The sequence below is a fragment of the Elgaria multicarinata genome, chromosome 10, assembly GCF_023053635.1.
Source record: "Elgaria multicarinata webbii isolate HBS135686 ecotype San Diego chromosome 10, rElgMul1.1.pri, whole genome shotgun sequence".
Classification (NCBI taxonomy): domain Eukaryota; kingdom Metazoa; phylum Chordata; class Lepidosauria; order Squamata; family Anguidae; genus Elgaria; species Elgaria multicarinata.
The window spans coordinates 26,025,612-26,313,969 of NC_086180.1; the positions used below are offsets into that span (position 1 = coordinate 26,025,612).

Here is a 288,358-nt window from a genome sequence, read left to right on the forward strand (position 1 = left end):
TCAAAATTAGTAGCCATTGATAGCCTTCTCCTCCAGGAATTTCTCCACCACCCTTTTAAAGACATTGAAATTGGTGGCCATAACTACATATTGTGGTAGCAAATTCCACAGTTTAACTATGGCTGTAGCTAGACCTAAGGTTTATCCCAGGATCATCCCGGGTTCGTCCCTGCCTGAGCGCTGGATGCCCTGTGTGGCACTTAGAAGAACAGGTTTGACCCCAGGACAATCCTGGGATAAACATTAGGTCTAGCTACGGCCTTATGTGCTGTGTGGAGGCTTCTGCACCTTCAAAGTTCTTGCACACTGCAACTCGGCCTGTTGTAACATCTTCTAATATGGGGCGGGGGGGGCAACCTCCTCAGGTTGAGGGACACATAGGATTTTGGTTAGGTGGCTGAGGATTGTACATCTGCATGTGTCCCACACATCACCCATGTGTGCACAACATTGTACATCTGCATGTGTCCCACACATCACCCATGTGTGCACAACATATATCATACCCACCACCCTCAACCCTACTGGAAATCACTGCAGTGGTGAGAAGGGCTTAACGTCACCCCCATTCCAGCGACACTAGTCCAGTTCTTCAGGGAAAGAGAATATTCAAGGAGTACTTGAAAGGTTGTCACACAGAGGAAGGCCAGGATCTCTTCTTGATCATCCCAGAGTACAGGACACAGAATAAGGGGCTCAAGTTACAGGAAGCCAGATTCCAGCTGGACACCAGGAAAAACTGAAAGTGGTATATGGTATGTGTCAATGGGCCCCAACAGTTGTCAGTGCACTTCAAGTGTGGCTCCTGCCTCTTATATACTGCTTTTATAGTGAAATATCCTGATTGGTGTAGATTAGGCCAAGGTGTTTGGGAGGACTCAGGCCATAGCTAGACCTAAGGTTTATCCCTGGATCGTCCAGGGGTCAAAACTGTTCATCTAGGTGACACACAGGGGATCCAGTGCTCAGGCAGGGGCAAACCCTGGATGATCCCAGGATAAACCTTAGGTCTAGCTGTGGCCAAAGTTGGGTTTTGGTTGCTTTGCATTATACTGTGGCTTGCTGGTTCATCGCCTTTTGGTTTCAAAAACAATATTTGGGTACCCCTGCCTATTGCGATATCCTAATAGAAATAATGTTACAAACTTTATCCCTCATCAGAAGCCTCCCTTGTAAACTGGCTTGGCCTGAGCTTATTTCATCTTAGAAGACTTATTTTGTGTTTATTTTATCCTATGCTTACACAGCTAACATTTACTCTGCAGTTGAGGTAGGTTGTGGTTGGTTCCAGGAAAGGCAACTTTCATTTGACATTAGAAGAAATGTAATCTGGGAAATGAAGTAACTATTCTTGCTCTAATAAAATCCATATATATCCTGCATTTTCCTACAAGGAGCCCAAGGCAGCACATTTCTATAAAACACAGTGTTTGGAATGGATGTTTTTCTTACTAGTAAACCCCCTTGTCATGAAACAGAGAGCCAGTGTGGTATAGTGGCTGGATCATTGGACTGGGAGTTGGGAGTTCCGGGTTCAAGTCCACACTCGACCATGGAAGATCAGTGGGTGACTTTGGGCCAGTCACAGACTCTCAGCCCAACCTACCTCACAAGGTTGTTGTTGTGAGGATAAAATGGGGAGTAGTTGAATTAAGTATGCTGCCTTGGGTTCCTTGGAGGAAAAAAGGCAGGATGTAAATGCAATGAATGAATGAATGCATGAAACAGCTGACAGACTAAAATGATTGTTCAGAAGTGGCTATATCCTAGACTACTGCATTTGGTATAATGTGCAGAATGGCTTTGAAGGAACAATAGTTGCCATTGGTCTGCCCTTGAGCTTTATACAATAACATAAAAAGGGTCATACAGGCAAACTATAATTTAATTTTTAACCTTCTGCAGAGTATATTTTTCATCACTCCAGATCTGCAGTATAGAGATAAATTATGTATTTAGGCATTTGACAATTTTATTAAAGCTTCATTCCCATCTGATTTCTTTCAAACAATCCAGATTTCATGTGGATTTCATCCTTAATTAAGCTAGGCAATACAAAGGAAAATTGGAGGATAGTTTGGGGAGTGGGTGGGGAAATGGTTTTAAACATATTGAAATGGTATTCTCCTTATTTCCTCTGGACCTCGTCTAACTCTCAGGATTGCTTCACATAGGATTCCTCCCCCTACAAAGAGATAATCTCTTTCTTCTTGTGTGTGTTTTAAAGATGTGTACCTACATGCACTGCTTGATTTGAAGATGTCGTAAATATTTACTTTGCTGTGATTACGTATTTAAAGCCTTGGCAGCTTGGAGTATTTATGCAGTTGGTTTGGCTTTGCCTCTCTCAATCAAATCAGCTCTCCCTATAAAATTCCTTTCTTTGGTCATTTCTCTCCATGCTCTCACTATTTCCACTAGGGGTTCTGCCAAAGTCTGGTTGGGTAGGAAGTGAAAGAATCTTGCTCCAGATTCTGGACTCTCCATCTCTCTGGATTTGGAAAGGGGAAACCTATGGAAAGGAGTTGGCTCTGAAAGTGACCACCAAAGTGTCCAAAACCCCTTCCATGGTGGACTTTGCTGGGCCTAGTCAAAAGATTGATACGTCAACATGGTCAACCACATCACCAACCTATATTGCCAAAATAGGTCTTGGCCCAGAGCTAGTGAAGCCAGTGCCTGGGTGATTTCCCTCACCTTCTTCTCTTCCACTATAAGTGCAATGGTGGTGATGACCAAGCCTTACTAGGTCTAGACCTGGTGACCAACATAGGTTGCTGTTATTATTCTGATTCACAGTATAACACTGGTGTGATTTATCTGCTGTAGCAGATAAGATAGCAAACGGGGTGAAGGAAGGAGAACAGGAAGTGGGCGGAGCAAACCCAGCAGCTCTGCTACTCTCAGAGAAGAGGAAGAGGAAAATTACCGGTAGAACGAGGCACATGAATCAGTAGCCCCGCCGCAACTAAGAAATAGAACCAGTAAGTACAACTGATTTACAACGTTGGAGACCCAGGGTCACGTGACGCTGTGCATCACAGTAACCCATTCAAAAGTCCATCTAGTCCAGCACTCTGTTCACACAGTGGCCAACCAGCTGTTGTCCAGGGACAAACAAAGCAGGACATGGTGCAACAGCACTCTCCCACCCATGTTCCCCAGCAACTGGTGCACACAGGTTTACTGCCTTGAATACTGGAGGCAGCACACAACCATCAGGGCTAGTAGCCATTGATAGCCTTCTCCTCCAGGAATTTAACCAACCCCCTTTTAAAGCCATCTAAATTGGCGGCCATCACTACATCTTGAGATAGTGAATTCCATAGTTTAACTATGTGCTGTGTGAAGAAGTACTTCCTTTTGTTTGTCCTGAATCTCCTACCAATCAGCTACATGGGAGGACCCCGGGTTCTAGTATTTCGAGAGGATAAAAATGTCTCCCTGTCCACCTTCTCCACAACATGCATGATTTTGTACCCCTCTATCATGTCTCCCCTTAGCCTCCTTTTTTCCACGCTATGTGCCATTTCGTATTTTAAACTCCCTTGAATCCCGGCACTGACATGACTACAGGAATAAAACAGAGTTTGTTCTTCCTGCCTGCTGCTAAACACGTTTACTAGGGAATAAGAACTATTTTGTTGCAGAAAAGTATAAGGGATTTTTGAAGTAAACATATAAAATGGGCATCTGCAACCATGTGCATCCCCCTTATGAAGTATTTTATTTTTTTTAAAGAAAAGAATGGATGCTGTGGTGACCAGTGTGGGGCCTAAAACAATGAATACAATGATTACTATAAAAAGCCCAGCAGAACATCTTAGTATGTGAGCAACATAATGTGTTGTTCCTGTGTTGGCCAGCTTCCTTGAAGCACCAGTATTTGCCACCAACAAGTAGTTATGAAAGTCTCGAGTAGAGGTGTGCTCCGCTCCGATTAGAATCGGAGAATCAGAAGTGAATTGGCCTTCTCCGCCTTGCCCAGAGGTGGAGTAGAAGCGGACCGCGGACCCTTAGAAGCACGGCGAAGAGAAGCGCCCATAGGCAGAGCGCTTCTCTTTTCGCGGAGCGCTCCGATCGCCATTTTGGAAAATTTCGCCCATAGGATTGCATTGTGGAAAAGAATAGGGGATAACTGTGTTGTTTTTTAAGCTATCTTTCTGAAACGTCTTGTGCTTAGAGAGTTGTGGCTGGGGGTCATTTTGAGCCTACTCTCAGCTCTCTGTGTGGTGCAGTTCGCTTGCTATAATTTTTGGAAAAATCGGGTAAAAAACCCGGGAGAGGTACCTTTTTGAAGTGCTGAGAGGCAGAGTCATGATCACATGATCCCAAAGTTGGAGGAGGGGATAGGCAAAACGGGATACTAGTAACTTGGGATACTGGGAAACTTCTCTTTCTTAGTCTGAACAGACTTTTCCCAGTGTTTTTTAAAACAGTAGCTCCACCAAATGCACAAACACAACCTGAAATCATATACTAAGCAAATAAATAACAGATAGGAAACACAGCACTGCTACCCACCCTAACCTTGGTGAACAACTGAATAGATGTGGTGCAAGGGGATGAGGTCCCCTAGGGCATGTGGACGTGCCCAGTGCACACGCACTGTGTCCTGCCCTGGAGGGTCATCAAAGCCCTCCAAAGGTTAACCAGTGGAGAAGCAAGCTATGCCTATCATGAGTTGAAGTGTTAGTTTGCTTCTTAAAGAATGGTCCCTAGACAGGGCCAGTCAAATCGGCACAGTTTCCCCTTCCCCTGGGCACGTCCACTTTCCTCTTACTGGTAAAAGACAGATATAGCCTTTTAAAAAAAATTCTTCCTGTTGTTTATTCAGCAACACTGCTACCCCTCCTTTGTTTGTTTGTTTATTTATTTATTTATTCCATTTTATATTTACACCCCATAGCCCAAGCTCTCCTGGTTTTTCCTCTTCAGTGAAGTCAGGCAGGCTTTCATTGTGGTTCAACTCCTTATTGTTGTTGTTGTTGTTGTTATTATTGCTATTAATATTAATTAGTACTGCTATTATTAATGTTACTATTATTGTTGTTGTTTAATGATGGCTGTGATCACAGTGCAGTAAATCAACTCTGAAGCAAGGATCACAAAGCTTTACTCTTATCCTCCTAGCCTCCTAGTTATGGGATGCAAAAGAAAAGGCATCTCTCTGTGCTGCTCCCACCTCACAGGGATGGTTTGCATTACTGGCTTTGAAACTATCCTTGGCTCACTTCCTTGTGCCCCCAGAAATGTCTGCTGCCTTCCGGCCTTCCCTCCCTCCTCCCCTGCCTGCCTCGCAGGGATGGTTTGTGTGTGTCTTGCTTTGACTCAGGAGAGAAGTCCTTCCTGCGCTCACTTAGACTTTTGGAAGTTCCAAATCAATTTTTCAAGTGTGGAAGAAGATTCATATAGGTTTATCTCTACTCCCCAATTCATGGCATGTTGGGATTTCCTTTGAAATGGCCCCATTGAGCTGTCTGCAGCTTTAAATCCCTGAGATACTGGGGTGTCCGATTTTCAAAAATCCCCCCAAAATCAGGGGATGATGGGATTGGCTTGAGTCTTGGCATGCATGTGTATACGTCCATGAGGTGTCATGGTGCCAAACTTGAGGTTTCTAACATGAAAATTGACGTAGTTCTAGCATGGGACTTGATTTGGGGTGAGTTGAAAGGTTAAAGCCCCGCCAAAAATCAGGGGATGATGGGATTTCCTTGAAACTTGGCATGAATGTGGATCTAGATGGCATCTGTGAGGGTGCCCACTTCAAATTTTTTTATCTGTCAAAATGTCGGAGAACAGTCCATGTCTGAAAATGGGGTGTCTGATTTTCATAAATTCCCCAAAAATCAGGGGATGATGGGATTGGCTTGAGGCTTGGCATGCATGTGTATCCATGGATAATCTATCATGGTGCTGAGTTTGAGGTTTCTAACATGAAAATTGACGGAGATATCGAAAGGGGTGTGAATTGGGGTTATGGGTGGCGCGTTAGAGGTTAAAGCTCCGCCAAAAATCAGAGGATGATGGGATTTCCTTGAAACTTGGCATGAATGTGGATCTAGATGGCATCTGTGAGGGTGCCCACTTCAAAATTTTTTATCTGTCAAAATGTCAGGGAACAGTCCATGTCTGAAAATGGGGTGTCCTATTTTCATAAATTCCCCCAAAATCAGGGGATGCTTGGATTGGCTTGAGGCTTGGCATGCATGTGCATATGTCCATAAGGTGTCATGGTGCTAAACTTGAAGTTTCTAACTTTAACAGAAAAAAAGTTGTAGACTTTTTTGGATTTCAATGCAAGCCTATGGGGGGGAAAAGCGGAGCTCCGATCTGGATCTGGAGCGCCGCAGCGCAGCGGAGCGGACTATAGGCGGAGTGGGGCGGAGCGAAGCGGCCTGATCTGCAAATTGCGGATCTGGAAGAGAAGCGGATCAGGGGGTCCATGCACACCCCTAGTCTTGAGTATGTTGAAGTCCTATAGCAATTACAATCAGCTTCTTAAACATAATTGAAAAATAGCCTAACCCATCCAAAACTGTATTTATTGTGCTGTGCCCTGAAACTTCCTCAGCCATTTGTAGCCTGAACATATGGCCTGAAACATGGCCTCATAAGAACATAAAACGTGCCATGCTGGATCAGACCAAGGGTTCATCTAGCCCAGCACTCTGTTCACACAGTGGCCAACCAGCCATCAGCCAGGGATGAACAAGCAGGACATGGTGCAATAGCACCCTCCTGCCCATGTTCCCCAGCCTCCCCTGATCACAGTTAGGATGTCTGCCATGGATTATTCTCCTCTACAGTGTTTCTTTTGATGGTTTCAACGTGTGAAATATATTGGCATGTTCAAAACCGCATGGTGAGAGATCTTCCTGTGGCAAGGGTCTGCTGCATCAGAGCCAGCTCCAGGTTTTGGAGCGCCCTTGGGCAGGGGACCCTCATAGGCCCCTTCCCTCAGTGAGTTTACCTTCTCACCACAATTGCCACCAGTTGTTATTGCTGCCCCCCTTTTTAATCATTGCTATTTGCTTGCTTGACAGGCAGAGCACCAGTGGCATCTACTGCTGCTCCTTCTCAGCTTTAGCCCACAGATGTCTTCGCCAAAGCAACAGACAGGGGAAACAAGCAGATTGTAGTGGTGAAGAGGAGGAACAACTACAAGGGATTCTTGTCAGTGGGGTGCTGCTGGGATGCGAGTTCTCGGCAGGTGCCCAACCAAGCCTACTCTTGATGTTGGCCTTTGTCTGCATAATATCATTATTTGAAAAATGGAGCCCATTCAGAACTGCAGTGACTGTAACCTGTGTGGTGATGCCACATTGAGCTCCTTCACAAGGGAGGGGGGAACCACATTCCCTTACCGTGGCTCTGCTTCCTGCATCTCTTCCGCTTCTGCAACGAGCTGTAATTACACAAGGAAAACAGCAGCGACCATGTGGCTTGTACAGCCTCAATGCAGTTGAATGGGACAGCACCCTCTAGTGGGTATTTTATAGCGCAACTTTGCCTGCACATGGCAGGAAAACCAAACAAATATTGATTTATCCCAGAAGAGTTGGGTTTTCTGAGGTTTTCTTTTTAGCGCTAGAATGGGAAAATGGAGCGAGAGATGCAAAGGAGGCTGATGGTGTTATCAGAAAGACTTGTGAGCATCCGTGAGTGGCCAGTAATGAGTGTGCTATAAAATGCTCATTTAAAGAAGCACATTGTCTCATGTTCAGTAATGAATTTTTCAGTGACAGTTCATTACCATTAGCTGGAGAAAGTAAAATATAAAAGGAATTCTGTGAACAGTATTAAAACATTCCTACTTTACACACAAGATTTTGACGTATGATAGGAATAAAATCCTTCAGGTCCAGGAACTTACATCATGTGAAACCAAGGCCTTAGCTAGACCAGCGGTTATCCTGGCCTGATACCCGGAATTTCCCCTGTGAGTCCAGATGACACACAGGGGATCTAGGGATCAGGGAGGGATCATACCTCCCTGGCCCTGGGATGCAGCCCTACACTTTGGGCCCAGTTTTCCCCGCGGTCTCGAAGCGTGTGGCCCATTTCTGCGGCTTTCCCCAGCTCTGCGCGATTACTCGCATAGGGCACAGCGCTGCGTCCATTGGGGCTAGGGTGGGGGAGGAATTTGCGATTTGAGAAAATTCGTAACCACAAATAGTACAATTTGCACAAAAATGCAGGCGTAAATGGTCCTTTACAACTGCAATTTTGTGCAAATTGCACTATTTACGGCTGCAAATTTGCGCAAATTGTAATTTCTGTAAATTTCCCCACTGTGATTTTGCACAAATCACAGGTGGGAAAGGCATGCGCTTTCGCCGGGCACCTGCGGCAACCTTTGGGAGTCTGGTGAGCAAAGTGTGAACACGATGTGGGGGAGTTCACCAATCCAGTTGTGGGTGATACCTTCCAACACTACTGTTGTGATGTCGGAAGAGCAGCCATCATGGTGCTTTCCACAGCAGCTGCAAAGGGAAGGCGGTGGGGGAACAATCTGAGCTTGGACCCCCCCTCCTTCCGAGGTTATAGCAATGTCTCCCAGGCACCATAGGATTGCTCTGCAGCTCTTTACTTACATGATGGCACTTCCACATGCATACCTATATGCAGGGCTTGTTATAATGCAAACCAACTGGTGAGAGCTTTCCACACACCCCTGTGATCATTAAATACATACTATCATGCCTCTGAGATTTAGTGAGAGGAGCCTTAGGTTCATGCACATTTTTATTGAGTAGTAATATAAAATGCTTTTTTTTTCATTGTTACAAGTGCATGCTTTGATTGCCAACATTTCATAAGTCAAATTACAAAGGCAAGGCTGTAGGCTGTAGTGAATTACTTGGGCACTTATACAATTGTTAAAAAATATCAGTGGACTGCTTTGTTGGTTTTTCCTCTTCCTTTAAGAATGAACCAGTTGTAACCCGTAACTGATATACAAAGGGAAAAAAGTGAAAAAATTACACGTTTTGTGGCACATGACAGAACGTAACAAAATGACTAAACCATCATGACATTAACAGTTATCATGCATTTAGTTTCACATGTAACTACAAACTTAGTTTAAATTTCACAAGGTTTGCTAAACATGCTAACCATCTATATGTGCACTGACAAGCTTATATTAAAAACTTTTAAGAATACTCTCCCCCTTAGATTTTTCAAAGCTTTTTTGTTTTTGATTACAAAATTTCAAAGGCATTAGCATTTTCTTTTTTAGAGAATATAAAGTACGCCAGTATACATACATTTCCAGTATAAGTCAGACCACTAAGCGCATTACAGTCCCATACAGGCCTATACAGCCAATTTTTTTTCCTTAAAAAACATGCATAGGCAGATTTTTACAGAATATAGATGCTTTCACTGCACTTAATATGGTGTCTTGTTCACTATACTTAAAAATGCACCACTCATAAATATTTAAATTCAGCAAGCCACAACCAAGACTTGATTTACCTAAAAAAAAAAAAAAAAAAAATCCTAAATATAAACAGCAAAAAGAAAAAAGAAAGAAAAAGAAGGGTATCATTATTCCAGTTTTTTCTTAAGAACTTAAAAGAAAAAAGATTTCTCACTGCCAAATTAATAAGGTAAATGTTATATTTAAAGAAGGGCATTCAAGCACACTAAAGAAACCTGAGGTAAGCATAATCTGTACAAAATTAAACTGTCCTTTTTGGCATTTTTAACAAATTTGCAACATTCTTTTTTATTTTTTTAATATATTTTTTAAGATTGCCTAATTTTTTTTTAAGATAGCCATCGTCTGACAAGAGTAGCAAAACATTATCAATAAATAGTCTCCTTATTTAGTTTGTACATCACTTTGTTAAAAATGTTTTTGATGTTGTCCATGTTTAGTGCTGCAACTGTAAACGTACAATAGTTAGTAAGAAATCAGACAAAGTTGTCATGTCCAGTAACATAATAAAAGGCCTTTCATTTAACATATCTAGAAGTTTCCAATGCAGTACGAAAACATGTTCATTCCCCTAACTTTGCAATATATACCAGCATTAGCTTTCATTTAGTTTTCTACAAGCATTTTAAAGGCATATCCAAGGAGGTGTTTAACCCCCACCCCCCACCCACCAAAATAAAGTTTACTATCTCTTCTTAGATGATATTTGTAAACGGAATCCAACACCTGGCCCCTAGAGCAAGTAAGCTATCATCAGAGGCAAGAACATCCAACTGCTGATGAACAGTTATCCCATCATGCCCTGCAGCTCAAAAACAAAAAAATCACAAGTCAGAAATGGTCACTGAATATTGCTGCTATTACTGCCATTACTGTCAGTGCCGTTAGTCTCTGAGGAGATGGCCTTGTTGATGGAGTTGAGGTTGGCATCTGATGGCATGGCATCCCTGCGCGGGGGCATCCTCTCATTAATGCGGTCCAAACCTTTGGCTTCTTCGAAGCTCGTGATCTTATGCTGTGGCGAGAATCCTTTGATAGCTAAATAGGGAATTGGGGGAGGAAGAAAAACAACAGAAACAAACAAAACAAAACAAAAAGAAGGAAAGAAAAGTCAAACGAGACAAAGTGTTGGCATCTCATCAGCTTACTGAACAATCAACTGAGTGAGAAATTCCTTCACGGTGAAGAAAATAAAATGACAATGCAATTAAAGCTTCTAGATGTATTTGGAAACAGCTAGAAAGTAAACAGCCAATGTCTCTTGAAAAATTAAGATGCTCCCAGCAAAATTCAGTTCTGACATTTTTATTCTGCAGTTTGGTCTACATGAAAAAATTTTCAGGGACTAATGGTGCTCACAGAAAAAATAATGAGCAACGAAAATCTGTTGTCTTACAGTCTAGAGGCCAAAGCACACTTTTATTTATGTATTAGTGAAATCATTGCAATGATTTTTGCCTTGCAATTTCATGCCGTGAATGTGTCTCCCCTCATGTTGGTAGATGGAGTTACAGTAGGATGTCTGTTTATCCCCAGGGCTGATGTGGTAAATGCCAGCTATTACATGTGTCTCAATGGAGACTTTTGAAATTGGGAATATAAAGATCATTGCAATGACTTCATGGCATTAAATGAAAATGTCTGAATTGGCATTAGGTGATAAGTGTTTGAGATGCCCCCACAGTCTCACTCAACACAGAATTCATGTTGATTTCCATGGGAAAATTTTTCCCCTATGGTACAGAACATGTAGGTCAAAATTTAACAGCAGAACAGCTGTTAAGGGCTTTACATGAAAGATGAAACATTCAAAACTACAGCTTGTTGAAGAACTCTTGTTTGTGACCTTTGTATAGTCATATTCCAAAATGAGCCAAGCTCTTTGTAGAAGCAAGTGCTATGAGAAAATGTTATGGAAAAGTGATATGAAAAAATCCAGTCCTGAATGTGGAAAGGAGGAAAAATAGATCTGAAAAAGGTGTATATGTGTGTGTGTGTTTAAAAAGAACTAGTATACTTAAAGCAAGACATCTTGCTGCATTTCAAAGATTTAGACTAAGGGTACAATCCTATGCATGTTTAGACATAAAAAGCTTCTACAACTCACAGCATTCCTCAGCCAACATGGCTGCCTGAAGAATGCTGGGAGTTGTAGGACTTTTTTTCCTGTCTCAGCATGCATAGGATTGTAGCCTAAACCACTGAAAATTGCATGTCTTGCACCCATTCCCTTTCCTTTCTTGTGGGAATTTTCTCTGCCCACATTAGGGATGATTAAGCATTACTTCAGGATCAAAATGTAACCACAATAAGGCTCCTTTAATCAGTTTCCTAACCAGGAGTGCTTCCAGAATAGAAAGGTCCTAACACTATGAATTAGAAGGTGTTGTGCAGCTAATTCTGGCTTTTTCTGTGGTAAGAGAAAGACGAAAGAAGTGGTGAGTAAATATGGGAAAGTTATGAGTGGAAGACAACAATGTCTAGACCACCAATAAAACTCTATGAATGAGGCAGAGAGATGGCGCCATAAAAGCCTCATCTGGAAGCACGTCAGCTGCAAATCCTGGTCAGAAACAAAGAACCTGGTTAGCCTTTATCCTGATCAAAATCATTCCTGATGTAACATTTAACCACGGTAAAGACAGGGATATTCTGGGTTTTTTTTATAAAAAAAAAGGAAAGGAAGGGGAGAAGGGATAGGAGGCACGCTGTCTAATGGACTGCTCCATGGGAATCTGTGGAACAGGTTTCTCCCATTACAAAGGCATCCTCAGTGCATGTTTATAAGATTTATTATACAAGGCCAGCTATAGGTAGAAGGCCCTCCCTGATTTCACCACAGCAGGAATGAACACAGGAGCAATAACCTTCCCTGTCAGCCCTAAAGCACTGCAGAATAGTCTGGTTAAACTGCTGTAATTCAGTGCGACATGGACTCTGAATATTATTATTTTTTGGCATATTTGTCCTTCTTAACTTTGAAAGTTTAAGAACATAGGAGCTAGTAACTGAATTTAAAAGTCAATGAACCTGCCCTTCAGCAATGACATTAGGAGTTCCACATTGATCTCACAAACTCAATGATATATATTCAAGGAGCCTGATACTATTCCATTCTTTTCAGGGACTTATTTTACAAAGTGTTTAAAACATAAAATGGGGAGCACTCTGGGCAAAAGTCTATTAATAAGGCTTAACTTACTGATCACTCCTACGCCTTACTGTGCTGTTTTCCTACTTCAGTTAAAAATACACACCAAACAAATGTACTGTATTTCAAGAATGTTGGTTATGTTTCTTTCTGCTCAGTTTCTTAACATGCAAGATAGCCAAGACGGTCAGCTAGTACCAGCAACATGGGGTGAGGTGGGGGAAATACTGAAGAGTGTGAGCAGAAAGGAGGGCACTGGAGACTGAATTTGCTCTTTGGTTTATCTGTCTAGAAGTCTAATCAAATTTGTTCTCCATTTCAGAGAAAGCATAATTCTTTCTAGATTTTGATGATTTCCCCATTTTCTCCTTATGTGTAAAGTCCCTGGTACTATTAAACCACTTGTGTTGAATTTTGTGGCAAGTACAACTCCTCTCATGCTAACCACTGCTGTGGAAATATGTACTGCAGACAAATATGGAGGACTGTTTTTTCCCGCCATGTGGTGATTTTTATTTATTTTTTCTTTTCTTTTTGGTATACACTGTTGGGTGGAATCCACTGCACTGTGTGCCATCTAAGGGGGTAGAACATGAAGTTGGCTTTAAGACCATCACAATTTGTGAAAATGTCAACAATCTGTAAGTGGACTGGATCCAAAGAACCATAAGTGGAAAGAAAATAGCTGTGAGTGTGGTCCCACAAAATCTTGCACAAGAATTCATACAGTGCTTTAACAGGTAGGGCCATTATGTTACTGCTTGTACAGGGGATTGTGCAAGCAGAAGAACATAGTTGTATTCAGTTCCACTTTTCTCATACAAGACTCTCACGCGAGGTGTAAAACATCCTTCCATGAGTGGCAGACACCTGCATGCAGAAAGGCACCTTTGGATCCGACCCAACACGTTGCAACTTTGCATGCTGGACCACTTCAGACAACACAGTTTGTTGTGGAATCTACCATAGGGCCAAAAGCATCCTTGGTTTTCTGGAATTGCCCTTCTCCCCAGGTACCTCAATATTAAAGTTCCCACCCATTCCCCAACAAATTTCATAGAGATTTCATAGTTAAGCATGAACAAAGAATCATGGCAAAACATCCAAATCCCCCTTAAAAATTCACCACAATGCTGCTAATTATTTACCCAGTCCCTTCAAGCAGGTGTATAATGAATGGCAATGTAAAGTGTAATGTACTTTGATTTTGCAGGATGCTCGGCTGAAGTTGGGGATGTGAACATTTGGCTCCATCAAAGGCCTGAACAGGCCCCTAAGTAAAGCTATTCATGTAATCAGAATCTTTATTAGGTCTCCCAAAAGAGGAAAAACTTTAAAAACAAAGAAATAAAAAATAATTTTAAAAATTAAATCTTTGGTTACAATGCAAAGGTTTAACTTGAACAACACATATTCCCAGAATGGGCTGCATAGTATATTAATCTCGGTGTCAAGCAGATATATTTATACACCTTAGTGCTGACGAAAGTGCTCTGCTGCAGTTGCTGGTCAGACAATGATTATTAGCAGTTTACATTGAGAGAAATACTAAAAAAACACGACACAGTCACAGAAATCACAGGAAAAAAAACAGCCAAACTTGTCAACAAGAATGCACACTGCAGAGTAGAATTTGCCAACAGGAATAGAGAATTCCAACATAAATAGCAGTGAGTGAGCTGCTATTTAGAAAGCAGTTGTATTTTCTCTTACTTATTTCTAAGAATTTTGTTCACTGCTGTAACAAAAGGATAAAAAAAACAGATAGGAGGGCCCAAAATGGCACTATTACTCCTTGCCAAAAGAACTAATGGTTAATTATTTTTGTTTGGAAAAACTCGCATTTTAGGGGGGCAAGAACAAAATACAACTGAAGATTTTTGTTGTTGTTTTGTTTTAAAGGGGAACTTTTGAGAGTCTTCTTGCAAGTACAGAAATATTTCACAATGCATTTTGGAGATCTCTTAACTGTACAACTAATAAAATTGTTTAGGAGATGAAATAAAAGGATCCTTGAGAAAGGCAGCTTGAAGTTTTGCATTGAAATATCTTCTAAAGTAATTCATTTCTATCAGTGGTCATTTCAAAATAGTGCTGGTATTAATGGCTGCATTACAGGAAGTTCCCAAAGCTTGTTAAAAATCATCATCATCATCATCTTACCATTTCTCATTTTAACTTTTTTTTTTCTTCACCCAAAGGGACATTGCTGAATTACAGTGAAGACACATTCAAAAATATCTTTTGCTAGGGACTTCAGTAGAAGGAGAACCCCATTCAACTTAAGAAAGTTGCATTCGCTCAATTTTCAGATATAGCTGATGTTGACGTGAGGAACTGATTGGTCCCCCAAAGGGAAAACTGCTTATTTGTCAAATGGCTTCTGCTATAGAGCTGCCATGCCCCCTTTGAGCTGAGTTGCAAGTTTTCTTAACCTTGTGCGACATTGATTCAGCAATTTAAGCTTAATGGACACAGATCAGAACATCGTTGCAACTTTAAAAAACAACACCAACAACAAAAGAAACACTTTCCCCTTTAAAGCAAGTAAACTTAGGTTAATACTGAGCCACAATTGTTAGCTCAACACCCACACACTCTATACAAGCTACAGCAAAGATGAATACACCCAGCAGAGCCCTTATCTGTTGCAACAACAACAGAAAGGGGTCTGGCCAATTTACCTTCATCAGCCTCAATAGCCTCAACAGTAGCTGAAGAGAAGAAAGGGGTAGCAAAACGAATGAGAAAAATGAGCAGAGGATTTAACTCTAAGAACAAGTCAGTGAATAGCAAAGGAGCTAGTACACTTAAAGGTTACTGTAAGTGCTGGATTCTGACACAATAGACAACATAGAATGCTACACACAAAACAAACACAGGTATTGGAACTTGCAGGCAATAGATTTCTTTTTATTATTATTATGGGGGAAAGATGTGAAAGATTCTTGTTTCCTTTGATATAAAAATGCCATGTTGATTAAATTGAAATTTGATCATAGTGTCTACCCAATTTACACAAAGTTATTATCAGAGAATGACTACAGCAGATTGAAGGGTGCCCAAAAAGACAGGATGTGACATTAAGCCAGCAAAAGAACTCCCTACCAATGCTGATTACCAGAATATGTCGTCAGCATAGGGACTCTAGCATTACTTCAGGAAAAAGGCTGTATGTAAACTCTGAGTAGCCATTTTATTTTTCTCCTGGACTTCAGTTTTTTAAGCACATGCATGCTCACTTACAAACTCACTAGGAAAAGGTTAAAGACAGATTGAAAAGAGCTTTCAAAGCCAGCATTCAAATTTGTATTCATGTGTTTTCTTGTTTTGTTTAGAGCGCCCTGAACATTATCTCCTGCCCAATTTTTGTTTGTTTGTTAAAATGCTTAACTCCAAAGGTGTATTTTAAAAACCCAACTAAATTTTGATCAAATCTAAAATGCTGGCAGAACAACTGAACATTTCACAGTTGCTGGTAGTATAGCGTGGATTTCAAACCACTATGGTCTTTGAAACTGGGCTTAAGAAAAATTTGCAAGCAGAAATGAAAGGTATTATTAGAAATGTATCATTAACATATCATTAAATTTTTAGCTTTAGCTTCTTTTGACAGCCAGTTGCATCTAAATTGCCACTGGTGTTACATATGACAGTATGGAAGCCTATCTGTCAATGAAACAAACTGGCCTAGGTCTGACCAATTTAGAAAGTAGCATTTTTGTAGCTTAATACATAGTTTTGTAGTTTAATACGGAGATCAGTGGAATCTCATTAAGTGTCATTTTGCATCAAGGACAAGTTCCCCCATGGAATCTATAGCCCTCAGGTACGGCAAATAAGGGAATTAAATAACCAAAATAAAATGCATAATGTGAAAGAGAGAGAAATAACAGAAATTAAGATGACTAACAGGATCCAAACTAGAATGGATACACTGAAAATAATGGCAACTAGGAATGTACACATTTCACAGAATATATTGTCCATATTTTCTGTTAATACATAGAGTAGTCGGCAAAATGTGCTTAACAGAAACTATGTAGATTTCAGTATATTTGGTGAACGGTGCAAGGTGTTAACTAATGGTTTGTGTATGGTAAAGTTTTACTAAGGTACAATACTGCAGTATGAGGGAATTTCCCAACAGCCAGGCTTTTGGACAATGTGACAGAAGCAAAATTTATTTATTTTATCAATGGCAACATTTTTGCTGGAACAAATTCTCTCAAAAGTCAAGGAACTAATAATATGGAGAGATCCTCTATGTGCCTCAAAGGTTCCTTTAGTGTAACAAAGGTACGTTGGTGATCATACTGCAGCATTTACAGAGCAGAACGTTACCATAGGTGTAACACACGAGCCACCAAGAAGAGAGTTTACCACAGAATACCTGAATCTTCTAGATAAGAGAAAAAGAGACAGAAAAGAGAAAAATACAGGGAAGAAACTCCAAGAAAGAAATGGGAAAGTTAGAGGCTGAGACTGAGTTATTGAAAAGGCGAATGTCCACATCTCACAGTTATTGAAAGCTACATCATAGTTACGGTAGGACACTCATGGGTGCATGAAATATATGTTACACAGCAGTAAACACAAATAACAGAATACAGTTAATATATTAAAATACTTGATTGAGGCTTCTTACTTCAAGAATAATATTTTACTAGCTAGGGCTCTATGGCATAACTTATACAAAACAGGACTTGAAACTGTCGGGTGGGAGGAAGTGCCCCCTCAATGGTTTCTTACACAGCAAAACCAATATTAACAAGCTCGTCCCTTCAGGTTCATTTAAGTAACTTCATTGAAGTTCTCATGAACAAGAAGAAAAGAAGAAACATACAATTTGGTATTTATTACCCAGACTCAGAACAGGTTGGCATGTTGGCCTACAGTACACAATTCTGCAGCTTTTTGTATAAATATTATTTATTTATTTATTTTAGATTATTTTTATCCCGCACCTCAGCCAAAAGGCTCTCGGAGCGGCTTACAATTTATCAATAAAGAAGACAGTCCGTAACCTCAGGCTTAAATAGTTACCTTTCTCCCTATATGCAAGTGGGGTAATTTCCAGAAACATTCTTACTGATACTTTCCAAAATCTGGAAGGCATCCCTGCTTGTATGTGTAGTGGAAAAACCCTCTCCTAGGCCATAGCTAGACCTAAGGTTTATCCCCGGATCGCCCAGGGGTCAAAACTGTTCATCTAGGTGACACAGAGGGAATCCAGTGCTCAGGCAGGGACAAACCCTGGATGATCCCAGGATAAACCTTAGGTCTAGCTGTGGCCCTACACTGAAAATGTAGAATCCGTAATTTCCGCACACTCTTCTCATCTTTGTTGCTAGCCACTATGATAGCCCACAGTTATCAGTGCTTAGCAACTAAGATATTATATAGGGTGGGTAGTGCCTTCAGATGCTTTAGACTATGACTGCAATAATTCCCAGCCAGCATGGCCAATGATCAAGAGGTTATGGGAGTATCTGGAGGGCACCAGGTATTTCAATGGTGTGGATTTGTGTATAGGTGGATTATCCAGCTTTAGGACACAAGGCTATATTAAGTGACATGAATGTTTCTTATGACCAGGGCTAGTGCTAGCTCCCAGTTGGCCCTGGGAAAAGTGCCCTTGGTGCCCATTCCAGCATCAGCAGGCTTATCTGACTGCAGGCAGTGAGGTGTGGCACAGTGGGCTTGGGGCAGCCTGGCAGTGGTTCTGAAAGAAGCACCAGGCCCACTGGACTGTGGGGAAATGAAAATGGCTGCCACACCCTTGAGTCCAGTCATGTGGACCTGGCTCTGTGTTCAGCCCTGCTACTAGGCAGGTGGCCTGGCAGTAGCAGAAGCCTGACAGAAGCATGAGGGCCCACATGACTGGTCATACCAGTACGACTGCTATTTTAATTTCTCTACAAAAGAGATATGCATTGCACTGTGGGGAAATCACGGCCATGCTAGTCTAGCTACATGTGCTAGGTAGCACATGCTCATGGGCCAAAGAGGTGTCATAGTAGCTGAGGTAGTGGGCCCTAGCATTCGCCTGAGTATGCTTCCTATCCCGAGCCAAAGGCTCATGCAGAGATCATCACTAATGAGGGCTTCTGGATGGCTCAACCCACCATGAGTGAGCAAGGGAGGAGCTTGGTTGTATTTGCAGGTGCTTTCTCTTTACAAGTGACTCCCACACACTAGGCAGCAGAATCCCAGAGAACTAGCATAGAAATGAGCCATAGGGCATGTCTACACCATGCCTTATCTCGGGAATTGTCCCGGAATCATCCCTGTGCGTCCACATGATGCACAGGGGATCCTGGGGGCAGGGAGGATCCCTCCATTTCCCTGGGATAACTGGGATGGCTTTTAGCCCAATTTCCCCTGCAGTCTCGGTATTGTCCCGAGACCACGGGGGGTGCGGCTGGCCGGCCCAGTTTCGTTCTGGCTCCTCGGAACTGGGCATGGGGCATGAAGCTCTTCAGGCGCTCCATGCCCATCGGGGGTGGGGTGGGTGGAGTGGGTTATTTTTCATTACCTTTGGTGGAGGAGCACATGGGTGCTCCTCTCCTAGTTTAAAAAATAATAATGGTGGCTGCAACGTCCTTCCAGGACATCACGTGGCTGTCTGGACACCCAGGGAGGATCGCGGAAGCTGGTAAGTCCGCAATCCTGCCTCTACACCCTTGTGGTGTTGACATGCCCATAGTAATTTCCCACACAAGATTATTTTGCACTCAAGTGCAAATCCCACCCCACCCCTAAGAAGGATCCTTTTTCCTCTCAAAAAAACAACGTCAACTGTAACCAATAACATTTGCAAACTGGTTTTGTGCATTTATGAAGGCAAAAAATGCCCAAATTTTGTGAATCGGTTTCCAGTCACGTTGTGATCTTTCTCTCTTTCTCTTGCTCTCAGACTCTCTCTCTCTCCTCAAAAAGACTGCATTTCTATAATGCAAAGGAACATGAGAAAATCTGTAGTTTTAGCAGTTCAATCATAGCAGACATGCACAAACATGCTTACCGCTTTGCAGAGTTTGTTTTCCTCCAGAGAGCACCCCGCTGGGAAGCATTCCTGTTGGGGTCAACCCTTTCAGTGTCAGCACACTTTCACTCTCCTCCCTGGCAGGAACAGGATGAGACCATATCAAGTGATGCAATCAGCAAGAAGAGAAGCTAAGGCAGAGCACCCTTCTATTATTTCTGCATCCAGCTCCAGGTGAGAGATCATCCCCTTCCTCAGCCTTTTATATCACATGTTATTTATATATTGCATTTTTACAACTGCATGCTGCTTTGGATGCCAATAAAGCAGGATGCATACCAAATAAACAGGATCATTTTGTTTCCCCTTCCATTAACACTGGACCAAGGAGTTGAGAAGCATATATTCCTGATGACATCATTTTTGTGCAGGATTAAAGCACATATCTTCAGTTTTACATCTGTATTGCAAAGAAAATTGATTTCCTGAACAGAAGCCAAGTATAAGGATTATATTCCCATTTGTATCCTAGTTTAAGACATTATTAAAAGATCTTTGATATGGCTAAGGTATGTACCCATCTGATGCATTTACATTGTCATGAATCTGGAAGGTGAAGAATGGGTTCACATGACCATGTTCTCATGAGGGTTGCATCAATTCGCTGACAGCCTGGACACCTGAAATTTCCATCACATATCAATACTTACAATCGTAAAACTTTATATCTGTTTTGTGATTTATGCCAGAACTAGAATTTTAGTGGAAGACTGAGAAGAGATCCTGGCCCTCCTCTGTGTGACAACCTTTCAAGTATTTGAAGAGTGCTATCACGTCTCCTCCCTCCGTCTTCTCTTCTCCAGGCTAAACATGCCCAGATCTTTCCATCTGTCCATCATAGGGCTTTGTTTCCAGACCCCTGATCATCATCGTTGCATTCCTCTGAACATGCTCCTGCTTGTCTGCATCCTTCTTGAAGTGTGGTGCCCAGAACTGGATGTAATACTCAAGATGAGGCCTAACCAGTGCTGAATAGAGAGTAACCAGTACTTCACGTGATTTGGAAGCTATGCTTCTATGATTGCAGCCCAAAATAGCATTTGCTTTTTTTGGAGCCATATCACACTGTTGGCTCATATTCAGCTTGTGATCTACAATAATTCCAAGATCCTTCTCACTTGTAGTATTGTTGAGTCAAGTATCCCCCATCTTGTAACTGTGCATTTGGTTTCTTTTTCCTAGACGTAGAACTTGGCATTTATCACTTTGAAGTTTGCTTCTGTCTTCCAGGGTATTAGCTATCCCAAAACATTTTTGTGTCACCTGCGAATTTGATAAGCATTCTCTGCAGCTCCTCATCCAAGTTATTAATAAAAATGTTGAAGAGAACTGGGCCCAGGACTGAACCCTGTGGTACCTCACTCATTACCTCCCCCCCAGTTTGAGAAGGTACCATTGATTAGCACTCTTTGAGTCTGATTCTGTAGCCAACTGTGGTTCTACCTAATAGCTGTTCCATCTAGCCCACTTTTAACTAGTTTACTAATCAGAATGTCATGTGGTACTTTGTCAAAAGCTTTGCTGAAGTCAAGATATATTATGTCCACAGCACAGTCCACAAGGGAGGTTACCCGATCAAAGAATGCGATCAGATTAGTCTGGAAGGATTTGTTCTTGACAAATCCATGCTGACTTCTTGTAATCACTGCATTGTTTTCAAGGTGCTTGCAGATCGACTTCTTTATAATCTGCTTCAAAATTTTCCCAGGGATTGATGTCAGACTAACTGGTCTATAGTTCCCAGGTTCCTCCTTTTTGAAGATAGGGACAACGTTAGTCCTCCTCTAATTGTCCGTCACTTCACCTGCCTTCCATGATTTTGCAAAGATAATAGACAATGGTTCTGAGAGTTCTTCTGCTAGCTCCTTTATTACTCTAGGATGTAGTTCATCGGGCCCTGGAGATTTGAACTTGTTCAAAGAAATTAGGTGTTCCTTGACCATTTGTTTATCAGTCTCAAACTGCAATCCTTCCCCTTCAATTTGTACTTCACTTTTGCCAGGAGGGGTCATAAACCCGCTTTTTGGAGAAGACTGAGTCAAAGTAAGAATTGAGCACTTTGTCATTTTCTTTGTCATGTGTTATTTGTCCTCATTAAGCAGTTGAACCACCATTTCTTTCCTGTCTTTTACTATGCACATACCTGAAGAAAGCTTTTTTGTTGCTTTTAGCATTCCTCACTGGCCTCAGTTAATTCTCAGCTTTAGCCTTCCTGATGCCATTCCTGCACTTCTGTGCTACCTGTCTGTATGCTTCTTTTGTAGCCTGGCCTTTCTTCCACTTCCTATATGTGTCCTTTTTTGTTTTCAGGTCATCTCTAAGCTTTTGTGGAGCCACATTGATTTCTTCTGTTGTCGTCTATCCTTTTCCTTGTGGGAATTGTTTGTAATTATGCCTTTAAAATTTCCCTTTTTAAAAGCTCCCACCCATCTTGGACTCCTTTTCTCATTAGGGCCACTTGCCATGGACACTACTTATCATAGTTCTGAGTTTATTAAAATCAGCTTTCCTAAAATCCAGCGTCCATGTATGGCTACACATACATGGCTTTTGCTTCCTCTAAAAACAAGAACTCAAGTATGACGTGGTCACTTTTCCCAAGAGTTCCCGTAAATGCCACTTCATCCACTAAGTTACCCCTATTGGTCAGTATCAAGTCAAGGATAGCTGATCCTCTAGTTCCTTCCTCCAATTTCTGTAGGAGAAAGTTATCAGCCATTCATGAATAGAAGGTTGCAACTGGGGATGTTGCGGCCCCCAGCTGAGGCTCAATGCCTGATCTTGCCAGCTCAGTCCATGGATCCCTCACACTTGCCTGACTAAATAGACTATTTACGCCTGTAATTTTGCAGCCTCTTTACGGCCATCATTTATGCAAATGGCCCAGTATGAAAAAGGCTGATCCACCATTTTTACACAAAATGGCAGCTCAGTGAAGGAATGGGAGGCCACGTGCCGGGTGCCTGCAAAGTGGCTCGATGTGCATGCAAGCAGGGTCGGTCAGCTGGTGGGGGGTTGGCAGGAGGCGCTTGACCTGAACTGCAGTAAGTTTGCCCATCAGTAGAACTTGCAACACTAGGTTTTCTTCTGTTTTGAAATGGGGCACAGAGACATCATGTTGTGCGGACTTTATACTGTTAGTTTTGCCCTACCCTGTGCCTGTTGGCATTCTCTTCCCCTCCTTATTGTTTTACTATGATTTTATTAGATTGTAAGCCTATGCGGCAGGGCCTTGCTATTTACTGTTTTACTCTGTACAGCATCATGTATATTGATGGTGCTATATAAATAAATAAATAATAATAATAATAATATAGTTACAAATATCAATAGTTACATCAGTATAGTTACAAATATCAATTCTTCCTTGGTAGGAAGATTTATTTTTAATATTTCTGGGCTGCCTTTCAGGGCAATAAGCCCTCCCAACAATAAAAATACATAAAAAACAGTTAAAATTATTAAAAGCGATAAAAACATAATTTTATCTAGAGATCATGTGAATTTGGTATTACAAATTCTTTTCCTTAAAAGAGAAGTATAAAAGATTAGGAAGGAAATAACTATTATTGACATTTCATGATAGCTGTTTGCATACGTACATAGATGCATCAAGTCAGGACAACCAAGACTCCAGTGCTACATGGTTATTTGCTAACATAATCAGCACCACTGATAACATGTCAGTGGAGATGTATTTAATGTTGAAGTGAAGCTTTTGCCTGGCGTGGTCCAACCATGGTGGATGGGAAGATAGTTGATGGCATGAACCTGTTTCTGAAGAGAGCTGCAAGGCTTTTAAAAGTATTGGCTTTTTACAGCGTTGGCAGTAAAAGGTCTTAGGCCAGCACTTCAAATCAAGTTCAAACTGTGATTTAATAACCTGGCTTGTTCCGAAGCTTGTAATCATAGTTTCTCAGTTCGGATAAAATAGCAAATGATGGGGAATTAGAGGCTTCTTGCTTTGTTTGTGCTGCGAATGGAGATGCAAAGGGCACTGGCAAAAGGCTCATTTAAGTCTTGGCTTATTAAGCCGGAATGAAGCTTCTGTGTCCACATCATAAGCCAGATAAATGCAAGAAACCTCTGCATCAAGGCTACAATCTACTTGAACTGTAAACACTTGTGGGGAAGAAGCTTTAAATGGATTAGTGCATTAACACACAAGAAGCACCAAAAACCATCTCAAAGTGGAGTGAGAAGCAATGAAAAACAAGTTAAAGTTTTGTCATCCTTCTAAGAAGTAATGAAGTACATAGAAGTCATACCTCAGCACGGAGAACACTCGAGCCATTTTGCCTATTGCCCGGATCTTGTTCCTTATCACTTCTTTTCGAGCTGCAGCTGTGGCACCTATCAGAAGGAATTACAATTTTAGTACTTAGCAATTCAGTCTTTTAATTACTTTTCCAATAGTTTGATAAACTAGCTTTCCTACTGAGAGCAACATCTGAATACCATGGATTTAGAATTTTGCCATAAGAAGCATTATAACTTGTACAAGGCCATATTTTTTATCAAAACATATTTTTTAACTGTGGAACACCCTGCCCCCCCCCATTAAAGCATTCAACTTAGCAGGTAGGTGAACACATGTGTCAGAACTAGGCCATATCGCATAGCCCTGCTCCCAATACTGTGCACATCATATGACCCCTCCCACTGGCTAGAGCTGGAACATTGGATTGTATTCCATGTTAGTTCTACTCAGAGTTGATTGTGATGTCCGGGTATGTAATGTGAGTTATGGTACAGGTTAGTATTTTTATAGTAATGTTGTTTATGTCCTTTGTGTAGAGTTAATATGGTAAGTTAGTTAAGGAGGGAGGGTGGAGAGAGAGTGAATGGAATGTTAGTGTGCTGGTGTGTGATTGGTAGAAAGTGTGGAGTAAGTGAGATTTAAATAGGGGTGAGTCAGTTATTTAGGGCACCAGTTGGGGTTTAAAGGTAGAGAGTGCAGAGACAATCTGTTTGTTGTTTTGGGATAGATATAGAGGGAGGAGTTAGATGAGGCTAGGAATAAATGAAACATTAATATCAGAGCTTTTATTAACACACAAATACATCTTCTTTACCATCTTATGTGGAAATAAAATTTCCCTTTTATAAGTTCCTTAGTTCACAACATACAGTGTGGAATTTTTCATTGTACGCCACCCTGAGATCTTAATGATATAGAGCGGGATACAAAAGTTTTTTAAAAATAAATAAAATAAATTATAGGTAGTCTCTCAGTGAGTCCAAAGGTATTAAATAAAGACTATATGGTGGCAGTGGTATTAAGGGAGTGGTCAAGCGTAGTGGGGAAGGGAAGGGTTGAGGTAAGTGGATACCCACCATTTACACATAACTGCTAACTGCCCTGTTCCTGCAATCTTTAATTTCAAGCAGATGCTGAATTCTGCATGCATTATAACATAGTGGGAGAGGAAATGTGTGTATCACAAAATACCCTACAACTGCATTTTAGAAATTTTTGAAGCATGTCTGAACTTTGGAACACACACACACACACACACACACACACACACACACACACACACACGGATTGGTTAGCATAACTGCCAAGCTGAAAATGTAAGGGATTTCATGTCAGAAGTACATATACATTATCCCTGTGTGTGTGTGTTTTGAGAGTGGTGGTGGTGGTATATTGTTACTTTGAAATCTAATCATAAAAGCGTTGTTAAAGGCCTTTCCAGACATTTGGAAAGGGAATGATATTTTTCTCTCTATACTAGTATATGCCACATAAAGTACTATCCCTAACCCTTCATAATAGAATGGGCCCTTCATAATAGAACACTGGTACTGAGAGGGGAAATGGCCTTATATAGAAGGCATCCACTTGAATACTGGTTGCCTAAAGCACATGGAGAGGGAATAAAAAATGTTTTAAATGTATAACATGTACAATCTCCGAAAAAGAATGCTAGAAAAGGAATTAAAACTGGTGGGCAATTAAAAATGGCTCAGAGAGGGGGTTGTGGTATGGCCAGCAGTGACCATCAAATAATGCTCAACCCATGTTGTGTGACAGTCCAGTTTGACAATCAAATGGGGCCCTATCCATAACTCCGTATTTAGGTCATTTAGGTTTGAAAATGCTGATTTGGATATCATAAGCCCTGGCAGCATACAAAAATGAATGGACAAGTTGGCTTTGTATTTCAGCACTATCCTGGTCACCATAGGCAACTAGGCATTGCCATCCAGGCAAGTGTGGAATGGGGTGTGCCTCTGGATCCAGAATAGAAAACAAGCGGATTCATTTAGGAGGGGAGCTCTGTCCTCTATGTCCAGGAAAGTAACACATCTCTTCTCAAATTAGAGTATAATTATAAGACTTATAATAAGTCTTTAAGGAATGAAAACAGATTTTTTTTTTAAAAAAAAACCCCTGCAAGTATAAGAAGTCATGAAGAACAACATGAACATAAGGACAATTTGGTGAGGATTAAAACAATGGTAGAGGAATAAAAGTTAAAAATCAAGGAAATGTAACTTGACACTAAGATGTATTCAAGAAGAACTGGAAGGACACAATGTTGTACAATTTCTGGTAGAACACTTTAAAGAATTTCTGGGACTAGAAGAGGACTGATTGATTGGAACAGAGGCTGCATTTAGAATTAACCAAGGGTATGCCATTAGAATTTTCCTAGAGATATTTTTGTAAAAGAAATTTATTTCATTTGTTTATTCAATGTATGAGTTGCCTATCAACTGAAACTTGCAGATAAAAGAAGCATACAGAAATAATCTGGACAGGTGGGCCTTCCAAAATAGATGATAAGGAAATAGATGTTTACTGGATTTTCACCCAGTAATGCCAAAGAAGAGAAAGAATTTGAATATTTTACAGGAAAGGAAAATAAGATATAGACAAAGAATCAGTTTCAAACTAAATGTTTTCCTGGGAAATGAATGGGTAATTATGTAAACTAATGATGAGGTTAGACAATTACTGGAAATAATAATAAAAAACCTTGAATAAGATTTCCAAAATAATAAAGGCGAGGAAAACAATAAGAACTCGTAGGACCAGTTTGCACAACAGCCAACTATGGCTTATTTAAATGGGTGCATGCAGGCAACCATTTTGAATCTTCAAGCCACATTGTCCAGACCTGGGTGGCTATGTTTGTGCAAGGGTTAAACAACCCTTGCATATTCCATGGGTTATGCAAGAGTGTTTTAACCTTTGCACAACCCCCACCACCTGAGTTTGGATGGCACAATGAGCTGTAGCTTGAATATTCAGTTTGGTAAAGTTAGGCTGACCATATGAAAAGGAGGACAGGGCTCCTGTATCTTTAACAGTTGTATTGAAAAGGGAATTTTTGCAGGTGTCATTTGTATATATGGAGAACCTGGGGAAATTTCCTCTTCATCACAACAGTTAAAGCTGCAGGTGCCCTGTCCTCTTTTAAAATGGTCACTCTAGTATAGCTCCTGCAGCTTTAACTGTGATGATGAAGAGGAATACAGGAGCCCTGTCCTCCTTTTCATCTGGTCACCCTAGTAAAGTGCATGCAGCATGTGCTGAGGTAAAGAAAAAAAAAGGGAAATCATAATTCTTTATTATTAAAGAATCAATGTGCTGGCATGCACTGCAGCCCACCCTGGCAGTCATCCTGCAAAATGGATCATATTTTATGTTCTATGTTTCTCTCCCAGACTGTGAGAGCAATTCTACGCTCTTTGAGTGGTGCCTCTGACACTGGAAGCTCTGCTCCATCCTATGCCCTGTTGATAAGAACCAGCAGGATGGAAGTCAGAGGAGGAGGGATTTCTTTATCCCAAAAATCAACATCAAAAAATCAATCCCTCCCATTCCAGCAATGGGACAGAAACATTTAGATACATTTTCTAGCTCATCTAAATGTTGCCCAGGGGATGAGGGCATGGTCGGACATTGAGAGATCATTAGATCCATTGGATCCACTGCCTCCCCCTCACCACACACTGGCAGGTTGCTGACATACCAATTTTTCCTTCTCCAACCTCAGGAGAGGGAACCACCAAAGAGTAGCTGGGAGGGAATGGGGATCCACAGTTTAATTTCTTCCTCTAATGTCAAAGCTTAGACTTGCAACTTGGGCCTCATCTACACCAAGCAGGATATTGCACTATGAAAGTGGAATGAAAGCGGTATATAAAAGGCAGGAGCCACACTACTGCTTTATAGTGGTATTGAAGTGCACTGACAACTGATGGGGCCCACTGACACCTACTATATACCACTTTTATACCACTATATCCTGCTTGGTGTGGCTCTTGCCTTTTATATACCGCTTTCTTACCTCTTTCATAGTGGAATATCCTGCTTGGTGTAGATGAGGCTGTAAAGGAGGAAATCCGCAGTATCCTGTGTCTCCTGATAGGATTATAGCCCGTTTCTACTTTTTCCTCACATTTTTGGAAGCAATTGTAATCAACAACAACAGCAGCAACAAAATAATGACAGTTTTTCACACAATATTAACAGCTTCAATTCCCCTAACGTAAGAAATAAATTTGAATTTTTATTTAGTATACAAAAAGCAGGTATATTATTATTGGAGGGGACACATATTAAAAGTGGAGAGGAAAAAATGTAAACAGTATTTAAAGTTCAGTAAAGTCCATGCAGCATGTGCTGAGGAAAAAAAAGGGAAAATAAAAATTCTTTATTATTAAAGAATCAATTTCCATTGTATTCTCAGGCCTTAGCTAGACCTACCGTTTAGCCCGCAACAGAGGAGGGAAGATCCGTGATGTGTTTATTACGAGATCCTTCCTCTGTTTACATGCGAAGCGCGACGACCTCAGAAGGAGAGGCATAGCGCCCGCCATTTTTTTAAAAAATAAAGGGGCAGCAGCACACGACGTTAAAGTACTTTCCCTGCTCCCCCCACCCTACCCCCGATGGGTGCAGCGCTCCTGAGGAGCATGGAGCCGGGTCAACCTGTGGCGCCTGGCCACATGTTCCGTGGTCTCAGGCTCAGCCCAGGACCGTGGAAAGACCAGGGCCAAAGGGCAAGACAGGGATCATCCCCCCCTGATCCCGGGATCTCCTGTGCGTCATGTGGACGCATAGGGACGATCCCGGGGATCACCCATCTAGCTTTGGCCTCAGACAGAAGACCCACAAGGACTTTATATTTCTTGGTTAGGAAAAATGGGAAGAAAATAATTTATGATGGATTGTATTTATGTTTCCCCAAGAACGTATAATAATAATAACAATAATAATAATAAAGAAGCCAATCTAGGTAAGGAAATGCTGATAGGGTGAGATCATAACAGTTTTCTCAGTTATATAAAACAGATCAAGAATTAGCAATTTAAAAGATTACATCAAAAGTTTCTGATAAAAACATAACATTAACATCCATCAGAAACAGATTTTCAGTGTTGAATATTTCCTATTCTAGAAATGACTTCCTTCTCACTTCACCATGTATAATGCAATATGTAATCTGCCCAATAACAGAAGTTCTTTGGGTAGATCACTATTTTGTTCTTTTTCATTAGTAGGAAAAATAGAAATTGGCTTTCGAACTTATGCAGACCATACTCCTGTTTTTATGGAATGGTCCCGGGGTGAATTAATTTAGCTAAAACACAATAGAAAGTGAACAAAAGTACAAGTTTGACTTTGAAAATTGAAGAATGTTTTCAGCTTATTAATTACCAGGAAATTAGGTAGACAATTATATGGGAAGCTTCTAAACACATGGTTAGAGACATTATGATTCAAAAAGTTTCTTATTTAAAGGAGAAAAAGGTAGAACTGAATTTACAGATTTTTGTGATGGAGTAAAAGCATAAGGTGACAGATTCATGAAAGATTTGGGCATTAACTCAAATGGAAAATAAACAATGTCCATTTGAAAAAGGAAATAATCCAAATACAATTATTAACCTAAATGATAAGAAAAAACAATTTAATAACATGTTTATATAACTTTAAGGAATAAAATAATACCTCTTTTGGGGAATAACATGAATACATTTGGAAAATACTATAGTGCTCGCATCATCCTTCAGAAGAAGGAACATACAAATTCTTAGAAAAAGTCATATTGTTATAGCTGCCTACACAATGTGTTGAGAATGTGTAAGATTCTGAGGAACTGTACAGAACAATTGTAGATTTAAAGGATAAGATGGATTCACTAGAGAACACCATTTTAAAAAAATGTTCTAGCAAACCCTTTATTAAAAGTTTTTAAAGAGACTATGTAGGAGAAAATCCCTGAGAAACATGTGAAGAAGTGAAAATAGTTATTTGAAAAAAAAGGCAAGGATCTTTTAAAACAAGAATCATTCAGACCCATAATCAGGACTACAGAATATTGTTCAATATCATTGCTAAAAGGCAACATTAAATAGGGAAATACATAGTTGAAGTTCAGGCAGGATTGATCAAAGATCATAACCTTTCAAAAATATGGAAACATGATTGAATATAAATCACATTATGAGATAAAAATATTTTGTATTATTATTTCTTGATAAAGAAAATGCTTTTGATCACTTGGAGTGGGACTACTTATGCTCTGGATGGGAAAATTAGACAATGATTTAAAATGATATATCTGATTCCAGCTGCATCAATACATGTAAATGAAGCAAGGTGGAACTTTGGTACCAGACAGATATATCAGTTATCACCATTATTGATCACATCGGTAATAACACCTTTAGCAGAAGCAATAAGAGCAGAGATCAATTGAATGGAAAGAGGATATGAAGAAATTAAAGTAAATCTATATGCAGATGATATACTATTTATAAAATACCCAGATAACTCTTTTGCGAATTTATTAAACATGATTAAATAATTTGGGTCAGTTTCTAGATATAACATCAATCTCACAAAATCAGAATGGATTGGTTTTAACTTAGATCAAACTATTAAGGATGCTATAACAAGAAAACATTAAATATTCTGGTGAGATACCTATGAATGTGGTTCAATCGAGAAGATTTAGTTAGCTTTAACCATAATAAATTAATGCAAAATTAATATTTGGTGGGGAGTGGACACAATGGGCTCATCTACACTAAGTAAGATATTCCACTATGAAAGTGGTATGAAAGCAGTATATAAAAGGAAGGAGCCACATACCATATGCTGCTTTCATACCACTTTCATAGTGTTATATCTTGCTTGGTATAGAGGTGTCATGGGCCCCAGCAGTTGTCAGTGCACTTCAGTACCACTATAAAGCAGTAGTATAGATCCTTCAGTGCACTTCAATACGGTTATAAAACAGTAGTGTGGCTCCTGCCTTTTATATACCACTTTCATAGTGTAATATCCTGCTTGGTGTAGATGAGCCCAATGTAAGGTTTGCTGGATTGAGAAAATATCAGCTTTAAAAATAAATGTTTTATCTAATATTTTATTTTTGTTCTTGAATATTCCATTATGTAAATGGTAAGGAAGCTCTTTCAGCCTGAGGGCCAAATTTAATTTCAGAGAAGCTCTTGATGGCTGCATTCCAATGGTGGGTGGGGCCAAAGGTGAAGGGGTGGGGCAAAAGTGCCCCCATTGTAGCTTAAAGCTCTTATGTCAGTAACTATGCCTTAGGAGAGGCTTTAAAATCAGGGGAAAACTGCACAAAAGTTGGAAAGCCACCAAACTAACAGTGCTTGGAGAAAAGGGAGGTGGGGCCAATGACCATAGGAGGGGCAGATTTGTCCCCCAGGCTCAAGGTTGCACACCCATGGATTCTATATACATCATCTATTATTACTAATTGCCAAAGAATTATATATATATATCCAATGTGATGGGTAAAGATCTAGATTTTGTGCCATATTTTTGTATTTTTCTATTCAAGCTAAAGGAATAGCTTTTGTCTGTATAAATCGATATTATGATGCAGCTATGCACTAAATCTGATTGGGGTATTATCAAATCAGATCCTAGCATTAAATATATGTTTAACATGTGGGATCAGTTTAAAAATAGATTTAGTCCAGATTTATCTCCTCTAACTTGATAATAAAGAAGAACTTGATAATGGAACATTACTATGAAGAACCTGATAATAAAGCATTATTATGAAGCATTATTAGCATTTTTGGGAAGAAAAGGAATTGTCTAAAACAGGACAAATATTAAAAGACGGAAGAGTAAAAATCTATACATAAATACCTGAAAACATGAGACTGACTGAATGAGGTGACATCTGAAATGTGGATTTGGAAGTAACAGACTTTTTGTACAAGTGTTGAAGACAACTTCTATAAAATTGTTTTGGTGTTATTTGGATGAAACTGGGCTTAATACTGGGCAGTATACAATGCGGCACTCTGCCAGGACTCAGAAAGCTAGCTGTTCCTACAGCAACCCCAGAAACTAGCTAGGATGTGGCAAGTCAGCAGGCAAGTGAAATTTATACTCTCAACAGAACAAACTTTGTAACTGTAGAGTCAGAAAAGAGGAAAATGTAGGAAGTATAACACAGGAAAGGTAAAACACACTGGAGGATAACACTTGGGGAAAATAACACAGACAAGACTTTTCTCTGAAAGACATGAAGTGACAAAAAGGAAAGACAAGAATAGGCCACAAAATACAACAGGAAAAAGGAATATGGAAAGAGAGAAGAAAGTCTACTAGAAAACAAATTAGTAAAAATAAAAAATTGTGTAAATTGTATCTGCCTCCTGAAAAGCTCTTTCTTCTGTATGCATCATCCACATTTTTTGTTTGTTTGTTTCTGAAACAAAGTCACTATCTGCAAGGCATACCCTACCACAGAACCACCTTCATTGTTTAGAACTGGCAATAACATCCATAATCTCTTTCAGGTTGTAAATAGTCTCTCAACATGTATTCGGCATAAAATATCATTGCACTGATTTAGCTTGACAACAGTTGGCTTTTATGTCCTCCAACCCCACCTTGCTATGATGTATGGAACAATGCAAGCTAGCAATACAGACGCCTGAAGAATGTGGAAGAGGTTCAAAGCATAAAACATAGTTGGACCTGGTGTCTTAGACATTCTTATGCTAAAGAAGGAGTAGGATAGAAATATGATACACTCTGCTCATAACAGGGGCATAACTCCACTTCTACATGGAATTTTTTTCTGTCAAGGGCCACTGGCCCACAGGAAAAAAAATCTATTAACTAACTGGATTATAGGTTCTTCAATTTATTATAAATACCAAAAATAAATACCAATACTTTAATGCCTAGGAAGCCAGTGCTGGGGTGTTGCCATCCTGCACTTAGCATGGGGTTGGACTCGATGGCCTTATAGGCCCCTTCCAACTCTACTATTCTATGATTCTATGATCTCCTGAAGCTCTGGCTACTGAGATAATAATCCACTGACTAACAGGAATGTTGCAGGATGCTGCTCTAGCAGTGGTTCCCAAGTGGCTGTTTTCTCTTAGCAAAGGTTGTCATGATGTGTGTTTGTTTGTGTGTCCAAGAGAGAGCACCTTGGAAATAGGAAGACTCCTAAACTGAATAAATAATGAGTTGACTGCTGCTAAGTTCTCCAAGCACCTTTGGGTAGCAATCTTCAACGGACCATTCTTCTCACTGGCCCTTCTCTAGAGGTGGCAATGGGGAATTCTCTGGAAATGCCCAGGGGCTAGATGAAATGAAGCAGGGGGTCACATTCCCAACCCTCGACTTAGATTTATACCATCCATACTGGAATATAGATAGGTAAGTTTGAAATGCTGTGTTGGCAATGCTGGGACAATGCCAATATTGCAGCAACTTAACGCAGCCCCTGTTCTTTAACATAGTTGTTGCCGTGTCAAATGCAGGCACATGTAATGTACCACCAAAACTAAGGTTGCACAAGTACACAAAGTGTAATATGAAGGATTACGCAATGCAGCATCCTATGGGCCTTTTGGTCACGCAGGAGCTGTGCAGCTGGTTTTCATGGGAACATTGAATGGCAAGTGCTGAGCTTAGATAATTAATTTTAAAATGCATCACCTGCCACTAAAATATTAAATAATTAAAAATACAACTGCAAGGTATCTGGACTTTAAAAGACTGCATTTTAATTGACACAACAGTCCTTTTGCATTTCTCTGAATTGCTGAGAAACATGTCAATTAAAATACAACTTTTTTAAGGAGCTGATCCCTGGGAACGGATTTAAAGGTAGCCTAGTCTACTGAGATTCTAGAGCTCTCCACATTTCAAGATGTTTGACTTTGCGTGCCATTAAAAAAATGAGGCGTGGTAATGACAGATTTGCAAGGTGAGGTTTCTTTTTCCTAACACCCAAGCTGAATGTGATGCCAGCAGAGCAGTCTGCCATTGCACCTTTGCCCCATTAATGTGTGAAGTGGAAGGTGCAATTTAAAGGGATGCTCAGGCAAGGGGTGCTGAATCCTGCTGTCCATCCCTCCAGTAGCCTAGGTCAGAGAAAAGCATAGACCATAGGAGAGAAGAGGGTCTACAGGATGGGTTACATTATGCACACACCACTCATGCATAATTTTGGCTCTTTAAATTGCACCTTTGCCGCACTACAATTTGAATGTGAATGGGGCAAACCTGCCTTTAAAGACACATATCTGCTTCCACGTATAACTAGGCTCTTAGTAGGTGCAACTTGGCGTTCCTTGTGATTCTACGTCAGTCACATACTTATTGTTAAGCGTTAAGATTAAGTGTCTATTGGTGTGTGAAACAATATGGAGGGAGCAATCCTTATACTCCCTATACAGAGTGGGGGGGGGCACTGGATAGTTGGGAATCCTGGATTAAGGTAGGAGTCAGCACTCTGACCTCAGAGCCAGGAATCTGAGCCTCCCTCCTGCTCATAGTCAGTGCAGAGAGAACTGTTCGGGCTTCCACTTTGAGGTCACAAAGGTGACCTCAGAGGGGAGGGAAAGGGGATGTGCCAGTGGGCGGAGAGAGAGGGGTTTGCAGCTGCCAGCTTATGATGTATCCTTGGGCACACCCAGCCTCCTTCCCTTCTGCTCCTCGGAGCTCCAAGCCAAATAGGCGGAAAAACCTGTCTAGCCAAAATACAGAGCTGGAGGATCATGGAGGTGAAGATCACTTCCACTGCTGCTCTTGCTCTGCACTGGATGGCTGGAAACGTCTGAGTTCTGTGGCTTACGGCCATTCCCGATAGTCTCTGGCAGAATCAACACCAAGGATTTAGGAGAGAATCACTATGGAAGATATGGGGACGGAAGTCAGAAATTCCTGAGAGTTAGCACTTGGAAAAGCCACACAATAGCAAATTAAACATAAGCCTTTCTTGCCCATTTTATAATACCTTTCTTCTGTGCATAAATAGGATCTTCTTATGAAATTCCAAAGGGGGGGAAAAGAAAACAGATCAGTGAAGATAGGAGAATTTTTTTAAAAAAAGATGGGGAAAGTATAAAACACGACAACATCAGTGGGAAAGTATGCTTAAGTACTTCTGAAAAATAGAAAAGAAAGAAATTAGGCAGGGAACATTGAAAAGGAATGGAAAAAAGAACTATGAGAAGGAAAACACTCTTCAGCTCAAAGCCTTGTTAGTAAATTGTGCAGTAAATAAAAATGCAGCAAGACAACCTCACAAGGCTGGTCTACTATGGGCCATGCTGCTTGGGGCATGCAATTCTTTCTTTAGGAAAGACCAAGCATTACAGGTTAACCAGCAGGAGGAGTTCAGATACATGTATGGGTTTGTGCACATGATAGCATTTGACAGCCGAAGTGGTGTAGTGACTACAGTGTTGGTCTAGGAGTGGGGAGACAAAGGGCATGTCAACACCAGCCCTATATCCCGGGATCATCCTGGGACCATTCCTGTGCATCCAAATGCCACACACTAGATCCTGGAAGCAGGCAGGGATGATCCCTCCAATTTCCTGAGATAACCCTTAGGTGTAGAAAGGGACAAAGTTTAAATCTGCACTGGATGCCCTTGGGTGAGCTACTATCCTCAAGGTTATTTCGAGGATAAAGCTGGCGAGAAGAGTAGTGTCTAAACCACACCCTGAGGTCCTTGGAGGAAGGGCAGCATAAGAACGTTATAAAAATAAATTAAAAATAAATAGGCAGGTGGATAAATAGAGCCCTCATCATATTAGATTAGCCATTTCCCACCACTACCTTCTCAACAAGGCTAACCAATTAGGTTCTATGTCAACAAACTTAAATGTTTTCAGGATCTACATTTAATGGTTACATAGTATTAACATTTATTTATTTTGAAAAATGTCTTTCTGCTTTTCTTGCTTTCTATTAATTTATTTTCCTACCTCTTTCCTGCTTTACCCTTTCTCTTCAAGTATTACTACTAATGTTGGCCTGTGTCCCACCTTTAGTTCCCAATACACCAATGTTATAAGGTGTCAAAAAAAAAAATCTTACATTTTTGAGACTTTCACCTGTGATTCAAATAATAAAGACTCTAACCTTGGCTTCTTATAAAGATAGGCTTGGAATCAGGGGAACCAAATGCATGAAAGACCAATTAACTGGAAGGCATAAAATAAATGCTGTGGGAATGCTGTGGATGTCATATATCTTGACTTCAGCAAAGCTTTTGACAAAGTGCCCCATGACATTCTGATTAACAAACTAGCTAAAAGTGGGCTAGATGGATCAACTATTAGGTGGATTCACAGTTGGCTACAGAAAGTACTCAAAGAGTACTTATCAATGGAACCTTCTCAAACTGGGGAGAGGCAACGAGTGGGGTACCGTAGGGATCAGTCCTGGGCCCACTGCTCTTCAACATTTTTATTAATGATTTGGACGAGGAGGTGCAGGGAACGCTGATCAAATTTGCAGATGACACAAAATTGGGTGGGATAGCTAATACCCTGGAAGAGAGAAACAAACTTCAAAGTGATCTTGATAGGCTGGAGTGCTGGGTTGAAAACAACAGAATGAAATTTAATAGCGATAAATGCCAAGTTCTACATTTAGGAAATAGAAACCAAAGGCACAATTACAAGATGGGGGACACTTGGCTCAGCAATACTACAAATGAGAAGGATCTTGGAATTGTTGTAGATTGCAAGCTGAATATGAGCCAACAGTGCAATATGGCTGAAAGAAAGGCAAATGCTATTTGGGGCTGCATTAATAGAAGTATAGCTTCCAAAACACGTGAGGTACTGGTTCCTCTCTATTCGGCCCTGGTTAGGCCTCATCTAGAGTATTGCATCCAGTTCTGGGCTCCACAACCAGGGCAACCAGGATGATCAGGGGTCTGGAAACAAAGCCCTATGAAGAGAGACTGAAAGAACTGGGCATGTTTAGCCTGGAGAAGAGAAGATTGAAGGGAGACATGATAGCACTCTTCAAAAACTTAAAAGGTTGTCACACAGAGGAGGGCCAGGATCTTTTCTCGCTCCTCCCAGAGTGCAGGACATGGAATAACGGGCTCAAGTTAAAAGAAGCCAGATTCCAGCCGGACATCAGGAAAAACTTCCTGACTGTTAGAGCAGTACGACAATGGAATCAGTTGCCTGGTGAGGTTGTGGGCTCTCCCACACTAGAGGCCTTCAAGAGGCAGCTGGACAACCATCTGTCAGGTATGCTTTAGGGTGGATTCCTGCATTGAGCAGGGGGTTGGACTCGATGGCCTTGTAGGCCCCTTCCAACTCTGCTATTCTATGATTCTATAATTCTATAAGACTGTGAAACAGCCTTAAATAAAGGCTTTGGTTGCCCTGATGGCAGGCTTCTGGCAATTTTCCTTGATCTTCCAGCACAAGTAGCATATGATTGATTATCATTTGCTACCAAAGAGCACTATGGATTGGGAGTTGGCTGCTCCCTGTGAGAGTAGCTCTGGTCTTCCCTTCAGAGTAGATTCCAGAGGTGCGGTTTGAGGGAAATATGCTTGCCCCCCCTGCCATCTGTGTTACGGATATGCTTAGGGTTCCATCTTGTACCCTGTGATTTTTAACATTTTTATGAATCTGTGGGTAAGGCAACCTAGGCAATTTGGAGAGAGAATCCATCAGTATGCTGATGACACTCAGCACTATTTCTCTTTATCATCTGAGTCAAGCGAAGCTGCAGAAATACTGAACTAGTTTCTGGACTCAGTGTTGGGCTGGATGAGAAGATGGAAGGGCGATGGGTAGATGGGTCTCAGGTTCGTGGAACTGGCATTTAACCTATTCTAGAAGGGGTTGCACTCCCATGAAGGATCATGCTCACAGATTGGGGGTTCTCCTGAATCCACTAGAAGGCCAAGTAGGCTCATTGTGCCTTCTACTGGCTTCATCCTGTTGGCTAGCAGAGGCCTCTCCACGCCCTTGCAACCACCCAATGGATTACTGTAACGTATTATCTCTCAGGCTGCTTTTGAATCCCCTAGTACAGGATTTTGAGGTATAGAGCGTTTTCATGTCCTATCTCACTAATGATTAAAGACCACCACTGTCTGTCTGCTTCCAAGCTCAATTCGAAGAGCTTCTATTGACTTTTAAAGCCGTAAATAGCTTGGGACCCAAGTATGTGAAAGAGCAGCTTCTCTTCCTGCCCAAAGTCTTAGATCATCAGCCAAGTGCCTCCTCTCTGTTCCCTCCTTGTGAAAGCTGAAGTGGGTGATAGCAACTCTCTGTCTATGGAAAACCCTCCCTAGGGAGGATTGCCTGGCTCTAACAGCAGTGGACGCTGGTGACTCTGAAGTCAGTGAGGCTGCAAATCCGCTCCAGGTTTCAATCAGAACCAGGAGCTATCGAAGGTGGAGGTTACAGCCTCCACTGTAACCCTGCTTTTTTTTGGTGCTAGGCAAAAGCCCTTTTAGTCTCTCAGGCTAAGTTTGAGACATTTTAAAACTAGCCAATGCCTCTGTTTTATCTGTTGGTTTTATTATTTATATTTGTGCTGTGATGATTTATTTATTTATTTATTTATTATTGTATTTATATCCTGCCTTTTTTCATCCAAGGAACCCAAGGCGGCATACATAATCCTCCTCCTCTCCATTTTATCCTCACAACAACAACCTTGCGAGGTGGGCTGCGCTGAGAGTCTGTGACTGGCCCAAAGTCACCCAGTGGGTTTCTGTGGCTGAGTGGGGACTAGAACCCGGATCTCCCGACTCCCAGTCCAACACTTCAGCCACTACACCACACTGGTGTAAACTTAGTGAGAGGTGGTATAATATTGGTGAGAGGCAGTATAGACATATTTTAAATTAATTAATTAATTAACAGTTTATGCAACTATTTTTCTCAACGGCAGCTTTCACTTCTGCTGATGGGCACAGCATGGATTAATGCACCCCCTAAAATCCATAGGTAGCTATCAACACGAGAGGGGCACTTTAATTACCATGCTAACTTTCACGTACGATACGATCAACAAACTCCTCAAGTTGGAATATTTACAGTTCCCTTCCTTAGCTGTTACGCTATACACCAGCTCTAGTTCCCCAGCAATTCCCACCCACAGAATATACGACATATTTAAAAGTGTTATAGTTATGTGTCAATGAAATTAATCTAAGCAACAGCGAATTTAGAAAAGGTGCTTGTGCTATTGATGATAGTGCAGAGGACAAATCAAGCCTTCTAGTGTCAAGATGTCTATCATATAAGTTCATAATTTTAATTAGTACCCGTAAGGTCTTTAATTATTTCAGTCAAATCCACTAAGTCAGGAAAACCATGAATTAGAGTAGTAAATCAAGGTGTAAGATGGTTGCACAGACTAGTTCAGACTGCTAGGCAATATGCACAGCTTGTTTAGCCGATCAGCATACGCTTTGCATTCACCCATCAACATTATTTGATGATAAATAAACAAAAGAATAAATAAAAAGGAAATGAGATATACTGCATTCCCATCTGGGTTAGTTCTTCTTTTTCCTTAGAGCAGACAAATTATCAAGCCAGAACAAATAATCACAGGAAACAATATCACATAAAATCTACTGCTATTAACCACCTATCCATATCCATTAGAAGTTGACAGTGATTCCTCTCAAAATATATGGCAATTACAACATGCTATTCTTTATGGTAGTTCTGTTCAATAAAAATTGCCATTGTTTCTAATCTCTGATTCCGTACTTTGACATTATGTTTTCTTAGAGCTGAGTTGAAATCTAGTTTCAAGTTTGTTTTTGAGAAAAGCATCTCTTTCCAGCAATTTGAGAGCTCATTATTCCAATGCTATTTGGCGTTCTTTTCTCCATTGACTGTTGATGCTTCTCTCTTGCCATTTTGTTTTCTCTCTTGCCATTTTGTTTTCCTTTTTTACCTATCTTGTACTTGGCCTCTTTGTCTTCACTACTGTTTAATCAGATTGGCTGGGCAAACCATATGTTTTTGTTGATGATACCATGACCTGCAACTAGTGTGATGCCATCATACATGTCTACAAAACCATGTGGGTTGTCACAGCTAATCAGATTAAACAGCAATGAGGGCAAATAAGGCTAAGGACAGCGAAGGCAAAGGAGAAGGAATATAATAATGGTAGTATCCAATGCTGCCTGATTGCCAGCAGGACCCACTGCTAGCACAATGGAAAGCTAGCGGTTCCTAAAGCAACTGGAAATAAATTGAAACACTAGTTTCTGGAATGGGGCAGATGATAAGAGCTCACAGAAGGGAGTTTGTTTGACCTGTTCCATTTCGGAAGCAACCATTTCGGCTTGTTTGCAGTTTCTTTAGGAACTGCTAGCTTCCTGTTGTGTTAGTGGCAAGTCCCGCTGGTGCAACAGAATGAGTGGAAGTGAAATGGCAGTATTGGATACTGCCCAATAAGCTGAAGCCGTAGTTAGGGGAGAAAAAGAATGCAAAATATCAAAACAGTGTGCACATTCAATGTGGAGTGTGGTGTTTTTTTTTGGTAATTAGTTTGGCTGTGGCAAATCTGCTATTTGGCAGAGTTGTGTACTGGACTACTTAAAATGCAGATTCTTTTATCAACGGGTAAGAAAAGGACTCAAGCAAAAATATTGCTTGTTAATTGACTGTGAACAAGAACAAAAATTTGGATAGTTTGAAAAAATTGTCTTTGTTTGAAGAAGAGGTAGGCTGCAGTGATATGGAAAAGGAGGAGAGTAAAAAAAAAAAAGTAAGTATTTAGAGACAGTTCTCTCCTTCACTTTTTTTTCTTTCACTTTTGGTTATGAAAGCTGACACTCACTATCAATTAGTCAGAAGGATTAAAAAAGAAAGAAAGTACCATCTATGTTTTTCACTTTTTATAAGAAGAAGAACTTTCAATGCAATTTATCAAAGTAAAGCCAGAAAGTGTCTTAGTCACTTAATTTCATTCTGCAGCAGACTGGCTTTGTTTGAGTCATGTAGATTAATTTTTGGGGGGATTTGTGCAAATTCGCACTTGTGCAATTTTGCATTAGCTCAAATGCACATAAGCACTTGTGCAAGCAGATTGAAATTCTCACACATCCCTAAAAAACCCTGATTCTATTAATGAGCGGACGACGGAACTTAAGATCCCTGACAATCAGTGAAACACAGACAGAAAGGATTTAACAAATTCTGTACATCCTTAGGCACCAGTTTGAGGAAGACTCTGGTAGAACCTTCAAGGTAATTGGTTCAAAGCTTCATTTGGCTTTAATGAAGCAAGGTAGTAGAGTAAATGAATTTAAGACTAACAAAGACATTTCAGGAAACTTTTAACAAGTATTCAAGGTTGAAACAAAAGCTGTCTCAGGCCTCTGAAACAGGGAAAATGTCATCTAAGTACAGCAATTAGGGAAAGAAAAAGGTTCTAAAGAAGTGATATGAAAATTATTCTATTAAAATACAGGCATTAAGTTATCCCCATTAAGATAGATTTTAGTATGGTTTATAAACCATTTGGTATACTGAAAGCCCCAAATAATAGATAATAATTCTTTAACAACACAATGAATAAAATTACTGGCTGATAGGTACCTCAATAATAATAATAATTATAATATCCTCTGCCTTCAGAATATATAGACATGCCTATGATAAAGCTATCTTACAGGTTCTCATTTCATATGCGTTTAGGGTAGCCATGTTTACAGAGGACAATCTAGTTAGTTCAATATGGAGAAGAATCTTTCTACCAAAGTAGGAGGTGTCCTGATGAAAGGAAATCTAGCAGCTATAACATGTTAAATATGTCTTAGAAGTTTCCTGTCTCTTCTTCCCCTGAAAAGTCATAGTCAACCTCTCAGTTTAATGGGGCAGACTTTAAAGGAGGCAGACTAAAACAAACTTTCACTTGCCAGCTTGCCAGGGGCTAGCAGCTTTGGCACTCTGGCAAGCAAGATGTCCAACAACCACACAGATCCCCTCCCCATAATTATTAACAAACTGAAGAGAAGGTAAGAAACAGCAAGAGTCTCTTGCACTGCTTGGAATATGTTCCTCCAACTGTTTCTTACCTTCTCACCTAACCCAGCATAAATGAGAAAACAATGCAGATGTCAGAGGGTTGGAGGGAAGTAAAGATGATAGCCACCTTAAAGATATACTTGCATTTATAACAGAGGGTGTTGGTGATGACTACAGATAATGGCTGTCTAGTAAGGAAGCCAAACCAAGATTTGTGGAGCTAATACTCTATTTGTTTTGGACACTCAAGAACACTGATCTCATCAGGGGTCAAAGATATGTTCTTTCTGAAGCAGGATGGGCCTTAACTACAACTTTAATTGTCAGCTTACATGTGGCCTCAAACATAATAAGCGCTTTATATCAACTAACAAGACAAACATCCTTCTATAATCGGGCAACCAAAAACCACTCTGGGGAAAAAAAGCAATTGTGAGGGAAGCCACAGCAGAAAAATGGTGAGTGTAGGAATCTCAAAACCCAAACACTTCAAGGGGCACCCCTTCCTCAAAACAACTCAATGATGACTGGGCATACGTAGTAGCCACAGAACGTTCAGTGTCACTTGGAAGAACAATATGGAAAACTTGAGGGGGAGAATGCAAGAACTGTGTTGCTAGTTCGAACTATTTGTCTCTTCAAGTCCAGTATTCTGCCTCCTGAAATGGTCAACCAGACTGCCGTCACCAAGTTATTGTACTGCAAGAATACCAAGACACTGGAGACAGTTACTTAAATGCTTCACTAAAACTAAAATTGAGCAGGGGGTTGGACTCAATGGCCTTATAGGCCCCTTCCAACTCTACTATTCTATGATTCTATGAACTCAAACGAACACCATCCTTCTGCAGTCCTCTGACTCCTCCCTTTCACTTCCTTTTCCTCTCAGCTGCTGTCCATGCCACTACCTTAACTCCCAACATACTGTTCACCTACCTCAACACCACACCATCTCTGTTTTGTCCCCTAAGTATTTCTGAACAAGCAGGCCCATTTTAATAATTAAGTTTGCCTAATTATTTAAAATGCCTGTGGCCACAACCTCACTGTTGGGTAATTAATTGCACGTTTTAAGATTACTACATGAGGTCAGAAAGAAACTCTCCCTGAGGGGCTTCTACCTTACACATTGTTGCTTGGCTCACTTATTTGGCTCAACTGGACAGGATTATGGAGTGTGTGTGTGTGTTAATTTGTAGATGACCCTGTCCTGCTGCAAGGGCTCATCTTGATAAATTTCCCTTCCTATCCTATGAAAGGGTGAATTAGTTCAAAATAATGGAGAACAATCTTCCTATCATCATTGATATTGCTCTGTTAAGTAAGACTAAACATTCTGGGCACTATCACACCATTGTTTCTTAAGCATCTCTCCAGTACAATCTGTTCACATAAATGGCTAGCACTGTTCTACACATTATGGCCTTCCATACTTAGCACTTTTGTGATACTGAGAATGGGTAGAGAAAAGACAGTTTAGTATTGAGTACCATCTTGGTTTGAAAAGGAGTGAAAAAGGCAGATTTTCATTCTTTCTTACAAACCATGCACAAAGGCAATCATCATCATCATCTAGCAAGAACAGTGTTTTGGGCAGCTTGGAAGAGATCAAGGCCAGAGAGACCTTCCCAGAACCCACCCTATGATCTTAAGATTAATAAAGATCTTCAGGCACAAATGTTAATCAGAGCAAACCACTGCAAGAGAAGGTTCAAGGCCCTTACCATCAAAGCCATCTTCCTCTGTTCCAAGTTCATCATCTGAGCAAATGTTCAGAACGTTGACCAGCATCTCTGTTACTACAAGGGAAATCAAATGGGAGATGTGAGAGAATTGGACAGACCCAATGGCTCTGACAAGAGTGTGGCAGGGTTAAAGATAGCCACGACAAACCAACCACCCAACCCACCAACAACCAGCATGGCATATGCTGAATAGCACAAAATGTTTACACTATTTGTGTGAATATACAGCAAGTTGAGGTTCAAGATCTCATGTGGCTAATAAGGGATGATTGGTACTGTTTACTGCTGAAGGATCACTGCACAAGAAAAACTCCTATTTTTAAGTATGCACACACTCATCCCTCCCTTTCAGTTTCTGAACTACAAAAAGAAAACTGGGCATCCTTTTCTTAGAAGCTTGATTTGTCAGTCCAACTTGAACACTTTTGGTCAGGCTCCCTACTGTTCCCACTGAAATTTTGCTACTCACCCCCCCCCCCCTCTCTCTTTCTCTCATGTATTAGCCACAAGGCTGAGGTAATTGGGTGCTGCAAGTTACAAAAAAATAAAATATTTCAGCTAAGTATCCAGAAATGTTTAAAACAGGGAAAGAAGGCATTTCCGTCTATTTGAGTGCACCATAAAATAAGCAAGCTGACAGCATCTTTTAAGGTCCAGAGTCCAGCATCTTTTTTTTTAACTTTGCAGAAAAAGAGGCATTTAATGACTTTACTGGACTCAGAGGTCAGCCTAAAGGAAAGTGTTCCTATCTCAGATCAAGTTGTACAACTGCGAAACTCCTTAGCTGTGTAAAAAGAGGAAAAGTCCTTATTCTTAGGTCTGTTTCACACATTATACCACAACAAACCTGGCTTTGCTACGAAGTGTGCATTCAACAGGAACTGCAGGTAATCCCAGTTCCTTGTGAGTAGACTTATATGATATAACCACTTTCAATTATCTGTTTGCCACATCCACACATCACTCTTCAAAGTGTACAATTAAATCTTAGGTATATGCACCTAAAAACAACACTATGTGAAGCAACCCTTAGAAACTGCAGTTCTGTAGTAAACTTGTTATCGCTGACATAAACATGAGTGAGAAATTACATAGCTTCTTTACAAAGAAGGCATAATTAAAGCTGCTGCCAAAAATTACAGACTAGCTTCTAAGTTTGGAGGAAAGATGCTTAATTTTATTTCGTGTTTTTTAAAAATGTTTCTTTTGCAATAGCCGGAGTAAATTGGTAAAGAAACAACCAAGGTTTGAATTTTCATTTTAGTTTGTCTCTCATGATGCACACGTTGAAATATTGAAAAAAGACTAGTGGAAAAAGTACTATGGAAGTTGACAACTTGGTTGTAAAAGAACCCTGCACTACTTACTTCATAATAATGGGTGGACTTCAACAGTTAGATGTCTTTCAAAACAGTTCCAACTTGCAACAAGACCCAAGCCTGACATACCTGGAATTTGTACAATTTCACAGTTCCTCTTAATGCTGGGAGATTTTATGGCAATTTTATACACTGAACTGACTAAAGCTGAAGGTATGTAGAGAAGCATCAGAGCTTGAAAGTTATGGATTTATTGAACACTAAGCAATGCATAGATTAAAGGGTACCCAGAATGTGTGACTAAAAGAAACTGACCATTGTCACGGTGCTTCACCCAACTAATTGAAATGAAACCTGACTACAACAGAGTGCGAATATATAATGGAAGGGGATATCTGACATTACGAAATTTATAATGTTCTGTAAACCCAACTTTCACTAGTTCCATACACCTATCCCTTGTGCCCTTATCCATCCTCCAGGTCCTTGCTTCTTTCATACAAACTGAAGTTTCTCTTCTTGGAGAAAAAATTGTTCAGTCACTTTCCCACAACCCTTTTATCACCCACTTCAAAACAAGTATTTTAAAACAACCTCAAGCTTCACCTTGTGTATTAGGACAGCATCAGAAATGCCATTACGGAAAAGTTGGGAGAGCCAGAGAGAGGTAGAGAAGGACAAGAAATAGAGCTAAAACAACTGTCATATATTATTCGGAGGAGATAATAACAACCTTAATCCTGACTAGTGATTCCTACCCTTTTGCTCTGCAAACAAAAAGAATCTCACACCAGTGTATGGAATAAGGAAGTGAGGCTACTAGGAGGAGGGCTTTCTCCGCTGTGGCACCCCAGCTGTGGAATGAGCTCCCCAGAGAGGTCCGCCTGGCACCTACACTGTACTCCTTTCGTCGCCAGCTGAAGACCTTTTACTCTCTCAGTATTTTAACACTTAATTTTAACTTAAATTTAAATTTTGCTGTTCTAATTCTGTATTTTAATCTTATATCAATTTCTGCTGCATGGTTTTATCCTGGTTGTGCTTTTTATACTGTATTTTGTATTTGTGTTTCCTAAAGCTTTTAAAACTTGATGTTGTGCAGACTTTATACTGTTAGTTTTACCCTACCCTGTGCCTGCTTACCCTACCCTGTGCCTGTTTGCATTCTCTTCCCCTCCTTATTGTTTTACTATGATTTTATTAGGTTGTAAGCCTATGCGGCAGAGTCTTGCTATTTACTGTTTTACTCTGTACAGCACCATGTACATTGATGGTGCTATATAAATAATAATAATAATAATAATAATAATAATAATAATAATAATTTTATTATGGTTTTAATTTTTGTGAACCACCCAGAGAGCTTCGGCTATTGGGTGGTATAAAAATGTAATAAATAAGTAAATAAAAATAATAATTGTATTTATTACCCACTTCTATCTTTGGACTGAGGTGGGGAACAACTTTAATACAACAATACAATATAAATCAAATGCATAAAACTAATTAAAAAAGCATATAAAACCAAGACAATATTAAAATAACAATCAGGGTACCTTAAAATACTTAAGTTTAAAATTCACCTGGATAGGCCTGCCGGAAGAGACTTGTCTTTATAGCTATTTTAAACTCTGAAACAGTGTTATGTTGATGAATCTCCTCCAGCAGAAGGCGACCGAAGAAAAGGTCCTCTGGACAACAGTTGTCAGCCTAGGTTTGGCTGACTAAAGTAAATTCTCCCCAGAGGACCTGAGTGTGTGGGACAAATTGCTGTCTTACACTGGCCCAAGCAGCTTGCTTGGTGGTTTCTGCTATGTTCAACTGGAACCTGCCTTTTCAGAAATTTCTGCACAAATTTACATTTTTATGTGTGTGTGGGATTCCACTTAATTACTGAGTAGGGATGACATAAACTAATGGTTCGCAAACTTTATTTTTGTTTTAGATTGATCTTAACTTCCCACTCTCTAAGAATTTGTGCTTCTTACCTAGAATGACACTCAACGTTCACAGGATCTAAAGCCATAAGACTCCATTCAACAAGGCATTTCATGTGCCCATCCAGCAAAGTTCTATAACTAGCATTAATCAAGGTTAGGTCTGGATTTTAGCTCTGGAATAACATTTTAGTGCTACGAAGTCAGCATCTTCACATGTGGAATAATACAGAAGTGAGGGCCTTGAAGCACAATCCCTATGCTTTCCCCTTTAGTAGCGAGTAACCACAAGCCCAGAACATTTTAAAAACATTTTTAGGATGCAATCCTCTGCATGTTTAGATAGAAAAAAGTCCTTAAAAAACCCTGGGGAATGGCTGGGGAATGCTGGGAGCAGTAGGACTTTTTTCTGTCTGAACATGCAGAGATTGAGCTCTTAAACTGCCAATCACTCAAAGTCATCAGATCAGTTTACAACAACGCACCAATATAAAAGCAGTAACAATAAAAATCAGTTAAGACATGTAGCACACAGATGAAATGGCGGAAAACATTAACACGGAAGCCATGAAAGAAACCATACAAAAACATTAAAAAGCCTGGAAAAATAAGAATACATTCACCTGGTGGCAAAAACGACAAAATGAAACAATCTGGTAGCCTTGCTTGGAACTGAATTCTAAAGGTGTGGCACCTCCACAGCAATGGCCCTGATCCAATGGACTGATAGTTATAATTTCCTGCAGATATGGGATCTGAAAAGGAACCTCTTCAGCCCAGTTTGACGTCTGGCATCTCTTACTTGAACAATTAAAACTGTGTCAACTTTAAATTCCTCATGACCTATAATTAATGGGATTCATTTCCATTTACTTTATATAAAATATGATCACACTACAGTTGTTTTAAGCTGGTACAGAGTCCCCCCAAACTATGAAGACTTTTATACTCTGTCCAAAGCTTTTTGAGGGATGGGGGTGTGGGAGCTGCACAGGTGAAGTGGAGCAGGATAACAAGAGCCACATTTACAGTAACATTGACATGAGGGTCTGGAGTAAAGGCCTGAAAAAATAATGGCGCTGAACTTTGTTATCATTCCCAGAAAATCCATCCCTCAGAAAACATGGATGTATTTCAAATAGAGTACCCTACTACAATTAAAAAAGCATTGTTATTACTGTGATTAAGGAAAAGTTAGGAACAAAAGGAGATAATTTATACTGGTTATTATTATAAAACAATTTTTCTCCTCTGTGGGCTCACTGACACACTTCCAATGACTGGGTTCAGACAACATGATAAACAATAGTGGGTTAAATAGTCAACAGTGGATTAATACTCAATAATTGGTTATTGTGTTGTCTGTCAGGACTTTTTCACACCATAGTTTATTATTTGGCTGAAATAACCAGCGTAAATAACCAACGCTGTGCAGAATTGATTGTTTGAACAACCGTTGGTTATTGTGCCGTGTATCGGGCCACCGACTATTTCGTCGCACACAGTTCGTTATTTTCAGCAACTACAGGATCCCCTGGCAAAAGCAACCAAAGCAGCAGCTGCTGCTGCTCTAGTCCAGCCAGAAGAAGTCACAATGGCTGATGGGATACCAGTGGGAGGACTGAGGCGGGGAGAGAGGGCGGGAGATGTGTCAATCAATCACACCGTTGATTAATAATCAACTCAACGTTGGTCTTAATCCATACCATGGTTGAATAAAATCATGTCATGTGGGAGTACCCCCTCGATAATCAACCATGGAGTTGACTATTAACTCACCATTGACTACTGGGTTGACTGAATGCAGCGAATGCCTTAAATGTCTTGTACGGCCAGGAGTACCAGCTGTTTTTCCGAGAACAGCCCCTTTCCTTCATCCTTCTCTACAGAGAAACAATTTCCATGCAGAAAACAATTTACATACCTTTCTCACCAACAAATGGCAAAGACCAGGTAAAAACGTCCATGAAATTTGGAAGCCAGTATGGGTGAGGAGAACAGTTAAACTGTCTGATATTCATAACGTTGTTCTCATATTTCAATACTGCAGCTACAAGAAAAAAAGAAAGACATTCATTGAGCCATTTGTTATTAACATACATCCTCTGCAAATTTACAAAGGGGAAAAAAGGTCCTACAGCGTCCAGCATTCCCCAGCCAGCAAGCTGGGAGTTCTGGGACTTTTTCTCTGTCTAAACACACATAGGATTGCACCTGAAGAGACTGAACTTTAAGTCCCCTGCTTGAATTTTGTCACAGCCATGAACTCTCTCAGCCTCAGCACCCCCTACTAGCCTTTGGGTGGATGGCAACATCGACTTACTTTGCAACTAGTTAATAAAGTACACGTGAAGTGCTTGAGAGTGCTATAGAAATGGTAAACATTATTATTCAATCACAACTTTCAGTAACTGACAAGGGTTGAAGCCTCATAACTTTTGAGCTAAGAAATTACAGCCCTGACAAATTTGAAGGCTACTGCTACTTCTGCAAGGATGGTGGAGGCATATATTGCTTGCAAAAGGAATACAGGTATTAATGCAGTTAATTTCTGTGGCAATGGCAGAGTTATTGAAATCCGCTTCTTCCCAATATTTTAATACAGATCTCTAAGGGGGATAAGTGTGAAGAAGCCAGAAGTGCAGTATTAAGTCCTCCTCCTACCTCATGTGCCCCAATGCACATGTAGAAATGAACATTGGTGACTGTCTCCAATGTGCAACTAGAAATAAGCTCTATACAGACAGCATGATCTGAAAATCTACGTAGCTGAGTATGAATTTGGTTTCCTTATCTTAATATCCCAAGTTTCTTTGAATGTAGAAAGATTTCTTTCTACATCTTAAAAATTGCATAGATATACTATAAATGTGCTTTTGTGTAAGGAAAAAAACCCAATGCATGCCATGTGGTCCCAGCTCTTACTGTGTGCTTTTAAAGGGAAACTAGTTTTTGCCAACAGCGAGTTTGAGATTGAGGTGTGGCCAGCATTCAACCTTGCCCTGATTTCCAATTTAGTGGCAAACCATAGTTTGCCATTATATCTGAACCAGGCAAACTACAGTTTGCCACTAAATTGGAAGTCAGGGAGGGAATCAGAGAAAAGTGGAACTCATGAGCCTGAACTTCATCCATGTAACTCTAAACTAAAAATTGGCACTATGTCTGAACCCAGGCAGCATCTGAATAAATATATCAAGTTGAGCAGCCTGTAGTCCTTGGCTTAAGTTCATGTGGCTTTCAGTGGAATTTCAAAAGCCCTCTGCATGACATCAGATCAGACCTTTGGCAAAAGGAATCCGTTCCTTTCCGTGGCAGCTTGCCGTGTGGGAAAGAAGATGCAAAAAGAGAATAGGGGGAGGCAGAAAAAGAAAAAGAGTGACTGTCAGGATTGGGCCCAGGCTCTCTGGTTTGCTTTCTGACTCTGGTTCAGATTCAGAGGTGGAGCTAGAAGAAGCCCAGCCAGGACAGGGGTTGGGGAAGGAATTTCAGTTAAGAATCTTCCCAGGGACCTTTTACAATAAGAGGGCCAGGTTCTGAGACCATCTCCCCCTGCCCCCCCATGGGACCCCGGTCTCTGTCAGAGGAGGAGACACAGGAATTGACAGATGCCAGAGCCCGCCTCACAGTTAAGTGGGCAGAGCCGAGAGGAGGTGGGAGGCGCTCTGCCAGATTGGCTGCCTGTCAGAGGTTGGGTCTGGAGGATCCTCCCTCAAGTGAGGAGCCCAGAAAAAAACTTTCAAGCATGATGGGAGACCTGTCCATTAGTTGAAAGGCAACTGCCCTGCTTTTAATAGCTCCCTTAATAAAAGCTCCCAAACTTTGTGGATGCTATAAGGATGGACCTATTATTTAATGATTTTTTTTTTTTATGGACTGCATAAAGAGTCTCTGCTGCCTCACTACTCAACGGGAAGGCTTAGGATTCCTGACAGTGACCAACCCATTTTTGGCTCCTCCTGCCATGTGGGAGGAGCCACAAGGGAATGCAACCCTCAACAGAAAACAGGTTGTCCACCCCTGGACATGAACCCCAATAAATGTAAAAGCTAGAAAGGTGTAGCCAAGCTGGAGTGCAGATGGGTAGCTATTTAGAAATTATGGGCAGGAATACAAACATAAATTCAAACATAAGAGTTCTAAGCCTTTCATCTGTGGTGTCTACTTCCAGTTTTATTCAGAATACAGTTATCTTTTGGAGCATAATTCTTTCCAGCTTTGTGTAAAGAACTTCATAGTTTTATCAGCAGAACTGATATGTAAATGGGAAGGCTATTTCCCCAAATTCAATTTTCTCTATATATTGGATTACGCCTCTTGTTGTGGTGGAATAATACACTGTAGTACTTGTTGGGTAAATTTGGATGGTACAGAGATGTTTCTCTTTTTGATGGGGAGGAACCATCTCTCAGTAGTAGTAAACATGTTTTACATATAATGATACCAGGTTTAATGTCCATAATCACCAATTAGGGAACAAAGATAAGGAGACCAAAGTTTGACACCTACTACCACTCAAAGTCGCCAGTCCAATACTCTCAAACAGATACAAAATAGCTTCTTAAAACCTCCATGCAGGGGTCAGTACACAGATGCTTAATTATAATAGACTAAGGTAATTTTTTAATCCCTTATGCTATATCATCAGAAGCTCATTAGCTAAAATTACTAAATGGGCAAATGGGCAATTTAAGTGGGCATATAATGCATTAACTCAACCCATGAACCAATGTAACTTCATTCATTAACTAATGAACAATGTCCAGATGTTGGTATGCCTTACAGAAGTTAATACAATTTCAATAGAGATTTTAACACACACGCACTGAGGTGGTGAGTGATATGTCATAGGTTCTCCCCAGCATTTTTTTTAAAGCAGTGTTAGGAGGGCCTTAATTGGGATGTGGGCATGGAGTTGAAGGAGGAGAGGTTCTACATGCCCTACTCCCTGCTGTTTCTCCAATCTAAATGATCCTCTAAAAGTGCCATTTGCTCCGGGGAGGAAATGGGGTGGAAAGAACCGGCTTCCCTGATCTGCAGGAAAGCCTCATGGAGTTACTGAACACTGCAAAACAACAACAAGATGCAGCGGGTCTGACCTCCTGCTCTGTCTAACTTGACTCTTGGGTCCCACCATGGGCTCATCTACACCAAGCAGGATATTCCACTATGAAAGCGGTATATAAAAGGCAGGAACCACACTACTGCTTTATAGCGGTATCGAAGTGCACTGACAACGGTTGGGGCCCATTGACACATACCATATACTGCTTTCATTCCACTTTCATAGTGTTATATCCTGTTTGGTGTAGATATGTCATGGGCCCCAACAGTTGTCAGTGCACTTCAGTACCACTATAAAGCAGTAGCGTAGATCCTGCAGTGCACTTCAATACTGCTATAAAGCAGTAGTGTGGCTCCTGTCTTTTATCCTGCTTGGTGTAGATGAACCCTATGTCTAGCTTGACGCTGAGTCTACAGAGGAAAAACTTTGCTGTATTTCTGTGTGGCTAAGATCTGTCGTAATATTAGACTCCAACGCTATCTTCCCGCTACATCCCTCTACTCACAGTGTGAACCACTCAGATTTCTGCTGCGCTTGTGTAGGAGATATAAAAAGAACAGAACATATGCTGTTTTTCGACCTTCCCTTTGACGCTATGTTATTTCAGGACAGATACATGCTTTGTTTTCTAGAAAAAGCAAAAATGGCTTGCAGTTCTTTTTTTATAAGACAGCTCTAAGTGTCAGCGATTTCAATTTATTTAGTTTTGGCCACCTATGGCAGCATTTCTGTTCACACTCAAGGATATCACAGTAGGATATATTTCTGTATAGAACCAATGAGTAAAATCAATTGTTGATGCTCAAATGAAAACAGAGCTATTTTATGAAGTACGTATGTGAGGCCCTAAAATCTATCCATTGGCCAAGACGGGAAGGTTCCTTCACCACAGTTGAAAAGTTAAATCTAATCCTTATCATTTATGAAAGCTAATTGGAGACATTTTAAAAGTAGCTTTAGAAAATTCTAAAAATCCCTTTTAAAGAGCAGTTGCCTAAAAACATGCATGATTTCGGGGATTTGGAAAACTATGGAGTGATGAAATGAATAATTCATTCAGAGAATCTAAAAAGCTACTTTTACTTGCATCACATTAATAATTTATACTGTTGATATTGCACTCAAATACAAGTAACTTTAAAACAACAATTTAAACTGCTTTTCAAAAGCTTTATTTTAAAGGTTGGCGAGGGGTACCCTTAGTCATTATCCAAAAAGCAAAAGAGAAACACTTTTTATAACAGCTGAAAGCGAAATGAGCCAGCTACAAAAATTCTAATTGAAAGCAAAGCATAGATGATAGAAGAGAGCTGAGTTCAGTATGTTCTCCTAGCCTTATCGTGCAGTTAAATCTATAAAGTTAAATCTATAACGTTTAAGAATGGCCAATTCTCAAATATTGTACGAAAGATAATTATGCTGCCCATTGAGCTTTCAGAGAAAAATATATGAGAGCTTCCCAGAATTAATTCTTACTATTATCAAATGTGTTTGTATGATCTAATTGCTTCTAGGCGTTTGTAACGAAACCAAAATTCTAGTTACATCATTTTGTTGGTCATTATATTGTGGTTCACCTGCCCTTTTAAATCCTAATTATTTGCAACTGGGTTCTTCTGAGCTTGACTGATGGCTTCCGGAAAGGCCATACTTAGAATATTGTGTAGAATTCTGGTTGTCGAACCTCAAAAAAAGGATATTCTAGAGCTAGAAAAAGTGTAGGAAAGGAGAAGCAAAATCATCTAGGTGTTAGATCAATTCCGCCGCCCCCCCCACCCCCAATGAGGAAAGGTTTGGAGCTTTTTAGCTTAGATAAAAAAATCAAAAACGAAAAACAAATAGTGTGTGTGCTTGTGCATGTGGACATGATAGATATGTATAAAATTATGCATGGTGTGGAGAAAATGGATAGATATAAGAATCTAGGGTCATCCAATGGATGACTCCAGATTCTAGATGAATGGTGGGAGATGGAGCGATAAAAGGAAAAACTTCAAACTGTGCCCTCTTAAATTATGGAATTTCCTTCATCAGGATATGGTGATGACTACCAATTTAGATTATTTTAAAGGGGATTAGACAAATTCACAGGGGATCAGGCATGCCTCTGAAGCCCATATGCTGGGGAACAGCAGGAGGAGAGATATACACCCTTATGTCGTGCTTCTGGACTTTCTATAGGCATCTGGTTGGCCAATGGGGAAAATAGAATGCTGGACTAGGTAGGCCTTCAGTCTGGCAGAGCACTTCTAGGTTCTGAAGTTCTTTATCCAGTTAAAGATATACCCACAACTGTTTATGTATCCAGTTTAATGCTTTAGAAAAAATGACACTTTTCGTTAGAGGAGACAACAACAAAAAACAAAAAACAAAACTTAGGTCACTTTTTCTTTTGGGACTCTGTCACAACATTAACTTTGCCAAAAGCACAACGTAGAACTAGTGTTACAACCAACTCTATTAGCAGATGCACTGCTGCACTGCTTATACACCCTAGCTGCAATCACATGCATAATTACTTGGGCATAAATCCAACTGAAGTCAGTAAGACTTACTTTTCAATAAATATGCATTGGGTTGAGCTGCATGTCTCTCTTTGAGTACATGTATCCTAAGCAACTGTGAAGAACAAAGTTGTTCATTTCAGGGAATTTATAGACCCGAGGGCTCGTTCACACTTGCATTGTCACCACTTTATAATCAATGTATGAATAACAACTTGCATCTGTAAATGAGCCACTGAACATTAAATATCCTAGACAGAACAGTGCTTTTCAGTGAAGTCCATTCACACATTGTACTCTGAGTTATCGCATAGTGAGCTGGTTTGCATGACATGACAGCCCACCATGGGTTAATTTACCTGCATGGCTGTTGCACTGTGCCAGGCACCTGTAGATACCATTTTTACATGGTACACGGTTTGTAGTGTCTTCCAAACCCAGATGGCAGGGTTTGGAAGGGGATTATACAACCCTCAAATTAGCCTAAAACAAGCCATGGGTTATCTGAGGCTTGTCTGTCCCTCAAACACTCCTGCCACCTGGGTTCGCACAACAAACAACTCACACCAAACTGGGCGCCCTTTGGTGCCATACAAAAATGATGCCCACGGGCACCTGGCAAAACATTACAGATAAATTAACCCAGTCATGTGAAACAGATCAGTATGTAGGATGTATGTATGTATGAAGTATGTATGTATAAAGTGCCAGAATTTCAAGGGTCTTTATCAGTATTATCTGAAGAGCACTGAGACATGTTTTGAGAATATATTTGACCACTGGCTATTGTAGAGAAATCTAATAAAGGAAGGAAGGAAGTTAGGAAGGCCAGGCTTAGTTTTAGAAGTCTGTTTTAGTAGCTCTATTTTGTAGATGGAAAGAGGTCAAAGGGCACTGAATCAGTAAATCCATTAACCTAGAACAGCCTGCCCCAATCTGGCACCCTCCAGATGTGTTGAACTACAACCTCCATCATCCCCTGCCAACATGACCAATGGAAGTGGTAGTCCAACACACCTGGATGTTGGGGAAGGCTGATTCTGTACATCCAGGGATGATCAGACATCAACACAAATATAAGTATATTTCTCAGTCCACAATTTGCTGATTCATCTAAATGCAATATGCTAACCTAATTTGCAAAAAATTATTTAAATCAGTTGCCAGACTGCAATTTATTTGATGTAATTTGTGCTTTTCAATAGACTAGGAGGTGGCAGCTCTCTCAAGGCTTAATGCATACTCGCTTATTAATCTTTCAAATTCTATTCCCCACATTTACATAGCCATTAACGAGGACAGCAGTTAGTTTGGAAGGACAAACTATAAAAAGATCCTGTAGCTCAAAAAATCACTGTCTCATTGTGTTATTACAAAAATTTTACTTAAATCTACAACTGAGTGTAATCAATCATATAAATTTCAAAGTAAATCTGAGCATTTAAAAAGCTTTTGAGCTTTTCTACATGAGTATTTATTGTGCACTCATTATTCCCTACTCACAGTTGTTTATGGGTTTTCTAGATGATGTTGTGACCCTCCTGTTTTGCTTCTGTATCTTTAGTACTTACTGGCCTTAGCTAAACCTAAGGATTATCCCAGGCAAATGGAGGGGTCGTCCCTGCCTGCTCCTGGGATCCCCTGTGTGTCATTTGGATGGACAGGGATGATCCCGGGACAATCCCAGGATATAGGCCTGGTCTAGCCATGGCTTCAGTGAGTTATTTTAGAGCAGGAAAAATGCAATATTATTTGTAAAAGCGAAACAAAACACCTTTTCCCCACTTGTGTAGTTGTGCTATTTCGCTATACCATATTGCCACCTAGAGATTATGTAGTGGAAAAGCAGGAAAGGAAACGCTGAATTCTGTGACAAAATAAAAGACATATACAGAGCGTTAACAGTCTCATGCAGAAAAGCTCTTCATATGTTTTTAGAGAAACTACTGATTTTCAGTTTGGTAAATACTGCTGTACAAGTTCATAAACATTTTGTATGATGTTATGTTATATTAAACTAAAAATTAATTTGACCTCTGTTTCTCAGGGCCTTGCTAGACAATTCTGTGAGGCCCAGTTTCCCTGCTGTGCGTCCAGATGACGCACAGGGGAATCCGGGGTCAGGCCGCACTGAAGCCTCCCTTAACGCGCCATAAGCGAAGTTGCTTATGGCGCGCCTTTTCCGCAAGGCAAAGCCTTTTCCTAACTAACGTCTAGCAAGGTCCGTGACTTTTTGCGGCTACTCGCTTACTCGCGAGTAGCCGGGAAAAGCCACGGACTGGGCACAGCGCTCATCAGGCCAGGGGGGGATCCCAGGGGGGGAAGGCTGGACCCTGCAGGAGAGGGGGGGAGAAGGCCGGGCACCGGGATGGCATCAGGGAGAGGGAGGACGGGCGGCACGGACATCGGGGAGAGGGAGGACGGGCGGCACGGACATCGGGGAGAGGGAGGATGGGAGGCACGGACATCGGGGGAGGGAGGACGGGCGGCACGTACATTGGGGAGAGGGAGGATGGGCGGGGAAAGAGTGGGCAGGGAGGCATCGGGGATGGCAGGGGGGATCAGGAGCAGGGAGGCCTTAATTTTTTTAAAAAAAGGCGCTTACCTTCTCTGGAGTCTTCAGGGCGCACGTGGCCCCTTTAACAAACAAACAAACAAAATGGCCGATGCTGCAGGGCTTCCGTAGTCCCTGCGCGTCAGCCGTCTAGGAGGTGGGGCGGCGCGCGCTAAAGTTAGCGCGCCGTCGCCCTGCCTCCCTGCCGGCTTATCCGGCTGTGTCTAGCAAGGCCCTCAGTCTTATTGTGAAGATATAAAAAGTGTAAATACAAAATGTTACCCGGAATATCTGGATCTTGGTGAATATTGTACATGTTGACAATTCCAGACTGATGATGAGAAAATCAACATTCACTGTTGTATATGATTACTTATTTATTTACAAAGGAGTGGCACGCTGAACGGGGGTAGCTCCCGACAACAGCCAAACTGTTGTGTTCTACAATAGTTTCAGCTTCCAGAGCAGCCTTAAGGGCAGCTCCACACAGAGTGCATTGCAGTAATCCAGCCTTGAGGCTACTAGAGCCTGTACCACTGTGGCCAAGCTATTCCTTTTCCAGGAGGTGAACCAGCCGAAGCTGGTAAAAGGCACTCCGAGCTACTTGAGCCTCTAGTGATGGATCTAGGAATACCCCAAACTACTGCCCTGATCTTTCAGAGGGAGTGCAACTCTGTCTCACACAGACAGTAAGCCTACCTCCTGGACTCATGAAACACTCACCCACAGGGCTTCTGTATTGCCAGGATTCAGTTTAAGTTTATTGGCCCTTATCCAGCCCATTACTGAGTTTATGCACTGATCCAAGACTTGCACAGCCTCTGTGGAAGTCCTGGATCAGTGCCTACTTCTCAGACGTAGATAAAGAAATTCTGAGAGTCTCATATACATTAATTGGAATATCTCTATGTTTTTAGACATTTACAGGTTTCATCTAGGATTCTTCAGATTTCAGATATTCACTGAAATCTAAGTAAGCATAGAAAGTTCAGTTCAGATGAATAGCACTGAACTGAAATGGAGAATTGTAACCTTACGCAAATTTGACTCAATTTGTGACTGTGGCAGAGTGCCACACATATTGTTCAGGTATGGTTGATATACAGCCACCTTCCCCTCCCCAAATTAATTAATTAATCATTAGATGTAATTGTAAGAAGAAACAACAAAGTTAACTTAGCGTTGCCATTTAATATTAGTTCATCCTATCACATGATAAATTATTCAACCCAAACTATGTAATAAAAATCAACCATCAGTTCAGGAAAAGGTTTTTGTTTTTTGTTTTTTTAAAAAGGGCAACAACTGAGGTAAAGAAAAGTATTGAGTTAATGAAAAGTATATTTGCAGTGAAAGAAGTATTCTTACCTTTGTTATTGTATACATCTAGATAGTTTGGTGCTGAAAAAATTGTAATTAGTGAAGGGAAGCCTGTTGTCTGGCTTTTCCTGTACATACGATACCTACGACAAATAGCATAAGTAATCTTATTAGTATCATTAATTGCTGGTATGGTAATGTTGATTTAGACTTTGTTATGGATATAGTTATGGGGATGCACATTACATGGATTTCAATGAGATTTACATGTACATCATTATGTGCTTGATTGTAGTCACTTGGTACAACCCACCAAATGCTATGTTTTCACAATTAATATTATTTCAGTGAAGCTTGAATGCATGTTAGACAGACTACAAACACAGGGCCAAACCAGACATGGCATTTGTCACAATGTCACATAGTCTGCACTGGCATGCTCTCCTCCCATTGTGAATAGCAGGTGTGTGTGTGTAAGGTGGACCCTAAGGACTATGGTGGGACGGAAAGTTGCCTTCCCCTCTGGTCCTGATCTCTGCCCCCCTCCGTGCCTGTTTATTTATTTACGTCTTTATTTATTTTTAAATCAAGCACCCCACACAAACTACATGACAAACATGTAGTTTCAAAGTCCAACCTAAAGCCAATTACAATTAATGGATAAAGTCTTTGCAGACAGCTTTCATTGCCTTCATTTAGGTTCCCCCCACACCCAGCAAAGCAATTTATGGGAATGATGGACTGACCAGATCCAAGCAAACGTGCTTCTAGAACTCCATAAAACAGTGCCCTGTATTAAAGATTTTATTTATTTATTTATTTTTATTATTATGGGGGATTCCACACGTCGTACTGAGGGCGCTTCCATGCGCCCCCAGTGCGACCCCAAAACGATCGTGTAGCTTGCCTTTCGAAGAGACGAGGAAGAGCCGCCACCCACCTACTTTGAATCAGGCATGGAAGCGCCCTCAGTACGACGTGTAGAATCCCCCTATGTTTATATACCGCCTTTTTCCTCCAAGGAACCCAAGGCGGCGTACATAATTCTCCTCCTCTCCACTTTTAGGGTCTCTCACTCCTGCATGGAAACGTTTACCCTTAAAAATGGGCAGTTGCATGAGACTGAATAACCAGATTCCTGTCTAAAAAAATTCTTTTCAGATTTACACTTGCTTGTGGCGACAAAAATGTTACTGTCTCAGCTGGCCTATATTTAGTTGATCAGCAATGAAAATGAAAAACCCCAGAACTCTGGAAGAAAACCAACACAAGTGATATTTTCTCCTTAGCAAGAGGCAAGTTAATGCTCTATCACAGCATTTTAGTTCCATTGCTTATATAAAAATTCTAAAAATTCTTGGCAGCGAAATGAGGAAAGCAGGTATGCCATCAATTCTAGACTGGAATTCACATACCGGAAATCTCTCAAGATATTTGCCTTTCTATTATTATTATTATTATTTATTTATATAGCACCATCAATGTACATGGTGCTGTACAGATTACACAGTAAATAGCAAGACCCTGCCGCTAACTGTGAAAATGAAACTTGAGGAATTGTTCAGTTCATAAGTAATGATATATGTTTAGTTCTAATAAGGTTTTGAATACATTGAGAATAGTATTTTACAGGCGTATGTAGTACAGATATTTGCAACAACCACATGACTGGTTTCATATGCCAGGTGGGTCTTCCAATATTAATTAAATTAATTAACAAAAGAAGTTTTGAAATTCAGGGAAACGCCAGAAGCAGTCTGCAGTGCTTTGTGTGGGAGAAGGCAGCTGTTCACAGAAAAATACCTCAAGGCCAAAAGACTGATATTACAAGACTGGAAAGATATACACTCACCTCCTATACTGCAATGGATTGAGGACCTTACAATATTTAAATGGGTGGCATACAGATGCCAGCTTCAAATGGATACTTATTTGGATATTTGGTCCACTTTTGCTGAAACCCATGTATAATTAAATGCATTTCATACAAATCCATGTATGTGAATTAAAAAATGGAAAGAAAGTTAAAAATAAAATAAAAATTTGGGTCAAGCATCATGTTGAGGACCCATTCACGTCTACGGCAGAGAAATAAATGTGGAAAGGCAGAAGAAAAAGGGAGAAAAAAAATTAATGGCAAGGTGAAATTTCCCCCGGCATACTCAGGAACATCATTTCCACTTAAGCAAAGGCCTTCAAGTAGGGGTGGACAAATCTGATAATTTGGGCTTTTCTCAGTTTCTCATTTTTCCAGACTTAAATATGGCTTGTCCTGAACTTTGAATTTTTTTTAAAAAAAAAAATGTTTGCATGAAAATTCATAACCATGTTTGCACACATTTCTCCTAACACATGCACTTCTGCATGCAATTTTGCCTGTTTTGCAAGTAATATGCATTTTTTAAAGTTAGTTTCACTTGTACATATATTTTTCTGTGCATTTCCTTCCAATATATGCATTTGTGCACACACACACACACACAAACACACACATATATTTAAATTGGAGAAATGCAAATTTCAACATATAACTGAGTATGGTTTGCAGATTGGTTCAAAAGTGTGAAATTAGGTAAGTTTGCAGAAAAAGGTGAACTGAACTATTCCCATTCCCCCTCCCTGCAATGCCTATTCGGAGTCTACCAAATCTGCCCTAATGCAGTTCCCCAGCCCTTCTCAAGTGTGAATGGAAGGGGAAACGGGTATAAAATTCTGGCTGACATATTTGGAAGGGTTTGGGCATGGATTGTCATGAGGTGTGAATTTCTATACTGGGGAAGTTTATATTTTGACTCCCTCAATTCCAACATTTTCCTCCACAACTAACCTTACCCTTTTACCGAATACAGGCAATTCTCAACAACATTCTCTTTATAAAAGCCTTATTTGGCAACAGTCCACTGGCTTCATTAAGTGCTGAATTACATGTGCCCTCTTTTTCCCTACACGAAGTTAACATAATCCCTATGCACTAGTACATGTGAAAAATGATGTTCAGAAAATGTGTTGTCATCGCAAATTAGAGGTGTGCTCATTTTGGCACACGACAATTCACACCTTTTATTTATTTATTCATTGCATTTTTATACTGCCCAATAGCCAAAGCTCTCTGGGCAGTTTACAAAAATTAAAACCATGGGAACCATTCAAAACTTAAAACAAACGGTATAAAAGCATAATATAAAATACAATATAAAAACACAAACAGGATAAAATTGAGCAGCAATGCAGAATTTAATACAGATTTAAAATACAAATTTAAAACAGCCAAGTTAAAATTAAGTTAGTAGACTGTTAAAATGCTGAGAAAATAAAAAGGTCTTCACCTGGCATCTACTCTTAGTGTAGATGCCAGGCAAACCTCTTTAGGGAGCTCATTCCACAGCCGGGGGGCCACAGCAGAGAAAGCCCTCAAGCCCTTGGCAGGGGCTCATGGAGAAGAACCTCTGAGTATGACCTTAGGGCCCAGGCAGGTACATATGGGAGGAGGCGTTCCTTCAGATATCCTGGCTCCAAGCCATTTAGGGCTTTGAATGTTAATACCAGCACTTTGAATCAGTCCCAGACCTGGACTGGCAGCCAATGAAGCTGGAAAAGGACTGGCGTGAGGTGGTCGGTTTTATTTTCCTACTCATGTTGATGCAGCCCTGAGGATACTCCAACAAAACAGAAAAACTAACAAAAGCAGTGTAAATAAGTGCACGGGCTACTGATCCATTTTGGAGCTCAATCAAAGGTGCCGGTTATTAACTTTAAAACCCTTAAATTAACTGTTTGGGACCATGCTATCTAAACGGCTGTCTCTCTAATATGAGCTTGCCCATCCTGTGTGATCAGCAGAGGACTCTCTCGTATATCTCACCTTTATCAGAGATATGTGTAGTGGGAACATAGGAGAAAGCCGTCTCTGCATCTGCACCCAGCTGGTGAAACAATATCCTTTGGAAAATCTGTGTAGTAGCCCCCTGTCGGTGGAAAGCCCTTCCCAAGGAGATTGTATACATTTAGGTTAAGACCTTGATCTTTAAGCAGGCATTTCATCTTTAATCTGCTACTTTGATGATTAATTTTACTGCTGGCTCTTCAATGTTTTAATCCCCCCCCCCATATTTTTAAAGTTTAATGTTGTACTATTTTAATACTATAGTTGTTGCTGTAGGGTTTTATGATTGTAAACCACTCCAAGGGCATTTGTCAGTCGGGCAGTTATAAATCTGATAAATAAATGAAAAGAAATTAATATTTGGCACCCTCTTTAATGGTTTTCCATCGAACAGGCTCGTTTATTTTGGCAGCCATTCATTAATCCATCTAGTTGATGATCTGGTTTTTATTGGTTGCTCAATTTGCTTTTATAGGTTTTTCTTGTTTTTGTTTCTGTTGGAGCTTTTTGACTGAATGATGCAGTTTTTAAAAATGTTATATTGTAAGCTTCCTTGGACATCTTTGGAAGAAAAGGTGGAGCATAAATCTACTTAAATATATAAACAAGAAGTAATGCATGGTGTACATCACCACATAATGAAAGGAAAAAGTGTTATGCTATTTAAATGTGGGTGGTCTTAATGAATTAATACATATTTCTTCTCTTTGTAGGTCAATAAACACTTCAAATTCCTTTCATCTGTCTTTGTGTAAAACTACTGGTAATTTAGCCATTAGTCTGAGTAAAGTGGAAGCATGGAGTTGCACTTCCATTCAGTGACCTAGAAAATATATTCCTGATTCAAACTGTGTCTCTCTAAAGAGCCCTGCAGGTCCAGAAAGTTAACAAGCTGTAAAGAGCTGATATATCCATTCCTGCTGTTTACCAGCTGAACAAGGGAAAACCCTCATTTTCATTATATCATTGCAGTATACCTTAATTTAAGCACAGGGCCACCAAAACTGCTTTGAGTATCAGAACTGTGTCCTGGAATATTTATAGATACAGAAATATACAAAGTTCATTTTGCTCACCAACAGACACCCATAGTTAGATTTTGGGAATATGATTCCTGGATTATTGGAAATTACATTACTTTGAAAGTGGCTATATGTCCTTCACTTTTTTCTCTCCATCTGCTACAGAACTGCTGCCTAGATCTTCATGAAACAGCTCTGAAGGGGAGCAAGGCAGCCTTAAAAGTCAACTTTCAACCAACTGTTTTGAAACACCAGACCAGAAGTAGGCAACCTGGTGCCTTCTAGATATTTTGGACTACAACTTCCATAATCCCTGACCATTGGCCATGCTGGCTGGGACACATTTTATTATTTTTACATTTATATCATGCATTTTTCCCAAGGTGGCCTCCCCATTTTTCCCTATATATTTTATGTAACACCTCAGAGTTGTAGCGGAAACCATCTGTACCACACCATGTTGCCTGTCCCCACACTTGACCATATCCATTTATGTTGTGAGGGATAATGAAAAGAATGTTTCACTTCAGCAGACATGGAGAGGAAACAGACTGAAGGCAATGTGAAGGAACATAACTTCTTCAAAGAGCAAGGGAAAAACTCACCCAGCATCCTGGGCTTCATGGGCTCGGAGTATAGATAATAGGTTATTGTGCTGTAGGAAGTCACATACAGCAGGGTAACTGTTGGAGGTGAGAAGGAAAAAGAGAGAGGAGTGTCTGTTAATGAAATGACAAGAGCATTGCATTCCCCTCCAACATTGGCAAATATCTGATTGAATGATACATGTTCAGACTATGCAACCAACCACCTTCCTGAAGACTCATTTTTGCAATTTTTCAACACGCAACACGTGAAACTTTACTTAAACATTACTGAGTTCAGAGGAAAGAAGTACTGAAAAATGTCATTTTACTGTATAATCAGATGCTCTGTTACTCCCACAATATAAAACCTGTGAATTACAGAACTTTGGTATGTCATGTCCTAGTTCAGATGCAATAGGAAACCATAGTTTCCCAGCTATATCAATGAATCTCAGGCCACAGCTAGACCTAAGGTTTATCCTGGGATCATCCAGGGTTTGCCCCTGCCTGAGCACTGGATCCCCTGTGTGTCACCTAGATGAACAGGTTTGACCCCTGGACGATCCAGGGATAAACCTTAGGTCTAGCTATGGCCTCAGACTTGTATGCTCAGCCTCCCCTCCCTTCCTTTTTTCCATGTCAGGAGAAGATTGGAAGAATCTACTTCTGGCTTGGGACATCCAAATGCAGGGAACTGTGTTTGTATAAACTATGCTTAGTGAGAACAAGCTAGCATCAAAACATAGTTTCAGATCCTGGCTTGTTTTTACTAACCATAGTTTAAATCAGCTTTCTCCAACCTGGTGCCCTGCAGATGTTTTGGACTTCAATTCCCATCAGCCTCAGCCAGCATGAGCAATGGTCAGTAATGCTAGGAACTGTGGTCCAAAACACCTGGAGAGCATTAGCTTAGGAAGGCTGGTTAAAACAAACAACAGTTTCCTGAGTCAGGACATCATGGGGAACTGTGGTTAGCTTGAAACTGGTAGTCGCCCTCCTCTGGTGCATGAAAAAGGAGAGAGAGGAGGGGAAGCACATGACCTTGAGGTTTGCCATGGCTCGTTCACATAGAGGGTAAAGCAGGCTGAAGCAGGCTGTTAGGGGCTTCTTCGGAGCATCTGACTGGCTGCTGTGGGAAGCCAAATGCTAGACTAGGTGGGCTTTTGCTCTAAACCAGTATGGCTCCTATATTTGTTAGGTGTGTGTGTCAAAGAGAGACCAGATGAAACATTAGATTTGGACATAATCTGGAGTGCCTCTGTGGATACAAATTCTAACTCGAAAGTCACCCTTTGGTCAGATTGTATATAGGCTAGTATCTGCGTTATCTACATCTAGCATAGATTTAAATAGGGAACCTTTCAACTGCATAAAGAATTCCCACACCTGTGCTGGAGCCATCAGTTACTGGTGTGCAAGCTTTTCGTACCAAGCCATGCAAATTGTTACAGCCAGATGTGAAGGCTCACCTTCCATACTGGTATGATAAAATACGGAAGAGCCCTACAGCAGTCATGATTAGATAAAGAAAAGTGAGACTTTATTATTCAGTGATTACGATTGATGTCTTGGTTTTCTAAGCTTAATAGCTGAGACTATTTTTGTTGATTTACCTTTTCGTTACCCTCAAATGTAGATTTAATGAACCCCCCCCCCTTGAATTAATACACTAGAATGGGTAGCTGCATTTTAATTCAATCAACATGATGTGCGGTTTGCTGTAGTTGTTTCCCCACATTATTCACTCCACAAAGATGCTGCTGTCTTTATAAGAAAGAACAAGGGGAGGAGTCAACTTTCTATTTCTGTCTCAACAACTAACATTGTGAACACGCTTAGCAGCTACTTAAATCTCCATGGGCACTTCACATTTTGGAAACATGTGAGAAGCTACACAGTTAGTACTAAGTATATGATTTCTCAGATTTACAAACTGCAGTTCTCCATCTTTAGAAGGAAAGGATGGTGGCAGGGCACAAAAATCTGTATTCCCTTATTTCACTGAAATATATGGAAAATGGGCTCAGGACTAGCAAAAAACCTGAACCCTGATCTTGAGATTTTGTACAGGTGCCTTGTTTCAATGGTCACAGGAAGTGCGCTGCCCCTGCCCCATGAAACAGAATCAGCAGGTCTGTTTGTGCATCAAGAAAAACGCAAGAAAAGCTCTGTGTCTGGAGGGCTTTGGTGCTGTGCAATTTATTTATTTATTTATTACATTTATATACCACCCCATAGCCAAAGCTCTCTGGGCGGTTTAAAAAAGTTAAAAACAGTGAACATTAAAAAGGATACAAAATTTAAAAACCGTCATGAAGCTTCTTGTCATAATTGCAGGGATAAATGCTTTCTGTTTAATTAGGTAGCGATTAAAATAATAGTATTTATTTATTTATTTATTTATTTATTACATTTTTATACTGCCCAATAGCCGAAGCTCTCTGGGCGGTTCACAAAAATTAAAACCACAATAAAACACCCAACAAGTTAAAACACAATTACAAAATACAGTATAAAAAGCGCAACCAGGATAAAACCACACAGTAAAGTTGATATAAGATTAAAATACAGAGTTAAAACAATAAAATTTAAATTTAAGTTAAAATTAAGTGTTAAAATACTGAGTGAATAAAAAGGTCTTCAGCTGGCGACGAAAGCAGTACAGTGTAGGCGCCAGGCGGACCTCTCTGGGGAGCTCGTTCCACAACCGGGGTGCCACAGCGAAGAAAGCCCTCCTCCTAGTAGCCACCTGCCTCACTTCCTTTGACAGGGGCTCACTGAGAAGGGCCCCTGTAGATGATCTTAAGGTCCGGGTAGGTACATATGGGAGGAGGCGTTCCTTCAGATAACCTGGCCCCAAGCCGTTTAGGGCTTTAAATGTCAATACCAGCACTTTGAATTGGGCCCGGACCTGGACTGGCAGCCAATGAAGCTGGAAAAGGACTGGCATAATGTGATCTCGCCGGCCAGTCCCTGTTAATAACCTTGCTGCCCTGTTTTGTATCAGCTGAAGCTTCCGGACCGTTTTCAAAGGCAGCCCCACGTATAACGCATTGCAGTAATCCAAGCGAGAGGTTATCAGAGCATGGATAACTGTAGCTAGGCTATCTCTGTCCAGATAAGGGCGTAGTTGGTATATCAACCTAAGCTGATAAAAGGTGCTCTTTGCCACTGAGTTCACCTGTGCCTCAAGTGACAGTTCTGGATCCAAGAGCACCCCCAAACTACGGACCCGATCCTTTAGGGAGAGTGCAACCCCGTCCAGGACAGGGCAAACATCATAGTAATAACCAAATGCATTGAATTAGCAAATGGTATTTGGTAAAATGCCAAATCAGAACTTTTTTTGGTATGTAGGATCTATATGGGGTGATGCAAAGGAACGAGTCTTGGGCTCAAATGCAGGGCCGGTGCCAGACTATTTTGCGCCCTAGGCAGGTGAGCTGCTTTCACCCACCCACACCCACCCCAGCGAACCCGGGTGTGGGGCGCCATCTCACCTGCCCAGCCGAAACAAAGCCGGGGGGGGGGGCTTTGGAACAGTGTGCCCGGCCAGAAGCCGCTCCGGGAGAATGACTTCCGGGCGCGCCGTTCCAAAGCCGCCCACCCGTCCACCCACCCCAGCGTCCTGGCTCCGCTTCGGCTGAGCGCCCACCCAGCTGAAGCGAAGGCAGGACGCTGGGGCAGGCGGGCAGCTTCAGAACGGCGCGCCCGGAAGTGCCCTCTCAGAGCCGCTGTGGGAGAGCAGCTTCCTGGTGTGGCGTTTGGCACCCTCCTTACCTTGGCGCTCTAGGCGGCCGCCTGAGTGGCCTCTATGGTAGCACCGGCCCTGCTCAAATGCACCCTTTTCTCAGCACATAAAAACTGTCACACACAAGCCTGTCACCACAAAGAGTGGTTCCTGCAACTCTCTGAATTTCAGAAGCAATATACAACTTGGCTTTCAGATTACTGGGGGGAAATCCCCATGCTACGTAGATATATGCATGAAACTATTGTATGAAATTAATTACACTTCATAATTGAAAGAGATACCATGGAAAGAAGGAGCTAAACTTTAATCAAAAATTAGAACAAGAGAGAGGAAAGGTTTGCCTTATTTAAAGGTGGAAAAATAGTTCTGTAAAATTGTATTTATATAAGTAAGACCATTTATGGAAAATAAAGAATATGGGTAAAATTCAACCTAAATTTTGACCCACTGAAATGAATAGGCCTTAAGTTAGTTATACCTTGCTTGTCCCATTCATTTCAGTGGGTCTACTCTATGTAAAAGTTATGTTGGATTCTGCCCAATGTTTATAAGTGTTTAATGGAAAAACCTAATTCAAGGTCTCAGATACGAATACAACAGGATTGAATGGGTAACATATAAAACAGATACTTTTTATTAGCCCATTTAAAAGAAGACCAGAAAATTAATAGAGACAGAAAAAGTAAAAAATACATTTTGCTACACTGTCGGCAAAGGACTGCGGAAATTATGTCATAGCATCAGAGCCCTAGAGAATTCGAAATCTAGATTATTACAAAACCCACATAGGTCCATGGTAGCTGAAAATATAGGACAATCCACCACAAACTGTATTATAGTTGGATGCATACGAGAATGTCGATGTTCGGAAATCATGCAAACATGTGTTCTTCGCAACACTGAGAGCGAACAGGAGCGCATGCGCTCCGAAAATATTTGCAAATCCCGAACTTGTATTCATGTTTTTTTAAACATGTTTTTTCCTATGGAGGAAAAGCATGCATTTTTTAAAGTGCTTTTTTCCTACTCAAAATGCAGTTTCCCCATTCAAACAAACAAATAGCACACAGTTGAACATGGGAAATGAGGCAATGAAAGCTTCACGGTGGTGTTCGGAGAATCTCAGCAAATGCAAAAAATGCTTGTTCCTCCCCGCCCCTCCCAATTTTGGGCCATTTCAGTCACATTGCATTTTTCAGGGATCCACCCAAGATGTTTAAGCGAACATGATTAACTATGAAGTGTGAATGTGACTTACATTTTTGCAAATGTTTACCATATAGATACATGGAACGAAGAGACATGACTAGCTTCAGCGTTGTATTGAGCACACTCCCCACACCAAGCCAGGGTTAGCACCTGTGGTCAATTGCGAACTGGCCCTTTATTTTAACATATATTATTTTTTACAAACACTACAGAGTTAACAACCCATACACCTTTTTATTTCAATGTACTTAAGCACACATGATATAGATGACTTGATTTGCAAAGATGCCTGATATAGGAAATAACGCAATACGAATGCTATGGGTAGTTCTACACCAGTGTTACAAGCAATGTGTAGGTCCTCAAATAAAAACGAAAACTATTTCATAGAATCATAGAACAGTAGAGTTGGAAGGGGCCTATAAGGCCATCGTGTCCAACCCCCTGCTCAATGCTTTAAGCATATCTGACAGGTGGTTGCCCACCTGCCTCTTGTAGGTTCCTTTTATTAAAAGAAGCCACGAAACTACTGATTTAATTAGGAGATTCCTTATAATTATGGCTACAATACTTAGAAGTTGGGGTTTTTTTTGACCAAAGCAGGCATGAACATGTTTAAGAGATTTTGATGGCAGGAAAAAGGTTTCTTTGGTTCTCAGATGAATTGCTGTAGAACTTAATGAAGAACATGCTTATATTTATTCCAAGCAGAAGATCAAAATGACTTCTCTTGTAGATTTAAATGCATATTCTGCACAGTGCTTTGCTGCCTAAACAAAATCCATGCTCCTTATTCGCACCATGTTTGGCTTTGAACAATGCCTGCTCTTGCCCTGGATGACTTGCTCACAGCTGAAGTTCGATAATAATCTGGCTTGCAATGCAAATTCATCTAGCTTGAAATACATGAATGTTTTTCAAGGTGAGCACCCTTGCCCCTAAAAATTTGAGAGAATTGTACATTTGCATGCTTTGTACCTGCACAGCCTGCATTCCTTCTCATGCGCGCCCAAAAGTCTGGGCATCCATTAGGTAATTGTGACTTTCCCAAACCCAAACTCATGTGAGTCTGCCTGTGGGGAAAGCAAACTAACTAACCAATAAACAGAGGGCAGAATCCAACAGGACACTTATGCCCCTGCCAATTCTCTTATGCGCCTCATTTGTGTTGCACAAATGGCACCCATGGGTTGCAGAATGGAGATTTAGCACTTCCGGGACAACACAAAACGAGAAAAATTGCTCATTTCTGGAAGGTCAGCAGAAATCACATAAGGGTCCGCCGACCTGCCTCCTTCTAGAAACAAGCGTTTCTGCTCATTTCAGGGCTTCCTTTAGGAAGCACTAAAACTACCTTGCATAAGCAGTGGGCCCTATTTGTGCCACAGGCTTGGTGGAAGGGAATCAGAAAGGAACAGGCAAGGGGAAAAGAATCGGCATGGGCCCAAATGCCCTGCTGGATTCTGCCCAAACATACAAATGCTTCTGACCACTTGCAAGCAATAGGTACTTTCCTCCAGGCAGGGTAACAGCTACCCCACCTAGCAGGTGGCACTATGCTGATGCCTCTGGTGGCAAAGGTTCTCCTCATACATATCCCAAGTGGCAGTGCAAAGATGTACACATGGGGTGGGGAAAGCAAGATAATTTAGGGCGCAGTCCTATGAAGACAGTTGGCAACCTCTGAACTCGGAGGCTGCTGGGTATCCAATGGAAGGTGGCTGGAGCACAGAGGTGACCATCAGCCACCCTACATTTCTGATAGATGGGTGATTTTGCCCATCTAGCAGCAGTGCTTCAGAACAGGAGGGAAGGTGGCTGGGGCAACCACAGGCAATGTCGTATGGCCAATGGCTCAGTCTCCTCCTCTTCCCCCAAACACCCCCCTTCCCCCTGTATGCCATTTACCGAGCATGGAGAGATAGTCAGGGCAGTAGCCAGGAAACCAAACAATCCTATGCCCCCTCCCGCAGATGCTGTCTAGGGGCCATAGGACTGCTCTCTCCAAAGCCTAAAAAAAAGACTGTCTGGCTTGGGAATGCTGGGAGTTGTAGGATGCTTTTCTATTTAAACATGCATAGGACTGCAACCTTATTTGCCATTTCTTGCAGCTTCTACAGATTTACGATTCCATGTACTTTATTTAAGAACTGCTCTCGCTCTCTCCAGCACCCCAGTTATCAAAGGGAACGAACGGGACAAAGTTTCTGCAAGTTCAGAATATATTTTTCTTCATACAGAAGCAACGAGGTGCCTGGATAAGAGTATTACCAGTGAGGAATCAGAAATCTATTGCTTTGTTTGCAATAGTCTCTTACTTCACTTAACCACACTGGGTTAAGTGCTTTCTATGAATCTATCCCACGACACGGGCATTATATTGCAGTTGCTATGGTAACTGGCTTTAGTTATATAACCAAGGGAGCTGCTGGCAATATGAAATAAAGAGGAAGATTTTAGATATATTCTATCGGTAATTGCGGGGGGGGGGAGGTGAGAGAGAAGTCTATTAATTTGCAATTTCTGTCATTGCAGTACAATAGACACAGGGCCTGTGTGTCAGATTTTTAAACTTCTTTTTTTTTAAGTTACCAAACTGTCTGTCATGCTAACAGAACAATGTTGTCAATAACAGAACAATGCTGTCAATATTATCAAGCACAGAATATAAACAGAAGTGCTCCTTTTCTGTCTTCATCCTTTGTTACTTGCACCTTTTTCCGATTAAAAACAATAGATAGAAACTTCATTTAATTAAGTTAATTGTGGCTGATATGTAAACTATTATTATTATTATTATTATTATTTATTTATATAGCACCATCAATGTACATGGTGCTGTACAGAGTAAAACAGTAAATAGCAAGACCCTGCCGCATAGGCTTACAATCTAATAAAATCATAGTAAAACAATAAGGAGGGGAAGATGAAGGCCTTAGCTAGACCAGTGGTTATCCTGGGCTGATATCCAGGATCACCCCTGTGCGTCCAGCTGACGCATAGGGGATCCCGGAATCAGGGGGGGATCTGGCCCTGGGATACAGCCCTACACTTTGGGCCTGGTTTTTCCTGCGGTGTCGGGCTGAGCCAAAGACTGCGAACATGTGGCCTGTTTCCGCAGCTTTTCCCAGCTCCGTGCAATTACTCGCGCAGAGCCTGGAGCTGTGCCCATTGGGGCTAGGGTGGGGGGAGCGGGGAAATCTTTTTTTAAAAAAAAACAAAACAAAAACCCTTACCTTTCTGCTCAAGTGCTCGTGCGCAGTCAGCCCTTTAAGAAAATTTTAAAAATGGCAGGCGTGATGCCTCTCTTCTTCAGCTTGTCATGCCTTGCATGTAAATGAAGGCAAGATCTCGCGTTATTCACAACACGAGGTCTCCCCTCCTCTCCCCCGGATTTTCAGGTAGGTCTAGCAAAGGCCAAAGGCTCAGATTATGGCTGCAATCCTGCACCCAGTTATGGGCATTTACGTTAAAATCCTATGCATGTTTACTCAGACATAAGTGCCACTGAATTCAATGAAGTGTGCAGAGATTGTAAGTCCCACTGAATTACTTCCAAGTATGCAGAGAATTGCAGGCTCAATTCACCGTGGTTCAGGAAGCCTTCAGACTAGTTATGTGGAGGAGGTAAAGTTAGGCAGACAGAGGAACCTGAAGTAGGGATCTGGGAAGCATGAAAGTAGTTCAGGACTTCTTCTTCTTCTTCTTCTTCTTCTTCTTCTTCTTCTTCTTCTTCTTCTTCTTCTTCTTATTATTATTATTATTATTATTATTATTTATTCCAGCCAATAGCCGAAGCTCTCCAGGCAGTTTACAGTTCACAAAATAATAAAATACAACATAAAATACATCATAGAATACAGCATAAAAGTTCAACAAACAAAATTTAAAACAATGTAGGTAGCTAAAAACAGTTTCAATAAAATACTAGACCTGTTTAGATGACAGGCATAATTGCCCCATCATATGCTCTTAAATGTCATTAAATGCTTGGGAGTAGAGGGCAATCTTAATCTGGCACCAAAAAGATGACAGTGTTGGCATTAGGCGAGCCTCCGTGTGGATCAGAACTGATTTTACAGTTGGGGGGCCACTACTGTAAAGGTCTTGTTCCTTGTCACCACCCTCTGAGCCTCCCACAGAGTTAGTAACAGTTTACTAAAAAAAGAAAGAGCTGTTCAGACTGAGAAGAAAGATCACAGCCAGAGACTTTATACAGCCAGGTCAAACCTTATTGGCCCATTGTGTCACCTGACTGCTGCTGCGCTAGTAGCTTCAGTACCACCATTTGCAATGGTGGCATTTAAGTATAGTGGAAAGCAGGCCAGCAGCTCCCTCATCTGGCAAGTTGGCATATTACACAATCATGTTCCAATTCGGGGTAGAAATGCACATCATTTGAATAGTGAGTTCACTGTAGAAATCCAGGTACCTACTATGTCATGTTACCGCTTAAACAGTTTTTCAGATTGAAAAATTGATTATGCTTTAACAAAAAGGAGAGGTATGAATGCACATTGAATTGAATATATTGGTTTTTAATCCTTTTTTTTAAAAAGAGATAGAAATGCTGCTTAAAACATGGCAAGGGCAGACAGCAAGATACCGTATCGAATGAGCTTCCAATTTACTGGCCAGTACATCTGACAAATGTACTTATGAAGGCAGGGAACTACCTTCATGCTAATTTTTCATGTGTTGGAAACACTGAAAAACTTTAATAAATGAGCACTTTTTCTTCAAGATTTAGGGCTTAACTGGATGTGATGAAGGCAATCCTGCGAGTTAGAACTGTATTGTTGCCAATTTCCTGTATATTGAGGGTTGGTGAGGATTTGAAGCTCAGCATAGGTATCTGGGTTGAAGAAGAACCTTTTTCCCCTCACATTTTTCTTCAGGCAGAGATTACTTCTGGACCAGTCATGTCACTCCAGTTGAGGAAAAGCAATTTAAGAGGGTGAAAGGCAGACATGGTTCAGCTTCTCCTGCTTCTTCTTGCTTTCTTTTATATGTCCACCTTCCCACTGCTCAATGCTTTATAGGGTATTGACAGGAGCCCTGTTAGGTTCTGCCACCATCGTGTTTAGTTGTGTCATTTTTCGTTTGATGGAATTTTCATGTGAAATAGAAAATTTTCAGCTGAAACAGAATCTCACCAGGTAAGCATGTACCTGGTCATCTTGATTTTCAGACAGGGATTCGATTTCTGAAATCGCAGAAACCAAGATCTATACACCCAAAAGGCACAATGATGATGGTTTACCAAGTAACGTGTGAGCAAGCTAACCTGCAAGGCCCTATTAAACAAGAAAGCAGCCTTACCTGTAGAAGTATGAACACCCCCTGACTGTGTTGTGAGTGAAATGTTCCTGAGTCTTCTCATTTCCAAAATCCTCTAGAGGATCTGACCACAGGATGTCACACATGGGTCCATATGCAGGTGGTTCCTTGAATCGATCTAACTAAGAAAAAGAGAAGGCAAAGAGAAAGGCTAAGTGCTAGATCAGAAGATCCTGCACTGGCATCCCCCCCCCCCCCCCCGTCCCACAAATGGCAACAGTGCTGCTGTGTTGAAATTACCCATCTTTCCCCCTCCCTCCACTAAAGCTCAGAGCCATAATGGAATGTAGTTCCTCTGGCACAGCTGAGCATCGACCCAGTGTTGCATGCTGGCCCAAAGCTGATGTGCAACCATAGAATATTTTATTTATTTGTTACATTTATATCCTGTCTTTCTTCCAAAGAGCCCAAGGCAGCATAGATGATCCCCCCCTCTCCATTTTATCCTCAGAACAACCCTGTGAGGTAGGTTAGGATGAGAATCAGTGACAGGTCCAAAGTCATCCAGTGAGCTTCATGGCTGAGTGGGGACTAGAACCCGGCTCTCCTGAGTCCCAATCTAACTTTCTAAGCATTACAACACACTGGATCTCAATATGGTCATGGCATATGAAGCCTGTTCACAGCAACCAAACTGAAAATTGGATACTATTGGATGAGACGCAAAATACCAAAAACCAAAATTAAATTAATGGAATGAAACAAGTATGGGAATATTAGCGATCTAAGTGCCTTCTGACACACTGTGTGTGTGTCCGTCCCCTTGTCTGATGAAGTTATGCCACAGCAACAGACAAAAACTGATATCTATCTCATAATATTACCATGTTTGGTATGTGCAATTTTATGAAGGGAAACAACAAATTGAAGACAAAGGTTAAGAAATCGTTTCTCTATTGGAATAAATATTTAGAGATAATGTGGTTCCTGACAAAACAAAGCAAAAATGATACATGGCCCGACTACAGGAAAGCCATAAAACTAGCAAAAATTTCAAAATTATGCTACAGCATAAAAACTATACCGATTGCAGTGCTCCATGCAAGCACTGTAAATATTAAAAAAGACTGTATCCCATTGCCTGTGCACGAGTGTCAATGACAGGTAGCCATTCACTGCAGCTATACAGCTATTATGAGCCACTCACAATTAGGGGCAAAGAACCATTAGTATATTATGGCAGCTGTGCAGAGCCCCCTGCAAATAAAGGCTTTTGGGGGGATGTCTTATGTAAAGGGGCTCTCATTTAAAATACCTTCAGTTCCCATCCGTAGGAAGTTGCAATGAAAAAGACTGACATAACTGGGCTTCCTGAGCCCTTAAAATTAATGCATGCATTTTAACTACACTAAACCTAAAATAAACATATAAATTTTCATAAGCAATGGATCTTAATAAATTACTCTACAAAAGGTCTGGGACTCTCCCAGCACACACAGCCATAATATACCCCCTCCACAGACTGCAAAAGAAGCAAAATATCTAACAATAAAAATAGTCAAGTGTTAAGTTACAAATACAATATGTAGTACTAGACATCTGAATTCCTTGCCTAAGAATTCATTTCAAATAGAAGTGAATCCTTATCCAGAGCCATTAGTTGCTATTGTCAGATAGAATGAAATGAAAAGTTAGTGCTGCTAAATACATGTTTTTTTTCATGGATACCCATAAGTGTATAGCAACTCCTGTGTACACAAGGCACACACCTAGATCATGCAAATATGTTGCTAGGTAAACACTATTTTATTTCTCATTTGTTAAAAATAAATCTAAATTTACACAAAATTTCAGAATTTCAATGTGACCTTTTGAATTCAGAACTTTTTAAAATCTTACTTCTAAAATTAGATTTAAATCACAACTCTATTAGATTAATTTTAAGGGAACAATGCTAAAGATGACAGCATGTATGAGGAACAAGTACGACAAGGGCACAAACCTATGCTTGTTTAGACAGAAAAGAGTCCTACAACTACCAGCATTCCCCAGAAAGCCATGTTGTCTTGGGCATTAAAAATGAAACCCTAGGTTTTTTTTGTGAGCATTAGTAGATTAGTTTAATACTTTCTTGGCCCTTCCTTTTGGGGCAAACTTTACCTATGGCAGGATCATCATAGGAACATCTTATAGCAAGCTATACTTTCAGTTTATCAGCATGGAGTTATGAGTATATTTATTATCCAGAGAGAAATGCAAGGCATTTTGTACAAGACATTATGATCTCTACTCATAATGGCTACTGTGACACATTTGACTTTTTTTTTCTGTTTCACTGAATGAGAAAAATTAATTTCCCCTGAGCTTAGTTTCACCAGCTAAAACTATTATGTACAATAGACCTCTCTCTTAAGAAGTGTCTTGTCTGTTTGAGAGGCGCTTTTTAAAAAAATAACGAGACCTCTCTTTAACTTGACAGTATTAGCTGCTGCAAGAGTTCTCTCACATTAATCAATCCTCTCAGAGGCCCCTCTGTAATGCTGTAAAAATGAGGAACTATGGAAGGATTGCGCTGCTCTTTGAAATAGAATCACACTTTTAAAACTTACCTTTAAAAACCTGGGAATAGTTTCCCTCCCTTTTCTGAAAGGTACAGGTATAAAGAACAATTAATTGTCTTGAACAAGAACTTGCAAAATCAACAGCAGCAGCAACTGTAAGAAATGGTCTCTAAAGCCTGATATCAAATCTGCTAGACCATGTTACACTTGCCCAGGGCCGGTGCCAGACTATTTTGCGCCCTAGGCAAGGTGAGCTACTTTCACACACACACCCCAAAAATGCCAACTTTGATTTTTAAGAACATGTTTCCTGGAAAAAATAAGAAGCACAAAACTTGAAACTGCTAAATTTATTTTGAAGTGCAAGAAATACGTAATGCCAATTATAGCAAACAAATTGGAAAGGAATGTCTATGGGTCTAAAATGCATTAATAGGAATATCACCTCCAAATCACCCCAACTCACACGCGCGTGCACACACACACACACTCAGCATCACTCACTCCAAACAAACACACGCATGAACACATGCATTCACTCAAAGACCCCATGCACCCCATTCACCCATACATTCTCTCTCTCTCTCTCTCTCTCTCTCTCTCTCTCCCAGGCGCATTCCAGAAGTCCAAATTGGAGCCATCACACCCCCACCCCAGCATCCCTGGCTTTGCTTCACCTGGGTGGGTGCGGGGCGCCATCTCACCCACCCACCCAGGCCCAGCTGAATCCTCGGGCTGGCCCAGCTCAGAGCCAATGCGCGTGAGTGCTGCGCTGCGCCTGGCGCCCCTCTTAGCTTGGCGCTCTAGGCGGCCGCCTGAGTGGCCTCTATGGTAGCACCGGCCCTGCACTTGCCACAAGAAGGCTACTGAAAACAGTCTATGTCCCTGCTCAGATAACACACTTAACCATGGTGGCTAAGCATTTTGAGCAAAACTTTATGGCTTAGTGTGTTGTGCGAACCAAGACTTAGCGTGTCATGTGAACCATTCCTAACCATGTTGGCTACATAACCACAGTTTAAACACGCTTACCAACCATTTGCTGGAAAGGGTTAGCGGCCTAACCATGGCTTAGTGCGTTGTCTGAACAGGCATTATGAATGGTTGTAACGTATAGAATAGCTTAGCATGGGAATTAATTCCAACTTGTGAAATGTTTCCATGCCACTACTTGCGGACGCAAAGAATGTTAGGTTGGACTGTGAAAGTTATTCAGGCACTATCCCAGTCTATACATTACAGCAGATAATAAAGTCTCACCATGTAAAGCTGTTTTCCATTATGTGCACACCAGCCTTCCCCAACCTGGTGCACTCTAAATATGTGGATTACTACTTCCATCATCCCCAGCCAACATGACATGATGGGAGTTGCATCACATTTGAAGGGCACCAGTTTGGGGAAGGCTAGTGGAATTTTTCAGTAGTGGCACCAATCCTCTGGAACGCTCTCCCATCTTATAAAGCATAGTGGTATATAAGTAGATCAAATAAATAAATAAAAATAAAGTACTTCACAGATTAAACCCTTACCCCCCCCCCCCAACCCTAGTTCAGTCATCGTCGTTCAGATTATGGTAGGTCACAAAGAGAATGAGCCAGTGCTGGGGTTTTCACTTCATGAACAGACTCCCATAAGAACAGCCTTGATGTAAGAACAGCCTTGATGGATCAAACAAAAGCTCCATCTATTCCAGCATGCTGTTTTCAACAGTGGCCACCCAAATAGTTCTGGGAAGGCTCTTCCTACCCTTTACCACCTATGCCTCCACTAAATGGAATGGCTAATACCTAATGTCAGACCTGTCCTCGGTAAATTTGTCCTCCAAGCCCAAGGTCCTTCCCACACTTTGTGGCAGAAAATTCCATAAATAAATTATGCCTACTGTTAAGTTGTACTTTCATTTGCCTGTCCTGAATCTACAGCCAATCAGTTTCACTGGGCGATTCCAAGTTCTAGTTTCACAACAGAACAAAGTGTTTCTCTCTACACTCCATGCATAATTTTATAGAAGTCCTTTTCCCATCATCTCTTTCATCCATGTTAAATGGCCACAAAGATTTTCACCTTTGCTTGTAGAGAAGATGCTCCATCCTCCAACTCCTTGATTGTGGCTTCCTGGGGAATGCTGGGTAATTGTAGGGGCTTTTCTGGCTGAACATGCCCTAACAGTGTGGGAAATCTGAACCACCAAGTGACACTAGCCTCGCGATATTTTACTCCAACATATGCTGTAATAAGGATGCCGAGTGCTACGCCTCAGCATGGCTACTCCTATTCCAATTGATAAGAGGCTTGGAAGAATGAAGGAAATCAATCCCATCAACTGAATAACTCCCTAGATGCATATTAATGATAAAGCTACTTAATACTATTTTAATAAGAGTTGTAAAAATCATTTAAATGTTGTGGCATTGCAGGAAATAAATCAGTCACCTGATTTAAGTAATACATTGGACAAAGAAATCATTTTATTCACTGGCAGAGGTCTCTTGCAGGGACCCATCTGTGCACAACCATGCCAAAAAAACAACAACCACTCTCTTGCCTCATATCTACATCTGCCAAATATCCTGGGATCATCTCTAGGTCATCCCTGTGCATCCATATGCGACTTTCCCCGGGATATCTGGGAGCACGGATTTCCAAATATTTCCATGGTCCGGGAACCATCCCGAGTAGCAGGGCCTGGCACAGAGCTGCGTGAGGAGGCTCCATGCCCATGTGGGTAGGTGGGGAGCAATTTTGCCATCCCTGGGATGGTGGTGGTGGGATTTGGGCATGTATTGTTGGTGGTTTTTACTTTTTTTGCTTAAAAAAAGAAAGAAAGGTGGCCACAACATCCCTCTTCCCTTCCGGGATGTCATGTGGCCATTTAGACACAGGGGGAGGATTCTCCCCCCTCCCTCCCTCTACACCCTTAGGTGTAGATGAGCCCATGGTGTTCCTTTTGGAAGAGTTGGTGAGTTGGGAGTTAGTGAGTTATGCCTTCGACTGCATCAATTTGTTACTTACTCAACTTACTTGGAGTCACAGCTGGAGTGGGAGAGTACAATGAGAGGTGACAGTCTGTTTCAGCTGTAGAGACAAGTCCCCTGTTCCAGCCCCCCCCCCCTGCCATGCACATCCTTCCTTAAAAGCCTTATCTCCCTCACTAAGGGACTGCTGCTGGCTGAAACCAATGTTAGAGAAACACTGAAATATCCTGAATTCTCACATATCTGCATAAGAAATGAAGAACTTCTTGTACTTTATTTGGAGGCCTCCGATTCTCATTAATTTACAAGAATTCTCATAGATCTGGCAGTACTGAACCAGGGAATTACAGATCAATTAGACTTGACTATTGCTAGTAAAAATATTTATAGCCTTCTAAAGAAAAAAAAGTTCAGAATTAGAGCAGTGCTAGAAATTCTGCCCAAGAGATTTACTGCAATAGGATTTTGAAGAGAAATTGTAGCTTCTTTATGGGCAAAGTGGGTTCATGCATCTTCACACAAACATTTGCTTTCTTAAAAAGTCATCAAACTTGAGAACATTCCAGATAATCAGTATGATTACTGACTATAGGGCTGTCCAGAAGAGCCCTCCTGCCCATGAATACTCATTAACCTGGATCAGATGTAACACTAAACCATAATTTAAAGTGCATGGACCTGCTCTCTCTCCTCCTCTTCCAGCACCACTACATAGAGATGTACATAGCACCACTACATAGCACCACTACATTGCTTTTTAAACTAACTGCACTTCGTCAATGCACAGTGCAAAATCTGTGTTGCCTAGAGTCCATGAATTGGGGCTCCGTTTGATCCCATTTATTTATTTATTTATTATGTTTTGAATCTGCCAATAAAAGACATTGTCTGGCCAGATTACAAAAAGCTAAAAGAATATAATGCAGTATAAAACCAGAGTCAGCACAGGAATACAATATATAAAAACAGTCATCAAAACTAAGACCTAAAAAAAACCTTAAACTTTAAAAATTTAAACAAAACGCATGCAAGAAAAGAAAGTCCCTCTCACCAGCACCAAAAAAATAAGTAACAATGTAGGCACCAGGCAAGCTTCCTTGGGGAGGACATCCCATAAACAGGGTATCAAAACTGAAAAGTTCCTCTCATTTGTTTGACTCACAGAATGATACTTCAGTTTGCACCCCGTCCCTTTTTGTAGATAGCTTTGAGCAGCAGAACCATCAAAATATGAAAAACACTAAAATTACAGTAAATTATTGCTGGTGAAAACAAACAAGAAATCATCTCTAGCTTGTGAATAATATCTGAAAATGATATGTAGTGGAAAATTTAGTGTAATGGAAACCCACACCTGACATTCATAAAAAATAATTTATAACACAATGAATAAATACAATGCCAGTCAAACAGAGCAGTTTCAATGTTGCAATAAACATTATTCAGGTGAACATTTCTAGGAAGTGTGCATGCATATAGAACGTTATTATCGATGTATAGCTCATTCAGGTATAATAAAATGTTAACAGATTTCTGTGACTTCCTCTCCCCCCCTTAAGATTTAAACAATGCTGTTATTGACTGGTCACATCTTAAAATATTCACAAACATTCCAATAAAAATGGTTTTCATGTAAAGCCTGGAATATTTTCAAATATAAACAGATTTCAATCTATTTACAACACTGGAAAAATGTCCAGAAAATCTACATCACAGCATGAACAATATTCTATTGTGGAGTCATGCAATTTTCATGTTTAATATTTTGGAAATACAAAGGAGAAAAATATTAGTGTCCATATCTTGGGTGGGGAAGCAAACTTCTGCACTTGTTGGCATTTCCTGGATCAAGAACCACAAGTGTAAATCAGAAATGCATTTAGATGCATACGCAATCTGGCAAAAATGGTGCTGTATAAATACTGGGGGCTTTGGCATGACTATTGCCGGATAAAGATGAAGGTCTCTAATGTATGGAAGTGAACTGAACAAATCAGAGACATAATGAAATCAGTTTCTTTAGAAAGCAAAATACGAATCATGCATTTAGTCCATGTCTGTAGATTCCACATTAAATTAAAACGTTCATTTTTTTCCTGGTTTTAGGACAACAACAATCTCCCATATATTAAGGGTGGGAAAATGCAGGTACCTTTTGTAACGATAACAAAAGGTTTAATGGGTGGCATTTTAAATTCATGTTATCCAAACTTACTTTTCTGATGTCATCTAAAGTGTTGATCTCTGGAGACAGGCCACCATGCACACACAGGAACTGCTGGTTCATCAGAGCAGCCAAGGGAAGGCAGTCAAAGGCATCCATACAGGCATCATACACACGTTCTGAATACTTTATTTTACCTTTTGGATATTAAAAAAAAGGTATTGAGAAAGGAAAACAAATACTGTACTTAAAAGAATTCAAACTTACATTCTGTGGGCCTATGAGAGAACTAACTCTTTGTCAAAGAAGCACTTATCAGCTGCCTTACAATATATAATAACCCCCTTAAAATCAAGGCTATTTCCTACACACAAATAAATAATTTGTGGTCTTCCATTTGAGGCTGTCTTTTATAACAGCATAGCCAAAAATAAATAAGGAGAGACACTAATGCTGGAGGAGGTGTTGCTATGCAAACACTCCCCCCCTCAATGCATCATTGGGCAAGCATAGTGGCACATACTCTCAACAGATCAGGACTAGATAGTTCTGATTGTCAGCATTCCTGATCCATGGGTTTTATAGCCAAAAGCTTCCATATGATCCTATCTAAAAATTGAGATAGTCACTGGAGGTCCGTCTTCAGATGTCCTTTCCTGCAGAAATCATCAGGTGGAGAATGCAATGAAAGTCTTTTCTTTGCTTATAGCCTGATGCAGAACTCACTCCCAAGGGAGATCTATCTGGCTTCTTCACTACTGCCCTTTAGATGATGGATGTACTTGTTTGGGTTGCTTCACTAGGCTCGCCTTCATAGTTTGACAGTACCTGGGCTGTCAAATTAGTCAATTGTAGCTTTATGTATTATTTTTGTATAATGTTCTTATTTTGCTTGCTGGTTTATTTTTATGATGGTTTCAAGTTTTTCTGAATTTTGTTAAATGCCATTTAGCATTTTATGAATTTTGTTAATGCTATTTCACAAAAGCACAGTATACTTGGTTTAATGTTTAATGAAACATTAAACCAAGTTTAAACCAATGTAACAATATAAACTAAATTTTATGGATGTGAATCAGCCTTTAAAATCACCTAAAAACACACACACCTACATTTTAACAGTTCCTTCTCAAAAGCTTCCAATCCTTTTTATATTCTATCATGTATATTCCAGCCCCTCAAAGGGTAGGTCAGGATAGAAACTTTCACCCCCGTATCTTATTAATTGTTTGAAGAAACATCATTATGAAACAAATGAGATTGTTCAATTAATCTGAAATGTTAATTTACAAATATGCATATTAAAATTGCAGTAAACTATGAAGTGTTCGAGTAAATTAACAGCCTTTTCATCCTCGACTCTGTAAAGGAAATGCCATCGTACATAATTCTGAAGGTCATCGTTTCTCAAATGTGGCCACAGGGGATTTTGATGTAGCTACCAAGGCCAAAGGGCAGTGGTGGTGGTTGTGGGGGAGGGAGACAAGAAGAGAAGAGATGAGAAGTGTTTAGGCGCAAACATGAGAGTTACTGGATGTAGCAGGAGAAAAGAGAATTAAGACCGCCCCCCCCCCCCCACTGGTGTACAGGACACACTTGTTCCGGCCCTAGATCGTAGGGAGCAATTACATCTCAGGAGAGGTGGGGTCTGCAAATTCATCCCTTGCATACATATTAGTTCTCATGACAGCAGCCGCTTCACTTCTCTCTATAGATGACAATGAAGCTGACTCTTAAATTCAGCATTTCTCCATGCCCAACTTTCTGCTTCTCATTCCTGTGTAGGACACCTTGTTCTGTTAGCTTCCCATGATGCCTGCTCATTTCCCCCAGGGCCTTAAAGCCGCTTGCTGGCTACACATAACCTTTTCATTAAGTGACATCTCTGCATCAGAGCTCTTAAATGGAATGGAAGTGCTGTCTTGTTGGGAATAAGGGCCAAAGAAACTACACTTTAAATTCCTATCTAGCAGCGATGTCATCCCTACCCCCACTCTAGAGTAGGTGCAGGGGGTGAGCTGAACCAGGACTCTAGTGTGGGGGAGAGGGGGCTTTTAAGTTCACTATCGAAACAATACAAGGGATTGGAACAAACACAGAACAGCAGAAGTTCCTATTATGGACCTGAATCCAGAGAACGAAGTCCAAGCAAGGTAAACTCTCTCAAGCATGTTATGTTTCCCAGGTTAAAGAGAGGAATTACTTTTCTTCACATTGCCACTATCTGTGAAGGGAATTTCACTTTTAAAAATGCTTTTGGTTTACTTGAGTTAATCCTGAACAAGCTTTTAGACTCCTCCAAAAGGAACATAAGCAAAAGAAGTAATTTTCACTCATACTTACATTCTTGTTTAAATGTGAAATACTCTGTTAAATGTCTACATTCATGATTCCCACGCAGTAAAAACAGTGTTTTAGGATAAAGAATTTTCAAGGCCCACAAATACAGCACACACTGCAAAGAAGAAAAGAAGGAAGAAAGGTGAGCAAGGATGAACAAAAGACACCATAAATGAAATATTTTCTGATTAATCTTGCCTGCTCCTTCAGAGGCTTAACTAGACTTCGAGATATTTTTTTACACACAGTTTGTTTCATATGCTTTGCAGTAAGCTTAATTCAACAAGTTATCGTGAATTTTTAGCATATTTCCGAATGACAGACAAGTAACATTTGTTTCTATCCTTTTCCCTAGTCCTCTGCAGAACTCTTCAATGCCTTATCAAGACAAAATAATCCATCTGGATTTAAGGGGTAACACTCACTAGCTAGAAAAATGCATCATATAATCATAAGCATTTCCTAATAAAATAGAGTACTTCATTAGCTCCTCATGAAAGCAAATTAGTTTGTGCAGCAATGTGAAGAAAGCAAACAGCTGCTATACTACATAAAATCGATAAGAATTCTCCTGAAGAGCCGGGCTCAGTTCCGACATCACACCAAAACATTGTTTCAGGGAATTATTTGTTTCATTTCAAAAAATTATACAACGTGCTGTAATCACGCAAAGGATTTCGGCATGGTGTACAACAAATGACTTAAACACAATACAATAAAAACAACCTAAGTAAAATACTATTTAAATATTCCCAAAATCTGAACATCACACAATAAAACTGAGTGGCATAAAACTATGTAAATCAGCTAAAAGGATTCTCAACTGAATGTTGTTGTTGTTTTTGAAAAACAATGTTTTAAAATGCCTGTGCAAATAAAAAAGTTTTAACGTGATACTGACAAGGAGTACAGGTTTGGCACCAGGCATACCTCCCATCAGAGGGTATTCTAAATATGGAGCTCCATCAGAGAAGGCTCTCTCTTTTATTCATCATAATGCATGGGCAGGTTGATAGGGAGAAGATACGGGAGTTTCTTCAGCTATTCCTTCTAACCATAGTTAAGAACCAAACAACATGATTTGACCTTTAATATGCAGAGGGGACAAACCATGGTATAGAGCTCTTGGTCTGTTTTCATTTTCCATCTGTACACCTTCATAAATTCATTCCCATCTCCAGGGGCTCATCTACACCAAGCAGATATTCCACTATGAAAGTGGTATGAAAGTGATATATAAAATGCAGGAGCATTTTAGTGGTAGCATTTTAGTGCTTTATAGTGGTATTGAAGTGCACTGACAATTGTTGGGGCCTATTGACACATACCATATACCACTTTCACACCACTTTCGTAGTGTTATATCCTGCTTGGTGTAGTTGTGTCATGGGCCCCAACAGTTGTCAGTGCACTTCAGTACCACTATAAAGCAATAGTGGCCTTAGCTAGACCTAAGGTTTATCCTGGGATTGTCCCGGGGTCATCCCTGTTCATGTAAATGACACACAGGATATCCCGGGAGCAGGCAGGGATGATCCCGGGATAAACCTTAGGTCTAGCTAAGGCCACTGTAGATCCTGCAGTGCACTTCAATACTGCTATAAAGCATTAGTGTGGCTCCTGCCTTTTATATACCGCTTTCATACCACTTTCATAGTGGAATATCCTGCTTGGTGTAAATGAGCCCCAGGACCTGTGTTAAGGGTAGTCATGGTTGCCACCCCACCAGGGACCCAATGACAGCAGCCCCCTGGATTTGCTACTCCTCTTCATCATTGCAATCTGCTTGTTCACCTGCCTCTCACTGCAACCAAGACAACAATGGCAGTGGGAAAGAAGAACCGGAGATGCCCCTGACTCCTTGCTCATTGACTCTCTGCTTATCAAGCAAGCATTAGCAACGATGAAAAAGAGGATGAGGAGCAATAGCAGCTAGTGACGATGGTGATGAGAAGTCACTAAGGATGTCCAAGTGCCTCAAAAACACTGCTCATCTCCATGATGCAGCAGCCTCTCATGATAAACTGTGGATTACAAACCAGTTTGTTATCACGGTTTGGCAGCCCTACATAAACTATGGTTTGTAAACTGGCATAGGTTCAGATGTAACACTAAATTATCATTTGTCTTCAGCTGCAGATAGTACAGATGATTTTCAAATATGAGCTTCGTTTCCCTGAGGAAGCACATGCAGTTGCTAAGGGGACAATAACTCATCTTCAATGCCTATCCCAGCAGTTTTACAAATATCTTCATTATTCAAGAAAGCAGAATGCCGGAATATTTCCATTCATCCTAATATTTACCAGCTGTATGGAAGGCAGTGAGGTAGCACTTATTTCTCACTGTCTTTCATGGGCCTCCAGGCTCATTCTCTAGCACCTCAAAATCTAACAAATGATCCCTTTGATCTGCCTGCCTTATATGGGCCTATAATGAGAATCTGTGGTGCTTTTGGAATTAACTGTCTTTGTTTCATCTTATTGATGTTGGAGAAGATCAAATAGTTTTTGTCCATGCTTGTTAACGACTTAAGACCAGTTCATTTCTTTAACGTGTGTGTGTACACGCTCATATCTGGGAGGTGAGGATGGACTAAATTCTAAATGTAAGTCCTACAGAATTAAATGAAGCTTAAGCAGAGAGGGGGGCATTTGAACTAGAGAAGAGGGAAAGGAAAATGGAACTTTTGAAGTTGCTCTCTTTTAAGCAGCCCCATAGCTATGCTTCTTCCCAAGTCACTGCTTCTTTAGATACTTAGAAAAAATGAGGACAAACGTTTCCCAGAGGCTTTAGTTCATACAAGAGATGCTTATTAACAAAAGCTAGCATATTAACCTACAGCACTCCTTCCAGTACTTTGCAAAATTCTGAAGAGCGATTGGACATTTCCATAGGTAATAGAAACATCCAGAAATATGATATTTAACAAATAATTTTGAAAGAACAAAAACGCTAGAAGGGGAAAAGACTGGAGTTCTGTGGAGCTACCTTCTAACCTTGAACTGGAAAGGCTTCTTTCTAGAACAGCTTGTTACAAGGCACACACACACGACCACCTCTGTAAGCTTGATCATTACTACAGATGAGAAGAGGAACAGATGGGAAGATAAACAAAACATGTGTTTTTAACATGGCAGAGGAGGGATGGGCAGAAGGTAGATCTACAAATGTTTGGGACTTCAGCACCCTGAAGCCAATGGTCAGGAATGCTGGGAGCTGAAGTTCAAAATATCTGGAGATCTACTTTCTGCCCATCACTGTGATAAGAGTAGCTGGGACTGTGACACTAATCCCCTGGCAGTGGTATACTTGCATATGGCAAACAAGTGGTCCTCAAAGGAAGCTTTCCCCAAAAGGTAAACAGCTTAAGAAGGCTGCTGCTACCATATAAGAACAGCTACCTGGAATCCAAGATGGAGTCAAGGGCAGCATGCCAGACCAGCCTTCCCAGTTTGGTGCTCTCCAGATGTTTAAGACTACAACTTCCATCAGCCCCACCCAGCATGAGAAATTTTACAAAATTAATGGGAGTTGAAATCCAAAACATCTAGGAGCACTGGGTTAGGGAAGGCATTAATATGTAAACGTAACCTTGATCCAGGTCTAAGTATGGCCATTTCAATCCCACTGCCTGGTGGTGGTATGGATGGAGTACATCAGGAATCCTTGAATACTTTCATGGCCATTGTTCTGAAGAAGTGCAAGGGCAGTGCAGTCAGCTGCTTGTGGATGTGCAAGCTCAATCCTGCAAGCTCAGCCACTTTTTCGAGAAGAGTGTTCAGGAGAGGAAGTAAGCCATGGAGGTGCCATGTGTAGTGCTTAGACCAAAAGGCAGAAGCAATATGGACTGTTAAAAAAAATCTTTAGTGAACAAGACCCCAAACACAGCTCAGGACTAAGCATGCTCAGTGGCCACAGAATAGATAGGCCTAATATTCTACTGGATATGTCAAAGGGAAGCAAGAGCAAAGAATCTTACAGTTACATCACTTCCATGGTAACTTAAGTGAATTTCTCAAAGCAGACAGATCGTAAGCCTGTGGGCAGAGACTGTCTTAAGATTTATGTTTGTAAGCCGCCTTGAGAGCCTTTTTTGGCTAAAGAGCAGGATAAAAGTGCTATAATAAATAATAATAAAAATTAACTTTGAGCACAGAAAGGAAACCATCTGAAGAGTATAAAGGTGCTTTTTATTACATAGAACTTTACAGCTGAACCATATAAATAAACAAATTCTGTCTTCCCTAAACTGATAGGCAATGATTCTTTTTCTCATTTCTTGTGATCAGCGTAAGTTTGTCATCACAGAATGAGTCACGGGCTTCGCACTGCTGAAATCTGCTACTGTCCCTCCTCTATTTATGAGTCTTCAGTTTTCAGTAAACAAAAGAGCTGACATCTGAAAAGTTTCAATTAACGTTTTAATATGTTTTTATTTGAAATGTAGGAATATAAGCGTTATTCACAGGCCTAAAGAACTTTTTCACTTGCTCGGGGTGGAACAACTTGACATTTGCCAAAAAGCAATATAGTGTGGCTGGCCTAAGCCTTTCCTCCTTTTGTCAAGCTCAGCCTTCTCCAATCTGGTGCCTTTCACAAGTGGGAATGATAGGAGTTGCAGTTCAGCACATCTGAAGGTACCAGATTAGGGAAGGCAGGTCTAGTTCAACATCATCATTTGCATTTCCCTTCTGCAGCTCCACACCATTGGGTGCCAGTGGAAGGCCTGGCAAACGCAGTGGATAATGATGACCGGATATGGAGTAAGTTGAACTAGATGTTGTGTAGTGGGTTGCCTTGGTTCTGTGAAACATGTAGTTGCCTTTTGTTTCATTGAAATTTCCTTCTCCATATGAAGGTCATTGTTTCTGGGTCTACTCACTGTGGCTTCACATTAAGGTGTTAAATCATTTCCTTAACATTCTTCACAGGGTGTTTTCTTCTTCATTAATATTAGAACTTACAACAGTGAAAGGATTTTAATCTATTTGTTTTTTTGGTAGGGAAGCAGGGTTGCCTGAGTAATTGAACAATCTCTCTTTTGTATTTCAGTACATCTATGTAACAACTTTCAAGTCATAATATTGATTTACTGCACAAAGATGTTATAAGGTGTAATTAAAGTGTTTACTGTCCTTTCAATTAATGGCCTATGGAAAATGTGAAATATATTTTATGATGAAATCTTCAGTCATTAAACTGTGAACTTAACAACTGTAGTGTTGTTCTACAGTTTAAACAAATGTTGTTGTTTAAATGGATACTGTTGTTTTTCTATTTTTGATGGTTTTAAATTTTGTATACTTTTTAATGTTCACTGTTTTTAACTTTTGTAAACCGCCCAGAGAGCTTTGGCTATGGGGCAGTATATAAATTTAATAAATAGATAAATAAATTAAATGCAATTATTTAGATGTATGACACAGATTCAGATTTAAAGTATATCCATTGAAAACAATGGAACAGACATAATAAGGACTAAGTCCCATTGATTTCAATAAATCCACACAACCTATGACTAAGTCCAGACCCGATCCATAGTTACCCATCACCAAGTTTTAGAGTGATGGGAGACTGGACTGCCTAATCCAATCTACCAATTCCCAGAATGCACCTTTTCCTCATTTCTGCATGATACACCTTCTGGAACAGTTTGAAGAATGGAGAGAAGAAAGTGGGACACATCAAGAGTTCCCTTAGCTGCTATCCTTTGAACCATATCAGGTAGCATAAAGGAGAGAGAAGGGTGGGGGAGGGACGAGGGACCATGCTATCTCTTCCAACAAGCATTTCTCTTATCTCACTATTCTGGGGATTTGAAAGCAGAAACTTACAATGATCATTGACACACAATAACTTGGGGCTTATTCACACAACATTTCTATTGTGTACAGCACATGTACAGTAGGAGAGTTGGGTCACTCCTACCCAGACTGTACATGCCTGCTTCATCTATGGGTTTTCCTTGGCCCCACAAGACGGACATAACATTGAAACAGGAACTATGCATAATGGGTTCTATCCAGTGTTAGTCTAACTTAATTCCCATTCATTGGATACAACCCACAGAATTAAATGTGTGGAGCCAATCCACCCAGATGATCATCACACACTCCAAATTGGAGGGGAAATCACTCAAATCATGCCTGCCTAAGTGCCTAGGATTAGCCCTATTCCAAAGTTACATCCAATGGGTAAATGGAAACAAAGCCCTATGAAGAGAGACTGAAAAACTGGGCATGTTTAGCCTGGAGAAGAGAAGATTGAGGGGAGACATGACAGCACTCTTCAAATACTTAAAAGGTTGTCACACAGAGGAGGGCCAGGATCTCTTCTCGATCATCCCAGAATGCAGGACACAGAATAATGGGCTCAAGTTACAGGAAGCCAAATTCCAGCTGGACATCAGGAGAAACTTCCTGACCGTTAGAGCAGTATGACAATGGAACCAGTAACCTAGGGAGGTTGTGGGCTCTCCCACACTAGACGCATTCAAGCGGCAGCTGGACAACCATCTATCAGGTATGCTTTAGGGTGGATTCCTGCATTAAGCAGGGGGTTGGACTCAATGGCCTTATAGGCCCCTTCCAATTCTACTATTCATGATTCTATGATTCTATGTTGAGTAAACTCAAGGGCAGTGCAGGTGTATTGGGGGGCTGCAGCATGATGTTTCAAGAGAATGCATTAATTTATTTCTTTAGCATGTGGGATTGTACATGGTAAGCACAAGCAGCATTTGAGAGGATGCATATTAAGCACAAGCATCCAGAATTTACATGAGTGGAACATTTTTAACTGAAAAAGGAACCATAGTGTTGTTAAATGATCAAATATCTAGAGGACCTACACAGTAGCTGCCCACTTTTACCCAAAGTATTTTCATTTGAATCATATTAAAAACACAAAAGTTTCTTTCACCATCTTTTGAATATTCCCTTACTACATTACTGTTTTGTTTTGACATCTGGAAGCTCATTCATCACTTCTAGGCTTAATTACTGAAGTGCACACTACCAATTTATTAAGATGACAACATACAAAATACCTCCACTTGAAATGTTTTCGTTCCTAACAACTCACCAGCAACTACCACAGAATTTAAGGAGTACCCATTAACCATACCTGATGTAATAACTGCTTGTTCTTTTCTTAATATAGTTTAGGTTGAGTGCAACGACATTAGGTATGCAATTGGGAATGCTTTGGGAATGCCAAAGAGAGCCTTTCTATGTGGACCTGTTTCACCTAAACATTATGGTAAAAGATTTCCCCATCCACCTTTCACTGCACATTTCATAGAAAGTTTTATATTATTATTATTATTATTATTATTATTGCCTTCATATTTTTAACCTCGATAGTTGCCTTCATGGTTTTAAACTGGATGATCTTGACAGTAAATTAGCAATAATCACTCACGTAGATGGCCTGGCGCAGATGCAATGCAGCCACTATTAAGCATGGTCAAGAAAACGGGATGATGCCATGGGTTATGAAACCAAGATATGAAATTGTCTTGATAATCCAGATTAAGCCGGTAATCTTAGGGCTCATCTACACCAAGCAGATATTCCACTATGAAAGCAGCATGAAAGTGGTATATAAAAGGCAGGAGCCACATTACTGCTTTATAGTGGTATTGAAGTGCACTGATAATGTGCCTTGACACATACCATATACTACTTTCATACTGCTTTCATAGTGCTATATCCTTCTTGGTATAGATGTGTCAATGGGCCCCAACAGTTGTCAGTGCACTTCATTACCACCATGAAGCAGTAGTGTGGCTCCTGCAGTGCACTTCAATATCACTATAAAGTAGTATGACTTTTATATACCTCTTTCATACTGCTTTCATATTGGAATATCCTGCTTGGTGTAGATGAGCCCTTAGTTAGTGTTAACTAGTTAATGCTACATTATTATTATTATTATTATTATTTATTTATATAGCACCATCAATGTACATGGTGCTGTACAGATAACACAGTACATAGCAAGACCCTGCCGCATAGGCTTACAATCTAATAAGTTGTAGTAAACAATAAAGAGGGAAGGAGAATGCAAACAGGCACAGGGAAGTGTAAACAGGCACCGGGTAGGGTAAAGCTAACAGTATAGAGTCAGAACTAACTCAATATTTGAAGGCTATAGGGAAAAGAAAAGTTTTTAGCTGAGTTTTAAAAGCAGTGATTGAGTTTGTAGTTCTCAAGTGTTCTGGAAGAGCGTTCCAGGCGTAAGGGGCAGCAGAAGAAAAAGGACGAAGCCGAGTAAGGGAAGTGGAGGTCCTTGGGCAGGCGAGAAGCATGGCATCAGAGGAGCGGAGAGCCCGAGCGGGGCGATAGTGTGAGATGAGAGAGGAGAGATAGGCAGGAGCTAGACCGTGAAGAGCATTGAAGGTCAGCAGGAGAAGTTTATATTGGATTCTGGAGTGAATTGGAAGCCAATGATGAGATTTCAGAAGTGGAGTGACATGGTCAGAGCGGCGGGCCAGGAAGATGATCTTAGCGGCAGAGTGGTGGACAGAGACCAGCGGACTGATGTGAGACGAAGGAAGGCCAGAGAGAAGAAGGTTGCAGTAGTCCAGCCGAGAGATAACCAGTGCGTGAACGAGAGTCTTGGCAGAAGAGACAGACAAAAATGGTCGAATCCTGGCAATATTATATAGGAAGAAACGACAGGATTTAGCTACTGCCTCAATGTGAGGAGTAAAGGAGAGCGAGGAGTCAAATATAAAGCCAAGACTACGAGCTTCCTTGACCGGAGTAAGCGTGACATCGTTGACAGTAAGAGAGAATGAGAGGTGAGGAGAAGGTTTAGGAGGAAAAACAAGCAATTCAGTCTTTGCCATGTTAAGTTTCAAACGACGATGAAGCAGCCAGGCTGAGATATCTGAAAGACATGCCGATGCTGACAAATGGGGGAAAGGAATTTGCATGGTAGGGGAGGAGGAAGAGAGGGCATGCTTTGGCAACATTACGTCTGTACAGGGACATTTAGTAACAGAGATCCTTGGGAAAAAACAATTCATATGACTTCCATGGTAGACACATTAATCAAAGGAATGATTTTTGAAAAAATGCATTTGATTGGCCAGTTCACAAAAAACCCCAAAAAACCCTGCTGTCTGGTTAAATGTTCAACCTTGGATACTGAAGCTAATAGCTCCGGGTCCTCTGGAAGATGGGTGCAAAGGCTGTGCTTGTGTCTGAACATAAAACTTGTAGTTTTGCTCTAAATGTGCACACCAATTGTTGTCACTATCTTCAACAGAAGTAACACATTTTGTTGTCCTTGATATCTTCCTTGGCTCCCTTGAAACTGGCTGTGGAGCTTGAAACAATATTTAATCCTGAAATTTAGAATTGAGTCCTGGATGTGTTTACTAAATTTAATTCTGATATCTCAGTGCTCAACAGTGTTATTGAAGTGCAAATAAATTTAGAAACAGAATGCCAAAGAAGTTAAAGAAGAATGTCAAAGAAGACAATGACTGTAATTGCTTTGCTCAAATTTGAGTTACCCTAATCTCAAACTGGTTCACAAAGTGAAATCATGATAAAACAACAAAACAAAACAAAACAAAACAAAACAAAAACAAAACAAATACTGTACTAAAATAATCAAGGATAACTGGCAATGCCAGCAGTCAGGAAAATATCTGTGCAAACTAATATGTTTTTTAGTTGTTGGTGGAAACACTAGGAACCCGCCTGATCTTGATGGGAAGTGTATTCCTCAAGTTGTGGGTCACAATGGAGAAGGCCCTCCACCGCATCATAACCAAGTGAACATCAGTAGGCTGTGGTACAGAAAGCCAGGCGTCCCCTTTAGAAGTTAAGAGACTGGGGCCTTAGCTAGACCAGGCTATATCCCGGGGCAAACCCCGGGATCGTCCCTGTGAGTCCACATGACGCAAAGGGGATCCCGGGATCAGGGAGGGATCATCCCTCCCTTGCCCTGGGATAGAGCCCTACACTTTGGGCCCGGTTTTTCCGTGATCCCGGGCTGAACCTGAGACCGTGGAACGTCTGGCCCGTTTCTGTGGCTTGACCCTGCTCCGCACGATTACTCGTGCAGAGCCGGGAGCCATGCATGGGGCACAGCACTCCTCAGGAGTGCTGCACCCATCGGGGTTAGGGTGGGGGGAGTGGGGAAATGAAATGAAATTTTAAAAAGCACCTACTTTCAGCGCACAAGCATTCGTGCACTCCTCTCCTTTTAAAAATAATAAATGGCAGGCCTCTCTTCCTGAGGTCGTCGTGCTTTACGTGTAAACGGAGGAAGGATCTCGCGTTAATCACAACGCGAGGTCTCCCCTCCTCTCCCCCGGAACAAAAGGTAGGTCTAGCTAAGGCCTCAGATGTCCTAGATGGGAAAAGATGCAATCCAACAGACACCGTGCAGCTTTCATCAATTTTTAAGACTCTGAATGTGGTTTTTACCCAAGCATCTTTGAAATTAAAGGGAGACTGTGCAACAGCTTGAGCCTTTCACGAAGGCATACATCAACCATCTCTAAAATATTATGAGACTCAAGCACCCTGGTAAAGAGATTACTGAGCTCAAGCCAATGGGAAAGCTGATGATTACTTATTTTGTCATCAAAGCATGGGGAAAGTTAATATGGATTGTGGGAAAAGAGCTCCCTTGGTAATTGCTAACAAGAATTTAGGAAAATTAGTACAGATTTGAAAAATACATTTACGTATATGATGAAAAGGTCTAAGTGTTGCTAACTATCAGGGCTATCAGGCTGTTTAATTACTTGCACTGTGGTTATGCACATATTCTACCAGATTTTCAAGCACTTTCTAATTACAAGAACAGTTTTGGAAATTGGACATTTCTGTCTCTTTCCCCCAAATCCCAGGGCATTGTCTGACTCATAATAGCCAGCGTTTCAATCTACAACACATCAACCTAGAGCATGTCAAGGCACAAATGGAAGAGTATGCTGAGCTACAGGATTTCTGTTCCCTTTTAATATACTTGAAGAGGACTTGGGCTGACAGAGAGGGACTCAGGCTGGGGGTGGGGTGGGGGATTTCTCAGTGACAGCAAAGAAATGCTTACAGAACAAAGCTTGTATTTACTAACCTATACACATACTTCAAATTGCTGCTGGTAGTTCTTACAAAGAAGAAATCACCAAATAAAATTTAAGAGACTACTCTAGACAGATTTTTGCCTGGAGGTCAGCCTGGAAATTTCTGAGCATCAGACTTTTTTTGCAAGACTTCCAGTACGGAGGGATCTATGACGGGAAACACTGTGAAAACACTCTTGCTCCCAGCTGGCATTTCAAGCCTCAAGGTTTCGTATGACTAAGGAAAAATCTGAGCTGCAAATTTATGGGCTTCAAAAATACTTCAGGGTTGGCTTCTATCCTAGCCCCTTTTCTCCCTACCAGATATTATTCCATTTCCCCCATTTTTCCAAAGCCTCAGATTTATCCTATGCATTTCTCTCATTGTGCAATGAACTGTTACAAAAGCAGAAATAGAAGAGGATAATATATGTGTTCTGCTTGTGGGCTTCCCACAGTCATGAGGTCGCCAACTTTGGGAAACAGGATGCTCGACTAGATGGGACTTCGTTGTGATCCAGCAGGGCTCTTCCTATGCTCTTGACCGAAACAAAACACAAATCCTCAGGAAATTCTAAAAGTTGGAATCCAACGCTGACAAAAATGTTTTCATCAAAAGTAAAAGCTCAACTGATCACAACCCTGCCCCTCACCAAAATGCAATTAGTGGGAAAAGACAATGCTTGATGCTCAAAACTATCTAGAAACACAACTTACTTATTATTTATTAAAACATGTATATGCAACCTTTCATCCTTTTTGAATTTACTATGTTGTACTGCATAACATCAGTATTATGTTGTACTGCATAACATCAGTATTATGTTGTACTGCATAACATCAGTACAATAATAAAACAGAATAACAATGATTATAGTAGCAGATAAGATCCTTAAAAACAGACTAAGGGCACATCTACACCAAGCAGGATATTCCACTATGAAAGCGGTATATAAAAGGCAGGAGCCACACGACTGTTTTATAGCAGTATTGAAGTGCACTGACAATGGTTGGGGCCCATTAACACATAACACATACCACTTTCATACCACTATATCCTGCTTGGTGTGGCTCCTGCCTTTTACATACCACTTTCATAGTGCAATATCCTGCTTGGTGTAGATGAGCCCTGAGATTCACACAGGATAATACATCTGGGTAAAGAAGAAATGCTTTCAACTGGTGAAGTATCACAGTCCCTCTTTGGGGAGGGAATTCCAGAACTGGGCACCATTACTAAGAAAGCTCACCACCTGGCAGCTGAATGCTATGCCTCCAATGGAGGAAGCACATGGAGTACAATCTTAGAGCATGGGTAGGTTGATATGGGTCAAGTACTTGGGTTCCAAGCCATTTAGGACTTTGAAGTCCTTTAAGAACTGGCACAACATGTGAAAAATGGGTAGTAACAGCCAAAATTCTGGCAGCCTAACTGTAGCTCCTGTCATCCTCAATGTCAGTCCCATTTACAGTGCATTGTAGGAATTCAATCCAGAGTTACTAGAGCATGGATCACTGTGACCAAAGTTTCCCTGTCCAGAAGTGGCTGTAGCTGGTGAGCCAGAAAAAAGGCAGCCTATGCCTCCAAGGCTACCTTGGCTTCTAGTGACAATGCTGGATATAGGAGTACTCCCAAGCTGCGAACCTGCTCTCTCAAAGAGAGTTAAACTCCACCCAGAACAGACTGAACACCAATTCCCTGGACTCAAGAACTATCTACTCTCAGTGCTTCCATCTCATCAGAATTCAGTTAATCAAGTGAATGTGCTTGATTAAGAACTGAACCACGATTACCCACTTTTGCCCTGAACCAAAAAATCCATGTGCATAGGCCACTGTACAGTACTGCACATGTATTTCCTAGATGCATGCTGGGTTCTGAAATCTTGTTTTGTACAGCCTGAAACACAAATAAGGTCTCATTTTCTTTGAAGTTAAGTACTTGTTGCTATAGGCTAGAATCAGGAAGTCCCCTAGGTCAATTCTTGCCATTAACTATCCATGTGGCCTGAAGAAAGCCATTCCATCTAAGCATAAATGCTCACTCTATCTGCAATATGGGAATAATACTATTCACTCATCTTGCCGGGCTGTTGTAGATAACACATACGTGGCATTTAAAAAGCAAAATAAAAACAAAATCCATTATGAGACACAATTTACACAGGCCAGTATTGGCATAAGGAGGAAGTACTTCAAGAGAAGAGCCCTCATTTCATCATTCTTCTAATTTATATGCTAAACTTAATCAAGTGTGTCATTATCTAACTTCCCTCCTACAACCTGCCCACAGGGGGTATAAATAAAAAGAAAGAAGAAGCCCTAATCACGAAACAGCAAGGATTTGCAAAACAAAGCAGAATGAACAAAGCCCACCATCTTTACTTATTTCCTGTAAGAGTAAACTATTTTAATTTAAAATTATGATTATTAAAAAAAGGTCTGGAGATTTTATTGTGATTTTATTTTATATCATCTATTTATTTTTTCTATGTGCATTCAACAGAAGTTTGAAACTTTATTTTCCTTTCCAATGCATTTTTAATTTTTTTCTGCACACTTTGTATGAGTTCCAATTCTTAAAAATAGGGACAGTTCCTTCATGCACTGCACCTTTCAAGTTGAAACAAATTATTTGTATGTTTTGCCATTTACTGTGTGAATGGGTGTCAGGACATGCCATCTCTTAGAAGGGTTGTATAATGCACCATGTTAGCTGGGAAAGTTGTGGAATCTCCTTTCTTGGAGGTAATTAAAATGAGGTAATATGCCTGTCAGAAATTTGTCAAGTCTCAGAAAATTCTACTATAATTTCAGTAGACATAGCTTTATTTTATGTAAAAGTATATGTAAATCATTTTTCAGAGGAAACCCTGCAAAGGTGGCAAACAATTAACATGAAAAACACAATATTGTAAAATGATAACAATACAGTAAAATGATAACTAAAAAAATACATAATGCACTATTGATGCAATACATAATAATGCCCAGCAATAAAATAAAACAGATGAAGGCTAGCAACAAAATTACTCAGAGGCAAGTACAGAAAAGTATTAGGTCCCACTTAAAACTTTGATTCACACACTGGCCAAGTTAATATATTGAGGAAGGAATTCCAATGATATGGGCCATCATTGAGAAGGCCCTGTGCCTAGAAACTGCCAACCTGATTATTCTTAATAGTGGGCCAGACAGCATGGCTAATATTAGGGTCTGGATAGGTTCACAAGGATATTTATAATCCTTCAAATATCTTGGTCCCAAATTGTTAAAGGGCATTAAAGTTAAGACCAGCATTTTGAATTGAGCTTAGAGGCAAAAAATTAGCCAATATAGATGATGCTGAATACTTTCCATTCTGCTACTTTCTGCACCAGCTGAAGATTCTGGACTGTCTTCAAAGACAGCCCAACATAGAGAGCATTACAGCAGTCTAGTCCGGAAGTGACAAGTGTTTAAGAGCACGATCCGATGTGCCCTGGATACCTGTAAGCCTCCAGATCCTTACGCCTCCCTCTATGTATTTAAGCTAGAAAAGCATTTTCACCCATTTACCGGAGGCTTTGGGGATGGAAGGAGCCTGGAGCAGCCATAGGATTTCTCATATGGGTTCAGCTCCGGTCTCTTCTCATCACACCCCCCTCCCGTGAATGCTTCCTTTTCCCCAGCTCCACCTTCTGTTTTGCAAATGCGAAGAGGTAGCCAGTGCAGTTCTCTCCGTGCCAGCTACAAGAAAGAGGGGAGAGCAGTTTCCTGGCCCTGAATCCTGTCTATGACACTGGCCTTAGCTAGACCTAAGGATTATCCCAGGCAAATGGAGGGGTCATCCCTATCTGCTCCCAGGATCCCCTGTGTGTCATTTGGATGCAAAGGGATGATCCCGGGACAATCCCGGGATATAGGCCTGGTCTAGCCATGGCCAAAGTCTAAGGGAGATCGGATTGCTTCCTAAATGACTATGCCTAATCTACACGAAGCAGGATATTGCACTGTGAAAGCGGTATATAAAAGGCAGGAGCCACACTACTGCTTTATAGCAGTATTGAAGTGCACTGACAACTTTTGGGGCCCATTGACACATATCGTATACCGTTTTCATACTGCTATATCCTGCTTGGTGTGGCTCCTGCCTTTTATATACCACTTTCACAGTGCAATATCCTGCTTCGTGTAGATTAGGCCTCTGTAGATCTACTTTCTTTAGAGGACCATATATAGCCCATTCCAACTTTATGGAAGTTCACCTCAATTAACTTTTTTGGATGTGAGATAGTTTGACTTTGAAATCTCATCCAATTTGCTGCCTAGCCACATTATCTTAATTTTCAGTGATCTCTAGTTTATCATCAACCATTCTGCCAATTCCAAGCAAATCTACTGCCTAGTTAGTTATTATCCCATATTGTTAGTTTCTCCTCCCTATTCATTTAGCTCTGTTGAATTTAATTCAATGCAGTTCTCCATTTTGTCAAGACAATTTCAATCCCTTTCAATCCCCAAGGGTTTTTGCAATCCATCCCATTTTTGTGGACCGCTGCAAATTCCCTAAATTGTGCAAGGTTTATTTCTTTGATGAAACTGTTATCAAAATTGTTAAATAGGATTGGATACCAGTGAGCAATTCCCCAGGGAATATGGCATGACCTGGGAACCACTGGGTTCAAGACTGAAAAGGGACATTAATTCGAAAATAAAAATCATGATATAAAGGTCTTTAACAAGACTAGAACATGACTTATTAGTCAGCAATTCTTCCTCTTTCCCCATGGATAAATTTACATCTTGGCTAATATAAACACTGCATTTATTCTGATTGTCAGTATTATCTACATTCAGTACAAATAAGGAGCCATATAATTAACTGTAAGCAGTAGCAACAATTAATGCTATAGAAGACTTAAAGGATCAAATATTTTTAATTTCATAATAATGTTTGCCATTTTACTGTCTATTTTTCCAGAAGTGACAATTTAAAAGAATTCAGTCTAACTTCTTGCACTCAAAAGACAATTTATTGTTTCTTGATAGGATAAAAGGACCTCTTTTAATCTTCTAATCTCTTCCTAAATCATGTCAACCAATGGCGAGTTCTACCTTCTCTCTTCTCTCAGTGGGTTTGGTGCTTATGGTAGTTCATGCTTGGTGCTAAAGATTAAGCTTGCTACCAAAGATTAATCTTGCTACTGAGCATTCAGAAAACTGCCAAAGCTGCAGCAAGGGTTTGTAGAAACCATTCAAGATACTTACCTGAACTGTCAGCTTTTATTATGCGTTTCTGGTTTTTAAAAAAGATTATCTATTTTCTTCTTTGAAAAATAAGAAAAGTGTGCATTCAGTATTCAGTCCAGTAGCTCAGTAAGATGTGAGCCTCTTCTAAATTAGATGATTTTTTAAAATATATATTAAACATTAAATTGTTTTTATTATGATTATTTCATGCATTTAATAACTTTTAATACATCAGATTACAATACAATTTTGCTATCCCACATTTTCTATGATCTCTTGCCTAAGCCCATGCTGCAAAATGTATGACTACGTGCTTGAAGACTAAGCTTACACAGAGCAAATGTGCTATTCCAATTATTATGGATTACAATCACCTATCCTCACTTTAGAGAATTTCCCCAAGGAAATTCTCATCACAGATGTTTCATATTTACCTTGGAGCACATACTCAAGCAAAATAACGTTAAGAGTGTGGACAGGACCATGAGGTGGGTGAACTGGAGTTCAGTGACCAATTTGACAAGATCTCTTTTGACTTGACTCAAGACCGAAGTTGGCTCAGTCAGTACAATCTGTAATCGCTAGCATGTGATGCCATGCAAATTCAGCACTTGCCTGCAAATGCGGAGAGTGACAGTACTCTATTGATGGGTTTTTCGAGCTCTCATGACCAAACCTTGTAAGTGCAGTTAATGAAATGTGGTGGTTTTGCTTTCACTGGGGTGGCCATGTGACCCACTTTACAGAGGACAGTCCTCTATTTTAAGAGCTGTCAGATGACAGTCCTCTGCTTCAAGGCATGCTGTATTTGAAGAGTTAAAAGTCCAGTTAAAAGGTAAATAACCCCAAGAAGGATGAACAGGGCCTTGGAAAGCAGGTGAAGCAGGTGTCTGAGTCACCTGGTCAGTCATTTCTACTATGGTGAGGTGAATTGCATTTCTATTTAAATTACAGCAGTTATTTCTAAATTTGCATCTATACATGCAGATTAGGATAAGCATATCTGCGTCCTCTTTTGTCTTTCATTTTTTTGGTGACACGTTTCCTCTCTTTCGGTAATGGGTAAGTGGCCACCCTATGCTTTCACCACATATTTATTTGTTAATCTCACCTTGAAAAACAGTTCCTTTCCAAAGTGTGAGCGATCTCCCCCCCACCCTTGCAACAACTGTGTCTGATGAACAGGGCTCTAGCCAACAAAAGCTTATGCCACAGCAAATGTGTTTGTCTAAGATGCCACAGTTTTGCTGCAAGAAACTAAAATAGCTACCCTTTGGGAATTTGCACTCTTCAAAGTAATTAAGACATAAGGAGGGAGAATTTCTGAAGCCAAAGTTCTCCAATGATAATCTGAATCCACAGCTTTCGATTTAGCTTCATATAAAGGAAGTAATTTTGGATTACTATTAATTTGGTAATTTGAATGTGGATAATTTATTTTGTTTCTTTTAAAATGTAATTTTTAAATGTGTTTTTATTCTTTTATTCTATTTGTTCACCGCTCTGAAATCCTTGGATGGGGAAAGGTATATAAATATTTTAAATAAATGAATAAATAAAATAAAGTCATACTCTTGTACTGGGGGGAATAATTCTTCGACAGGTTACCTAACATTATATATTAGTTCTTCTCCCCTTTCAATTCCCGAGACCCAAAAAACTAATTTAGGTGCAACCCAAGGATTTGGGCATACCCAGTAGAATTTGTTATTTTTTCTTTTGAACCGAATGCCCCTGGCTCATTACAAGCTGCTCTTGGAAGTTTCTTTTAGCTTCAAAAATGGATGATCAAGTGGTATAGAGGGGCTTTTGTTTGAAAACTGTTGCCCCAAAGTCCCTTGGGTGCATGGAACTAGTGTTATGATTCTTTTATCCCAGCCATAATGCAATAATGGACTACAAATATTAGACACACATTAACATACAGTCTCAGGATTTGAGAAAGCAAATTCAAGCAGACTGAAATTTGGTAAATATAATGTTTTAACCATTTAAAATTAACAAATGAAATTAAGGTAAGCAACAATCTGGCCAGAAAACAGACCCACACTTCCCCTACAATAATTCAATACAGCATTTTGTGTGAAATGGTTTTCTGTACCATATTTGCTTCAGTGAAAGCAGTAAAAGATGCAGTCATGCAGTCACAAAAATAGCATACTGAAAGAAAAATTGGCACGGTAAACTAATTTCAAAGCCATTGTGACGAACAAAACTTACTTCAATACTGAAGTACCCTCTGTCAACGTAGTCCCCAAGAAAAAGGTACCGTGTGTTGGCAGGAGAACCTCCCACTTCAAAGAGCTTCATCAAGTCAAAGAATTGTCCATGAATGTCGCCACAAACTGAAAGAGAAAGAGAGAGAGGTGGAAAGAGAAATTTATTTTGTACATTATGTACTCAACCCTAGGGCTCATTGAGAACCTGTCTATCATAGTGCTGTCAAAAAGACACGCAACTACTCCAAACACCAGTAAAAGGCGACCTGCTGTCTGTTAAAGACTAGAACAAACAAATGAAGCTGAGTTTTACTGGAGGGATTGTTTCCCCAAGACAGAAGCAGCTCTAATGAGGGTATTACCTGATATGGCGTTGAGTCCGAAGAAGCTGGAACAGCGTAAACAGGAAGTTTAATTGCAAATTCCTGTCATTCAATGTATTGACAACGCAGGCAAGAACAGAAAAAGAGAAGAAACCCTATTTCTGTACTTATATTATTGATGGCATTGTCTCAGGTGCTAAATGTTATGAAAGTTTGTAATATTGTTGGATTGTATTAGATTTGTATTCTTGCATATATGATATATATGATTGGTTGTTATAGTACCCAACATTGTGATGGTTAACCACTTTGAGACACATCAGTTGGTTTTATAAATTGTAAATAAATGGGTTATTTGATAATTATCACCTTTTATTGGTGTTTGGAGTAGTTGTGTGCCTTTTTGGCACTTTATATAGTACTACTTAATAACTACTGCTTTCCATTACTTGTGTATCATAGTGCTGTCTACATTGATGGGCAGCAGCTTTTCACGATCTCAAGCAGAGGTCTCAGCCTGCTACACCAGTTATTTTTTAACTGGTTTTGTCCCTAGCCATGAAATATAGGATAACACATGCACTCTGCCACTGATTTATGATTAGGTTGGAGACTAATGTTAATAGATTTTATTAGACCAACAATTCCACTTAGTGTGCACATTCTTTTTTTCTGTCTGCATTAATCTCTGGTCAAAATGTTTTGCAGAACTTCAATCAACCAGAGACAACAAAGGGGGGGGGGAGGAGGTGCATGTCTGTTTCTACACCTGCCTTTTCCCCCAGGATCATCCTGGGATCATCCCTGTGCATGCAAATGACACACAATGGATCCTGGGAGCAGGCAGGGATGATCCCCCCATTTTCCTGGGATAATCCTTAGGTGTAGAAAGGGCCCATGTATGTCAAGGGCAGCAATGACTCTGTGAACCGCCCAGAGAGCTTCGGCTATTGGGCGGTATAAAAATGTAATAAATAAATTATATCAAATATATAATTATATCAAATGATATCAAATGATATAAATAAATTATATCAACCGCCCAGAGAGCTTCGGCTATTGGGCGGTATAAAAATGTAATAAATAAAATAAAATAAAATAAAATATTTTACAAAATCGTCTGCCTCAAGCAGACAGTTTCATTGAATTACCCTCTCTCATCAACACTCTGGAAGACATTTTATGCTTCATAGTACACTGCTACAGACAGAGAAAGGTTGGAGGAGACTGATGATGTAGTGTTCACATTGGTAACTTTTCATTTGTACAATGGGGCTACTATTGATGTATCAGCAATTTGGTTTCGAATCCAGTAAGAGCCTAATTCAACAGGGAAGACAGTATTTATGGGATAGTTGGGGGACATTGTTAGAGATAAATGAATGACAAGAATAAGTTGGTAGCAGATATTTCCAAATCCCATTACCTGTTGAAACAGGATAGCCTTTCACAGTATGAAGCATGCAGAACTGGGAAACAATTACACCAGGTGTTGTAACAATGTGGATGGAATTCAAATGACGCAGCATGGAAGTCAGTTCAGAAGAATGACTGCCTGGTTGCAGGAGGATACAGTTTGAAAGCACATGACAGAGCAACCTTGGCTGAAGTTAAGCAGGTTTGGGTCATACATCCGTGCCCAAAGGAAAGACTGCTTGTTGTATACTGAGTTGAATTTGATCATGGAAGAAAAGTGGAATATAAACGTAGCAAACATATGCAGAAATAAGATGAAATTTATGTAGATTTCTTTCATTGCACTGTACATTGGCTAAAGCAACTTAAAATCATAATACAGAATGATACTGATACCACATGCAAATACCTTCCTGTTATTGCAAAATCTGTATTTAATTCAGGAAAAAAATGCTAAATATTTGACCAGGTCACTTTTAGTTACATAAAAGTATACTAAAAAATACACTGAAGCTCACCAAGGAACACTAAACAGAACCAATACATATGTTAAAAAATACAACAAGAAATGGCTGGAGTAACCTTATAATAACAAGAAATTCAATGGTTTCTTTCTCTCTTTTGCAAATGAACAATTTCATCTGCTTTTACCATACTTCACTTTCCGAGTAATCGGGATGACAGATTTTTGCCATGTATGCAAAGTTAAACAAATGCAACAACTCAATGAATATCATGCACAGAGTAATGTGTTGATATTGTGTATAATATCAATGGACACAAAACTTGCTCTCCAGGGTTTCATGAATATATGAAGGTTCAACTCAGCTCTTAATGCCATTGTCTGAAAACCTGTGGGTGTGATAATTATTCCTTTCTTGAATTACTATTAAAGTCTTATCATTCCATATTTTAATTTCAATTTTATGAGCACGGAACAAATGTTTGTTTATAGAAGTGTTGAACATGAGCTTGCAGCCAACAAATAGATAATGAATTCCCCTCAGGTTTTTCACTCCTTTATTTACTAATACCATGATCAACTAAGTGATAAACATCTCAAAATTAGGGATCAGAAGAAGAAAAAAGCCACTTATTCATTGAGAAAGAAAATTACAGCATAGCACAAGTGCTATTAATGAGGTGGCACTGAAATTTATCACATTATACAATACAAATATTACTCATATTTCATTGTCTTTTTTCACAGCATGGTGTCATATTATCTTGACTTGCTATCTAACAATCTAACCTCCTTTCTCCTCCTCTAATCATTAGGACATCCGTGCTTGACAGCTACAGGAAATCAATGAAGCAACTAAAGGAACAGGGCTATTCCAACAGCTCTTGCTCACACTGGTTGTTATGCAAAACCAATGTTATTACTGATATGAGTAATTTATTCTGTGTTTATTTTTCTATTCCTCTACATCTAGCAACTGACTTGAGCACTACAAAATGGAAAATGTACATAAAATATTTATTCCTATTTTATTCCTCTGACACCAAGGGCCGGTACTAATAACCCTTATTATAATCGACAGAAAACAAAATGAACATATTCAGTCAATGTACAAGGGGGGGGGGATTACAAAGTCACCTAGAACAGCAATCCAAATTTAAAAGCAAACACCAAAAAATACCAGTTGAAACAGAACAGATTTTGCAGCTGCTTTGACACAATTTTTGCTAGGCTAGCCAATCACGGATCATGCACTGAACCTCATGTCATAAAAATGCAAAGCCAATCAGATTTGGCTAAGTGCAGATGTCACTGAGGGCAAATGGAGCATGTGCTTCAAATCTAACACAGTTCACTGGACAAATTTAGTTTGTAGCCACTTTCCAAACTCATTGGCCCACTCTCTGGAGATACATAGTCTAGTGATAGCCATAGAATAATTTAAACAACTTATAAGTCACATACTTTTCTCAGGAAATATTCCTCCACTAAGCAAAACCTGGCAGATATTATATGAATTTGATATACTAAGTTATACAGAACACCTTAGGTGTATGGATTTCTGATGTAAGTTATTTTCTTCTTGGTACTCCTATTAGCTACCTAACAATCATTATAATAAAACATGCTTTTATCTATTTTCTTCAGTCACTGAATACAAAAAGCTGCCATGCACACTCTACTAAGGTGAAGAAGCATCTTAAAAAACCCATTTAAGTAACTTCAAAAAGATATTCTGTGCCAATAAGGAAGACATGAGCCAACTAAGGCAAACAAGTGTCATGGTTTAAAAACAAAAAGAAATCTATCCAGCTTACATATTCATGTTAGCTGATTCCCCCCCCACCCCCGCACGAATTATTCTGACAGGCTGTAAAGAGATATGCATAAAATAAGCGGCTTGAGAAAAGTTTAAATAATCCCTGACAAATGTTTACAAAATATGATTTTGTCGTTTCAGCTTGTGAGTTGGGGAAGAGGGCTCAACTTTATGAAAATATGGAACTTTTTAATTCAAATGATAATCTCAAGAAACATGATAGTTAGATGTACATCAACTGAATGCACACCATCCCACTTCTGTTAACAGATTATTTGGGTCTAGCAACAATTGTTGTCCTCAAAATGTGAGTTCTCCCATGAAGACTATAGCTTTTTACACGTTTTTGGATTGTGCACAGGCTGACTGCATAGTTATAGGCCTTGAGGAAGGTACAGTTGCCATTATTCCCTAAGAAATTATTCTGAAATGTCCATGCATTTAGTCTGCAGCTACTTTACAGAAAGTGAAAATGGAACACACATATAGCAGTAAGGTACTTGTGAAAGTTGCTGCTGGTAAGAAAAGAAAGGGTGCACGTGACATTTCTCCCTAGTATTTATACACCAATGGTGCGCTGTCTGACTGCTGCATTGTTTTCGAAATCCAAATGTAGAAAAGTTTGGTGTATAACATGCAGTCGAAAGGCAAACTTTCAGGGTTCTGGAAGCTATTTTTCCTTAAGTGAAATTTGAAAACAAGATTTATTCCATGTGTGTTATACATACTTTTGCACCATGTATTCTGCATCTTTTTTCATGATGCTCACTCAAATTATTTTAATATTGCGGATCTCAAAAGACAGGACAGAGATACTGTTGCTCATTAAAAATTGTATTTTGGGATTGGGAGTACAAACAGTTTCGCAAGGGGTTCTGGCACTCACAGTGAACAATCAGGTGTACAGTTTGGGGTTCTTCTAGACCAAGCATTGCTCTTTGTGGGTCAGGTAGGTGGAGTGGCCAGGAGCGCATTTGCTCAATAGACTCCTGTGTGTCAGTTGCCACAGTGTTCCATGCCTTAATCACTTCCTGTTCAGATTATTGCGGCATCCTCTATATGGAGCTGCCCTTGAAGAATGTTTGGATATTTCAGCAAATGCAAAATCTAGCAACCAGATTGCTTTCTGTGAGTGTTTCGTTGACCATTATTACACCAGTCTTATATCAACTGCACTGACTGCCAATCTGTTTCCAGGCAGACAATCAATATCAAAACTGAGGGTTTGGGGTGTGGTTTTTTTGGTTATTCTGGTATTAGAAAAATCACTTGTACCCATCTTAACTTCTTTGCTGATCTGCATTACAAAAACACAGATTAGGGTTGCTGCCTAAATCAAGAATAAGTTTCTATCTTTTCCTCACTGACAAAACAACTGTTTATTCAATAATAGAATCCAAGATTAAATAAACTAAATTTACTAAATACACAATTAGTATAGAACTCCAAGTAAACCATATAGTATGTCCCATTTACAATCAAATCTCTATCATTCTAATAAAATATAATTAGGCAACTTAATTAATGTTAATTAAAATAACTCTTTGGGATCAAATAAAAATACGTTCTAACTTCTTCTTTTTATCAAAAGCAATTTCCGTAACTTGTCTTACCAAGATTGTGATTTGGCTGCTCTACACAATTGACCTTAATAAAAGGCATTAGATCCATTTTACCAGCTTACCTCTCCGTTAATGCAACCAAAATGCATATATAGTAGAACTTTATTATGACAGAAAATACATTTTGAGAAAAAGAGGGGGGAATCTGCACAGTGGGAAGGCATCTGAATGCAGTTATCTTTTCATGATCTGATTTCTTCAATGGCTGCAAATGGATGCAATATTATTTATTGGGTTTTGAGATGAAAGCTTGCTTTGCCGCCCACAGATACTTATTAAATATTTTATCTTGAAAGCTGCAAAATAGAGCCCAAGGGCTTTTAGAGGAGAGCTCTTCTCCGTTTGACTTACAGCGAACGCTTTTTAGCTATTATGTTGCAAACCTCCATTGGCCCAGTAGCTTATGGGTGAGAAAAGGCCGAACGTACCCTTTAATCTTCATGAATAGACATGTTCAGATAAGTCTTTAGTTACATGACATTATTATATGATGTCCATATAAAAATAATAATAACTGCAGAGTGGACTTAAGAGGGTTATTTTTGCTGTTCGACAAGCCTTGTCTGAATCTAGTCTCTAATTAAGCAAATATAAGAAAGGAAATTTCTAAGACCCATCATGGCCCTCACGGATATTCCCTTGTTATCTGAAGTGAGTTGCTACACTATACTTATTGCATTTGTTTACAAACCATCTTGCATTCTGGTACCATAAAAAACCTTTTTTACACATGCCTGTCTCACTACACCACTCCAAATCTCTTTAACATAATACATTTTGTGCCAGCCAAGTGGCTTACAGAATGCGACAGTTTATATATTTGTAATTATTTCCACTGTATTAAGCAATGATAGTTTCCAACTTCACTTGGGGCACATTGTCTCAGAGGCCATACGAAAGTGGGGGTTTCCCCCTCTGAGGCTGGAGATTCCCACCCCCCACCACAGCTGGCATGGAAAGAGCCTCCAAGGGGGCCTTCCGGTGGGCAGGGAGGGGAGGAGACAGAAGAAGCTAAAATACGTTACCTTGAGCCTCTTCCAGCCTTCTTCCCTCCTCCTCTGAGTGCCATCGCGAACAAGCTAAGAAGCTTGTCTAGCAAAATCTACAGGTGAAGATCACCTCCGCCTCTTCTCCCGCCCTGCACTGGCTTCTGACCATATGGGTGCAATTGATACAACTACAGCCTTAAACTACAGCCAATATAAGAACATTGAGTTGCTTAAAATTTTATTTTGCAAAACATTGGTTAGCCAAATGACTTAAGATTAAACTAGCAAGACCTTGTCCCATTTAGCTGCAAAAATAGGTTCCTTGACGGTTGGCTGAAACGTACGTGTACACATGGCTCTAGAACCACATATTGTGCAAACAGTCACCATTTCCTCATCCTGCAAGCATGCCAGATTTTGTATTGGTGTGTGCGCATGCAAGTGTATGTGTGGCTGTGTAGAGGAGAGTACATTCTGTAGGCCTTGACGGAGCTCACGCACTAAATTGTCAATGTGGGTTGCCATGGAAACAAAAGGATGTTTCCTATCCTCAGTTTATCTCTCAGATCAAAAGCCCTCAGTAGAACAATTGCTACACAGAATGGAACAATTATAGGTATAAAACAAGGAACAGCTTCTGAGTTCGCAGTACCCTTTCCTACATATGCATGAGAACTTAGTTTCAGTTAAGAATTTCCTCTAGTCAGAACCCTGAATGCAAATGGGAGCATACTGTCAAGTTTGTGATCATGCTCAAACAATTAATTTACTAGAAAAATGGGTGCTTTGGGGAAAAGAAATATCCATTTTTATGCTTTAGTCAATAGGGGAAAGTATGCATTTAGGCGTTCACTTAAATATAAATAAATAAATAAATAGCTCACCAAAAGCTCACTTTTCCCATTTGAAAAAGAAAAGAAATAGCTCACAGTCAGGAACAAGAAGAACCAAAAAGTCCATTGCAGAGATAACACAAACCATTTAACATCTCTCTTGAAAGGCTTTTTTCTGAATTTTGTCTGTATAAAAGGCAGGAGCCACACCAAGCAGGATATAACACTATGAAAGCGGAATGAATATGGTGGCCTAATCTACACCAAGCAGGATATTTCACTATAAAAGCGGTATATAAGAGGCAGGAGCCACACTACTGCTTTATAGTGGTATTGAAGTGCACTGTTGGGGCCCACTGACACATACCATATACCGCTTTCATACCGCTATAACCTGCTTGGTGTGGCTCCTGCCTTTTACATACTGCTTTCATAGTGCAATATCCTGCTTGGTGTAGATTAGGCCTATGTCACCAACTCAGAGAATGCTTAAAAACAGTGAAGAAAACCATCAGATACAGAATACATTTCTTATTTCTGGTGCTGGGCAACATCTGACAGATTCAAAAAAACACATCTATATACATCCCCACAAGACAATGTACTGTCAAAACTAAAAAATAATAATTGCCAGTACTATCTTGTTGTCAAAAGTGATGTTTAAGCCTTAGTGCATTTTTTGATACAACACCTCCCTGCTAGAGAGAGAATTGCTAAAAATAAAGAAAGGCTAGTCTGCTTAGAGAGCATCTTGGTATTCTATGAAGCATGCCTAATATCTTTATCAAAGACATTTGCAGCTTCATGTGTATCACAAGCAGTCAACAATGAATAAGGAGAGGGAGAATGTACAATCGGAACCTATTTTTTCTGTTTAAAATACCAACTTCTGAATTGTTCATGGTAGACATGTGTTTGTCAACTCATTCAATAAGGTGCTAGCATATTATTGAGAGGAAAAAAACTAAAGCAGCCCCATTTTACAGATAGGACACTGAAAGAAAGATCTGATTAATGATGGGCCTGTTGAGACAACACGCTAAACCATGGTTAGGCCACTAACCCTTTTGCAGCAAATGGTTAGTGAACGTTTTTAAACTGTGGTTATGTAGCCAGCATAGTTTGGAATGGTTCACATGACACACTAAATCATGGTTCGCGTGACACTCTAAGCTGTAATGTTTAGCTCAAAATGCTTAACCACTGTGGCTTAGCGTGTTGTCAGAACAGGGTCGACTTCTGCCCTGGAGGTTTATTGTAGGAGCAGACATAAGGATTAGAACCTGACCTCCAGGGTTAACACTGATCTTTAATTTTTTCCAAAACCAATAATGCATTTCTTAAGGGAATTGTTAAGAGTTTAGCATGAATCTTCCAATGAAGTCTTCTCAGAGCATCCTGGGACTAAACAAGTGGGCAACAGAGAATGGCATAACTAGATGTCCTCCTACGGCCATCGGACCCTACTTATGCAAATGTGCCAATAAGCCCATAAATCTTTTCAAAAAACACAGCAAAAATTAAATGTGAAATGACCAGGAATGCTATTTGTATGAGAATATATACTCAGTGGGCCTATAAAGACACAGTCTCTAAACAAGAATCTTCAATACACTGAATATTGCAGAAAACCTTTTCCTAAACTTAGTGTAAACAATCATGAAGTCAATTGCTGTGTTACACTCCAGGTTATCCTCCAACAATTATAGCATCACAAGATTAACAGAGGACTACTGATTAGGAAACTCTGGAATCCATTTTAAAGTTTGCTGCCATTGTTTAAGTGACTGTTAACATTGAGCATAAGAATATCTTCAACATATAGCGTTCACTTCATGTTATTTTTAAACAGAAGAGCCTGCAAATACACCTCAAACACATCTTGGTTAACAAAAACACACTTTTCATCCTTCCCATGTGTCATCAAAATGGGGCTCTGTTCCCGGTATTCCAGCCATTGAAAGTCCTACTGAGTACTGCGACCAAGGTGTATTTAGCAGTGAAGTGTTTTCTTTAGGGCAACCTGCTCTTCTTGTTTACTTATGGTTTTTAGGAAGATGGCTAAGGCTTCCCTATTCCTGGCCATTTCAAAAAGAAGTGGACAGTGAATTAGTTTACATGATTTCAATCTGCTGCTGCTCTGTGAAGCAATCTGTTCTGCTTTATTATTATTTTTTGTATTCAATGCTAGTGTAGTTGAAAAGTGCTTATATTTTATTATGTTGGGTTTACATGTTTTTGATGGATTATTCTTTATATTGTAAGTTTCCTTGGCTTTCCTTGTTTAGTCAGAAGAGAGCAATCCTATTTACTAGACATCCAAATGATGAAGCGTTTTGATGTGGCAGCCTTCCGTCCATCCTGTGCTCTACTTGGCGGCAGCTGGCAGGGTGAGACAACCAACAGAATCTATTTTTGCCTCTCTACCCTCCTTTGCAGTAATTTTCATCAGATGGGCTTCTAACCCCACAACATGCTAACCCACACTCAGTGGTTGATTGTGGGTTATTTTGAAGCGTGGGTTGTTTACTGAACTGTGGGTTAGCGTGTTGTCTGAATGCAGCACATTGTCAGCAGGATGGGATGTTGTCTGAGTGCAGCCAGGGTGGCTTCTTAAGCACCCTGAACAACCCAAAAACAAACCATGAGTTCTCAAGGTGGCCAGAATGCATTTTAAACAAGTCATCCTGGTGTGTTCAGACAACACGATAATCCATCATTCAACAAACAACCCATGGTTCAAAGCTACCCACCATCAACCACTGTGGGTTAGCATGTTGTGTGAACAGCCTCTCTGCCCAGGTGCTGAGAAGCCTTTTGATCCAGTAGTTCCATAGCCTCTCCCCATCTTCTGGATTGTCCCCGACAGATCTGTTTCCCCCTTGCCTGAGATTGGAGTACCAACCTTGGAAGTTCTGCAGTTGCTGGGATAGGCTTGTGGTATGGAAATGGAGAAGGTCAACTCTTCCAGCCTCAGAGGAAGAGTTCTGCTGCATCCTATGGCCCCTCAGATGCTGAATAACAACCACAGGATTTTACCCTAAAACAATACTAAGTTCTGAATTGGTGCAAATGTTAGGTATTGAAGAACCACATCCATAGTAACAGATGGTAAATTCAAAGATGCTTATCTACAGCTAGACAATTGCAGAATATTTTTAACCTTTTTTTTAAAAGGCAGTATCTTGAGGCATATTCCAGCAAAAAGTTAAGCAACTATGGCCAATTTATTCTGGCAGGACAGTTAGATGGGTAAGTGTTTAATCCCACTCATTTAAATTGGATGGATGTAAGAGTGCTTAAGTGTTGGATGGAGCATGGTACTAATGTGGTTATGACTACTTCTTGCTGGATGCTTGTGGGGTTATTTGGTTTGCATAAGTGGAGAAGCAGTGCTGGATACTGCCTACAAATTGTTGTTGTTGCATTTCTATCCCACCTTTTTTCCTCTTGCAAGGAACCCAAAGTGGCTTATATGATTCTCCTCACCGCCATTTTATACTCACAACAATCTTGCCAGGTAGGTTAGCCTGAGAGTTAGTTAGAACCCAGAACCCAGATCTCACAAGTCCTAGTCCAGTACTCTAAGCACTATTTATTTATTTTATATACCGCTCATAGCCTAAGCTCTCTAGGCAGTTTACACACTGGCTCTCGTACATAACATATATATTTTATACTATCTTAGCAATCCATGTTTTTGAGGAAGGATAGGAAATATATTTAAATTTATATATGCAAAATTCACACAGTTAGTAAGATCTTTTTTTTTTTTACAGAGGTTCATTGGCTTGATAATCAAATGCTGATTCTTGCTGCTGAGATGTGATCCTTTATTTACCAGTAATGGAATTGCAAGAATCTTAGTAGACAGACAGATGGACATTCTCCAACCATGGATCTTGCTATCTGGTAACATACTTGATATTCCTAAATGGTGTTATAGTGTTTGAGCTTTTTTTCACTATGCTCCATGTGTTGGATTCATACTGCACTCAATCGTCAAGCCATTTGAAAATTCATCTATGCTACATGGGCCAAAAGAGTTGAGAAGCCCAATTTGCTTATTTCTATATCTACTAAGCTTTTGGTTCTGGCCCTGCCTACTGCTGGCTATGGCCATGGTGGCAAAAAGCACCTCAGCACATTATCCACAAGGGATTGTGGCCCTCAATAGAAAAAGGTTGCCTACCCCTGGTTTAGTCCAGTGTTCTGTTCCCATGGTAGCCAACCAGATGCCCATGGGAAGCAAAAATTGGACAAAAGTATCCTGCCACTGGCATTCCCAGCAACTAGCATAAAGAGGCATATTGCCTTTGATACTAGAACTGATATATAGTGATCATGACTAGCAGCCATGACTAGAACTCTGTAAGAGAGCTATTGTCCTTATCCTCCAAGAATTTGTCTAATCTCCCTTTAAAGCTGTACAAGATGGTGGCCATTACTACCAATACGAACCCAATATCCCACTAGCTCATATTATACTGCTTCATGGGAGAGCAGGGCAAAAAAAAAAAAAAAAAGGGAAATGAGGAAAGGACTCACACACCTCCCTGCCAGGGAGACAAATGCTCCTAGGAACAAAGCCTGCCAGCAACCAGCAACTGCCACAGTTTCACATTATGGTCTGCTTCATACATGCATGTATGTTACTTCATTCCTGGCAGATTCCACTAGTAAGCATTGTGCTTGAGGTGCCATTGGGTGATGTAAACATTCCATCTGTGGTGTTAGATCTATGATGTTAGGGCTCATTCACACATGCAAGTCATCACTTGACCTTGCAGTCATTAAGTGCAGTCATGCCTGTACCAGTACAGAATGAAGACAGAGTAATCAAGAGTTGTACGGTACCTAATCATCTATTATTATTATTATTATTATTATTATTATTATTATTATTATTTATATAGCACCATCAATGTACATGGTGCTGTACAGATTACACAGTAAATAGCAAGACCCTGCCGCATAGGCTTACAATCTAATAAAGTTGTAGTAAACAATAAGGAGGGAAAGAGAATGCAAACAGGCACAGGGAAGTGTAAACAGGCACTGGGTAGGGTGAAGCTAAACAGTATAGAGTCAGAACAAACTCAATATTTAAAAGCTATAGGGAACAGAAAAGTTTTTAGCTGAGTTTTAAAAGCTGTGATTGAGTTTGTAGTTCTCAAGTGTTCTGGAAGAGCGTTCCAGGCGTAAGGGGCAGCAGAAGAAAAAGGACGAAGCCGAGTAAGGGAAGTAGAGGTCCTTGGGCAGGCGAGAAGCATGGCATCAGAGGAGCGGAGAGCACGAGCGGGGCGATAGTGTGAGATGAGAGAGGAGAGATAGGCAGGAGCTAGACCGTGAAAAGCTTTGAAGGTCAACAGGAGAAGTTTATATTGGATCCTGGAGTGAATTGGAAGCCAATGAAGAGATTTCAGAAGTGGAGTGACCTTTATTCTGAGCAAGTTTAGAAGAGCCAGTTAGGGAAATCAGCGTTGTTGTTTTTAAGCAGGGTTTCAAATAAATAAATCAAATTTGCTTTTATGAAGTAAAGTAAGAGAAAAGATAGAAACAAGGAGAGTCATCATAGGTTCGCAAAGAGGGAAGCAGAAGAAACTAAACACCAATAAATGCTGCTTATGTAAGGAAGCAGGCATTTAGCAAGCAGCACAGATGATGATTTTACATCGACAAGCATGTGAAGCGGCACCCAAGACAGGATTTCACGGCAACTAAACAGGCTCATTTCAGACATGCTTCTATGAAGCCCTCTGTTCCAACGATAATCCGTCAGCGTGAATGCTTGAAATGTTCTCAACTACTGAATGGACAGAGGATTTAGAGCTTTGTTTTCTGGACATCAAGAGAGTTTTTCAATTAATAGAACAGCTATTTCACTAGATGGCTGGCAACGGACAAGATGTCTCTGCTTCTTCTGCTCCACATAACGTAATTTGACCTTTTCACAGTGCACACATGGCAAGATCATCTCAGAGATGTTACACATTGATTGCACAACAGGCAGACAGCGCATTGGGGTGGGGGTGGGGTGGAAGTTTCTGGTTTTGCTGCTCACAGCAATCAGCCCACTATGTAAGGATGTCTGTGTTATCACCCAACAATGGTTTTGTGAATGGCCACTCGGTAGTTTCTACATCATTGTCTGATGAACTGGGCCCACAAAAGTTTATGCCATAATAAATTGTGTTAGTCTCTAAGGGCCACGAGACTATTTGTCATTCTTGCTGCAACAGACTAAGATGGCTATCTGTCTGGATATGGTATTTTGTAAAGCATATTAAAAGCTACTACAAAGGGTCTGGCTTTGCAAACGATGGGTCTCTTCTAGAAGCCGACAGGTACAGGAGGAAAAAAAAGATTATGGGGTTAGGTCCAGCCTCAGTTGTGTTTAGGGTAGACCCACTGGGATCAATGGGACTTTAGTACAGACTTACTTACCCCACTGATGTTAGGGGGTCTGCTTGAAGCATGACTATGTCTGGATACAACTCTGGGTCCACCATGACATGGATAATTATAACATAGTACAAAGGCTAAATGATGTGAAGGCTCTTAAAAAAATATGTCACCTTCGAAGGCCTACATCCTAGGTTGTATTTACTTCAATGAAAGCAAGCAGTGTAGGATTACTCAGGAATGCATACCTTGCTTCTGATTCATTCACACCTGTTCTGTGTGCTGGAGTACATTACTTTTCCCATCAATAAGTATATTCAATTCAGTTTTGTGAAGATATCTCAGAGCTTTACTGTACTCTAATGAGAGGAAACAATCACTCTCTAAATGACGAACATGAGTACAGTGGGGAAAAGCAGACTGCACCCTATTCTCAATATTCTCATAAAAATACAATACAGGAGTCAAGGTATGTACATGTCTTTCAAGACCTATTCCTTTTTCAGTTTAATCTCTTTTTCACACTCAGTTCATGAATTCATCTGTTGCTAGGGCAGGTAGTGGAGAAGCAGGCATACATCCTCTCTCCACACACACTTAAAACACTGTGGTGTGATGCAAGTGGTTTAAGTCATTATGGGTACATCAATTTTTAACAGAAGAAAATGAGAAACTGTTAGCAGGGATGCAAAACACTGTTTGGGTGGAGGTCCACATTGCCTCCTGCACAGACTCTCTGTGGGCCAGATGATAAGAGTGGGCATAGCCATGCCTACTGATGTCATCACCCACCACCCGCCCATGCCTTTCTCCATGCCTCTCTCAGCATGGAGAAAAAGACTTGGCCGCAGACACTATTCCCATAGGGGCAGCATGCACCATCCAAACAGGACTTGACTGGCATTTAGGAAGAGCAGCTGCTCCTTTCAGCACTGTCTTAGTCCTCCACTTCGTGCAGCATGCGCTGTCTGCAGTGTATAGGACTGCCGTAAACATTCTGATGAAAGAATCTGGTATTCCACCCTCCATCCACCCTGCTTCAAACATCGGGTCAAGAGATATGTACAGAGAACAGTCCCTGTTGTAAATACATAAATGTTTTTTTAAAAAACCAACAACAACAAAAAGGATATTCTAGGGCTTTCTTGGAAACAGGATATTCCAAGCAGAGTACAGAAAACTCATAAGTCACTGCTTTAAAACCTCTAAGACATAAGTAGGCAAACTATGTACAAAGAGAACATCATATCAATAACAAATTCTTGGCATAGCCATGAAAACCCCACCTTCTTTGTTGTATAGGCCACACACTTACAGAAGATATGGAAAATGCAATTACCAAAAGGGGTCCAAAAGTATTGGACTTTTTCATATCTCACAATATTAAAGCTCTTTGCATATTTTTTTCTAAAAAAAAAAACAAATTTGAAGTTCCCCCCCCTCCAGATTTTGAACGAATCATTTCAGAACACAGAGGGATTATCAACAAGTGTCAAATTTTATGAGCTAATTGTAACTAAAGCATTCAGATTAGCTTCCAGCTTTCCAGCTTACCATGACCTTCCAAAGCAGCCCTTGCTGCTCAAAGTGTTGCAATTATGCAGTAATTTAATTCTTGTAGTAGTGTTGTATCTCTGGGCAGGGGGAGTCATCATAAAAATCCACAGAATGTTGAAGGTGTGCCGTGGAACTATATCCCATAGTGAAAGTTGAAATCATGGTCTGGAACAAGCCAGGAACTCGCGGCGGACACTATCAGGCAATGTGCACCAGCACACTCACCTGTTCGCAAGAACCCAGGATTTAAAAAGAAAAAACAAACTGGGTTGTTGCGATGTGCCAGTACCTATTTGTCTGTCTTCATCACATGCACAGTATGATCGTTTTTCTCAGAGTTCAAGGAGCCCCAGTAACAAAGCGTCTAAGCCCCAATGACAAAGTGTTAGGACGCACGTGTGTTAAGCACCTGCTTAACAGAAACTAACTATAAAGGAATTTCCCATGTTCTCCTAGTAAATGATGTAGTTTTCCAGGTAAACAAACCTAATAACATTAATAATAATAATAAAAAAACGTTATGAAGGCAGAAAGCCAGCAGGGGATATAGGAGCTATTCAGTGCTTGACTATCTGCCAATGACAGAAGTTGTGTGTATATGCTTGGCATAATGTACTCTTGGCTCTCAGGGAACAACTACATTTCCTTAAGGTTAAGTTTGCTGACCTGGAGGAGCTGAAAGAGGCAGAGAGGTTGGTGGATGAAACTTTTGGAGACTTAATAGCAGTGCCTCGTTTCCTAGGTGACAGCTTCTCTGCTGTCTTGGAAAATGGGGGTCTCAGAGACGGAGGGCATCATTCTGAGGAAGATGAACAAATATTCTCTTGTGTTAAGAATATGTGTCTAGGGGCTGGGGGGAATTCAATCATTAGACATGCAACAGGCGGGTTTGTAATGGGTGTGTAGACCACATGGTAATCTGTCGCCTGATTGCAAAGGTTGCGAATACCATGTCTAGTTATCTTTGAAGACAGTGCTGGGGTGAAGTCAGTGGTTGTGGTCCATGATGGTACCAATGTCATGCGGAAATGTAGTCATGAGGTCTTGGGAAATTGCTTACTGATGGGATCTGAGCTAGCAATGACTGACCAAGAGAAAGATTTTTGGTTGTGCAGAACAGCTTAATGAAACTGTTGACTTAGTGTACGCCTGATGTGAATAAGACAAATTCTGTGTTGGGCATAATTAGGAAAGTAATCAAAAATAAAACTACCAGGATCAAAATGCCATTTTACAAATCTATGGTGTGACTACACTTGGGAATACCGTACACAACTCTGGTCACCACAGCAAAAAAAAAAAAAAAAAAAGGAAAAAAAGAAAGAAAGAAAGAAAGAAAGAAAGAAAGAAAGGGGGGAGAAAGGAAAAAGGGGGGGAAAGAGAGAGAGAGAGAGAATATTGTAGAATGCAGAAAGGGCAACTGAAATGATCACAGGGCTGGAGCAACTCCCTTATGAGGAAAGGTTACAACTTCTGTGACGATTTAGCTTAGAAAAAGCAAGTAAGGGAAGACATGATAGAGATGTACAAAGTTATGCATGGTGCGGAGAAAGTGGATAGAGAGACATTTTTATCCCTCTCTTATAATGCTAGAACCTGGGATCACCCCATGAAGCTGATTGGTGGGAGATTCAGGACAGATAAAAAGAAGTACTTCTTTACATAGTGCATATTTAAATTATGGAATTCACTACCACAAGATGTAGTGATGGCCACCAATTTGGATGGCATTAAAAGAGGATTGGAGAAATTCACGGAGGATAAGGCTATCAATGGCTGCTACTGATGGTGATACGTTACCTCCAGCATCAGAGGCAGTATACCTATGTAGTCCAGTTGCTAGGAAATATGTGCAGGAGGATGCTGTTGCACTGCTTGTGGATTTCCTGTGGACAGCTGGTTGGCCACTGTGTGAACAGAATGCTGGACTAGAGGGAGTTTGGTCTGATCCATCACAGCTCTTATGTTCTTAGGCCAAAACATCAGGAGGGCCACAAGTTGACCACTTCTAGTTTAAACAAACAACATGTTTCTCAAATTTGGATACCACAGTGAATTGTCAAATTCAAACCAGAAGTGTAGGGTTTCCATTTCATAATCAAATACACAAAAGAAGAAAGGGGGAAATGTGTAAGCCCAAGTTCTGTGGGACTGCTCCACATAGGAGAAAAATATGGTCTCCATTATATATGAGCCAGATCATAATGTTGCCACTATCTGATTTTTTTCTTTTTTAAAAAAAATAATAATATTTGAGCAAATTGGGCCTTCTTTTCAGTCATCAATAGGTATATCACAGCTTGCACAGTCACCCTCCTGACCATGTTGACAGCTCATTTGTCTGCTATACTAAATGCATATCTAGCTGCCATTAATTCTCCAAATCACTTAACACACACATTGGAATGGCATAGTCTTATGTTACAAGATACCTGTTCCCCTACCCAGCAAGCCAAAAATAAGGCATAAATTCAAACAAAGCAATTCAGCCACCTGTTTCTCTCAGAAGTGTGAATTCCATCTTGTCACATTAAACAGAATTTGTTGACAGAGCAATGCGCATTGATCCAGAAGGCTGTACTATGAGCTCTGTCTTTGTAATAGAGTCTCTCTGTTCTGACATCACCTCATGCGATGGTATACTCTGACGCAGATCAAATTGTCAATAAGACAAAAACATTAGACTCACATTGTGTGTATCTGTCTTTAAAGTATGCTGCCACATTCTTACCATCAATCTAAAACTTAAAACAATCTACACATTTCAGAATTTCATAGTCATAAGACTATCTATCCTTAAAAAAAACCTGATATAAAGATCTTCAGTGACTCCAGCACTCTAATCTCCTAAGAACTGGGCCAGTAGTTATAGCAGGAGTGGGCAACCTGCAGCCTTAGACATAATTACAAAACTTCTCTGCAAGAAATCAGTTCCTTCAGTTCCTTCTGACAAGAGTGGGCTGTCCCTCCTCTGCAAGCATGCCTGCTGGGTGGGGATGGAGAGGGAGAGGGAGAGGGAGAGGGAGATGGAGATGGAGAGAGAGAGAGAGAGAGAGAGAGAGAGAGAAAGAAAGAATTGGGCAGCAGAAAGAGAGAGAAAGAAAAGGTGGTTCAGAAAGAGGGAGAAAGAAAAGGTGGTGGTAGAAAGAGAGAGATTAAAAGCATCCCCCCTGCTCATTTCTGCTCTGGTTGTGACCCATCAGTCTGTGGCCCCAATTGAATGCAGCCCTCAACAAAAGAAGAAGAAAAAAGTACAAAAGATTCAACATCCATGTTGAAAATGTTGCCTAGATCTTGTATCACATAAGCTGTGCCATTCCAATGAGTGCGCTAAGTGATTTTCAGCCTGATTGCTACAGGGCTTTTTCTGCAATCCAATACAAATTCCACCTTCGCAATAAAATTAACGTTAATATCTCTTTGCAGTACTATAAAATACTCTTCTTCTCTTGTTCTTTTTTCCTCATAACTGTGTGTCTTTTTTAGTTTTCATTTTTCTTTGAAGTATCTATAAGCCCAATTTCCCCATCATCAACTTCTTGAGGTGGTGGTGGTGGTGGAGGAGGGATTCATTACTGAGTTTAAAACTATAATAATACCAAGGCCCTCAGGGGTGCATGGCATGTGCCCCTCAACCACTCCTTATGTAGTCCTCAAAGCTGACAGGACCCCACCCACTTTTCTCTGTGAAGAAAAAGAAATGAGACTGTGGGGAAAACAACCGCTGTTCTCTGACTTCTGAGATAGCTGTTTTCCTGCTGCTAGTAGCAGCGGAGAAATAATCTCAGTGGTGATTAGTGGGATACTGGAGATGATTTCATTGCCACCCTCTCCCCAGTGAACCCAAGATCTCAGCAGGCAGAGAGGGGAGGTTTAAATCATCACATTCCAGCACACTGTGGGGTAGGGGAGAAAGAGAGTGTGCACATGCATGTGTGGCCACAGCCTCCCAGCCAACACTGGATGTGATCCTTGGAGCCAAAAATTTTGTGCATCCCTGGTGCAGATGAACAACTATAGTACAAGAACTCCACCACTAGGTGGTTGCAATTATCTCTCACAGCATGGAATCATTTAATACCGTATTTCTTCGATTGTAAGACGCCATCGATTGTAAGATGCACACTAATTTCAGTACCACCAACAGAGAAAAAACCCTAAGACACACCCGGGATTCTGACGCACCTCATTTTTAGAGATGTTTATACAGGAAAAAAAGTGTGTCTTAGAATTGAAATAGGGTAGTAGAGTTGGAAGGGGCCTACAAGGCTATCGAGTCCAAACCCCTGCCCACTGCAGGAATCTACCTTAAAGAACAGATTAGCACAGTGAAGTTGGATACACCCTTCACAAAACATTAGTTCACCACGCGTTTTCTTATTAAGGCCACATCCCTCAAAGTGATCATGAAGTAGCTCCATTAACTGCTGCATACGCAAGCTTTTTATTTATCCCTTTATCCATGTGAGTTGATATTAGTGGTATTACCTTGATGGTGTGTTAGAACATGAAAATGTGCATCCATAGCTTATAAATAAATTTCAGCATGTGAACAGCCATACTCCTTTTGTTATCCCCTTATGTCTGCAGCTCCCTACCGGGGTATGTACTGGATGCTCCCAGTGAAGGTTTGAAGTCTACAGAGGCAAGGTAATAAACTCAGGCATAGAGGCCTGGAATTTTTCCATTGGGAGGGGGTATCCCTGAGAAGAAGTAGTTTAATTTCTCCGGTTAAGATTCATTTTCCTGGTTAAGTTCCATTTCTTCAAGGCTGAATCAGTACAGGAGAGAGCCAGCCAGAGAGAGACAGAAAAGACCATAGCGTAAGGAAAAAGCAGGAACCAGAAGACTAAAGAAGTAAATGCTGCTTAGGGTTAAAGAGTTTGCGTTTGTGCAACTTTTATTTTCTTTTAATACCTTTGTATCACTCAGCTCTAATTGTAATTTGATTATTTTAATATACTAGTAAACTGTTGTGTTAAGCTACAAGTGTTCTGGAGTGTCACACACCCCACATCAACGGTCTAATCCGCACATTATTGGGAAGGGGAAGCTAAAAAGAAGGAAGGTGGGACTCTTAAGAATGTAAGAGATCCTTAAAGAGTTGCTCAAGGAGTCCCTTGCTTCACATTCTTCCTCAAAACCTACCTTTCCCTTAAGTCTTATGGTTTAAGCCTTTGTGTTGTTGTTTATTCGTTCAGTCGCTTCCGACTCTTCGTGACTTCATGGACCAGCCCATGCCAGAACTTTCTGTCGGCTGTCGCCACCCCTAGCTCCCCCAAGGTCAAGTCTGTCACCTCCAGAATATCATCCATCCATCTTGCCCTTGGTCGGCCCCTCTTCCTTTTGCCTTCCACTTTCTCTAGCATCAGCCTCTTCTCCAGGGTATCCTGTCTTCTCATTATGTGGCCAAAGTACTTCAGTTTTGCCTTTAATACCATTCCCTCAAGTGAGCAGTCTGGCTTTATTTCCTGGAGTATGGACTGGTTTGATCTTCTTGCAGTCCAAGGCACTCTCAGAATTTTCCTCCAACACCACAGTTCAAAAGCATCTCTCTTCCTTCGCTCAGCTTTCCTTATGGTCCAGCTCTCGCAGCCATAGGTTACTACGGGGAATACCATTGCTTTAACTATGCGGACCTTTGTTGTCAGTGTGGTGTCTCTGCTCTTAACTATTTTATCAAGATTTGTCATTGCTCTCCTCCCAAGAAGTAAATGTCTTCTGATTTCCTGGCTGCAGTCAGCGTCTGCAGTAATCTTTGTGCCCAGAAATACAAAGTCTGTCACTACCTCCACGTTTTCTCCCTCTATTTGCCAGTTATCAATCAAGCTGGTTGCCATAATCTTGGTTTTTTTGAGGTTTAACTGCAACCCAGCTTTTGCACATTCTTCTTTCACCTTCGTCTTTAGTCATGACTATTCCCAATGGAAACAAGACCTGTCAACTTGTGCAACTTCCTTAATCTCCATTCATTTCACATTACCTTTCCCTCCCTTTCTTTCCTCGTCCCCATATTGTCTCCTAAATTTTAGATTGTAAGATACTCTAAAGTGCAATGTTAATTGATGGCCCAATATTAATTGATTAATAGCAACAGCAGCAAAACAACAAATATTATTTGTTCAGCCAAATAGTAATCAAGATAACCGCAGCTTGGAATAAGCACTGTATTAATCCTGTTTTTACAAGTACATTTTGAGAACACTTAAACGTACTTCGGTGAAGTACATAATCAGAAAATATTCTGGCTAGTAATCAGGAGATGCTTGCTTCCCTAGAGCTGAGTAAGAGGGTAATGCTTTCCGTGGATGGCTTGCCAGCTGAAGATTGGTGCAGGTGGCATTCTGCCCTGGAGACCAAGCACAGCTGCTATGGGATTTTCCCAAGTTCCTCCAGCCAACTGTCCAGAACACCAAAGTCTCTCTCCAAGCTGCATCATTGCATGTTGCTTGGGCACGTACTCCAGCCCAACTCTGTCTTGCACACACACTAAGGAGGATTGAAATACAGTCTCTTCCAAAGGTATTTTCCTTACCAAAGTCATGAAAGAAGTTGATTTGCATTCCAAACTGGGCCTCTTCTGTTTCCCTCTTTGTTGAAGAAATGTATGTATTTTGGGGAAAATACACATAACAAATGTATCAATTCCTCATTGATCAAACAGACTTAATAGCAGACCTATTAAGACCGTTGAAACAGATTGTTAACTTTCTTAGATGTTACTTCCTCTCCCCACTTGGCTCCCAAACACACAATAAAATCTACAAAAACACCCCCCAAACAACGATAACATGACTTAGCTATCTGGTGGGTGTTCTGTTTGAACAATATTAGCCGCCCAATTATATCAACTTCCTTTATATCAGGAACACTGGTGCTTATCTTAGGATTACTGTTTACATCTCTTCCTGTTTGTTCATGGAAATGATTATACTTCAAACAAAACTGGCAGCATGGATCACTATCAACTTCCTGCTAGAGCACTTAACCTCAGGTTGCTTGCGCTGAAATGCTTAGTGCCACCAATACGCACAAATTGAGAGCAAATTACATTTTGAGGTCATGGCCATTCTAGAATAAGCATCATTCATTGGTTTAACATTTCAGATGATGGAAAGGAAAACAAAGCATTAAAACAAAACAAAACAAAACAAAACAGAAAAGAGCTTGTGTTTCCTGTATTTTATTTGTGCTCAGTTAGGAGCTTTTTCTAAATAGAACGTCCATGCAATGTTTTACGGCCATTTATTCCACATTCCTAATGGACAGTAAGCATTCCTCAATGGACTTTACATGTGTTTCACCTATGCAAATGACAAAATGCAAGACAAGATTCATGACTCTTTTCACAATGGCACGTTTATGGGAGAAAAGATCCTAATTATTCGTACCTGTCCTAAAAAATGAGAGGGGTTACAGTTTTGTTTAGATTTAAAATTGCCCAGCTATTAGTAAAAATTCTGGAAAACTGCAGAGAAAAAGTCAAAAAAATATCTGGAGTTATATACAGGTTAAAGTGGAATAAATTTCTCAATTAATATGATAAAATCTCCATTTTTTACTTTAAACTTATATATAATGTAATGTATTCTCCAAGGAGCCATTTTTAATATTATATTTTAGACAAAAACAAAAGGAAAAATTATAATTGTAGGCTTTTTGATTCTGTACTCTTTTTACTATGTCAGATGAGGACAATTTGGAGGCACCTCTTTCTCTTTTGAGGTCATATTATTTACTAAAGCCTTTTAAGCCTACAATTAAGATAAATCAATAATATATGACACGATTAATAAGAACGTCCCACATCACTTTCAATGGAGAAAGTAACATTTCTAGCTGCTTTTCCATCAAGGTAAAAAAGATGGAGCAAAAGTGATACAAAAAGTTTGAATTTACACGTTATATATAAACATGAAAAACTACACGAGAGTATTTTTCATCAATAAAGGCAAACTTATAATCTTAATGCCATTTCAAAAATAGAAATTCAATTATGACTAAACTGTGAAGTTGCACCAGTTTTCAGTTGACAAACTTGGGTTTGGATATCTAATTCAGAGCCCCATTTTGCAAAGCAACTACTATGCCTGAACACATGACTCAAGTTAACCAATGTAATCCCCATCACACAGGCTGTAGCCTAGATGTATCAAATGATGCCACCAGGTGGCATCTTAAAATCACTGATGGTGGAGCCTTTCTAAAGCAGATATATCTTGTGAAGAAATATCACACATTGTGATTTCTGCATTTTATGACCCCACTCCCTATATAACTACATGGGCATGTTCCTTATACTGAGTCAAACTATTGGCCCATCTAGCCCAGTACTGTCAACACTGACTGGTAGTGTTGAGACAGGAGTCTTTCCTAACTCTGCCTGGAGATGCTAGGGACTGAACCTGGGACCTTCTGCATCCAAAGCATGTGCCACCATATCACACTGAGGTTCAGCCCCATGCAAGTGTGTATGTGTGGCTGTATATACACATCTTTAATACAATCCCTTCATGCAACTGATGTAGAGGGATCTAGTCCACAAAAGCTTATTCAACAATAAATGTTAGCCTTTAAATATGCTACAAGACACTAAAGGTTGTATCTGATGTTAATTTTGCCTTACTGGAAGGATCTTCTACAGACACAAGGAGGGGCAACAGATTTGCAATGATCTCCTCAATCTACTGCAGACCTCTGCACAACATCGCATGCTGTTCCAGAGGTACCCCAACTCTCAGGAACAGTTTACTGGGGCATAAGTGGATTGAAGGACAGGGGATTGGAGGGCAGGTCTCCCAACATATACGAACAGAAGCATTTTTTTGCTAAGGAAAAGAAACCACTGGATAAAACTGTACGGTGTATGCTGATCTAGCAGGCTAACACTGCTATTCTTCTGGAATAATGTACAGTATCAAGAACTCAGGTGTTGTTGTTTTTTGCATTATAAGTGATTTTTTTTGGTAAAATCAGTTCATATTCCTGAAGAACTGTGAATCAGCCCCAAGCTAAAGGTGAGAACTTACAAGCGATATTTAAATACTTGTTTGTGCTGATGAATGTTCTAATTTGCAGCACACAAATTCTCAAAACAAATGACATTTAAAAGGGTTTTCTGAAAAATATAGTTTTAATTCTAGCTTAAATAGCACCATTCTACCAAGTTTAAAGGGATACAGAAGAATTGGTTCTCCTATATGATGTTTTTACCCAAGCCCACCTTAAGAAAAACAGTAAGTGGGGAAAAGAGATTCAATCTGACATGATGGTATGGCAACTAAAAATAATGCAAGAATGAGCAGGAAGATATATGGATGCCAGTCTACTTCCTTCAGGAATAATCCTTTTGGTTAGCTTGTGATGATAACTACAGAAGACAAAGCAAAATTGTAACAGGTGAACAGGGGATTCCTTTCACGGCTTCATTTTACTCCCTCAGACCATTATTTTTCTATCCTCTCCAATTTCTGCTCTGTGTTGCTTCCAATACCAATTGCCATGCAAGCCTAAAGCGACATCTCATCAAAAAAATGTTACAGCTCATGTCCTATTTGCAAGTACCTCAAGGCCAAACTAAATGTTACACCATAGCTGAGTGTAACTTTAGCCCTACGGCTGCTTCGCCCTTGCAATGAGCTGTCGGGAGGGAGCAATTTGCAGTTGAGGAGCCGACGGAGGGGAGAAGTTGCTTAACTGCCGGCTGCTTTCCCTGTGAGACCTCACCTTGGTGGCAGAACCAGAAAAATCTCAGAGCGGGGGCACAAAAGGGGCTACGGTGGGGGATTTCAGTTTACGATTCTGCTATAATTTGTATATAAGACTCCACCAATAGGGTGGGTTTTAGGGGGAAAGCAGGTGGAGCGGGGAAGATGAAGCATTGCTTCTCCTCTTGCGTGTTCTTCATTGCAAGCTGTCCCTTTCTGAGGGAGCAGTGCAAAGGAAAAGCAGCTGTGGGACTAACGTTACAAAAGGGCAACTATGGGGCAACGTTTACTTCAGTCTGTTTGGGCCTTTCCATGCAGTGTTGAGCACTAAGAAATCATGCCTCTTCCCTCCCCATCCCCTTTTCCTTGTGTGTCATGTCTTTTCTAGAATGTAAGCCTAAGGGCAGGGACTGTCTTCTTTACTGATGGATTGTAAGCCGCTCCCGGGAGCCTTTTTGGCTGAGGTGTGGGATAAAAATGCTATAAATAAATAAATAAATAAATAAATAAATAAATAAATAAATAAATGTGCATCCATTCACAGCGAAATTTTGCTTGGTTATATATTCCGGAATCTTCCTGTTCTGTCACATACATTCTTTTCTGGATTTACATGAAACTTACATGCAAAATGGATTTACATGTAAAGTAGCAATTCCCCACCCCACCCCCACCAATCAGTTCCTTCCTTCCCCCACTCCAACAAGATATCCTAAAATGTCACTCATATCTCAAGAGGATGCGTCACATTCCAGAGCTGTACGTGTGCTATAGTTCTGCTAAAATGGCTCAGCACCACTGGCTGAGTTAGCTTCTTCAGAATCTCAGCTTCCATCTAAACCAGCCTTCCTCAACCTGGGGCGCTCCAGATGTGTTGGACTGCATCCCCTAGAATGCCCCGGCCAGCAGAGCTGTAGTCCAACACATCTGGAGTGCCCCAGGTGGAGGAAGGCTGATCTAAACCATCACTACCGCCACCACCATCATTATCATCAATTTCTTAGACACCTTTTTTTCAAAACAAAAACAGAAAAAAAAGATTCACGTTGAATTAAAAAGCTGCAACAATTACCCATGATATCAACTGCATGGCATGATCATATAAATCATATTCATTTGACATATCTGTAGATATGAACACACATATGAGTGAGAAGGAGATCATAGCTGCTGGCCTTAATCCCCTACCTCCATGCATTCGTTGGAAACTGAACAGAGATCATATGTATTTATTTTCAAGCATCTCTATGCCACGTTTTTAAATATGGCCAAAGCAGCTTACAAAATTTATATAGGCACAGTACAAAATTTTGTTGTTGTTTACAAATCAGTCAAGAGGCATCCTAAAAGCATACGCTGACTGCAGCCAGGAAATCAGAAGACATTTACTTCTTGGGAGGAGAGCAATGACAAATCTTGATAAAATAGTTAAGAGCAGAGACACCACACTGACAACAAAGGTCTGCATAGTTAAAGCAATGGTATTCCCCGTAGTAACCTATGGCTGCGAGAGCTGGACCATAAGGAAAGCTGAGCGAAGGAAGATAGATGCTTTTGAACTGTGGTGTTGGAGGAAAATCCTGAGAGTGCCGTGGACTGCAAGAAGATCAAACCAGTCCATACTCCAGGAAACAAAGCCAGACTGCTCACTTGAGGGAATGGTATTAAAGGCAAAACTGAAGTACTTTGGCCACATGGATACCCTGGAGAAGAAGCTGATGCTAGGGAAAGTGGAAGGCAAAAGGAAGAGGGGCCGACCAAGGGCAAGATGGATGGATGATATTCTGGAGGTGACAGACTTGACCTTGGGGAAGCTGGGGGTGGCGACAGCTGACAGAAAGCTCTGGCGTGGGCTGGTCCATGAAGTCACGAAGAGTCGGAAACGACTGAACGAATAAACAACAACACAAGAATAAATACTTACCAAAAGATAGAACCAGATGGAACTTTCTTCAAGACAAGACGTAGGCTCCATTCACACATGAAAAATGCATAAAGGTTTGGAGCAGGGCGCAATCATGCTCCCACCCTAATGTGTCCATATTCACAAATAAGTTGTGTTGTGAAACTATGTTTGGAAGAGAATGGGCAAAGTCTGGCAACACCCTCAGGAGCCACCCCAAAAAAATTGCCTGGGAGTTCCAGTAATTAGACAGTAGGGATTCAGTGCCTTACGTAATTCCTTCCTATGTCCATTCAAAACAAAATTAATTACGCAAAATGTTAATTTGCATAGTTGCATTTTCTTTTAAAAAAGTCGTTCACTTTACACGGATGACAGCATTAAGCTTTACCTAGGAGAAAGACTTTTATTTATCTTTAAATCTCAGAGTACACACTTGCTCTGACATTCTGTTTCATCTACCTCAGAGCTATCTACATTCCAGAAAACAGCCCCTCATGCATAATGGGAATTTTAGAGAAAGGAGGAGTTGGAATGGCGGAAGTCACAGCTTCTACATGCTTGCAACTAGGTGTTGGAGGAGAGAGCTGTGGACCAAGCACCATGACCTGTATCCCTTAAGGTAGCCTGGTGCCTTCTGGTATGCTGGAAGATTCTGCCCCATCACCAGTGTTGAAGCCCAGTCAGCTTTTGAAAATGGAATTTGAGACGGCACCACCTTGGTCTTCACCTCAGGCAGCAAAATGTCTTCAGCCAGCCCTGCATGGGAGACTAGGGCCTCATCTACACCAACCAGGATATTGCACTATGAAAATGGTATGAAAGTGGAATATAAAAAGGCAGGAGCCACACTACTGCTTTATAGCGGTACTGAAGTGCACTGACAACTGTTGGGGCCCATTGACACCTACCATATGCCACTTTCATACCACTATATCCTGCTTGGTGTGGCTCCTGCCTTTTATATACTGCTTTCATACCACTTTCATAGTGCAATATCCTGCTTGGTGTAGATGAGGCCCGGGAAAGGGTTGGAGGCATTGTGTCTGGCAGTGCCCTGACAGAAAGAAGATGTCCAACGCACAGACACACACATCTAGTTTTGTTTTAACATGGAAAGCTTCCATGCATTGATCTCCCCACTCATTTTATAATAATGGTCCCAGAACAAGAACACGGTTACTTGGCTGGGAAGAAAAATAAAGATGCAAACTTGAAGCCAGAGTCAATGTCCACTATCTACAGATTTAGGCCTTAGCTAGACAGGACGAAATCCTGGGGCGATCCCTGGGCCTGTTGCTGTGGTTTGATCCGGCTCCACGCAAGGAAATGTGCGGAGCTGGGAGCTGCGCCCATCGGGGGTAGGGTGGGGGAAGCGGGAAAAGTACTTTTAAAAACAACAACAACAACCTTACCTTTAGCGCACGAGCATTCGTGCGCTTCTGTGTCTTTAAAAAAATGTAAAAATTTTAAAGACACAGAAAATTTTTCTGTGTCTTTAAAAAAACTGGTGGGCGCACCTCATGTGTAAACAGAGGAGGGATCTCACGTTAATCACAGCGCGAGACCGTCCCTCCTCCGTCGTGGACTATGAGGTAGGTCTAGCTAAGGCCTTAGTATCTCTGAATTTCAATGTATTTCATGCAATTTCATCTGGGGCCAGAAACTGTCCTGCTAATTCCCTGCAACATCAGGGGCACCAAGGCTCACTGGCAATGTGACAGAGGTGGAATAGTGTAGCTGCGGAGAAGAGATTGGGCAATACCTGCCAATGCTATGCCAGGATTTCCAGAGTATTAACCCGCTGTTAATTACAAAAAACTCATCTGTTTGATTTTATAAATATTATAGCAGTCAAGGAAGATGGAAAGCAAATCACCAGAGTCAAGCATTGGAAAACAGAACAGGAGTCTCATACAAGGCTTTCTTTTGTGCAGTTCCATTTTCAGCATCCTTATCTATATTGATCAATGCAAGGTTTGTCCTGCTGTTTCAGATATGGATGTGGGAGCACAGGACACATACTATTTAGCGTTATTTCTGAACAGTAATGTGAGCTTCAGTCATTCCCCCTTCGGCTTGTCGAATCAGTAATATAATTTAGTTACTTTCAGTTTGTTGTTGAGGGTTATAGTTCTGCTAAAAAGAAAAGAGAATGCTATAGAGATTACAGGATTTTACATCCATCCTCTTAGTTTACAGATAGCTTCAAACAGCTGCTACTAGGAAACATCAGCATTTGGCAGTGTCCCCAATGCCAAAGCAGCCAGTCAGAAGCAGGTTCAATGAAATCTGGTTCATAAGCGCAATATTCTACTAGGACGCTAGTAGAACACTGGGGCACTGCGAAAGTGATTATATCCGGGTTTCCCAAAGCGGACAAGCTTTTAGAGGCATAAGCAATTATTAGAGGAGAACTCCTGCCCAGCCACTACTTTTTCATCAGAGCATGAGGCAAAGCAGCCACCTTTGCAGCCATGTAACTCTAACATCCATTTTCCCAATTCGTACAACATATGTCCTGCAGTGATGCCTCCCTACTTGTGTTTGTTCTTCTTGCTTCTTAGGCATGTATGTAGAAACACACACACACACACACACACACAGCTTTCCTTTCAAGTGAAGCAGATTTCTCACCCTCTAAGCACTGACAAGGGCTTTGAGATGGTTGGGGAAGAGACTTCATGAATGGAGTGTCAGCATCCTGAGCATCTCCCCTTTTCTACCCAGTGAATTTTAGGATGTTTTTAAGACGTTTTAATAATGTGTACTATGTTTTCAATCAATTTTATGTATTTTTACTTATTGTTATTCCCCACCTTGATCCAAAAGGAGAGGCGGGTAAGAATTATTATTATTATTATTATTATTATTATTATTATTATTATTATTATTATTATTATTATTATTATTCTATCCCTGGGAATATCATTGTCTGCCATAGAACCTCACCAGTTTCCTAGCTCCTATGAATTTCTCACACTCTGTTCTGTCCTATCCTTCATTTGTGCCGCCAAATTCGTCCCCCACCCGCAAAAACATCTAAATAACTTGAAATTCTATTTTTTTAGAAGCAAAATCAAATGATGCAAAACAATAAATCTGCATATTTTGTTGAGGCTTTCCTTATCTGATAACACAGAAGCCTGCCTCCATTGCCTCTACTTTAACATTCTCCACGATTACATAATTAGAGAATGAAGCATAAAACTGCAAGAAGCAGCTAAATTTCTCTCCCCTGCTCCCAATCTACCTTAAAAATTCTGTTTATATGGCTATCCTATGATGTTTCACAGATTGCAAAACTGATCTATAGCGCTTTGAGATTTGTATCTTTTAAGAACAGAAAAATCCACCCTTATTAACTGAATATAGGATCAAATATATGTTTGTAAATCAATGAAGTCTAAGTCTGCTTTCCCCCTTAGGACATTTGCTCAGAGTTCGTTCTGCTTTGTCTTCTCACCACACAACATATTTTAACATCTAATATTAAACACTCCAATCTATTTGGCAGTCATATTGGCTTTTGTACAGCTCATTTGTGAAACTCCTTTATTAGAGCAGCTCTTGATCACTTACAAAATTCCTGCCGATATTGCAATAGCAGCCAGGAGCAATCTGTTAGCTTTGATACTGACAACAGGCTGAAATTGAGCAGAGGAAAGTTTCAGCTGAACATCAGGGTAACATTTAGAAACCAAGGTCTATTAGCCGCTGCAATAATTTCCCAAGGGGGCCTCAGGAAGATTCAATGCAGTAATTTAAAACTAGAATGGACAAAGAAGAGGAGAAAAACCCACACAGTGCAAACGCTGCAGTGAGAGAAAAAGGGATCTTACATGTCTAGTTTATATAGATACTTAAAGCAGTTTTTGAAGGTTTCTTTGGGCTGCTGGCTCGACTATGTAATCAGTGGGGTAGTAGAAAAGGGAACAAAACACTTCACTTCTAGCAACCAACGGAGAGCCAGTATAGTGTAGTGCTTAAACCGTTGGACTGAGACTCGGGAGACCCAGGTTCTTGTCCCCCCTCAGTCATGAAGGTCATTGAGTGACTTTGAGCCAGTTACGGACTCTCAGCCCAACCCACCTCTCAGGGTTGTTGTGAGGATAAAATGGAGAGGAGGATGAGGATCATGCCTTCAGTTTCTTGGAGAGGGGAAGGTGGGATATAAATGAAATCATAAACAAAAATAAACACACCTTTTATTTTCAGATACTATGATAGTCATAGCCCCCACCCCCCAAAATCAGGACACAAGTTTTCTTACTCTCCCTTCTTCGCATGGTATAGGCCAGGTCAAATCTGTACAGATAAATTGTTGTATTATATGCTTAGAAATCCAGGTTGATTAATCTGATCGTAGCCTAACTTTCAGGGCACATTCAGCTTTCACTAAGGAAGGTTTTTATCCAAAGATTCTGTTTGGGATATGTGTGTGTGTTTTGAAATGGGATATTCCCTTGCAAAATCACAAACAAGCCAGCTACCAATTCACAAATCAATGCTGGCAAATGGAATATGCCAATTTGGTCATGCTGCCCATCCAAGAGCATATTTAAGCCATTATAGCTTTGTTTATGAATTCAGGGTACAGAATTTATGGAAATATCTTCTACATGCATGGAATTACATGTATATTACACATGAAGGAACTACTTGTGTATTTAAGCACAGGGGATCGCCGGCTGGGAGGGGATTGCCGGCTGGGTCCAGGAGGTTGTAAATGCCTCCTTGAGAGAGGGAGTGGTGCTGGCCTCTTTAAAAGAGGCGGCAATTAGACCACTCCTGAAGAAGCCTAACCTGGACCCGGAGGATGTTAACAACTACAGGCCGGTGGCTAATATCCCTTTCCTGGGCAAGGGGCTTGAGCGGGTGGTTGCAGGACAACTCCAGGCACTCTTGAATGAAACGGATTATCTAGATCCATTTCAATCGGGTTTCAGGCCTGGTTTTAGAACGGAAACTGCCTTGGTCGCCCTGTGGGATGACCTCTGTCGGGAGAGAGACAGGGGGAGTGCGACCCTGTTGGTTCTCCTAGACCTCTCAGCGGCCTTCGATACCATCGACCATGGTATCCTTCTGGATAGGTTGTCTGAGCTGGGAGTTGGAGGTACTGCGTTGCAGTGGTTCCGCTCCTACTTGGATGGCCGATTCCAGAAGGTGGTGCTGGGGGATTATTGCTCTGTGCCGTGGCACCTAAGCCATGGGGTTCCGCAGGGCTCTATTTTATCCCCTATGCTGTTTAACATATACATGAAGCCGCTGGGGGAGGTTATCCGGAGATGTGGACTGAGGTGTCATCAATATGCGGATGACACCCAGCTCTACATTTCCTTTTCATCAAACCCAGGTGAGGCAGTGGCTGTTCTGAACCAGTGCCTGGGCACGGTAATGGACTGGATGAGGGCTAATAAACTGAAACTCAATCCAGACAAGACGGAGGTACTGTTAGCGGGTGGTTCTTCTGTCCGGCGAGGTGATGTTTGCCCTGTCCTGGACGGGGTTGCACTCCCCCTAAAGGATCGGGTCCATAGTTTGGGGGTGCTCTTGGATCCAGAACTGTCACTTGAGGCACAGGTGAACTCAGTGGCAAAGAGCACCTTTTATCAGCTCAGGTTGATATACCAGCTGCGCCCTTATCTGGACAGAGATAGCTTAGCTACAGTTATCCATGCTCTGATAACCTCTCGTTTGGATTACTGCAATGCGTTATACATGGGGCTGCCTTTGAAAATGGTCTGGAAACTTCAACTGGTACAAAACAGGGCAGCACGCTTACTAACAGGGACTGGCCGACGAGACCACATTACGCCAGTCCTTTTCCAGCTTCATTGGCTGCCAGTCCAGGTCCGGGCCCGATTCAAAGAGCTGGTATTGACATTTAAAGCCCTAAACGGCTTGGGGCCAGGTTATCTGAAGGAACGCCTCCTCCCATATGTACCTGCCCGGACCCTAAGGTCATCTTCAGGGGTCCTTCTCCGTGAGCCCCTGCCAAAGGAAGTGAGGCAGGTGGCTACCAGGAGGAGGGCCTTCTCTGCTGTGGCACCCCGGCTGTGGAATGAGCTCCCTAAGGAGGTTCACTTGGCACCTACATTATATGCTTTTAGACGCCAGGTGAAGACCTTTTTATTCTCCCAACATTTTAACAATCTATAAATTTTAAATAACATGGTTTTAAATTTGTAATTTTGCATTGCTGCTATTTTTATCTGGTTGAGCTTTTATATTGTATTTTATATTATGGTTTTATACTGTTGTTTTATACTTTGAATGGTTTTAATTTTTGTGAACCGCCCAGAGAGCTCTGGCTATTGGGCGGTATAGAAATGTAATAAATAAATAAATAAATAAATAAGCATTATAAGGAGTAAGAGCACTAAGAATAATTATCAAAATATTAACTAATAACAAGTAAGATAGACTTCAACTGGAGTAGTAGCATAGCCAATTGATAGTGTACCTTTTCAGAAAAGGACAAATTCATGTGTGGACTAATGCATAGTGATTATTTTCAGATACAGGAGCATGCAGTATCGCAAATCTGTGCAAATGCGCAGCTGATTGATATGTCTATTTGAGCATTGTTTAACTCACAATGACCTTTATGAAACAAGCTGATATGACCACAGCACACAAAATCATTACAAACACCAGGGTGGCTTTTAACAATTACACCACTGTAATTTTTAGCTTGGGGTCATATAATACACATGTACAGAAATTTCAAATGATATGTCTATGTAACTCACATAAAATTCTGCACAGGCTTATAGAAATCAAACAGAAATTTGGACATATGTTGTTCTCCAGGTTTAGAGACTGTGGTTTGGAGACTCTTACACTCCCAATTAAGCTTCCTTGGCTACAACTCCCTACAAACCTTTTGTTGATTTCGGACGTTTACCCCCACATTATCCCTTTTTAATCCTCTTTACACATTGTTGCAGAACAGTAGTTTACTTGAAAGCAAGTCTTGTCAATTTCAGCAGAACTTAATTCCAAATATCTGCATTAAGTGGTGTCACAGTGCCGCTCTGTCCACAAAAACACAGAGGACATAACAGTGGCTGCCCCAGGGCCACATCATTGTGTACTTGCTGAAAACTGATCCAGGACACCATAGTACAACCTCAAATATGGCTCAGGGGCAATGTACAAATCTGTCATATAGTTATAGAGAGATGTGTGAAGGGACAACAGTGGCTAATGCAGGTTGTTTATAGATCATCTTAAAAGACTTTGCAGACCGCATGGAGCAAAAGATAGCAGTACAATCATATGCAACCCTAACTACCATTAGACAGGGTGAGGCATTTACTTCAGGCAGCAGATGTTGGGAGACAGCAGCAAAGTGTTCAAGAAGATTGCTGAGTGCCTTGAAGCCTACTCCGCATCCTCTAGTCTACATAATCCTGCTGCCTTTAAGTTCAGTGGAGAACATCGTCCCATCATTAGTGTTGAAGACAGATTCATCTGGCACTCCAGTCAGCTTTTGTTCATGGAATAGGAAGGGGTGCCATCTTGTTCTTCAACTCAGGCAGAAAAATGTCTTGGGCTGGTCCTGTCTCCTGGGTTCCAAGTCTGGCCCTTCAGAGTTTCCCCAAAGAGACACGCCCCACCCTCTTTCCCTCAGTGGCTAATCATTTTGTGATTTCCCAGTTTTTGTGCAGTTTTTTCCCCCATTCTAAAAGGCTGAGGTGCTAGGGCAGCTTTATTGGCAGCTTTAAGCTAATATATGCCAAGGGAGAGGGTTAGCCCTATTCCTTTGGCCTGCCCTCCACTGGAATGCAGCCCCCAAGAGCTTTCCCAAAACTGAATTTGGACCTCAGGCTGAAAGTGTTTCCCCACTCCTGGTGTCTTTTTTCACCTTTGCTCTCTTTGTTTCCTGACTTAGAGAGCAAAGGTCTTTCAAAGCCAGTCTAACAGTTCAGACAACATGCTAAGCCGTGGTTAGGCCACTAACCCTTTTGCAGCAAATGGGTGGTGAGTGTGTTTAAACTGTGGTTATGTAACCACCATGGTTAGGAATGGTTCACACAACACGCTAAACCATAACATTTAAGCTCAAAATACTTAACCGCCATGGCTTAGCATGTTGTCTGACAGTCAGTGGTAGTTGACAAATTAAACAAAGCATGAAACACACATTGGGCTAGAAGACTTCCATTCTAGTATGTGACAAATCAGAATTCTGGTAACGGCTTCTGTGCGCTATACAATATATATATTACAGTTACAATGTATCAGAGCCCCCATTAGTTCTTCTTTATTAATTGCACCTACCAGTGACTGGGGCATCTATATCCAGCAAATTCTTTTCCTGGCGGAGAATTGAAGCACCCTCTGTTATTATTCTCAAAGCAACACTCTCTTCCAGCCTTCCTTCCTTCATAAGGTGTGCCTTTAGGATATCCACTCGGGGCTTTCCATCATTGTCAAACACTTCCTTAGCTGTGAGCCGATGGCTTGGAGGAAACGGGACAGCTGCAAGAACAAAGATAGATGGTTTCAATACATCAAGTAAGCACATTAGTCCTGATAAAAACAACATTTTAACTCTACTACTGGTCACCCTTCTGTTTTTCAAAAATTCTCTGTATTCATTCAGACTGCTAGGCAGTAAGAATCTTTCCTGATGCAGTGAGTAGGCTTCCTAAACACTTACGAGTACTTTGTCATCCTTAGTCATTTAAATTTATTTTAAACTCTTAATTATATTCTCATTCTGGAAAGAAAACAATGGCAAATCCATGGATCTTAGCACTACTTACTTTCTTTATTGCGATCTATAGATCCATAAAAAGAAAACAAACAAACAACAAACAACCAAACACAAGAATCAGACATGAAATCATACAATTAGAGCTATTATCAACTTTAGTCTAATACACAAAGAGCTCTAATAATCTTAGCACTGGATAAGGGAGCATGGTGGATGCAACTTTTGAGAAGGGCACTTCATCTAAAGTACTCATGTCCAAGATGGGCAACTGTAGTTACTCTGAATTCTCCTCTACTGCCTCTTCTCTTCGCAATGCTGGGTTTTACCAATGGACCTTTCAGCAACTACAGAATATGTTCTGATAAAGCACAGACCCCTACAGTAGTTCAGGTAGCTTCAGCAATAGTTATAATGGCATTGGCTGGCGTGCAAGCAAGCACACCTCTCTTAAGAAGTGTTCAAATGATCATAGACCCACAAGGATGACAATCCTGATATTTCGGAAACCAACTACAACATTAAAAATGTATCCTCATCAAGAGCGTAGGGCAAAGTCTCCATTGTCACGTAGCAGAGATAGACTTTTCAGAACTCACGCGATACTACTGCTTTCACTTTCTTGCTCCTAGCTGAAAGCAGGAGAGGTGACGCTCTCCGTTTCGAGGATCAAGATGAAGCATTATCCCAGCTTAACCCCTTTTCCCAAGCAACTAAATTGGAGTGGCATTAGAGGCTGCCTGCCTTGCCAGCTGCAGGGTAATTATACTGATCCAAGCTGCTGCTGCTGCTGTGGGTGGCTCAGATTATAGAAAAGTGAATGAAAAGCTCTGGGGAGGATTCAGAACTAGTATATCTACAATATGTAGAGGCCAGTCATTTCAAATGGAGTATAGCTCCCATTATGATTGCAATTCCTAGAGTTAACTGAGCAACACTGGAGGCTTCTACATGTTAAACTTTAAGACTAGAAGCAAACTTCCCCAACCTTGGGATCCCCAGATGGTGTTGGGCCACAAATTCCATCATCCACAGTCAGAGCTGGGAGTTGTCATCCAACAACATCTAGAACACAAGATTGGGAAAGGCCATCTCAAAGAGATGTTTTGGATGCTACATTTCTCTTCACTCAAGGATGGGACATTGAAACTCCTTGAAAGTATATTTCAAAAGGTAAAGAAGTCAAAGCGCCATGAGTGAAGAAAACATCCTTTGAAAAATGGTTGAACTGGCTATAAAAATTACTAAGTGAGCTAAGGAAGCAACTTCGCAGGAAAGAGAGATATTATCTAGGTATTTATATATAATATAGATGCCGCCTTTCGGGACTCAACAAAGGGCTCCAAATGAATGAGAGCAGGCTGTACTCAATAAGGAGAAGAAGGGGAACCTTTCAAGAACACTTAAACTTCACTATTATAAGCAGTTACTGAACCATCTCCTCTTAAAATGTGAGGATTAAATCTGAGCTATGCTTCAATAGCTAGAATCCCCCCAAATTTAACAAGCAAACCAACCAACCAATACAAATTATTAAATATTTCCTTTACAAGTTTGCAAATATTTTATCCCAGGTTTTGTACTAGCCACCATAAATACTTCCATGCTATTTGTAAAAGGAACATCCAAGGCCACTGTTCCCTTGTAGGTACATGATCTACTGGATGAAATATGCTGCAGAGCTGCCTCCTACATCAAGTATGTCATTCAGTTCAGTTCAAACTGGGAGTACAACTGGAGTGCCTCTAAGTATGAAGGTAAAACAGTTGATGTGTGCCAAAAACATAAGCGAGTTCTCTTACGGCTCCCACTTATGGTTTTCAGGCTTCTATTCACATGCTAAAAACAAAACAAAAACATCCATGACACCAGTCAGCTTCTTCTACAAGTTAGTGGAACGGAAAGGAAGTGCAGCAAACAAGGAATTCTAATCTTAAGAAAAATATTATGCCAACACGGTTTCCATTTATTTCTTGTATTGAAATCCTTCAAGCTTTTGATCAAATTCCAACCAAGTACAGTTCGCTATATTTTTTCCTGACTAAATATATATCCATATACACACACCCAAAACAATACACACTTGCACTCACTCCTTATATGTGCTGTATAGCTTGTATTTTCATTCTTTCATTAAACAGTGAAGTTCTACTTAGGTGTTCCACAAGCATATTGGTGACAGACTAAGGCCTTAGCTAGACCTAAGGTTTATCCCGGGATTGTCCCAGGGTCATCCCTATTCATGTAAATGACACACAGGATATCCCGGGAGCAGGCAGGGACGATCCCGGGATAAACCTTAGGTCTAGCTAAGGCCTAAGTCTTATAATTACTGAGTGTATTTATTTCTTTAGTGATCTTGTTATATTATTATTTGTTCTTCTTTTTGTTACCTTTTTTTTTTTTACTTTATTTCAAAAGTAAAACAAAACAGCATGATAAAAAAATATAAGGCAAGGATGAGAAATCAAGCTCACATCCTACTGAGAAAATTGCAGCATGAAGTTTTTATTTCTATGCCAGGTTGGGGAAACAGCGACTGAGGCCTTAGCTAGACCTAAGGTTTATCCTGGGATTGTCCCTGCCTGCTCCCGGGATCCCCTGCGTGTCATTTACATGAACAGGGATGACCCCGGGACGATCTCGGGATAAACCTTAGGTTTAGCTAAGGCCTGAGCTACTTGCAGTTAAACTTCCTTTAGAATTTTCTGACTCTGAAGTGTTAAAAAAAATCGCCAACAAGAGAAATGCCATGCTCCAATGTAGCAGAAATGGTTAATGGTTTTGTTTAGTGTTGTCTGTGCCAACAACACCAATGTTCTCAGCATAGCTATGGGAATAAGGTTCTTAATTAAACAGCCGCTGCGGTGCCAGCAGAGGGGAACACAACACCATTCTTGGCACACGCTCCATGTACTATTGTTTTCTCCTTTAGCTTCCTGACATTTTAACAAGACAGTCTGGCTTCTATTTAGCTTACACTACACACAAGGGCAACCCTTTTAGGTTTGCATATATGTATATGTACATGGTCCAGGAGGGATGCACAATTGAATCTACTGATTCAGTTTTGAACTGCAACACTCAATATTAAGTGACATTTCTGTCTAGTCCGGTTTTCCCCAACCTGATGCCCTCCAGATGTGTTGTGATATTGGGAGTTATAGTCCAACACATCTGGAGGGCACCAGATTGGGTAAAGCAGGACAAGTCAAACCACATTCGACCATGTCAGGCCCACTGAGCCTCAGACCCCTCTACCCTTTCACATCCGCACTGACCTTCCACCACATCAACCTCTGTTTGTGATTGCTGATTCAGCCCTGGCCACTAATGCACAATATGATGAAATAAGGGAACTGGGATTGGAGTCAATGTGAATAGCAGGCATATGGAATTCCCCACCAATACAGCGGAATGAGGAAGGAGGATTTGACTTACCCCACAATGTATCTAATACTAGCCTAGAGTACTGGAAGGTTTATACTGGAGCAGACCCATGTCTAGAAAGGCAGGTTAAATTCTGCAAGGACATGACATTTTATGAGAAATGGACATCTGTACCCAGTGCACGTGCTGGTAACTTCGAGGCTCGACTTCTGCAATGTGCTCTACATAGGGCTACCTTTGTATCTAGTCTGGAAACTTCAACTAGTGCAAAATATGGCAGCCAGGTTGGTCACTGGTACATCTAGGGGTGACCATATTACACCAGCTTTAAAATCATTACACTGGCTGCCAATTAGTTTCCAAGCAAAGTATAAAGTGATGGTTATTGCATTTAAAGCCCTACATGGTTTGGGTCCAGGGTACCTGTGGGATCACCTTCTCCCGTACAATACGCCCCACACACTCAGGTCCTCTGGGAAGAATATACTTCAGGTAGCAAAAACTAGATTAACAACTGTTACCCAGAGGACCTTCTCTGCTGCTGCTCCCAGATTGTGGAACGACCTGCCAGGAGAGATCCGCCAACTCAGCAGTCTTTCTAAATATAAAAAAAGCAATAAAGACTGATCTCTTCAAGCAGGCCTACCCAGTCGAGTTTTAAGATGTCTGGCTGTTATTTTAATAATGTATTGGTTTTTATATGCTTTAATCAGTTTTATGTATTTAATAATATTTTGTATTCTATGTTGTTCCCTCCTCAATCCAGAGGGAGAGGTGGGTAATAAATAAATTATTATTATTATTATTATTATTATTATTATTATTATTATTATTATTATCTTCCTGAAACTGTACAGTTCCCTCAACCAGGAAATCTGCAACCAATGAACTAGAATTTCTGAAAGTGAATCATGTTCACACAAACTACTTCAATTTATTTTTTATTTGTGAGTTGCCTTGAGTTTGATTTGCACAACTGGAAGGCTGAAACCTTTAATTCCACTGGTTTTAAGGCCAAAACAGAAATTACTTTAAATGTGTGTCTAGCAGCTATGTCTTTTTTTCGAATTTTACTCGAAAGAAGCCCAATCGAGATCTTAAAAGCCTCCCTACCAACCAAAGCTAAGGTACCAGTCAAGATAGGGGCCCTGCATCTACTCTTGAGTAAAAATGGGAGGGGGAGAGATGTAGCTGTTAGATACATATCTAAAGTAATGTCTGTTTCAGCCTTGAATGTTGTTCTAAAGTTTTATTGCTTTTATGTTTTTATGTATTATTGTTTTTAATCTGAATTATTGTATACAGCCTTGGTGACACTTGTGGAAAAGCTGTTTGTAAATATCAGAAATAAATGAAAAAGAAATCATAAATATTCACCCATATTCAACACAGAACTAACATTAGGTTTTTTAAAGTTCATAGTTATTTATAGTTGATAGTGGTCAAATATATTATAGCACACCAGTAATTATGCTTCATCATAATTTAATCATATGTCTGGAGAAGAGAACTGACAGGTTGGCACGTCAAACAGAATGACCACAATATTAGTTTTTGTTCGTGACATTACATTATAGATATTTTAATGGCATGTTTAACAAAGTAGTCAAGAAAGCCACAAGAAACTGTGCCATTAAATATGAGCAGTAAATACTTTTTTAAAAACAACACCTTTTGAGTTATTGAAAACACAGCACAATAGTATTTTCTGTTGCTCGAAACTGAAAATACTACTTTATGTAAGCCACTAGCATCCATGTGATACAAGCTAATTATGAATATTTTCCAGCTGCAGATTATTAATGGTTAATTAGAACATTGTAGAAAAAAGGCAGAGCAATAAGTGATTGACTACTTGCCTTCCTTGGTTTCTCATATAAATTGTATGAGTCATGTACATATTTTATAATAAAACCAAAAAGGACATAAAACAGGGCTCTATTAAACATCGCAATTCATGCCATCACCAAGAGAGGGCAGTAATGATTCCTACAATATGATTCCTACCAGTCACCTGGTGTAACTACTCTTCCAGGTGAAAACTCTTAAAATGGGCTTCAAATTCTTGGTAGCATAGAAAACACAATTTCCAGAGTGGTTAGTCCATTGCTGAAAACACAATAAAAAATCCTTTGCTACTTTGAAGATTAATACATTTATTGTGGCATAAACTTTCAAGGACAAGTATCCACTTCAGTTTGCAAGTATATACATACATAGGCACAAAGGGGGGGGGGGTATAGGTCCATACGGCAATAAAATGGAAAAGTGCTATCTCTGGCAATCCTTTGTAAAGCTTAAGATAAGCAAAAGGGCCATTCACATCAGCAGTAAATTGTGCTAACAGTTACCCCCGTTTTGCTATTTGTTAATTAAAATGTATGTTAATTAATTTAGAGGGGGGGGAAAACATTCACTAACAGCACAAACTAAAGAAACTTTAGTCATTGAGAAGAAGCTAATACTGGCATTTAATAAGGCACTAAAGGAGCAGGGGAAAGACCAAGGTTTAATTCAATGTGGCTTTTTCACTTGAAAAATCCCACACAAGTTGATGAACGGATACCTTAATTGCATTCCTAGCTCACAGTTATGTCCCATTGATTTTAATGAGATTAAAGGTATGACTCACACATCATTCTGCAGCAAAGCCATGGTTGTTACAGCGTGAACATATGAATAGGAAGTTGCGGGCAAACCAAGCCAGCAAGCCCGATCTCATGTGCATTTCTTGTCGCACATATTCACTACTGACATGCTTTTTACTTGTAAATTGCTTACTTTTTTTTTTTTAATAATCTACTTCTATAGCATCATCAGTAAAAAAAAAAAAAGTGCTTTAGAGAATAAGAGTCCCCAGCCAACTCAGGGAACTTACATTGTGTGGAGTGGTTCTTAAAAGTGTTTTGCTTTTGTCTGCATAGCAATCCTTTTTTTGAAAGCCTCAGCAGTGAAGATCTGCTCACAGCTGCAGGCATGTTTGATATTCCATGTTACAAAAAGTTTAGCCGTTTTGCACATACCTAACAGTGCTCCAGACTGGGGAGGAAAAACCTGACTAATTGGGCTGTTTATATTGTCTTTCACTATTACACACCACATAAAACCAGAGAAAAGGTCCTGCTGCCTCTACCTCAACCTGCATGTGACATCTCCGTCAAGACTCAAAAGAAAGAGGAAACTATTGGGGATTGCCTTTTAATCTGTAGAATCTGTCTCTTGGGGATCCTGGTTCCCTAGATGATACTGCAACAAGTTGAAAACACAAATTGTTTTCACCTCATTGTCCCTGTAAGCTTTCCTGTACTAGAAAGATGAGCCAATGCCATGATGCACTTCTCACATGGATTTCCCAATATCCAATCAAGGCAAATAAACAAAACCCTAATAATGACTATGGCCTAATCTACACCAAGCAGGATATTGCACTATGGAAGCAGTCTATAAAAGGCAGGAGCCACACCAAGCAGGATATAGCGGTATGAAAGCAGTATATGGTATGTGTCAGTGGGCCCCAACTGTTGTCAGTGCACTTCAATAGTGCTATAAAAGCAGTAGTGTGGCTCCCGCCTTTTATGTACCCCTTTCATACCGCTTCCATAGTGCAATATCCTGCTTCGTGTAGATGAGGCTAGTGTTTCGTTGGTGCTCCAGAAAAGAGTAAGGTGAACCATTAATTCCCCCCCCCCACCAGATTATGTCTTCATGCCACAGACGACGCCACGCTTACAACAACAGGTTCTGTGTATCCAAAGATCATATTAAATGTCTGTGTCTTGAGGTGCCCATATGTTGTTGCTTGAACCATGCATGGTTTAAGAGGAATGGAGATGAACAAATGCTTCTTTTTGCTGGGAGAGCAACATAGCAGCTTTTCAAATGCCATTGCCATAGTGGGTAACCTTTTTTTTACTTGTTCTAGTATTCATTTCTAATCTAAGCACTAGCCAGTCAAGCTCTGTAAAGCTTTCCTACTAGAAAACAACGCTATGGCCTGGGTCTAAAGGCGACATAGAATACCTCACATTCCTGAAAAGGTTTCAAGACCTGCTCTAATCTGGTTCATCTCAAATAAATAATTTCCTGCATTTCCTAAAGACGCTCTCCTGTTTCACATATTATATTTATTGGTATTGATGTAGACAATAGCTTAGTCTTAAGATCAAACTAATTATGTAGTGTGCAGCTCCCCTCAACTTTTTGTTTCCTCCTCCAAGGTAAGTATACGGGCCACAGATCTGGATTAAGACCATTCCATATAGGAAGGGGAAATTTATAATACATCCCTCCCCAGTTGCTTTCTTCCCAAAATCCTGGTGCTCAGTTAAAAAAGAGAGGAACCTTTGTTGACTTCAATAGAGACTGGTTGGGAAGGACTAAATTTTCCTTCTCTGTCCATGGTGTTCCCTATCAAGATCATGGGCCCAAGCACTTACTTTAGAGTAAACAAAATGTGGGGGGGGGGGCTGCACACTACACAATGAATGTAACATGTAGTTTTACAATTTCCCCTAAAAACGTACATCAGATTGCAATGTAATTATCAATTGTTGTAACCCGCCCAGAGAGCTTCAGCTATGGGGCAGTATAGAATGAAATAAAATAATAATAAAAATAATACGTTTACCCCAAAATTCACTATTCAAAATGAAGTCAACCAAACCTTCTGAAGTCTTACACCCGTAATATAAAATACCATGGCTGTTAATGTTTTGGACATTGCTATGGTCCAAATACAATTCTAGCCAAAGGAGTGGGGTGGGGGGATTGTATTATATTCTAGATTAAATTCTTTGAGATACACATTGTACTATGCGTTAACTATGGAGGAAAAGCATTATACAAAAAGCAAACCAGTGGCCAATATTTCTCTTTTTTGGAGGGGGAAAGTGTCATAAACGTTGTCAGCCAGGCATAATTAAAGCATGAATTTTTCATCTGCTTGAATAAGACAAGAGAAATATGAAGGCATATTTCCAGAGAACAATTGCTGTGAAATAACAGCTATTTTAGACTTATTTTGCCGAGTTGGTTGTTACAGGTGACATAAAGTACATAGAAAGTGAGTCATGACAGCCCATGGTTGCTAAGAAACAACATAGTCACGGCCCACTTATAGTAGAGGAGCCGGCCAAACAAAGTGCTACACTGGAGAACTACGAGAGGATACATAGGCAGATCAGCCTTCTTGTTCTTATATTGCAGGTGGTATAAATGACATAAATAAATTAAACCTTCTGACTTGAAGTTCAAAGAACTAGATCAGTGGAACACAAAATGTATGTGTGTGTATATAGTGTTTGCCATAGGTTTTCCACTGGTACCATTTTGTCAATTCTTTTCCCCACAACCATTATTTATTTATTTATTTATTTATTTTTATTAATAAATGTGAACCGCCCAGGGAGCTTCAGCTGTTGGGCGGTATAAAAATGCAATAAATAATAATAATAATAATAATATTTCTCGCTTCCTCCTTCCCGCTGCAATTCCCTGCACAAAGCTGATTCAGGGGTCAGATGATCCTCTTGTATACTAGAGCACTGCTGGTTATTACATATCTTCCATACACACATTATCTCCTATTTCATGTCAATAGGGTTTGGGTTTTTTTTTTAAAAAAAAACTTTTTAAAAAACACAGGGAGGCACAGACAAGCTCAACAGAACTCCCTTTAAGTGTAGTATACTAGCATACAGGATTACAACTGGAAAACCTGATAGCAACTTCCTGACCTCCATCAGTGGAATTTGCTTTTGAACTTCATGTCCCACCCAAGTTTGTTCCATAAGCTTCCAAGCAGTGTGTTGACAGGTTTTGCTTTTATTAGATATTGAACATAGAACAGCTACACCCGATTTAAGAACAATTAATTCAACAGAAAGCATCAGTGCAAGAACAACACCCTACCACATATACCAAAGCCTTGTGCTACAGTGGAAAATGTAACAGCTTTAATACATTTTAGGTAAATTGACATCTTAGGGATATACCTGATGACACAAACTTCTCTGGTCTTAAACTAGTAAGTTTTGTTTTACCTCTCCTTATATGTCAATGTCACTTACAATGAAAACTAGCACAACTTCAAGGCATATAATCAGAAACTGTAAGGACCAAAGGCCACCTAGTGCACCCTTCTTAACAACTAGCCCTAATACTCTCATTTTGCAAGAGGTCAATAAATAAATAAATAAATAAAATCTAAAATTTTCATATCCCACCCTCTCCACATTTTGTAAACAGAAAAAGTGTGCAAAGTGTCCTGAATGTTCACTGAAGGATTTGGGCTTTCGGCTGTTCGGAACCTGAGATAATTAAAGCTAAATTCTAGATCCACTTTCCTGGATACTCTCTAAATGTGTCCTTGGAGTCCTCCTTATATGGAATAGGAAATAAATGTGTTTCAGTTCATTTTTTATAAGAATTTACCATCATTTGCAAAAAAAAATATTAATATTTGGGAGAGAGAGAACTTGAGATTTTTATTTTTATTTTTTTAAAAAAATGTGGATGAAACCAAAACTGACAGATTTGTCCATCCAGGTTTTTAGTACCTTTTTAAGTGCCTTTTGATGACACCTGGTTACAACCTGAGGAGGGGTTTGCACAGTTATTATTATTTTTTTACTTTGGTCAGGCTTCCTATACAAGTTCATGTTCCCTTGTAGGAGTTACTCAGGATTTGATAATACACTTTCTCTCCTAGAAGAAATTGTCCCCTCAGGCAGCAACAATCCATATTTAAACGCCTCGTATATTCCAGAACAGCACACCAGCTCCCTGCTTAAAATGGGAAAGAAATTCCCTTGCTTTCTCCTACTCACAGGCAGGCAACAAGAAGAACAAAAATCAAAAATCCTCATCCCACAGAGCCATATGTTCTGGACTCAGCAACCTCAAAAGCATTTCATTTGAGAAGAATAGCCTTAAGCACTCTGAAACGTCCCCAAAACAATCCCCCCTAACTGCATTGAAGCCCAGCTCTTTTGTGCCCTGCCAAATGCTGATTTTTTTTTCTTGTACAGAATAACCACAGTGCTGTGACATTCAAGCCATGTTACAATCATTACCTGTAGCTTAATACAAGTGTTCTATGCACATTTGCTTTGTATCTGAAAAGCAACCATTTCCTGGCTCCTGATGTTTCAGGCACCATGGTGGCTACATTTAAAAAGCTAAATGTTTGACATTTTACAGCTCAGGAAAGGGTTTGGGAAAATGTAAGCTAATTACACAAGTCCAACTGTACCTAGTTAAACTCCCACTGAGCGTTCCAGGAGTTTGTGTGGGCAATTCTGTGTAGGTAGGAGTAAAGTTGTTGCTGATTTCACCATGGCGCAGCATGCATTCTGCAACCTTCCTATAAGCTGTTCAACCATTTTATTTGAATATCTCAATCAGCAATGAGGAAATAACTTGGAAAGACAACAGTATAATCATTTGGTTTCGGGCTTCAAAAGAACCACACAACTCTAGCCCTTTATATTATTCTTTACCAAATACATGAAAGAAGAAAATTTTCACCACTGAGTCACATTTGATAGCACATTTGAATAAAGCCACAATCTCCTTCATGGCTCTAATTTCCTTTCTCTTTTATTCTTGTGATCATCTCTTCTCAGATTAAGGTGACCAAGGTGTTCAGATTACTATGCTGATTAAGTGGCATTAAGTTCCATTCTCTCTTTCCACACAAGGACTATCTGTGGCTTTGTCTTTTTAGCACACAGTGCCTCTCATCACCCCATGTTTCATAATAATCCAGTGTGATACTTGCATACACGCAAAGGCTTAATTTGTAAAAAGAAAGCTTCCAACACCAAAGCTTTCTTACCAGAAGCCTTGCTTTCTATTGCTAAATATGGGTAACCCCAGTAATGGTGGGCCGGGGAATTGATCTGCACATGTTCAAAGGCACTCTTTCCAGGGTGAAACCAGGGCCACAGCTAGACCTAAGGTTTATCCTGGGATCATCCAGGGTTCACCCCTGCCTGAGCACTGGATCCCCTGTGTGGCACCTAGATGAACAGGTTTGACCCCTGGATGATCCAGGGATAAACCTTAGGTCTAGCTATGGTCCTAGATGAAGTTAAACCCCATGCACTAACTTCATATTTCCATAAAAGCCAAAGGGGGTGTTCCTTGCCCTTTGCAAAAAATGGCATCAAAAGACACACAAGATAATACAATGTTTACTGCAACACTTAGCAGCTCAGAGCCAGGAATATCTCAAATGCAAACAAGAAGAGCTCAAAGTGCATAATGCCTACTATAAAGAAGAGGAATATTCAGTATACAATAGATAATCACCTCACTTAGTGCACTACTTAAGCTGAGAGTACATCCTACAGAACATTTGTCTTTGACTTAAACTGTGTCCATCACCAATTTAAGGAAGCCCACAAATTATTTTTGTAACTCTGATCCAATTCACATAAATTTATTCATCCCGGGACTGGAGGGAAACAGGAGACACTAATGACAATATTATTGCAGAGATTAATTTTACTGGATCTCTGTTTTACAGGTTCTAATCAATTACTGCATTAGTAACTTTCATGCAAGGAAAACTATTCAGCTACAGTGGTTATAAAACATTACCTATGATAAATGCCGGGCACTTAATTTTCTCTGTTCTCATAAAGTATTTCTAGTTTAGTAAACAATCTTCAAATTACTTTTGATAAAAATCCCCCCCCCCCACCGCACATTTTTATCTAGTTAGGTTAACAAATTGGGCAACTAGAACGGCAATCTGAACAGCAATTTGGAAAAATGGTTTGAGGTATAAGTAAAATAAACCCTCTTACAATTAATTTTCTTTGAGATGTTTGCTATTCAATGATTGCCAAAGAAGAAGAAGAAAGAAATTTTACATATGCATATATACGCTTTAAACTCTAAACCAACAACCATGGAACACTTTATGAGGTAAAAAGCTGAAACTAGATATGACACATCACCGTCAAGCCCTGGTTATGCTATAAAATAAGATGTAAGATAGATTTAAAGAGCACCAAGGGCTTAGGGAAGCGCTTCTACACTGCTTTTCTCTCAGAAATCATTTTTCTCAGTGCTTTTTCTCCTATTGGAGTTAAATGTAATCACGAGTGTTCTCATCCTAACCATGTTATTCAAAAATATCATTTCCACCATTTTTATTGCCAAATAAAATGGCTGTTTGCAATTCTAATGAATGCCAGTATTTTATCTTTCAGCTTATATTTATAATAAAATCAAAATAAAATCAATCATCCTACTAAAACTGCAATTCCAAGAACAATTACAGTGCAATCGTATACATGTCTACACAGAAGTACATCCCACTGATTTCAATGGGGTTTACTCCTGTTCTGGATGGGGTTGCACTCCCCCTGAAGGAGCAGTTTCATAGCTTGAGGGTTCTCCTAGAACCATCTCTTTCACTTGAGGCTCAGGTGGCCTCGGTGGCATGGAGTGCCTTCTACCAGCTTCGGTTGGTGGCCCAGCTATGCCCCTATCTGGACAGTGATAACCTGGCTTCAGTTGTCTACACCCTGGTAACCTCCAAGTTAGATTACTGCAATGCACTTTACGTGGGACTGCCTTTGAAGATGGTTCAGAAGCTGCAGCTTGTGCAAAATGCAGTGGCTAGTGATAACAAGGACCAGAAGATTCGAACATATAAGACCCACTCTGGCCCGCTTGCATTGGCTGCCTGTATGTTTCTGAGCCCGATTCAAGGTGCTGGTTTTAACCTATAAAGCCTTACACAGCTTGGGACCACAATACCTGATGGAACGCCTCTCCCTACATGAACCTACCCGTACACTGCGCTCAACATTCAAAGTTCTCCTCCGGATGCCTACTCTGAGGGAAGCTCAGAGGATGGCAACAAGAGAAGGCCTTTTCTGTGGTGCCCCCCCAAAAAAAAACTGTGGAACAATGTCTCTGATGAGGCCCGTCTGGCATCAACATTGTTATCTTTTCAGTGCCAGGTTAGGACTTTTCTCTTCTCCCAGGCATTTAGCAATATGTAATGAGCCAGGGTTTGTTTTTGTATGTTTTTATGGTTTTAAATTGTATGTTTTTGTGATTTTAAATTTTTGTATATTGTTTTTAAGTGTTTTTATCCTATATAAACCACCCAGAGAGCTTTGGCTATGGGGTGGTATACAAATGTAAATAATAATAATAATAATAATAATAATAATAATAATGTATAGGACTGCAACTTCAGGGAGTATGCTCTGTTGAATAGAGTGGTATTTACTTCTGACTAAATATGCATAGGATTTCAATAGTTTATCTGTATATGATCATTCTTAAAAGATGCTACAATATATAAACAGATTGCTTAAGTATGTCTAAACAGGGAGGATTTAAAACATGGAAGCTCTGTTCCTTTTGAAGATGATTTACTTATGACATTGGTACTTGGGAAAATTATTATTTTGGTCCAAGGCTCATTGATTTTTTTTTGGGGGGGGGGGAGAGCATGGGAAAGAGAAAAATAATCTCTTTAAAATTCGGTTTTCTTTGAGTCAGTTTCATGGAAACAGGACAAGGCTTTCACAACACACAAGACTGAGGCATAACGAAGATGCAGATGACGAATGTATTGAAAGCCAAAAAAGCCAGGAAAGACCCTACTTGAAAGATATGTAAATAAGGATGAGATAAATGGTACCTCATGGCTAGTTGCACAACTATATTCTGCATAACAAGAAACCAATACCACACAAGGTGAATGAATGTAAGCAACATGGGGGGAAATGGAACCAGCTGTATCAACAATAATATGATAGTATACCTGGAGGTTTTCCTTTTGTGGAAAAGTGCAGAAACTATTGTCCCATATCTAAAGCATTGATACAGCTTCTCAGAGGGCTGTTTACAAATTTTGGGGGGTATTTGGGACTTTGTTGGGAGGGTATTCAGGATTTTAGGCAGTGCCTTCTCCCTTCTTGCAATAGCTTCTGACAGCCAGTAGAAGAGAGTTGTTGTATACTGCTCACCTTGCCCTAAGGAGAAAATCCTAGGTCCTAGATCTCTGCCCTAGGCCCTTAAAAAAGAGGCACACAGCACAGGAATTAACAGGAAAGCCTCATCCCTGCTTGGGGAAAAAATCAACAACAACAAAAATAATACTCCTGCATCTACTTACAATGAGTATGTGTGATGAGCTTCCAAATGAGACATGGTAATAGCAAGACAAGGGAGAAGCTGGTTCTCAACAACAACAACAACAACAACAAAGTGTCAATAAGACTCCATAATCCTAACATTAAGGAGCTGCACACAAAAAACTCATTGGACATATGCCTGATACCAGATTTCTGATAATATCTATGTATCAGGAAAAAAGGTGCCTTATCTGGAGAGCTATTTTGATATCCTAGGTTTTTTACTTGCGCCTTGGGGGACAATGGATGGCATTGTTGTGTAGGCAGTAATGGATTATGGTCAAGAATGATGAATCTAAACCCAACTACTTAACCATAGCTCTGCTGCTTTATTCATTGATTTTATGCACTGCAACTGAACCAGTCTTTCCACCATTAATTGGTCCATTAGACATCAATTTGTACTGGGAAGAGTGTAGGCATATAAAGTGACTTGCTAGTTTGACAGGGCTCAGCTGTTAAAGCAGCTGCTAAACCTATCTATTTTCAGATCAGTTACAGACAAGCGGTACAACATAACTAGGGTGTCCCTAGAATACTGTCCTGGTGGATTTCTACTCGCCTTTCTCTTGCCCAGTCCCACCTTCGGAAATTCTTTATCTGATTCATGTACCCTTTACCCAAAAGAAGATATTCAGTTCACTTTCCAGCAGTTATTTGCTTAACTTTATTCTTCCCAGCAAATGCAGCAGGTCCAGTACACAGTTAACTCATACCATTCAGCAGAAAGCCATGCTCAAATCCAACTTTACAGAAAGAGCAGCAGAGTAAAGCATCCCCACCCCTCCACTGCATACACTTAGTGCCAGCACCAGATTTTTGAGGGCCCTTGGGGAAGCCATTCTCATTAGGGTCTCTCCCTTAGAAGTTTACCTTCTCACTATCAAGGATAGCTTCTCAGGCAAAGAGCCAGTGAACAAGTAGACAGTGGCATTTACTAGGCCTTGTTCTCACCGTCACCGTTATCTAGGATAGCGCGAGAGGCAAGTGAACAAGCAGGCTGCAATGATGATGTGGAACAAGTTTAGGGGACTCTTGTCAGAGGGTCTTTGCTGGTGTGTGAGCCCTTTGCAGGTGTCTGACCGGGCCTCGTTACATGAACTTGGTTCTAAAGCACAGTATCACATCTAGCGATATTCTGTGGTCCAGACAGGTCTGTGGTCTACATGAAACTGCTTGAGTTCTGCAATACTTTTCTTTAAAGGGACTGATAATCAGTTCCCTTTAAAGAAATACTGAGCCCTGGAGAAACCAACACAAACAGAAAACTGCCACCCCTGTCTGTGAATCTTGACTGGATCACCACAGTCAAGAAAAGGTGGTGAGATCTTGCTTTCCACAGTGAAGCTCCCCAGAGAATGATCAAACAGATGTTCAGCCCTTTTTCAGCAGCATCGCAAAATAAAGACCTTCACAATAAAGGTATGAAACGTTATATAAATCGTTACACATATTCTTGTGTAAGGTTTAAATGTATTGATTTCAGGAAAGTGGAGGGGGAGCACGAACTATCTATGTTGTACAAGAATGATTTCCCACAGTGCAGCAATTCCTCAAAAATCTCATGTAATTGTACCACCAAAGGAAAAACATCACACTGGATAAAAATGGATACATATATGACTATACTTCGTGCAAATTTGTTTTCAATGCTTTCCCTAAATAACTATATATTTTTCTGAACTTGAGAGGTTTTACTTCCCAACCCACTCTCTCTTCACACTTTAAGACACATGTGAAATACCAGAGAAGTCACAGGATTGCAGAAACCAATGTTAAGTGCTGCAGTTTTCATGAGAAAGCAATTGCAAACCACATGCTTGAGTCAAAGCAACCACCATTACGCCAAGATCAAGATCAGTTTGTCAGCTCAAATTGATTTTTTTATACCCTGTTTTACTTCCTGAGTCTGCATGCGCTCTCTAGTAAAGATTTTAAAACTGGATGCTTATCTCTCTAATGTAGTAGAAGTAGATCTCAATTTATGTCCCCACCACCATCTAAGCTTGCTATATTTGATTGAAGGCCTGTGATCTCATCATTTCTCCAAGGTTTTGGCTATTCAAGACTTTTTGAAAGGCTCACATGATGTTGGACACTGAGGGATGCATAAAGTAAATGGGATCTATTGTATTATATTATAAAAGAGGTTTGACAACATGGTGGGTAACCACATGATCCCAGGCTGGATCTGGTCAGTGCCTGGATGGAGACTTGCCAGGGAACTACATCACCCAAGAGCAAATGGAAGACAGGTGGGGACATACATTCGATACCATTTTCCTTTAAATTGGAGGTAGCTTGCTAGAGAGTGATCCAGTGGCTTTGAGGAACCTGGTAGTGGAACTACTGTTTGACACTTCCTGGAAAATTACTGATATCTAATGTTGAAAGAATTAAGCACGACAGTAATGAAGTATATTTGACCTGTTCTATAAATTAAAGATGATTGGATCAACATGGAATGTGTGTACGAAGAGCATACTTATAATGAGCATACTCATCAAACATACATATTCCTGTTAATTCTTTTTAATTTTACTATGCAACCAGAAAACCAAGATATAAAATAATTCTTTCGTTATTCCTCCACAATAGACTGATTTTATTAAAGCAAACCAAGCTTTGTCTAAACTCCCTTAAGTTTGTGTCTGCCTCTCCCTTTTCATAAGGGAGCAACCCTGGGAAGTCACTTTCCAACGATGGAACAATTTTCCAGACCCATGAACATGTTTATAGCAGAAAGTGACCCAACCCAACCTGGAACTATCCAGATGAGTTAGACCACAATTACCATAATTCCCAGCCAGCATGGCGATTGGCTGTTTCCATCAATTTGCCATGCTGGCTTGCAGTTATGGGGGTTGTGGTCCAATACAGCTAGAGGTCACCAGGTTGGGGATGTCTGGAAGAATTGATGCATCCTTCTTTACGGAAAGGACTGCATATATCCCCTATACCTCCTTACCACACATGAAGCTAAATTATTGCACAGCAACAATAGTGATTTTGATAGAAGCAAAAGGTGCTGCCTTCCTGCCCAAGCAGAGAAATTGCCATCTGGGCCTGGAGTTCACCTTCCATAGGCCCTCTGCAAGGTTCTATCTCACAGACTCAAACTACACATTACAGGAAGATAGATGGGCATCATCACATGCCCTTCTGTGTTTCATTGACTGCTGAGCAGTGGCATTACAGTAAAAGGATGTCCTATTGCAGGTTTTTTCAATCCCAGGTTACCATGGAGACATGGGCCAGCAGCACCTATGGGTCTCCTTGTACTATATGGCTTGCGTCTCATAACAGCACTGAAAAGCTTGAAATATCTAATTGGCCACCTCCCTCACTCCATTATATAATTTATTCTAACCATGGTTTTAGTATTTATTTTTAGCAGCCCATATAGAAACTGTTGCGTAGGGGTCAGAGGCTAGAAACATCAATGGCTAGAGGCTTTGGGTTCGGAACAAGGAAGAAAGGGTGTGCGGGAAGAGGGAGAGAGAGAATTTAATTATGAAATTAAAGTAGAATTCTGCTACTTCCTCTAGTATCTGGGTTACTGTAATGCCAATACTTTATAAAATGAGAAGTTTGTGAAGTCAACACCGTGTCTCTGCAGATGAAAATTCCTGGCAGGAGTCCTGCCGGGGGGGGGGGGAGAATGCCAGTGCTCTCATTCTTCTGCTTGCGTTTCCTGAAATCTCATTATGCCACTCCTTTCATACACAGCACTTATCGTCACAACGAATTCAAAAGTGCTCCTTGATGCCAGCTTCCCCTGCTAGTGCTCTTCAGCTTATACGAACCACAACTCCAAGAATACTCTCCATAATATAATTATTTAGAGTCTATATAATCTCTTTGGGGGGGGGCGAGGGGGATAGGAAGGAAGAATACAACATTATTGATCTTTTTGTCAGAATAGGGGCCCTTCCAGTAATGCGCGACCATAATGCAGCTGTAGTAACACATTTCTCTGCAGAATATGTGTGGGTGCATTTGTGGGAACATCCTACTGCTTCCTTCCAGCAAAACAATGGTGTAATAGAAGATTTTAAATGCATGAACTCTGCTGTGTGTGTGTATGTGCGTGTGCACGCGCACACACACATACAGTCTATGAATGCTAGTGACTGTATTGAGAAAGCTAAGAATATTTCAATTTGGGATTTACAGAATGCAAGGAAAAAGAGTTCAGATTTCCTTTGCACTGTGGAAATTTACCCATACACTAAATAGGATTACTGCAACACTTGAGCTGGATATTAGACAAAACTCCAAAGTTCCTATGGCCACCTAACGTAAATTAAGGCCCAAGTACTTATTTGTCTTTGGAGGTGGCAAGTTGTGTTTTTTGTTTTTGTTTTTAGGAACAGAAAGTATAATTTGTTCTATCAGCGTGTTTAAGGAGAGTGAAGGCTGTTAGTAAATTCAACTGACGCAAACAAAAAGAGCTATTTGAGATAATGAGGGTATGAGTGATGTAACGATTAGATCTGGATTGCATGTATGAACCAGGAATAGTGAGTTGTTGTGGAAGTTGTGTGTTTTTTAATCTAGTTTGCTAAACAAGCCAGATTCAAAATAAACTACGATTCCTGATTTATTTGTTTTGATTTGCACCCTGCCCTTCTATTAAAAAATGATAAAAAGACTTACAAGCACAATTAATTAAAACAATAAAATATATTAAAATACAATATAAATGTAACAATTACAGAATAATATAAAAATTTAAATTTTTATAAAAAAATTATAAAAATATAAAACTTAAATTTAAATTTTACTATTCTAACTCTGTATTTTAATCTTATATCAATTTTGTTGTGTGGTTTTATCCTGGTTGTGCTTTTTATACTGTATTTTGTAATTGTGCTTTTAACATGTTGGTTGTTTTATTATGGTTTTAGTTTTTGTGAACCGCCCAGAGAGCTTCGGCTATTGGGCGGTATAGAAATGTAATAAATAAATAAATAAAATGTGTATATAAAATGTGTGGGTTTTCTTTGGGGTTTTTTAACACACACAGGAAGAATTTAAACATGATCTCCTTCTCTTGACATCCAAAAGGGTATCATCCCAAGACTATGATTCTGAATAGTTCTCACTATTCATTTTGCAGAGCAAAATGAAGAATACAAATGGGTAAGATTTAATATCTCCAGAGAACTCTTTAAAACTTTGATTGCCTATATTCTGACATACAGCAGTGCACATTATGAATAATGGATTTCACTTGCCCCCAAACACAACTTAAACTGAAGGATTCCAATAGTTTTTAAAAATTGAAACCCTTTTTAAAAATTGTTTTTAAAAATTGAAAACCTTTTTAAAAACAGAAAATGGTAAACATAAACTGGAAGGCACAAAGTTTACTGAAAACAGGAAGAGGAACACAGATGTGCAACCTAAATGTCTAAAATAATCAACACAAGGGTGTGTGCCAAGAAAATGAGAAACTAGCTGCCTGTAACATCTTTGCAACTTTTTCTCACTGAAGCTGTTTTGTAAACAGGTTCAACTATTTCAATTCAAGAGAATAATATGCCCTGTTTGGGATATGTGAAAAGAAATGTGTGTCCTTTGTTTATTGACTATGAAAGGCTAGATGTTCAAAATATTATGACAGCTCGATATTCTAATCACTTAAATTTAAATTTTACTATTCTAACTCTGTATTTTAATCTTATATCAATTTTGTTGTGTGGTTTTTATCCTGGTTGTGCTTTTTATAATGTATTTTGTAATTGTGCTTCTAACATGTTGGTTGTTTTATTATGGTTTTGGTTTTAGTTTTTGAGAACCGCCCAGAGAGCTTCGGCTATTGGGTGGTATAGAAATGTAATAAATAAATAAATAAATAAATAAATAAATAAATAAATAAAATGTGTATATGATACATAATAACAAGCTAGGAATCAGGGAAAGTGAAACTGAATCATGGTTTATTCCTCCTGTTGGCCAGGCAGAACAAAGAAAAGGGAGGCTTTGCTCAGTCTCACAGAGGTTCATCCACATAACGCAGTGGTCAGGACATGTTTGGGCACTCAGGTCTGTGCAGGCCCAATGGCATAAGTAGGCAGGACCACAGGCACATACTGACATCAATGAGTGGGGCCCACACCCCAATACAATTCTTTCTTCTTCCAAAGTACCAGCTGAAGCTCCTTCAGCCATGGGCCTGGCTCCACCTGCCCATGCCTTCCCCCATTGAGGAGGGCACAGGGTGGGTGAAGCTAGTCAGACTGTTATGCTCTGATCTAATTGGGAGAGCAGAGAAAAGAACAGGGATTCCCCTCCTGTTTATCCTTCAGGCTTTGGAAAGGGGAAGAAGCTTCACCCAAGGCCTCTCTGGACAGCCCTAGCTGGACAGTCCCCATCTCTTACAGAGTGCTAAATTGTGGATTAGCATTACCTGCAAAGTGGTCCTATTTCTCAACTTTACCTAACCTGTCAGAAGGATGAAGGGGAGGACCATGTATGCTACAATCAATTCCACAGAAGACAGTGGGCCAAGTTGCTACAGCCATCAGGAGCAAAAGAGCAACACACACGGCTTCGCTGACTACTGACAGGTGAGAATGAGAGTGATGGACCTCCCCTCACCTTTTGGGTATGACGATGCTACATGGCAGAGAGGGCTTGTGTGCCCAGCCATGCTATTAAGACCAGATGGGCCAGGAACAGGTTTCAGTTGGGGGGTTGCGTGTGGGAGGTACATTCTTCATTTCAATTAGGGAGAAGGGAAGGAGAGAGAGAAAGGGGATAGCCAGCTGTACCTTTGCTTCATTGTTTTAAAGACAATTGTTGAAGGAATGCTACAGGGAGGATGAGTAAGGGAGAGAGATAAACTGAGGGTGGGAAAGTCTTCCAACCTTCCCTGACTTTACAGAATAGGATATAATAAACACAAATTAGGGATGTTAACCAATTTTAAAAAGAGTTTTAGTTGATTGATCTGCTTTTTCACATACTGATTAAATTGACATCAGTTTTCACACTCTCAAGGTCTTAATACAGGTTTTTTTTTGAAATATTGAATGCAGCATGAGGGAACTTGCCTTTAACCCCCCACCCCACCCCGGCTATGACTATTATTTTCTTCTTTTTAATCCCTTGGTTACCAGACCAGATCCAAAGAAGCCTAGAGGGGAAAAAAGGTGTTGTATCCTTAGTATCCTTAGTTCTCAGCGCTACGTAAAAATTTTTCACTCCCTGATTAACATTGGTGTTCACTAGCTAACGAACTAAATTTTGGGTTTGATGATCTACCAATTAAACCTTGCAGCCCTAAAACAGATGTACAGATATTACTGAATGTTTTCAGCAACAAAAATGAACAGTGACAGAAATACAGCTTGAATCATAATCAGCAGCTTACAGAGGCCGAAATGTGGCAGTCCTGCAGAGTTTTGTAATGAGCTCAGTAGCAACATTATAATATATTAGTCTTTAAAAAACAACATACGAAGAACAATGACCAAAACAGACCTTTCCTTTCAAGTAAATACATCACTTTATGCACACCGCAGTCTCCATTTTGAATAAAATGTACATGGACACACACAACAACACATACTGAGCTTTTATGAAGTTAATTGTTTACATTGACAGCAAAAAACAGGCTCCAGGTACAGCTGCCACCTTGTGTTTACTCAGCACCCAAGAGCCACCTCAGCACCTGCAAAGTATTACAGCCTTAATTCCTATGGGATACTTTAGGCAACAAATGTGACAGACTTTTTTTTTTTAAAAAAAAAATCCTGATTAATATAGCTAATAGACAAAACCAGTGTTAGATGCAAAATATTTCAGGACTTGGAAAAGCATTAAAGCTTTCAGTTAGCCGCACAATCACACTCCTGGGATTTCCCCACCTCACCCTAATGCATATCATAATTATTCTCACTAAAGTAACAAACACAATTTTGAATTTATATTTCAGTTTTAGCAGTTCAACAAAAGGCTCAGACACAGGTACAGTATGCCTGCTCATCATCAGCGGTGTACAGACGTAAGGATATCTTTGCATGTGTTTCCTGCGAACAATGAGACAATTTGATATAACAAGTTCTCTATACTGTCAAGGTTTTTTTTCTGAATTTGCTGCTCAAAAATTCTGTCCACTTTAATTTCTAGCATTTTTACAACGTACTGAAATGTACTTTATGCAGCCCACGTGTTGCCTCAGTTCACCTCATGCAGTATGTCCAACTGCCACAACTAGTCTTCTGAAGAACTACCCATGAGGCTTTCTAGTTTCCCCTTCTGATTTGTGCATCAGTGTGAGGAATAAAGAAAGCATGAAGTGCTGCAGGACATAAACATACAATGTGAGGCTGCACTGGCAGAAGTGCCTCATGACTTCATGGCTTCCATTCTGTCAGCAAGCACACTCTATGGCCTTAGCTAGACCTAAGGATTATCCCTGGCAAATGGATGGGCCGTCCCTGCCTGCTCCCGGAATCCCCTGTGTGTCATTTGGATGCACAGGGATGATCCCGGGATATGGGCCTGGTCTGGCTGGGATTATGGTTATCTAGGTGTGGAGGAGTTTTCTATAGTTCTGTTGTCATGGGTCAATCACTTACTGGTGGGATTTACACTTCCATGGACTCAAAGTCTCTGCTGATGAATCTAAATTATTGTTCTTAAGGATTTTCCTGTCACTTTGGCAAGTGATTCTGTCAAAGCCCAGATTGACCTCTGGAATGTGACCTGTGTCATCAGCTCTACTTCCTTTGAAAACCAGGGAGTTTGTTCAACTGTATTCAGTAGCAGAGCGGACTCAGGAGTGTTTGGGCTCATCTACACCAAGAAGGATATTCCACTATGAAAGCAGTATGGAAGTTGTATTTATTTATTTATTTATTTATTTATTTATTACATTTCTATACCGCCCAATAGCCAGAGCTCTCTGGGCGGTTCACAAAGTTGTATATAAAAGGCAGGAGCCACACTACTGCTTTATAGCGGTATTGAAGTGCAATGGCAACTGTTACGGCCCACTGACACATATTGCTACAGTATATCCTGCTTGGTGTGGCTTCTCCCTTTCATATACCACTTTCGTACCTCTTTCATAATGCACTAACCTGCTTGGTATATATGAACCCAGACAAAGGAAGTAGAGGTGATGACACAAGTGGTACAACAGTTAAAGGAACATTTGGGAAAAACACTGACTGAGTCCAAACAAACACCTACTTCACGGTAGCACAAAAGATTGCACTACTTTGTTATTATTGTATTGACACTCCAACAGATCTTTTTCGGGCCACAGAAGGCCTATTACATTCCAGCTGATGAGAAGAAAATGTAAATCAGTCATCCCTTTGTGAATAACATTATTCATATCCCTGCCAATTTGGGTGCCATAGTTGGCACAGGTACAGTTGAGGCAACTTTGGCCTTTGCTTGTCCAGTTGTAATAGATACTTTTCCATTTTCACAGCCTGAGGATATGGACAGGATCCTTGGGGACCTGAGACCTTCCCAGCTTCTAACTGACTTATAAGTGGGCAAGGGCAGTTGTTGTTTATTTATTTATTACATTTCTATACCGGCCAATAGCCAGAGCTCTCTGGGCGGTTCACAAAAATTAAAACACTGAACATTTAAGAAAACAGATATACAAAATTTAAAACCCGTAAAAACATAAAAAAGATAATACACAAAATTTTAAAAAGATAAAAACATAAAACATAATGCCTTTCTAGAAGATGGTGTGATTTCACCATGCCTAAAAGAGGTAGTAGTGAAACCTCTGTGAAAAACAAGCTCTCCCTGAACTGAACTGCATTTGATAATTTTCGGCCAGTCTCCAATATTCCATTCTAGATACATTTACAAATAGTATTAGTTTTATTTTGGGGTAAGAAAAATCAGAAGGTGGGTCAACAACTGCTTGTATATTGATTCAATTGTTTAATATAAGAAAATAACTTTATGTTCTATTTATTCGCTTAGCTAACTACTAAACCTGACATATACATAAAAATTATTTATTTATTTATTTATTTATTTATTTATTTATTAAATTTATATACCACTCCATAGCTGAAGCTCTCTGGGCGGTTTACAAAAGTTAAAAACAGTGAACATTAAAAGTATACAAAATTTAAAAACATCAAAAATATAAAAACAACAGTATAAAACAGTATCCATTTAAACAACAAAAGTTCTGGGGTCCATTAAAACAAACTTAGCATATGTTGTTAAATGCTGTTAAAAGCCTGGGAGAAGAGATGGCACCGAAAAGATAACAATGTTGGCGCCAGGCGAGTCTCATTGGGAAGATCATTCCATAATTAGGGAGACACCACTGAAAAGGCCCTCTCCCTTGTTGCCATCCTCAGAGCTTCCCTCGGAGTAGGCACTTGGAGGAGGACCTTAGATGTTGAGCGCAGTGTTGGTATTAACCAACCCATCCAATATATACAATAATCTTAGTTTCATGACATAACCAATTCCCACCTCTTCAGTCTCAGGCCTCAGAATGCTACAGCCTAGTAAGGCTATTTAGAGCTGCTGGTCTCTGGTGGGCCTTCTCCTTTGATGACTGCCTAATCACTTTTTTCCCCTAGCCTCCCTTTCCTACAGACTCTTAAGTGTAAAATTCCCTCCCCCTCTGCTCCGGCACAGTCTGCTCAGCTTTCCAACACAGACTCCTCGGGTTTCAGAGAGCTCTCGCCAGCAGTCTTCAACAATTACTTTTAACTCTCTCTCCATCAGCAGCCAGTCTATAACCCTGGGTTAGCTTTTAGCCAGGCACTCCTCAGACAAGGGAATCATGACAATGTTATATGAAAGACCTTACTCTCGAACTACTGAATCTCCTTCTCTAACTTTCTGGGCTAATTCTCTCCCCACTCCAAGCAGTCTCTTATTGGTAGCATAAAAAGTCCAATATTAGCTTTCCCCTAGTGCAGCGGTTCTCAACCTGTGGGTCGCGACCCCTTTGGGGGTCGAACGACCCTTTCACAGGGGTTGCCTAAGACCATCGGAAAACACATTTTTGTGATTAATCACTATGCTTTAATTATGTTCAATTTGTAACAATGAAAATACATCCTGCATATCAGATATTTACATTACGATTCATAACAGTAGCAAAATTACAGTTATGAAGTAGCAACGAAAATAATTTTATGGTTGGGGGTCACCACAACATGAGGAACTGTATTAAAGGGTCGCAGCATTAGGATGGTTGAGAACCACTGCCCTAGTGGATTATTTCCTGTGCTTCTAGACAAGGTGTAACCAAGTCCTATAACTCACTGCTACTGTCCCGTCACATTCCCCCCCCCCACTTGCATAAAAAATAGCAGAACGACCAAGGGTTTATCATTAGGTCTAAAGAGAAAGATTGGGAGATGTGAATTCTCACCCACATGTGGGTGATGGTTATTTTTTATAAAAAAGCCAGCTTTTTTTAAAAAAAAACATGCACAGCTTTTTTATCATGCAAACTGTAAAAGTAGTATATTGCACTTCTTTTAAACTATTTGACTGTTTAAAAGGGGGAATGATTTACAGAATAACCAAAAGGTAACCACGTCAGTAAGGCAATTATAATACAAATAGCCAACACAAAAGGTAGAAACGGATGTCCGTAAAAAGTTCCCTCACGGTCTTGCTAGATACATACACACACACACTTACTTCAACAGCATTTTTAGCTGATATCATTTTGGAATTTCATTTTACTCGATACAATGAGATAGTCTAAAGACAGCAGGTAACACTGAGTGCAGCTAATTTGTAAATTAAAGCCCAAAGCACGCACTCAGCATCGAAACAAGGGACACCATATTAATCATGATAGCAGGTTAGCAAAATTTCAGTTTGTACAATATCACTTTGTGTCTGGCAAGTACAAGGGAAAAATCAATTAGGATGTCTCGCTGGAGATGTAAAACTGCAGAGTAGGCAATCCATGCTACAACAAAGAAAAGTTACTATTGATTTCAAGACAGGCTACTCCAAAAAAAAGTAACAGGCCATCTCTCTACATTCCTCAGCCTATATTGAAACAATCTGTATGAACAAACATACATGGTTTGTTTTTTTATGCAGTTTTTTATAAAAAAATATTGGTTATATTTTAATAGGAAGCTGATAATCCAACCATACAAATACAGAATATTTACTAGCTACAACTTGCCTGTCTATACAGGTAAGCCAGGGGGTGGGCTGGGAAATAGAAATATTAAAATTAATTAACTGGTGGGGGACAGCACCCCAAAATATTCTCTTTATAATTTCATGTAATGGAAAATTAAAAAAAAACCATGTGTTTTTCATGGAAAATATAGCAGCAAAAATCAGAGCAGAGCTACACTTTTAGATCAATTGTCCAACAGAGCCCCATTAGATTCTTTTACTACAAGTTCTTTATCTACAAGTAGTGGAAATGTTTGAAGGCTCCCTAGCATCAAACATCCTGCATGTAGAAAGCTAGTAGATCAGGGAGATGACTTAGCTAGATCCCATTTCTTCATGGTGTGCTAGTTTTCTAAATACAAAAGTTGTGTGGGTTTTCTTTGGGGTTTTTTTCTCTTGCCATCCAAAAGGGTATCATCCCAAGACTATGATTCTGAATAGTTCTCACTCCCCAGAATCAAAGCAATGCAGAGCAAAATGAAGAATACAAATGGGTAAGATTTAATATCTCCAGAGAACTCTTTAAAACGTTGATTGCCTATATTCTGACATACAGCAGTGCACATTATGAATAATGAATTTCACTTACCCCCAAACACAACTTAAACTGAAGGATTCCAATAGTTTTTAAAAAATGAAAATCTTTTTAAAAACAGAAAATGGTAAACATAAACTGGAAGGCACAAAGTTTACTGAAAACAGGAAGAGGAACACAGATGTGCAACCTAAATGTCTAAAATAATCAACACAAGGGTGTGTGCCAAGAAAATGAGAAACTAGCTGCCTGTAACATCTTTGCAACTTTTTCTCACTGAAGCTGTTTTGTAAACAGATTCAACTATTTCAATTCAAGAGAATAATATGCCCTGTTTGGGATATGTGCAAAGAAATGTGTGTCCTTTGTTTATTGACTATGAAAGGCTAGATGTTCAAATATTATGACAGCTCGATATTCTAATCACTGCGTTGCATCAGCCTCTGAGGAAAATACATGCACGTCTTCCATTTTGAACCAAATAACTAATTTTTCTAGAATTCCTCTTTGAAGCAATACTCAATCCAAGCAAGATCATTTTCCAGTCTGCTTTAGAAACCTGAAGGGTGGAAATCCTCACGCTCAAGGGATTACAAAACGCTTCATCCAGTTTACAGCAAATCCAAACAGTTGTCAAAACAAAAGACATTTTGCACAACCCAGCAAGACTATATTCAGCAGCTGGCTGAAAAGGACAGACCCTGGATCTAATGAAGAATTTTAAATTGCCTCTAGCATCAGAACGAACATAAGTTAGTGAATAAAAGCATAATGCTCTTAAGAGTAAAGGCATTGACTCTTAAAGTGCAAAACTATGTATGATGACATAATGAATACCTACATCTTTCTCACTTATAATTTTGTGTAATTGCTGAGGAATGATACCTCAATTCCTTTCCCAATAACTGCAGCTAGTCTCAATTATATTTGTGAAACAGCCACATTAGTAGATTCACTAAGGCCTTTGCAAGACCTACCTAAAAATCCGGGGGAGAGGAGGGGAGACCTCATGTTGTGAATAACGTGAGATCTCGCCCTTGTTTATACGCAAGGCACGACGAGCTCAAGAAGAGAAGCGTCACACCCGCCATTTTTTTTCTTAAAGGGCCGTGTGCACACGAGCACTGGAGCGAAAAGGTAAGGGGGGGTTGGGTTTTTTTTAAATGATTTCCCCACACACCCCACCCAGCCCCAATGGGCGCTGCGCTCCTGAGAAGCGCTGTGCCCCATGCGCAGCTCCCAGCTCCGCACAAGTTAGCGCACAGAGCCATGGAAACGGACCACACGCTTGCGGTCTCAGGCTCAGCCCAAGACCGTGGGAAAACCCAGGCCCAAAGTGTAGGGCTTTATCCCAGGGCCAGGGAGGGATGATCCCTCCCTGAGCCCAGGATCCCCTGTGTGTCATCTGGACGCACAGGGGTGATCCTGGGTATCAGCCCGGGATAACCGCTGGTGTAGCAAAGGCCTAAGACAGAATAAGTGTTAGAAACCCCAACACTCATCATAAGATGCACACCCACACCCCGCGTGCAAACACACACACTTTGGCAATTTATGAACTTTTTAACTGCACTTTTAAATTGCCCTAACAATCCAAAGTCTGTGGAGCATGTACAATAGTACAAACAATGAATTAAAGTGTTCAGATAATCATTTTGCAATCATTAGATACGCTCTTTAACAACTTAAGCCTGGTTTATTACAAATGCAAAAAAAAAGAAAAAAGTGGTAGTAAGTAGCTCTTTTGTACAGCACTCACCCATCCACCTTGATTCGACTCAGAGGCTGATTCAGAACTTCCAGATCAGCCCAGATTTGACTCAGGGCACCTCAGCACTGCTCCGGCTCACTTCAGATTCAGTTCCAAATCTAAAGCAGGCCAGGTGTTGCTGTTTCCTGGGAGCCCCCAGGTGCCAAAGAAAGCTAGCAGTGAGGCTGACCAGGAGTCCGTTGGATTCCCCTCCCCTCCTCGGCCACCTTCAGGACTTTCCTGAAGTCTCCGAGTGCAATTGTAAGCTGCCCTTCCTCTATGAGAGGTGCTCTCGCCTGCTGTAGATCTACTGTAGTAAATCACAGCGGCTGGAAATAGCCATCTATGGCAGGCCAGAGTGGTTCTCCTGGAGGATGGGCAGCTCTCCAGTGCATGTAGAGGCTTCAGGTTAGTCCCAGGTGTGGTAGGAGGGAAGGGGGGAAGCTGCTGGCCAAAGAGCTTTGTCTGCTCTGGGCCAAGGTGACCCAATCTGATCCCGAACTGGATCTAGGCCAAGGCAGGCTGAATAGGACCACATTGACTCAGATTTGAGGTTTGGGACCAAGGCGAAGCACACCCCTAGTAATGAGATGAAAGAGTTCAAGATGGTATTATTTCAGACGACAGGTAAAAAGAATCACAGTTTTCAATGTGGTCAGGGCGTGTTACACCAACATTGTTGCAGTAGTGGTCACCTGTAAGTTTCCGTCCCAATTTAAAGTGCTAGTGTCAACTTTTAAAGCCCTAAATGGCTTGGGGCCAGGTTATTTAAAGGATGGCCTTCAAGTCATAAAGGCAGACCGGAAGATCAGCCTGAAGGTCCTGCCTTTATGATAAATTAGATTAGCATCCACTAGATATAGGAGCTTCTCAGTGGTGGCCCCGTATTTGTGAACTTCCTCCCAAAGGGATAGATGTTTTGGCCCATCAAGTCCTGGTTTTCAAAATACATTTATTCTGAGCTGATAATAGTTAAGATGCTGTGCTTAATACTTTCATTTTTAATTGCTGAGTTTATATTGTTCTTTTTTGTGGCTTAAAAACATTTTATATGAGTATGGTGCTGGCCTTTGGAATATTTTAACTGCTATTTTAATATGACTGCACTTCCTTGGAATTATGTTGTTCTTTTTATGTAAGACAACTTGATGGCCTTAAAAGGCAGCATATAAATATCTAAGATGATGATGATATTGATGATGATAAATGCTCCCCTATGGAGGAGAAAGACTTCTCTGCAAGTAGAGAACTAAAGCCATTTTTCAGGAAGCAAGCTGGGGCAAGCATTATCTCCTTTATGCTAATAGTTTGTGGGAGTTTTTTTTTTTTTTGCAAAACATATTGCATGCTGGAAGAGGGGCATTAAATAATTGCATCCCCAATCCGCATTCTGAAATGGTACAGTCCATTCTGCAATCTGACTCTAGCCCTATTAAGAATCCTGCATTCTTAATCTTATGGAGTGTCTCCACAGATACAGGAGCCAATCCTCTTCAGACCATTGTCCTATACTAGTACAGGGTGACAGAAATTCACGGGCCGCGAAGCAGGGCTAGAACGCTCCTCTTCCTCACATGTTTATTCTAAGTAGGTTTTGAATGTCCAAATAAGGCTTCTGTTGTGCTGTTATTAAACACCATGTCACTTCTACAGTTCCACAAACAGCTGAATGTTGCAAGATTCAATACAGTACCAAATACAGAAAATCTTGCCCAATTTATGCTTTCTGAACAGAAGATTTCTTTTCCCTGTTGATAGGTTTTTTTCCACTCAGTGCTGCTGAATGCAGGGAGAGATCAAATATGTCAGTGAAAGCAACAAATGCATCATTAACGAGCTACAGATAATAAGCATTTCCAATTCCAATATGACAGTTGCTGCCAGCCTCTTATGAACTGTACGGTGTTATGAAATTGCACACTAATTGAATTTGTTTCCTATGATACAAAATTCCGTACGAAAAGTTACACATTTTCCAATACACTGTACTGTATAATATGCTATACAAAAAGGATTTCAGATAACCCTTACTTAGCTAACAGGACATTTAGATATAGTTAGAATAATATCACAAAGCGTGGGACCCAGTATATTTGTCAGGGCACTAGTCGTCTGTGTTTACTTAAAGCCAAATTACACATGACACAATGTCTGTAAATCTCCCAGAGAGCTTTGGGGCAGAATAGAAATGTAATAAACTAAAAGAGATGACATAAGAGATCCTTGTCTGGATCTCCTGATGATTTGAATTTTACTGAAAAGCAGGTGTGGCGGGTTCCAAATTAGATGACAGCATCAGTGTTCAGGGAGAGATTGTTATTTTAACACGGTTTTCCCCAGCCTGGTGCCCTGCAGATGTGCTGGACCACAATTCCCATAGGCCCCCAGCCAATAACCCCAAGTACTAGAAGCCAGAGTCACCCAATGAAGCAGAATGATGGGATTTAGGACAGACAGAAGTATTTCTCCACACACTGCATACTTATGGAATTCACTGCCTCAAGATGGCCACCAATGTGGATGGCTTCAAAGAGGATTTAGACAAATTCATGCAGGGTAAGGCTATCAATGGCTACTATTATACAACCTCCAGTATCAAAGGCAATATGGTTCTCAATACCAGTTGCTTGGGAACATGAAAAGAGTTGTACTGATGTCCTACTTGTGCACCTCTCTTAGGCATCTGGTTGTCCATTGCAGGAACACAATGCTGGATTAGGTAGGCCTTCAGTCCAATCCAGCAGAGTCTTCTTAAGTACATCCCACAGGCACAAGAAGGAACACATCAGAAGTGCTAGAAATTCAGGTGTATCCTCCTTTAATATCTGTTGTATTTTGGACCCAAGTACAGACCTTCTGCAAAATATACAAACCCATTTTTCAGTAATAGATTCTAACACCTGTTTCTGTCTAAACACACAGCCCCATTTGTCCCAGTGAATTATACACAACCCTAATATATCCATCCTTACAAGTAAAAGTATAAGCATTTTTTTTTAAATGAAGCAATGACTAAAATGTGATAGGAATGTAAGAGGTCAAGGCTGGACCAGAGATGGAGGGCAGCACCAAATACAAGACATGGATAAATAAAAAATAATAATAAAATATAATAGACGGAAGTGAGTTGGTTGGCTACTAAGAAGTGACCCTTTTCTGTTTTGGAATGAGCTTCCCAGAGAGGCTTGCTTGCCACCTATATTGTGCTCTTTTCGGCACCAGGCAAAGACCTTCTTATTTTCCCAGGCATTTTGGTCATCAGTTTCTGCTGTTTTAAACCTGTTACTGTATTTTAAACTCAGCCCGTCCAAGAATAAGGGGAAATGAGGGTGACTTTTGATACCGACATGCCCAATGGTTCAGCCAAAGTGATCTTTCCTCTCTGTCTCATACACACACATATACACACACACACACACACACACGTGTCAAGTGAAGCATCCAGTTAGCAAGACAATCCACAAACCATTATGCTACACTAAAATGATAATCACGCTCACCAATTGGGACACTGCTCCACATCTGTTTGGCTAGCTGTCTCATGCAACCAACATGGTGATACCGCACATGCTTCTCAACACCAGCTGCCACCAAATTCTGTTATGAATTCCAGGGGAGGCATTTGAATTTTTTAAAACTATAACGTCATAATTATAATGCTGCAACTTTGATCAGTTTTGGGAATCAATACAGGGGCCAGCAGGAAGTCTTCATTAATTTCTTCCCCACCCCCACAAGATCGTTTGTTTATTGGATGTCTTTATTGCACGTTTTATTCTGTCATCTGGATACTGACTATTAAACGAAAAATATATTCTATTAACAAGCAATGAAAATGCAATAGAAGATTAGAAGTTATTTAGGAGCAAGATGCACTGCGCAAACGTCGAACGAGAGGATACGACTATGGAACAGATTGCTTTTCATCTTCCTTGCATTAAGGAAGCATAATGGAAAGAAACTGAGAAAGAAACAATGCTTTGAAAGCTGCAAACAGCTGTCTTTTTATTATTATTTTCAAAAATACAAACACTCTGGAGTGATCATAAGACCCTTCTCTATTTTCATCACATCATCCCTGTGATTTGAGAACTTATTCATAGCATCAAAGGTTTAGGAACCAAAATATTCACTTGGTCCTTGACAGCTTCCCTCCTGCTTCCCCAGCAAGGATCTCTTTAGATCAGACACAATGATCTTCCACACTATAACCTTAGTTTCTTGGCTTAACACTTTAGAAACCAAACTCTATTCACACATATTACTTCCCCCAATTGCTTTCCCTGCATCTTTGCCACCTCTGCTGTTGACCCCTTTTCTCAACCTTGGATTCTCAAATGTTGAACTACAACTCTCATCATTGTCCCTGACTATTGGATATGCTGACTGGGAATGATGGGGCTTGTATTCCAAAACCAAAGTTGGGAAAGGATAACTGAGAGATTATGAGCTCTTCAGAGCAGTGGTGTGATTCTTTACTTATGCTGCTCTGTGAAGCATCATATGCATCCTCCGAAAGTACTACAATATTAATCACTCCAGAAAGCTCCCTTTTGGAAATGTCAATTCATTGGCTGAGGTCTAAAGAACCACCCAATGTCTGCATAGCCAAAGGGGCTTAGAGTTTGTGCTCCTTGAACAGGAGCTTCAATGGCAACAAGACAATCTCCTTTTGAAATGGAGGAAACTTTCAAAGGCCATTTCTGATATGACCTATGCGGGAGGGGCAGGGGCAACTGCTGTTCAATAAAAACATTTCTACGTGTTCCATTGGTCATACCCAAACCTTGAGCATGCCTACAGTAGCTCTATAGTTACTGGTCATAGCAGTTAAAGTGAAATGATCAACTTCCTTCCCCCAAGGGAAACAATTATATTTTTAGAATCATCTATTTCATGAAACCCAAATGATCAGAATTCCACAGATTCAAAAAGGTTTATGGGAATCCAGCAGGAGACATATGTTAGAATTTGGTCCTTGGCTGATGCAATTTAGCACATCTGCACTCAAGAAAGACTCAATTTCACAAATGGAAGGTTTCACATTGGTGGGCTGCTACTGTTGCTACTATTCTTGTTGGCAATGAAACCACAACCACGTCCTTGTGGTGCATGGCTAGGCAAATGCAAGTCCATACACTGCAGAGAAGGGGAGATCCCAGTCTCCAAAGTGGCACCCTCTGCCTTCGCCATCTCTCAGTTCTTCTATGATGGAAGATCCACATGTGAAAGCCTGCCTCTACCAAGTCATTAAAACGTGTTGGAAAGCCATCATGGAAACTACTTTGATATTGTTTTGTTGAAAAACAACACACATAAGCAAACACATATACATTTAAAACACGGAGTTCATGCATTACAAAGTTTTTCTAGAAACACTGAGGGCGTGTCTACACCTCCCAGCAATCCGGGAGGGAGGGGGGAAGATCTCACGATATGCTGATCATGAGATCCTCCCCTTGCATTCACATGCGGTGTCCAGGAAGGAAGGAGAACATTGCGCCTGCCATTTTTTTTTAAGAATACAGGAGCTGGCGTGCACCTATGCTCCAGTGAAAAAGTCACACACAAAAAAAAGCCCCCACCCCTCCCCCTCTCCACCCCCCATGGCCCTTGATCTTCCCATCCTGGCTGCTGCCCTCAGATGACCCCCACTACTCATGGGGAAGAGGGAAGAAGCCGGGACAGCCGGCCACACCACCCGCGGTCCTCGGGATCGTCCTGGGACTGTGGGAATAACGACCCCGGGACAATCCCTGGGATATCGCCCAGTGTAGACATGCCCTGAATGTTCCTAATCTTAAGCCAACAAATACTTTTCTACCTTGCTTCCAACCAGTACACCCACCCATCCACTCTGCCCTGCAACATGTTGTTAATCTCTCTACTCAGCCCTCAGTCCTTTTAAAACAGTAAATGTCACTTCTAAATTTGTGAATTTTCTTTTACTTATTTGCAAACTCCGCCACCCCCAACTACTTCCTTATGGTGTTCTCAAAATTAGAAAGGTGATACTGAATTTTTAATTTTATTTATTTATTGGCCTTTTAAGCCATTTGGACAGGAAGGGAGAAGCCTGAAAACCATCAAGACAACAAGGAGTCATTTAAGCTCTTGTATACACACTCATTTCTCTGTCCCTCTGCAGTATACTACAGAAAACTCTTTAATAGATCCTATAATTAATTGCTTCACCTTCATGGGCTGCAAAATCTGGATATACCCATTACGAATGATAGTTTTGTTTATTCTTCCCTCATCCTGCATCTCCTAATGCACATTTTATTTTCACCGCTCAAATGCTCTAGTTCAAGCCCATAGAAACGCATTACAGCTTTATTTCATTAGTCATTGAAATGAGTCATCTACAGAACCTTTCCCTGCTAATGCAGAACATCGAAGATTTTTCATTATCTAGACATTCTCGCTTCAGAAGTCCTGGCAGGTGCATTTTCCACCACCTACGTGTCGGAATCTACCCCAGAGGACCAGGCGTTGCTGCATATTGATCATGTGATCATCCTCTAATTCCTCCTTGCTCGGTGATCGCTTCAGTTCATCCCTTTCCATTTTTTTCCAATTGTTTACAGGCTCTCAACATCAATTATTGCTTTTCAGCCAAAATCTGTCAATGTCCTTAAGAGCAAATTACTAGAAGTTAAACTGCACTGACAACCAATTGTTTTCATTCTCAGCCATTTCCCCTCCAATGTCAATCGAACTGCCCTCTGCTGTTTATGAACCGCCATTCTCTAAACTCTCAGTTCTTCAGTTTTGCTCATTTATACTAGAATCGGACATTCCAAGTATAACTGCATCAGTTGTAAAGATGGCCCTTAGCATCATCAAGTTAATTCTGTACATGCATATAAAATGCCACACTACAATCCAAAACATCCAGAGGGCACCAGGTTGGGGAGGGCTGCTGTCGGAACATAAAGCAGCCTTTATATTCCTATTTTATATATAACTTAGGCCATGGCTAGACCAGGCCTATATCCCGGGATTGTCCCAGGATCATCCCTGTGCATCCGAATGACACACAGGAGGAGGCAGGGACGACCCCTCCATTGGCCTGGGATAATCCTTAGGTCTAGCTAAGGCCTTAGTGTGCTCATAAAATTGCCATTCTATTTAAAAACTTTAAAAAGCAAACTCAGTAAATTTGTAATTGAATGCACATTTATTGTCAAGAATGCACAATGGTGACTCTACTCACGTGCTGGGAAACTGAGCATAGATGTTACAGTAAAATATACTTTAGATCAATGATTTTAATAAGGAATAAAATAATGAACTATGCTAGGAACCTTGCAGAAATGTAATATCTCTAGCCTTTCTATGAAAATGTTATTACATAGTTTTAGAATCACTTGGGGGAGAATAAAGGCTGGGTAACAATATAGAAATACTTTGTCTTAAGTTCTAAAAGAAAATATTTCATAATCCAAAGCTGTTCAATTTTTCCACTTTTTAAGAAAAAAAGAAAAACAGTGCTGGGGGTGGGGAGTGTGACACATTTTAAGGTCTTTTTAACTTCTCCACTCACCCACCCCCACTGCCCTGACTCACATTGCCTTATTTTAGGCAATATCAAATCCTTTCTTCATCACAACTTGGTTGGACTCGATAGCCTTATAAGCTCCTTCCAACTCTACTGTTCTATGATATGATTCTATGATACCCCATTCCCCATCGCTGCATGGCTTTTGATCATGTCACACAGTATAGCTATGGAACTGTCAGTGTCTCCAATAATTGCATTTAGTTGTAAAGACACAAAACACAACATAAAAAACCCTGTGTGTTAGTTAAAACAACAACAACAGGTAGTTTATAAGATTGATGCCACTGGCCTTTGGCCATTAAGAATTCGTGTCACAGGGTGTATGTGCACATTGGTAGATGTAAAAAAAACAGTTGTAATTAAACCATTATGGTACCCTCTATCCTTACACCTGCTCACATAAAATCAACATACACAGGAGAATAAGTAACAAAGTGATGGGTGTAGAAAATATGGAAGATGCTGAAGACTTACGCAAGATCAGCAAGAGAGTTTGAAAGCCCAAGATTCAGTTTTAAGTCCCATCCATTCTTTTTAGATTTATCCAAGCCTTCAGAAAATGAGATTTACATTTTCCAAATGTCTGGGGTTAGAATGCGAACAAAATAGCTCGCCCAGACCAGTGAGGACATGATGTACATGCTCTGTGAAGAATTATCGAAATCATAACAAGCATAACAATCCCATAACTACAACAAAGAATATTTTTGGTCACCTGTAGCATTTTACTCAGAAAACACCCTAAAAAGACTACAACTGGTATCTCTTTTCCCTTTGGGTTAATGGTAGTTTAATAAAAGCTGAGGTGGGAGATGTGGAAACGTGAGGAAATGTTCTGTTGTCCTCTTTGGATAATCTGTACTGGATGGCCTTGGGGCATTCTCTAATCCAAACACATGTAAACATGCACATTTAAAGATTGAGCTAAAAAAGATAAGACTCCGTAGCAGGGCTAGGATAGACTAGCTTACATATTCTGTAAACTTGTCATCCAGCTGGACACATAATCCCCTTCTCATGTTGTTTACAGCAACAAGGCAAACAGTTTAGCTTTAAAAGCATTTGTTTTGAAGAAATAGAACAATTTCCATTGAAATACTGTAAGTTTGTTGTAAGCAAGTTATCAAGCTAGTTGGGACCTTTACATCCCAATCCTATCCTCAGGTAATGGTAAGCCCCATTGCTCTAAATTTCACTAATATCTAACATATGCATTCATAGGTTGGACTCACATGAGCATAAGTAAGACATTAGGCATATATTTCGGATTAATACAGATGCACGAGTCTTATGACCATAATGCTAATCCATGCTTTTAAAAGCAAAGAGAAAGCACATCACTCTAACTAGTCCCTCCACTTTCCAACATCCCCCTTTCTCCAACCCAGAACACTCCAGATGTTTTGGACGACAAGTCCCAGCATTCCTGACCATTGCCCATTCTTGCTGGTGCTGTTGGGAGTCGAAGTCCAAAACATCCAGAGGACATCAGGTTGGAGTAGGCTGCTCCATGGAGACATTAACAGAGTGCAATCTTTCTAGAGATCTGATCACCAGGATAAATGTGGCACCACTGGGTAAGGCAATTGTGCAACACGCTCTGAACTGCTCTGTGATATGGACTAGGCGGAGTTGTGGGTTTTTTTTAAAAAAAAAATGCTTTCCTGCATGTTCATGCCACTGCTGAGATTAAAGTGTTTTGTTCTGTTTTTATTTTATTTTCTCTTGTACCCCGATCTGAAATTTTCCATTGGGAGAGGTATATAAATATTGTAAATAAATAAATAAATAAATAAAAGAGCCAAACTGGTGTCCACTAACAAATTTCACTCTACTGCTTTTCCCACTGAATACATAGAGATTTTTTTAAAGACAACCTCAAAGACTGAAAGGTCCAAACAATAAAAAAGACAAATGCTTAATCTTTAATAGATTTCAAAACGACAAAATAAAATAAAAAATTGTGAGGGGAGGGGAGGAAGAACAGGACAAATCATGATCCACAACTAGTACAAATGTTTGGATAGGGAGCACTCACTGTACCTGCTTCCAACAAATATGATTCCATAATAAATTGAAAATGTAAAAGTTGTCAGCAACAAAGTGTACCATCTGTTTGGTCTACAAATTTATACAAAAATTCTCTACTACATTAACATCCTGTGCAACTAAGCAACATGGAGCTAACATGGTTTGTTTAGTGAAGGTTATTAAAATAACTAACATCCCTCCCCTTTCCCATTTATTGTGTGGGATGGAAAACCCTTTTTTGTCATCTGCAAAACTAAGAACAAAGGATGTGCCATGCTTCACTCCCGCCCCCCAACACACACTCTGGCAACACTAGACAGTTCAGGTATTGATCATCCATGATGTGCCCTAATCAATAAACCCTTAACTGCTCTCTCTGGTCCTGTATCAGGAACAAAGTATGAAGTGTGAAGCTGTGGAGATCAAATGAAGTCATTTTCCTTCCAATACAAATTCTTTGCAGCGTCTGCCAAGAAGCTGAAAACAATCAGGGTAAAGGAATACATTGTAAGGCCCTGGTTGTAATAAAGTCTATTCCTGCGATAGTATTTACTTATTTATTTCATTTCAGTTCTGTACCGCCCAATAGCCAAAGCGCTCTGTTATACATATCCCCAGACCAGGATAGCCTGGCCACAGTGATCCATGCAGTGTTAACCACAAGTAGACCACTGTAACGTGCTTTATATAAGGCTGCCTTTGAGGTTGGTTTGGAAGCTGCAGCTAGTGCAGAATGTGGCAGCTAGATTACTCTGTGCAGCTTCCTACCACACACATACGACTCCTGTGCTGAAAGTTCTGCACTGGCTGTCAAATAGCTATGGAGCTATGTTCAAGGAGTTATTGCTGGTTTATAAATCCCTAAAAACAGATCAGGACCAGGTTAACTGAGAGACTGCCCTCTCCTGTATAGGTTGCCCCAGTCTCTATGTTCTGAGGGAATGGCCTTGCTGACTAGACGGAGGTTCATTTGGTCATGGTATGGAGGAGGGTCTTCTCAACTGTGCCACCCATCATGTGGAATGCTCTCCCCATTGAGATCAGGCAGGTTCCTAGTGTGGAGTGCTTCAATCGACAATTCAAGACATACTTGAGCACAGTCAACTAACTCTAGTTATTTTAATGAGATATTTTTTCTGTTTTTTTTTTTTTAAAGGTTGGTTTTATTGTATTTTGTCATAATTTTATTTTGTAAACTACTTTGGGATTATTATTATTATTATTATTATTATTATTATTATTATTAAAAAGTGGTATGTATTTTTTCTAAAATAAATAAATAAATATCTGTACTTCCCCTGCCCCATCATGCCTGTGTGCCCAGACATTCCAAACTGCAGCCACTATTCAACTACAGTCCTGAAGGTGACTACTCTGGTCCCAGGGTAGGCTTTGAAGGCATACAGTGCAATGCAGCAACATTGCTGAAGCTACACAGGTCCATTTGGTCAGTGCCTGGATGGGGGAGCTACCTGAGAACCATCTGCATACGACATGGGATGAGTCAGATATGTGTTGTTTGTACTTTAATGCAAACTTACCTAATTTGTACACAAATTGAAACACTATTATACTTCGATATTCACACTTTTCACAAAGTTACGATGCAGTTCAGTAATACAAACATGCACAAAATTTATTTTAGTGAAAATAGTGTAAATAATGTACAGAAATGCATAATATATTAGTGATATTTACTTGGGAAAAAGCAGATATTAGGCGAAATTACATATTTAAATAGGTTATATTAGCAGAAAAGTGGAAAAATATTGATGAATATTTATGAGGACTTTTGTGCAATTTGTCCATCCCTACATTCCACCATTGTGGAAGAGCATTCACTGCTCTGGTAGCATCATGTTTGGATTACTGCACTGTGTTGTATGAGCTGCTGCCCTTGAAGAATGTAAGCAAACTGCAGTTAGGACAGAACACAATAGTTAAATTACTGACAGGAACCAAGCAGATGGAAGACATCTCATCAGTCAACTGCATTGTCAGTTCCATTTCAGAGCCCAACGCAAGATGCTAATGGTTAACCTTTAAAGCTCTAAGGCCATAGCTAGACCTAAGGGTTATCCCTGGATCGTCCAGGGGTCAAACCTGTTCATCTAGGTGACACACAGGGGATCCAGTGCTCAGGCAGGGGTGAACCCTGGATGATCCCAGGATAAACCTTAGGTCTAGCTGTGGCCCAGGTGGCTTGAGACCAGACTAATGTAAGAACCATTTAGAAAAGAAGTTTTCTAAATAAAATGTTTGCATAAATGTCACAGATAAATAAGTAAATATTCCCAGACAGGCCTCTTCCATCATACAGAGGCAAAGGGCAAGTCAACATGAAATAGCCCTGCGCATGGAAATTAGGATGGAAGTAAAAGAAGAGCTATGCTGGATCAGACCAAGAGTCCATCTAGTCCAGTATTCTGTTCACACAGCAGTCAACCAGCTGTCAACCAGGAACCCACAAACAGGACACGGTGCAACAGCACCCTCCCACCCATGTTCCCCAGCAACTGGTGCTTTAGTGATGCATGCAGTACATGTAAAAAAAGACTGCAATTTGCTAGGTTTGCTTCTGAGCAACTGACAGAAAAAAAAGGTACACCTACAGCCCAGTCATCTATGGCTGATTTATGGACTCTCAAAATGTAAAAATGAATAACATTGCATTGGATGGAAAGTTATGACTTGGCAAAGACAGAGAAGCGCATGGATCCCATTATACCAGAGATGCTACATCACTGAAATCACCAAGCTCTGAACATTAACTGGATTTGCCTCTCTTCTCTTGAGGCTGTGCTCTTTTAGCTCTATTAGAATTGGACAGTTACACTGAAGTGCTGGAGTTGATATCTAGTCTTGAAGCATGCAACCCCATTCTGACAGTGAGTTATGCTCCTGTTTCTGAGTGCCAACCCAGCATGTCTCCAATCCAGAAGAGAACTTACTAGCATAGGAGAAACAGAGGTGAGGCACTGTTTTAAAGGAATGACAGTCTTTAATCACCCTACCCCACCCCTAGGAGAAAAAAAACACACAGAGAACATTTTTGATTTGGAGGATCTGAAAAATTCACAGAGGAACACACAGGCACATCCAAGAGTTTGACTGGAGGACAGGCGGTTCTGCACACTTCCCAAACATACACTGTGAAATGCACCATGAGCACCCTACGGCAGGCTGCCCATCTCAAGTGGTGTAAATGTACTAAAGGCATATATAACAACATAAGAAGGGCCGTGCTGGATCAGACCATAAGTCCATTGAGTCCAAAATTCTGTTCACACAGTGTCCAACAAGCAATGCCCGAATGCAACAGAACCCTCTCACCCATGTTCCCCAGGAACTGGTGTACATAGGCTTACTGCCACAGATACTGGAGGTAATACGTAGCCATCAGGACTAGTACCTGATGGCTATGTATTACCCTTCTTCTCCAGGATTTATCTAACCCCCTTTTAAAGCTATCCAAATTGGTGGCCATCACTACATCTTGTGGTAGCAAATTCCATAGTTTAACTATGCGCTGTGTGAAGAAGTACTTCGTTTTATCTGTCCTGAATCTCCCATCAGTCAGCTTCATGGGATGACCACAGTTTCTAGTATTATGAGAGGGAGAAAAATGTCTCCCTATCCATATTCTCCACACCTTACATAATTTTGTACACCTCTTGCTATATATGTGTGTGTGTGTGTGCGTGCGTGTGTGTGTGTGTGTGTGTGTGTGTGTGTGGTGTACAAAATTATGAATGGCAAGAGACGTAAAAGATAGTGTGTGTCCAAACAACATTAGCATTTTGGCCAGTCATGTGTGCAGTGAGAGCCCTTGCCATAATTATATTCCCTAATGAATCAATGGGACTGACAACAAGACTTCAGTATCCAGAGCTTCTGAAGAACCTACAGCCATAGATGTAAAACTCCATTCTTCCTTCAAAGCTTTTCACGGTCTAGCTCCTTCCTATCTCTCCTCTCTCATCTCACACTATTGCCCCGCTCGTGCTCTTCGCTCCTCTGATGCCATGTTTCTCGCCTGCTCAAGGGCCTCTACTTCCCTTGCTCGGCTTCGTCCATTTTCTTCTGCTGCCCCTTACGCCTGGAACGCTCTTCCAGAACATTTGAGATCTACAAGTTCAATCGCAGCTTTTAAAGCTCAGCTAAAAACCTTTCTCTTTCCTAAAGCTTTTAAAACTTGATGTTGTTTGGACTTTATACTGTTAGTTTTACCCTACCCTGTGCCTGTTTGCATTCTCTTCCCCTCCTTATTGTTTTACCATGATTTAATTAGAATGTAAGCCTAAGCGGCAGGGTCTTGCTATTTACTGTTTTACTGTTTTACTCTGTACAGCACCATGTACATTGATGGTGCTAAATAAATAAATAAATAAATAAATAATAATAATAATAATAATAATAATAATAATAATAATTCTCCCTACACCAAACCGTTTGGGGTGAGTCAGGAGAGGGGAGACTCCAAGTTCATTCATGCTACCCTCTTAAAGAGGAAAGATGTGTATTCAAGTTGCTCTATGCCTGTTTGGGGCCCTGAAGATAGGAGCGGGGGGGGGGGGGCTTTTCCCAACTGTGGCTGGAGCACTACAGTTCTGGCTTAGCCCTCATCTTACCATAGTCCTGGAAAGGAAAGAGGTGGAGAGTCTGCCTCATGAACCAACCAATCTATCTTCATCGGGAGCAGCCTCTAGCTTAAATCAATAATAATTTGCTCCCCTTGTAGCACATCTCTCTCTGGCTGCCTGCTCAAAACTGCCCTACCTACACATCATTGGTTCAGAGGTGTAACGGTGTTGGTGCCCTAAGTTCAAATCCCCACTCTGCTACCAAGCTCACTGGATAACCTTGTGCCAATCATTATCACTCAGTGTAATCTACCTCACAAGACTGATGTAAGGATAAAAGGCATAGAACCACATGAACCACTCTAAGTTCTTTACATGGAAGGCAGACTAATAATCTGGTCAATAAATAAAAACATTACAGTGTATCTCTAACTCTCTGCTTTCAGCAAGATTGGAGAGAATTTTCCTATTGACTCAACCTTTTCCCATTTGACTTAAGTAATTCTCAAAAAAAACTTTTCCACAACAAGTTTTGCAGCGATAAATATCTTAATCTCTTCCCTAAACACTTTAGCTATTCAGACATACTTTACCTATCCTTATTTTAAGAAGTTAAATTAATTGATTGGCATTGTAAGACATTTTGTAAGGCATCTGCCTTTAGAACAAGGTTCATGCAGAGTCTTTAAACAGTCCTAACTTGCTAGATAGTGAGACAAAGCTGGGTTTCCCCCCACCCCATTAAAATTATGAGCCATGGCAGATTAAAGTAATCATTGAAAAGATTTACTTTTTAGTTTCAAAATAAAATGAATTTTTGACAAGAGTGTAAATGTACCTTTCTAGGTTTATCTAAATGGAATGGAACTAGTGCTATGTTTGCATCAGAACCTTGTTTTATTACATACTTAAAAGCTTTAGGACCAGTTCATAGGATTCCCCTCTCCCAAACAATTCAGCAGTCCTTACCCATCTTCACACATCTGTGTCCTTGCACTTACATGAAAAAACTTAAGCAAGAATCAGGTGGCACATCAATACAAATCTGCAGAAATAGTAGGACCGCCCAGAGAGCTTCGGCTATTGGGCGGTATAGAAATGTAATAAATAAATAAATAAATAAATAAAATAAGCATTTTTCTTCTGCTTAAGCCCCTGGTATTTACACTGAACTTAAGTTGTGTTTATTCTGCTGTTCTACACCCTACAGCTTCTGCAGTTCCAGACAACTTTTTCACTGGAAACAAACAACACTCACTTATGTATGTTTAAAGTATTTGTGAATTAACATATTGGATGGTTTGTTTTATAAATTTATATCCTTTACTTCAATATAAATATTTACAAAGCAGTGTACAAAAAAAGATAGTAATAAGGACAATTCAAAGTCTAAAGTTCAGTATTGATTCCAAACTACAATTAGAACTTTGCCTAACTTTTTTGAGATCATAGGATCATAGGAAATTGCCTTATACTGAGTCAGATCATCCATTAGTCCATGGATGTTCAGCCTGAATACGTGAGGGCATGAAGGGAACTAGAGGCACATATGTCAGCTTTGCTCCTCCATTTCTGACCATCGAATGTATTTAGGATCAAGGACTGAAGGGAGATTCTAAGAGCATTCAGCTTAACTTGCTTAGAAGCTTCCATGCAATCAGGAAGACCAAATTATGGAACACACTACCACAAGATGTAGTGATGGCCACCAATTTGGATGGCTTCAAAAGGGGGTTGGATAAATTCCTGAAGGCTATCAATGGCTACTAGCCCTGATGGTTGTATGCTATCTCTGGTATTTGAGGCAGTAAGCCTGTTTGCACCAGTTGCTGGGGTCCATGGGTGTGAGGGTGCTGTTGCACCATGTCCTGCTTTGTTAATCCCTGGCTGACAGCTGGTTGGCCACTGTGTGAACAGAGTGCTGGACTAGATGGACCCTCGGCCTGATCCAGCATGGCACTTCTTATGTTCTTAATAATGTGCTGACCACATGGTGGTTGGGAGTAGAGGGAGCAGCACACATTGTGACTTTTGGGGTTGGGGGGGAGCAGGGCTCCCAGTTCTCTACACATGTCATGCCCTCAGATTTTCAGGCTAAATGCCTCAAGAGGCCTAGGGTCTCATCTAAATCAGATAAAGGGAAAACAGAGTTGGAGTGTCATCCGTGCACTGATCCACCTAACTCTAAATCCCCAGATGCCATCAGCAGAAGATTCATATAAGAGCAAAAGAACAGTCATGCTCAATCAGATCAAGGTCTCTCTAGTTTAGCATTCTGTCCACATAGTGGCCAACCAGATGCCCATGGGAAGCCCACAAGTAGGGCATAAGCACAACAGGCTCCTCCCACTCATGTTGCCCAGCACCTAGCATACAGATGCATGCTTTCCCAGATACTGGATGTAAAATCTAGCCATACTGACTGGTAGCCATTGGTAGCTGTATCCTCCATTTGTCTAATCCCCTTTTAAAGCCATCTGGTGGCAGTGAAGTGCAGTTTAACTATGCATGGGGTGAAGAAGTGCTTCCTTTTATCTCTCCTGAATCTCCCACCATTCAGCTTCATGGGATGACCCCAGGTTCTAGTATTACATGTTAAAGAGCAGGACCCCATTGCATAAATGCCACAGGGCTGAGCAGTAGATTAAAAAGTGCTTGGTAGATTTTTATATACGAAGGGCAGACACCAACAATAGCATGGTGTAAATTTGCCCAAAATACTTAAGAAGGCTAAGAGCTAGTAAACCAGCTTTTATTAACCTGTGAAAACAAGGTTATTTCAGGGAAGTGTCTATATACAGTCATTTTAAACTATTTACAGAAGATTTTTCAAGTTGTTTTTAATTTCAGCTCCAAGATTTAGGAAGTAATCATAAGAAAAAACAGTGGTTTGGCAATAACTGTGAACACTGAGTATTGAAACACTGGTGCTGTTATTAGCCATGCTTCCATTAAGACATGAATACTGCACCAAGTTAAACCAATGACACACATGGCAGAATATAAATGGACTTCACTAAAGTTATTCATGCTCCCTTCTGTGTCTGTTGGAGGGCTGGAGCATGTCACTTTTGCCATGTAAACGTGTGTGTGTGTGTAGGTCTCTGGAACTTGGCCATATTGTTTTACATAATTATACAAGTATAATAGTCTTTGTCGTTCGTTAAGAAAACATCTATACCAGCCTTTTCCAACCTGCTCCCCTCTGGAGATATCGGACTACAATTCCCATCAGTCCCATCCAGCATGGACATTGATGAGGGCTGTAGTTCAACACATCTGGGGATACCAGGGGGAATATCCAATAGGACTCCTAGACAGAGTAGACTCAATGAAATGAATGGGCATAGTTTACATAGGACTACCACTAGATACTGCCCCAGGTTGGGGAGGATGTTCTATGGGATTGTTAAGGGTGTCTTGACTCTCCCACCGCTGAATTCCAGCCCCTCCTGCCTGCTTGTAGTCTGTACTCCCTCCCAAGAAATCATTATAAAAATTGCTTTTTTCCGGCTGCTGCTGGCAGCAATAAAAGAGTGATCCGTATCAGGATATCTGGGATGTGTGCCTGTGAGCACGTGTTTGGAGGTGTGCACATACATACCCAACTCCAAGCCAGCATCACATGTAGCATTCGGTTCCAAAAGAGTTATGCATCCCTAGTCTAAGGCTTAATTGAATAAAGCATCCCTATTATGTCCAGTGACATCTACCCAATGTCTCTTTTAAATAAAATGCCTCTTTTAATAAAAAGCCATTTGTCACATTGCTTAGCTAATGAGCATACATCATGTGCTTTCTTCTGCAAGGAATGGAGGAAAACTATTCGTCTCTTCTGCAAGCAGCTGGTCAAATGCTGATCAGACAGGACAGAAGAGCCATGGTAAACTTGTCCTTCACCCAGGGCACAAGCCCATGCAAAAGGACATTGCTATTTGTTTTAAAGCAATTAAAATCATGAAAGAAGGCCATTAATAAAAGTCACTTAGAAAAGATCAGGATGTAGGGCTTGAAACTTTAAGAAAAATGGCTAAAGGCAAAGCATCTCACCTTTGCTTTTAAAATAACCCTTGAAACAGAGTCAGTGGCATAAGAATAATGTGCATCATTTGTGAGCCGACAGTTCTAAAATGTCGTCAGTATTAGTTGCCATCCATTAAGTGCCTTTTAAATGGTAATAACCACATAAATAAAATTCCTTTCTGGGTATTAGATGATGCAGCCTTTTTAGTGGGCCACCAGTAAACCCTTCTCCTGTTACAGACCTGAGGACAGTAAAAAGAGAGGGGGGTTGTCCTTATGAACTTTGCTCTTCCCCTCATTAAAAGCCACTGAAATACAGCCAACATGCTCTTTTGACATTGCTACTGCACCAACTATACTAAAGATACAGAAGGCTGTATGGTAAACCGTTTTGCTGGGAGCAAGCAGAAGCAGAACATGTAACGGCGCACCAGCACCCATGCATATCATAGTACTTGAAGGCACCACGGCTGTCTAGTTCCCTTTCACAAGGTTTTAGTAAGTAGGTCAGCTGTCACCTGTGACAGGGTTCAAACTACTCACTGGAGGAACATATTATCTGTGGTATCCCAGTATCACTTTTCAGCAGCTGAGTCTGGAATCTTTTGCGCCTTCAGAACCCCCTGGTATATTTTTTCAACCAAGGGCTTCATTTCTTTTTCAGGATCTGGGTGTAACTGAGGACAGACAGCAGAAACGCTTGCTCTTTATAACATAGCTTTTATTTTATTTTTAATGAATTGGTTGCCATTTTGAATTTTTAATTGGTTGCCTTTTAGAAATGCCAAAGTAACCTTTTACAGAAAGATGTGGTTAAGCTCTGTTAAAGTCTAATGGTTTAACTGGCAAAATAGAATCTCAAATCTCAAATATTGCTCATCAAGCACTGTGTTCCCTTTCGATGGTGATGAGAAAGTTGATGTTTCGATGGTGATGAGAAAGTTGATGTTTTATCTCTGCAATGCCATTGTTCCCTAAAGCAACAAATGTAGAGCATGAAATATAATTCCTTCGCTACAGTTAACTTATTTATTTATTTACAGTATTTACATACTGCTCAATATCAATGACACTAAAAAGAATGATCCTTGTGCACCACTCTGAGCAGAACCAACCTATTTCGTAGAAGATTCCTTAGAAGAGGCAACCATATAAGCTAGCCATAAAATAAAAACAAAATTATGTTATTTTCATTCGCCAATTCCATTTACATCGAAATCTCTTATCCCTACATATTTACTGAGAAGGACCACAGAAAAAGGGCAGTATAAAAATAAAGTAAATAAATAAATATAAATAAACCCACCCTAGTAGTGTCCACGTACACCCACATAGATAAATGTCAGGCATTCACTCCAATGGTGAAAATTAAAGAATGGCCTTTGGATGAGTAAAAACCACCTTGTAATTCCATGCACTGGGTAGACCAGCCTTTGTTGACAATCCAAAAGATACATTGCTCTCCCCCTGCCCCAAAAGCCTCTCCTCCCTGCACAACTCCCATTGTAAAGAGCATTTCACTAGTTTAAAACATTTTTTAAAAAACAGGATTGCATGACATGTTGAATGGCTACATATGTCTCAGATAAGGGGAAGGGCCGTTGCTCAGTGACAGAGCACATACTTTGCATGCAGAAGGTCCCAGTTTTGATCCGTGGGATCTCCAACTAGGGCAGGAAAAACTCCCAAGTGGAAACCCTGGACTGCCCCTGCCAGTCAGTGTCAACAATACCAGGTTAGATGATCCAATGGTCCAATTCAATATTAGGCAGCTTCCTGTATTCCTATGAAAAGAGAAGGGATTGAAGATGCTGGCTATAAAACGCCCTTTTGTGAACCCTCAACCTGACGGTGTAATGACAGCTGGAGACAGGTTTGTTGTTGGTTAGATGATGTCACCTTCAGGAATCCCCCAAGCCCTGCCAGCAAAGCAACTTCGCTTGAGTAGTGGCATGGGCTAAAAATAGGCATCTCAGAAACAAGCTAAGAAGTCTGGGATGGAGGGAGAGAGAAAGCAAAGCAAACTGAACTCATTTTAGCTGTGCCACTTTGCTCTGCAAAGGCACACGTGCAAGTAGCAGATAAAAAGAAGAAAAGTAACATGAAGGGGAACGTGCTTGCTTTTGATACTCAAGGAATTAAAAATTCACCTCCTGTTTTATTTTCACTCAATCTTGAAGAGATCGGACTTAAAAAAGAAATAATCTGAAGGCCGCATCTGCTGTTTTCTGCATCTCGAAGAGCCTCATTCATCCAGTTGGCATTACGCAGTGCAATGGACAAGGGAAGGGAACTAATGAACATCAACAGAATATGAAGTGGAGTTTGGACAAGCCCTCTTCTACAAATCTAAAATAGCTGGCAAGCAAAATGAGATCTTATTCTGCCTGGCATACTAATCTGTGTGTTCTTAACCTTTCACTGTGGAAAAGCACGGAACTGCATTTACTTTGACCATGCAACAATTTTCAAATCCCCAAAACACCACATACAAAAAAGCCTGCTACCTACCAATACGTATATTTCACGAGCATCTAAAGTATGTAACAGCCTGGCTTCAAGGCTGACCTGCATCACGCAAACAATATTTTGGCCTTCACCAAATTTCATGCAAATTCTGTTGCTGACTATTCCTTTGCAGTAATGTATTGCACGAAGGAAGAGTTAAGCAATGGCTTTTATTACGTTTCATGAGTTTGACTCCAAATTTGCATTTCGTTAGGTCCTGCACAAATTAATACATTCTTCAGTCACGTTGAACTCATAATCCTGAATCCATCTAGGCTACAATATATCTATTCAAACGCAAGCAGTCCAGAGCAATTGGCCATAGACTAGCTAACTTTTTTTCTGAAAACAAATATAAAATATTGGGCCTGTTCAGACAACACGCTAAGCCATGGTTTGGCCATGAACCATTTTACAGCAAATGGTTAGTGAGCATGCTTAAATCATGGTTATGCAGCTACCATGGTTAAGAATAGTTTACATGACACACTAAGCCATAATGTTGAGCTCAAAATGCTTAACCACCATGGCTTAGTGTGTTGTCTGAACAGGATCATTAAGTATTAGCAAAACAGGAAAGTGTCTTTTAGTAACTTATGGTTGTATCCAATGTTAGACTAACTTAAGTGCCATTCATTTCAATGGGTCTAAATAGAACTAACACTAAACACACCTGCAACATTCTCCAGTTTTCATGGCAGCATGAAAGCGAAGTATTTAGAGCAAAATAATGGGGAAAGTAGTACAGAAATCATACAATGGAGTCATACTTCGGTTTCTATGCCTTGGTCTGATCAGTGCCTGGACTGGAGACAATCTGGGAACCCCTGTATGCCACTTTAATTACTAAGATGGAAGAAAAGCAAGATATAAGTACACTAAATAAAATAAAGGTACAAGAAAGATTCAGAAATATATAGCCCCACTATTGACACACTAACATCTATTGTCACACCATGATGCTTTCTTACTTCCTTTGGCAGGAGCTCCCGGAAAAGGGCCGGTGAAGATGATTTTAGGGTGCAGGCAGGTACTACAGTTACCACAGATGGGAACCCTGGTACTTAAACCAGTTTAAATTTGTAAGATAATACAGTTACATGTGTAATTTGCCCATTCCCCATCAACGAAGACAGAGGTGAGCAACATGTGGCCACTGTGGGAAGCAGGATACTACTATGAAAACTGGAGAATATTGCAGGTGTGTTTAGTGTTAGTTCTATTGAGACCCATTGAAATGAATGGCACTTAAATTAGTCTAACATTGGATACAACCATAAGTTACTAAAAGGCACTTCCCCACATTTCCTGTTTTACTAGTACTTAATGATCCTATTCAGACAACACGCAAAGCCATGGTTTGGCCATGAAACTGGACTAGATAGGCCTTAGTGATCCAGCATAACTCTCCTTAGGTTCTTGAGGTTCAAATCAGGAGATGTCCCCGTATCAAAATGAAGGAGAATTGAGGTACTAAAGTACTCAACCTCCTGCAGATATAAACCAGATTACTTCAACTTGCATTGTTTTGCACCACTTTGCCTTTGGCATGGACTTTTATGTACTTCAATTTTTATGGGATCCTTCTGCAACTCTTCACACTCTGCTCTGTATGAAACAATCCTGGATAATAGTACATCATCTGCTAAATATCACTGAAGACTGATCTCCATTTATTCTTGACAACATCTTATTGTTGGGTAATACATAGTTGGGCACAGTACAAATCCTTGGCAAAAACATACCATTTAACATCTTTCTAGTCCAAGAGCAGACTATTAATTGATTATTATTATTTTATTGTTTTAATAAGAGTTTTGTTTGGGCAGAAAGGTATTAAAGGTTGTTGTTGTTTTTAACACATCCACAGCATTGTCTTTATTTACACTCTTATTTATTCTCTTAACAAGGAGTCATGACCCTCTTCTTTACAAAAGACATGCTAAGCTATTGTTTTATCTTATTGTTTTTTGTGAACTGCCCAGAGAGCTCCGGCTATTAGGTGGTATAGAAATGTAATAAATAATAAATAAATAATAAATTATCTACATGCATTATAATTAGAAGTGTTTTATAGTTAAGCATTTCCTTTGACAATCTAAAAAGCACTGGAGCTAAATTCATCTATCTCTAAAAAAAACCTATGCATGTTTACTCAGAAATAAACCCCACTGTATTCAATGGGGCTTACTCCCTTGTGTGTTTATGATTGTAGCTTACGGCTGAGAAACATCTTAAATGCTTACAAAACTGCATGGACATAAAACCACATTCCATTTGCCCATCCTGGTTTTAAAAGAAAAAAATATCATCAGTTTGCAGTGAATCATCTATTGCCTTGTACCCTGCCCTGGATACAGGGCAATAAAGGATACAGGGCAGTGTAGAGATACTTAAATAAGTACCTGAAACCTGAAATTCTAAATAAAAGAGCAGCTTCAGAACACCTGCCAGCCTTAGAGTTGCCAATCTGTCAGAGCTGGTGGTCTGGAGGAAGGCAGGAAAATCAAGCAGGGATTGGCTGTGCAAGAGCATCCCAATCTGTACCTGAGCGAAGCCAGCCCTTACCATTAGGTAGGCTGAGGCAGTCTCTTCAGGCAGCAGATAAATACTGGGGCTGCAGGGAGTGGTGGCGAAATGTAGGAGAAAAGTGCTGTGTGGGTTGCAAAGCCTGTCCTGTGCTCCCAAAGCTACTCTACTACCCTTAGGAGGACACCATTCCATCACCACTGTTGAGATAACATTTAACTGCCAGTCCAATCAGTATCTGTACACACACCGGGGTGCCATTTTGTCCTTCACCTCAGGGAGTAAAATGTCTTCAGCTGGCAATAAATTGCTGAACCAGAGTCAACAGCTTATTTTTTGTTAGTTTTTAAGGACAGATAAAATCCTACTGATCCCTTGTGTCATCTGGCTTCTGCTGCACTGCAATGCCATGCCATTCTCCGTTTGTAGTGGTGGCAGAGCAGCAAAGAGAAAGCTAGGATGGGCACAGAGAATAAGGAGTCCAGATCTCCAGTTTGAGACCCCTGTCACTGTGCAGTACAACTCAGAATTCATTTTCTCTGGCTCCTGCGTTGATACAATGTAAACTTCATGAGAAATTTTTAGTTATAGAAAATATTTGAACAACGTGTACTACAAATATTTGAATGAGTACAGTCACACAGAGATACATTCTCTTATCATTTGTCGCACTCTGAAGTCTTTATTCCCAGAAGAACGGTGTAGTGTGGAGTTATTATTTCCTTTTTACATCCAAGAAATAGAACGATTTGCATCAAGAACTCACTGAGAGCCAATAGAAAACATTCAACAAGGGCACACAGTACTTCCCTCATGGAACAAAAGCCACATAAGAATGCATATGCAAGCCAGGGCTGAGGGGGGCAGCAAGGATCTTAAGTTTGAGTGTATTCTCATATAAGAAAGCCCCGGGGTGTGCGGGTGTTCACAGAACACACTAACCCACAGGCAAAGGTTGAACTGTGAGTTGTTTGTTGAACTGTGGATTGTTTGTTGAACTGTGGGTTAGCATGTTGTCTGAATGCAGGGCATTTTATGCAGGGTGGCTTGTTAACCATGCAGTATGGCTTGTTAACTACCCTGAACAACTCAACAACAAACCAGGGTTTCTCAAGGTAACTTGCTCAAGAAAAATAAGGCACATTTCATGGTTAACAAGCCACCCTGGGTTCAGACAACAGGCTAACCCACAGTTCAACAAACAATCCATGGTTCAACAACAACCCGCATTCAACCACTGTGGGCTAGTGTGCTGTGTGAACCCAGCTTGTACATATAAAGCAAACATGGGAGGCTAGGCTAGAATAAGCATTTTCCATAGGCCTGCTGAAGTGGTACAGTTGGTTCTCATGAGAGGACCAAACCAATATCATTAAACTGGCTCTCTGTACTCAGGGAACTATGAAGAGATTTGAGTCTTGATCTCCTAAAGCCCAAGTCCAGCATTATTTCTTGGCTCACTCAAGCTAATCTCTTACAGAGTGCAGTACTGTAGACCAATTGACTTTGTTCAGAACAGCAGGGATACATTTAATTTTGTGTGGGATAATTTTTTAAAAAAAATCTTCAGTCACTCTTTTCCATACAGGAACAATTTAGTCACTACTAACTGCTCCTTGAGAATTATTTGTCCCTTTCCCAGAATCCTCAATGTAGACTGTTTAGCTCCCCAATAACAAAAGCTACACAGTAGATCAAATGGCTTTAGCTTGAAGCATATTTCTCATTTGCTGCTTTTCCTCTGACAGGTTTGTTAAATCCAAGAAGCTCTTGCAATCTGTATTCTGACAAAGAATCACAAGACTAATAAGTGCCAAATCACAGCATAAGGTAAATCCATTTTTTTCTTCCTTCATGAGCTAGTATAATAGGGCTCTGTGTGTGTTTGTGTGCATGCGTGTGTGTGTGCGTGGTTTCAGCCAAGCTTTCCAAGTGATATATAACAAATAGTATTGTCCTGTGCTGGAACATCCTACTAGTGCAAGAATGTTCTCTTCCTTTTATTACTTTATTTCATGCCCCTACCTACTTTTTCTGACTTGCCAGTTTCACTTCCTTTCCACTGCTTACCAAACATGTAATCAGGCAATCAAACAAGATTTAGCATAAAACCTATATTGTGTCTTTCCCACCCCACACACTGAACATATACACCTGACAGCTATATAGTATGAAACTATGGCCGTGGCTAGACCAGGCCTATATCCTGGGATCATCCCTTGGCCCAGGATTTCACCCTACCCTTTAATCCTACTTTTTCCATGGTCTTGGGGTGATCCCAAGACTGCGGAATGTGTGGGTGGGCGTCGTGGGTTGTCCTAGCTCCTCGCAAGTAACCGCGAGGAGCCAGGACCCAGACACGGGGCACAGAGCTTCTCAGGAGCGCTGTGCCCATCGAGGGTGGGGTGGAGGAGGGTGTTTTTTTAAAAAAAGAAAAACAAACTTACCTTGCGTTCAAGTGCCCCTACTCACATTTCCCTTAAAAAACCCAAACCAAAATGGCAGCTGCAATGTCGCACACCGCATGTAGACGAGGGTGACGATCTTGTAATCATAAAATTGCAAGCTCATCGCCCTACTACCCCCCTCGTCTAGCCATGGCGTATGTAATGTCTTAAAATGATTGTGTTAACTCCATGATAGATAACATTGGCTCTGTCTTGGACCAGTGTTGTAGACCAATGCTGCAGTTTGGCTTTGAAATTATTGATCTTGCAACATTCAAACATCCAGCAATGGCAGAATCCAGTTTAGGAACTAGATGCAGCTAACAGCCAAAGGAAAACAGGCACACATGGCCAGCTTTTTAGAAACGAGAGGAGAGGAGGTTACAAAGAACAACTCACAATTGCATGATTTTTTCCATTGGAGAGAGGAGCAATGATGAAGTTTTGCACCTCCTTTTAAGATTTCAAAAGTAAGCAATGAACATATCCAGAAAGAGAGAAGAAAGGAATACCATACTGACTTGCTAAGCTCTATTTATGCACGGATCAATTCATTTCGAAGGAAGACTAAAGATAAATAATGCAGAGTGATAAACAATGTATGCACATTAGCCTTTGTCAGAAACTATGGCAAAAAGTGAAGAGAAATCAATACAATTATCTTCGTACACAATTAATAATAAAACTCCCCATGACCAAACTGACAGATGCCCACACCTATTTCCATTGTCAATGATAGATTAACATAGGACAGTATAGAAATGGAACAAATACTGCAAGGTCTGTACTAACTGGAATCAGACATATAGAACATATCTTCACCAGCTTGAGAACAGTTTCATTGGCAACCAGTCTGTTTCTGAGCATAAATTAAAGTGCTGGGGTTTGGTTTTTTGCTTTGGTTTTAACCTACAATGCCTTAAATGGCTTGGCACCAAGATAACCACACGAACCTATCTAGACTTTAGGATTGGCCTCAGAAGTCCTGCTCTGAGTCCACACACAGCAGCCATCTGAAGTAACGTGAGCGGTGATGGCAGGACATTTTCAGTTGGAATTCCTTTCCCAGGGAGTTTGACATGGCACCACCTTTATTTTAAATTTCACTCCCAGGTGAAAACCTTTTTATTTACCCTAGGCCTGTTTTGGTTTTATGCTGGAAAATCGTTAACTGATGGTTTTATGTACAGTTTCATTCTGCTTGCTACTTTGAGGGCTTAGGTTGAAGAGTAGCTAAAAGTAAATAAATAAAATGTGGATTTGAAATGCTGCATGCCCACCATTTTCAACCTAGTATAAAATATGCTAGTACTACATGTGTAAACTGTATTTCTACAGTGTCATATTAGCATACCTGCATCTCTCTCACACACACACTTATGTCACAGCTCAAAACTATCAAGCTCAATCAACTTGACAAATTAGTAGTAAATTGACAGAGTTATGCTCTGGTAGGTTGAGTTACAGAACAAATTTGTTATAGAACAGGAAACACACGTTGGCCATCTTTCTTTTCCAACTCTCTTATCTTCTGTACTTCCCTTTAGCCAAAAGAAGTGAGGCAGGTGGCTACTAGGAGGAGGGCTTTCTCCGCTGTGGCACCCCGGCTGTGGAATGAGCTCCCCAGAGAGGTCTGCCTGGCGCCTACACTGTATTCCTTTCATCGCCAGCTGAAGACCTTTTTATTCTCTCAGTATTTTAACAACTAATTTTAACTTACATTTAAATTTTACTGTTTTAATTCTGTATTTTAATCTTATATCAACTTCTGCTGCGTGGTTTTATCCTGGTTGTGCTTTTTATATTGTATTTTGTAGTTGTGTTTTTAGATTGTTGGTTGTTTTGTTGTGTTCTTCATGGTTTTAATTTTTGTGAACCACCCAGAGAGCTTCGGCTCTTGGGCAGTATAAAAATGTAATGAATAAATAAATAAATAAATAAATAGCCCAGTAACAGAACTGAGCAACTTGCACTCTGCATGAAGCCTGGCCCAAGTGGTTCTGTAAGATCTATAAGCATGACACTCTTCATTTTATTTTATTTTTAAGTGCACAAACACACACACAACAAATCTATCCCTTATGACTATGACTGATCAGCTGGGATGTTCATTGAGAAGATTTTTTCCAAAGCATTCCTCTGTGCCACGCGAGTGTCCCTCAAAATGTACAGGAATGATACATGGCAGTCCATCTTAATTGCACTCCTGTGCTACTAAGTTATGCAGAGAGAGGAATAAGGTCACAATGTTACTTCCTTCATTTGTTCTATCCCTTCGGATTACTGAATGATCCTGTGAGTCACTGCATAAACACACCCGCTTGTAGGGTTTGCATTCATGGTTACTAATGCTGGCAAAAAGACACAACTGTTGACACATTGCACTGGCACTCCTTCCCAACTCCAGTCCTGGTGGTACAACAGCAGCAGTGACAGGCAGCAGGGCATCCCAATGACATATCACAGCTGTGGTTCAGTCATGGGAGAGATAAGACTTTAGGACAGGTCTTCAGAAAGCAATGCTACTGCCCGTAGACAGTGCCTGGGGGGACGGGGCACCGTAAGATCAGGAAGCCGCGCTCCACACACTCTCCCCCATTGCAGCCAACACAGAGAAAATTGCACCGACTAGCTCTCGGTGCTTGGAAAATGTAGCGTGGAGACTGGGAAAATGGGGATTCCCAGGATTGGGATGGGGAAGAGAGGAGATGAGGGTGGCAGCGGCATGCAAATTCGCCCGTCTACCAGAAATGCAGGGCAGCTGGAACGCAGAGGGAGGGAGATTGCACCCTTATATGTACTACTATGATAACAATGGACCAAGGGCCAAAATAGCATTGCTTTTAATTGGTGTCTAGCCGCTACGTCTTTGCTTTCATGAATTTTTTTTTCAAAATAAAGTTAACAAAATAAAGACAACATGTACATAATAAAACAAAAGCATTAAAGAAACAAAGGAATTTGCTAATTTTAAATCTTCGTCTATAACCAATACACTTATATAGAATCTACAGTAAAATGGCATAAATAGGAGGTCAATACCAAATGAAAGTAATAAAAGGAGTGTGTATGTGTGTATTAATCAGAAAAAAATGTAGGCAACTATACTTGGTTGGAATTTTATTTGCTCTTTAGTTGGCTGCTCTGCAGACCTCCAATAAAATGATATGCGTAACTTTGCAGATGTATACAATTGATTAATGCAGGGATCCAGAATTATTAGGTTCCAAAAGATGAAGCAGCATTGCTTTAGGTATTACCAGTGGTATCAGATGAAGAAATTCCTGATAGTAAGCAGGAACCATATTCTAAAACTCCATCCTACCAAAGATGAAAGAATGAGCCAATGTGACCATACTCCTTCCAACTATATTGAATATCATTTGTATGTACTACGTCTTTTTTAAAAATAATTTTTACTCTAGATTAGGCACAGGGGGCCCAATCCAGATTTTTGAAGCCCTCCCCCCACATCCTGACCTCTCAAAGCTAGGAACCCAATCCAGAATGGCAGCCTTGTAACTACTGTAGTATAAAAATAAATAATATGTAGATGCTATACAAAGTTTTAAAGTAATGTCTTGTTTTGGCCCTAAGGAGATGATTTCCCCAGCAATGTTGTAAAGCACATATTCAAAAATGAGGCACACAAGGTATGAAATTCAGAATTCCACTAAGCGACAAGATGTATTTTTAAATGTGTACATCTGTTTATATACAACTGATTATTCAAATATTGTGAATTATCTGTCCCAATTAAAATAAGGTACAAACACACAATGCTACATAGAGAAATGCTAGTCAAATGCAATGTGATTTTTTTTCTTCAAGAAAATGAAACAAAAAGTACACTTGGAAGTCCAATAGAAGTGGCAAGGAAAGGCAAATCATGTTATTCATTTCAAGTCTGCATATACGTGACCAAATATGAACATTAAAGGGGGGGAAAGCAGCTTAGTAATAAATATTGCTCCACTCTAATAATGCCTCTTAGGGTGCAATCATATGCATGCTTAGACAGAAAAAAGTTCTGCAACTGTTTGCTGGGGAATGCTGGGAGTGGTAGAACTCCTTTTCTGTCTTAATATGCATAGGATTGCGCCCTCAGTATTGACCCAGTTTGTATGTGTTCAGAACACTTCACATACGCTTATCAGTATTCCTTTCAACATATTCCCACACTGGAGGCTGATGGAAAAGTGATTTGCTAAGGTGATTTGAGTTCCTGACTGGATGCAAACTAGGAACTTCTAACAGCACTCTCCTCTCTCTCTCTCTGGGCATGGCTAGACCTACCGGCAGAGGGAGGAGGATCTCACGATATAGTGATCGTGAGATCTCCCCTTCAGTCTACATGCAGCGTGTTACGTCCCGGGAGGGAAAGGACATCATGGCCGCCATTTTGGATGTTTTTTGTTTTTTTTACTGAAGATGAGCGCTTGTGTGCTCCACTGAAAAAGTCAGTTTTGTTTTGTTTTTTAAAAAAATCCCGCTCCCCCCACCCCACCCATTTACTCGCGAGGAGCCGGGACGAAACCGGGATGGACGGCCTCACCTCCCACAGTCTCGAGATCATCCCGAGACTGTGGGAAAAGTTGGGATAAAAGTGTAGGGCAATATCCCTGGGAAAGGGAGGAATCATCCCTTCCTGCTCCCGGGATCCTCTATGCATCATGTGGGCACATAGGGGCGATCCTGGGATGATCCCCAGGATATCGCATCATCTAGACCTGCTCTCTCTCTCTCTCTCTCTCACACACACACACACACACACACACCCCACCTGGCTCTACCCTCCTTCTCAAAGATAGATATTGCAGCAGCCCAAGAAACTGTTTGCATCACGTAGTTGGCTGCAGAGCTGGATGCAGTAAGGTAGTCATCAAATACAAGACCATCCATCCACCACCTTCTCCTATTAGCAACCTATGCAATCAGACTGCAAGCAAAGGGAAGATGCTCTCAAGGTCTTGCAAGTGATACAGGAAAACGCAAGAAACGAAAAAGAGTGGGGAAAGACAAGATCACTGACCAGCCTCAGAAGAGAATTTGAAATGCATTCAAGATGAAATACTGTTGTTCAGAGTGGGTAAAGAAACTAAAGACATGTACCCACAAAGGGGTGGGGGAATAGCCTGAGCTTTCCAAAAACAGATTGTTTTGTGCAACACTGGATACAAGTAGCACAGGTGAGATTATAAAACATGAACTGATAAGTGTGAAAGAAGTCACAAACACATTCTATATATAGTGCACCAATATCATATTGATTAAGGCCATGGCTAGACCTAAGGTTTATCCCAGGATCATCCCGGGTTCGTCCCTGCCTGAGCGCTGGATGCCCTGTGTGGCACTTAGATGAACAGGTTTGACCCCAGGACAATCCTGGGATAAACCTTAGGTCTAGCTACAGCCTCAGTTTGTATAGAGAGGGAAAGGGAGGAGGTGATCAGAGTACTGCAGGGGTGATTCTAATGAATATTCTTTTCCATTTCTAATAATTCAGTTCCATTTTGATTAACAGAATATTCCTGAGTGACTCATTTGCCATGCAAAATGCATCAAGAAAGAAAGCTGACGACCTAAGGCTATCCCATTATAAAACACAACCTGTATGGAAATGTTATCAGGATGTGCAACACCTTTTTGAGAGAATCTTGAAATGCTATCAGGGTGTACATCTCTCCTTTCAAGAATTGACAACTTATGTTCCACATGAAGGTTTCAGCCTCCAGGTCCAGTTCCTTCGGTTTAATAGGTTTGGGATTTCAGCCAGCCAAGAATGGATATTGTTCCAAATAACAAAACCAGGTAGGCCAAGTTTGAAATGGGTAGAAGGAAATTCTCCAGTTTCACGAACAATTTGAAAGCTGTAGTGTGACTACTCCTGACAAGTTTCCTGGACATAAGAAGAGCCATGCTGGATCAGACTAGTCCAGCATTTGTTCACACAGCAGCCAAACAGCAATAAAAAATTTCGGGAAGCAAGTTGAACTAAAATTAGAAAATATTATCATTATTTATATAACACATTCCATAAGCTTTTTTAAATTTATTATTACATTTATCTTGCTGAAGACCTCAAAGTAGTGTACATGGCTTCTCCCCCTCATTTTATCCTCACAGCAACTCAGTTAGGTAAGTTAGGCTATGAGACAGTGACTACGGTGACCATGTGTCCTACTTTATACAAGATAGTCCTCTATTTGAAGACATCTTCTATTTGAAAGGCTGCCCAGCCTAAGACAACGATGAGTGAGCAGGGACCTTGAAGTTGTCCATTAATAGTTATATTTATTTATTTATTACATTTATATACTGCCCCATAGCTGAAGCTCTCTGGGCGGTCTAAAAAAGTTAAAAACAGTAAACATTAAAAATATACAAAATTTAAAACCATCAAAAACATAAAAACAACAGTATAAAAACAACAGGTCATTAACAACAGGCCAGGTCATTAACACCTGGCCTCTAGACTGAGCAGGTACACAGGCCACCTGGTCATGGTCTACCCTATTATGTAAAGATGTACTCCATTTCTGTCCAAATTATGTTATTTCTAAATGTGCATCCATGTCTATAAACAAGCATGTTATGCAAATCCATGTCCTGTTTTTTGTGGATGCATTTCTTCCTTTTTGGTGATGGGTGAGTAGCCACCCAAAGAGTGACTGGCCTCAAGTCACTCAGTGAACTTTATGGCTGAATGGGGACTCTGAACTGGGTATCTCTAGTTCTAGTCTGACGCCCTTAACTTCTTCACAGGGCTGGCTCACACAGCATCTCTCAAAACGTTCAGAGAGCTCCAGATACCTGATATCAGTAATCCTTACAACAGGCACATGAAGTAATCCTGAAATACTAATTCCATTTTGTGGATGGGAGGGGAGTAACTGAGGTGGAGAGAGTACTGGATTGTCAAAGTTCCCTTTGGGAATTCACGTCTGAGGTGAAATTTCATAGGCCTTCTTAGATGACATGTCATTTTCTTCAATATTGGGCCAAACAAGCTCTTGAAACGAATTGCACTTGCCATCAAAACAAAAAATAAGAAGCACTCAAAAACGCACACAAAACCAGACAGACAAGACAGTCAAAAAACAAATTCCTATATCATTAAGTGACTTCATCCTAGATCACAATCAGAGAATGTTCTAAGACAATTTATTTTAAAATGTAAACTCCAAATGACTTTTCTAGGTCAACAAGAGGATTTTCTCTTCTCAAGTCACATCAATTTAAAAAAAAAAAAAAAAGCAAGATAAATTACGCACCACACAGGGTTGCATTATGCCACTTTTCTGTCAGGAACAAGATCTGCTGTGGAACACAGCATGCATTATTAACTGCATCCTCTTTTCTCCTGGCTATAAATTGCCCTGGCCATGGATTTTCTAATATGCTGCAATGAGTCTGAACAGAAAAAATAAGAAGAAGCGTGTCAGTTTGGGCACAAGAGGAATGAAGTGCTAGTATCAGAGAAAAGAAAATCAGAAGAAAATGTTTCTAGTTCTAGACCATCCTCTTCATCCAGAATTAAACAGGACACTGAGAAGGTAATTCATTCTGCAGAGAAGAGCCAGAGAAGTGCTACCCTGTTGATTCCCTTGATCTCCTGGTGGCTTTCAATACAGTTAACCACAGCTCAGTGGACTGGGAGAAGGAGGCACTGTATTAATGGGAGATATCTGCTCAGCAACATGGCAGTTATGCTGTGAGGTTCCATCTTGTCTCCCATCGTATTTAACATTTATATGAAACTGCTGAAAGACAAGGGGGGATCAACTGGGGATACGGGGTACCTTTTCACCAATATGTGGAAGATACTTGACTCTTATCTCTCCATTTCACCTCAACTGGGCTAGACTAGTGGTGGTATCCTTGGAGAGGAGTAGTTATGCCCTGGTACAGCAGTCAATGGACAAGGATAACCTGACAACAGTAGTCCATGATTCCAATGGAAGCATTTTTCCCCTTTTTTAACAACCTCCCCCTCCACAGGGGGTAGAATTTTGGGATGAAGATGGGGAGGAGGAAAGCTGAAACCCTTCTCTCTCAAAGCACCATAGTCCAGCTCCACATCAGGGCTGTGTACACTTGCCGGAGACTAAATAGAAATAGTGCCACTACACGTTTAGTTTGGCCATGGGATGTTAACCACAAACAACCCAGGAAGAAACACATGGTTTGTTGTTGGGTTGTGAACTCTGGGTTGTCGTTACTTGCAGACCAAGAACAATGGTTGTTTGTGGGTGATTTCGAAAGGCTACAAAGACTGTGAGCAAGAGTGGTTAAAAAAAAAAATCTAGCCATTCTACATACCAGTATTACAGCACCACAAATGCATTTGGGGTACAGGGAGAGAGTAGACAAAGGAGGAGTGAATCAAACAACCCAGGAATCGGGGAGAAAAAAATCTGTGTTTTGCATGATTAGTCCTGATAGCTACTGCATGTGCTACCTCCAGTATCAGAAGCAGTAAGCCTATGTACAACAGTTGCTAGGGAAAATGTGTGGGAGGCTGCTGTTGCACTCGTGTTCTGCCTGTAGGTTCCTGATCAACAACTGGTTGGCCAGTGTATGAACAGGATGCTGGAGTAGATAGACCTATTGTCTAGTGCAAAATGGCTCTTCTTCTGTTCTGATGATTATCTGGCAGACAAATCACAGGTAAACTCTGGGTTGTTGTTACATGCAAACAAGCCAACAAAAAACATGGGCTCTATTTCTGGTTTATAGCTGGTTAAAAAACTATGGTTTGTTTGTGGGGATGGGTTCACACACAATGACAAGACAGATTTTATAGTATAATGAACCAGGCCAGTGTGTGGATGGTAAGGAGACATTCAACATGAAACACAAGCGATCTAGTTTTATGCTGTTGATAGGATGAGGTTCAAGGAAAAGTCACTTTCCCTTAGCTCCTGTTTCCTTTGCGTGAAGCGAGGATCTTCTCTGTATCGTTCCAATTTTAGTAGATGTGCTGCCGAAGCGAGCACGTGTGAAGGGAGGATGCAAGAGATAATAACTGTTAAAAAGATACAAAAACATTAACATTCAAGTACAAATGCTAATGAAACACAGAAACTTGAGAAACATGGGCAAGGAGCCACCCTTACAACTGTCTGAGAAACATAGCCTGAAACTGAAACATATCCACTGTTAATCAGACAATGCAAACCAAATAAATAAATGTAAGCCGTGATCACAAATGAGTAAAATATATAATTTGTCTTTGGACAACTTGCATGTCACTCCCTACAGTATCTGGTGCTCTTGTACAACCTGCCACTGTTACACAAGCCGTAACTTGGATGTCTGGCTTGAAAATGGTTTCCTGCTCTAGGAGGAAGTGGTAGCAAGCTTTCCAGACAGGGAGAGGAGGTGTCCTTTCAATTTAATGTTTAATTTCACTTTATGTATGAAATGACACATTAATTTCCAAGGGCTTTAATCATCACATGGAAATCTCCCAGTTCAGTTAGTCTGCATTACCAGCATTCACAAGTTACATTATTCCTGCTTTGAATGCCACTTCATCCCCTCTAGCTAGTATGGAAGAAAGCTTTCTACCCACCTAGTCATTCCAGATGGAGGGCAGCAGGGACTTGTATTCAATAAAGAGGTATTCTTTTAACCCACCCTACCACTAGTTCCTTCACCATCTATCCCCACTATGCTCACCAATGGAACTCAAAGCGGCTGGGTGTGTGTGCAAAAAGTGACAGTTTCACAGGAGAGCAAAGAGAGAAACAATGAATGAAAGCTAGTAGATGCCAGAGAAATTCACCAACTTTTGGGAACCAACTTTTGGAATGAGCTTCCAACTTAGTTGATAAATTCGCCCAAAATCTGGAATACCCTCCAGACTGGTGTCAACTTTACTAGAATTTTGGTTCTAGGTTTTGACCTGTTTGATCAATGAATATGAATGGATCTCTATTGTTATTTCTGAATATGCTTCAGAGCAAAGTAGCTGTTCACAGGTAACACGGAGACACACACATAAAGAGGAAAGTTTTGGTTATAAATCTACCTTCTTACATTAAAAGTGCATTTAAAGTTACATTTCTGTCCTTTGCACATACAGATTTTTTTAAAAAAAAGATTGCAGCTAGCTCCAAGAAAAATGAAAGATCTATGTTGCTCAAGAGGGAAGGTTCAGGATGTGAAAAAGCCTTAACCAAAGGAAAGGAAGGAACAAGTAGATTCTAAAAAGCAACAGAAAGATGCAAAGGAGATGGAAGTAGATTGGTACTATTTCTGGGAAGCAAAAGAAGCAGCCACCAAGTCAGAGAGAATAAGTTTATGGCTGACCTATCACATCCTTTGCAAGTGGGAACACCAATCGTGTTGAGGGAAAAGCTGGACAGATTGACGATATCACACTTGAACTGCCACCAAGTCTGCTTTTGTGAGAGTGAAACAGCCTTTGCAGAGGCAGCCGCAGCGCCATAGCCAAGCACGCCTAGTGCAATTTGTGCTTTCAGCTATTGCAGGTTGTCAAGTGATGTATATTTCAAAAACATTTCCATTGAAGGAAAACAGCAGCACGAGGGATGGCCGGAATTATCAGCTGCTAGCCAGGTGGAACTCTAAGGCAGATAGCTGTACGTTAAAGGGCTAATTACTGAAGAGGTCAGCAATATGTTCAGTACAAAGAAACATGTTCAAATATAATCTCTGTACATCTGCCGCATGGGTTGTCACACTGTGATTTGCACATAAATTCTTAAAAATGTTGGAAGCCAGACTAAAATCGGTTTTATTTATTTATTTATTAAAACATTTGCATCCTGCCCTTATATCACTAGGTTCACAGGTTGGTGTACATTTGTCATTAAAAAATTAAAACCAGTAGAATTTTTTAAAAAGCTATAAAATAATTAAAATTATAAGAACATAAGAAGTGCCCTGCTGGATCAGACCAAGGGTCCATCTAGTCCAGAACTCTGTTCACACAGTGGCTAACCAGCTGTCGACCAGGGACCAACAAAGCAGGACATGGTGCAACAGCAGCCTCCCACCCATGTTCCCCAGCAACTCGTGCACAAAGACTTACTGCTTTGGATACTGGAGGTAGCACATAACCATCAGGGCTAGTAGCCGTTGATAGCCTTCTCCTCCAGGAATTTATCCAACCCCTTTTAAAGCCATCCAGATTGGTGGCCATCACTACATCTTGTGGTAGTGAGTTCCATAATTTAACTATGCGTTGTGTGAAGAAATACTTCCTTTTATTTTTCCTGAATCTCCCACCAATCAGCTTTATGGAGTAAACCCGGGTTCTAGTATTTTGAGAGAGGGGGGAAAAGTGTCTCTCTCTCTCTCAACTATGTGTAACCATAGAGAAAGTATCGAAGCCTTGATAAATTTGGCACCAAAATGAAGCCAGCGTTGGTGCCAGTCAGGCCACCAAGGGGAGGGTATTCCACAACTGAAGTGCCACATCAGAGAAAGCCCTCAAATGCATGATATTCTAACATTTTGTTTTATTTTTAAAGAAAGGAGTCCAGGATTCTTTGTCTTTGTTTCTAAGCCTTCAGTATGCTTTGCCACTGAATTTGCAAACTAGTGCCTGCAGTCAGGAGAACCACATACTCATTGCTACTGGCTTTAAGGGAAGTCTCTAATGAAAGCCAGCTGAGGCTTAAGATATTAGGCTGGCAGGTGGTCTATTTGGACAAAAGGGAAGAACGCAACTGAATGAAACACATGGGCATTTGCTAAAATCTCCACAGAAAGAACACACCAATGATAGTCTAGAAACAGTGGATGAAGAGGTGAAACAGTTTCTGGACTGGACTGTTTCAGAATTCAAGTGGGATTCTTTTAATTACAGAATGCTCTATCGTACAACAAGAAGCACTGCACACTGAAAATTAGCATGTCAGGAAAAGGGACTCTAGTGTATGTACACAGAATTGGAGATAATATTAAGATGGTGTGTGGAAAAGCTCTTTTGTCTCACCCAGGACATACTAGATAAAGGAAACATCTCCCACGGTGCACTGTAGTCCCCAGTACCCTGGAGTCATTGCTACCTGTACACTGGAGAGAGAGAAAACATCTGATGCTATGAGTTCTAGGTATCCCACCCTTATATTCTAGTTAACAGAAAAATGGTTCCCTGCCTTTTATAAGGGAACGAGACTGAACACAGGTAGAACATATGGCAAAAATCCAAAGTGCCATATAAAATACACCCACTGTGCCTCCCCCTGGGATTTGATCTTCATGCTGGAGTCAAGCAACTCCTAGATCAAGGATTGGCAATTTGTGGTTTTTCATATGCTTTGGACTACAACTCCCATTAACATTAGGCAACAGAGCCAATGATGGGGGATAAGGGAAGTTGTTGGCCAAAACATTTGGAGGCCCACAAGTTGCCCACCTCTGTACTAGATGGCTGTAGACTGTATTCACCAGGGTTGCACATATGAGGGTTTTAGAAAATACCTCTGAACCAAGAAGTCATGTTCATGTAAGTAAGGAATCCCAAAATACCAGCAGGATTAGTCATCTTCTTTTTTCATTTACTCAAGTCATGCTTTGCACTGATAAGAAACTATCAACTTCACCTTTGTATATATCTGTGTTGCTTTGCACATGGCATTTTTACGATGTACCCTTTTGGGAAATGACCACATTTCCCCCCACCAAAAAGAAAAAGAAAGGTCACTGAGGGTGCCCATCAAGAGCTGTTTTCCAAGCTCCCAGCTAGCTTCAGCTTTAAGTTTAGCTTTTGTGAACAATGATTGATAGGTTTTAAGGAAGCATTACCACATGCCATTCTTCCCCCAACCTAGTGATCTTGGGATGTGCTGTACTAAAAAATCTATCATTCCCAGCCAGGATCCTAACTGGGAATGATGGACATCACAGTACAAAACATCTAAAGAGCACCATGATGGGGAAAATGCTGGCATACATTAACTGACTGTGTGGATAAGTCTGAAAGTTAGTGAAGTAATGCATCTTTACACCCACCATTGGTTATTCCACTATGAAAGTGGTATGAAAGCAGTATATAAAAGGCAGAAGCCACACTACTGCTTTATAGTGATATTGAAGTGCACTGCTGGATTTACTCTACTGCTTTATAGTGGTACTGAAGTGCACTGACAACTGTTGGGGCCCATGACACATCTACACCAAGCAGGATATAATACTATGAAAGTGGTATGAAAGCAGTACATGGTATGTGTCAATGGGCCCCAACAGTTGTCAGTGTACTTCGATACCGCTATAAAGCAGTAGTGTGGCTCCTTCCTTTTATATACCACTTTCATAGTGGAATATCTGCTTGGTGTAGATGAGCCCTGGATATGTATGCTCTATACTTTCTATCAAGCAGCATTAGGGTAATAACATTCATTCTGTAACTCCAACAAAAACTAAAATCATTTGTAACATGATCCATCTATACTGGATACCTGAATACCTGATCTCAGATACAACGGAAGCAAGATCAATTTGTAACATATTGATGTTGATCAAGACAACCATAGTTCTGTAAATGCCAAAAATATGCCATCCATGAAATGAAACTTCTAAAAGCAGAAAGTGCTCTTACTGTGTCACTCCTACAATTTATTCAAGGTCCTGAGTTGACAGGCCATGGCTGACCTCATGTTCCATCTGCACCCAGAATTTCTTTTTGCACACATAGTAGAGAATGGTGTGTACAATTATTAAAGCATCACTAACAGATACGGGGAGAAAACTGATGTAAACGAAGAACTGATGGTACAAACACACCCTGCAGTTGGGCTACAAAACTGCATTTGGCTCCACTTTGGATAAACGCACGACCTAGTGGCCGCCCAATCATTCTTGGGAAGAATGCAAGTGCAGTAATTTCTGTCCCGTGCTCAGGCAGAACAAACATAATCAAGTCTCATCTTACCCAATGTCACTCAAAAGCACTCATTTGTAATCTCTTCTGAAGTTTCTTTCAGAGCAACGAGTTCTATGCTTTCCTTAGAGACTCATCAATGATTAGTTTTAAGAGCAAACAGCAGCCACTTCTTACTTCAAAAGTGCAGCTGCCCTCAAAATTGTTCCAAGATAATGAAATATATTGAGCATGTAAGCATGATTCAGATATGCATGGTGAAAATAGAAGATTCATACCTAGCCATCACTAAATGTCTTCTATAAACCCTCTAAGGGCTCATCTACACCAAGCAGGATATTCCACTATGAAAGAGGTATGAAAGCGGTATATAAAAGGCAGGCACCACACTGCTGCTTTATCGTGATATTGAAGTGCACTGCAGGATCTACACTACTGCTTTATAGTGGTAATGAAGTGCACTGACAAATGTTGGGGCCCATGACACATCTACACCAAGCAGGATATAGCACTATTAAAGTGGTATGAAAGCATTATATGGTATGTGTCATGGCCCCCAACAGTTCTCAGTGCACTTTAATACCACTATAAAGCAGCAGTGCGGCTTCTGCGTTTTATACACTGCTTTCATACCACTTTCATAGTGGAATATCTGCTTGGTGTAGATGAGCCCTAAGTGTTTACAAAAAACAAGAGTGTCTTATGGCACCTGAAACATTAACACATTTTTGTGCCAAAACTTTCATGCAACTCTAGTTCACGAAAGTAGATGCCATAATAATTGTGTTAATCTTTAATGGTACCATAAGACTGTCTGTTGGTTTTGCTCTAGGCAATTTCAAGAAGGTAGCCATGTTAAATTACTAGTCTTCTGTTTTTTGTAAAAGTGAAAGGGATATTGAAAGTATTTTAAACAAAATAAAGAAGCAATGTGTACATTGCTGCTAAAGGTTCCTATGAATACTAACACGCTATTGGACAAAGAAGCAGAGTTTCTAGCTTTTTACTGCAAACCATGGTAAATAGATTACAAACCGAGTAAATTTCTGCAGTAGCTTATTTCACACAAAATGAGTCTTTTTCCTGAGATTAGTCAAAGCCAAAGACATGCTATAGTATGAACAATCTGAAGTTAATGCCAGAGCAATTCATTCTCTCTCTCTCTCTAATGATAACGTTATCCTAATCCCTACATAGTCAACAGCAAATACTGTTTACTTACGAGACAGTTACACCTGAGGTTCGCAACCTTAGGGAAATAACAATACTAGAGTTAGAGATAACTGGGGTTTCTTATTCCCCAATGAAGACATTTTCTTCAGGGACGGATTAACTTTTTCTTGCCTCTTTGCAATTCAAAATGAAAACAATGTACCTCCTGTGGAACTCCAACAAATAAACTTGATGAAGAAAAAACACACCAGACAATTAAGAAAGCTGCTTATGCTGCTACTACAGCAATTATAGTTCATGGTCATATAGGAGTCGTAGCATTTATAATATAGGACACCTCTTTTAATTCTTGCATGATTCACAGTTTTACACCACAGATAATGTTCCTAAGAACAGCATCCAGGGAATTACTGAGGTCAAAATCAGCTTCTCTAATAGAGTAAGACTTTCACCACCATTTTAACAAGATCTATAAGGTACTAGTGTTTATTACTACAAACTGCAGAACCAGCTCTCTAAGCCAGTGGTCCTAAAAACCTTGCAAGCTTATGAGGGATTCCTTGATGAGAATTATCAACACTGGCAGAAAGACTGCATTTCCAATCTTCCCCTACAAAGTACAGTTACAAAAGAACATTGTCTGCATTATGCACTTCCCTAACGCGGACTCCAAAAAATGAAAGGCCTGGGCAAATGGTGGCCAGTTCCTTGACTAACTTTTGCAGCCCACCCTAAGGGAATTCTAAATATAAGGACTGCCCAAGCCCATCAAAAATGACAGTGGGAATGGAAGAATGTCTATGGCCTTAGCTAGACCTAAGGATTATCCCAGGCAAATGGACAGGTCATCCCTGCCTGCTCCCGGGATCCCCTGTGTGTCATTTGGATGCACAGGGATGATCCTGGGATGATCCCAGGATATAGGCCTGGTCTAGCCATGGCCTCAGTCACAACATCTGCATTGTACTCCTCCTCCATGGATTTCAGAGGCACATTGCAGCCTGTCAGCTCTACTGAACAGCACATCTAGTGCATGATCTGCATATTGTTGCCACTAAATTCAACAAGGAAGAGTAGACATACAGGTGACTGGGGAATGCTGGGAGTTGTAGGACTTTTTTCTGTCTAACCATGCATACAATTGCGTCTTAAGAGAGACTTAAATGGCGTGGGCAAAGATGGGTAGAAGAAGTGAGCTATAAGGTATAGAGACAAAAAAACATAAGCAACATGGGCTGCAGAGGATTATGGGATGAAAAATAGAGCAGCAACAAGTAGACAATGCAGAAAAAAGAAAGGGTAGCTAAGATAAAGTTGCAGAGAGCTTCTTTAATAATTAATACAATTTTATACCACCTTCACTACGCTGTGTCTTACAGTAACTAAAAGCATGAACTATTCAATGAGTCCTTCAAAAAGACAGAACAGGATTGGCCATTTGATCAGTCAAGAGTGATTTAGTTTACTGAGTTTTATCATAAAACAATTGTCAAGCATTTTAAAGCATTAAGGCTATGAGTACAAATACAATAATTAGCAACAGTTTGTTACTCATGCTGTTACAAAACAAAAACGAATTAGCTGTCTTTGTGAGACAATATTAACTTTACAAAAACGTGTAAATTACTTATTTTAATTTTTCACTCTCACCTTTCCTCAAGGAGGTAAGGTGGCCCAATACCACCTAATCAGTTTCTCATGGATGAATGAGGATTTGAATCTGGTCCTAGCTTGATACCCTACCCGCTAGGCCAATGTCCCCCAACCTGGTGCCCTGTAGATGGTGTTTGACTGCAATTCCCATCATTGCCATCCAGCATGGCTATGTTGGCTGTGAATGATTGGAGTTGCTGTCCAACACCTCTTGAGGCACCAGACTGGGGAAAGGTGAACTCTGGCCTTCGTCAGCGATTACTATTTCTTGTTTGGAGATGCCTGAAATTATAGGTTGACCAGGTTAACATGATAACAAAGGTTGTATTATTATTGACTGAAGTCAAATAATAGACAGACTATTTGACCAGTCAACTGACTACTGTGCAGCACAAATGGAAAGACCTGTGGGTGGGGAAAACAAATATGAATAGGCGAAAAGACTGCCTTTTTTGTGTAAAGGACCTAGAATGGAAGGAAATGGTGGATGAGCTAGAGGAAAATTTAAATGCTCCAATTATAAGTACTATTTATTTATTTATTTTACAATATTTATATACTAATCCCCATTCAAGAAGTTTGGAATGGTGAACAATAGAATAAAAGAATAAAAACACATTAAACATATAAAACCATGGCTGGTTATTGCGGGCGAGCTTCCTAGAACAACCATGTTTTCAGGAGGCACCGGAAGAAATACAAGGTTGGCACCTGCCTGACCAACAAACACAGGGAATTCCATAGGAAGGGAACCACTACACTAAGTAGTAGGACAGGTACAGTCAAAAGAGTAGAGAAAAATCCAGACGATTAATTTATTATACACCATAGGAGCCAAAATCTGACTTGAAAGGTATGCTACACAGTAAATGCCGTATATGAACTAATTCCGCCCAGAATATTGTTTAATCAATATTTACATGCAATTGAAGTAAATTCAAGAGCTATCAAAAGCTTGAGAGACATCAAAAATCTAGGAAATATGGGGATGGGTTAAAATCCCATGGAACAGAGGTTGCTTTTGCTCATGCCTGTTTGAAACAGTACAAATAGGCATATAATACAGAACAACTGACCGTGCTCAAAGAATATAAGCCTTGGGACAGAAAAACATAATGGCTTAGATCCAGACTTAATCATACTCAGGGGAGATCCAATGAAAAGAGTGAGACTTAAATTAATGGTGAGTAACTGAAGTCCCATTGATTTAAATGGATTTATTTGAAATATGACTAAGTCAGAATTCAAGCCAATATCCACACCACAGGTGTTGAGTTTTATGGGCCACTGATTCTATACACTGGAAGTGAGGAGAGCAAAAGTGTTTCTCTGACTAGAGTCTAGAGCAAGGGTGAACAACTTCTGGCCCTCGCCCTCCAGATGTTTCATCCTATAAGTCCCATCATCCCTCACCATGGACTATGCTGGCTAGGGCTGATGGGAGTTGTAGGACAAGACATTTAGAGGGCCACAATTTCCCCTCTAGAGGAGGTGCTTACAAATTTGTAGAAGAAAAGATGGGGTCTGAATTCAAAAAAGCAGAAAACAAGGAGAGGAGAATTACATATGAGTTAAAACAAGTGAGATTCCCACCTGTCTTTTATACTCCAGAAGACAGGGCTGCAGTTAAGAAGTTCATATGCCCTTTCTGGGTCTTAGAGGCTTTTATGCCACCAAGCAACATACAGACTTGACATCTCACTCTCATATGGCACATAAATGAAGTTATAAATCAGAACTATGATTTGTGTTGCTGTCTTTTGGCATCTTAACCCTGGGTCTTTGTATAAACAAGTTAGCTGGGACTTGATGTTGGCAGCCTTGTAAAATCCTTAACAAAATAATACGATAGCCATGTTGACTTCCAAACAGCAGTGTTGCTATGCCAACAACAACATGCCTTGCCTATAAAAGAAGATATCAGAGGGGCCCTTTAAATGCTACTCAAAGCACATGGAAGACCACTTCTCCTGTCACCAGAGTGGCTCCCATGCAGCTGAGATAACATTTAAATGACCCAAGCACATGGGTCTTAACCAGAGTTCCCATCCTTGGGAGGGGGAGGGGGAGGAGGAGATTCCCAATTCCAACTTTAAGCTAGGAGCTGCTCAGAGAAAAGCAGTTCTCTGGAGATTTAAAAGCCCACCTTTCAAAATGCATGCACATCAATGAGTGTGACGAAGGGCCCATCAGCACCTGAACTTGGAAGCTGATGGGTGTCATATGCAGAGCATTTTTGCTAGATGGACACTTTTGCCCATCTTACTGGGGCTCTGCAGAGTGGGAGAGAAGGAGGCCGATCGCCCTACCCACTTTAGTCATCAATCCCATCATCAGTGAAAACTAGGCAAAACTGTTTTATGTTAACACAAAGCCACCACCAGATTCAACAATACATACTTCATCAACAATAACTTATCAAACAGTAACAATACATAAGAAAGTGATTATGTTATTAACATCTTGACAGACATTTTTGCATATAAAGGTATTTTTCTACCAAGCCAAATTCCTTTATTTTCAGCCAAATGTCTTTTAACATGTGGTTTATCTATTAACGGGAAAATTAAGTAGTAAATTGGGATACATAAAGGTGGATGGGAAGTATACATCAATTCCAGTAACATGTATGACACATGTCTTTTAACAGGTTTCTGTTTACTACACATTGATCCCAGGAAATCCAAAGAAAACACCAGTGGATGCTTCCAGACAAAGTGTTTCATTGTGTAATTGTATTGCATTGTTCAATTTTTTTTTTAAAAAAAAGGGGGGTTCATGAGATGCCATCTTCTATTTGTACCTTTCCCATCCTTCCCCACTGTTTCTTCCATCTTTTTCTTAGTGCACAAAAACCGTTAACAAGGTGAAAATGGAAGAGCTGCACAATGCCTTCCAATTAGTTGCAACTGAAAGCACCCCAAGTGATTACAGCAGCAAACTCTAATATAAGGACTTTAATTAAAACAAAACAACAGCAGAATCCAGAGGTTCAGAAAACTCTATTACGTTCAAGAGACATTTCTTTGTGTAGCGGCTGCTTTGAATGTCATTTTTGTTCCCTAGTGGCATAATGGGTTATATTTACAGGTAGGAAAAGGCATGCAAACCATGTTCAAATTCTCACATGTCATTATCAGATACATCACCTTTGCCAAATATACACACACTGGGAAGTGACAAGTGACTACTGTTTCCCAATCCACACACCCAGCATGTATCAACAAAGATTACAAACTATACATAGTTATTTGCACACCTTTCCCTAGAGGAAAGCATTAGCCATCGAGGAAAAAGCATCAAGATTGAATGAGCCTCATTCTCAGAATGTTTCTGGAATAGCATGTGTTTCACCATACATCCAGGCAGTAGCATCTCTCTGCATGGGCAAAAGTCTCCACAGTTATTGGCTCGGTTCGGATGACCATTCCAAGCTTCATAAAACATGGTATGTGAAGCCAGGAATGAACGTCAAAGCCAAGCACCCCCTCCTCTCACCCCGCTCATTGCATGCTGGCTTGCATTAGGTTCCTTGTTATGTCCAAAATGGGTGACTCTGCCTTAATGTCAAATAATAACAAACCAAGGAAGTAAGCCAAACACCAGACCACCAATCTCCCTCTCTTCCAGAGGGTTAGGAAAATATTTAGAACAAAATGGTGAATAGAAGGATGCTTTGATAGGTTCAAGATGAACACAGACTTCCAACAAGCTTGGGTGGCCCATGCAACACAGAGACTGGGGTCAGAAAACATAATAACCAATGGTAGTTTAAATAGTCAATGGTTGGTTATTTAACCCACTATGGGTTATCATGTTGTGTGGAGGGAGTTTTTTAACCAACAGTTGGTTATTTGGCTAAAACAAGCAATGCAAATAACCAATGCTGTGTAGAGTTAGCTATATGAACCACCATTGATTATCATGTTGTGTGGAGGGCACCGTTGGTTAATTCGTCAGCCACAGAGTCACAAAACAAGAGTGGACAAAGTGGTAGCTGCCACTCTAGTCCAGCTGGCAGGATTTATTTTCAGCAGCAATGGCTGATGGGATACCAGCAGGAGGACTGGGGCGGGGAGAGGGCAGGGGATGAGTGAGATAACTCAGTGTGGATTAAGAGTCAATTCAACACTGATCCTAATCCACACCACAGTTTATTATTATCATGTTGTGTGGGGAGATTATTACCCCTACTGTTGACTATCACGTAGCCAGACAACTTGGGAGCCAAGATGTGGCTATAGTAAGTATCCGGTACTCATAGTTGTCCCTTGATCTTGGAAACCATGAAGACTAGTGGGCCTGACTTTGCTATTAGTCAGGGTGGAACTCCCCAAAATGTTGGCTTAAAAAGCATGCATCTGACAATTGCCTTCCCAAACTATTCATCACATGGTGCCTGCATGCAACACAGCGTAGGATGGAACCTCTTATCCCATGCTCTGGGATTCATGGGGTGTAACATAGACTTCTCTTGCTATGAATGCATGCATAGCACAAGTCTCGAAATCTGTCTCTCGTGCTGGCAATCTATGCGTACTTGTGATCCTAAGCATGTGAAGGATAGACAGACAAGGCTTCAAAGTAGTTGGGGCTGGCCTTTCAGCCCTTCCTAAAGTTTTCCAGATCAGGAGAAAGGCAAGTGACGTGGTGTATTCTAATTGGCCTGACAGATTAAAGTGCCCTGGGTCCCTCAATGCCACTCTTCCTTTATTCCGATTCTGCAAATGTTTCAATTCTTGTTCATGTTTACAGCCTTAGTATCAAATTGTAGCATCAACTTGTAAAGCACAGTTCTTATTATGGAAAGAGAAACAAATGTCAAAAGAAACAAATGAGAGTCATTTGATATAACTGAAAACACAACACCGCTTCTTAAAATCTAAGTTCACGTAACCACATAAAATAGCACGCTTGCTAAGTTCTGCCTTGAAGTGGCATCCACTTTTGCAAGCTGTGGCTTCATTCATTTGTCTTTATGAGGCTTCTTGAAGGATACAAAAGAGCAATAAATATACCCTTCAACATGATTTATAAGCAACATCACCCTCAGTTGTAAAGCTTATTTTGCCATGTTTGAGCAACTCTGGCTAAAATTCATATAAAAATGCTATTAAGAACATATTTTCAATCTAATACTAAACATTTGTAAGTGGTATGGCTTGCACACATACACACACCACGATCATGCACATAAACTATTTTATTTTTCTTAGCCCTGATTAAGTGCACTTAAAAAAACAAGCCCAAACACACTTGCTATGCACCCAGCCCCATTGAACACCACTGGGATTTACCTTTGACTAAGCACACATAGGACTGAATGAATAGTTTGAAGTGTGCAAAAACTGAGTTACCTAGGGAGGTTGTGGGCTCTCCCACACTAGAGGCATTCAAGAGGCAGCTGGACAAGCATCTGTCAGGGATGCTTTAGGGTGGATTCCTGCATTGAGCAGGGGGTTGGACTCGATGGCCTTGTAGGCCCCTTCCAACTCTGCTATTCTATGATTCTACGATTCTATGAAGCAGCTCAGTATAAGACCTAAGCCTTAACTTTATCCAGCACCAACCCAATTGATCTGTAAGCTGTAATTAAACTTCTACTTCATTAAATCCTGATGCTATGCACTGTATAAGGAAACCGTCTTCAGTGAAACTTTCAAATGGTGTTTTTAGAAGTTTGAGATAGTGTGCATAGATGAGCTGACCACTGTTTTATGCATGTGTCATGTACTAAGGAAGTGGGAAAGTTACATTCATGATGTTTAGAAAAACTAATCAGACAGGAAGAAACAGAAAATAGTTTGGTAGCAACTGCTTTGTGCAGACTCCTGCCACCAAGAACAGGCTGGTAAGTTCACTGCTGTTACAATTCATACCAAGCATTATGGATTTTAACTGGCCTTTCTCACACTAATAGTATGAGTAAAAAAAAATTACTCATAAAAAATTCCAATTTACACAGAATTTACTATTCTGTGTAAATTGGAGGATGTAAAAAATATTATCACTGCCATACAAGGCTAAGTGCTGTAGGGATAATTGCATGGATAATATATGCCCAGCTTTCTGCACCCAGTTTAATAATAATAATAATAAAAACCCTTTCTTGCTAGGAAAACAGCAGTATCTTGCAGCAGGGTGGATTTGATTTAAATCACTACTCAGAAAGACTCAATTTAATCATGTGACTTCCCCCCCCCAAAAAAAAGTGCACTCTTCCTCGCTATATTTTACACAACTCAGAGTTACCAAAGACTCATTTTTGCTGGTATAATCTTAATATTTATAACCAGATGAAGGTTTCATTTTTTAGAATAGCAACTTTTCAGATTAGTTTTACAGTTATATCAAAAAAATACTGATTTGGTTATACTATTAGAAACACATCATAGATAGATAATTATGAAATTATTGTGAGGTGAGCTATCTCCAATTTAATAGGTTAATCATTCATATTTGGACAACTTTTCTGCTGTACTTTATTGGAAGGAGAAAAATAATCTTACAGAAACCTCTGGAATAGCATGACATTGTGAATAGATTAATGGAATTCATTTACCAAAAAATTTAAACAGCCCCATTCTACATAATTAAAAACTAATCCTTATTTCATGATGAATAACCTTTGGACTATAACGTATCTTAAATAGAAAACTATCTTTAGATAGATTTTTCCTCAAAAAGCATTTTATTAAAAAAAATCCAATTTAAATAAAAAAATCTGTTTTAAATTGACAAAAAACTGATTTTTTTGATTTTTTTTTAAAAATCATTGATTTTTATCCACCTGTCTTGCAGTAGGAACACAGCCTGCACTGAATCTACACCCCAGGTATGCCATGGAACGGTGCCTGTGCCTGCACTGAGGGGTGGAGAGAGAACAGAGATGAGGAAGAAGGTGAGCAAATAGAGTAGAACACTGTGGACCATTTCCCAACTTAGGAAAAAGTTAAATACTTCCACAGTCACTTTTTCTTGTTCCTTGCAAAGCGATCCCACTAATCAGATACCATGTAGATACCAATAATCAGACACCATCATGATGTCACAGAGGGCAAATCATGCCTATTCCAAAGGAGAGATACCGTATTTCTTTGATTCTAAGATGCACTTTTTTCCCCTAAATTAACAGCTCTAAAAATGGACTGCGTCTTAGAATAGATGGCATCTTAGAATTGAAGCAATACGGTAAGAGGAAAAGAGGAAGCTCCTGCAGCAGCCTCGAGCCATGCGAGCAAGGAGGAGCTGGTTGGGTAAGCGCCTGGTTTTTTGTTAGGCAAATTTATTCGTAAGTCCCACCGATTTCCATGGGACTTACTCGCCATGTCGTCGTCCCCTGGTGCACAGACAAGTAAAGAGCGGGACTGGAGAGTTAAGTTTACTCTTAGTTTCAACGCCCCCCCTTCTTCCCGCACAAACGGCAGTTTCTTCTCTCACAGAGGGAAAAAAGAAAAGGACACAACCATTAGAAGAAAGCGCGGGGGGGGAGGAGGAGGTTGGCTGGGCGGTGAGGGAAGTATTTCTTTGATTCTAAGATGCCCTTTTTTCCCCAAATTAACATCTCTAAAAATGGGGTGCGCCTTAGAATCGATGGCGTCTTAGAATCGAAGAAATACGGTAAGAGGAAAAGAGGAAGCTCCTGCAGCAGCCTTGAGCCATGCGAACAAGAAGCTGGTTGAGTAAGCGCCTGGTTTTTTGTCAGGCAAATTTATTTGTAAGTCCCATCGATTTCCATGGGACTTACTCGCCATGTCGTCGTCCCCTGGTGCACAGACAAGTAAAGAGCGGGACTGGAGAGTTAAGTTTACTCTTAGTTTCAACGCCCCCCCTTCTTCCCGCACAAATGGCAGTTTCTTCTCTCACAGAGGGAAAAAAGAAAAGGACACAACCATTAGAAGAAAGCGCGGGGGGGGAGGAGGAGGATGGCTAGGCGGTGAGGGAAGTATTTCTTTGATTCTAAGATGCCCTTTTCCCCCCAAATTAACATCTCTAAAAATGGGGTGCGCCTTAGAATCGATGGCGTCTTAGAATCGAAGAAATACGGTACCTTCCCTGAATTTGGCCCCCTTTTTAAGCATTCATTCCCCAAAAAATCATGAATAGGCATTACTTTTGGATGCTAAGTAATATGTTTGCAAAAACTGTCATTCCCGCACCTCTGCAGCTCAGCCCTAATTCAAATAAAATGTAAATTGTAATACACTCTACCTGTTCCAACAGATTACACTGGCCCAAGTTGTGGCACCACAGTTGTGGAATGAGCTCCCCAGAGAGGTCCGCCTGGCGCCTACACTGTACTGCTTTCGTCGCCAGCTGAAGACCTTTTTTATTCTCTCAGTATTTTAACACTTAATTTTAACTTAAATTTAAATTTTATTGTTCTAACTCTGTATTTTAATCTTATATCAATTTCTGCTGCGTGGTTTTATCCTGGTTGTGCTTTTTATACTGTATTTTGTAATTGTGCTTTTAACCTGTCGGCTGTTTTATTGTGGTTTTAATTTTTGTGAACCGCCCAGAGAGTTTCGGCTATTGGGCGGTATAAAAATGTAATAAATAAATAAATAAATAAATAATATTTTTCTGCTTTTAAAGGACAAAGCAGAATCTTTAATGTTTCAGTTAAAATGGTCACCAAAGCACGGACAGGAGCCTTTTACATGACTTGTTAGAAAGTCCTGTTATTGTAGTGTTCCAACAGTTTATCCTTGCAGAATCCAGAGTCTTTCCTGGCCCTCTTCCCTTCAAACCATCATGTATTCCCATCAGCAATTATGCAGTTTTATTTGCCAGATATAAAGCTGTATTTTGACTCCTGGCAGTGACAAGAGGAGAATCATCCAGCATTAAAGAAGTATGCGTGCATGAAACTTCTGTATTCATCCACTGGCATTATCCAAAATCAATAAATAAACAAACAAACCTTCTTCTTAAACAAATGGTAGATATGCAGAACAATCAGTGAAGGTTACTAATTTAAATTCAACTTCTTTCAAGCAACCATTCCACAAAAAGCAATTAAAAGGGCAATCCCAGGCATGTTTGGAGAAAGAAAAAGTCTTGCTATTCCCAACTTTCTACCGCCAGCATGGTTGTAGTGCTTTTTTCTGTCTAAAGATGCACAGGATTGAGAACCTGAGTTAGAGGGAGGTCCCCTCCTCCCTTACTCATAAAATGGGAGAAACTGATGTTACACATTGAATCCTGGAACTTACTATGGGGCCACAGCTAGACCTAAGGTTTATCCTGGGATCATCCAGGGTTCGCCCCTGCCTGAGCACTGGATCCCCTGTGTGTCACCTAGATGAACAGGTTTGACCCATGGATGATCCAGGGATAAACCTTAGGTCTAGTTATGGCCTTGGTCTTATTTGGCAGCCATTCAATTTTCATAACTTCGCTGAATCCACTTGTATGGATATAGAGTTGTAGCATTCATTTCATACTAGAAAACTACATGACTTGACTCATGTGGTGGGTGGTAACGATTTAGCAACTCTTACTTTTCAAATGCATTATTCTTTTGGGGATATATTTTGGTATATCAATGTGAGGCAAGGCATAAATAAGGGATAAACAAATTGCTTTCCCATAAGCAATAGTTTGTTTGTTTTAAAGACTATAACATTGTTCACTGGCAAGAAATTATCCAGAATTCAGAGAGGAATTCCTGCCAGCAACCTCAACTAGACATTACATCCAAGGTATGAAGCAATCTCCCATATGGGTACTATAATGCTAGGTCAGCCCTAAGGCAAGTAACTCCCCATTACAACTATTAAGAGACAGCATTTTCTTTAATTTGTTTGCACATCAGCTAAGTGTGATGGAGTACACAGGGCCATTACTTTCTATAATGGGCCCATGGTTCAAGCAAACTAAAAATGCTCCAGAGAAAAATAAATGGGGCCAATTGTGGTATGGGGAAGAGATCACCCAGTGTGGCTGTGAGAGGGTTATTCCAAAACTAACACATTACCTTGTCATTCCAAAACTAACACATCACCTTGCAGTACCTTGACAGCAGGCCTTCTTGGTAGTGATATCCACCATTTGGAAAAACTCCCAGCAAGCAGAAAATGTGGCATCCTTCAAATGCCTTCTGAAAATTCACTTGTTCACGCAGACTTTTCCTGGGTTGTAATTAAATTAATGCTGCTGCTCCATCTTACTGCTGCTTGTATTGTACTGTTTCTATTCTAATTGGAATTGTTTCAATGTTGTATTTTTAAGTACTGTATTTTAAATGTGATTATAATATTTGTATGTGACCCACTTAGGGATTTTATTATATAAATACATATATACATAAGTAATCCCCACTTTGCCTGTCAAGCCTAACCCATTTGCCAGGATTGCAGTGATGATGATGAAGTGTGTTGTAAAGCACTTTGTGCATCGAAAAGTCATATAGAAATGGTTACAAATAAATGAGTGCAGTCCAGAATTAAGACTGTTGGTGTCTTACTGATCTTAATGCGAGAGTTAAAAACACATGCTTAATTGAAAATAACTTGCCTAACACTAACAATCTTTCTCTGCAGTCAAAAGACAGTCTTGATATTCCAAAGAAATTGACCAGGGCTTTGTGTGACTTGACAATGCATACTAGGACAAGCACTCTACACCACATAGGCATTCCTCAGCAGATATATAAATACAGAAAGCGCTCCCTAGGAGCAAAAGGTTTGAAAGGCATTGCCTTAAAGAGTGCTTGGAAACAGTAACCCCATTTTTAGAGTGCATTTGCTATAGTTCACATACAAGAGTTATTTTATAATGCACCTGGGCATGCCCTGTAAATTTCACTTTATGCATCTTCTGGGGCACTTACCTCCAGACCCTCCTTCTAAAAATGTGCACACCATTTTAAAGTTTCCTTTGATAGCAATTATATGCTTAAATTTCATCTCATTTAAGAAACATAATTTTTAATTCAAGCCTGTTCTTTGGTTATAGAACAGATATGACTACTGAAAAAATATTCACCTGCTAGTGGACAATGTGTTTGCAATAAAGACCTACAGCTACTCTTGAGATTGGCTTCTTTTGTATTCAGTATGTTAATTAGCTGCGACTCTCAGAAGAACAAAAGATCCATGCGCTCTACTATATGGACCTTTCTTACACTTTGTTCAGATAATGTGCAAAATTTAGAATCCATTTGTATTTTACAGGCACCAGTCTCTTAATACAGGAGTAATCCTAGCACCGACATATTAGGGGTGAAAGTCCCACTGGTGAAACATACACAAAACTGCAGTGTTAACATCTCACCATTCAAAATATTTAACACTGGGCCCTAATATGCCTCTTACTTAAATTGCAAGGCCCTTTAAATTACCATTTCTGCATAATACAATTTTGCAGAATTGTATCATAGCAATACAAGGTTTCTTAACATAACATTCAAATATTTCTGTATCCTGAGTGGCAAACAGTTCTCCTTGCAAAGTATAGAATTAGCTGTTTCTCTTGATCCAGCATCTAGCAGCCCAGGTATCTGCTCCATAAATACTTCACCTGCTATAATACATTTCCTCATAAGTACTGGTGACATACATTAATCAGCCAGCAACCTGTGAAGGTTGGAACCAAGCGGTATAAAATAGTGATCCCAATCCTGCACCAATCTGGATACGTATGGGGGACATCCACCCCACACACCTATGCACATTGAATGACAGTGCTGAGAGTCAAGGATAGCAGCTTCTTATTTCTCTTGATTTTTTTGCTTTCAGATTCTTATCCTTTCTGTGAAACATATGACAAGAGTCTTTATGAGCAAGCTCCACCACTGGTACTCTGGACAAACAAGACCAGTGCCACAATACCATCCTTGGGGAAAGTGAAACGGGTGTTCTGATAACTTGCAAAACACTGCTATTAAATGTTCAGAAGTTCAGAATTTGCATAGGATCAAGACACAAACTGATAGCTATTAATAATCTGAAAAGCCACCCCGGGCAATTAAGATGCCCAAGAGTTTTAAGAGCAGGGTCTTAATGGTGCAGCTACATAATTTTAGACTCTAGACTTAACACCCCACTTTAGACAGATATGTCTATTACTTCACTTGCGAAGCACACAACTCACATTTCTATTTTCTAATAGTGGTTTTAATTAGCACGACTAGGGTCAAGGAGCAACAGTTTAAGGCCACTACTAACGTATTAGCCACTTCAACCCTAGTGTGGTAGGCCCTGAGGTATTCATTTGAACAGAACAACAAGGTTCTAAACCACTTTAAGTGCATAGTGTGCAGAAGGGGTGTGCTGGGTGCGCCCAGGCACACCCTAATATCTCAAGCAATAAGTCCCGAACTGGGGGGAGGGGATTTAGCGGGAATCCAGAGGGGGATCTAGATGCAGCAGGAACAACCCTCCAGCTGCTCTCTGCTTGATCCACTGCCCCCAACAGCATGCCGTTGCTCCTGGTAGCAGGAGCAAAAAGGAATCACTCTGCTGGGAGCCTCTCTGCCAGGAGTGGTCTTCAAAGAAGCCAGGAGGAAGAGCCTTGAAGGCTAATATCTCCTCTTAAGCATCTCCTCTGGCCAGTGTCACTACAAAGCCCCACCAATGCTGAGGCTTCAGGAGCATCTCTTCATTTCCCCCTCCTCACCTGCAACGGCCCTCCCGTAGCCAGGCAAGCCAAATGCAAAGTAGGGCATCAGTGTCAGTGTTTAATTAATTAATTAATATAATGTCCTTTATGATTGAGCATTCAATAAAGGTTCACCTTTTAAAAAAAATCCTGGGTGTGCACCCTAATGAAATGTGCTGTGCATGACTATGTTTGAGTGTAATGTGTACAGAAAAATTGGTATACAAATAAAGCAACTATGAATATTCTGTTTTGTTTCAACAGACCACAACAAGGTTTCCATATCATCATGTAACAGCTGAAAGGAAAGCATAGTTCTGTTGAATATGGTTCTGAAGATGCTTTCTGTATTATTATTATTATTTTAAAAATGCTACCTCTACAATTATTTGCACCCAATTTATTCTTGTTCAAAGCCTAAAGTGTTATGGAAACCATTGAACGAGACAGGCCCTTTCTCTTAACCTTCTGTGGCCTCTTCCTTATCATCTATTCCAGGGCTGTACAGAAGGTAGATCTCCTTCAACATGGTCAATGGTCAGGAAATCTGGGAGTTGAAGTCCAAGACATCTGGAGATCCACCTTCTGCCCACTCCTAAATTATTCTAGTGTCACCACTGCTGGCCTTTCAGAACATGAATAGCTACCAGTGTATTGGTGGGCCTGTGTGAATGAAGGTAAACCAATAAAAGCTTTAGCTTCATCCCATCCCAATATACACCTATTATGTAACTAAGAAAAAGACCCTTTATGGTTTCAGAAAAGTATGATTTAAAATACCACTCCATAAGATGTTGAAGAATATTGTGTGTTCAGGTGGCAATATATGACAGAAAATAGAGGAATCACAAAGCAATTAGGTGCATCCCAAAATACCAGTAGGTGAAACATTTTCCTTCCATTTCCATCTGTCAAACACAGACTACCTTGAAGTTATATTACATTAGCAGCATAGTCTTTGAAAAAATACAAGCATTATTCATCCCCTCAAACCCACCACAAGCAATTACGTAATAGCAGCTACCTACAAGTTACACTGAAAAGTGACTTCTTGTTAAAACCAAACACCTCCAGTCTTCTGCTGGGTAACTGTGAATTTTCAAAGTTAACTATATCTTAACACTTTTTTCATTTCCACACATTCCCCCTCTGCAGCAGGCAAATTCCTGGGCAGTTTTTTTCGGATATGGCCAAGAAAATTAATATACTAAGATTTATAAGCTTACAGAGGATTCCCATTCCTAAATACATTTCCTTAATATAAAGCCAGATGTTGTAACAAAGCCCTTTCTACTCAGTCAACAAGATCCAGATAAAGAAAAACAAATGTAGAACTCAGAATTAACACCCCCATCCCAAAATCTGGCTTTAAAAATATATTGAGATCTGTATAGTTTTAATACATGCAGAAGTATTTCAAGCCAGATTTTCAAGAAGATACTGAAGAGCGAGAAATGCAGCAATCCTATGCATACTTATTTGCAAGCAACTACCACTGAACAAAACGAGACTTACATCCAAAGTAAAATACAAAGGGTTGAGTTGCACACCATATTTACTGGAGTAGAGAATTTAGGATTTTGTGGTTCAACAATTATGTAGGACATATTACCACCAGGAAAAAACAACACTTTTCTAGAATATATCTTCATTTTTTGTTTTTGCATTAGAACAGTAAAAATGCAACTTAGCTAAGGCAATAATAGGCCTGTTCTAATGCTTTATCATACTCATTTTGAGCATTAATGTGCTTTAATCTTCTTGCATTCTACCTTTAAACTATAAAATCATGCTCAATGCTCAGCAAATCATACTCAATGCTCAGCAAAAGAATCAACTGATTAAATGATTCCATATTGTAATGATAAAACGCAGGCATGCATCACCACCACTTCCTCCTGGACAGCTGAATAAAGTTGAAAGACACAGTTTATGTCAACTTCTGTTCCTTGTTTAAGTTTCTTTGAATGTTACTTCCTACAAAAAGGAAGGATCTGGTTGACCAAGAGATCACTTGGGTAACTATGGCACTTCTGCTATAGGAAAAAATGCTTGGAAGAATTGGAGGTCATGTTCTTATTAACGTGGCATGAACATAATGAACTTGAACGTCTTTTTAAGAAACCTTATGAAATAGGAACCTTTATATGCATAATACACACACATGCACACCTTTCTTTGCAGCAATTATAAGCCACTGACTTCAGAGTTCAGTTGGCCTAATCTGGAAAATAAATATGAGAGGCCTTGGCTTGTCAATTACTTTATTTACAACTGCCAGCAACCCTACGCATAGTTACTAAGAAGTAAGCCCTACTGAATTAAGGGTGGTTTGTTTCCAAGTATGTATGCAGGACAACTGCAGCCCTTAAGTGCAAACATTAAAATATTAAGTTGGCAGAAAGCCAAATCCTAAAGCAACCCATATTCAGGCATAATAAATCAATCAAGTCAAAAGATTTAATGGAGAACTCCAAGCAGATTTCCTCCTAAAACTGCAGGGAATCCTCCACAAGATGTAACAAAACTGTACTTCCATCTCCAATTCCCAGAATTTTTGTTACATTTTCAAAATAGAAAAGGCAAGAGCTATTGCACCAACATTCAATGCTCCAATAATGCTGCAAGTATAGGTATTTGAAATGGCATTGTGACATCACACGTGTCAGAAGTCAGTACCATTGTGTTTTATTACACACACAAACAAAATAACAGCATCAGCACAGGTTCCAACTGCCTGTAACAGGTTATAGTGACAATAGTCTCTCTGGGAAAATAATAACAATAATTAAAATAAATAGCCTTGACTGGGGATCTATCCTCCCAATTAACTAATTAATTAATTATCCTTAAAAATTGCCTAATAACCAATGTTAAATAACTTGTACTGTGTGTTTATAGCGTTGGATTGTATAGCATTTTCTCTCTTCTTTAAAAAAAAAAAGCATATGTAATCTATTTATTTTTATTTATTTTAGCATTTTTATCCCGCCCTTTAGCTAAAAAGGCTCTCAAGGAGGCTTACAAAATTATTTCTTAAGGCAGTCCCTGCCCACAGGCTTACAATCTAAAAAAAATGACACAAAAGGAAAGGGGATTGGGAGAGAGGACGTTGCATGTATGGTTTCTGTATTATGTTAATATTTAAGTTTTTTTATATTTTTGCAAATAAAAAATATTTCTAAAAAAGAAGTCAGTACCATTGAGGTCAATGGGTTTACTCTCAGGCTAAGTATGTACATACTGGTTGTAATCTTGAAATACATTCCCCATAATGTTTACTTAGGAGTAAATCCCACTGAATTTAATGGGGCTTAGTCTGCAAAGCACTTTAGTCAGGGACTAAAGCTGCAAAGTACAAAATGTTCTTCTCTATTAGAATTTCAGCATAAAAGTGTGTAGAAGATACACAAGCAGCAGACATTAGAATTTGTATCCAAGATTCACACTGTCCCATACCCAAGTGCATGGGCCAATATTTTTCCATAGGTCTCTTGGATTTTACAGTAAAACTAATTTTCCTCAAGAAGTCTTAAATATTTTGTATTATACATGAGCATTTTATACAATCTAGCCTGCAAAAACAAATTTGCATAACCACAGGCATATCTCCTTGGATACATTCCACTGATTTGGCAAGCGTGTTTAGGATTGAAACCCTTGAGGGATGCAATTCTGCCTTATTAAAACCAATAGGAGTGTTGCTATTTATTTCAGTGGGAAGTGGGTTGCACCTTTGAAAGGAAGCGCCAGTGAAATTAGCAGAACCTACTTTCTGAGTAAACATGTTTAGGATCAGGATGTCAGACTGAAATCCTAAGTATATTGCGCTTTTTATACTGTATTTCGTAATTGTGTTTTAAACTGTTGGGTGTTTTACTGTGGTTTTAATTTTTGTGAACTGCCCAGAGAGCTTCGGCTATTGGGCGGTATAAAAATGTAATAAAAAAATAAATAAATAAAATAAATAAATAAAAATAAATATTTATGCGGCAGTAAATCCAATTAAACCAGTGTAGACATCTGAATAAACATGGCTTACTGAGCAATCCTATGGATGTTTACTTAGAAGTAAGGCCTACTGCATCCAACAGGGCTTGCTCCTAGTTAAGTGGGTACAAGATTATAGCCTAAGGTTCTCAAAACTACACACACCAGTGGTTTCTCATACAGCCATAAGTAGTCTTTTCTACTGCATGTGTTCACATGACACATATATATGTGAGCACGAGCACACACATGCACACCCACTTTACCTGGGTAATCAGAAATAAGTGGAGCAATTTCAAAACACATTTTAGAAAGTCGTGCATTTTTAAAATAAAATGCACACACACACACACACACACACACACCCAACCGCCAAATACGTCTGCTGGATAACTTAACATCAAGCTGAGCGGGATTATTGGGATGCATGTGTGGGAGAGGGGAAATGCAAAATAATGGTGGAAACTGTTTATGGCTTTCTACTCTACCCCCTTTGCTGGAGGGATTACCCTGACATCACATCTAACTTTCTTCTCTTCAGCCCCAGTAGCTAAGCGATTCTGGATAAAATAATCTGCATTTGACATCTATGAAAGGCATGGATGGATCCTGCTAGTGATAGGATGGCATTGATCAAAGATTCCTTTTGCTGCGGCTGTAAAAGCAGCTGTTACCATACCAGCACTGGAGAGAAAAAGGAGTCAAGAGGGAGGAGGGAAGAGTTGCACATATACACAGGTGGATTCTCTGCTCCTCCCCTGCAAATAGAGAAGTGGGCCAAGAAGGGCAGCTACGAAAGAGAGGAACCACCAACAACAACCCCGCTCCTCCATCTCCTTTCTTCCGCCCCCTCCCACCACGAAAAAACCACTACCTCCAGGTTGTCACACATCAAGCAGCGATGCTAATGCGAGAAAAAGAGAAGGGGGGAAGCAGCTGTATCGAGGGAGGGAGGGAGAAAGAGACCCAGCTGTCAAAACCTGGAGATCTACACACACACACGCACACGCATATTTCTACAGGCGGGGGAGCTGGAATACATTTCAGACACCGATCTTGCTTGGAGCCAACAGATGCAGCGGCCAAGAAGGAAGGAAGGCCGGCCAGCCGGCCACCCACCCCAAGGTGGGAGGAGGGACGGTGGAAATGCCCTAAGGAATAGGGAGGGGGCGGCGAAGAGAGGGAGGGAGGGAGGGAGGGAGATCTCCTGCGATTCCCCCCGCCCTTTCTCCTCCGCCTCCGGATCCTCCAGCCGCAAAGAAGGAAACGGAGGGTGTTCCTCCCGCCTCCCCCCCCCTCCACCGATCTGCCTCTCGCGAGTCCCGTGCAGCCACTCCGGAGGAGGGAGGGAAATTGCTGCAATGTAGCAATAGACGGAACGCGAGAAAAGGAGCCGCGCGGGTGGTTTTCCTCCAAAAGAGAAAAGACCGCAAGCCCATTCAATATTAAAGGGTTAATTCAAAGAAACGCTGCGACCAGGTCCCTCCCCATCTGGATCGCTCAAGCCAGGAGCTCCCTCTGCAATCAGCCAACCTCCGCCTACGTTACTAGTCCATAGTGCCAACAGCCCCCCGCCCCGCCGCCCATGATCCATTTGTATTTCACCACCGCCACCTCACCCCCCGCCCCCCGCCGCAGGCATCCTCCCCGTGAGGCGCTCACTTCCTATTTCTATCAAACCTCCTCCTCCTTTCTCCTCTCCGCCCACCCCACCCCGCATCACGCCTTGCCCGTTTTGCAACCGCAGCAGCCACAGTAAATAAACACGAGCCTCTCACGAACACAGTTTCCCCGCATCTTCCCCCACGTAGCAAAAGCTCGTGAGGGAGCGGGGGAGGAGACGAGCGAAAGAGTCTCCCGTCTAGCAGCCGGCGGCAAGAATCGGATCCTGATGCCCTCCCTCCCTCCCTCCGTCCCCCCCTCCCCGCCACCTCTTCAAAGGGGCTCCCTCCCTCCCTCCCTCCCTTCCAGGCTGGCTTGGCTGCCCGCGGGCGCCGGGCTCACCTCTTACCTTTCACCACCCTCTCCGTCGTCGATAACTTCGGATCCAGCGCCTTGTGTTCAGACATTTCCAGCAATCTGGCAGAAGAGGAGGAAGGCGGCGGAGGCTCGCGCTCTTCTCCCTCACCAGACACAAAGCTGAAGGCGGCGTCGGCGGCTGCAACAGCCAAGACGGCCAAGCGAACGGCGTCTCTCTCAGGCTCCGCTGCCGTGCAAATTCACGCCTTTCGCCCGCCTGCCTGCCGCTCGCCCTCTCCCTTCTCCTTTTACTGCTGCCGCTTGCGGGTCCTCCTCCGGATTTCCCCCCCTTCTTCTCCTTCTTCTTGCCCCCCTCTTCCTGTCAATCACGCCTCCTTTGCCTCGGAATTAGTGGCCGAGGGTGGGGGGAAGCAGCCGAGGGTTGGCGAGGGGAGACCGCGCAGCCAAAGAAGGGGAAAACGAACGGCGGTCGCAGAGACGATCAGAAGATTGAGCGGGCTGCAAAAACCGAAGCCCAAACCCCCCGCATCAGTCCAGAGTACACAAGACGAACTGCTGCTCCAGCTCCTCCTGCTGCCGCTGCACGGGATCCGCGCCTCGCCTCGCCTTGCCCTCCTCCGCGTCGTCGTCGTCGTCGTCGTCTCCTTCTTCCAGTGCCGCCACCCCTTTCGCAGGGTCTCTCCTTTCACTCACGCAGCCCCAGCCACTAGAGCTACGCTCCGTCCAAGGCGCAACCTACCCTCGCCGCCGAAGCCTTCCACTCGCCTCGCCCTCCCCCTTGCCGAAACGCTAGCTCGGCAGCCATTGGCTCGTGCCGGGCTGCCAATCACTGTCAAGGTAACTGGCCCTCCCTCCCATCTCCTCCCCCCCTCCCGTTCCCACTCCTTGAATCGCCCCTCCCTCTTCCCTTCTTCTCAGGTGTTCTCCGTCGCCACACCGCCATGCGCAAGAGCGCGCGCACCTTTTGGCACTGGATGGGGCGATGGCGGAGGAGGGAGAGGAGAGGAGAGGAGGGGGTCTTGCCGGCGGGAGAAGCAAAGGCGAACTGCAGCAGCATTAGAGGGGGCGGGGAAGGCGAGGAGGAGGAGAGGAGGAGGGAGTGGGTGGCATATCCTCGCCGGAGTGCTCCGAGGGTTTGGTTGAGCGACAGTGAGAGGAGCCCTCGTACGATTCGCCTGAGGCGAGGGAAGGGTTGGGAACGAAGGAAGGAAGGAAGGAGGCTCCTCTGCGGCCCGGCTTTGCGGCGGGGTCCTGGGACTGGAGCCTTTCCAGCAGAGCTGCCCGCTGCCCTGGCAGCTCCTCGACGCGCCCCCCACCCCAGCTATCCCCCAAGGCCGCAGCCACCGCCAGGAGGAACGAGAGCGAGAGTGCGCGCGTGTGTATCATTAGCGAGCGGGGGCGGCCTCTGCTTGTCGCTCACTGTATCCGCCGCTTTGCCACAGAACGAACGCGCGGGTGGGGGGTGGGGGGTGGGGGTCGGGCGCTGGAGAGGAATTGGAGGTTTCCAGGGTGAGGATCGCGCCTGCGTGTCCTTTGCAGCAGCATCAGACTCGTCTCTCCATGCGGTGCAGCGGCCGACCTGAGCGCAGGGGAAGGCAGCAAGAGAGCTGCGTGGTTCTCCTTTGCTTCTGGGGGAGGGGGATATTGACTCCCCCACACACACACACACTCTCTTCGTCCCACCACCTCTCCGCACAGTAGCTCATCTTTCATCTCGCCCACCTCCAATCCTTGCTTTGCTTTTTCTGTGGAGGAGGTGGAGCTGCTTAGCTGGATGGGGAAAGGGGTGTTCCCCCCCTCTCTTCCAACCCCCCACCCTCCTTTTTTTTAATAATTGTGAAGCTTGATTGATGGGTGTTCTATTAGGAGAACTCTCCCATTTTGAACGCGTCAAATACCACGTGCTCACAAGTGGCGACAACAATGTTTTTTTTTAAATGGAATTTTATCCCTTGTTTGAATTGTTCCGTACATTCCAGCCACTCTGTCTTAGAATTGCACATGTGGAAAATGCAGAACACATAAAGGTGCACACAATGACAATTATAATTATGAACACCGCCTTAGGTTGCAGTGCTACATACACACTTATGTACACACGTAAGTCCTATTGTACTCAGTGGAACTTAATGTCTGAGTAGACATAGGATTGCAGTGTTCCCAGATGAGACTATGACTATGCACTACCTCTAGTATCAGAGGCTGTAAGCCTATATACACCAGTTGCTGGGGAACATGGGCAGGAGGATGCTGTAGTGCCTGTGTCCTGGTTGTGGGTTCCTGGTCACTAGCTGGTTGGCCACTGTGTGAACAGAGTGCTGGACTCGATGCGTGGCTGATCCAGCGTGGCTCTTCTTACGTTATTATGAGACTTAAATTGGTCTATAATATGAATGTGATAAAACCTACCTAGCAAAAGGAGAGGTCAAATTGTGCCCAACCTGCCTTCATGCTAAGTTCAGAGGTCTTTCAGGTGGCTCTGCCATCTGAGGTGAAGCAGATGCTAAAGGAAGAGAGGGCCTTAGCTGTTGCACTATGCTTGTGGAACTTCTTCCAAGGGAAGCTCACCTGGCCTAAGCTACACCAAGCAGGATATTGCACTATGAAAGCAGTATATAAAAGGCAGGAGCCACACCAAAGCAGTATGAAAGTGGTATATAGTAAGTGTCAATGGGCTCCAACAGTTGTCAGTGCAGTTCATTACCACTATAAAGCAATGGTGTGGCTCCTGCCTTTTATATACCGCTTTCATACCACTTTCATAGTGCAATATCCTGCTTGGTGTAGATTAGTACTGCCAGCCTTTAATCAGTCTTTTAACCTCTGGTGTTTTGTTTTGGAGGGTTTTTTGGTTTTTGTTTTAAAAAACTGATAGTTTTAGTGCTATGTTGTATTAGTTTTTAGTGCTGTCTTTTAAGAACATAAGAAGAGCCAAGTTGGATCAGAACAAAGGCCTATCTAGTTCAGCATTCTGTTCTCACAGTGGTCCACCAGGTATCCGTGGGAAACCGACAAGCAGGGCATGAGCACAACAGCACCATTCTTCTTTGGTTCCCAAGCAATTGCTCTATTACTGGAGGTATTATATAGCCATCATGACTAGTAGCTACAGATGAATGAATCTGTCAGATTTGCGAATTTTGATGTTTGCAAATTTTCACTTGTTCTTATAAAAAATGAACTGAACTTAAATTCTCTCCTATCTGAATCAGCCAAATATAGGTACAGCTATTTCCCAGCAGGGAGAAGACCATGATGTATTTGCCTGTCATTTAGTTGTTAAGGATGAGGGGGCGGGGGAAGAGATGGCAACCCTAATTAAGCGCTATCATGGTTAAATATATAGTGATTCAAACCCAGTCTTTTAAGAGCAAAGCACTCAAAGCCTTGGGCCTGGATGGACAAATCTGTCACTTCTGGGTTTTTTCTACATTCAATTTTTAAAACAAACAAACAAACTTCTTTTTGTCCCAAATATTAAATTCACGTCCATCCTTACTAGTAGCCATTGATAGCCTTATGCGCCATGAATTTGTCTAATCCTCTTTAAATTCATCCAAGTTCGTGACCATCACTCCATCTTGTCATAGTAAATTTTATCGTTTGACTATGCACTGTGTGAAATACTTCATTTTATCTCTCTTGAATTTCCCACCATTTGATTATTGATTGTTTTATTGTGTTATGTGAGTCACTCTAGACAATTCTGAACATTTTTTTTAAAAAAATTGAAAGGCAATGTAGAAATGCTTTAAATAAAACCATATTCACCATGGATGGAAACAGTTTCCGCAGGTGACTATTAAATCAGGTCTGTGTCCTGATCAAGGTTCACCTGTTACATTGCTGAAGCAGTTTACTCTATTGACATGTAACACGGCATGCATGTGGTAAACTGAAATCTGGCCGATGAAAGCTTATACTACAGTACATTTGTTAATCTGGGGTGTCACAGGGCCTTTCGTTGTTTTAGTGGATTTTTACACAGCTATCCCAGACTCAAACAGTAAGGATTTTTTGCTTGGGGAGAAAAACTAAGGTTTTGGCATTTGGTTCAGGTTTGACTCCTCCATATTTTTATTTACTGTCTTGGCTACCTAGTGATATTCCAAAATGTTTAAAACATCATTCGTTATTTTGAATCACTTAATCTAGATTAATCCCTTAGGTGGATCTTTTCCGTGATGCAAAGGTTGGATTAAAGATGGCTTAGTTTGAATGAAGTGTAATAGAGTTAAACTGGCATGAAGAAAGCCACACTGAACTCAAACCTTATTTCTTTTCTTTATGTTATTTACCAGAGTCACCAAAACAAATCTGAAAGATTCATGCCAATAGATGTATCAGTATAATGTAAGAAAGGTCAGCTGTATGTCTGCTTCAATATAGACATGACTGTTTGGCAGGACAGCCTGCAACAATGGTACCTAGGTAGTCCTGCAGCTGTAGCCTGGAGATGCGGAAAGCAGCAGCCATGAACAGAGGGGGGATGCATAGTAATGCATAGTGAAAGGCAATTGACTAGCATAATAATGAAACTAATACCAAGAAATGCAAACCTTACAGTAGCGGGAATACATGCTACTATTATTACTTCCAGCTGCAAAGCTGACTAGTGCAAGAATACCACTAGAGTTGTTGTGAAGACTGGAGGGACAATATTGTAAAAGCAAAATCACCATAGGCCTAACGTACATGTATCTTCTAATTGCCATGGCAATGCTAATCGTTGCGTTATCGCCAATTATGTCTGTTGTGAATCGTCACTGTGCTTGTTTTGTTTATATTTACACTTTAATTGAATTGTCTCAGACTGCATTTCTTTGCCATGTATGTATGGGTATATTTTATATACACTGAAGATAATACTTCATGCATCTGATATGCTCTGCCCCCCCGCTCCAAATCTGGATTGGAAGGCAGTGGGGGCAAATGGTTAAAGCCCCTCCCCATACTAGGCTTCCAATCCAGATCAGATCCCCTGTGATTACTTTTGATTAAAAAGGAGAGAAAGCAGGCAGGGACGATCCCTCCATTTTCCTGGGATAATCCTTAGATGTAGAAAGGGCTCAAGTCTCCCATTGCCCCAGGGCAACTCTTGTAAGGAGGGATTTGTCCCTGCTTGTGTAAACTGAAGGAAGTGAGTGGTGCTTCCATCCTTCAGCCCACGAAATTAATCAGTAATCTCTGATCTGGGCCTTTGTTCACTGCTGCCAAAGATATTCGCTGGTGATAGACATGCATATGTACCAGCCATGGCTAGAAGTGGGGTTTGGGTGGGAAGGGCCAGTGATCATTTTGATTGCCTGAATATTCCCCTGCATGAGTAAGCATCCCTACTATGCCCTCTCCTCTCCTTCCGGCCCATGTTTGGGCTCAAAATATAATCTCTCTTGTATGGATGAGGTCTCTCTCTGATTGGAACACAAGATTAGAATAATAAGTATGCCTTTGAGGGGACTGCAGGGAGAGAAGCAATTTTATCTACCAGAAGAACTTGTATAGTTAGTTGCAAAGGGTGCTGAAGGAGTGCATGGCTGAAGCTAACTGTATCGGTGCGTGCCTGCCTCAGCAAAGGCTATCTTCACTGGCTTGTTTGAAAAGCTGAAGGTTACATTTTGTTCAGTTTTGTACCAGTTCCGTAATCTCATAGCAGTGGGAGAGATATGGCAAGGGGAGAAGTAAAATAGTAAATATAGAGTCTTAAGCTAGAAAGTGAGTATATGCTGAGAATTCTTGTTATAGGCAGACTAGCGTCTCTTTGAATGGAACAGAAACCCTGCTGAGATTGGCCCTGCTGAAAGGAGCTCTTATGGCCCTCTGGCAAAAGGTTTGCCAGTAGGTTTGAGTTTCGTGGGATATGCTGCTTAATAAAATTAGGCTCCTAGCAAAGGTTTGAAGTAGCCTATCCTTATTAAGATTTTTATTGTTATTGTTATTATGCTTTTTATGGTTTTAATTTTTGTGTATTGCCCAGAGAGCATCGACTATTGGGCAGTATAAAAATGTAATAAATAAATAAATAGCATATCCACAAAATGCAAATAATAATACATAGAAGCACAACAATAATGGTGATAGTATTTATAATAATTGTACAGTTTCCCCCAGTCAAACATGCCACATTTCTGGATAATTTCCCTTGCAAATGAACAAGGAACTAATGTATCAGGAAGCCAAATGAACACACTGTGTGGCCAGCAACAGTTATCTCCCACCAACACACTAGATGGGGATTGTGAAGATGTTCATCCATATGGTTAATGGTCTCCAGAGCCTTCACACTACATAGGAATTATGTCAATGCTCTTCTCATATTTGCGAGCCAAAAACAGGTGTTTATTTGTCTAAGCATCAAAACCTTAAGCAGGAGTCCCAGCAGCTCATGCTCTGTTCTGCCCCATCTGGGCACTGTGTTCTTTGTCATAAGGATGGGCATTAAATAAAATAATGAAGTTCCAAATGGTTTCAGAAATGTGTTACTCAATAGATCCAGTTCTAATATAACATTTAAACTGTGTGGTTGAATGGTGAGTGTTAGGGCTCATCTACACCAAGCAGATATTCCACTATGAAAGTGGTATGAAAGCAGAATTTAAAAGGCAAGAGCCACACTACTGCTTTATAGTGGTATTGAAGTGCACTGACAACTGTTGGGACCCATGACAAATACCATATACTGCTTTCATACCATTTTCATAGTGTTATATCCTGCTTGGGCCCCAACAGTTGTCAGTGCACTTCATTACCACTATAAAGCAGTAGTGTGGCTCCTGCCTATTATATACCACTTTCATACCACTTTCATAGTGGAATATCCTGCTTGGTGTAGATGAGCCCTTAGTGTATGAGTGTTATTTTACCTCCCCTCATCACATGATGCTAATGTCTATATGACATGCATGAACTTGCGGATTTATTGGAACGTCTGAAACTGGCTTCAGTTACTTCTCTTCCTTGTGTTGTGTCAGTTTTAAATGTTCCAAAGAGTTACCATTCCTAGGGGAGTTCCAATCTGTCTGTGTTGTTGATCCCTAGGTTTTGCATGTAGAACTCTCTATAGATCCATCAACAACTCATCAGCCCTGACTCCTGTGCATTGATTGGTTGTCCCTAGGGAGAATTTCTCATCCTGTTGGTACCAGTTCTTCCTCGGTCCTGCCTCTCTGCTACTGTCCTGAGTTACAGCCTGGCCTTGCATTGTCTTTTCACTGCATCCATACCATTCCTTTTACTTTTACTCGATTCAGCTTCCATTCAACCTTTCCCTACAGAGTATGGATTGTCTGCATTTATTAGTAGTTTGCTGTCCAAGTTCTGTTACCAATATCAAGTTTGAGATTAATTTACATGGAACTGTGGATTGCAGGTGAATTTAGCAACATGGATGTAGACACTGCCCAATGTGTGTTGAGGCAGAATATGCACAGCTGGACTCACAATCTCCAGGCTTCTCTCTTCCAGCCAGCCTCACAAATCAGTCCACTATACGTAATGAAACCTGTCTATGCCATGTAAGCAGCATGTGCTTCTCAAACACCAATGAACCTAATTCAGGATCACCTTCTGTATTTGCTAAATAAAATACGATAGAGATACAGACATAGCGCCAAAAACAGCTTTAGGTTAATCTCACATTAATTTGTAATAGTTTAAATACATTTTTAATATACAAGAATCCCCACAAGGCTTGAAAGTCACAACAGATGAGGCTAATGAAAAACTTCTCATGTAGCTCATATTCTCCTAAAATCTACACGACAGCTAATGGAAATAGTTGGTTCTGTCATGGTACTGAAGGTGATTCTATGCATGTTTAGTGGAGCTGCAAATATTCTGATCAGAGGCATAGTCTCTGAGATGTTATATGTTTGCTTTCCCAGTGATTTATCAATATTTATTTTAAATTGTGTATATTATGAAGTGGACTTATGTTGTCATGAGCTGGTGGAACAGGTAATATTCTGTTCTATGTGCAGCTGCCCCATGTGGTGACCAAACAGAACTGCAGCTTGGAAGATCTTCTAGGCCTTGATCTTCTAGGCCTTGATCTAGGCCCCACCCACTCAGGCTGATAGTTGGTCTCTCCAGGAAGCTATAAAAGGCTTCTTGTATGGGCAGGGATTTTTTCTGAGCAATGTGGTTGTCCTGGATTTGGTGTTTCTTGACTGATCTCCTGACTCATCTCCTGGTTTACCTCTGACATTTGCTTACAACTCATCCCTAACATAGGTTTGTTAGCAATCGACTAACTGGTTTTGGGGAAGTACCACAACTTGTGTTCTGGGCATGAACACAGAATAATAATAGGTTGTATGGGACATAAGAACATACTAATGTTAGTTAAATTAGGGAACAATCCAATGGCCTCTAGCCAGCATTGGGCAAGGGAGTCCCAGCTTTCTCCTCCTTTGCAGCCCGCATGGAGAGAAATGTGCCTGCTGCCTCTACAAGCTCATAGGGAGGAAAGGGGGTGTTCCTATGAGCCAGGAGGGGAGGATATTGCAGGAGCAAGGAGGGAAGTAAATAGTGGGGTCCCACAGGGATCGGTATTGGGACCAACTCTTTTTCAACTTGTTCATAAATGATCTAGAATTAGGAATGAGCAGTGAAGTGGCCAAGTTTGCTGATGACACCAAATTATTTAAGGTTGTTAAAACACAAAGGGATTGTGAAGAGCTCCAAAGGGATCTCTCCAAGCTGGGAGAGTGGGCATCCAAGTGGCAGATGCGGTTCAATGTAAGCAAGTGTAAGGTGACGCATGTTGGGACAAAAAAACCCAAACAATTTCAAATTTAACTGATGGGATCTGAGCTGGCGGTCACAAAACAAGAAAGAGATCTTGGGGTTTTGGTGGACAGCTTGATGAAAATGTCAACTCAGCGTGCAGCTGCTGTAAAGAAGGCAAACTCCATGTTAGGCATTATTAGAAAAGGAATTGAGAATAAAACTGTCTTTATACAAATCTGTGATACAACCACACTTAGATTACTGTGAACAGTTTTGGTCACCACACTATATATATATATATATATATATATATATATATATATAAATAATAGGGCTGGAAAAGTGTAGAAAAGGGCAACTAAAACCCTTAACCATTCTCAAGAAGTCTATTGCAGATAGTTAACTCTGCTTGGAGATCAAGAATTCAACATATTGATAAAAGTAATGAGGATCTTTCTCTACCACCAGTTCGATCATCTACTCCCCTTAAATGGGTGATGTATGCAACATTGCAGGCTGTCAAGTGGCAGGGGTTTTATGGGCATCATGCAGGGTGGGCACAGAGTGGTCCATCTATCCCTACCAACAGGCTCTCTTTTCTCGCTGTTTTTGGCCTACGCTGACACACTGCAGCTTCCCTTAATTTAAGGGAAATTAAGAAAACGTCCTCCTCAACACATGATTGTGACTGAACATAGTTGTCCTGGGAATAAACCACATAGATCTTTTGCTTAAATACTACTCAGGTATTAATCAATACCTGATGCAAATATTGGATAGTGAAGAAGGAGAATTTCATTCAGTTCACACTTTGATACAAGCTTACCCAATTTGCACTCCCTGATGCAACTCTAAATGCAATTGTCCTTTGGTGTTTACACTTCTCTTGATTTTGCTCAAGAGTTCTTTAAATTTTTAAAAAAATGCATTAAAAAGCATCTATGCGTGAAACACACACATAAGATAATATATTAGCAAAAAGTACCAAAAAGCACTATTTAAAGGAAAACCGCTTACAAAAAGTGCATATATTTGGCAAAACATGCACACAAAATTTTGTATATTAGGACAAATGCATAAAAATAAGCCTATATATGAAAAAACCACAAACAGATGCAGAATTGGGATGGAATGAACTGAAGGATGGAAAAAGGAGGAACTGGGAACTGAAATTGACAGATTTGCCCAGTGGAGGCTGGTGACACTAATATAAGTGGAGTTCTGACTGAAATTCAGAGAAGATTCACTGCCCCACAAATATCAGAACCACCAGCCTCCACTGGATTCACCCATCCCTAATCTTGTAACTACATCTGCTGGACTGGAATATGGACTGTCTTAGGCCAATTAGATCAACCCAGTAGAATCATCCAAGGCTTCACCTCTCTGGAGTTGTCCAGAATTGTATTCCTTTTAACTATGGTAGTGGCTATGGGTATCCTGTTCTATTTTTGATGCTATTTCACAAGGAAATCTCTTTGAGATAGGATTCCTTTAAATGCAACCCGTATAAACAACAAAAGCCAGATCAGTTAAACATTATGCAAAGAGTAAGTTCTCATAATATACATTATTACATGTTATCAGTGCCTTGTGCATGCTTGACGGCTCTGGAAGTGTCTATTTTATTTTTACTACCCAAACAACCTTAAATTGTTTGTATAATGTTCTCTTTGGGTTAGCAAGTCCAGTTACCAAGTTGCTCAGAAGCTTTTGCATTTCACTGTCACTTCATTCTCCCCCTTCACTTTTTGCTGCCTTATATAGTCCTATCTACTACTGCAGGAAGACCAGCCAGTCCATTACAATGGCTGGTTTTGCAGACTACTTCCCTTTAGTATTGCACTTCATTTTAAGAGTATGAAACACACACACAAACGCACACACACACACACACACACACACACACTTTTCAAAAATTAGTTAACTGCAAGCACTGAATTGCTTTGAGTCCAGGTCAATTCTGAATGTGACAGTGGTTTTTGTTTTTTGTGGAGGGAGTATGCATATGATTCTCTATTGTTGGATATTTGGTAAATTGTAAGTACTCTGTGTTGGTTTTATTGGATAAATTAAAACAAAGACATTAAAATAAACAAAGGAATTTACCAATGCAGTGTACAGTAAGAAGATACAATCACAAGTATAATGCGACCACACTTAGAATACTGTGTACAGTTCTGGACACCAAGCCTAAAAAAGGATTTTATAGAGCTAGAAAAAGTAAAGAAAAGGGCAACTAAGATGATTAAGGGCATCTTAATAGAGCATCTCCCCTATGATTGGGATTGTTTAACTTGGAAAAAAAGGAGGCTAAGGGGAGACATGACAGAGGCCTACAAAATTATGCATGGTATGGAGAATGTGGATAGGAAGACATTTTTCTCCCTCTCTCAAAATACTAGAACCCGGGCTCATCCGGTGAAGCTGGGAGATCCAGGACAAATAAAAGGAATTACTTCTTCACACAGCGCATAGTTAAATTATGGAACTCACTTCCACAAAATGTAGTGATGGCCACCAATTTGGATGGCTTTAAAAGGGGGTTGGATAAATTCCTGGAGGCAAAGGCTATCAATGGCTACTAGCCCTGATAGTTGTGTGCTATCTCCAGTATTCGAGGCAGTAAGCCTGGGTGCAGCAGTTACCGGGAAACAAGGGTGGGTTGGGGTGCTGTTGCACCATGTCCTGCTTGTTGGTCCCTGACCGATGGCTGGTTGGCCACTGTGTGAACAGAGTCCTGGACTAGATGAACCCTTGGTCTGATCCAGCAGGGCACTTCTTATGTTCTTATGATGTTGTTGTTGTTGGTGGTGATGATGATACATTTCAGCGTATACATATCTAAAAAAGTAACTAGCTGTATACTAGATCAACATAAACAATTCTGGAAAAGCCTAGGTGAAGAGACACATTTTTGACATGCACAACTCACAATTATTGACACATTTGTTACTCTTTCTCTAACAGAAAAGGAGGCAACTTGGATTAATGACCCATTCACACTTTGCAGAGGCAAACCTGAGTTTGCCAGTTAGGCTTTGCTAAACCAGGCCATATTCCAGGGTGATACCCGGGATCGTCCCAGTGCATCCAGATGCCGCACAGGGGATCCCAGGCTCAGGATCAACCATCCCTGCCCCCCAGATATAGCCTACCTCTTCAAGCCTGCTTTTTCCTGCTGTCTTGGGCTGGACCCGAGACCATGAGTGTATGGCCCTTTTTCGCGGCTTTTCCTGGCTCCGCATGTGACTCACGCAAAACCGGGAGCTGGGCCCATCAGGGCTAGGGTGGGGGGAGCGGGGAAACCCATTTTTAAAAAAACAAACAAACAAACCCTTACCTTGGCGCACGAGCTTTCGTGCGCATCGTCCCCTTTAAGCGTTAAAAAAAATGGCTGGTGCGACAGCTCTCTTCTTGAGTCGCCTCACCTTACATGTAAACAAGGGCGGGATCTCATATTAATGACAACACGAGATCACCCCTCCTCCATCCTGGGATATCCTGTAGGTCTAGCAAAGGCCTCAGTCTTCACTCAGTAAGGAGTTACAGCCAATCATGGCTTCTTGCTGACTTTTCCTGTATGATATACAGGCTTGTTTTCATCACATTTCACATTTTTAGGTATACAACTAAACATCTACTGTCAATGCCTAAATATATATATATGCAAATACAATGTATGGCCATCGGTTCATGGAACATATATTCATAGGAAGCTAGTTAGCAAAGTATTAATTCAGTTGCCATAATAGCCCAAGATGAAAACATTGCAATGCATTATTTAAGTTATAAGAACATTAATAAAGAAGTGTTGTAGCCATTTGGGTAAATAACTCCCTGTGTCAACCCCAGGCAGTTCTTGCATAGTATCTTGTAATGGAAAAATAAATGCTGAAACAGCCAGCTCTCTATCTGCTCCTATAAAAAGTCAAATATTTACAAAGCAACACACTGAACCTTGAAGGTTATTGTCGAGTCTAAATGGTTTTAATGAATATAATTGCTTTGAAACATGTCTATTGCAATGCTTTTGGTAAGGCTCAAATACATGTACTAGTTAAAGAAGCTTCGGTACTGCTAGAATAGAACTGTGTTTCTGGATGAGACTGAAAGTGCCCTTTCCCCTCAAATCCAAGGCCAAAGAGTCAACAGAGTTCCTAAACCCCAGCTTTCAAACTCAGATGTGCCCAAATATCATCCCCCACATTCTGATTGTTAGATGCAAAAATGTTCCATCTTCTGACAATTTTAGTAAACATAGTGTTTTGAGCTATACTCATAGGAGACTTCTTAAGTGCACCAAACAACAACAACAACATCCTGCGCATTTTGATTAGATCTGTAGGGGCAGTGTACAATATATGAAATAATATATAACCACACCTAATGCATTTTAATTAGATTTGGGGGGCAATGTGTAATCCATAAAATACTAGCGAATGGACCAGGTTTGCACAGGTTGGAATAGCCTTTAGGTTGATACTAGGGGTGTGCACGGACCCCCCGCTCCGCTTCACTTGCAGATCCGCCATTTTTCGGAGCGGGTCGCTCCGCCCCGCCCCCGCTCCGCCCACTTCCGCTCCGCTCCGCCCGGAGCTCCGGATCGGATCCGGAGCTCCGTTTTTGCCCCCCCATAGGCTTGCATTGAAAGCTAAAAAAGTAAACAACTTTTTTTCCGTTGAAGTTAGAAACCTCACGTTTGGCACCATGACACCTCATGGGCGTATACACACACACGCCAAGTTTCAAGGCAATCCCATCATCCCCTGATTTTTGGCGAATTTTTGAAAATCGGGCACCCCATTCACACCCCTTGGGATAGCTCCGTCAATTTGCATGTTACAAACCTCAAACTCGGCACCAGGGCAGCTTATCCATGTGTCCACATGCACGCCAAGTTGCAAGCAAATCCCATCATCCCCTGATTTTTGGCGCGGCTCTACCCTCTAACGCACCTCCCATAACCCTAATTCACACCCCTTTAGATAGCTCCGTCAATTTGCACGTTAGAAACCTCAAACTCAGCACCATGATAGCTTATCCACGTGTCCACATGCACGCCAAGTTTCAAGGCAATCCCATCATCCCCTGATTTTTGGGGAATTTATGAAAATCGGGCACCCCATTCACACCCCTTGGGATAGCTCCGTCAATTTGCATGTTAGAAACCTCAAACTCGGCACCAGGAGAGCTTATCCATGTGTCCACATGCACGCCAAGTTGCAAGCAAATCCCATCATCCCCTGATTTTTGGCATGGCTTAACTCACCCCAAATTGTCCCATTCTACAACTACGTCAATTTGCACGTTAGAAACCTCAAACTCAGCACCATGATAGCTTATCCACGTGTCCACATGCACGCCAAGTTTCAAGGCAATCCCATCATCCCCTGATTTTTGGGGAATTTATGAAAATCGGGCACCCCATTCACACCCCTTGGGATAGCTCCGTCAATTTGCATGTTAGAAACCTCAAACTCGGCACCAGGAGAGCTTATCCATGTGTCCACATGCACGCCAAGTTGCAAGCAAATCCCATCATCCCCTGATTTTTGGCGCGGCTTAAACTTTTTAACTCACCCCAAATCAAGTCCCATTCTACAACTACGTCAATTTGCACGTTAGAAACCTATCCTTTGGTCCCATGACAGCTTACCCATGTGTCCCCATGGACACCAAGTTTCAAGGCAATCCCATCATCCCCTGATGTTAGGGGAACTTTTGAAATTTGAACACTCCAGTATGTCAGGGATTTAAAGTTGCAATTGCAGACAGCTCAATGGGGCCAGTTCCAAGGCAATCCCAACATGCCACGAGATAACCCTAAATCTTCTGGCACATTTGAAAAAGGGATTATTGAATTTGATAAAGTCTAAGTGAGCGCAGGAAGGACTTCTCCCCTTAGTCAAAGCAAGACACATACACCATCGCTGCAAGGCGGGAAGGGGAGAATTATTATTATTATTATTATTTATTTATATAGCACCATCAATGGAAAGCAGGCAGGCAGCATGCATTGTAGTGCCGCAAGGATGGCTTGAGCACTAACGCATAGCAAACCAACCCATAAGTGGGCGCAAAGTGAGGCAAAGATGGCTGGTTGTTTCTTTCTAAGCCAGCAGTTACGCCTTGAGGGGCACAGAGGAGGACGATTGGGAGCAAACCAGGCACCAGGCGGGCAGAGAGGCAGGCAGAGTAGGCGAGGAGTCAGTCCTGGCAGATGCCCCACCACAGCAGCACCCCGGGGGAGGCGGGCAGGCAGGCAGGCAGGCTGCGGGCATTTCTGGGGGCACAAGGAAGTGATGGCTGGTTTCTAAGCCAGCATTGCAGTTAGTCACGCATTGCAAACGCAAACCATCCCAGCGAGTCGGTCACCGAGGAGGACAGGCTAGCAGAGGGGCAGGCAGAGTGACATGTCATAGATCTAGTATTGGGGAGGAGTCAGTCCCGGCAGATGCCCCAACACAGTAGCACCCTGGGTGGGCATTGGAAAACGCCATCTTGTGGGTCAATACTTCCCCCACCCCATGTCCTGCAGGGTTGCCTGCCTAACCCTTGTGGGGATGGGAGATGGAGAGCTTAGAGTGGCAGTGCCAGCAGCAGCCTTCGGCTTTCCCCTGGAACCAGTCGCCTTGCCCGCCTCTTTCCCCAGCAAGATCGCCTGGTGCTGCCTATGAAGATGCATCTTCATGCTGCTGGTTCCATAATGCCCTGTCGATGAACCCCTGCTTAGGCTGAGTTTGCAGTGGCGACAGACAGCAAAGCGGGGATCCGCTCCCAACTCAAAGTGGTCCCACACGATGCTTGTCTTTCGTTTCTGTGGTGACACCACCAATTGCCCGCCTGAGCTCTCTGGTGTTGCCACAGAAACAGGGGTGTGGGATGAGACTGGGGAGAGAGCCTCGGCCTGCTGCTGCTCCTCCTCAGCCCCCACATCCTGGAGGCCCACCGCCTCCTCCTCCTCCCCCCCCTCCACTGTGCTGAGGACCTCGTCTAGGTCCATCAGCGGGCTCGTGGGCTGAAAGGAGAATGAAGGAGTTGGGGATACTCCTCCTCCTCTAATGGCACTGCTGCCACGTGCCTCTTGCAAACGGGCACTTTTCCCATTCCCACCCTCAAAAAGAGAACGCCGGGCACAAGTTGCAGAAGAGAGTGGCTCTGCCTGCTGCTTGTCCTGCTTCTGTTTTGGAGCAGTCAGCCAAGGAGTTGCCCGTTTGAGTTTCACAGGAGGAGAGGAAGCCCTGCTGGCAGACTGAGCCTTGCTGCTTTCAGCACGCCTGCTTTCTCTTTTCATGATGACTAACAAAATATTAATACTACTAATACTATGTATAAGGTACTACTAAGAATATGTATAAGAAGAATATAATATGTTTAAATGTAGGGAAATGGGACAAGAACAATAAAATATACTACTACTAATATGTATGAGAATATACTACTAAGAATATCTACAAGAATATAATAATATGTTTTAGAATATTACTAATAAATGTAGGGAAATGGGACAAGAAATGGGACAACCACTACTATAAGAAGAACAAAATATGAATACTACTACTAATATGTATGAGAATGTATACTAATAGACTACTAAGACTATGTCAAAGAATATAATAATAATATGTTTAAGAATAGGGAAATGGTGTGCGTATGCTTTCCCCAAAATGCTCAATCTGTGGCTGCCTGTTGAACTTGACAAAAGCAGCCCACTCCGTCGAAGTTACACAGAGAAGAAAAAGAGAATCCAATTTTTTTGGTATATTTGGTATATAGAAGATAGAAGGAAACACAATCAGGATTTAAGAGAGGGGAGGGGGAAAAAGAACCAACCACTACTATAAGAAGAACAAAATATGAATACTAATATAATATGTATGAGAATATATACTAATGGACTATGTGAAAGAATATAATAAAATATGTTTAAGAATATAAATGTAGGGAAATGGGACAAAAAGTGTGTGTATGCTTTCAAAAGAAAGCTTTCACAAAAGCAGAACAGTCAGGCTTTAATACAGGGAAGGGGGGGGGCAACCAACCCAACCACACACTCCAAAATTCAAAAATAAAGTTTATATTAAATCAAAGTAAGGGGAAAACACAGGGCAAACTAAGCTACAAGTCAGAAAGAAGCAAACAAACACACACACGCGCCAAACTAAACCTATATTAAATTAATCTATCTCCAAAGCAGGAGCACTAGCTAAGTAAGTGTTCCCTCCACGAACGCCAACCCACAAAGAGACACAAAACAGAAAGTTCTCAGGGTGGGTCTGCCTTAGTCCCCCCTCCAACGCTGGGATTGGAGGAGGATGCTTTCTGAGGAGATGAATTCTCATCAGGATTGGGAGTTGAATGTGCCTGTCATCGCTTCCAAAAAAATAATAATAATAAAAAAAAAAAACCCAAACCCCGATTTTTAAAAAAATATTGCACGTGAACCACAGCACGCAGAAAGTTGAGAGTGGTCTCAAAATGACCCCCATCCACGACTCTCTGTGCACAAGAATTTTCAGAACGATAGCTTAAACCCCCCCCCAGTTATCCCCGATTCTTTCCCTCAATGCAATCCTATGGGCGAAAAGCCGAAACGGAGCCCCGCGGTTGACCCTATTTTTAAAAAACTTCTAGCCCGCGACCCGTACGATGCAGAAAGTTGAGAGTGGTCTCAAAATGACCCCCATCCACGACTCTCTGTGCACAAGAATTTTCAGAACGATAGCTTAAACCCCCCCCCAGTTATCCCCGATTCTTTCCCTCAATGCAATCCTATGGGCGAAAAGCCGAAACGCAGTTTGAGCCCCGCGGTTGACCCGATTTTTAAAAAAATATTGCACGTGAACCACAGCACGCAGAGAGGTGAGAGTGGTCTCAAAATGACCCCCATCCACGACTCTCTGTGCACAAGAATTTCCAGAACGATAGCTTCAAAAACAACGTAGTTATGCGCGATTATTTGCCGCAATGCAATCCTATGGCGAAATGTTTTCAAGATGGCGACCGGAGCGCTCCGACTGAACTCGGAGCTCCGAAAAATGGTCGCTTCTCTTCGCCTTGCTTCTAGGGGGTCCGCGGTCCGCTCCTACTCCGCCTCTGGGTAAGGCGGAGCAGGCCAATCCGCTACTGCTTCTACGCTCCTAATCGGAGCGGAGCACATCCCTAGTTGATACAGTGATGCTTTCCAGCAAACTCACACAGTTGTTACAGTTGGACACATTGTGTGCATCCCTAGGCACCTCCCCTAGGCCTGGGCACATTGTGAAAACATGCCTGCTGGCTCCCCTAGGCAACACTCCCTACCATGGTCCACCCCATCACCCCCTGAAGGAACTGACCTTCATCAGAGGGGAGGTGCCAGGACTATACTTCAGTCTACTAATCTTTCCTGGCTTCTGATTGTGCTTGTTCTTTCTTCTTCTTCATCATCATTTTTTAACATAATGGTCACCCCCCCCACCAAAAAATTTTTTTTGGTTTTTTCTTTTCTTTTTTTAATGTCAAAAATCCCAGGAAAAACAGGAATGTTGTATGGTTAAAATCTGCTTCCTGGAGTGCTGAATCATGATGCGAATTTTAGTTGAAATCGATCAAATGGTACTGAAGCAGTATAACTTTTTTAAAAAAATGATTTGCCACCTTTTTTGGTTCAAAATGATGGTCGAAATTGGGACTATGCCTAAAACCAACCCAGGTAGAAGTAGAACAAATTCCAAAACTTCCATAAAAATTTAATGTACAGTTTCTGAGTCCATCGAGGAGATACAAACAACATTTTCTTTTATTTATATAGAATATTGAACATCTAGTAAATTGATTTTGTATCTATTCATTTCTTTCAAAATTACCTATTTTTCAACTATCCTCATTTTTAAAAAAAACTTTAAAAAAAAACTCTTGCCCATATCTTCAGTTAGCATGATTTTATTGAAGTATACATTTATAGAACACTTTGGGAGGGGGTATCACTGCACGCAATATGTTTACTGGTGCCATGCCGTGTGTCTTATATAAATAGCCTCACTTGCTTTAGAAGTAAGATATGTTTAACAATATATTAAAATGTTTCTTAAAAAATATTGAAATGTGTGGTGTTATAAAGCTGCCGCAGTTTTCAATTCCAGTTTTTAATCTGTCTGTATCTTAATTTCATCACAGGTGGAAAAATAGTGAAATTCACACACACACACACTTAGTTCATAGCTAGTTGAAAGCACTTCTTGCTGTTCTTTCTTCTAGACAGATTGACATGTGTCTGCCCCTCTGTAGTTTGTGTAGGCTGACATGATTCCAGATTCATGTACGCATCAACACAAGCATGTGCATGTTTATAGCATGTTTGGATGTGCCTATCAGCCTTCCCCAACTGACTGGCCTTCAGCCAGGGTTGTAGCCAACTCCCCCAGTGAGGACTGAGCATACTCAGTAGGCATGGAATGCTTATTGCCTGTGTGTGTGTATGGACCGGAGTGGAGTCAGTGGAGGCTAGTGGCTCTGATATCAGTGGGGCGGTAAATCTGCTCCGGGTATGAGTCAGAACTCTAAGCACCTTGGATAGTTCCTTTAGAGATCTAACTCATTCTGACCAAAAACTGGAACGGATTCACTGACCCACTGACATCCAAGCCACCAACCTCCACTGGCCAAAATCCCAACCAGCGAGGATTGTAGCCAAAATGGGGTCACTGAGGCCATGGCTAGACCTGCCGATATTCTGGGGATCGCCCCGGGATCATCCCTGTGCATTCACATAACACACAACGGATCCCGGGAGCAGGGAGGGATGATCCCTCCCTTGCCCTGGGATATCGGCATAGCCTTTCCCCCCACTTTTTCTGCAGTCTCGGGATGAGACCGCGGAATGTGTGGGCGGGCATCACAAGTTGTCCCGGCTCCTCACGAGTAACCGTGAGAAGCCAGGCATGGAGCACAGAGCTTACATTTTGCTTACAATACTTACAGTTTGAGATTGAGTGCTCATGCGGTCCTTCTCCTTTAAGAAAAAACAAAACAAAATGGCAGGTGTGATGTCCTCTTCCTCCTAGTACATCGCACGCTGCGTGTGGACAGAGGAGGAGATCTTGCGATGACCATATCGTGAGATCCTCCCTCCTGCGTCACGCTAGACCAGATACTGTAGGTCTAGCCATGACTGGAGAAAAAAGAGGAAAGTATCCACATGCTTGTAGGAACTCTAAGGTTGCAAAAGTACCCAAATGCTTTTTAAGAAAGCAACCCAAGGGGCAAGTTACTCCCATCCCACTGCAAACCAGCTCACTGGTAACTGTGCCTGCTCAGTACCATGGTACGTAGAGTGACAGCTGGAAATGAAAAACAACAGAATCCTGTGAGGGGAAGAAGTTTCCCGCCCCTGATTTAGAGCAACCTTCACTTGCTCAGGAAAAATAAATAAAAAGACGTTTGGTGTAATCCCATGCATGTTAGGCAGAAAAAGGTCCTACAACTCCCATCATCCCCCAGCCATTCCCCAGCTGTGCTCATTCTCTCCAGAGACACTTTCCAAAATACTGCAGACACTAAGGGTGCAATCCTATGCATGTTCAGATAGAACAAAGTCCATGCTGGCTGGGATACGCTAGTACTTGCAGGGCTTTTTTTCTGTTTAAACATGCATAGGATTGTACCCTTAATCTTTTATTACTATACTAGCTTGACTGGCACAGATCATCTGTGTGCTAGTACTTTATTGCTCAGTATCTTACTTTTCCAGCTTTTCCACAGGTGTCTGGAAGAATTGAGCGTGAGACTAATCGGGAGTCCATTGGACTCCCGTGTCCCAGGCACTCCTCCCCCCACTGCCTCACAGCTGCTCCCCCTCACTTGCCTCCTTGCCTCTCTGCAGGAGTTACCGGAGGCCTCTATGTGTGCCTCTGAGCCTCCTTTCTGGGCTCCCCCCATTCACTCCCAGCTGCTTCCCTTGCTCACACCCAGCAGTACTTATATATCCTGTTGCTTAGCAACACAAAGTTCTTCTCATAGATCAGTGTGTCATAGCTCAGAACCTCCAGTGTACAAGGTTCTTCTCATAGCTCAGAACCTCCAGTGCGCTATGCATTGCCTCTTGCCATGCATTGCCTTAACATTTTATAGAGAGAGATTCTACCTATGTAGAATCCAATTTGCCTTCTTTGGGTTGTATCCAATCTTAGTAATTCAATGTTCATTTCAATGGGTCCACTCTAAGTAGGACTAACAATGGATACAACCCTATGAATCCAAGTATGTTCAGCCCAGCATGGTGCATGATAAAAGTGTCCACTCAAACAAATATGCAAGGAGATTTGGCAACAGAGTTTACAAACAGGGAACTTTGAGCTTTCCAACCTCCAACCACCTCTCCCATATTTAATTGAGAATGTAGTTCCATATTTTTAGCTGCAGCCAACAACAAAACACTATCAGCCAGCTTCCATCTGCCTGGAGACATCGGAAGAAGGCTAGGTAACATTGCTCGAGAAATTGCTAACAATCATAAGACTAGTAAAGAGGATTGGGAGTGACATGGAGAAAAATATCCTGGGTAAGGATGATGGAAATGCCACCTTAGTCCTGTGGCCGTGTGTGACATGGCCAAAAAAGGGGAGATGCATCACCAAAAAGGAGGACAAACAAAGTATTACATAAAATGTGCTAGATGCAAATTTAGAAATAATTACTAGAATTTAAGTAGAAATACAATAGAGCTCATCAGAGTGGGAAAGAGCAGAGCCAGGAGCACAGGTGGTAAATGGAAAAGAAGTGGAGAAAACATACATCAGCCAGTCAGCCAGCAAATCAGATAAAATTGGATTTGGCAAACAGGACAAGACATTGGACAGCTCCATGCTGATAATCTGGAGTTTATATTAGGACTGTGCGTGGACCCACCCACCCCAAACTGGCTTCAGAGGCCAATTCGGAGCCTCGGATTCGGCCCGATCCACTTCAGACAGATTTGGACCTGACCCCACCTTGTATCTTACAGGGTACTTTCTTCTAAAAGGGGTAGTCCTCTAGCCTTAAGATTAGCACTCCATCACCTCTCTGTCAATTCTCACCAGTAGCATTGCTTGCATTGAGCACTATTGAGCGCAAGCGCCTTGGTGTAGAGGCAGCTGATTCCCTGGAGGAATTTGGCTCAGGTGATGCTGACTCTGGGGATCTTGGTTTGGTGGGGGATTCTGGCTTGAGAGGCTCGTGGCTTGCATTCTGGTGTTGAGTACCTCTGCAGCATGTTCTTGTGGCCCTCTTAACCTGGTTGGCATCTTCCCCTCTGTGCCTGAGGGGAAGGGAAGGGGAGAGAACCACATTTTCCAGTGACAAAATACTGCACCTGGAATGCTGGAACAATGTGATATTCCCCAACAAAAGCACCAGCTTGAGGGAAAACATGGGACCACATGCAAGAAATGCATAAAGCATTATGCTTTCATTCTGCTGCAAACTGTGATAATTTGGGAGAGCTTTACAGTCACATTGCATTGCTCCTTTGACTTCTGTGGAATTGTTACATAACTATTCCTTTTCACATTACAAGGGCTATGCATGAAAGATTTAAGGCAGGATAGTTCAGTGAACTGGAGTTAAGACATAAATATTTAACAGCGAAGGGAGCACAGGAGGTTCCCATCACATGGAACAGTTAAATAGAACATGGGCATCCTTCTCAAGGATATGGGTCTGCTCATATGTAAGTTGGGATACAAAAATGCATGCAGGAATCATTTACCACATGTGCACCACTAAATAATCTTAATAATTTGTTCTGCTCAACATCTATGTAGCTATATAATCAAGCGTGAAATTGTAAGTATGGAATTTTCACTGCCATTGGTTTCTTATGCAATTTGTGAATTTGTGGTTCTTTGTTCCACAATATTCAAGCAACCAAATTAAATATGCAGATTTTGATACTGAAGGTTGTTTTTAAAACACACTAGAAAGAAGAAACAACCTTCTCATCTTCCAAATATTCTCAGATATGTCAGATCCAACACCCCAGCTTTCTTCATGAATAATAACAATAACAATAACAATAATAATATTAATAATAATAATTCATCTGGCATTGTCTAATGAATGCATACTAGAAGCAAACTTTTCATTGCTTCCTGCTTGTGGGCATATGAATGCTTTTATGTGCTCTTTTCTTACCATCTTTACTAATAGAATGAGAATCCTAAACTCCAGATGTGCTGGCTGGAAGGACAGTACTTTAGGATATGATGGAAACCTCACTGTTTTCTGTTGCTGTTGTTGTTGTTGTTGTTAAATCAATGTATATACTGCTTACTATATCTAAAGATATCTCCAAGAGGCTTAGAGAATCAGAGTATAAATTATATCATAAATACAAAGCCCATCAGTTAATTTTTTACAGTATTTAAAACCAAAGCCAAAAGAACAATACCTAGTAAACAAATTAACTGGCAGCACACTCATTTAAGGAAGGCTTGGCTAAAGACATGGGTCTTTAAGACTGTTGTATATCCAGACAGGTCTCCTCATGTGGAGATCTGCTGATGCGACTTGCCAAATATGTTGAAGCAAGCCCACATCTGCATTAACAGGGTAGTTCTATGGGAAGAAATGGGTGAAGATGGGTGGTTAATCTGAGTGTGAAAAGTGAGGAGCAGACATATGCCAAATTGTATATTTTCTCAGACCCTGATGCTGCTCCAGATGCTATGCCAACTTCAGAAGTGGTTTTAAGTAAATAATTAAAAAAAAAACACCCATTAACTCAATGGAGAAGAAAACCCACTTCTTTCACTAGATTATCCTCACTGCCATAGAGGAAGATAAATTCAGATCAACTCTGTACCCAAATGCAGCACATTGGAAGCAACTCCATAATTCAGAAGATGGGGTGTCATGTGGCATAAAGTAGGCATGTGCATCAAATTCAGCTGAATCCAGAACTGAATTTGGCTGATTTACAAGTGAGTCAAGCATCCACAGATTGAAATCCAAAGGAAGATAGGTATGCATGATCTCTCTTAGGGACAAACTACAGGCTCAGTGTTGATGCAGCCCAACCCAGGTGGAGGCTAATTTCTCTGATGTAGGCACCAGCTATAGGCACCATCTTGTCCCAATGGGCATCACCAATGGCCATTCCATATCCCTGTACCTAGTTCTCCAGTAAACTGGTGCCTCCCAAAGAGCTCCCCTGAAAATGCGAGTAGCAGCTTTGGAGAGGCAATTTTTGGTGAGCGTGGTAGGAAAAAAAAGAGTTAAATCTCCCCCTTCCTCCAAGGCTGCTCAGGCTTCCCCATGGCTGCTATCAACATTACAATTAATTTATGTGCCATTTATGTCAGGTCTAGTTTGGCTCTTGGGAGCAGAGTTGATCACTTAGGGCAGTAATCAGCACTGTTAGTCCATTTATACTATTGGTGTATCTCTAGAGAGGTCACTTACACTAACCATACATCAATAGCATAAACAGATTGGCATTGTTAGATATTGCTCATAGGATACATTGGATTCAATGCAACTTAAGAAAACCCAATTTTCTGTGTGTTGTCCTTCATTTGTGTATTCCTTGGGTTACCTCCTTAGCATGCACTGATTTTAGCTCCTTTTTCTGCTGCTTATCTCTTCATGCTTATTTTGTAAAAGTCTAAAGAGGCCAAGATTGAATTAAGTTGTTTAAGATGCTCCTGAGGAAGAATTTGGTTTGAAATGTGTCAGGCTCATTTTTTAAAAAAATCCAACAACATACATTTTGTGCACCTTGAGGTCATCTTCCTTCCTTTCTCCCGTTACTGGTCTCTTCCCACTTTTTCTTTCAAGTAAATGATTAAATGCTTCCTGAAGAACATTTTAAAAAATGGGCTAAACACACAAGCCTCTTCCACAAGCCTTATTCAACAAGGCATTGAATGCAAAAAAAGAAAAGAAAAAAAGTGACAGGGTGCCTTCAATACAGGAAATAATTTGCCAGGTAAATCCAGCCCTAATTTTAGTAGAAGAATATTTAATTCTGATAGTGGACCCCACTATTACACAGTTGGTAGCTGTCCATTACATCTTGCCTGAAGTAAAACCATCTGTACTATAAACCAACTATTTTTGTACCCATACCAGTTTTTACTATCAGGATCCTGTCTCTGTCCCACCAAATCTTTTTACATAGCTCTCTTCCATACTATGCCATTGGCAAAGATTTAGCACTGTATAGCTTCTGATAAATTCTGGACTTTTTAAATGCTGTGAGATCACTGATGATTGCTAGAACATGTTGCTTGCTTTCCCAAACTTTGTTTATTTCCCTTAAGATCGTTCCATCTGTTGCACTCAGCTGCTCAACAAAAATCTCCATGTTTTACAGTTTTAACTCTGGCAAACATTTATTATTTTCCCTCTGTCTTTCCAGCCTTAATGTAGTGGCTAAAGTTCAGACAGCACTGAGTAGAAATAGAAAAGTAAGATCCATTTGTCACAGATTTTTCGAAAACCTGATCTTCCTACTTGAACTATATTTGTGCACTGTATGTCTGGAAGTGAGTCAGTTTTGTTTTGTGGCTTCCAGTTTCAAACGTAAAGCTACCAAGGTTAAGGACTCACTTTACTCTCCCATTGACATTAATGGGACTTGAAGTACTCAACTTTATCTGGGTCTCAGCCTTAGTACCCATCCACTTCTGGTTAGCTTTGAGAGGATTGAAAGGTCCACTCCGTATGCTCAGCTGAGAGACATGCTCCATTACTCTTTTACCTCCCTTAACTATTATCTGGCAGCAACTATTTAATCAGGTTGCTGCAGAGAGAGAAAGAGAGAGAGAAAGATGGGAAGCAGGGTCACTCCATTGGTTCTGCTGAGACACCAGCAACATCAGGGTCTTCTCTCAGCTGTCACCTACCAAGAAGGAGAGAGATGGAAAGCAGGGCCACTCCATCAGCTTTGCTGAGACACCAGCAACATTAGGGTCTTCTCTCAGCTGTCTCCTGCCAAGAAGGAGTGAGATGGAAACCAAGGCCACTCCATTGGCTCTGCTGAGACACCAGCTGCATTGAGCTTCTTCACTTCTTATACTCTTTCCACTCCCTCTTCAACCTTACTGACTTTGGTAGTGGGTCAATGAGCAGAGCCTCTGAAGATGGTTTTAAAGCATGGGCAGATTCATACAAGTTTAGACAGTCCTTCAAATGTGATAGCATTTCTAGATGTGAGGGGTGATAAGATTATAAGAACTATTATGTAACTTTAAGAATCGGTCTGAGTTTGCTTGTTTTCTGTGAAAGTATATCTTCATCCTCCCATTATAGTATATACATAAAAATGATACATGAAAGGGAATGATGCATCCACAGTTATTTCACTTCATTTATTATTATCCTTGAATGAGCGCTTTGAGACTTGCAGTTGAGGTGACTTGCAGTTGAGGTTTCAATTGGTGGTGTCAGTCATTGATTTATGAAGACACCATATAGTTCTCCGTAGTGCATTTGTTTGGCGATATAGTATTATGTTCACATTGCTTTTTTATGAAGTTGACAAGAGCATTATTGGGAGTGGTTGGTACTTAGAAGAGAAGAATGTTGTGATTGGGAGTAGGGGAGCTAAAAACACACACAAAACAACAGGATCAGCCTGCAAGATGAGTTTGCCTGCTTAGCTGGTTTAGACTATTTCTCCACCCAGCAAAACTGCAAAATCATCCGGAAGGTGTTTTTGGGTGGTTTGACTTGGTTAGCTCATCTGAAAGTGAATGAATAATCAAATTACAATTGTGGCTTGGCTTTGGAAAACAGGTTTGTCCCCTCAGACTTGGAAATATGTATGAAACATGTATTGTATACAAGAGACCTTTAAAATATATATGGGTGTGCTGCTTCAAGTGTACAATCAAAAGATCATAACACATAAACAGGCCATAAAATGCTATGATACTTTCAAGCTAATAGTTAAATATTTGTCCATGGTCTACAAGATGAGGTCTCAAAACCCCACATAAATGGAACGTTTTGTTGTTTTCATAATCACAGCATTCCTCCACTGTTAGCTCCTTTATCAAACTGGTTTTTTTAAAAAAAAACTTAATTAATCATGACTGCAGATAGTGTCTTGTGTATGAATAATAAACACTAATAATAATGGAATACTGTTGAGCTAAATATTTCCAAAAACCCAAAAACTATCATCAAGGACACCAATGGTCATCAATAATCTACCAGCAATTTCTGAAAAACTACAGGGCTTATTTTTGCTGGTAGTTAGATGATGTGTAAAAAATAATACTTATCTTCAAAAACAGCTGATCATATATGATTACAAATTTCCAGGGAATCATAATAAAAATATAGTAAACATTTATGTGCAATATTTTCAGTGTTCAAAACACTTTGCATTCATTTTGTACATAATATGCTTACAACACATCTGTAATCTAGGCCAAATTATTATTGCCATTCTGCAGATAGGCTAAAGCTGAGAGAACAGTGTCCTTCCTAGGGCTTCTCAATAAGCCTTCCCTGTGAAAAGGTAACTCTGTCCACCATTTATTTATTTATTGCATTTATATCTCACATTTTTTCCTCCTTAAGGAATCCATAACCGCCTCCTCTCCATTTTATCCTCACAACGATAAGCCTGTGAGGTAGCTTAGGCTGAGAGTCTGTGACTGGCCTAAAGTCACCCAGTGAGCTTCACGGCCAAGTAGAGTCTAGGACCCAGCTCTCCCAACTCTAACCAATATACCACACTGTAGCTACATATCATGCTACATAACCTACATAGGTTTCCAAAATGCCACAAGCAATGAGCAAGTGTGTCCCCTCCTCGCCCATCACCCCTCACATCTAGAAATGCTATCACATTTGAAGGACTGTCTAAACTTGTATGAATCTGCCCATGCTTTAAAACCATCTTCAGAGGCTCTGCTCATTGACCCACTACCAAAGTCAGTAAGGTTGAAGACAAGCCCTAGAGTGGTGGCCCCTATTCTATGGAATTTCTTCCTAGGAGATACACAGCTGGCCTCATCTGCCTGCTTTTAAGAGGCTTTCATTGACTTTTTGAATGATATTCGCCTTTTATCAGCTTAGGCTGATATACCAACTACGCCCTTATCTGGACAGAGATAGCCTAGCTACAGTTATCCTTGCTCTGATAACCTCTCGTTTGGATTACTGCAATGCGTTATATGTGGGGCTGCCTTTGAAAACAGTCTGGAAACTTCAGCTGGTACAAAACAGGGCAGCCCATTTACTAACAGGGACTGGCCGGTGAGATCACATCACGCCAGTCCTTTTACAACTTCATTGGCTGCCAATCCAGGTCCAGACCCGATTCAAAGTGCTGGTACTAACATACAAAGCCCTAAACGGCTTGGGGCCAGGTTATTTGAAGGAACACCTCCTCCCATATGTACCTGCCCAGACATTAAGATCATCCACAGGGGCCCTTCTCCATGAGCCCCTGCCAAAGGAAGTGAGGCAGGTGGCTACAAGGAGGAGGGCTTTCTCCACTGTGGCACCCCGGCTGTGGAACAAGCTCCCCAGAGAGGTCCGCCTAGTGCCTACACTGTATTCTTTTCATCGCCAGCTGAAGACCTTATCATTTTCTCAGTATTTTAACACTTAAATTTAAACTTTGCTATTTTAATTCTGTATTTTAATCCTATATCAATTTCTGCTGTGTGGTTTTATCCTGGTTGTGCTTTTTATATTGTATATTGTATTTGGGTTTTTAGATTGTTGGATGTTTTATTATGTTCTTAATGGTTTTATTTTTGTGAACCGCCCAGAGAGCTTTGGCTATTGGGTGGTATAAAAATGTAATAAATAAATAAATAAATAAATAAATAAATAAATAAATAAATATACCATTGGGGAAAACTGGCATAGGTGCTCTCTTTTTTTTCAGACGAAGAAGGGGAGTACTCCCATTCTTTTTAACTATTACCTTTCTCTTTCTCTATTTTTGCCTCGCTTTTCCTTCACTTGTCTTTCACGCATAACTGCCTTACCTGTTGTGATATACGGGAACAGCCTTTACAGCTCTATCGTGTATTCCAACTCTGTTAGGTCAAGGCCACAGAGCAAATGTCAGCGGAGCAATCATGTCTTGAGTGACATGATTAGATTCCCTGTACAAGCTGCCTGGAGGACAATAAGAGAGAAACACCATTGCAATCACTTTGGAGATAAGACTCTTGTACTTTCCATGTATGTGACCCAATGCATGGGTGCCTACTCCACAAGTGGTGGAGAGTGTTGCTGTAATCAGTAAGCGCTGACAGTTATTTATGTTAGACCCTTTTGAATTTGCAAACAGAACTTGACAAAACTAAAGCAAGTGTCAAGAGGTTGTTTTACACTCGGTTGCACTACATAATGTGAGACGAAGACATTTCAGAAAAGTTTAATGCAACAGGGGATCAAACTGTGGGCTTTGTTGGACAAAAAGCCAGATCATGTTAAGCAAGCAAACTTGACGTGACACATGTGGATATCCTCTTTTATCAGTGCACTTAAAATACCAAAGGCTGACAGTGTTAAAGGTTGCTAGACCTTCAGTTGAAGGTTGGCAGCCAATCAGTAGCATGACTTTGGTCCCAAATTCGGTAGCAATGAATGAAGTCTGTACTCAGCTCTCCAGATCAATCAAACAAAGGAAATACATGTGGTTCTAGTACCTTAGTTTTATTCATTCCGTTTCCAGCTCATGGATTCGCAAAGAACTATGATCTGGTTGTTCTCAAGTGGGAAAACCTCAACCCACTAATGAGTTAAATGCAGCTTGAACAGTTGTTACCAAAACTGCACAGCTGGGCCAGTAATAAAAAAAAATACTGCAATTTTAAAAAAGGACCCCATGAATTATAGGTGCGTCCCGGTTCATTATTTCTAATGCTTGTGTGAGTTATCATAGGCACAATCCAGCAAAGCATTCTTCTGAGAGTTTGCAGTCCTCATGTATTAAGAGTAAAACTCAAGTACATTACTCCAAACTCACTGGAGGAAGAGTATAACTTAAAGAAGGTGCAATCCAATGCATAGTTAAATGGGAAAAAAGTCCTACAATTCCCAGACAGCCTTCCTGGGGAATGCTGGGAGATGTACGACTATTTTCTGTGTAAATATGCAAAAGATTGTGCCTTTACTTACTTACTTAGAATAATTTAACAAGTGTGCCATTCATCCAAACATGGATTTCAGGGCAGTATACAAAATAAAATAAAATGAAAAAACAAAAACAAAGCCATATTAAAACAAAAAGTGAGAAGCAGGTATTAAACTACTCAACCAACTAAAAATAACTAATTTAAAATGCCTGGGCAAATAAAAAGAGTTGAGATGCCTGCACAGAAAAAGCCATCTCCTTCATGGATGCACAATGCACCTTTCCTATAGACGGAGAGGCATGCTTCCAGATATTTGGGCCCCAAGCCATTTAGGGCTTTAAAGGTAAAAACCCACATTTTGAATTGGGCTGGGTAGCAAATAAGCAGCCATTGTAGTTCCTTCAGAAACTGATGTAACATGGCTCCATCTAGACCAGCCTTCTGGTAGTCTTCAGACATGTTCGACAACAACAACAACCCCAAATTTCCAGCCAACACATCTGGAGGGCACCAGTTAGGGGAAGGCTGATCTAGATAAACCAGCCAGAATTCTAGCACCATTCAGAACACAGAACCATTTTCAAGGGCAGCCCCATATAGAATGCATTGCAGTAATCCAGTCTGGAAGTTAGAATATAGACAGCATGCATAGGATATCTACGTAATAAAATAGTTGCCTAGGCAACCTTGCTTAATATTTATGTCAACACTTCAAGTGTTCAAAGCCTTGCATGTACCTAGTTTTAGGCTGCAGTCTTGGGGTCTCTGGCAAGGTGTCCTAGGGGCTATAGCATTTGTCAGATCTCCCTGTCTGAGGATGGGGAGAGAGGACTGCCCTCAGAAGGAGGTATCTATTAGAAGTTCTTTCCTGATGTTGGAACTCTAACAACAGAATGGAGGAAAGGGAAGCATGTTAGGATGGAACTCCAACATTGGTATGGGGGGAAAGGAGGCATGTCAGGTGCTTGCCAAGGGGCGTTCCAGGAGAGGTTGTGGATCCACAGGATCCACTGCTCTTCTGGCTCCCAGACTTGCCCCCGAAGCTGGCTACTGAAGAATAACATGTTCAGTTGGCTAATATGATTATCCCTGCATTGCAGATGGGAGGTTGAGGTTTGCCAAAAGCCATCTAGTGAATTCATGGACGTGAGGAGAACTGAACAGAACAAAGGAACACAGCTTACATTCTTAGCCATTATACTATTATGCAGGCCTCATATGATGGGAATTCTTGGCATGACATTGCTTGGCAAAGTTTGCACCCTGCTAACATTTTGGAAATATGTATCAGAAATGGAAATGGAAGAACAAAATGTACTTCTTTTCTTAAGTTGTTTAGTCAAGTTGGTCAGTTATTTCCCCAGAGGTTGCTGCAAAAGGGTAGGGTGTGTTCACCACATGTGTCAGGGTTAAAGTTGGGTATGGTCATGAACAATAGAACAGACTTATCTGTGTAGTTTACAGACTGTTACTCTATCACTGAGGGACAAAACAGACATTGTTTTAAAGACATAGCAGTTTCTAGCTGTGTCTTTTTTATATAAATTCACAAAAATATAAAATTTTATTTTAAAAATACCAGTTTGTTTGTTTTTTAAATAAAGAAACGTACACATCCAGAGTAGGTGCAGGGGGCCTGATCTGGATCAGGACCCTAGTGTGACAGAGGTAGGGAGGCTTTAATTTCTTTCTCCTCCCCACTCAAGGCCTGATCCACGTCAGACTTCCTGCATGTCATTTTTCTCAAAACCCTTCTGTCTTCAGGGGAGATAATGATGAAGCCTGCTAAGTAATCCACAAAGGTTTATTCAAGCAATAAACATCTCTTCCCACCTGAAGAGAATCTAATCTCTAGGAACTTTCCCCTAGACAAAATGATATGAACTAAGTGAGAAAATTGTCCTTTCAAAAAGAACTGAAAGCCTTTTCCCAAGATGTGTTAACTTCAGAGAGACTAGTTCTGAGGCAGCTTCTCACGAGATGTGAGTCAGGCCGACTTCCTCTCACCTTCCTTTTGCTCCGCCCGTTTTAGTCAGCAGCGTACTCTAGGATCGGCTAACCTGTGCATGCTCTCTCCTTCGAAAGAATGTTGGCTTCCCACTGACTGTGTATTATTTGCCCTTGATGAGATAAGCTCTGGAGAGGGTTCACTGCCAGCTGGTGAAGAGCTTATGAGAGCTTTCTCCCCATTGGTACAGCCTGGCCTGTTTCTGGCGCCGACTCCTCCACTTCAGAGTCTGATTCTGATTGATCACCTGAAACACCTTCTTCCAAAGTGACATTGCACTTGCCATTTCTATTGCAAAATACTGATCCATAAAACAAATGGTTCACTATTTTGCAACAGAAATTACAGGTGCAGAAGTGTGCGCATGGGTGTCTGCTGGAATTCCAGGGAGGGAGGGAAAGCTGCACATCAGTTTGTGGTTATAATTCGCATGCATATTACGTACCACAACAACACATCTGTGGACTTTTCAGAGCATGCTTTTTGTTGCTTAGTATCACATTCTGTGACACTTAGAAGGTTACGTAGAGTAGTAGAAGGTCCTGGGAATTGAGTAGTATTAATGCAGAAGAGTGGTCTATTCAAGAAGCATAATGAATTCCAACAACAGTTTATTTGGAATGAGGGATAAAAAAAATAAAAAAACAACCATTGGCCAGGAGCAAGAGGAAACAAACAAATAAACAAACAAAAAATCCAGAAGCACAAACACAGTACAGCTGTCTTAAGAATATTGTATCATATATTTTATGGTATCACTGCCTATATCACAACAATTACAACTTCATATGAGTCATCCTAGAATAATTTCCTGCATTTTGGAAACATTGGTGAACACTCTCTAGAACAGTCTTCCTCAACCTGGTGCCCTCCAGATGTTTTGGAATGCAACTCCAGCATTCTGGACTATAGGCCATAGTGGCTGGGGCTCACTGGAGTTGAAGTTTGAAATATCTGAAGGGCACCAAGTTGGGATAGGCAGCTCTAGAGAGTAGCAGTGGAGTCTGTGGATAGTGTCTTTAGCAGTGGGAGGAGAAATGGGTATGCTTGATCAGGTTTTAGGGTTCTAGATCAGCTTGGACTACTCATGTTATTTTTCACATGGTTAGCAGCCACCTTTTACATCAACTAGCAACACGTTTTTTGCGTGGCTTGAATTTTGAACTACAGCAATGTTCTTTTGGAACTGCATGTATTTCCTTGAGCTGTATATGTTGTGTTGCACATTTTTAAAAAAGCCCAGATAAGTATCAGAGAACAAGTCTACCATTTCTGGTAGATCTGGTGACTGAGTGATGATAAGACCTGTGCACCAGGTCTACAAAACATTAGTTAGATCTAGCCTCTGAGAAATGTGCATACTCTTCCGTTATTTCTCAATGGGTAGACCTGGGGCGTTACTAGACGAGGCTCTAGCGCGCGTTACCTTCCGCAGCCACGTCGAGGCTTCCAGATGACGTTCACGAGGATCCGCCGTTATCCTGCGGTGAAGCCTCTTTCTCCCGACTTTAAAAAAGTGAGTTGTAGTGCGCCTTTTCCTGCTGTCCCGCGGTAATTTGGAGTACGTGTGGGAGGATGTGAGGTCACTGCGGTCGGCACTGGTCAGGAAAAGGCGTGCTAAGGGGGAGTGGTCAGCGGCTTCGGTCAAGCCGCCTCCGCCATTTGCGCGCAGTCCGGCAGCTGGGGCAGCGCGGCGGAGCGGCTTTTTTTTTTTATTTCCCCAGTGACAGTTTGCGCAGGAACGGAGGACCGGAAAAGTGGCTGGTGACTCCTTGCGGTGGGCAGCTACCGTGGCCGCATAATGGCGGTGCTGTACGCTGCCTGTTAGTGTGGGTACCAGGCTGGCAGAGGGCAGAGCTGTTTGTGGGCTGCTGCCATGGCTACGGCCAGATGTGGGTTGGCTCCTTGGGATGGGGCACAGGGCACAGAGGCGGTCATCGCCGCCGACACCTCAGAGGCATGATGGGAGATGTAGGCACAGTGGCCATGCAGACGATTGACCTCGGGTCATATGACACCCGCCACGACCCCCATCAGGAAGTGAGCGCATCAATGTTGACCCTCAACAGCACCAGCAGCACTTCAGCTGGCACTGGCACTGCCGCCGCTGCCGCCGCCAGGGCCGGCGGCGGCATCGCTGACGGCTGCGCAAGTTTGCGGTCTTTCGGACGTGCGCAAACCGTGCAGCGAGCGAAAAAAAAAGCCGCGGCAATCAGGCCGGTGTGGCTGCGCAACCGTGCTCGCGGCGGCAGCAGCACAACCGGCGCAAACTTCCGCCATAAATCGAAGGCAGGTGTGGATCATGAGGCGTCACGGCTGAACGGGAAAAGCCGCTTTCACCGCTCCTCAACGACGGAACACCCGGTAGGTCTAGCAACGCCCCTGGTGTCCAGACAAGGTCTTTCCAACCACAGCTGATATGCTCAGTTCTTTCCATGACTCCCTTCACCCCAGTAATGGCCCTTTGGGGCAAAGGCCATTAAGCATGGTTAATATCAGGGTGGTGTGTGTGTGGCCTGCTCAGCTTGCAGCCCACTGTTAGGCTCTGCCATATGGGCAATGCACAACAGATTTAGGTACCTTAACAAGAGGTTTCTTCATTTCTACAACATGAGAAAACACTGTGGAGCTGCATGCCTCCAAGGCCAACACTAAGAGAGAGATGGGGAGAATACAAGAAAATGTAGCACAAAGAATGCTGGACCTGTTTTCTGACATTTGACAGGTGTACTTCCTTCCTAAGGGATGTGCTGCCTGCAGGGGGGAAAAAAGGTTGTAGCCATTTTTGGATTTCTTATGATAGTCAATGGGAAGCACAAAAACTTAGATTCCCTTAAGTTGACTTGGGTTTGCTTCAGATTTGAAGTGGATGGACTGCGAATCAGGCCAAGCTGGACCAGGCTATTTTCTGAAGGTGGGGATCACAGCGCACACTTCTACTAAATAGCATTGCTTATGTACAACAAAATAGCAATTTACTAAATACCTTTCATTTTCAATGTTTGACATTTGCCTTTGGAGAATAACTCAGACTGTATATTTATTCAGGGAATATTCTTAAAATAGGCACTGAATCTAGAACCTGAATTGTATCATCAATGGGTAGGGGGGCAGAATATTTTCCAGAGCATCACAGGGGCTCCTTCTGGGAATTAGCATCTTTACCATTAGCCATCTCCTGAGACCACCGGCCGTTCCCATCCGTGTGCCTTTCCCCCTCCCTATATAGACCTGGATAAGCCAAGGATCAGAAGAGACTGCAATATACCCCTGCCCATGTATCCCTAATTATATTGGCTGGGATACAAAGATACATTAACTTAAGGAAGTTCACAGAAGGACAGGTTTGCCCCTTCCTTCTCCCCTGCAGCTGCCTGCGCCCACTGAAAAGCCTCTCTGGAGGGGCAGGAAGCCTTCCCAAACAAAGGAAAGAGGGGCTCCTGGGGAAGGATTAATCACCCCAAATCAGGCGAGGGATCTGCTCCATTTGGGGCAACTCTCCCCTTCCCCACCAGCCCCTGGGTCCAATTCCACAGTCCAGAGAGGTTACTTGTGGGGTGGGGTGGGGTGGGGTGGGAAAGTGTCTGAAATGGAGAGGAGACAGGAAACTTTCCTTCCATGAAATTCGTTAGGCAAACGTTTCTTAGCATCTAAGCCAGTATACTTCTGCATAGATTTTAACTGGGGACCTACCTTGGCTGAGACGGAGAGTACAAAATATAATAAATGAGAATATCTAGGATGTGTCTTATTAATAATCAGCAACATTAACAATTGCAGAGCAGGTGTTCGAGGAGCATTATGAAAAAGCCAAACTAATATCAGTTTTATAGAGGATGCTGGGATGTATTTCTTTGGAGTTGCGTGCTGTTTCCTGGTACCCCTAAAAATATTGCCTCCTTAAGCAACTGCTGGGGTTTCCTGTGAAGGTAGGCCCACCAGCCCTGTTCCCGGGTGCTGTTATGTGGCTGTCACAATGACAGTCCACGTGGAAAATATCTGTGCCGCGTAGGTGGCATTGTCCCAGGATACTGATAAGAAAATGTCTATGTGGTACGCTATGCCAGTCTTATCGACAAGAGTTTTGGACAACTCAGTTAATCACAAAGCCACAACTTGACAAGCAATTTATATAGTGTGTCCCAAGTGAATGCCACTCAAACCTTTGTGTCAGTCTCAACAGTATCTTGTTTTTTGAATATGCCAGATATATAGCAACAAGTCTGTTGTTTGAAGGTGTTCTTTCTTAAATGAACGCTTTATTTCTTTGACAGCAGCCCGAGAATGCTATGCAATAGTCACACCAAAGTGAAGAAAAATGAATAGGAATAGTCAGAAACCCCCGTTTAAAAGCTAATAATGCAACTTTATTGGCTCATTCATCTTAATGCTAGATTTTTCTATTCATGTCAAGGCTATTCATTCTCTTTATATATTTGTGTTTGCTTTCTTCAACTTGTGCGATCACCCCCACCTTCCCACTTTTTCTGTTTGGGCTGTTAAAAACTACTGGCAAGAAATGTTTTTGAGATTGGGTAGGACTAGATGAAGTCAGTGGAGGCTGGTGGCTCCATTGTCAGTGGGGTAGTGAATCTGCTCCAGGTATCAGTCAGGACCAGCCTGAACTCTAAATGAGCCATCCAAGGTGCTGAACCCTATACCCAAAATGGGTTCAGCACCTTAGATAGATCCTTCAGAGTGGATTCACCACCCTCCACTGGAGGGAGTTGTGTTTTTATTGTATATCATCTCAGGCCCTTCTTTTTTTAAAAAAGGAAGCAAACTGCAGAGGTTGATTTGTAAATACAATAAATAAGAATTCCTGAAATATTATGCTAAGGCAGGAAACACACTACTGCTTTATAATGGTATTGAAGTACACTGAAAACTGGGCCCATGAGACATTCCATATACTGTTTTCTAACTGCTTTCATAGTGTTGTTTGGTATAGATCTGGCCTAACACTGCCTTCATGATAGGATTGAAGGTGGTATCTTTTAACCTACGGAATCCTAAGTGGTGTGCACCCAATGTACCTAGTCAAGTCCTGTGGCAAACACCATAACCTGATGCACGTTTAGTCAAAAGCTAGTCCCACTGTGTTCAATGGGGCTTACTTCCAAATGTACAGAGGATTGCAGCTTAAAAGAACTTTTCACCATCGGCGTGCCAAGTCAAGAGAAATGGGATATGTAGAAAGACCTTCTCTATGGCTCAATGGTACCACATTGTTTCCCCAAACAGAAAACAGGGATTAAGGTGGTAGCTTGGGAGTGGACCTAATAGACGTATGAATCAGTCCGAGCTCAAAGTTCTGTGGGACTGTTCCCTAAATTAGAGAAATGCTGCCAACCACTCCCCAATGCACAAGTATAAGGCATCAGGGCTGGATTTAAGGGCAAATGACCCAGGAAACTGTTTGGGATGCCAGGGTGTGTGTGTGTGTGTGTGTGTGTGTGTGTGTGTGTGTGTGTGTTGTAGGTTAGTTATTTGTTGTAGTGTAGTTTATGTCTTTATGTGTCTTGGCTCAGCATGAGGCCCAGGGCAAGGGGCCTGCACACAATGTTCTAGGTCACACTAAGCAAGGCAGGATCCAGATCAGGCAAGGTTGGACCTCAGAGCATGTACTCTATGAAGCATTGACTTGAAGCCTCTCCTATAAGGAGCTCTTGTTCTGGGGAAGGACTGTAGACAATTGAGGCCTTAAGAAAGCTGGCAGTGCGTGGGCTTTCAGTGGCTCCACCCCTGCTGGATATTGACTGCAGTTCTCAAAGGGCCACACCAGTTTCTGTAGTCTCATGCTCCTGAGTGGTTGAAGAACAGGGAGAGCTGCAGGAGAGGCATCCTCTGTATCAAATGATGGAAGAGCAACATCCTCTTGGCATGCAGCTATGGACTCCCCTGAAGTAGGGCTACCTGTGACCTGTCTGAATCCAAGTCGTCCTCAGGGTAATTCAGAGCCTCAGAACTAGGGGACATGACAGATACTCCTGAGCTACTATAGTTTCTTCACAAGTTCTTTATTCTCCCCCAAGTTATTCTTCACAATTATCTCCACAACAACCGAAACAAATAACAGAACCAAGTCATCTTCATTTGTAAATATAGCAACACTGACTTCCCACATTGACTCATCTGCTGAGGAACTCCCAAGCCTCTGCCACAAAGACTCTGCACATCGTACATAATTCTGGAGTACATACCTGTTAGTCATGACAACCTTAAATCCTATTCTTTCAGAGGTCCAGTTTCAGTAGGACTTGTGTTAGATTTTACCCTTTGTTTTACAGAGCAGTCAAGGCATGTCGAAAATGGGAAGGAGAATATGTAACCGATTGCTTTTATGATGTATGATGTTTGCAGTTTACTGAGTTGTTCATTTATTTCATGCTTAGGTTTTTATAGTTATGACTTATGGCAGCCTTCCCCAGCCTTGTGCCCTCCAGATGTGTTGTACTGCCATGTTGGCTGGGGTTGATGTGGAAGAGAGACTTGCAGCTTGACAAAATAAATTGCTTACAAGTTAGACAGCATTCACATTTTATTCCAGTTATGTCAGCATCTTACTTGTTTACGAAAAATATTTATAGGCTGAAGCACATATTTCAGGGCAGAAGCATGTATAACACCTCTACATGTATGCTTAGTATCTAAAACATCACAGATGCAAATCTCCCCTGAATTAGCTCCATTCAGAGGTACCCGGGCCTGATTTCAAAAGGTGTGTGTGAAACCAGTAAAGACGGTGCTTAGACGGTGAACCAAATTCACTCAGGAGGGAAAGGAGGAGAGAACATAACTCCTTTCCCCCCTTGTGTGTTGCTCTTACCCACTCTGAAATCAGACCCGGCTTTGGATCTGACAACTCCTTTGTTCAGAGCTGGTTAAAAGACTTGGAGCAGCTGGGAAAAGGCTTTCTAATTTTTTTTCTACAGGTGGGGACAAATTTTTAAAGTGCATCCTTGTGATGCCTGTGATGCATTTGGCACCTGCTATCCAAATTTTGAGAGACTGAGCATTTGCAGTGGCAGCAGCAGCAGCAAAGTGCTTTGCAAAACCCACTAGGGAAGCAGGACATCTTTTCTTTTCTTTTTAAAGGTGAAAACAAAAAGCAGGATATTGCTCACTGTGAGGCATGTTGCAATGAAACTGCCAAGAACACACGTATTTGGACTTGGAAATTTTTAGAAATGAACCTAGAAGCTTCTGTTCTTTGGCAGGTGGCTACTGGAAAGCAGGTTTTTTCCTGTGGTGGCACTCAAACTATGGCACTCCCTGTCAAGTGATATTTGCCAGGTGCCTTTATTATTACCTTTTAGGTGTCTGGCAAAGTCTATTCTGTACTCTCGCTCTTTAGAAGTTCCCCCAGAATTAGCATTTCTCAGCTGTTTTTACTGTGTGACCTGTTCAGACGACACTCTAAGCCATGGTTAGGTTACTAACCCTTTTATAGCAAACAGTTAGTGAGCATGTTTAAACCATGGTTATGAAGCCACCATGGTTAGGAATGGTTCACACAACACACTAAGCCATAATGTTTAGCTCAAAATGCTAACCACCTTGGCTTAGTGTGTCAGATGAACAGGGTCTGTGTTTATCTACTGTTTTAGTCATTTGTAATGTTGTTTTCTTCAGGGGAGAAATTTCTCCAACCATGTCTTGGGAGGTGGGGTTCACCATTAGCACTAGTAGTAAAATAGGTCCCCCCCTTAAAGGCACAATCCTAAGTACAGTATATTTAGACAGAAAAGGAGGTCTGCAACTTGTAGCATTTCCCAGCCAGCTATGTCTGCTGGTGAATTCTGGAAATTATAGCCTTTTTCTGTCTAAACATGCATAGGATTGCACCATAAGGGGTTTCCTCCTTCTAGCACCATTTATTATTATTTTTAATAATATTTATTTATATAGCGCCATCAATTTTCATGGTACTGTACAGAACAAAATAAAACAGAATACAAAACACCCTGCCATATGTCGTACATTCTAAAATCACAGTAACAAACAAACAGGGAGGGGAAAGGCCAACCAGCATGGGGGACAATAAAACAAATAATAAAAACTAGTATCGTCACACTTCGGATTATAACCTTTTGAGAAAAGAAACATCTTCAAGTAAGATTTAAAAACTGTATTGGTAGCCTGGTCATCACTTTGTATCTTCCACAATACTCTGGACCTAGCATCATTCCAGTGCATTGTAAGGGGGAAATGGCAGCTACCACCAAAATAAAAATAGTGGAGAATATTTGAAGAACATTCTACAACATGGCCTTCTTTATCTAGGAAGTGAGACAAAGACAAAGAAAAACCTAGAAACTTTCTCAGAGAAATGTCTTCTGTGAAATTTCATCCCAGCTCTAGTTGTGTGCAGTGTAATTACCCCATGAACAGAAGGGGCTGATGATGATCATCAGAGAAGGACCCCTTCCATAAACTGGAGCTCCTTCCACTAAATGAGCAAGTACAATGGATACCATCCATTGTCATTAGCTGCCTTGAGGCTTTGGCAATAAGTTGGGATATAACTCTTGACAGAAATTAAGGAATAAACAACCCTTATTCCTTATTACACACTTCAGCTGCTCTCCTCAAGACATGGACAAAGACCTCCTTAACTTCTTTCTCACAGAGGCTTTGACAGATCTCCCCCTTATGCCCACTAGCTGTTCAGTCTCATCTGCCAATGTCATTGCTTGAACACATTTGAAATAAGGGCAAAACTGCCAAAGCCTCTTCTGCATTTTATATGGTGGGTAGAAATTAAAGCACGCTGTGCCTATGGCTCTGCTAGTGAGTAAGTGAGTGGGTGGGTGGAGCCAAGATAGCAATGGAAATATCATTGGAAGAGACCACCTTAAAGACCATCTAGTTCAACCCCCTGACAATGCAATATCTACTGTGACAGAACCCATGATATATGGTCATTCAGCCCTACGTAAAGTCCTCTAATGAAGGAGAGCTCACCAACCTCTGAGGTAGCCTTTTCCACTGTCAAATGGCTCAACCCATCTGGACACTTCCTAATGCTGAGTTTTTAAAAATCCCATTTTTTGTAATTTGAACTTGTTTGCTTGGGTCCTGCCCTCTGGATTGAGAGAAAACAAATTTACTCCATTGTCTAAGCAACCACCCTTCTGATATATGAAGATGGCTACCAAACCACCTTTTAATCAGCCTTTCTAGAGGCAAAGCTCCTTCCATTTCTCCTCTTGGGATTATAACGTTGCTCGTCCTTGAGCCCTTCCTTGATCTGACTTGAGGCCTTCCTGCAAATTGGTGCGTGGTCCAACAAATCGCTGCCATATCTGAATAATTGCAAACAAAACAGAATGCTTTGCTACAGGACTTCATTAAGATGTCAATATCGATGTCCATGTAGTACAGATATGCTTGAGGAAATAGATGAGTTGTATATCAGTTGATTATCAGATGTCATATTGTGGCATAGAACATACAGCTCAAACAGAATCTAGAGGGTTATAGGTACCTTAGCAAAGTTCATCATTATTCTCCTGTCAAGCACCTGACAACTTAATGGCTAAGAATGATGAATCTTCTAAGCGTAAAATTATAAACTTCACACAGTTTTTGTAACCCAATCTGATACTTACACTGCTAGAACTGCAATGTTTAATTCGTGACTTGGTTAGATTAATCAATGTAAAAACTTTGAATTACCCCCAAGTATTTTGGCAGCAGATTTATTTTTTAAAATAATAATAATCATGGGTTGTATCCAGCGGTGTCATTCCGTTAGCGGAAGTGACATCATCCACCCGCAGAAACCAACTTCCAAACTACGTGCAAGATGAGAATCCAACTAAAGTTCCACTTGCACAACTGGCTGCAGATCCTAGGGTTACAGAGCAGTCTGTTGGCACTTGTGCAATGAGAAAAGGCAGGGGATCTCTGTTGGCAGCCCAATTTCTTCTGCCAACTGTGCATTGGATTTAGGCCTGCATTATATTTAATATGAGTATTATTATTATTTTAAAAAAAACTGCAAATGGCAAGTATTAATATAGCCATTTCCCTGTTTATTTCACACAGGATACATTGGCTGCATTCAGACAACAGAATAGTCAATGGTAGGTTAATAGTCAACTCCACAGTTGACTGTCAAGGGGGTACTCCCACACGACATAATTATAAACAATTTTGGTGTGGATTAAACCCAGTGTCAAGTTGACTTTTAGTCAACTGTGTGTTCGACACATCTCCTGCCCTCTCTTCCCCCTCAGTCCTCCCACTGGTATCCCATCAGCCATTGTAACTTCTGCCAGCTGGACTAGAGTGGCAGCTACTGCTCTGGTTGCTCTTGCCAGGGGGCTCTGTAGTCACTGAAAATAACCAAATTTGAGTGACAAAATAGTCAACGGTGCCTGACAAATGGCACAATAATGAATGGTTGTACAAATAATCAACTCTGCACAGAGTAGGTTAGTTGCGTTGGTTATTTCATCTGAATTACCAATAGTGGTGTGAAAAAGTCCTGACAGACAACACAATAATCAGCCATTGACAATTTAACCCACTGTTGGTTGTTGTGTCGTCCGAACAGAGTCAATGCCTCTTTTAAGCTGATGCTTGCTGTGGCACGCGGAAAAAAAGAAAGAAAGAAAGAAAGAAAGGGCAAAGATGCTTTATTATTCAGTCAGGGAATCTGAACTGTTTCTTTCTGGGGTGGACCTTATAACACCTGCAATTTTAAGAACTGGTGTCTAATCTGGCTTTCCCCCCTCCCTTTCCTCCACACCACCTTTTCCTCATGTGTCATGTGTATTACATTCCAAGCCTGGAGGCAGGGACTGTTTTGTATTTTACACTTATCGTTGTTCCCCGGCTCAATCCAAATGGAGAGGCGGGTAAGAAATAATGTATATTATTATTATTATTATTATTATTATTATTATTATTATTATTTCCTTGTTGATACTTGTAAGCAGCACTTTGGCTAAAGAGCAGGGCAAAACTGCTTTAAATAAATAAATAAAAGTCAGTACGACAGTCCTTTCTTAGAAAGGGCTGTTCTGTCATAAGTCCAGGGGCCTGTCTATACGTCGTACTGAAGGCGCATGCATGCGCCCCCAGTACGCCCCCAAAACGATGGTGTAGACTGCAGCCCAGAAGAGGCGGAGGCGGAGGCGGCTGGGGAATCCAGCCGCGTCCTTGCCGCCGCCGCTTCCCCGCCGGCCTCCTGCTGCCGGGGTAAGAGCGACACGGGTTGGAGAGCTCGGCGGAAGCGGAAGCCGAGCTCTCCGAGCCGGGTCGCTCTTACCCCGGCAGCAGGAGGCCGGTGGGGAGGCGGCGGCGGCAGTAAGGATGCAGCCAGTTCCCCAGCCGCCTCCTCGCCGCCTCCCCGCCGGCCTCCTGCTGCCGGGGTAAGAGCGACCCGGCTCGGAGAGCTCGGCTTCCGCTTCCGCTGAGCTCTCCGACCCGAGTCGCTCTTACCTGGCAGTAGGAGGCCGGCAGGGAGGCAGCAAGGACGCAGCAGGATTCCCCAGTCGCCTCCTCCTCCGTCTCTTCTGGGCTGCAGTCTACACCATCGTTTTGGGGGCGTACTGGGGGCGCATGCATGCGCCTTCAGTACGACGTGTAGACAGGCCCCAGGTTAAAGATAAAGAATCAGAAGAAAGGAGAGCAGAGGCCTTGATGCTGCCCATCAGTAGCACCTGGATAGCAGACTGAGCAAGGCAAACAGGTCACCAGGTCACAGACTCCCCCAATATGCTAAGATGTATTGCATTTCTATTTAAATCATAGCAATTATTTCTATGTTTGTGTCTACGTGTATAAATCAGCATGTGCAATTTTGATGCAAATATGTGTCCTTTTTTGGTCTTCTTTTTATGGTGATGCAATGTGATGCCACCCTAGTTAGGATGGCAGCCCTAAGATGTGTGTGAGATCATGTACACACCCCTCTTTCAGTTTAACATGTTGTATTAATGTTCATTCTAGCTCCAAAATCCCAGGAAGGTATAGCTGTTAAGGGCCACTTCATGTGCCTATTACAACGAACAGACATATCTGAGATTTTGGTCCACACTCTGCCACTGACAGCCGTCGAGCTCCAAGAGAGTGGTGAAGCTGGAAGTAACCACAGCATAGGATACTATACCATAAATATATTGCCTAAATAACACAACGGTTATGGTATGCCCGTTAAAAGCTGTAATGAATATGGAAAGCTTTTAACACAACATATCAAAGCAAAACATTTCTTGTTAATTGAATTCTATAACATTTTTAGAAAGCTATGCCAACAGCGCTAGATGCCTGGACCATTTAGGATAGTAGACATCAATCATTTTTAGGGATTTACGGATGGTGAAAAATCTGTTTCATCTGTGTTTCGTGGATTGTTAGGTGCCTTTCATTCCATTTCCATCCATCAGTGGGATTGGGTTTTTGTTTTGTTCTTGTTTTGTGAACTTGCGCAAATTCACACATATGAAAATGTGCAAATTCCCCCCTGAATGCACATTTTCATGCTTTAGCCTATGGGGGGGGGGGAAATGCACATTTTTTTTTGCAGATGTTTTATTTTTTGCATATTTTTCTACAATGAAATTTGTGCAAAATTGCTGAAGGTTAGGAAAAGAGTCTGCAAGTCTGCAGACTCCAGCTGACATGAGGAAAGCCAGTTCGTTGTGGAATGGACAGCTTGGATTCATAAAAATCTGAACTCATTTGGTTGTATTGCGATTTCTCCAACATCCTTAATCATATTAAAGAAGTCAGTACTATTTGGAAGATAGCATTTTAAACCTCAGTATTGATTCTGATGAGACTGTGACGAGGGAAAAGCAGACAGGGATCCAGCAGAGAGGTACTGAGGACACTGTGAAGCGGGCAAGATAGAGATAGAAAAGACAGATCACAAGTGAAGACCAGGGCCAGATCTACACCTTTTGACAAAGCATTACGATTGTGGAATAAAAAGCAGGATACAAGACTATGAAAGCGGTATATGGAATGTGTGCTGTGCCCCAACAGTTATCAGTGCACTTCAATACCGCTATAAAGCAGTAGTGCAGATCTAGCCCAGGAAAGAGAACAGCAGCAACAGCATTCTGTCCTTTCCTTCAGTTACCAGATAGCCCCAGGTCAAGAATCAACAGTCAATAACTGAGGAAAGGTGAACTATTCATTCCTTCAAACTGCCGATTTGATTGTAGTATTTTTTATTACATTGGTTTGTATCCAATGTTACTCCTACTTATTGTGAGACTAAGTCCCATTTATTTCAGTGGGTCTACTCTATGTAAAAATAATATTGGATACAACCCTCTCATCTTCTTCTTCTTTTTTTTTTATGGGTTGAATCCAAAGAAACCTTGCTGAAGGGGGCTGGCAGAAGCTAACTTCCCTGCCTCCTTCTTTCCCATGAGCCCCCTGAAACACCTCCCCTGAGGTTGGTGGAGCTTCCTGAATGGGGTGGGCTGTGGTCAGGGAAGCCAAAAGGGCATTCCCCCAAAATTTGGTGGAGGCGACTTCTGCAAGCCCTTAAAATAGAGGACTGTACTCTGTAAAAGAGGATGCCTGGCCACCCTATGGATCAACAGAGGACCCTGGAGTCTTGGTAGCAGATGCTGACCCTGTAACCCAAATTATCCATCCACCTATATGCATCCCTACCCCCTCTCTCCCTCCCTCGAAACCCACTTACCTTGCTTGTGTAATGCCTTGTATTGAGGTGAACATCACAAACCTGCTGAGATCGTACTTCCAAACCAGGAAATATGCATTTTGCACTATCCCATCCCTACTAAAAAATGGATCAAGCTAACTACACTTGACTACATGCTGAGGCCTCCTGTGCTGACTTTGTGAAGTCCGTAAGTGCTTTTTCCTTGGTAAATATGGAGTAGCTGCTGCTGCTGAATTGGTCTCAGGTGTTACACAAAAAAGGAAAAACGGTATGTCTCCTTTGATGTCCCTCTGTGTATTTACCAAGAAGAATGTTCAGAGCTTACCAAATTGGCATAATAGCAAGGGGGAATGAAACCGGGGCTGGCCAAGGCATCTGTTAAACTGAGTGGGGGCCCATGCAAGGAATATCTTTGGAGCCCCCCCTTTTCTTCAACTTCCAAATGCCTCATATTTATTGCAGTTTTAGCTCAGTCCACAAGCTTGATCATAATCTGCGTGCATGATTTATCCCTGTCATATAATATCTTGTAATTTCCCACTTGAATTAAACCAAACCAAAAAATAATGTTAATGCAACATTGGCCTGGTGTTGCAAGACTGATGAGTGAAGATAAACTATCCATACTATTCATTTCAACAGAGTTGATATGGGCACCCCTCCAAAGCCAAAAGTGCCCCCCTCATCTGGCACCTGTCTGCAGTTGCCAGAGGGCCAAATGTTCTGCTAATCATGCATAGTGCAGCTATGTCTGATAGTTTTTCCTTTCTCTTGTGTAAGTGCACACCCATACACCCAGTTTGGATTGGGACCAGGCTGCTTGAAGAGGGGGGGACTTCTCACCACACTTTCCTCCTCGAAATGCCACCCAAAATTCCCTTTTTCAGAGGGAATTGAAAAAAACAAAGTCTCCAATGGAAAAGTCTTGACATCGTCTTCTTACATTTATGCACACACAAAGAGATATGTCTCAGAGATGCTGAGATTGCTCTTTCTTTGCTCCTAGCAGTGGTGGGGGAAGAGCAATATGTAGAAGACCTCTGGGGAAGAGAGTGGAGATTATTGGCAGCAGAGAAATCAGTGATACATTGTGTGTTGGGTGGGTGGGTGAATTAGGCAGCAGGGGTCAGGGTTAGAAATATCCTTTGCTGGGAAATCCAGCCCTATTTGGGCCCAATGGATTCCTGAGGCGCCCCTGACTTGGCTTGCATTTGCAAGCTGAGCCAAGGGTTTGTTCCTGCAATCTGGGAACATTTGTGTGTGTGTGTGTGTCCAGGGGAGGGGGGTGGTATTTGTATAAAAAGCAATTTGCATAAATTCTGCAAATTTTGGCCATAATCTATGCAAATCATGGCTAGAATTTGCGCGAATTTTGGACAAAGTTTGTGGAATTTGCTCAAATTGCTTTACACAAGTAAAGCAAACCAAGCTCACCCCCAAGTTGATGCAAATCGAGTTAGACCAGCTTGTGGGAAAGCAAGAAGAAGTCTGGGAGGCCAAGCTGACTTCCCCACTTAGGCCACCCTTGAAGGCCGCACTAAAAGCTTTGGGGGCACATACAGCCCCTGGGCTGCAGGATGTGCAGCCCTGGTCTAAAAACATGGACACCCACAGCTACTGTGTTTGCGATGGGGACATACTCCAATTTAACAAATCAACGTTTTTATGCTGCCACATAGTCTTAAACCTCAGATGATTACATTTCTCACTGATTTTCTTTAAGATTTCTTCAACGCCTTCATGTAGCTTTGAAATTTAAAAGAGTCCAGATGGAAAAGAAAACTCTGTCTAATGTTTATACGCTGGCCTCACTTGCCCAGCTCTTGTAAAGGAAAGAAAGAAGAAGAGGTGAGATATTCTACTTGTCTGTCAAATCAATCACAGCTTGCGTAACACACATTAGATCATCTTGTTATTCCATTAGGTAAAGGAATATAGGGATATGTGCCTTGCCACCTCTCAGAGTATTAAAAAGGTCACAAATCAGACAGGTGTGCAAGTGGTGGTGGTGGGGAGAGCATAAATTCATAATAATAAACTACAAGATTTAGGTTCGGCTGGGGCTTGTATCTGGCCAAAAGATTTCAGGGCTCTGGTACAGCATAAGGCAGAGATCAAAGAACAAGTTGGCATTTTAGCTTTTAAGGGGGCGGCAGTGCTGGCTGGAAAGGTTTGCAGGGAGTGGATACAGTAGGAGTGGTTGGGAAGAGAGGAGCATTTTGAAAAAGTATATATCATGATGCATAATTTCAGGAGCTCGTAAGAGCATGAGTCATTAACAACTGCGGAATCTGTATAGCTAATTTGCTTTGAAACCCCCGACATGGGCTCTGACGTGCCTTCAGAGTTCTACGGAGCTGCCACAGGATGAGATGCTGGGATGTAAAGATAGGAGAACTGGAACATTGAGACTATAGGCAGGCAGTACTATGTTTGAATCCTCCTCTAAGTGTTGTTGTCGTCATTTTTTAAACTCCATGCAAATAGAAAACTAGCATATCAAATAGAAAGACTGTAGTCCAGCCTTCTTTGTGCTGTGCTAGTTTTCTACTTCTAAGGATTTTTTTTCTTCCTTTAACAGAGGGGAGCAATCCAAAAAGTGATTCAACACCCACAGCTTTTATTAGTTTTTATTATTAGTTTTATTGTCCTCCATGCTGGTTGGCCTTTCCCTTCCCTGTTTGTTTGTTATTGTGATTTTAGAATGTAAGCCATATGGCAGGGTGTTTTGTATTGTTTTATTTTGTTCTGTACAGCACCATAAATGTTGATGGCACTCTATAAATAAATATAAACCGCCCAGAGAGCTTCAGCTATTGGGCGGTATAGAAATGCAATCAATCAATCAATCAATCTTATTATTATTATTATTATTATTATTATTATTATTATTAACAACAACAACAGTTTGAATGATACAGTTCTAGCCATTTGGATTTACCACCTTATTCTCACCTCATTCTGCTGCATGAGTGCATTAGGCCTAAGACTATGATGACCATATGGAAAGGAGGACAGGGCTCCTGTATCTTTAACAGTTGTGTAGAAAAGGGAAGTTCAGCAGGTGTCATTTGTATGCATGCAGCACCTGGGGAAAATCCCTCTTCATCACAACCGTTAAAGCTGCAGGAGCCCTGCCCTCTTGACCAGTTACAAAAGAGGGTAGGGCTCCTGCAGCTTTAACGGTTGTGATGAAGAGGGATTTTCACTAGGTGCTGCATGCATACAAATGACACCTGTTGAAATTACCTTTTCTGTGCAACAAAGATACAGGAGCCCTGCCCTCCTTTCCATATGGTCATCCTACCTATGACAGGTATCAATCTGTGATCTTGTAGTACTTTTGCCAAGCCTAGCCCCCAGCCAATGAGCTTTTATCAGAAGTACTGCAGGAAAGTTTCAGTGGTGTTGGGTTTACAGCCGTTTAGCCCTAACCATAGGCTGTAAAGGCATAAGCATCTATATGGCTTCAGTAATGATCATTTTGATTAAAACAAGGGAATGGACTGACAGTTCAAGGAAAGTTAAAAGTTCAATAGAAATTCAGTTGCGTTTAATATTTATGCTTAAAACTTGAACACACAAAGGTTGTTTAAACACCTGTGGCATTCAAGGCATGCCTGGATTTGTTTAAAAATCGAGGCTGGTCCCTACCCTAGAGGGAAACTAGGCAACCACCTGAGGTGCCAAAATTCCAGATGACCTTGATTCAGCTATGCATAAAGGTCTCGGAGAAAGCGAGCTACTGCCTGTACTTTTGGAGGACGTCTACAGAAGTTGCTTAGCAGCCCGTTGGCTGGGCAATATTCCCTGCATTCCAATGGATGCAATCCAGAGCTTTCTGGCCTCCATCTCCAGTTTGAGTCCATAGACACAGTTTGGATTGGAAAGAATAAAGGTAGAAAGATACATTCCAATTACCCCTATATATCAGGTGTGGTCTTATTTTTTGCTTTTCCCTGATAGAATCTATGTCCCCTTTGGGGGAGATTTGGGGGCTCATTTTAAGATCCTTACTTAGATTCAAAAAACAATGTTACAAATTGTTGCTTTTCCAGTCAGTCAGCCAACTCGGCTTCCAGGATACTCTGTTCCATTCCTTGTCCAATCTAGTTCCCCTGCTCCATCGCTGCAACTGTCAGTATTCCACGACCTCTGAATACTCAGTCCCCATTGGGCTAATTCCCCCCCTCCTCCATTGGGGGCTTTCCCATCTCCACCCACCTGGGTGATGTCCTTTTGGCTACATAAGCAACAGCACTCACAGCCTGAACACTGGAAATTGGAGGAATGATTGTTGCACGTGTTTGCAGCAGGCAGCCTATAATAGGTCTGGCCAAATCCATTGTAATATGGATCCATTCAGTATTTTTAGGGTGCAATCCTATGCATACGTAGACAGAAAAGAAGCCCTGCAGCTCTCAGCATTCCCCAGCTGGCTGGGGAAAGCTGGAAGTTTTAAATTTATTTAATTTACTTATTATATTCATATTTTGCCTTTTTTTTCTGCAAGGAACCTAAGGTGGCTTACACAGCCCCCCTCATCTTCATTTTTATCCTCACAACAATCCTGTGAGGTAGGTTAGGCTGAGAGTCAGTGACTGGCCTATAGTCACCCAGTGAGCTTCATGGCTGGGTGGGGACTTGAACCCAGGTCTCCTGAGTCACACACTCTAACCATCACACCCCACTGGCTCACACACACGAGGAGTAGTAGCACTATTGGATCCAGGCCTGGTCCAAGATATTTCGCTGCCTGAGGCAAAAGACAAAATGACTTCTTCCTTTCTGCGTAAAGGAGTTGACCACACTGGCAGTTAAACCTGACTTCTACATTAGTAGTGGGACAGAGTCCTCCATTGTACCTGGGCAGCCAGCTAGCTTAGAAGACACAGGGCAGGCAACATGGCAAACACAGCTCTGTCTCTCTCACACACAGCATTTGTCACCTGAGGCAGCTGTATCATTCTGTCTAATCGTAGGGACAGCCCTAAACAAGGCACTGTCTCAGTTAGATTACCTGCTTCAGTGCAGGGCATGCTATTGCAAAATAAATGAATGTAAACATATCATATGGGAAGAAGAGCTCCCTGCAATGTGTAGTAGTGAAAATTGCTGTGGGAATCAGGGCAATGTGAGCATGCCAGTGTGTCCCTGTTTTCTTTATTAAAATGTCAGATTGTGTGCAAATATTAAAAATGGACATGTGAAAATAGTAGCCTGGTGAATTCCTGATCATTTAATGTCTTATTGTTATGCTGTACAGCATAGAATAAGACACAGGGAGGGGCCCAGCTCAAATAAATAAATAAATGACAGTGATCGGGCTAAAAAAATAAAAGGTTTTGGGGTCTTCAGAAAACAAAAGATGGAATTCTGAGTCTATGTATACAGCTGACCTCAGACACAGGCATGTTTTGTAAGAATATTGCACTAGAATATCTCACACATTGATCCTCGGAGCCCCTGATGCAGATTTTTAATAGAACTTTCAATCTAACACCTTCTGCACCCTTGAAGCTAGTTTTGGGTGTTTGTTAGAGAGTGTGTATTTTTGTGCCTGCCATGCATTTAATTCTTGAAGTTGGACAAGTGTTTGGGTACACAAAATCCTTATTTATCTGCAAAGTAGGTTTGTCTGAGTCAATAAAGGCTTCCCTGTTGTCTTGTCAACAAAGAGCCCCTTAACAAGATGAGGAATTCTTTCTGCATGTGCCTTCCTGCTTCCTCCCCTCCCATCAGACTGCTAAGAAGCCAGCCAAATGCAACAATGATTTTCTGTGTTGACAAACTAGCAAGGAGGCTTAAAGCACTAGTTCATTTGATTCGTGTCTGCCATCAAGCAGACATATGTTTTGTTGGTTTCCTGTGCAAAGATGAAATGATGTGGTCATGTGGAGAAAAGACTAGCTGTCTAGACTCCCTGAACTATGGTAGCCAAGTGCAAAAGATGACAGGGCTCCTGCACCTTTAATAGTTGTGTAGAAGAGGGAATTGAACTATTAAAGGTGCAGGAACCCCATCTTGTTTTGCATCTGACCACCTTTAGAGTGAATAAAATCCATAAACTACTCAAACATTTATCAAATCATGCCATCTCTATGGCATTCTCAGAGCAGTAGCTACTAGGCCTGACAAAAATGCTAGGGTGCTGGGAGTCCCCTGTTCCCCTTCTCACCTCTGTAACTTCAGAAGTGGCACAAGAATGCTTCCTGGTTGCCCACCATTATGATATCTCTTCATCAACATGGACTACAGAGAGAATGGCAACTAAGAAGCAGCAGCAGGGGAACTGGCTCTCACCAGCAGCCCAGCTGAGACAAGCACTTTTCAGAAAGAAAGAAGAAAAGGAACCACGTGTGCCAACACAGTCCTCCAAGCTGGGGCTCAGAAATAATCTTTAAGCTGCCTCAAGGGAGTGGTGCCTCCACCCACAAATTCTTCTCTGGCTTGGATTAAAACCAGAGAAGAATTTTCCGCCAGCCCTTGTAGTCCCCAAACACCACCCCACTAGCTCCCCGTCTTCCAAAACATAGTCCCCGTTCTCTTCAATCAGCACCTGCAGTAGGAGCTGACGTGGGGAGTGCATAGAGAAGAGAGAGGTTTTTCATTTCCCTTCTTCCTCTCCTTTCCCCATGTCCTTCTTCTGCTGCTCTTGCCACTGCTTTCAAGGTAAGAGAAAGGAAGGGAGAATATGTTTGGGGACAGGGGCTTACTGGGAGAATTTTTGAGGGCCACAAGGACTGATGAGGTCAGGTATTTTTCCGAGCCCTTGGATTGGCTCCAGAAAATGACCTGAAGTTTCCTGGACATCCCACCCCCAGATATTATTTCCAAATAGGGATGGACTAGACTATCACTATCTCTTTCTCCCACATTCACATTTGTTTAATCTCAAGTTATTTCTGTCCTGCTTATGAAAAATGTGTGAATAAAATACATTAAGATACAATAGAGTACAATAACAATGTTTAAGCTACAACAAAAGCAGAGACCACAGATAAAACACAACCTTTATGTAAAACAGCAGGTACATAGCTGACAAAAGCCTGCTGGTTTAAAAAATGGCTTTACCAACTAGTGAAAGACAGCCAAAGAGGGCCCATCCATGCTTCATGGGGTAATGGGGGCCACAATATTGGAGCAGCCACTGAGAAGGCCCTGTTTCTTCCTGCTAACTGTGATTCTGCCCTAGGTGGGAACAGATAAGGGGGCCTCCTCTTGACTGGGCAGAATGGTATGGGAGGAATGATCCCTCAGATGTCTTGGACCGAAGCCATTGCTTTGGAAGCATTTTGCCTGGAAGCAAAATGACAAGCACTGCATCTGCTGCAGGACTGGTGTAACATCATCTCATGGGCAGGCAACCCACCTTGCAGCTGCATCCTGGACCAACTGAAGCTTCTGAAAACTCTTCAAAGGTAGTACCACGTGGAGTGCATTGTAATAATCCAACTTGGATGTTACCAAGGCATGTGCTACTGTGGCCAGGTCTGAACTCCTTCTTTTAGTTTGTTGTAAGTGCCTTGATAGGATCACAATCAACAAGAGGACCAACAGGTCACTTTTCATTTATTAAAATGTAGGCAATTACTATGGTTGCCAACTGGCAAGCAAACAATACTAATTGTTTATATTCAAGGCCAGCCCCCTGCCAGTTGCTGCTGTTTTCTTTATTGTATTCCATGTTTAAAAACACAGCTTTAGCATTGAACTCCATTCATAGGACCATCAAAATCTATTGGGTTCTAAGCCTGCTCCATCCATAACCTCATTCAGAGGTTGCTATCAGCAGGCCCCTCCCAGGGACCAGAATGTTGTTGTTGTTTTATTTCAAGAGTTAGCAGTGAATTTGGTCCGATCACCTGTATGGTTGGATCTTCTATTTTATTTATTTACTACATTTTTATACCGCCCAATAGCCGAAGCTTTCTGGGCGGTTCTTCTAGAATCAATGGGTGCATGAGGATATTGATCCCAATGAGTAAATTGTATTGAAGTGGGATGATATATACAAGAAGTCAGCTAAAGTGTACATCAAAGTCTCATGGCGTTGTATATCCTTTATCTCTACCGGTTACCTTGAGACTTTAAAAGGCCTTGATTTCCTCATTCTAGACATGTAATCTCCCCTTCCTATGGTTTCCAACTTCACTAGAATGCACTTCATCATCTTCATCTATGCTTTTTGATGAAGGTTGCATTTGTAGTTTTGATTAGATTCCTCCTTTTTTTAAATTAATGATATCAACATTGTGGCTTACATTTAATTCTTTCTCCTCTCTTTAAGTCACCCCCCCAAAAAAGACATTTCTAAATAGTGTATAAAACTAAAAAGCACCATAATTAATATCCATAATTCACCTCTCTTCTAAATTAATTTTCAACTTCTGTAGGGTATTTGAATTAATTTTCATTTCTTATTACCTGTAACCTTAGGGGACTGAATCCACCCCCTGATTTTCCAAACTTAATGTGATTCACTTTTAATAGCAGTGATCAATTTCCTGTTTTATCACCATGGGTAGTTGTGTATTTTTGTGTGTGAACCTTGGAACGAGAACTGATAGTATTTTCAGAATCACACCCATCACAGCCTTTATATTTGGTCAGACTATGTGGCTTTTAGTACCATTAGTGAACTTGGCTATCTGATTCATCTCCAATGAAGACTTAAAAAAAAAAAACAGTCTCCAGAAACAGTTGTTTATTAAATAGCTGTACTGATTTTCTGCATGAATCAATATTTTCCATTATGGTTTTATTTTGTATTTACGTTATGAAGAGTTAATAATGATTAATATGCTAATACATTTAAATCATAAATAAAACTAATAGACATTAGCCAATGGAAAAAGAAAGCATTTCAGAAATTGCTTTTATAATCTGTAATAACCATACCACTACTAGCCTGTAATATTTCTGGCACAGACAACACACAGGTTTCATTCAGAAGCAGTCAGAACTCTAAAGGAGCTATCCAAGGTGTGCTCCTTTAGAGTTCTGTCTGGTTCTGTCTGAAACCTGGAGCGGATTCACAACCCCACTAACATCGGAGCCACCAGCCTCCACTGGCCACCCAGTGAACTTTATGGGGTCTGTGTGGCTCTGATTCCAGATCTCCCCAGCCCAAGTCCAACCAGTAGACCACACTAAGGCTTGGTCCTGCCATTATGTGGACTGAGGCAGCTTCCTCAAGTGACACGTGCTAGAAGGCAGGGAGTGGCAGTGAGGTATTGGAGAACGTAGCTGTCTATGCCATGCTGCCTGCTCACTGCCCACAGGTATGGTGGGGGATACTGTTCTATCACCAGCATTGAAGTTAACTTCAACTGTCCAGTCAGCTTCTGTACATGGAAGGGGGAGAGTGTACCACCTTGTCCTTTGCTTTAGGAAGCAAATGTCTTGGGCTGGCCCTGACCACACTTGTTTGTTTATTTATTTATTGCATTTTTATACTGCTGAATAGCCGAAGCTCTCTGGGGGGAGGTTCACAAAAATTAAAACCATAAAAACCATTCAAAATATAAAACAAACTGTATAAAAGCATTCTCTACACACGTATCTTGTCACATGCACTACACAGGCATTCATTCATTCATTCATTTATTCTGTTTTGTACTTCTCCAGTAATTACACACAGCCCTACATTATTAAATATATATATATATATATATATATATATATATATATATATATACACACACACACACACACACACACACACACACACACACACACACAATTTAAAACAATTACAAATAAGTATAATAAACTATACAATAAAACAACAGTAGTTTAAAGTTGGAGACCATGAAAACAAAACTCTTACAAGGCCTTCAAAACAGGAAACTCTTCAAAGCATGTCTTATAATTCTGAGGGGAAAGGGCTTGGTGAGTCTTCTCGGGGAGCGAGATCCAAAATCATGGAGCCACCACTAAGAACTTCGAACTGCCATTAAGATCTTCAAAGCTGCAAATTAAACTGCACACGCTAGCATATCTACACTATGATATTGGCTTTATACCAATGTAATTGTCATAGCTTCCTCCTCAGGGATGCTGAGAATTTTCTGCTAGCAAGTGAGTAACATGGAAGGCTTAGATGACACATCAGTTGGAAGCTAGACAGGAACTTTGTTGTCTCAAACAATAATAGAACAGCAACAGGAAACTCCTGACTTCAACCAGATACAGCTAAGCCCAGCGCTACCAAAGCCCTATTCAGGCGTGATCTGGGTAGAGTAAATACACGAGGAGAGAGGGTGCACTAGCCCCACCCCTCACATTGTCATATACATCACCCTCTACATGTGGAAGCTGACTGTATTTGTGAATGCTCTCTAGAATGTTGTAGGGCCTCCACAGATACAGGACACTTTTGTCTTCAGAAAGTCATGAGTGTTACAATGAAGGGGGCCAGGGCTAGGGCACTTTCCTTCCTTGTGCATTTGGTTAACCAAATCACAAATGCCTGAATGGGACTTTAGTGACTTTGGGCATGTCTAGACCTAGGGAGGGGAAGGGGAGGATCTCATGGTATGGTGATCACGAGATCCTCCCCCTTAGTCTACATGCAGCACATGAAGTCCCGGGAGGAAGAGGACATCATGCCCGCCATTTCTGTTTTGTTTGTTTTATCAAAAATGAGCACACAAGTGCTCGATTGCTAAAGGTAGGGTGTTTTTTAAAAAAAGATTCTGCTCTGTTCCCGGCTCCTCGCGTTTACTCACGAGGAGCCAAGAAGAAATCAGGATGGCTGCCCACATGTCTCGCAGTCTCGGGACGATCTCAAGACCACAGAAAAAGTTGGGATTAAAGCTGTCCCGGCTATCCCAGGGAAAGGGAGGGATCATCCCTCCCTTATAGGCTCCTTCCAACTCTTCTATTCTATGATTCCGTCCCTGCCCCCGGGATCCCCTGTGTGTCATGTGGATGCACAGGGACGATCCCCGGGATATCACCCCATCTAGACATGCCCTATGTTATGTAATGACACTAGCAATACAACAAGACCACAATCTTCAGGATTCCCTGGCAAGATGGAGTAACTGTTAAACCAGTTTATCTACACTGCAGATATGCTATATGTCACTATTTGACCATTTGGCCAAGTTGTCTGAAGCATCAGTGTCACATGCACCCTGTGATGTCATCATGTTAAACAAAGAGGAAAACTTACAGAAGAGAGCTGGAACCAACTTGAAACAATGGCATGTAAGCAAATAGGAGAAATCTGATGAGCTAAAGAAATTGTCCTACCCAACTGTCCTGTGGGAATGTTACGGAAAAACTGGAGCCCACACGGAGAAACCGGAGTCCACACCAAAGTTCTTGTTTAACAGATAGCTTTATTCGCTAGCGAAACAGCAGCACGGGATGAGTCCACGGGCGGCTGCCCTCGGGACTGGGGGGAGGGGCTTTTTATACACGCCCCTCATTCAAAGGGAACGCCTGCCCTTCGTACAAAGGGAACTTGCGCGCGCACACATTTGATACAAAGGAATTGCGTGCGCACCTTGACAGCATGACAGAACTTGTTCAAACCAGTTCGGCAGGAATGTCTGCTTCGGACCTCAAGCATGCGCAAAGAGCACGGCTTCATTTACTCCGAGGTAAGGTCATAACCGGAAGTGACAGCCAGTTCCCTCACATTCCCCCCTTTGATACACTCTTAGCGAAGGCACAGAGTGCTATCATTATTACAGAGTGTCTTCATTGATAGGAACTGGCCTGTATTCCTGCAAGGCCATTAGGTGCACTGCAGTACGTTTATCTGCAATTTGCTCTATCATATCTTTCAAACTTTGTATAATCATTGGCATAAGACAGGGTACCAGCAAGCATAACAAAATTCCTACAACAACAATACCGATCATCCCTTTTAGCCCACCAAACCAATTGAACCACGAGCCTAAGCCCTCGGCCCATTCAAACCCTTTCCACGTCTGGACTGGAACATGGGCTAACTTAACCATTTGATTCGTGATGTCTTCGATGACTTTCTTGTTGTCATCTATTTGCAAACAACAATTACTGAGATTAAATTTCCCACAAAGGCCTCCTTCCGCAGCGAGTAAATAATCTAAAGCCAAACGGTTCTGATATACTGCGTTTCTAAGCTGGGTCTGGGTTTTGGATAAGACATTCAGAGCGCGTGCAGTCTCATTGGTAATTAACTCTAATACTGCTTGCAACCGGATAATACGGTTTAGCATGTATATTGGTGTTCTGTAACCAAACATACCATCTTGTGCCCAAGTGGCAGGCCCATAATATTGGATTATCCGCTCAGGGGGCCAGTCTTCATCTGCCCAGTCACCAATTTTTATATTGGTCAGGTCTTTACGCTTTCGATCATAAACTGTATGACCTAGGCGGACCCCATCAGTTAAAGGGATCAAGAAGAAAGAGGGTCTGATCTCCCCTATGGTACAAGTGCCCTCCCAGGGTTCAGGTAGTTCGGAATATGCATAGTTTCCACATATCCAATACAATCCTCTGGGGGCTGTCCAGGCGCTATTTTGAATAGTATTCAATCTGGCCTGAAGTGTGCTTGGCCATAGTCGATTAGGGGGTATGACAGTTTGATTTGGCCAATAGGACAAGATAGTTTGGTTCAGCGTAGTAATGGTCTGACACGGGGTTTCCCCGATCTTGGGAGCCCCGGAGGATATTCTTTGGATGCACCACCTTCCAATTAGGGTGTCTGTCAGCATCCACTGACTATGGGGGTTGGGGTCAGTGGTCTCATTATACGGCTGGCTGACATTGTATTCTTGGGCTTCCCAAGGCCATTGGTCTCCTAGGTTGGTTCCTCCACATACATAACAATTTGATACATTCAGCGTTGCAGCGACAGTTTCTGCAAAAGTGACAAAGAGGTTGCGCGCTATCTCTGGCACTTCAAAAGGCTGTTCGACTTCTTTCCAAAAGTCTTGGAAGAAGTGCTCTTGTATGGTGTGGCCTGTTTCTACAAACTGAGCGAGTTTTAGGTAAATCCGCCCCAGGGGATCTGCTCCCCGTCCATGGATGCGGAGCCCGAATTGGTTCCCAAAAGTGGTCACGAACTGTTGTGGGTTAAAAACGGTAAAATTCACCAAGTTGCACTGTTGTGCCTTGCAGTTACTGAGGACTGGCACTTTGGTTAAGGAGGCGTGGATTTTACCGAGGGGGGGTGTTGTTGAATAAGTGGCCCACCATACACAGTTCCAATAAGGACAGCTGTTATCGCAATTGGCTTGTTTGGGGATGGTAGACCGCATCGGGTCTGTGGAGGGACATATATATTTGTCTTCGTGCATGTATGTATGTCTTCTCCCAGCTGAGATCCCCACACTGATCTGGCCAGTGGGAGATCTTGCAAGGGTCTATGATCACAGAAGCTGGAGAATTTGGGGTTCTAAGGGGTATTTTCTGCAATAGTGTACCCTGCTTGTTAGCATCTCTGACCTCTAAGTGCCATTTAACAGGATTTTCTCTGGGATCAAAACATGTGACTTTGTTATTCAGTGAACATACTGAGAAAGAAACATTACGGAAAGTGCAAGACGTTTTGGTCTCAGTACACTGCAATTTACTCTGATATATAATAGTCTGTTTGATTTGGTTATGCAGTTTCACTGTTTGTATACAAGAGGAGCAGAGATCAAGTTTTGACTTCTGGGATGATATGCTCAGGGTCAAAAGGAAGAGCAAAATAGGCAGAACATGCTTCGGGCGGTGTCCACCTCTTCTTTCCAGGTTGAGAGGGGATGCAGCGCCCCCAGTTATTTCGCTCCCTCGGTTGCCGGTCCCGAGGAGTCTTCTCCCGTCGCGTCCAGCGGTGAGGGCTGTTTCCTCAGGGTGAGCTTTAGGCCCGCACCTTTCGTGGCCTGCCATCTCTCGGGTGCGGCTAATTTTGCTCGGCTCCAATGAATCCAACTGGAATTCCCTTGGACCTTTAAAGCAGTAGGAGTAGTCAGTATAATGGTATATGGCCCGTCCCATGTCTTCCCTAACAGGCTTTCTTTATAACTCTTTACCCAGACTTCATCCCCAGGCTTGAAGCCATGAACAGGGATAACTATTCCTAAGGGAGTCTGTTCAGTATGCTGGCTCATTTCTAGCACTGTCTGATTCAGTTCTTTTAGAATCCGATTAAGGTTGATCTCGCCACGAAGTGGCAGGGTCTCGACTGTAGCTGGCAGCGGCGGAGGCCTGGCATAGACTAGTTCATATGGAGTCAGCCCGTTACTTCGGGGGGTGCACCTCATGTGGAGCAAGGCAACAGGGAGCATCTGAGTCCATTTAGAGTGTGTTTCTGCGCACATTTTGCGAAGGTGTAGTTTCAGGGTCTGGTTGGCTCTTTCTACTGCCCCGCTGCTCTGCGGTCTCCAAGCACAGTGTAGCTTCCAGTCTATATGAAGTGCTTTGCTAAGTTTTTCAGTGAGCTCGGCTTGGAAA

General features: G+C 41.1%; 1 protein-coding gene across 5 annotated transcripts; it reads right to left on the reverse strand.

Annotated features, from left to right (window-relative positions):
- Positions 1–8,738: 8,738 nt before the first annotated feature.
- Positions 8,739–228,763, reverse strand: PPP3CA (protein phosphatase 3 catalytic subunit alpha). Of its 5 annotated transcripts, none has more exons than XM_063135933.1 (15): positions 228,473–228,763; positions 138,050–138,250; positions 102,725–102,849; positions 84,181–84,292; positions 81,889–82,034; positions 74,177–74,316; positions 63,910–63,987; positions 58,448–58,542; positions 48,881–49,006; positions 43,680–43,754; positions 34,923–34,946; positions 23,919–24,003; positions 19,630–19,727; positions 15,287–15,316; positions 8,739–10,489 (listed from the first exon to the last, which is right to left on the reverse strand). In XM_063135933.1, the coding sequence occupies exons 1-15, from the start codon at positions 228,528–228,530 to the stop codon at positions 10,293–10,295; spliced, it is 1,590 nt and encodes a 529-aa protein (XP_062992003.1). In that variant the 5' UTR covers positions 228,531–228,763; the 3' UTR covers positions 8,739–10,292. The 5 variants fall into 5 exon arrangements, with proteins under 5 accessions (XP_062992003.1, XP_062992002.1, XP_062992005.1 ...); XM_063135932.1 differs by having other exon boundaries at positions 34,923–34,949; XM_063135935.1 differs by lacking the exon at positions 34,923–34,946.
- Positions 228,764–288,358: the final 59,595 nt, after the last annotated feature.

Coding starts and splice junctions, on each gene's coding strand:
- PPP3CA (XM_063135932.1), bottom strand. CDS start 228,530: ATGTCTGAACACAAGGCGCTGGATCCGAAGTTATCGACGACGGAGAGG. Junction 82,035..84,180: donor TTTCACATTTAAACAAGAAT/GTAAGTATGAGT, acceptor AATATCCAAAAG/GTAAAATAAAGTATTCAGAA. Junction 43,755..48,880: donor GCCATTTGTTGGTGAGAAAG/GTATGTAAATTG, acceptor TTTCCCTTGTAG/TAACAGAGATGCTGGTCAAC.